The sequence below is a fragment of the Carassius gibelio genome, chromosome B19 (genome assembly GCF_023724105.1).
Source record: "Carassius gibelio isolate Cgi1373 ecotype wild population from Czech Republic chromosome B19, carGib1.2-hapl.c, whole genome shotgun sequence".
Classification (NCBI taxonomy): domain Eukaryota; kingdom Metazoa; phylum Chordata; class Actinopteri; order Cypriniformes; family Cyprinidae; genus Carassius; species Carassius gibelio.
Genome location: NC_068414.1, coordinates 14,991,041 through 15,216,969, shown reverse-complemented (window position 1 = coordinate 15,216,969; position 225,929 = coordinate 14,991,041). Strand labels below are relative to the sequence as shown.

Genomic DNA, 225,929 nt, shown 5'->3' with positions numbered 1-225,929 from the left:
GCAGTTGGATTGCGCCCCCAATCTAGCTAAATGGGTCTATGGTCACACAAATCATTCGTGATCCAGCCTCACCTACAGAAGAAGTGAGTATAAGGTTTTTCAATTAATCTTTGCACATCACCTTTTCTAATAATGTGTTAAGTTGCAAGTTTCACGATGAATGCAGCTGAAGTAAACAGTCTCAGCAGCTGGAAGAGAGGGGCGGAGTCAGCAGAGCTCATTAACATTTAAAGGAAAATGTTACAAAACAGCTTGCTCTGAAAAGAGCTGTTTTTTACAAGCTTTTTACACTACCATTGAGAAATTTGATCCAAACTATGTTACAGACTTTTTATTAAGACTCTGAAACATCATACCAACTTGTGGAAAATGGGCATCTGATGACCCCTTTAAAAAAAAGGTCCCCCAGATATTGTTTTAGTAAAAAATAATGTTGATGACAAATCTGTTTAAGCTCAAGCAGTTATGATACGGTACATTTAGTTGATTAATTATCTAGAGTTATTCATGTGACTAAAGTAAATTTTTAGGCTGTCAAAATGTAAATGCCTCGACAACATCTATAGATCAATGTCAGATGAATTATTTAAGTGCATTTTTATCTGCCAGTGGGTTAAGTAAAATACTATTGTTTTAAGAATATTTTACCTACCCCAGTGGCAGATTTGACTTTTTCTTTAAGCAAAATTCATTTAAATTAGTTCTTTCTAATATATATCCACTCCTTGTCTGAGCTTTTGTTTATTACCTACATACATTGGAAATGTGTACTCATTTTTCATTATTACAATATTTTAACATTTTATAGATATGCATTTAATAATTTAGCTGATGCTTTTATTTAAAGTGGCTTACAAAGAGTGCTGTGACAAGTCTTTGAACAGGCTATAACTGATCATTCATTAGTATAAATTTATGATTATATACATTTATGATTATCAAAACTGGCTCATGGCATCTAAACTACCAAAAATTATTCAAAATGATTGTGCTTGACATTTTTTCCCCCTCAAAGTATACAGTATGCATGCAGTCACACAAACTCATTAGTGAAATCTCCACCCGGTGGCGCAAAGGCACCGCTCATATTTGTACACTGACATAATTTTCCCTTTTACCTGCGTAACTGATGAAGAAATAACAAAAGAACAGCCCACGCTTGTCCATGAAAAACTTTTGAGTTAATTGTTTAATTATTAATTGAAAAGGGGGGGATGTACATATTAAATAGCAGCAATTCCCTAACCTTTCCAACAATTTTGATGAGAATAACCTCAAATTAAAGCTCATATCATGCACTTTAACCCCAAATTATTAATTATAAGCCCATTATATAATTTAAATATGTTTTGGTTAACAGCTAAAATAATAGAAATTGTGTCAGTGGATCTGTCTGTAAATGTCAATGATGTTCAAACAGGAGCTCTTCATCCAATACAGTCACATTCTATTCAGTAAGAAAGAAATACTTTACATTTATTTTGTTGATTATTTTTCCAAATTTAAACTGTGATCAGAACCAGGATATCCTGGCTTAGATTTAAATAATCTTATTCTATATCACTGAATGGTTTTCAGCTTTATTACAGTATCATGTAATAAAGATGCAATAGATTTACTATATATATATATATATATATATATATATATATATATATATATATATATATATATATATATATATACATATATATATATATATACATTAAATCTAATCTTCTCTAAAATTATTTTGGCTGCAATATTACTAAAACAGTATTAGCAAAATTTGAAATAAGCAATTATTTTGTTTTTCATGTTGTTAGTTTAAATGTCACCCCACAGTATGATCAAAGATACATTACACAGTGTCTGTGAAATGCTTGTGGGTGTTTAGCACATTCCTATGCAAATCGATTTCAGTTCATGTATATTTCATTGCCTTCATTATGCAACACCTGTATGTATCCATTTACTGCAATCCAACCACTGTTCTATACTCTACATAAGCCTAAGGTACATTTAATATTTAAAGATACAGATTTGATATGTTGTATGCATTGACACTACCATTAAAAATAATAATTGTTGTCAGTGTAATACTGACTTTCAAAAACATAATACCCAAAACAAGCTAATACCATATTTTTATCTAACCACTGAAACATCTTAGGATCAGGATTTTGTTTTCAGCGCAAAACAAAGTGATTCATCTTTCATAATATAATCATGCTGAGTGAGAAGATATGATCTGAAGATCCTTGTCCTCTCGGGCCATTCATAGCAGACTTCTATCACTGAGCAAGAGACGTGCTTTACATATGTAAATTATATTTTAACATATAAGATCGGATTGGTCAAAAGATAAGTTTAGAACGTATTATGTTAATTTAGCCCCGCCCCCTCCACGCGCATCCGCCCCTCTGCGCCACCATCCTCAGAAGCCGTTGACGGCTCTAACAGTGACGGATCGACCTCCACAATATTATTTTATTTTTCCTTTTTCATTTGTTTTCTGGGAAAAAAGAAAAAGGAGTACAAGTAAGCCTCACCGCACACATCCGTCCTCAGCAATCCTCTTCAACACATAATCCTGTTTTGAGCTTTTATGAACGCTTGTACTAACGGTAGGGCACGACTATTGCTAGTAACGTTAGCTCAAAGATACAACCTCGAAACAAGTCGGGACAAGACCAGGTTAGTAGCTGTGTCTAATGACCATTCGAGGGCACTGAAGAGGTTTATTATAGCGGTGTTTGTGACCGTGATGTTGGGGTCCAGCTGTACTGCTTTTCAACGGTCGGTGTCGGCTAACGTTAGCATGCTATCAGCATAGCTTGTGTTTGTGTCACACATCTTGGTGAAGATGTACCATATCGTCTACTAATAAGAGCATGTGAGGTTTAAATTTACACCGCTAGCCGTTTTAGCAGGTTTTATGTAAACGTTGACTTGAATTAGTATGCCTACATTGAAGAAATAACGTGCGTAAGACGTGCTTTGACCGAGACTACGTGCCAGACAAGTGCGTTGTTTTGGTTCAAATAAAGGCTCCGTTTGAGTTGTCTGCGTAAACAGAAATCGACTCGCACTCTAAAACCTTTGAGCTCCGGTTCTAGATGAAGCCCGTGTCTTTAAATCGTCACAAATCCCGATGCTAATGTGCTCGTAGCTCTGGCCTCACTTCACCGTCGCCATTTTGTTTTGTTCTCGCCATCAAATCCTTAAACTTAGTCAAACCCGCGGCATCACTTATACGGACAATTTCTTTCCTCCGTGTTAAATAAGTCACCTTCTCCAATTTATCTAGTCGAGGGCTAGATTACTGCACCTGTTTGAAGTGATGTGTTATTTTGAAGTTATGTGTATTATGAAACCCTCCTCCCAGGACGAAACATGGAGGCCGCGGCTCCAAGAAGCGAGTGAACCAGTCAAAACAGACAATTAACCGAGCTTATAATGTATCAGACACCCGGTTTTATACCAGATACCGGGTTTTTCTTAAGGTTAGATTAACTATCTAAGCGTTTTTGTGTAAAGCTGCACTTTGCCCATAAGGCTAATTGGCAAAGCGTGTAAAATAATCTCTAAACATCTCCTGTTTGCCAGCGCTGCTTCATGTCGTGTAGAGATTATTTTACAGGCTTTGCCAACTGGCCATCGCTGCTATTCCTAATCTGCATCTGCCCCAGTCGATGACAGTGAGGTGTAGCACACTGCTGTGGTGTTTGTATGTTTAATAGAGAAACAGAACGGTTTAGGACTGTGCTCTTCACTAACGGATTGTGCGCTTTATTTATTCATGTTTGGTGCAGTTTGGGGTTTGGGAAAGGTCCTCAGCCGAATTCGAACTCGGGACGCCCTTATGCAGACATTTAAGAATGTTTTAGCGTCATATTAAGAATATTGGCTCATTTAAAAATTCTAAGAGTTGATAGTTGTTTAGAAAAAAACTATGGTTGTCATTGTATTTTTTTTTTAATGAGGAATGATAATAGCCCTGCCTGTATTTTATGTGCCCATATGGAGGGCTTTGATCATTCTGTGTCATCCTGAATGTCAGACTGTAGAAGAAACACAGTGAAATTTACAGTAAACAAATGGCAGCTGTTATTGCTACAACCTTTACATCTGAAGTATACCCACAACTTGAATTGAAACAAGTTCAAAGACTATTTTATCGGCCCTAGCTTAAGAAGAGAAATAGCCTATGTACATGCCTAGAGACTGAATGAATAATGCGCATGTACATATCGTAACTGTTTTTACAAAATAATATTTTTATATCTGACGGTATCATTTAAAAAAACGTGCACTTTCAAACCTATTTTCAAAAGTTTGCATTTTCCGGCCTCCTGGAATGTGTTTGTTGTGTGAATAAATGGCCAAAATGCATAAAACGTTTGTTTTTAGTTAAAAACACTGTCGTTTTCACTGTAATTACTGTAAAAACTGTATTTCAATAACTGATTTGTCACAAGGAATTTTGGGAGTGTAAGTTTACAAGTTATCAATGCAAATTGTGAGAAGACTGTTAATTTTTACTTTAAACAATCCATTAATTTAACTGTATTTTAGTCTGACAAAATATCCCAGTAAATATTTTACATTTATTAGCTAAATATTTTTTTTAATCATTTAATTGTTTTTATAGAACGAGAACTTGCCATTTGACCAATTAACAGGTTTTTGCCCTAGCGTGTTTGCTGTCTTTTACTGTTCAAATTACACATTAATTTTTTTTTTTTTTTTTACATTTAAATGAATCCTTTAAGCTGTTTATTATTATTTTATGGAGAGTCTCTTGTGTTTTCCAAATGGCTGAGCTCTGTGAAAACAAATGGGAAATGAACACGCAGAACCAAGCTGTCCAACATCTTTATTCTGTGACTCCATCACTGTTTTTTAATAAGTTGCTTTGTATTTAGGGTTACAGATTGTGTAGTGTACCTTCGTGATAATTAATCTACAGGTGGCAGTTTCAGTTTTTGTCATAATGGAGGCTACTTATGTGGTTTTGCAAATGTTGTCTAGTGTTTGACACAAGACTTTTGTAATGAATATCACAGCGTGGTGAAGAAATGCAGCTTTCTGATTTAATGGTGTTAGCCGGAGTTCATGACTTCTTTTTGTTTATTTTAAAATCAGAGATTTTATGACTGTGTGTGATTTGAGAGGTCGTCACTAGCTAGCAGTAAAGACTGCCCTGGTGTTTCTATGGATGCAACACCTCGCAAGGCAGAAACAGAGGAACATTTATAATGCATCTCCATGGTAACACTTGGCACAGCTGCCTTTTTCTAGCCTTTAAAAAATATGTGCTGTCATTAATGGTTGACTTAATGAATCGATAAGCAGTTGTGTGATGAATTACTGTACAGAAGGAAACAATTTAGAGGAAAAAAATGGGTTTGGGTACTGTTTGAATTAACTTGCTGCTTGTCTGATGGCTTTGTGCATATTTCAGTCTGGTCTTGCGTAAACATGGGTCATGTGCTGTGAGATCTCATAATATGGGACACCCCAGTATCTCGGTTGATCTGAGTTGGTTGAGCATGATACCTATGAGGACCAATATAAACAAACTGAACAGTGATATACAGAATGCAGTTGGCCAAATCACCAGTAAAAGTCACTGTTCTATGGTATTTATTGATTTGATATCAGTATTCTCATTGTTTTAACTGAATTTATGCATAGTGTAGCCTTCCTAATTAGAGCTGTAATCGGGCCTTAAAAGTTAGGCCCGACAGGACCCGAGCCCGACAGGTTTCGGCCTGAGCCCGACAAGTGCATTTTGATTGACAGCTATTTTAAAGCCCGAACCCGTTTACAGCCCGACATTATTCAAATGTGCGCACGCACACAGCTCTTTTGCCTTTTGCCAACAATGAGCAATTTATTCATGTTTTAACATAATTTACTCATAACTAACGTAGACTAGACCACTTGGAAGTTGGAATAAAGAAATAAAATAAGTCCTCTGTGACATCGTAACATCTCAGCATTCTAAACATAGGCTCATTTAACCTATAAATAGACCAACGCACCAATAAAAACGAGTCATTTAAAAAAAATTTAATTAAGATAAATTTTAAATTAAGATGGGTATTTGGCAATAACGAAATTAAGATAAAGGCTCCGCCGGATTTGCTTTATTTAATAAAAGAATAATGCCAACATTAGCGTAAACACTCTGTCAACATTATGCATTTAAGACTCAATGAATATTTAGTTATCATTTGAAAAACCTTTACTCACAGAGATTAGGCTAGGTCTACATGTTTATGTGGAGGAAAATGATTGAATCCACTGTAGATGTCTTCAGCGCGTTCCTGCGCTCACTGATGGTGCGTCATTATTCACTCATTATTCTCATTATAAGCATGGTCAAAACTTTTCCACACCTAAGAGTTTGCTTTAGTTGCTGGTGCAACCAAAACGTAATCACCAGAGGCAAGCCTCCATTACACCTGCTCAGCATTCATTTTCGCATCTTTCTCGCGCTAATTGAAACACATCACATGACCGCTCGTTCACCTCGCAAGCCGGAGCGCAAGCCCGAGCCCGGCCCGAGCCCGCGTAAGATGATAGAAATTAAGCCCGAACCCGTCGGGTCCCGACGGGTCCCGTCGGGTTCGGGCAAGGATCTTCAGATCGATTCCTAATTTTAAAAACAGTTTTCAGTTTTAACTCAGTTTGGTTAGTGTTGTAATAATTACTATGCCTTTGTGAAGAAGCCATAACATTTTATTAATGTTTTATGAGAATTTTCTTTGAGAAAAGCATAATGGCAATGAAAACTGACAATTATTTTCCTCAGAATGCCAAAATTAAGGCTTAGCTATTTAAGGAATATGTTGGATTCAGTATGACTTAAGCTCATCTTAATAAGTGAATAACTTAAGGATAATCTTTAAAAATTTGTGTGAGGTTAAATGTAATGGGAATCAGCAGAGACATGCCAATATCGAAAATTGATTGTATTACATTTACATGCTTATTCTTATTTATCTGTATTGCATAGGCCTTAGCTGCTTTTTGCAGTTGTCATTCATCTAGTCTTATTCGATGGGCCGTTCACACAGAACATGTTTTTTCATTCCAATGTACTACTTTCCCATTGTTTTTCTATGTAAACACATGCTAGACAGATGTGTATGTCTGTTGTGCTAATGTCATTTGCAGTGTCTCGCACATGAGCACCACATTTAAGATGCCATGTCGTGTTAAAAGAATATCAACTTTTACATGCAGCGCCACTCCTCAATGTCACTTCCAAAACTGTTGACCAATCAGAAAACCCGGAGGTGAGGCAAGCATTGAAAGCTTTTGTTTACAGCAGCAAGTGGCTATGACTGGTTTTATTTGATGTGTTCGTCTCTGTGCTTTTTAAAAAGCTATTCCCGAGCGTTGCATCTCGTGTTTTAAGATTTAAAGATGCATTCTGTGTGAACAACCTCCAAGTGTGAATTTGGTTGATTAGAAATCAATTATTTGACCTAATTTCAGATTTAAGTTCCATTCACACCAAGGCAGTGTATATAAAACTTTAATAATCATTCCAGTTCCAATTCCGTCTATCTGTGTTGGTGCTGTAGGTATCTCTAAAGTTTGTGTTGTGAATGGACCTTTTTCTTTGTGGTGTTCAGTCGCCATTTTCTCAGCGATATTTGGAAAAAATGATATAAATAATGAAGTCTGTCGTCAGAATACCCCTACTCATACCCATGTAAAGCTAATAGATAGTGTAGCTTTCATATGTTGGAGGATATAAGAAAAAGTCTACACAGACAAAAATCCACCCATAGAAATGACATTAGTGATTTGGGTCTTGTGTAAAGTATTTGCCAATATGGCCCGTTTCAGTAAATCATAAACGATATCAAACACACTTCTTTTCATGCCTACACTTGGCTGTTCAGTTTAGCATTCATTTTGATCCTGAAAACATGGGAATGCTTGAAAGGGGACACCTTTCGACTCCGCATCACGCTCTCCCTTTTCACTCTCTCTTTCTCTGTCAGTCTCAGGACTCACCATACTCAATGAGCGTACAGCGCAATGTCAGAGCGCTCTGGGCAAACGGCAAAGGGGAAGGATGGCAAAACCAAGTATGCGTCTCTCAACCTGTTTGATACCTACAAAGGAAAGAGCATTGAAGCACAGAAGCCTGTTGGTGAGTTTGCATTGACTTAAAGCTTATGTTTAAAGTAATTTGTCTCTACCTGTTTGTAGACACGATCTTGTGTTAATCTCAGGTCAGCATTAAATTAACATGGACCTTGATAACTTTTCTAATGCACATTTCTTAATGTTCACAATTCTGAATAGTTTTGAACACTTTTTTTCAATGTCTTTTTGAAATCAGAAATGCGTCACATGAAATGGGTTTGCAGATTCTATTTCTTGGTGATTATATCTATATTTTGTCATTGATTTCAAAAGTTCAAAAGTTTTAGTGCCTATGAAATCCAATTTAATAGATTCTATTTTAAATAGTAATGTATTTCTGTCAGTTTCTTCAGCAGAACTTATATGTTGATTGGGTGTAGGTGTGTGCAACATGACACATTTTGTTTGTGGATGATAAAATGTCTCTACGATCTGCTTTTGAAGAGAGATTGTAGTATTGTGGTACAGTTTGCCTCCGTCTCAATATACTGTTCAACATGACACTAATTCACATCAAATGTTTGATTGAAGAATGTTTGATTGGACTGATGCAGCTCATATTTCTTTGCTACAACTGTGTAATACAGCGGTTGCATATTTAGACAGTGCAGTTCTTTGCAGTGTGCAGTATAAGAACATAATCTGTCTGGCCTTTCTGAAACAAAAGCGCTTTGTTTATTGATTTCTACGTTTCTTAAATCCCACTCTGGATCCACCCTAGTGTTAATGAAATCATTTCCAGTTGTGTCCGCATCGTCTAGGGTAGCTCGCTGAATTTTTGAGCTATGACCTAAGACAGAGTTTTTCTTGTGTCCATCGTTTTCCCTGCTTATGTTTTATTCAGTAGCTGAACTACCAACTCTAAGCAGCTGTCCCTCTTTTCCAAAATGCAATTCTCTCAGCACTCCAGGCTGCTTGGCTCCAGGGAACAAACAGGGGATTGAGAGTCAGGACAGATGTGTTTTTCAGCTTCTGAAACCGCCAACGACTGCTCTTTGCAATGCTCAACCTATTTTGCATGGGCCAAGTCTGTCGTGAGCGTGTTAAAGTGGGATTTTTGACCAAGTCAATTTCGAGTCCACCACTTGAAACAAATCAACAAAAGATAGTCTTGCTCGTTTCACTGGCCAGCCAATCATTCCTAAGCCATGATGGATGAGGGATATTGATGATCTTGTGCATGCTGCAGGCTCTCCTGCTTAGTCTCAGGCTGCATCCCTTGAGACGGTATTGGGTTTCTGCACTTGTTTATTTACTTCTCCTGTCACTGTTCTACTTTCAGTTGCCCCTCGTCATGGCTTACAGTCTCTTGGTAAAGTTGCCTCTGCACGGCGCATGCCCCCCCCAGCCAACTTGCCTAGTTTGAAGGCGGAGAACAAAGGCAACGACCCCAACGTCTCGCTCGTTCCCAAAGACGGCACAGGATGGGCAAGCAAGCAGGAACAAGCAGACCCAAAGAGGTGAGGCATGTTCACCATTCTGAAGGAGCTACATTACATTATTCTTTGAGTAACTGAACAAATATAAAAGCCCTACCAGCTCCATCACAATCAGTACAACAGACAGTATGTGAGTATGTGCTCTAATGGTACATCGTTTTCACTATGGACCACCCAGATTCTTAAATCAGTTTGTTTGTATAGAAAAAACACTGTAGACTATAGAAAACTGCAGTCTGATTGGATACATGTTCATACCTGCCATCTAATGTCTGTTTTTTTTTTTTTTGGATTTTTCCCTGTAGTACCGATGTATTGTCAACAGCGCAGCCGGAGTCGCAGCAGCCTGTGGTCTCACAGACGTCTGCGCCGAGCATGCCGAGAACACCCCCAGCTCAAGAGGTGCCATCACACAAACATGAATAATCTTCTACTTTATGTACTTGTTTTTCAACAAGTCTGAGCTAATGAAGCCCGCATCTCACTGCTGTAGTTGTTGTATGACCAGTGAACATGTTTATGAACTCAGGATTTTTGGCTTAAATGTACATTAATTATTCTTTGTGTTACTCTGGTACATTGTTTGGTTCTTGACAATTATTTATGTATCTTAGGCCCCAACTCAAGCTCTAGCCGCAGGGCCAAGGTCCTGGGCTCCGGCCAGTGTTACACATGGAGTACAAGGAGATGGTAAGCTACAGCACCAAGACTAATGACTACATTTCTCAGTAAGGAATATTAAGAAATGTAAAGTTATGGTTGTTTCAGTGCAAAATAACAATGGACACCTGCTGTAAAACTAAAGTTAATCTTGGTTTCATCGTTTTATTCTTGGACAAGAGAGGTGACGTTTCTAATGAAGTATCTTTATAAATGAAAGATATTTAATTCCCTTTGCTTTTCTTCACAGGTGGAAAGGGATCAAACCAACCGTCGCCATTCTCTCGCGAGGAATTTCCCACCCTGCAGGCGGCTGGAGACCAGGACAAAGTTGGCAAAGAACAGGCCACTGCAGATCAGTGGTATGGGCCAGGACCAAGCCTCCGCCCCCAAAGTAAGCATGATAGCCCTTTTCTTCTTTTGATAACTGGTGTGGTCATTTGTATCTTGGAGCTTGTGTTGTTCATGTTATATTTGTTATCTTCTAGTGCTTCTGATTCGTACTGATTCACATATGCTCAGCAGTTCCTCAATTAATAATTTGTTGCTTTCTGTTCCAGACGTAACAAGCTGGCGGGATGGTGGGGGCCGGGGATTGGCACCCACCCTGGCTGGGGAGGCAGTTGCGGAGGGCGGTGCTGGGGGAGCCATAGTGATGGAGGGTGCTGCTGGGGCCCCTCCCATCCCACAGCAGAATGCATCTTCTCATGGCCCGCCTAGATCTTCCCCAACCGGCAACCCCGCGCTTCCCCTCCCCCAGCCACCCATTGGCCCGCAGTTCCAGGCTTACAGAGGCATCATGCCTCCCTTCGTAAGTTTTGTAACCTTTTCCATTTTGGTCAATCTATAGAGAATGTCTAAAACTGTGATTGATTTGTTCAGTGCATTTATAGCCTTTCTTTTCTTTCTGAATGTTTTTCTCTAGATGTATCCACCATACCTGCCCTTCCCACCGCCTTATGGTCCACAGGGACCATACAGGTACCCACCCCCAAATGAGGCCCCTAGGTAAGAATATTTATATTTATACTGAGTAGAAATGAATCTACTAATATTTATTTCCACAGTCATCCAGTTGGCTTTCCTAACTTTCTTCCAATTACTTCTTGCCAGGTTTTCTAGGTCACAGGGTGGAGTAGGGCCAGATGGGCGGCCCCATGGAGGCCCCCGGGGTGAAGTGGTAAAACGCCCATCCATCCTCAAACAGGATGACCTGAAGGAGCTTGATGAGCTGGACCATGATGGAGATGAGGGCTGGGCTGGTAAGAGGAATGCTTTCCATTACTCTGGCACATAAGAATGGAATAATTGGGTAACTCGCCTATATTGTGGTTGTTTAAAAATTGACAGTGGCTAAATGTTAGTAAGCTAAAAAAAATAATTACCCAGCATTTTTATTGCTCTTTCAGTATTGGTATAGAGGTAAAACTTATAACAACGGTAACTACAGGTGCATCTCAAAAAATTAGAATATAATGGAAATGTTCTTTATTTTTTTTTGTCATTTAATTAATTTAAAAGAAGCTAACTTTCTTATATTCTAGATTCATTGCTCACAAACTGAAATATTTCAAGAGCCTTTGTTTTAATTCTGATGGTTATGGCTAAGAGCTTACGAAAATAAAAAATTCAGCATCTCAAAAAATGAGAATATTTTCTCAAAGATCAATCAAAAAAAGATTTACAAAACCAGTAACCGAAGCAGGTTTAATTATGCACTCAGTACTTGGTTGGGTTGGGTTGGTTTGATAGCGGCCTTCAGCTCCTCTTTATTGTTTGTCAGATGTTACTTATCTTCCTCTTCACAATACCCCATAGATTCTCTTTGAGATACAGGTCAGTTGAGTTGGCTGGCCAATCAAGCACCGTAATATCATGGTCAGCAAGTTTGACACTGGGCAGGTGCTCCAGTCCTGCTGCAAAATGAAATCAGCTTCTCAGCAGATTGAAGCATAACGTGCTCCAAAATCTCCTGGTAGATGGCTGTATTGACTTTGGACTTGATAAAACACAATGAACCAACACCAGCAGACATCACTGTTCCCCAAATCATCACTGACTGCGGAAACTTCACACTGGACTTCAAGCAGCTTGGATTCTGTGCCTCTCCAGTCTTCCTCCAGACTCCAGACCTTGATTTCCAATTGAAATGCTAAATTTACTTTAATCTAAAAATAGGACTTTATAGGCTTAGGCTGCAATTCGAAATTTAATATTTTTCTACGTTCGATCTAAGTCATAGGAACTAATTCTTAATTCATGGCCACGAAATCTTTTATTTCCCCCCACGTTTACCACAGTAAGAATGCGAAAACAGTGATTAAAACTAGTGAACTACAATTAAATAAACCTTTGAAATTAAAGGGTTAGACAGCAAGGATTTGGGAAAAGAAACAATAAATATTAGTAAATTCCTGGAAACTTGTGATCAACTGGCAGAACAGAACATAAAGCAGCGTATGGCTTTAAATGAACAGCATGAATGCAAACGTAGTCACGATGTAACATTTGCGTGGTAACCCATTATTTCTCTTATAAACAAAGCTTTGTACCTTGTCATACTCGCATTAAAAGGTTTCATGTGAGCAGCTGTGTTTTCGTAGCACCGCCGACAAAAGCGTTTCTCTGACCAAGTGGTGCAGCCCCACGAGCCACAGTAACATTTGGGATCATTTTATTTTAAATGGCAATAATGTAAATTGCTAAAATTGCAATTGTGTTTTAAAATACAACAACGAGTACAATGAAACCATTTAAAGAGGTGCGTTCAATGGTCTCTGTGACGGGATCAGAAACAAAGTAAATGATACATGCTAGGGCGTGCTCTCTTCATTTTATCAAATGATTATAATCACATCTATTCATTTTACAGTCCTGCTATTAGCCTTTTATTTACTGCAATAGACACATTTCGCAGGAATAAGGTTAATGATTAATTGATCGTTAATTTAAACTACGATGGATCATGGAAATGTTAAAAAATTGACATCCCTAGTAGTAACCTTTTCTTGGTGATTTGCTTCGTTTCCAGGAGCACAGGAAGAAATTGACTACTCCGCAAAGTTGAAGTTCAGCGACGATGAAGGAGAGGATGATGGGGAAGAGGAATGGTCTGAAAACAAAAATGGATCCCGGTAAGCATTTTCTAAATATTTTCCCGTTGGTTGATTAACTTAACTTTTTGCACACTGAAGTTCTTTTTGAAAACCGTTTTTATATTAAGTTGTAACAGGGAGCCAAGGGAGCAGCAGAGATCCCAAGATGGACCTGCACCTGTTTCACGTTCCCGGGCATCCGACAGTGGAGGGGATTCTCGCCGTACCCCTCCTTCCTCTGCTGAAGATGGCTCCACGTCCCCCTCCAGCAAGCCAGGCTGGGCCGAGGAGGGTGGAAGCAGCTGGAGCAGTCAGGCAAATGCAGGATCCTATCAGGTATGCATCTCATCTCCCCATCTAGTTACAAGCTCTTGGTACCACTGGCCTTTGCCAAAGCACGTGCAGTTACTGTGAGGACAGGAACATAGTTGTGGTGTTTTCTGGATGACTCGCTGATTTATACATGTACCCCTATGCAGGGGCGTAAGCCTGGACTAGGTGGCCCCACCAGGTCCACTTCTTGGACAAGGGCCCTATTCCTGCTTTTGCCAGGTACATGGGGAAAGAGTCCAAGAAATGGTGAACTTTAGTTAAAGGGATCATATGATGCGATTTAAAAAATTTTCCTTTCTCTTTGGAGTGTCACAAGCTCTTGGTGCATAAAGAATATCTGTAAAGTTGCAAAGACTGAAGTCTCAAGTATAAAACGCCCCCTAAAACAGCTCGTTTAAACACGCCCACACATCTCTACGCCACTATGTGGGAAGATTTGCAAAACGCCGCCCAAATGTTCACGCAAAGAAAGAAGGCATAACTTTTATTCTCTCTATTTCCGTCTGTGCCATTTCTTGGAGAAGCTGTGTGTATCTTTGTGAAAGTGAAACTACTTTGTTTGGCCTTCCAAAAGAGCACGATATCTGCTTCGTCATGCCTAGAGCTGATCCGTGCTGGTTGCTGAGGAAATACATCAACTTTTCGCTGTGGATCGCCAGATCAGCTTTCACTGTGGATAAAGCGGAGTCCAGGCGGGGTTATCATGCATCATGCTGCAACTCCCAGTCGCTCCTTCATCGAATTCGCCGGCCATTCCTTGTTATAGCCATATATATGTGCATATAGCTATAATGTACAATATGTGGAAAATGTTTTTTTTTTTTTTTTTTTTTTTTACCTTAAATCACAAACACATTTCATTACACCAAATACACAAAATTATGTTCTTTTTAGCAACATCATATGACCCCTTTAATAAACCACCTTTTGTTACAGGACCGGCCTTCAAACCAGTCGCCAATCTCAGGCCCCATCCTAGCCCCCCAGAAGCCCAGTGGTGCCCAGGCACAGCAGCAGGGGGGGGCAATGCCTGGTGGGCCGACTCCTCCTCCCTCCAATGCCCTGCTTCCCCAGCAACAGGGCGAGGATGAGGATGAGACATGGCGGCAACGAAGGAAGCAGTCATCAACTGAGATCTCTGCTGCGGTAGAGCGTGCCCGTCGGCGGCGTGAAGAGGAGGAGCGGAGGATGCAGGAGGAGCGCCGTGCTGCCTGTGCAGAGAAGCTGAAAAGACTTGATGAAAAACAGCAGCAACAGACTATAAAACCCAGCACCCCCAGTGATGCTCCGACCAACAGTCCTAGTCCTTCCTTGTCTGCACCTGCTTCATCTCCCAATGTCAGTCAGCCACCATCACCCTGTATGGACTCTGAAGACCCTCCTCTATCATCTTCTCAGGGAAGCGGTGCAACACTAGGATTGAATATTAATAACAGACAGCGGGCTGGCAGCAACAGCAGTCATGACTCCAACACTGGTTAGTATTACATAAATAGTTACAAAATTTTTTCTGGTTGAATGGGCGATATATTTCTTCATTGTTCTGATACTTCTTGGACTTTCCTTGGTGAATTTGTTGTAGAAGTTGATGAGCAGATTACAATATTTGTTTTAAATAAGTTGAAATGTAATATGTAACATGTATGATTTCTTCTTCATTCAGAGTCTCCGCAAGCTCTGCATCCTCAACCCACCCAGCATCCACAAACCCTGGATGTCCCAGTGGCTGGAGATGCCAAGGAGGAACCTGTGGTGCATATCCGCACTAGAGGTGGAGATGACACGGTGAAGGTGGTTGAAAATGTTGGTGGAACAGGACGGCAGGGAAGTGGTCCATCTGGGCAGGGCTTTTCCAAGTATCAAAAATCACTTCCTCCTCGTTTTCAGAGGCAACAACAGGTTTGTGTTTGTGTGAGTCCTTATTTTCAGGAGTTATGTAAATGTGATTCTTCTAATAGGAATACACTACCTTCACACCAAAGTTTTTTAACATACTAACAAATATGTCTTTATACTTGGATACTGGGTTTAAAGTTAAATATAAAAACAAAATATTTTTTGTATAAAATGTGGTCTGTATCATTTGTGAACAGGAGCAACTTCTCAAACAGCAGCAGCAGTGGCAGCAGCAGCAGCAGCAACATAACCAGGTTGCCCAAAATCAGCTCCAGCCTCAGAATCAGCAGGGCCCCTCTCCAGGTACCACACCACAGTCTGGGCCCAAACAGCCAACCCTTTACCCTCCTGGCTCAATGGGACGTCCTCCACCTCTGGCTATGAACTTCGATCCCCGTTGGATGATGATGCCCTACATGGACCCTCGAATGATACAGGGACGTCCCGCACCCATGGACTACTACACTCCCAGCATGCATTCATCTGGTTAGTAAATAAATGAGATCAACTGTGAATATAAGTCAGAGAGTCTTGGTTTCCAGAGATTATAGAGGCTTTTATGTTACAGGGATGATGACTCGAGAGCGTTCTGATTCTGGTGGCTCTGGGTCAGATCCATTTGATAGGCAGCAGCATGGTGGACCCTCTCATCCCCATCGTGGCACACCTCCAATGGATCCCAAACTGGCTTGGGGACCAGATGTTTTTCCAGGGGGTACTGAGGGTCGAGGTCTAAGCTCCCCACTACGGCAGAAAGCTGTTGAGGAAGAGGAGGCTGGCAAAGGTCAAAGGTAACAAGAAGCTATTTTAAAAATGAGTACATATGTAAATACAAAGTTATTGTATTTAAACCAGTTTCTATTAAAATCCTTTATTTCAGATTTCTTCAGTTTGTTTCAGAAGCATGTTACAATTTTCTTTTTTTAATGTTCCTAGAAGTGACACTCCTCCAGTGCTTATGCGGGAGGGAGGCACAGCTCCCATTCAGCCTCCCAGCTCTCCATCTGGCACATCCAACCAAACCTCACCACCTCTTGGGATTCAAGTTGGAGGACAGGGTGCTAGCCACCATGCCCATCATCAGCCCTTTATGGGTGGGCGAGGAGGTTACAGTAGCTACCCTGACAATGGATCCAGAATGGGCTCCCACTTGCAGCAAAGGGCCAGCAGTGGAGGGACACTGCATGGTTTTGGCCACCAGGAGGGTAGTCAACAGAGCCAAATCTGGGGGACTCCTCATCCCCATTATGACCGTAATGGCCGTTCTGATCACTTCACCTTGGAGACCAACTCGCATCACCAACACCATGGTCCCCCCACTCACGTCCCTCATTTCTCTCTTCATCCTCATAAGCATGAGAATGGCAGAGAACGAGAAAAAGGGGGGGAGCCAAAAAAGAGTGACCCTTCACCTCCATTCCATCAGCTGTCCCTTTCCCCTTCCTGTTCATCCTCATCATCTTCCTCAGCTAGAGAAGATGGTATTGGAAAACAGTCTTTACATAATCAGGTCCCACAACCAATTGAACATGATACTGGATCTGGTCATGCTTCAGGAAGGAAACAAAATCAGCCCCAGCAGCATTCTGTGCAGCAACACCACCCTAAAGCCAACTCTCGCAGTCGGGAGCACAAACCTGAGACCCACTGGGGCCCGAGGCCTAGTAGCAGTAACGTGAGTGGGGGCTCAACCCATAACAGAAAGGCACCAGGCTCTGGAATGAGTGGAAATACTGAAGAACCTTCAAATCATGGGACTGAGAACAAATCCTTTACTCAATCAGATGGCACAGCCAAGCGAGCAGGTCCAATTAAGAGACCAGTACTTAAAGAGGTGAAAAGAGAGGGTGGTGAAGGAGGAGGAGAAAAGTCCACTGGAGGCTCTGGTAAAGATAAAGAACAAGATTCTAGCCAGACTTCAACCAAACAAGAAACGGCCTCTGGGGCTCAAGGCCCCTCAGGACTCAGTGGGAAAGATGATGCCGCCTCATCAAATAAACACAGAACTGGTGGAAAGGAGCGAGGTAACACTGGGGCTTCAGGTAAAGGATCCAGAAATGGAGAAGGCTCTATCCAGAATTCTGGCTTTCCAGTTCCCCAGTCCAGGAGGGAAAGAGAGCATTCCGCTGAAAGAGGGAGCACAACTTACCATGCATCTTCGTCCAGAGGTAGCCGATCCAATCGTGGTCGAGGAGAGTTCTACGGCCGAGGCCGAGGCTACAGAGGCACTTACTCTGGCACTGCAGGTGGTGGCAGCCGTGGCAAAACAGGTGGCAGGAGCAACAGGGATTATAGAACAGCTGCCAACAGTGGCTACCATTATGCATCTTCTAATCAAGAATACAAGCGAGAGGCATCATCTGGCAGTGGTAGGCATGGACATGGGGGCTCTCAGCCAAATCCGGGACGTGCTAGGAACCGAAGTGAGACTCGAAGTGAAGGCTCTGAATATGAAGAGGTGCCAAAGAGGAGGAGACAACGGGGATCTGAAACAGGCAGTGAGAGTGCTGGTAGTGACCTTGCTCACTCCGAAAAGGAAGACCGCAAGCAAAACAACAAGACTGGTATCAGAGGAGAGAACCCTACAACAGGCCCTTCATCTTCTTCAGCTCCAATCAGAAACTCCCAGACAAGAGTGTTCACACCAAGGGGAGTGCCCTCTAGACGTGGCAGAGGTGGTGGAGGTGCTGGAGGAGGTCTCCATAGAAGTGGAGGTAGTGCTGGAGGGTCTGGTGGACACAGATCTGGACCTGGCCCTGGATCTCATGGCTGGTCTGCAAAATCTGCATCTGTGCGAAAGCAACAGACGTCCTCACAGCCACCCCCTCCTAAAGATTCAGGCCGTGGAGCCAGTGTTGACAAGAAGAAAGCTGCAGACCAGAGTCAGTCTCAGAGTCAAAGTGCAAATCCCTCCGCACCTAATCCCTCTGTGCCTATAGCTATCCAACAAGGGATCACTGAGAATGGAAGTGCTGGAGCCCCACTGTCCTCAAGTAATGTTCCTTCAAATTCCTCTGGCACTCCTGTCCAGACTCTTCCTCTGTCTGCCCCTGATGGAAGAGGTTTTCCTAACCAGGGATTTGAGCGCCCCCCTCGTCGCAGACGCCACGGACGATCTCAGCATCAGCAGGACAAGCCTCCCAGATTCCGCAGACTTAAGCAAGAGCGAGAGAATGCAGCCCATATCAATGGAAGCAGTGGAATTATTGAAATCGTAGCTGGACAACAGCAGCGACCTGCTTCACCTTTGCAGAAATCCCTGCAAGAAAACAATAGCGCTCCCAACTCATCCACCGCAGCTGTTGCAAATGCAAAACACAGTGTGTCTGCAACTTCTACCAATAATAATAACAGCAGCAACCTTGGAGGTGGAAACCAAAATTTCAATAGCCACCACCACCATCACTACCAGGGCAACTCCCAGTCGCACCCTCAACACCATCACAACCATAACCCAGCTGGGGGTGCCAAATCTCCAGACGTCTCTAACCAGAACTCTGATCAGGCCAATGAGGAATGGGAAACAGCCTCTGAAAGCAGTGATTTCACTGAGTTTCGAGAAAGAGGGGGTGGGGGAGGGGGTAAACCCTATTCCTCCCACCATCATCATCATCACCACCACCATCCATCCGGAAGAGGTGGTGGAGGCGGTGGTGGGGGCGAAAGAGAGATGACAGCTAAAGAATTGGCCACCAGCAAGAGAAGCTTCTCCAGTCAGCGGCCTGGAATGGAGAGGCAGAACAGAAGGGTTAATACCGGTGGTGGTGGTGGTGGTGGTGGAGGAAGAGGCCCCAGGGGTCCGCCTGGCGCTGGTGGGGCGTTCGGTGGAGCTGGCAATGGTGGGGGCAATCGTGGTGAGAGGCGTGGCAACTGGCCCTCTCCTAAGAACAGGAAGTGATGCTTTGTTTTTGTTTTGTTTTTTTCATTTGGAAATAATTCAAATTATTCCCTCTATCATTGGCCACTCTTTTCTGTAAAACCTCTTCTCCCTTAACATGTTAACACTTTATTATCATAAAAGATTAGTTACCAAGACCATGAACACATTCTAGTTCTTTAGGTTTATAGCTATTTGTCCCTTGTTTGGAAATTCACACTCCGTGTCCTTTCACGCTACCATTAATCCTAAACTCTACTGAGATTTTACATACTACACCCCATTTTAATGGAAATATTTGCTGACTGAAAACGCATTTGACCAAATGGTCCATTTATGTTGGCATATATAAGCACAAAATGACATCAACCTAACAAAGTTGTGCTTAGTTTGTTTATGCTGGGTATGCACACATTGTGTTTGTTTGTGTAAGAACTGTGGCTTGAAGTATATATGAAAGGCCAAGGTTGTTATTATGTACTTGTGTATTCACATTACATGTTGGATTCTGGAAGTTGCTCTTTTAATGAGAACAAATATATCATAGATTTGTTTTCCCCCATTTTTAGTTGTTAATTTTTCATTTCAGCCTCTTGAAGGTGAAGATCTATATATATATATAATTTTTTTTTTCTTCTGCAAAGCAGGTCATTAAAATCCATTTTTAAATAAAACTCTCTTCGTTTTTGGTTCAAACTCACATATGGTGTTGCCGCAAAGTATCTCACCAGTGCTTTTTTTTTTTTTATTCACTCTAATGCCCACTTTTCAGAACTATGTGGTGTATTTTTCCTTATGTTAAGTTGTAGGACCTCTCTGCTTATTGCTTTGGGTTTTCAAATAGTTTCATTAGCTGTTTTGGCCTCCGCATGAAATTGTAGTCTAATAGTGCACATTATACTTGTTAATATTATTAGACTGTGGTCTTAATTGAACGTCCTTCAGAAGTTCCTCTTCATGGATCACATCATTTTAAGGTTGTTTCTCTTGTGATCAAATCAAGTGACTCTTAGCCTTGGTGTCAGATTCTCATTAAATTTGAAGTTTTTTTTTTTTTTTTGAGGTCATCCGTTAAAGATTTTCTTTTGTCTTGCACTTAAAGTCCGTAAACTCCAAAACGCACCTTTAGAATAAAGAATGTTCAGGGTTTTTTTTTTTTTTTTTTTCTCCAAAAGAATAGCTGTGTATTGGGCATCTTATCTGACTAGGTGTCATACTGCAGTTCCAGGTTATTGAATATGACAAGTATTGTGCTATTATATTCCCTTAACCGTTCTAGGGAGTGTAGAGAATCACTATTTGACCACCCTCTGCGTTGTAAATTCCCTTTCCTTTTTTTTTTTTTTTTTTTTTTAAGGAACCTACACAAGCTGTTTCTCCAGTGTGTATTTCCAAAGTCCCCAAAAACATGTCTCAGAACTATGAGCAGCTTCTTGCTCACATCCTCAGACTTAACTTCAATTTACCAGTCATGTCATTGAGACCCAAGTCAATGCCAAGGAGTCTGTGGCCCTTTTTGAGTAGTGTTACAAAATGAGACAATGGTTCAATGTGCAGTATGCCAGAAGTCAAATCCTGCCCATCCAGGGAGCCTGTGCCCAGGTTATTGAGAAACAACAAATGCTTGATGTCTAAAAAGAAATGGATCAAAGCATTGTCCCCTCCTCGTTTTGACCAGCATCTGTATCCTGATGGTGTAAGTTGGGGTTTGTTTGTTTTCTGGGAATGCATTGGTCTAATGAATAGCTTTGAAATAATAAGTAGGGCTTTCAGATGAAATGTATGTGTGAGTAGGGCATTTAAAAAGTATGTGTGAATTTATATCTGATCAATACAGGTAATGTGTTCTTTTGAAAATAGGACGCTTTTTGAAGGCGAACATGAGTCCCAATTGCCCACCTTTTCTGACACTATTAGGATGTTTATTTTATCTAGGGTTGTGTGTATATGTTAATCCAAATGAAGTGCAGTGGAAAAAAAATGTTAAATCGATATATATATATATATTTTTTTTCCTACTTGGGAAAAGAACTAAAGTTGGTTTATTTTGCTTTTCTTGCAGACGTTTGCCAAGCATGGTTTTTGTCCTCAGATACAGCTTGGTTGGTCTATTTGTTGGAAGCCGTTCTCCCATCTGCTTTCAGTGCTGTTTATCATCCCTCTTAAACCTAAACCATTGATGTGGTCACATTATATGTACCAATATCAAAAAAAAAAAAATTAATAGCAATGTGTATTCCTTCAAATACTCAGAGATTGTATTATACTTATAGCTATACCAAGGTACCTGAGGTTGTTATTGCTGTCTTAGCATCTATGGCTTATTATTGGAACCTTGATCTACACACATGTATGTATATTGGTATGCATTTGAGTTTGTCCGCCCCAACTTACATTCCCACACAATTGCCATTTTTAAGTTCAAGGGAGCAATGTACAAGCAGAGAAGTGTCTTATTATAATAAAAAGTATACAGAGAAAAAGTTAAATAAAAATCTTTTGTTTTAATGGAAGATCTGTGGTTTGACTTCATTTCATCAGTGTCATTAAGAGCATGCTAAATATGAATTAAGGCGTTTTGAGCCCCCCCCCCATACTTAGATACTATGTCCATCATAATTTCATTGATTTCCTCTGTTTTAGGTAAACCCATTTTACAACAATTACTGCTAAAAATGTGCTAAATTATTGCTGTAAACATTAAATATGTATTTGGGTTGACCCAGGTGCATTCCAGGAGGGAAAATACAGCCATGCATTGTAGAATTTATATTTGCATATTTTAGCATAAACCTTAAAGGGGTCATTTGATGCTTTTTTTAAAGATAATTATTTTGTTTGTGTAACAGAATATGTTGACATGCTTTACTGTTAAAAAACAGTATTTTAAATACTGTTTTTCAGATACTGTACATTATTGTAGGTCCTCTATGCCCCGCCTCTCTCAAAACCCGTTGTTTTCTACAAAGTCCCTCCTTCTGCGATCTGCTCTGATTGGCCAACTGACCCAGTGCATTGTGATTGGCTGAACACTGCAAGCACTCGTCGGAAATGTAACGCCCCTTTCCATAATCATGAGTTTCATCTTTCAAAATAAATGTAAAGACAGTTAATAATGTCCTTAGTTTTACCATTAGTTCAAGCATGAAAGGGGAACAGAGTGATGTGACAGGCACAGTGATGAAGCTTGTATGTGTTTGCAGTACACAAGCCACGGACACACACACACGATGCGCAAAACTCAGATTTTGAACATTCAATAGCAAATACTTAAATTAATAACAAAACATACTTACAGTCGCTGATTCATAAGCGCTAGATTGTTATAGCAAAGTCAGAATGACCTCCTCTCCTAGGTTCACGAAACGGTCGTCCATAAAATGTGTTGCTGTGGCAGAGTCTTAACTTTGATAAAGAATATCTCTTTGGTTTTGTGACTTTAGTCTTTGAAACTTTACAGATCTAATTTATGCACCAGGATCTTGTAGCACTCCAAAGAGAAAGGAACGACTGAAATCTCATCATATGACCTCTTTAAATGTCAGCTTTGCAATACTATTAGCTATCCTCAATATTTTATTATATTAAAATATTATGTGAATACTTAGTCCTCCTACTTTACTCTCCAGACAACGACCACGAAGAACACTACGAATGAGAAAAACTACAATTCCAACAAAACCCGCAGCTCTGTGCGAGCGGAAGTGACCATCCTTATGATCACGCGCTGCGTGTAGAGCGGAAGCCTCCAATCAGCGTGCAGTTGTGTCGCTGCGGCCAACATCGACCCCGGGAGATTCTTGAGGTAACACGAATTAACGCTTTTTATCGCTGTATTAGAGATTAATATATAGTAGGTTCGATAGGTGCGAGTTATTTCTGTCAATTCATTGTTAATTCTATGTGTTAGGACACCCTTCAATCGACATATTTTTTGAGAAAGTCAGCGAATTTGCTGCGGCCTACGTTTAAGCGTTAGCTAGCTGTCGCGCGCTAAACTGCTCTATCGTTAGCCGAACACACGAACTACAAAATAAACATTTATCAAGATACAAACCAACAATTTTTAACATGCCAGTAGTTTTAACTTAGTTCACACATAAACGAATGTGTCGATATGTGTTTTATTGACTCGGTGATTAGGTAACCAGCGGCTGTGTTAGCGTGAGTCAGGCCAGTCAGTTGTTTATATGAAAACAGTTAACGTTATAAGCGATACATTTTTTAGAAACATGTGCTTATCTGAAACACATTACATCAGCAGTATGATTATCACTTTCTTTTTATAGTACCATTAAAGACCTACTAAGTAATTTTAGAGCACTTATTGTCCTGGTTTAATGTTGCTTTACTCTCTTTTCTAGTTTCCCAACATGAGTAGCTCAGAGGAAGTGTCGTGGATTTCTTGGTTTTGTGGTCTACGGGGAAACGAGTTCTTCTGTGAGGTTTGTATTCGTCTCTGATCATCTCATATTGTGTAACTATATAAGAGTGACCAGGGAGTGTTAAAATGTAAGCTTAACTATTGAGTCTGGATTTAATATTGATGAATGTACATCTCTGTTTACTACATACAGGTAGATGAGGACTATATTCAGGACAAGTTTAATCTTACGGGACTCAATGAGCAAGTCCCCCATTACAGACAAGCCCTTGACATGATCCTGGATCTGGAACCTGGTCAGTGGTTGTTTAACACACATGTTTGAATGGGTTTAAGGGAGTGTTGACAAAATTAATGTGATTTTGAAATAATGCTTGACCTAATAGTTTAATCAAAATGCCACAATCCTGTGGTAAAAATGACAATCTTCTCTCTGGTGACGGATGCAGGGTTTCTCCAGTCATTTAGTCCCCTTAAACCCTGTTCACCAGTATCCCAGATGAAATGCAACACCCCACATCTCAACATCCAATCAACCACTGATGCATACATTTAAGTCCTGCCCTAATTATTTTTCATACTTACACTGATGTCAAAAAACATTGAAGAAAGGCTGTATTGTTACTCCTGTTTCATTGTGACCTGAAGGTTATGTGCTTTAGGCTGTGCAAACCATCAATCAAGCACATTAAAAAAATCAAATTTTAGGCAAGATCTCTTAAAAAAACGAATCCATGAATCCCACTCGCGTAGAGCAGATGAATTCACTCTCCTCTTGTTTAATGTCTTGAACCAAAGTTAGACAGTTGCTTGATTTATGCACACATGCCCATAATTATCTGACTAAAGCTAAATGTTTCCCAGAAGCAAGCATGTTGTAACTTGGTTTATTTTGAGTGATTTAAATGTTACTAATAATGTATGAATGCTTTTGGTCTTGAGTGCAACACCTCAAAAAGTACTAGAGCAGACCTGCATTTCCAAGTCACTATGATATCAAAATGGGCAGTTTTTTATGTTTGGAATTTGAAAATGTATTATAAAATGTTTATCCATGTATTATTAAAGCACTTCTGATAGCGTGTGTACTGGCACAGGCATGGGACAAGAGTCCCTCCCCTCCAGCAACTTGCATCCAATCCATTCCTGATGGACAAAATCAGCTCCCATTTGAGAATGCATTTCACTCAGATGTGTTTCAACGTTAGGGAAGAAAAATGTAATCGCATTTCCGTCATGCTGAATTTAAACGTTGTGATTTCCTAGCTGTGTAATGCTGTTGTTGTGTGTGTTTGTATCAGATGAGGAGCTGGAGGACAACCCTAACCAGAGTGACCTGATCGAGCAGGCTGCTGAGATGCTGTATGGACTGATCCATGCACGCTATATCCTCACTAACCGTGGCATTGCCCAGATGGTACGTTATCCCTGGGTCATCTAGTCTTTTTAATAGTTTCATCAAAGAAGGACAGTTTTTTTTTTTATCAGCTTCATATGTTTGAACTTGTGCTTGTTTTCTCTTGCAGCTGGAGAAGTACCAGCAGGGAGATTTTGGCTACTGTCCTCGTGTTTACTGTGAGAACCAGCCAATGCTGCCCATTGGTGGGTGTTCCATTTATTTTACTTGAAATATATAAAGTTTGCCATTGTAATCTTTTTTTTTTTTTTTTTTTTTTAATTAGGAATGCTTGGATTGTTATCAGTTAATAATCACTTATTATGAATCAGTTGATGATCCCATAAGCTGATCGAATGTTGACAATGAGCACACTTACATGTACACCAATACACTGATAACTCAAAAAAAAAAAAAAAGTGCTTATTGAAATAATCTGGTTTACATACAAACCAGTCAAAACACTATCACAACATGCACACTTCTATAAACCAAAAGAAAGCAAGTTAATATATTTACATGCTGGGTGATCTTGGCATAAAGGGCAAAAATCTAGATGTGATGATCTGTTTATGCTTAAGCACGATAAAGGAAAACAGGTTAACAGATTTACATGACCATGTGTGTTATCAGCTTCACTCATGTAAGTGCACTCAATGAAAAAAGATTCACGTCTTAAAGTGTCAGTTTACCCAAAAGTGAAAATTAGCATATGCATTACTTACCCTCAAGGTATCCTAGGTGTAGAAGACTTTCTTCTTTCAAACAAATCCAATCGGGGTTATATTGAAAATTGTCCTTGCTCTTCTAAGTGTTATCCTTGCAGTGTGTGGGTTTTTGTTCAACAGTCCAAAAGCTGTCAAATAAAGCCCATCCATCATGAAGTGAGAGAAGATTTTATTACATTTGAAATCTGGATATATCTTACAAAAACACATGGATTCGCTGCAGGAGGCCTTTATTCACCCCCTGGAGCCGTGTGAGGCACGTTTGAATATGGATACATGGGCTTTATTTGATATGTTTTAGACTGTTGAGCAGAAACACCCACCTACTTCAATGATAACGCTTAGAAGAGCAAAGACAATCTTTAATAAAACTCTGACTGGATTTGTCTGAAAGAAGAAAGTCATATACAGCTAGGATGCCTTGACGGTGAGTTATACACAGGCTAATTTTCATTTTTGGGTGAACTAAGCCTTTAATTTAATTATAAAAATGAAAATCCTACTCACCCTCAAGTCTTTCCAAACTTGTATGAATTTCTTTCTTCTGCCAAACACCAAAGATGTTTTGAAGAATGTGGGTTACCTGACAGGTGCCTGGTCCCCATTTACTTCCATAGTATTTTTTTACCTTCTCCATACTATGGAAGTCAGTGGGGATCAGCATCTGTTTAGTTGCTTAGAAGTAACTCAAACGTTTGAATAAACTGTTCCTTTAATAAAAATGAGGATTACAAGTAGAGGGATAATTCAGGTGAGTTTCAGTAAGAGAGTCTAGTGTCTGTTTTTGTCTCCAGGGCTCTCTGATATTCCTGGCGAGGCCATGGTGAAGCTCTACTGCCCTAAGTGTATGGATGTGTACACACCCAAGTCGTCCAGGCACCATCACACCGATGGAGCCTATTTTGGAACTGGTTTCCCCCACATGCTCTTCATGGTGCACCCTGAGTACCGGCCAAAGAGGCCTGCCAACCAGTTTGTGCCCAGGTTTGTCTTTCCTGTATACGGCGGTCACCTGCTGCTCTTTATAAATGGACTTTCTCACATCTCTAAAATCGGTCAGTTTCTCAGAGCAGATATTCTCCTCTTCCAGGCTCTATGGTTTCAAGATTCACCCAATGGCTTACCAGCTACAGCTGCAGGCAGCCTCCAGCTTCAAGAGTCCCGTCAAAGCCATCCGCTAAGACCCTGAGCAGGACAGGGCGGGGTGGGATGGGGTGGGTTGTGTGTCCGTCGGCATCGCCTCAGTCTTCTCCAACAATTTTAGATTCGACCAAGACTAAGGTTTAAATATGGAGAGAGTGAGACTATAAAACACTTTGGGGAGGAATAAAAACCTTACCTCTGAAACACTGTACAGAAAACGGGATGTTCCTAGTGAAAACAATTTCAGTTCTTAACCTCCACATATAAAATAAAGTTATTATTAAAGATCGGTATGTGTAGGATGGCTCTGCTCTCTCTCTGGTCCTGTTTTAGTTCACTAAGGTTAAGTAACATTCACATACGAGAGCATCATGAATTGACTTGTCTTAGTTCATGATGCGATGTATGGTTGAATATAAAAGTAGGGTTGATTGATTGCAGACACATTGTCGTTCAATCCACTCCTCCGTGCAACCAGATATTTGGCTTATTTTAAAACGGCTGTTGCATGAAAAAGGCAGTATATTTTGGATTTGTTATCAGCTCAGAGTAATAGAGCTGGGATCGTCTGTGACTGTTCTTTGTTGACAGACTCCAAGCTTTCAGTGCATGTATTAGAAACAACCAGAAATGGGAAGACACAAATGCAATCAGGAAACGGTCTCTCTTAATTAGACAAGTGTTTTGTTTTAATCATCAGTCCTGCACTCCTCGTCAGAACGAACACCAACCTGCTAAAATCCTCTGGTGTCAAGATTACTTCAGAGAGACTTGATTAGATTTACCACAGAACCACGATTAGGAAGTTTTTTTTTGTTTGGTATGGGCCCAGGTTTTTATTCTCTGGTTTATGCCTCTCTACCAGAAGAAATGCTTTGAAGAGTAGAATATTTAAATCAGTTTTATTTAATTTTTTGTTGATCCTGTTGAAAGTTTTTTTTTCTCTATTTACAGCTGTTGAGGAACCAGGGTTCAGAATTCACAATAAATGTCTTTTCCTAAGTTGTGTGAGTCTTACATGTCTCTGTGATGCGTGTGTGTGTATATAAACTCAAAATGTCTGTAATATAAAACTTCAGTCATAGTTGTTTTCTGTATCCTGTGGTATTAGTGTGCTTTAAAAGTCACATAAGTAACTTTTATGGTTCATTCTTAATGCATTCAGTGTTCATGATAGAAACAGCTGACCAAAAGTAGTTATTTTAATAAACCAGCATTTTCTGCTCATCAGTGAGTATCTCTTGCTGAGCAGAGCTTCAGTTAGATGTCAAACAAACCACCTACATACTAAACCTTAAGGCATAGATACACAGAAAAAAACTAACAGGTCAACATTCACCATATAAACCGCATCCATTTCACACCCAAACTCTATAAATAGTCAATAAATAAACATTACATAACCAGTTGTTCAACCTGTGTCATAACAGACTTTGGGTTAAAAAATGCTTTTCCATTTTGCAAACATTAATAATACCTCTTGATGCTGATACACCACAAACTGCTTGAAACCAGTTACTGTGCATCTACTGCATGAAATCAGATTAGTTTTACCATCCACACAGGGCATGGATATTGGTATTTTTGTAAACGTATGTTGAACAACAATGATAACTAGTGTACAGAGATGTACAAACGAACATATTAAGAATAAACAGTAAAGAACAGATCAATGAAGCTCATGCAACAAATAACAAAATGATTAAACAACAAAACAGGACTCAACATAAGCAGCAATCTGCACTATTTTCTATCATGTGGACAATATAAATATTGGGGGCCTCATTTATAAAGTGCGTATGTACAGATATGACGTACTCACTTTCTTGTTCGAGAACTGCAGGTTTTTGGAAATGAAAGCTGTTCTTGCAGCTCGCCATTCTAAATTAAAGCATTTGGATGATGACTGGTGATCTTTCATATGTTAATGATATTAATTAGGAGTTGTTTACAAGGCAGAGAGCTGAAACCATTCAGTTTAAGTTCACTTGCAATTCATAGATTTCACATCTGAAAAAGAGGCATATGTGCGTTTTCTGTGCATACATTCTTTCTATATATCACATGCATGCATATTTGTGAGATAACCGTAAGATCAAATTTAAGATGGTTTCTGCAAAACATTTTATAAATGAGGCCCTGGATCTCTGTATAATTACAATTGGTTTTATGTTCTTGATTGCAGCCGATTTATTTGATATGGTGATATATATGGCTGAACTGCAGCAGGATCCTACAGGATTCTTCACTCTTCCTGCATAACTCAACATACAGCAATCTCCTCCTTTAACGTTTACAGCTCTTCCTTGACTCCATTCAGAACAAGAGGTTTGGATGCCTCACGCTTAAGGAAGTTGATGAAATCCTTCACTTCACGGGCTCCCTGAAATAAAATAAAAAAAACAAAATACAAAGAACGGATATTTACAATGACAAATATTCAGTATGGACATGGTAGTTGATATAAGTGATAAGAAATTACCTCATATCGCTTTGGCTCATCTTTCCGGCCAGCAGCAGCGAAGTATATTGTAGGAAACCTCCAAAACAATAACAAAACATTAACAATGGCTAGCTAAAATCACTACAAAGCATTTGATTGAGAGAATACATACCCTTGCACGTCATAGCCCTGTGGGATATCATTGGCAGTTGCATCCATCTTGGCGATTACAATACTAGGATCACTGTATAGCTGAAAAGACCATAAAACAGAAACGCGGGATGAGACGGGACTCAGACAGAGATGAAGACACACTGATGTCAGCTAAAACTCACCCGTTCTCCAAGCTCTGTATATTTGGGCTCCAGTTTTTTACACTGGCCACACCACGGAGCATAAAACTCAATAAGCACGTCTTTCTCTGGGTCATTGACGATCTCCTCAAACGTATCTGCCACAACCACCTGACCACAGACTTGTGTTAACAAAGACCAAATGAGACAATCAAGCTCATTTAAACACACGCGTCTCACTAACCTTGACAGCTGCACTGTTTTTGGCAGGCACAGGCTCTGATTTGACGTAACGCTTCAGTCGGCCAGAAAAATAATCTTCTAGAAAGTTTTCTAAAGACTTGCCATCTCGTCTGAGGAGGGACCACACGAACAGTTCAAATCACATCACCAAATTTCTGATGTGCTGATGTACAGAATATTAATGTATTCACACACTTAGTGTTGAACACCACTGTTCAAAAGTTTGGGGTCCTAAATAGTCAGCGAATATAATTGATTTAAATATCAAATCGTGTTTAATCTCTTCTGAAAACAGGATCTTCACAGTATGAGTGTTTGTACTCACGTGAACTCCTCTCTCATGGTGTATTTGTTTCCTGTTCGTGTCCTGATGGTGACAAACGGCAGCTCAGTTGAGTCTGACGTGCCCAGACCGAACTCATCCTCCAGCTCCTCCAGAAAGTCATTACGGTTCGCCACCGAAAACAACAGGCCCTGAGAACTGAACTTCGACGCCACCTTCAGCACTCTAAACCAAGAAAGACAGGTCTTTATGACTTCATAATAAACATATCCACTCACTGATTTTAAAGGACTCACCTGTTTCTCCAGTAGTTGGAGCCTTTGGGGTTGTGAAGATAATCCAAGTCATAGAAGGCCGTCAGTAAATCCCTCTTCCTCAGTGAATCTTTGTTCTCTTTGGTCAGGTGAGGACAGAGTCCAAAACTGCAGAGCACAAGCAATGATCTCAGCATGTGCTGTGTGTGTGATGGTGTGTGTGTTGTGTCAGTGTGGGCTCACATGTTGTCTCTGATGAAGCGGCGCAGGCCTGTGATGGACAGGGACCCCGTGTGGTGAACCACACTCTCCTCAAACTTACTGCTCAGTCTGGGGGGGCGGAACAGAAGCACAGACCTGCAGGCAAAGGGTTTACAGATTTAAATATTAGTTTCATCCTGAACACCCAGCTACAGTCAGTATTAGTGGTTCTCAACGGGTTTGGCTTTAGGATTCAGACTTTAAGAGTGACCACCAAACAGAGTACCAAAATTGCACAGAAGTGAACAAAAAACATCCTTAAGATCAAATATCAACATTAACATAAATGAACAAATCCAGCAATATGCAAGTGAATGATTAATTTCTATAGGGGAAACTTTAATTTCTAAATATCTTCTAAATGCACACATTGGTTGATGAGAATTTTTTAATGTTTTTGAAAGAAGTGTCTTATCCTCACCAAGGCTGCATTTATTTGTTAAAAGCAGTAATATTGTGAAATATTATTATATTTAAAGCAATTGTTTTCAATTTAAATTAGTGCTGTCAAATGATTAATTGCATCCCCCAAAAAATAAGCTTTTGTTTACATAATATATAAGTGTGTGCTGTGTATATTTATTGTGTATATATAAATACAAACACATACAGTATATATTTTGAAAATATTTACATGCATTTACTTATTTCTATTTATATAATTTACATTATATATAAATATATTTAATAAATAAACATATTTTTCTTTTAAATATATACATGAATGTCTATTTATAGTCTATTATATAGTACCTACACATTTATTATGTGAACAAAAACAATAATTTTGAATGCAATTAATCATTTGATAGCATTAACTTAAATACATTAAAATGTGATTTATTTCTGTGATCAAAGTTGTATTTTCAGCATCATTACTCCAGTCTTCAGTGTCACATGATCCTTCAGAAATCCTTCTTATATGCTGATTTACTTTCCATAAAACATTTCTGATTATTATCAATGTTAAAAACAGCGCCTGTTATTATTATTATTATTATTTTGCAACCATGTTGGCTTGACTTAGTGTCTAATTTAGTGAGCTTCTCCCAAATGACAGAGATGAATCTGACATCAACAGCAAAAGATATGTGAAGTGTTTTCACGTTTAATATGGATAAGCCTATTTATTTTGCTATCCTAACTAAGACGCTCCAGCTTAGACCCACTTACTCATATTTGACGTCGTATTTCTTTCCCAGCTCTAGATCTGTGGTGTGAGCAAAGCGGAAACTCTCCCTCATTAAACTGGCTCCTTTAAAAAACTCAGAGAGCTGAGAACTGTCAGTCCCTGAGAAAAATCCTGAGACATGGAAAGAGCAAGTAAAAATAACACAAGACATCACTAATAAAATACTTTCCATCTAACCATTCAAATTTTACTGCATTCATGCATTCAAATTTATATCATTCAAAATCTCGAAATGACATTTGCATGAGATGTTTTCAATCTAGAGAAGAAATAAAAAGCACTTACCAACTATGCTGGCATCAAAGTGGTTGATGAAGTTCTCCAGGTCATGCTCACTATGCAGAGGCACAGAATCGGGTCCGGCCTGTTTCTTCATATAGTTCACGATTCCCTCTGTTTGGAAAAGATACACACACAATCACATCACCAGCAGATTGACTATTGCATTTATGCCACACATCTTTAAACATACCAGCTGAGCGCGGCCCATCATATGAGGAAGATTCCTGTCCGTTCCGAAATATTTTGAGTGTTGGGTATCCAGTGACCCCATAGCGCTTGCAGATCTCTGTATTAGCAGTGCAATCCACCTGAACAAAGACCGTCACACATCCTTAAACCTCTGAAGCTCACATCAATCTCTCCTCAATCCTGTGTTAACATTACTACATCAGGCTCTTGAATATTGAGCACTGAGATCAGTTTCCACTAAAGAAATACTGCAGGTTCAAAACGATCAACATAACCTGGTGATCACCACATGAACTATTCAGACTATGTTTGTAAAAGCTACAATAGCATTTATAGTAAAGTAGAGATAGAAGACTAAAACAAACTATAAATATACCCTGATACTTGAAATAAAACATTAAGTTAAATGAAATAAAAATCACACTAACACACACAAAATAATACGATTTTATCTCAAGGCAATGTTATATATCTCAACAACTAAAATGAACTTGAAAAAATAAAATAAATATTGAAAAAACACAAATAATAAAAATGACAAAAACACGACAAAAAAAAAAAAATCTAAATATGAATAAAAACTATAATAGTATCTCAATAATAATAAATTAACAATGACACTGTTAAAAAAAGAAATGATTTTTTGTTAAAGTATTTTAATTTGTTCTTCACTACTTAAGGTGTCAACTGAACTTTCATCTAAATGAGACGGATGAACCTAAGTGTGGTTAGCTTTGGCTTTTTCTGGTATTCTCGCACATCTCATGTAATAGCCACTTTATGTGGTCATGATTCACAACAGATATTTATTTGTCATAAATGTGTTATAACCGTATTTGTACATTTTCCCAATTTTTGAGACTATAATGTCTACAAAAAAATAGTGAATATGTATATTTATCCTAGTGCAACGCCTTGCCCCATTGACTTCAACTGCTATAAATAATTTTGTCTTGTACTGTATGTAGTAATTGGCTGCATGTCACAGACACTGTCAATAAAGCTTCAACTGTATCGAGCCACAAATATTCCTAACATGCAAGCAATTATACCTTGGCTAAAGTTACTGTTCCCTTTATTCTTGTAGCAGCAGTTTCAAACTCCGGAGCAAGTTTCTTACAGTGACCACACCTGAGAACATAAACAGAGCAGCAAAACTATCATAATTAACAAAATGCGGTCAGCTGTGTTGAGGTACCATGGACAGCGCGCGCCATCACACACAGCAGCTCTCAACTGCGAGATGCAAATACACGCATTTTACAACAAAATGTTGTTAACTGGATATCCGCATGTGCAAAAGAATGATTGTTCTCTTACCATGGGGCATAAAACTTCACCAGCAGGGTCTCGTGCTCGGGCGCGATGTAATCGAAGTCTGCGTCTTTGAGCTCGAGCACATCACTGCGTCCACGCGCTGCCGAGCTCCACACACAGAGAGCTGACACACACAAAACCACGCGCAACGTAAAACTGTCCATCAAGACAGGAAGATGGAATAATTTCCTATTCGCAGAAACCAACACTAAAGTAAACAAACGCGCATAACCGGGCGGTTTCCACCGATATATGTGAGGGGCCGGATGAAAACACAATGTGGCACTGAAGTGAGCGATGATTGGCTAGCAATTCTACAGCTAATGAGATGTAAAACGCTCATTGGTGGGATCTCTCTGTCAATCAAAGTTCCTCCTGGAAGATTGGTTTATTGCACGATTAGTCAGAAAATAAAATAATACTCGACGTATTCTTGATGATAAACAATTAAATAATTTATTGGATATATTCCTTCAAATTTAAAGATATGCGAAACCTTTATATAATTGTTATGAAACCATAGTAATAATAATTAAGACAATTCGCTTTAATTTATTAAACTATCAATGCCTTTGTTGATCCAGGCAGAAAAATATTTTTTACATCCCCTTGAAAAATGTAACACTAGCTCCACACTTAATCTTTTACTACTGTTTTCAGCTTGTGCATGCCTTCAAAATCCATAATCATAAATATGTTTTTTAACCAAATTTCTGAAAATTACATGGTGTTTCACCTTCAGGAAAAGAGATTTAAAGTGTTGCATTGTTTCTGCGTCAGGTCCAGCCTGCACGCATCCTTCAAGTCTTATTGTGCAGCACATTTTTAATGTCAGTCTGGTTTATCTTCTGTCGTGCCGGACTGGATCTCTGGGTCCAAATGGTTTGTGTGATGTAACCTGCTGGATCTGTGGAACAACTTAATGAGGTCTTGAAAGCGCTCCAAAACCTAAGGAGAAAAAGGAAACATTGGTTGTCTTCCAACTATGTGATTTATAACGGTCGACCTGACTGCAGTATACACTGGACTTCATGAAAGCTTACTGCACACTGCTGAGAAACATGTTTAGGGAATCTCAGAAAGCGAGAGTCTAGAACACATTTTGACCCAAAATAAAATAAATTATATTTTGCATCGAGTCCATTTTAAGGAATGATATGATTTCAAGTACATTGAATTCTCTAATTTTGATTTCAGGATGAAATACGACCTGGAGATGATCTTTGAGAGGAAAGGCCTCTGAATGTGAAAGAAAGCGAACCTCGTTGGCTGTTTTGTTGCCAAGCTGGGCTGCGATGGCATGAAACGTGGCTGGTTTGGCTCCTCTCTGCTGACAGGTGGTGAGTATTACACGGTCTGCCTCCCTTTTTACCACACAAACAAAACACAGAGACATGCATTTCATCCCATGGATTTACATTTAAACGTGTGCTCAAACTTCAGTAGAGGTACACAGCAACACAATAAACAGGGTTAAGTAAAATTCTGAAAATAAGCTTTGGTTTCCTTTCAATTAATTATTGTAAGTTTGAATAAAACTGGCTATAATCCACAGGATTTTGAATTGAAATTGGAGATGGAAAAACAGATAAAGAAACTACTGGTCTGTAACTAAAAGAAACTCACAGATTTCCATTTTTCACCATAAGCGACAAAATCTATACAATTTTGGGCTAATTCTGACTACCGTTCAAAGTCTGGGATGTTTTTTGAAAGAAGTCTTATGCTCATTAAGAGTGGATTTATTTGATCATTTGATGTAAATGTTATACAGTACAAATAGTAAATTGTCTTAAAACAACCATTTTCTCATTGAAAATATAAAAACAATATATACTTTATTCCTGTGATCAAAGCTGAATTTTCAGCATCATTATTCCAGTCTTCACACAATCCTTCAGAAATCAGTATAATATTCTGATTTGCTGCTCAAGAAACATTTCTGATTATTATCAATGTTGAAATCACGTGATATTTCTCCACAGATTCTTAGATTTCTTTTCAGGATTCTTAGATGTCTGGAAAATGGTCCATTAGAAGATGTAATGGTCCATTAGTTTATGTTATTTAATTAATTAATTAACATGAACAAACAATGAACAATACATTTATTACTGTATTTATTAATCTTTGTCAATGTTAATGAAAATACAGTTATTGTTAGTTCAAGCTAATTCACAGTGCATTAACAAGCACAACTTTTGATTTGAATAATACATAAGAAAATATTGCAATTAACATCAACCAAGATTAATTAATAAATGCTGTAGAAGGATTGTTCTTGTTTAGATCATGTTAACTAAAGTAGTTAACTAACATTAACTAATGGACCATTATTCTAAATGTTACCGAAATGTTTTATTTGGAATCTTCTATAACACTATACAAGTCTCTTTACTATCACCTTTGATCAATTTATTGTAACCTTGCTGAATAAAATTATAAATTTCCTTAAAAACATTGCTAAACCTTTTGAAGACTGAACACATAATATACATACAGAACACACCGATTAGACTTTTCTCTCTCAATGTAGCATCTTGTTTAAAGTGAGATCATCTTTGATGATCTTGTAAAATTGGAATTTTAATGCTGCATCCTGTTTGTCATCTCCATTTATTTTCAAAAGTTGAACTTTAAACTAAAGGGTCTCTCTAATTCAATTCTGAATTGCACACAACCCTGATACCCTGAACAAATTCTGTAATTGCATGATTTACAGTCAAACAAAAACTGTAAATACTGCGTAATGTCAGAGGTAAATGTTGCACAACATTTCTAACCTCGTCCAGAGGACTACTTTTTTCCCATTTGGTGTGCGAGAGATATTCTTGGCACAGACTGAGCTTCCTGTGGCGTTAAATGAAGACTGTTCACTGTCCACTGAAGAAGATTCAGCTGCCTCCTTTTTCGTCACACTGCGTTTCTTGGCCTTGATCTTTTTTATTTCTGCCATCTAAAGGAAAAGAGGATAAAACAAGTACATAACATTATGATTATGTGGTATGCATACAATTCAGATGGATTGAGATATTTATATAAGAAGAGTCAACTATAAGAGAAGTTCTCTCTATTTTGATACCTGAACACGTTTATCTCTTTTTCTTCCGTGTTTAATGGCTGTTTTGACTGACTTCGTTTTTTCATCTGGTAAGACAGTTCTGATTGGTTGACATGCATGGTTTCCTTTCAAGTCCTGAGCGGTTTCCACAGTGTCTGCATGATCCTCATCTTGCACTTGTGGGTATAGCTGCTTAAAAAACGCCCAGAATTCCTCCAGCAAGTCAGTGTGATCACGGAACAGCAATGTTATTTCTGCTTTCATCTGACAAAAAAACAAAACAGAGAAGAGATGATTGGATGCCAGAATGAGAAGGAAGCACTGCTTGTCTGCTTGTGCTGATTTTGAATACCTCTCTGAAGTCAGGAAGATCCTGTGATGCACCTCCTTGTAGAATCTGCACCACCTTTCTGTAAAGATCCGATTGATCTCCAAAAGCAGACTCCAGCTGGCATAGAAACCGTCTGCTGCGCTCAAACGCCTGCTGCTCCGCCAGCTAAAGCCACACATTAGGAAGAGCATCATTTGTACCATGAAACCTTATGTATGCTATATTTAGCCATGAATATGAGAGTACTGTTAACTGTGCTCTACCAGGCCACACTCTCTGGCTTGATCTGGATGCAGGAATGCAGCAAAATCCCCAAGCAGCTCCGGCCAGTCGCTCAGCACAGGCTTGAGTCTTGTCAGCAGCTCTAGTGACGTGTGACTTTCTGGGTCTTTCTCGAACTCTGACAAAACACACAGGAACTCGTCCACTTTCCCAGGCACCGTTTGCAGCACCTCATACACCTGGAGAAAAGTCAGACTGAGTATCAGACTAAAAAGATGGACCTGTGACAACATAAAAATGAACGTTAATATTGGTGTGCATTGAAGTATTTCTTGCCTTCTCTAGGTAAGCCTGGGCAAAGGCGACATCTTTAGCGACTCTGTAGGGATCATCATCAGATGCATCATCGTAAATGACCAAAGGGCTCTCCACAGAACCTGTGAGCGCCACATTTACTCAGTTTAGATTTAGACGGACATGGACTACTATTAAACCTTCTGTAAATGTGTCTGCTTAACTATTACAACTAATGTTTCAGCTATAGACATTATATATATATATATATATATATTTTTTAGACTCCTACATAATGATTTAAACTCACTTGCAGGTTGATGGTTTGATTTTCCATCATCTGAACTTCCTTCCTTCTCAGATCTCGTCTTTTTAGTCAGACGTGAGAATTTATCAATGGTTTTCTGGTGTTTACAATGACAAGGTTAATCAAACATCTCATAAATATAAAATGCATGAACAGGAACTTCTATTATTGGGTGAATATTACAAAAACATGCCCCTAAAGTAATTTCATTTTTATTTTATATATATATATATATATATATATATATATATATATATATATATATATATATATATATATATATATATATATATATATTGCATTATTTTGTTTTTTAGTTTTTGCATTGTAACATATATTTCAATGACAAATTCTTCTTATTATAACATTAATATATACATTATACAATTGTTTTGTAATTCCCAACAATCAGGATGCTTAATTAAAAATTTTAAACTAATAAAATGCATCTGTATATAAAACTGTCATTTATAAATGTATTTAATAATAATATCTAAAATGACTTTTGTACTAAAGTATGAGAATATTTTGGATTACAGTAAGAGAATAAATGTCTCAAAGAGTATAAAAAATGCTCTGACCTGCAGCTCTGGCACAAACAGGACGTCTGAAACATCTCCACCTGTTTCTTCCTCCTCCCTCGTCAGTCTATTGCTGCTTTGCCTCTCTGTTGTGTTCTGCTCCTCTAGTTTCTCCCTCCTGCCCAAAACCATCTCCAGCTCAGTGTCTTCCCTCTCAATGCTGGGCGTCGGGCTCCCAGAGGATTCAGAAAGTGTGAGAAACAGCTCTCTGGGGCCCTTTTCACCACACTCTTCCACCTCATCCTCAATCAATCCTCCATCATCACTATTCACCTCTTCCTCGGCTAATGTGGTTTCTTCTAAGCACTCAGTAGGAGCATCATGAACGAATGTCATCTTTGGAGGACCTCCTTGTGGCCCATCAGTGCTCTGGAAAGTGTCTGGTGTTCTCTGTTGCTTCCTGAGTTTCGTCTCTTTGCTGTTCAGAGCTGAAGAGCGTTTCAAGGTGTGATCTTGTCCAGCTATCTGAAGGCCAAGGCTGCTGCTTGCAAGTACGTAGCCTGGAGGAAGGAGAAGAAACCGATTTAGAGGTTTTTGATGTACATGAGCTAGAACACCAGAGTCCCTCGGTATAACTTTAAGCAGAGTGCCACATCGCTGACTAAAGCGATCTTTAGCCGTTGAAGTGTTGGATGTATTTATGATGGTGGTGGGACATTTTAAAGTGTTGGGAAGCTGAGGTGCCTGAAGAGTAATTATGAGGTTTGACCCTCTTCGATCAACGTTAGAGGTGACTATTTGTGCAGTTTGATTCACAGCTATATGCCCTGAAGAACACGGATTCAGCTCTGGTGCCAAAGCAGCAGGTAAAGTGATGATTACGTTCCCCTGGGTCGCACCAACTGGAGCTCTCTGTGGAGAAGCAGAGACACTCATTGGTGTTCCTACAGCAGGAACAGTCCTTGAAGAGCTCAGTTCAGGTGTGAATGCAGCAGGCGGTAAAGTGACGACTGCTCCACCTGGGGTTTGTCCCATTGGAGGCACGTTTGATACGTTAGACACTATGAAGGGCCCTTTCATAGCTCCGTTTCCAGACACACATGGACTCGGTTCTGGCCTCAGAACCAGTGCGAGATGAGAAGGGTTTGAAAGTGACGGACTGGGAACTGTGACTGTTTTTGGTAAAAGTGTTGGTAACTGGTTCAGAAACACTTCTAGTTCCTCAGCCGATGGGGGAGGCTTTAAAGGCTTGCTGGATTTGGCAGACTTGTCGTTTTTCTTTTTGCAGGAGCCAGGTGAAGATTCAAGTGTCTGAGCAAGGTCCTCAGGAAGCCTGGGAGGGTAACGCATGCCTGGAGAGAGGCTACAGTGTGCTCCTGGAGACTCAGTGGTTTCTTCTGCTGGACTGGCAGTCTGGGGGTTTCCAGATGGCTGGTTAAACATTCTTACAAGCTCATGAATGCGCTTCAGGTTTTTCTACAGAAGAGAAAGTTTCAACATTACACACATAAATCAGATGCTTATAGTAGGAATAAATAAAGAACAGAGGGCATTACAAAAACAGAGCAAGATTATTACCGAGAGCCAATTAGGCATGAGGCTCTTTTCTCTCTCCACCGGGGGGCGCTGGTCAGAAGGACTGACCCTCTTACAGGCCAAGGACATGGGAGGGATCTTTCCAGTCACAAAGTATGTCTAAAAACAATGGGGGGAAAAACTGTATAGTGAATTTTGGCACGTGGAATCCAGTCATTTCTGTATGAATCCACTGTGTTCGTTCACTCACCTTGATGACATTGGGAAATGGCTTGTGACACGCATCACGGATGTGTGAATTTAAACTGATGAAGCTCCTAGCAGCAAGCAGATAGCGACAAGTCATCTGCAGTGGGTTTAGGGTACTTCTTAAGTGCTTATGACCTAGAACAACAAGACTGAGGAGACAGAGAAAGAGAAATAACATCAGTCAACAGTGTGGTTTGAGTATCGATTCAGGCTGATGCATGACTGCAGTACCAATCTTCTGCTGGAGTAAACGGCCCTTTGAATCTAGACGGACGCAGCTGGACTGTAGGAAGTAGCTCTGGGTAGAGAAACACCGGTCGGGTCGCCATAAGCCAGGCCAAAGGAGCAGGAAACTGACATCCTATTCAAAAAAAAAGCATGCAAACAGAGAATAAAAAGATCAATTCCAGAAAGTTTACATTTACAATTGCATAAACTTACACTGATCAAATCTGGCTTTTATATAGTGAAGGAAGTCTGTAAATGATGCAAGGACAGACACGTTTAGATAAATTACCAGGGAAACATGGACTTGAGAGTGTAGCGTCTCCTTTGTGTGACTGATCTAGCTCCTCCAGAAGAGAAATGGCAGGCTGAAGGTTGCAGGCTTTGAAGATGCTGGTGAAGCCGTGCTCTACTGGACGGCAGGATTGGTCTCTGTGCTGGGCAAACATCTGCAGCTCCAACTGAGAGAGTACAATGGAACAAAAGAGACAGAAAACGACAGAATTAACATATATCTGTGTACATCATCGAGTGTTTCTCTAATATGTGTGCATGTCTCACCAAGAACTGTCTGCTTGTTGAAGCCTCTGTCTCCAGACCTTTAACTGAAGCACTCAAGATGTTCACCTGCGTGAGGAGTTGCACGTGCTGCAGGATAAACAACACAGCTGTTGAAAAAACCCCAGACTTCTCTTAAAAGACATTAAGAACCTAATAATGAAAAGCCAAAGGAGAAACTCATTGGAGAAAAGTTTGCACTTCTTTAAATTGTGGGTCTAGACCTGCTGGATCTGCTGCTGCAGCTGTAGTTTCTGAGCTGCGCTCATGGTCAAGGATGTTATGGGGCTGGAGGGGCGTTGAGGACAGGGTGGAGGTACAGACACTCCTTTACTCTCCAACAGAGCTTTCCGTTTCTTCACCGCCGCCAGCTGCTCCCGCACCGTACGATACCGCTGCTTCAAGACGTCCGCTAATGGATCCTCATACCTAAACATAATAAACATTTCACCTTAAAGTGCAACGGTATATCAGTTACACACATGATGTGATGATTGTGACATGATGGATGCACATACTGAATATTCTCCATAATGCCAGGCGTCTCCTGCAGGGGACTCTCCTCTTCCTCTCTTTCCTCCTCTTCCTCATGTCCTTCTTCTTCCTGTCCCCCTATTTCATCCTGAAACTACAGGTGATGGAGGAAGAAGAACAGACACATGTTCTAAATAAGGCTAGGTCTTGACAGTCAAATCTATTTATTGTTCCCCAAATTCTGTGTTTCATGTTTTAATGGATTATTTGAACATTAAAAAGGGTGTCTTGATCTGCCGAATTCATAAAGCAATTGAATAATGTATTCACATTGTAAAAAGAATAATGCTGTTTTTTTTTTCTGTGTTGTCTGTTCGTTAAATGATTTAATACAACTTTATTATCAAAAAATGGTAGAAATCAAATGGATGTTCTAAATTCATTGACATTTACATTTTAAATCCAATTAATTACATATTAAAATGTCATCAATTTAAATTGCTTTCATAGTTCGGCAAATAAAGTGCTGCACAGAAAGTTAAACCAAACTTTTATTCTGTTGAGCTCTTGTGAAGACCTTTGAGTTTCTGTGTATCTGATGATAGGTTTATCAACTGAAATGTTCATAAAGCAGCTCTGGAGGTGAAGTTTATGTGTTCATGTCCTTATAAAGTGAGGACGCAGTGTGTGTGTATAGGAAAAAACCACACCACTCAAGTCACAGAGATGTGCAGAACATGCAGACTTCATATTTCAATAGCAGCCTTTTTGCACTTTAATATTCACAGATTACTGTATTCTGCATTTCCATCCAAGTTTTCCAGGCAACTAGACTATTTGAAAAAAAATCTTTTTATTAGGGATGTGCAAGAATATAAGATATAAAATGAAATCCTTACTGCATCAAATAGCTCCTCCATCAAGTCATTGACTTCCTTTTCTGAGTAACAAAGGAAAGAAGGTGATTAATATCTAAACAGGACAGATGATCTGCCAATCATTTCTCTCAAATGAACTCACTGGTGATGCGCACTGCCTTGTCATTCCTATAGTCCTCCACATCAGGCTCATCAATATCAGCCAGAAAATTGTACTCGGGGTCATCTTCATCATCACCCTCCTCTGGCAAGAGAATAAGAGTTTTTGAGAAACACATATGAGGAAGCACATACACGCTAAGTATTTCAGCCTGTCTGTACCTTCATTCTCCATATCTGAAGTCATGAGGCCCTGCAGCCACTGCGTCCATTCTCTGTCCTCAGGGGCGGAGCCTAACTCATACATGTCTGGAGTGATGTCAGGAGCACGTAGCTCCGCCTCCAGGCGCCCCAGAGGGACGTTCCTCAGCGGGCGCTTGGATCGTGTGCGGAATGAAATCAGACTCTCCTCTCCATTAGCACTACTGAGACTCTAATGCCAAAGACAGATTCAGTTAGAAGAAACATTAGAATTAACAACAGGTGTAGAAAACGAGCATGATCCATTCACTTTTAACAATACAGAACATAAAAAGAGAGAAAGTGTTCATTATACAGCATAGTAGAATGATTTCTGAAGCATCATGAGACACTGGGATAATGATGCTGAAAATTCACTTCTACATCACAAAAATAAATGTTCAAATATATTCTAAAAGAAACAAAATGTAAAAATAGATTCTAAAAGAAAATATCAAATGGTAATACTATTTAGCAATATTACTGTTTCTGGCTTGGCCAAGAACCCCACCAAAAACACAAATGCCTTTAAGTATACACCAGCAGGAGTGAAGTGAGATGCACCTGATATGACTCCATGCAGTCAGGTCCGAAGGCCAGCTCCTCGTCCACCGCATGGAGCTTCTCTAAGAAGCTGCAGTCTGGTGGGGCCCTGCAGGGGGCCGCTGGTGCTGGCGGGGGTCCCATTGGGGTGACAGACACTGTCAGATGCCTGGATCTGCGAAGGTTCTGTAGAAGTGGGCAAAAAAACATACGTTTCTGTGCATAGTAACAGATTTGTGCTTGTTTTTGAGAGTTTAAAAGATATTTTAACATCATCTCTGATTTAAACTATGTTGTATTCTGCTTCTGGCATGGAACATTTTTTATCTTTTTGGCAATAATTGCTGTTTGGTTGAGATCAGAGTGTTGAACAGAGGTTATAAATATATCTCAGGGCAAGAATAGAAAGGATAGATAGAAAGAAAGTAATGTTTATTCAGCAGGGATGCATTAAACTGATCCAAAGTGACAGCAAAGACATTTATCATTTTAATTAAGTACTGTTCTTTGGACATTTTTATTTATTAATGAATCTTGGATACATCTTTTTACAACAATCTGAAGGAACATATTTGTTTTTAACCTTGGTAATAATAAGAAATGTTCCTCTCTTGAGCAACAAATTAACATATTTTTATATCATATCATAATTTTATATTATTTCTGAAGGACCATGCGAAACTGAAGCAATGATGCTGAAAATACAGCTTTGATTTATCGGAATAAATTGCATTAAAATATCTATATCTAACTGACCCTAAATGTTTGAATAGTGGTGTAGTATTGTAATGGTAATGAATAAATAAATTAAAAAAAAAGCTGAAAAACCCTGATCACTGTATCATGTTTTCGCTCTAGTATGTCCAAGGCCGGATGTCTTACCGGTCTAAAGCTGCTGGCTGCGTCCTCCTCCTCCTCGTGCTCAGAGTTTGATCTGTGGAGGTTCACTCGACTGCACCGTGGAGAAGATGAGGAGTTCTCCAAGTCACTTTCCAGAAGAGTCTACCAATCACACACACAAACAAACAGTCTCAACAAGGACAAAACAGCATCATATCACACACAAATCATTCTCTCCGACCTCCTCAGCTGTCTCATCCTCCTCCTCTTCGTCGGGCCGATACTCTTCATCAGAGGAGTCTTCCTCTTCTAAAGGAATATCCACAAACTGGGTACCCTTCTGTAAATGCATACACCATTTAACATCACATTCTAGACATAAAAGCTGCTCCTGTTCTTCTACATGTTTTATTACTGGTATACTCTGCTGATTACCTTCACCTCTGTGGGCTTCTTAATTGGCGAAATGTTCCAAGCTGGAAAGACCTACAGAAATGAACAAAAACACCTCATTGTGTTTATTAATGTTTTATGACATTTTCAGGAAGGACACATATTAAAGCATGTTAACAACCTGAAATGCTAAGTAGCTGTTAAATCATGCAACTAATATAAATGCTTTGAAATTAAAATATATTACACTGCTACATATTTACAGTTATCTATGTTACTTCAAAGCTCTAATGCAATAAAAGCAACTTACAACTCCTTTCTCCACAACCTCCTTTAGTTTAGAGCGGGTCATCTTGGGTTCCTGAGATACAGAGAGAGAAACATGTTGTTTTAATCAAGATCTTAATTAAGTTTGCATATTAAATATGATGCATCTTGATCATGATACAGGGTTAACTAGCTGTCAATCACTTTCCAGCTCTGCAGATGATTGCAGGACATTTATACTCACAAATACAGGAATGGGTTCAGTGTCACTGATAGCAGCTTTCATCATGGCCACAACATGCTCATTAGTGATCACTTCCTGCAAATGGACAGTAAAAATCCTGAGTCAAATCCATGATCACAAAAGGCTTCAGTCGTCTGAGGAAAGATTGGTAACTAGCGTCTTTATGAAACTGAGGTTGAGCAAGCAGTCCACACTCACATGAATGATGCTGCGAACGTTTGCAGAAGTCAAGTTAAGTTGTCGAGATTTATTTTCCAGTTCTCTGTCCAGCTCTTGGTCAATCTCCACCTCTGGCTGGATTTCATCTTCTGCTTCCTTCTGCTGAGCTTCTATATCACTGACCGCGTCTCTTTTCCTTCTCAAACTCTTCCTTCTGCCGGGCGTTCGGCTTCCACCCTGTTCCTTATCTGAAAGAGAACATGGATGATTTCACATTTCAGTTTTAATACATTTGGGAACACAACAGTTATGCATTTATTCATTTTGATAATTTGCAACAGATTATTACAGGATTTCACCAGTATTCCAAAATATAAAAACTTGATGCTTTGGAAAATTTGAAAGTTAACCATTTAAAATATATGGATTTTAACTTTGCATAGTGTTTTTTATTTTTATTAGTATTAGGCCTAATATTATTATATATTCAATTTAATCAGGTTTCTAAAACACACATGGAACCACTACCCAGCATCAGAGAAACATTTACATGCAAATGTGTTGGGAAATTATTTAAATATTAATTCCCAGAGTTACAATATATTAATATATACTACTAATAATATATTTACATTTTAACGCAGTAAAAAAACAAAGTAAATGCTTTACATTTTAAGGGTTCAGCTGACAGAAAAATTGTGGATCATTTGAATTTCAACACTGTTTTATTATAAATAATTTTAAAAATGATAAACTGGCAAAAAAGTGATAAAAATGATAAAAGAAAATCCACCCATCCAGCATGTGCTTGCCATCCCTGGTCTCTATTTTTTTTAACTCTGGGTCATGATGCTTTTGCGAAATGCACCAGAGGGTCCATGTATCTGTGAAAAAATTAAACGAGGAGAAACCTTTGAGAACTCACTGCATGTGATGATTAAGGTCTTCTCAGCGTCATCTTCAGGCTTCTGGATGCACGCAGTATGCTGTTCTTGACCTGATAGCAGTCACACAAATGTTTCTCATTAACAGCATGGTCCAAGATACTGGAATAGCATAGTATTACCAGAGTGAATGAGGTAATGTCGCCACTGTCTTTTAAGTGTTAAAGGGGTCATATGATGCTTTTTAAAAGATCATTATTTGGTGTATTTGATGTAACAGAATATGTTGAAATGCTTTCATGTCAAAAAAACACATTATTTTTCAAATACTGTACATTATTGTAGGTCCTCTATGCCCTGTCTCTTTCAAACACGTAGTTTTCGTCAAAGACCCTCCTTTTGACAAGCGCAGTCTGCTCTGATTGGTCAACTGACCCAGTGCATTGTGATTGGCCGAACACCACCAGCACTCGTTGGAAATGTAATGCCCCTTTCCATAATCATGAGCTTCATCTTTCAAAATAAATGTAAAGACAGTTAATAATGTCCTTAGTTTTACCATTAGTTCAAGCATGAAAGAGGAACAGAGTGGTGTGACAGGCACAGTGATGAAGCTCATATGTGTTACACAAGCCACAGACGGAGCTGACTCCACTGTGTGACCGTCTCTCTCTCTCTCTCTCTCTCTCTCTCTCTCACTATCTGAGAGGTGCAAAACTCTGCATATGAACATTCATTAGCAAATACTTAAACTAATAACAAAACATACTTACAGTAGCTGATTCAGAAGTGCCAGATTGTTGTCAGAATGACCTCCTTTCCTAGGTTCACGAAACAGTCATCCATAAAATGTGTTTCTGTTCTGTTGTAAGTAATCTTAAAGATTTCTAATTGCATCTACTTCCAGAAGACCAAATAAAGTGCTTTTGCTGACACGACTACGCTAACTTCAACGCTAACTGCGGTTACTGAAACCACGCCTTCTTTCTTTGCGTGTACATTTGGCTGGCATTACGCAAATATTTCCACATAGTGACGCAGACGTGGGGGCGTGTTTGAATGAGCTGTTTTAGGGGGGGCGTGGCAGAGTCTTAACTTTCATAAAGAATATTTCTTTGGTTTAGAGACCTTAGTCTTTGTAACTTTACAGATCTTTTTCATGCACCAAGAGCTTGTAACACTCCAAAGAGAAAGGAACAATTGAAATCGCATCATATGACCCCTTTAACTGTGCAGGTAGGCAGCTCAGTGTATTTTAAAGGTGTCTTACTGTCAGACTGAGGGCTGGAGGCTCTGATGGTACTGAAGTCTCTGTTTGTAACATCTCTGCTCTCAGAAACGTCCTCAGACTCTTCAGTTCTCACCACTTTACACTGAGAAAGTACGGTTTTCCTATTATTTAATCTCCTTTTCCGGGATTGATCCATCTCACATTGCTTTATTCACACCTGTCGGGATAAATATCATCCATACGGCATAACAAATAATGATACAGATGTATAGTGAACACTTGGATCTTAATAACGCCTATTCTTTTCATTCGGATCATTATTATGCCCATTCCCAGTTAGTGCTGTTTGGGACAGGAACGTTACCTCCATTATAACTGGCATATCAACAGAATATTCCGATTATAATATTTAATAACGATGTAAGGTTTCTGTACAAACATGATGAATAATTCTAATACTTTATACAGACCCGCCAACACTGTACATCAGCAATGCGACTGCGAGAAGCACAACAAAAGCGCGTCACTTCCGGTTCTGAGAACGGAATTAGTGAATGTGAAAATAAAAGTCCCCAACAGGTATTTACAAGCTTAAACATAACTTCAGGTACAGTCGAGACATATGGACATCGGAAAGAATGTTTCTCAGTGAAGTGTCAAACTATTTGTTTAAACTATTTCTAACGAATTTATTATAAGTCAGGTTACATCTAATCATTAAGCAAATGCTTAATTCCAACACAAATGAGAAGAAGCAAGAACAATCAATTTATCTATAGAAACAATTTATTTATTAATGTATTAATTATTTAACACTATATTCTATTCACTTGTTTTCTTTTTATTATTTAAAACACAATAGCTTTCTATATTCTGTTCTTACTTTTTATAAAAAATAATAACTTGACTCTCTGTTTCTATAGCTACATATTATTCTTTCTATTTATGATAACTTTGTTGTACACTTGTTTTGTTTATTCGATTTCTCTTATTGTCCTCATTTGTAAGTTGCTTTGGATAAAAGCATTTGACTAAATTATTAAATTATTAAGAGTAAACCATAAACATAACTAAAACAATAACTATATAAGCATCCACACCAATAAACAAATTTAGTTTTTTTTATAAACATATGATGTAGTTATGTGATCTGCCAATAAAACTCTCAAGCTTTGTGTTGGATGGATTTTGATGAGAATTAGTACCTGGAAAAAACATGATCACTATGGGATTTAAATCCCATACACCACATACGTAACGCACACGGACTGCATACACACTGCAGATGGAGTAAGTGTGAAACAGGCGGTAGCTGGGGTCAGCGGGGACCCGGAGAAGGTTGTACATGTGGGCCCTGTTTAAAATGGTTGAATTTTTATGTTTGTTTATTTTTATTTGTTTGTGCTATTTACACAGTGTTTAATTTTTTTTTTCAAGTTTGTAGGTGTCAAGGTACAGAAACCAAATAATTAAATGTAAAATAGCACTGGATAGTCTTGATTGTAAAAATGAAATATACAATCAAACCTACATTTATTCAGACACCTTCAACATTTCTCACATTACAGTTTTGCTATATATATCAAAAATGATATCTGGTGTCTGAATAATTTTTGGTTTGACTGTTAAGTATTTCAGTCAAGAGCAGTGAGTGCATCCAATATAATACACATCCCATTTTTTTCCTCAACTGTTTACTTTCACTTAAGAAATAACTGACAGTTTTTTCGAGCATAATTTCCAAGGTGGATATTTTGACACATTTTGTATGTATTTGTCGGCACAAGAGCAAAAATAAGCAAATTCGATGTTCAAGTGTTTTGAGAGCCTCTCTCTGCATGAGCACTCCAGAACACCGCGAGTACTGAATCGGGCTCTTTCACATCTTGTTGTTTGTTTCAAACTGCGATTTGTATTTGTTCATTCAGCATAGCTGTCAACCCTCCCGTTTTTTCCGGGTTTCTCACGTATTTTAGCTCTTTTCCCGCTGTCTTCCCGTTTTAGTATTTTCCCGTAAAATATCCCGTATTTTTACACTCTGTGTTAACTCAGAACACGCAACTATCTGTGTCTGTGAATTGGCTTGCACTTGGGTTGCTAGACCTCCAGTATAGCAGGTGGCAGTATACAGTAGCTTAGCCTACCATCGAAGAAGAAGACAGTTGCAGCGGCGCCAGCGGGTGGGAGGGAGAGGGAAAAAGTAGCGGGAAGTGAACTTCGAGAGTAGAGTAGATGAGTGTGATGATGTGCGACGATGGATCAGGACGCCGAATGCCAAAATCAACGAATTAATCACCAACCAAAACCGAGGACTTTGTCTGGAAAAACTAAGTTTCACAGCACAAAATTATTATTAATATTAAATTATTATTAAAATTACCTTGTTCATAAATAAATCACTTTTAACATATCAATTGGTCTGTCATTCTTTAATATATATTGTGTAGTTATAAACATTTTTTACTGTTAATGATAAGTGCTTTTTTTAGTTTGTGGTTAAGAATCGTGTAAAAAAAATCCCTTATTTTGGGGATGGATTCCGGGTAATCTCCCTTATTTTCAATGTTCAATGTTGACAGCTATGTCATTCAGGTGCAGGAGGGACTTTGAGGAGAACTTCGCAGAAGAGAGCTCGGTTCAGTGTCACTGTCCGTGATACGCGACTCTCTCTCTCTCGTGCACACCGAATACAGCGTGCAAGTAACCAGCTACTCTGTTCAGCTTTTCCGCATCTTATGTTTGAATGCTTTAATGTTTAAATCGACAAGCGGTAAGGCGTAAAAACACCTGAAAAAGATCAGGTTTCGTGACGATGCGCAGCAGTGGGCCGTCAACTGTCCTGAGCATCTTTTAAGGCTGACCTCAGCCAGTCGGTTGTATAAAATATCAAGGTGAAAGTCATCATAGCTTGCTTAGTATAGACCCAGCTCCCAACCCAACTTTGAGCATAGATTAACGGCGATATTTTTGATATGTATGACATGTACAAATGTGTGTGTGTTTGAACTCTTACTGATCAGATCCCTCTCTTTCTTTAAAGGTGTACATCTTCCAAGAGAAGGCAATGAAAAGAAAATATTTTTGTCCTAATTTGGTCACTTTCTGTGATCCTCCAGGGCATATCTGAAGATGTATGCAAGCAAAAAATAATTAATGAATGAATAAGGGGCTGTTCACATATTGGCCTAAAAACGCTTCTTCCAGGAGGAGGTAATGGAAGAACATATCTGCTAAAATTGGAGAAATGCAGAGAAAAATTAGTAAATAAATATATGTATTATGTGTGCCTGTGTGTGTTTCTGTTTGTGCACAGCTGTCCCTGTCAAACAAATAAAAAATCTAAATAGCAGTTTGTTTCTGAAAATGTTAAGACTCATATATCATGGCAATATATCATGGGCATACAACTTAATGGAAAAACAGCTGAATACAGTAAAATGAATAAGGTAATCAGGATCGCCACATTGATATGCAAAAAAAGGGATTAAGTAATTAAAATGTGCTAATTTGCATACATTTGACACAAGCCATTGCAAATGAACAGGATAAATAAAATAACTAAAGCATATTACCACAGAACTTCTATAGTTATTAGTTTAATGACTTACGTCAAGAGTCTTTCCCTTGAAATGTTATGTTTAGATATGCAGATCACTTTAGCTTGTTTTGGTTATTCTAGAAGAAATCTACAGAAACAAACAGGCTTAAAACAAACACATTAATGTGTATTTTTGGAAATTTCCTTTCCATTAGAGCAAATGAAGACATAGACACATAATATACCAAAATCTCAAAACTGAACAGTACATGTAGTGTCCTGCCTTCAACAATAACTTCATAATTGTTTGATCTCATACTCCTCATTTAATAACTATCCAGTATATTAGTATGTTGTATGCTGATAGATCTTAACAGCTCTCCCTCAGATGTGAAACAAAGGTCTTGTCACCGTCAGTTTGTGTGTGGGTGTGTGTGTGCATGGTACAGTAAGTGTAAATATAACAACATTGTGAACTGATTATTTTGTAGACATCTGTTGAAAAATGAAACAACATGAAACAATTGGATGAGTGTGAAGGAATTAAAATAAACTGGTAAGTCAGAGTTGTGTTAATTAATGTTTAAATATTTAATGCTTTGTTTAGAAAAAAAATGTAAATAAATAGGAGAAGTGTCCTTTTTTCCACTTGAGCCCCTGGCCCTGAAAATGTCTGTGCACGTCCCTATCTGTCTGTTAGTGGTGCTGAGGAAAATGAGATGAGAAAGAAGAGGAAGAGGAAGGAACATTGCCAGAAGCTGCTCTCTCTCTCTTTTAAGTGGAGCAGCAGCTCAGACCAGGCATCAATATATGAGAGACACACTGAAGGTTAAAAATACGGACCATTTGAGAATGTGTATTATAAAACGAATGGAATAAACTAATTAGAGGAATTGTTCTGTTCCATAGGATGAAGTGTCATTAATTACATGTGTGTTAGATACAAATCCATCACACATACATCAAAATACAAAAGTCTGATCAGGCCATAATTCGATTTTTATTGTCATAAATCTTTAAACACAGATGAAAAAAAAAAAACCCCCGATGTGACTGAACAACATCTGTCCATTAGTGCTGCTGAGGAATATGAGATGCCTGTTAGGAATTGATCGTTTTGAGAAGCTGCTCTCTCTTAAATCCATTAAACGGAGCACCAGCAGCTCAGACCAGGGCCAGAAAGCGGAAGACTCGCAGACTACTGCTGCTACACATGAGAGACGAGTTGATGCTAAATCAAATATGGCAGAAGTCGTGGTATAATGGTTAGAGATTCTGACTTCTAATATAAAGGTTGTGAGTTTGAGTCTTTGGCCTTGGGGTGATGTACATCGCTCTCTCATTCTCTCAATATCACGACTGAGATGCCCTTGAGCAAGGCACCAAACCCCCAAATGCTCCCAGGGCACCTTAGCATGAATGGCTGCCCACTGCTCCGGGTGTGTGTGTGCACTTTGGATGAGTTAAATGCAGAGCACGAATTCTGATTATTGGTCACCTCATACTTGGCTGTATGTCACTTCATAACCATTTGACTAACCAACTGTTTTCTGTTTACTAGAGCTCTATAAATCATAAAGTCAGTATCATTTTATATATGAGAACATCTAATAGGAACCTAATTAAGTGTTTTTTCCCTGTTCTCTAGGAACATTAATTCTGTTACAAATCCACACCATCACACATTAATATCAAAATCTACCAAAAAGTCCAACATTTGATTTGAATTCTAAGTCATTTCACTGCAAGTCACTGCATTGTGCAAAATGTCCAAGTCATTTCAATGTATATTATGCCCCTTATTTAGTGCACTCGTCATGTTGTAAATGTAACTGTAATCAATGTTGTTGTTTTGTTGTACAGGTGGCAGTGATAATTGGCAGAAACCCAAAGAACATGAATTACATCAACACTGTACGTAGGCAATGCTTGCCATTTTTTTTTTTTTTTTTTTTAATGCTATCATACTGACAACAATTTGTCGACAAAAGTCCTTGTTAGCGAAGCAGCTCCATTGACCAGTGATCATTCTTCTAGTCTGGTCGTCCCACACCCCTCCGTTAGAGATTGAACTGTTAGTCCTGGTCACAGCTCCAGAGAAGGCACCACGTTAGCATTCTCAAGAGGAAACAGCACGGTTCTTCACGGCAAAAGCAACGATGGCTGCTCACATCTGCTGTAAATGAGAAGTGTTTCACCGTGACATTAAGCTGGAGAACCTGCTGATGAACCCCGAAACACTCGAGGTCAAGCTGATCGACTTCAGGTGCAGGGATCTCCTCAAAGACTGGCTATAATTATTTTTTTTGCATCAAAATTGATCAATACTTTACTATATAGGGTGGATAATTTTAGTAGTTGTTAATTATTCATACAACAATACATATTACTGTTATAGATTTTACTAATAACCATTTCTAAATAGCTGATAACAGGTCTGGTAATCTTATGAATGTTTTTAGGATTATTTGTGAAAATGTCACTCCTAAAGTGTCTTCATAGTGTTTGCGTATTTCATTTCATTCTGTAACCTATTGTTCTACAGATCTGTGTACCTAAATAATACTGTTCTTGATTGCACTGATAATGTTTCTGACAGATAATTTCATGTGCAGTTTAGATCTTTGAAAACAGACCCCAAACCAGACAACATTTTGTCTACCTGCCCAAACAAATGAAAAACTGGCAACACTGTGTCTGTAGACTGTGTACATGCACCTATTAGTCTCCCCATCTGATAGTGATAATATGCTGTTTGGACAACTTGGACCTCTGGAAATGAGTCTGGCAGGCTTTCAAAGTAAACACCTTATGACAAATTTCCATTAAATACCACAGAGAGCACGTCTTTAATGGGGATAGATGTTTGCAGAGACTAAAAGACTGAGCATCTGTGGAAAGTATGCTACTTACTAGCCTATAATAAGGTGATTTGTGTCTGTTATGCAAATTATTAACTGTTGGATTCAAGAATAGTAACATTCAGATAAGGATAAAAATCTCTGAACACAAAGATACTTGTAGTTAATTATACAAACAACTCACAAACGAAGCAAACGCACCCCCAGTTTCTCGGGTGAGGTCATGTGATTTCTAATATCTGATCATAAAAGTGTCTATAAAAGCCAGCAGAGACCGCTATTCTGAACACTGGACCGATGACAGAGAGAGGCAACACTCAGGTTTGACTTCATGCTTAATAAGATCATTTTCGTTTGTTTTTAATTATTTAGTGGCTTGATGTATTATAAGGAACAAAACATTAATGAGAAATAAAATTATTTGCCAAAGCTATGGGTAGACCAGAATTACTTTAGCTAAACGTTTTAAATAACTTACTGTTACTGTACATAGTTGTCCCGATAGATATAAAGTTAATGATAACAGAAGAATAAATAATGAAAGTTATAAAACTAAAGTTAGAAACTGTCATTAGCCTTACTATATCAGATGATAAAAATAACTGATCAAATCTCATTTCACGAGTGTTTCATCTTTTCTGCTTGTCAGTACGGTTTATAATGGCGACTGATAAAGGCTGTCTATCTAACATTTTGTGATGTTTGAGCTCATCAACAGTGCTTTAAAATAGCATACAGGAGGATCCATTTCAGATGAGTCGGATACGCGTTGCGCACATAATTAGGAAAACGCCCTTACTCCTGAATGATAGAGCTCTTGACTACGGTGCCCGTAAGGTGCCTTGTTCGGTTTACTTAGTTTTGGGAACGTGATTATATTTCGTGGCCACGAGATATTAATTTGTGGGAACGTCATATTATGTCGTGGCCACGAGATCATTTTGTGGAGGGAACAACATCCATTTCTCGTGGCCACGACTTCTTATGCTGAAGGAACTACATGTTTTTCTTGTGGCCATGAGTTTAATGCGTAAACAAACCTGCGTGACCATAGCAACCCAAGATTATCAGAGATGGATTTATTAAAGAAATTATTATATTATTTATACATATAAAATGTATGCATTTACATTTTATGCATTTATGACATTTTATGTTGATGTTGAGCATTTACAAAAGTATTCAGAATGTTAAGTAAAGAGATCGAAATTGAAGCAAAAAACTGAATATAAACGAAATAAAAAAATATAACCAATAATAATAGGCTAATAATAATAATAATAATGTATGCATATTACGTGGGAAAGACTATCAGTTAATGGACTTACAAGAATGTAGGATGGATAATTTTTTGTAAAATATTTTATCATGCACTTTTTGTAATATTTATTTATGATAAACTTCATTTGAATGCTGAGGATCGCATGTAATACAGCCTGGTAGCAAAAGCATATGGTTAATATAATAATTTCTTAATTAAAAATAAAATATTAATTATAATCCTGGATTGCTATGGTCACCCAGGTTTGTTTACACATTAAACTCGTGTCCACGAGAAATGGATGTTGTTCCCATAACATAACATCTTGAGGCCACGACATAAGGATGTCCTTACCTCAACAAAATGATCTCATGGCCATGACATAATATGACGTTTCCTCAAGTTAATATGACGTTCCAACAAATGAATATCTCGTGGCCATGACATGTTATCATGTTCCCATGAGTTATTATTTCTTGGCCACGACAAAACCAAGTAAACCGAACCAAGTCACCTTACGGGCACCGTACTTAACACTCCGGGGGGCGTTGCCCAAAAACTAAGGGTGCTTTGTTTGGTATAGAGACCCTCTTCTAGCTTAAGTGCAGAAAATGCTGTCATCAAACTGTGTTGGTACTGGAGAGAAATTCTGAAAGCAAAGCCTACCTCTTCCAAATGCGTTTTCTGTCATTGTTTTGGAGAAATATCTTTAAGCCGAACACATTCCAACAGCTAAAAACTTGCTTTGATTCAACGGGGATTTCAGACCATTGGGGAACAATATAGTGACATTTTGCAATGCATATGTTAGCCTTAAGTTTATCTTTACACTAGTGTGCTGTGCTCCCTGCATGCATTAGTCTAAAATATGCATTATGCACAAGATCCATTAGTCTAAAATTTAGATGACAGTAGTCAGCTGGAGTGGAGAAAGGAGTGAAATAAGTGTAGTCAATGGACGTACAGTTCCCAGTTCACTCAACACTGCGTCAGTGGCTTAAAGGGGGGGTGAAATGCTCGTTTTCACTCAATATCCTGTTAATCTTGAGTACATATAGAGTAGTACTGCATCCTTTTTAACTCCAAAAAGTCTTTAGTTTTATTATATTCATAAGAGAAAGATAGTCTGTACCGATTTTTCCCGGAAAAACACGACTGGCTGGAGGCGTGACGTGTGGGCGGAGCTAAAGAATCACGAGCGCGAGTAAGCTTTTGCGTTGAGAGCGTTTGGAAGCTGTGACACAGATCCAGAGGCTGAAATTTAACAAGAGCAGCATCAGCAAACAGCGTCTCTATGTGGTATGTACTGAAACTGTATATATTTGCTTAGCGGTTTTGGAAAATGACTAAGTTCCACTTTGTCGTCTTTTTTTTTTTTTAAGCTGTACATGTGGAAAGTGCAGTTTGATGACAACATCCCATGTTGTTTACTTGATGTGCTTACACGCCGATAGCTAAGTTAACAACACAGAGATATTTGAAGCAGTTTTACTCACCGCATGTGGTTCCAACACACAATCGTGACCCTTTTCCGTTGGGACTGCATTATCCTTAAGAAATAAACGATGTGCAAATCCGGCGTCAAACTGGGCCTTGTTTGTAAAACAAGCATCTTCGAAATGTAGGAAACAAACACAAACACTTGCACAACTCCATTGATGCTCTGTAAAAATAAACTCCATCCACTGGTCCCTTAATGCTGTTTCTCTTTTGGTAATCTGTGCAGGGTTGTCTTGCCCTGGCAACCAAAAACACACTCCTTTTGTGACAATTCGCGATGCTCTCACTCTGATCAGTGAAGTCTGTTGTGCTCTCAGTGCTCTGCTATACGGGAGCGCGCGCTCTTCCGGCACACGTGCCCTTAGGACCCATATAAGGAAATTCCGCTCCATCTAACATCACACAGAGCCATACTCGAAAAAAAAACTTTCCGAAACTTGTGACAAACCGGAAGGAGTATTTTTGGAATAGAAATACTCCTTCAAACGTACAACTTAATTTTTGAAACTGTCCATGTTTAGCATGGGAATCCAACTCTTTAACAGTGTAAAAAACTCAGTATGCATGAAATAGCATTTCACCCCCCCCCCTTTAAGTTATGGAGAAAATCATTTCTCAGAGAAAAAATGAAGCGTTATTGAACAGCACCTGCCAATTCAAGTGTACATCTGGAGCGAGGCATCTTGCTGTGTAAATGGCGCTTGAACAGTCCTTACCTCAAAATTGTCCCAGAAATTTCTAGACAAGTTTTAATTTGTAGTATTTCCTTTTTTTGTTTTAGAAATATGAAAACAATCACACATCCCATAGAGACATCACATTGTCAGTGTTTATACACAAAGAAACATGATATCAGAGTTACAAAATCAAACATTTTACAAAGAACAATACTTCACAGTTGTTTAAAGTTTAACCACTGAGCATTAAGAAAACATTCTGAATAAAAGCTGTAAAATCGGTTGTAAATAAATAACAATAATAAAATAGTATTTATAGTCATAAATAATGTTCATGTTCTTGCACAAATTAAGGAAATATAATGTTTGTTCTTCATGATAATGAACAGTCTAGGACCTGATGGGCCTGCAGTCCAAATAGAGCACCTGATTCGTTGCTGACTGACTCTGTTGCTCTGTCTCTCAGCATTATGGGTAAGAAAACCAGATTTATTTATTTTATTTTTTTGTCACTGATAATGTAAGATACTATTGATTATTAACAGATTATAATCTAACTATTCTGATTTGGAATTCATTCGGTATGATGTTATAGATATATTTGTCTTAAGAGATTACACTTGATATATCAGTTCAAGAAATGATTAAAGAAGCTGGTTAAATGTTCTCTAATTATAATAAAAAACTCAAAGCTTCTTAACGAGATGAATTTACTGCATATACATTCGTGAAATTTAATTGTCTGGGGTTTTGTTTGTTTTTTCAAAAGATGAACCTGCAATCAATAAGGAAATAATGGATCCCACCACATCAACAGAAACAGAAGAAAAACACAGCGTAAGAGCTTTGTGCACATATATTTTATTGATTATTGTTATTATTATAATATTGATTATTAATACTTGACATGTATTATCTGATTATTATTATCTGCTTGACAGTTGCATCTTCAAATTACTCCATAGGTTTTAATGGGATTATATGAACATTATATTATCTTGATGCCAAGGAAAGTTATAATGCAGTTTGGAACAAATTTAGCAAACTACAGAGAAGCACGAGCCTAATTTCAGTATCAGATTATGCATCAAAAGCATTTAAATAGCTTCTGAGCAAATTCAGTTTTGTTTGTGGAACATAGGTACATTTTCGGTACGTGGCATTTCTGCTGCGTGTCAGTTGCGTGACGGCTGCTTCGCATTTTCTATGTCTTTACACACCAGAATCATGCCTGACGCTGCTGCTACTGTAGGTGACATAGAGGGAGACCGCTGAGGCGCCGACAGACCAGGATCTTGTCTTCACGACAACAATATCTCTACTTCATGTTGAGCATAAATATAGAGCCTACTGATAAGGGAAACCGTCAACAGTATTGACGGCAAAATAGACTATGTTTGACAGGTGCAATATGCCAGTGTGTCACCGGCCTAAGGTTTTCAAAAGGCATCACGCGAGTGTGAACGTCACTACAACTAAAAAAAAACCGATTGTAATTCAAACGCAGCTCCCGTCGGCATTTAAACAGACCTTTGCTCTTAATTCTGATCGGTCCAACGCAATAACGACATCTGAGCAGGTCTAAAAATTTAAACTGTTGATGCTGCACTTTACACTTTGGAAAAGTTATATATTTTTTTTAAATATGAGCAGGCCTACAAGCTGGGATTGGTAATGCTGCACTGTAATCATAGTTATTTATTTATATTTTTCATTATATTATATGATATTGATTTGAGACGGAGAGTATTTTATTTAGTGGAGAACTTTGCAGCAGTATTTTATTTCTTATTCTTTTTTTATTTTATATATGTTTTATTAAAAAGTATTTTTTAAAAAGTGTAAACAAATTGTAATTTTTTTATAGTAATAAACAACCTGCAGTTTAATGTTGCATTTCTTTCCCTTACTGTACCGGAAATGAACCGAACCGTGACTTTAATACCGAGGTACGTACCGAACCGTGATTTTTGCGTACCGTTACACCCCTACAAAATAATTATAGCATTAATGCATTTTCCTGGTCTTGCTGACGTAAATATTGACATATTTAAATGTCTTTTGGTATTTATTTATTTTCCAGGTCAGTTTCCAGAAGGGATAGTGAGAAATGAAAAAATAAAAAGTTGTGAATTCTACTTTTTAGAATATTTTCTATAGAATACATAAAGATGATATACAGCTTATAACATAATAGTGTAATTTACAACAAACCCTCTGCAGCATATCTTGCATTTACATGAAATAATATGCTTTTTAATTCACAGAGAACTGCAGAAGAGCAGGGAACTGACAATGAGGGACCAGAAACACTCTTCCACAGACTCCACCTTGACAAGCATCAGTATAAACTGAGAGCTGCAGATGTTCTTCAGTTGACTGCACATTCATTACAGTCCCACGAGTCTTGTGCTGAAGACGAGCTGATTCAGACGTTCATACACAAACTGCTGATGATGGACTATGAAGCAAGATGTATTAATATTAAGCCCAATGAGAAAGGTAGCACTCAGCAATGTAATAATTCATTTAAACAAGAAGCTGATTTTGACGATTTTTGTTCCGAATTAATGTCAGACAACAAAAAAAGTAAAAGTGAGCCTGTTCATCCAATGGATGTTCAGATGGCAGCGTTTCATTGTGCTGATGGTTTCCTGAAGCAGCTAATGGTGACTAAACTCTCTCAGTGTCAGTTTGCTCTGCCTCTGCTTGTTCCCGATCCATTCACAAAACAGATAGTGTTTCCTCTCTGGACATTCAGACAAATCAACAAGAGCTGGAAGACGAAAAATTCAGACAGTGAGATCATTAGTCGAATCCAGCCGGTCTACAAGGCACAGACTCCAATGGTGTCCTTCTTCAGGTTTGGCTCTGTTTCCCCATCCAAGTCTCAGCTGATGAACAGACTGATCAATGACAAACACAACACGTTTTTCCACAGGAGCTGCCCAGGCAGCAGCAGAACCAGAGTCCTGATGGATGGAGTGGTGGAGATCACATGGTTCTGCCCCGCTGGAAAAAACACGGATAAATTCAATGACTGCATTGCATTCTGTAACCTCCACGGTGATGCAGCAGACAATGAGAAACAGCTACAGATTCTCACTGAAATGGCCTCAGTCAATATTGTTCTTCTACCACAACTTCAGAGGAATGACAAAAGAATGGAACAAGTCGAAAAGCTCTATAATGACTCAAAACCACTCATTTGTCTTTTTGCTGAGAGGGATTTAGCTCTTACCGAGACACGGAAAGGAAAATATAAATTTGGTTTGAAAAACCGAAGCCAATCAGATATATCTAAAGAACTCAGAAAAGCTATTAGTGATTGTATCTCTTTGTCATCTTCCACTTTTGTTCTTCAAGATGTGTCCGAACACTCGGACATCGTAGTAGATGAGAGAAATGATGACGACTGCAGGAGCGGAAAAGAAGCAGCACAGCAGATGATGAGGTTACTGGAGGATAGAAAACTGTCTGAAATCAAAGAATCAGTTCTGCCCCATCAGGGGAAAGTGTGGCATCAGTGGTGTCAGAAGAACAGAGAACTACATCGACCTCAACCTAATGAATTTGACACAGAGCAGAGTAAAAAAAGCAGAGACTTGATGGAAATCCGTGAACAGCAGCATGAGTATGACATCAGTGAGTTTATGAAGATCTTCATTAAAGAAACAAACTCAGGTTCCACAAACAAGATGTTTTTCCTAAAATGGCTTGGAATCCTCCTGGATGAAAATACCTCAGATGACCTCTCTGCTCTTCATCAGAAGTATAATGAACAGTGGTCAACAGTCTTACAACTGAAAGAGGACAATGATAAATCTGAACAGCTTAAGAACGAAAAAACTAAACTGGAGAGAATCTCTGAGGAACTTCAAGCTGCAGCCTTTGGCTTGGAGCACATCATGAGGGAGATTGGACAGATCTATGAGTCATGTGTATCTGTGCAGAAGATCAAGGTCGGCCTGGAGTTTGAGATCTCTTCTCTGCCGAGTCTTGCAGCAGAGATGATGATCTCTGGATTTCCTCTGGAACTGATGGACGGAAATGCTGCTCATGTTCCTGTGATCTGGGTTACTGCTGTTCTAGATGAACTCATCAAGAAACTTGGAGACATGAGAGTCTTTGTGATATCAGTTTTAGGGGTTCAGGGCTCTGGGAAATCCACCAAGCTGGACGCAGTGTTTGGACTGCAGTTTGCTGTCAGGACCACCAGAGGAGCTTTCATGCAGCTGCTCAGAGTGTCAGACGAGATGAAAGCACAGCTGGCCTTCGACTGTATTCTGGTAGTAGATACCGAAGGTCTTCGTAGTCCTGAGATGGCTGTAAGATCAAGACATCATGACAATGAAATGGCCACGTATGTTGTTGGGCTCGCAAATGTGACACTGATCAACATCTTTGGAGAAAACCCAGCTGAGATGAAGGGCATTCTTCAGATTGTTGTTCAGGCCTTCCTGAGGATGAAGAAGGTCCGACTGAATCCCAGCTGTGTGTTTGTGCATCACAACGTTTCAGACGTCACAGCTGGAGAGAAAAACATGGATGGAAGGAGACGACTGCAGGAGACACTGGATGAGATGACAAAATTCGCTGCTAAAGATGAAGTGTATGATGAACTATGTTTCAATGATGTCATTTTATCTGATGTAAAAAACGATGTGAAGTATTTTGCTCAGCTTTGGGAGGGCAGCCCACCCATGGCACCAACAAACCCCAACTACTGTGAGAATATGCAAGAATTGAAGGACGCTATTATGTCTCACATGTCTAAATCCGATAGAATAAAGCTGACAGACTTTAAAGATCGTATTAAAGATCTCTGGGATGCTTTACTGAATGAACAATTTGCATTCAGCTTTCCAGAGACAGAATACAACAAGTGGTCCTGGACTCTTCGGAGTGCCATGCTGGAAACTGAAAACACCCTTATTGAAAAGAGCAAAGAACTTGTCTTAAAACTCAAGGACCGAGCAAAAGATGAGGAAACAGTGAAGAAGGAGTTCGATTTGTTTTGGACAGAGTGTGTGAAGACGATCATCACAGACACTCCAATCAAAGACATTGACATAATGAAAGAGGTGAAAATACTCCTCGGTGACATCTATAAAGATTCTCCTGTAGACTCCTGGAGGGAGAGCAGCGAGGGCAGGGATGTTTTATCTGTAGCAAGTTATTCAGGTTATGTACAGTTAAAGAAATCCAGTGGATTTAGAGGTCATATTAAAAATGCAATCAAAGCAACTAAAAAAAGGTTAGGTAATGCTCTCTCTAAAGAGGACGAAATCCAAATAGGAATCTTTGTCACAGATGTTGCCCAGCAAACAGATAAAAAGATCATGTCATTCAACATTGCAAAAATGGGCTTCAACGTCAGCTGCATTCAACAGCTTGTAGATTACATCAAAGCAAGAGTTCGACAACATCAGGAAATATCAGCGAAATATGTGTTCAAGAATGAATTCTTTGTTGACTTGGTTTGTTCCATCTTTAAGAGAGCAAACAAGGCACTCACTCAGCAACACAGACTGTTTAGAGAAGCCAGTGATCCTGTTCTCTATCTGGAGAAGAAGAAAGAAGAGCATTACAGTATTTTCAAGAAGCACCTCCAGGGAGCTGCATCATCTGTGATTTTGGGTGAGATCTTGTGTCAGAAACTTAAAGAGTGGACTGAGCAGAGCATCTACAGAAAGTCTGCAAGAGATCTGATAAATGACATTAGACTAAACTGTAAATCACTGAATGGAAACAGGTTAAATCTGGAGATACACATCCTGAAGCTTTTAGCAGAACGGGAGGATTTTTCTGCGTACATGGAGTACATTAATCATCCCAGAGAGCACTTTAAAAATGTCATCAGGGATGAAGTCAGTCAGTTTATGACTCGTAGGTTCAGTGTCAGTGTTTTACCCACAATGCAGAAGAACGTTGAACTCATGCAGAAGAGGATCATCGATGCTGTTCATGAATCTACTGAACATGTTCAAACAAACCGTGGAAATGTTGATTTGTGGTTGAAGACGTTCACACAGCAGCTTTCAGGTGTGCTGATATTTTCTGAAAAAGAGCTGAATGAAGTCAAACATGATGATGTTGATTTCAACCTTCTCAAAGAAGTGATAACAGCAAAACTTCCTGCTATAATGCCTGACACGAGCAAAGAGTTCAACACGCATACATTTTACGGAAAACTGGACCTCAAGGACAGACCAGATGAGTTTCTGATTGATCAGTTTTCTCAGTGCTGTTGGGTTCAGTGTCCCTTCTGTAAAGCCACATGCACACAAATAGAAAACCATGATGGAGATCACTGTGTACTTTCACACAGAATAACTGGAGTCAGTGGGCACTGTTATGATGGAACAAATAATCTGTGTAGAATTTTGTGCTGGACTGCAAGTAGAAACCGTTTTAAAACATCAAATAACATCAGAATAGCAAGAGAAGTTTGCGATGACAGGTTTTTGTCTGTTTCAGAATATCCTACTTATCCTAAACGGATATACTGGAAGTGGTTTGTGTGCAAATTCCAAAAGGATCTGGAAGAGTACTATGACAAATCATTCAAGGGTAGGATCCCATCAAATTGGAGATTACACACAAAAAAAGATGCAATTAATAGTTTAAACCTATACAAACTTTTTGGATATATTCGTTAAAGACTGGAAAAGTCCAAATACATTTCGTGTATGAATAAAAACAAAAAAAATATTGGAAATAATGAGACATATCTGAAGTAGGGGATTCTAATGCAGCAATGTACAATATTTTGATGTCTGATGTGTTTTGGGGTCATTCTCTATGTTTAGACTTGAATAAACATTAGGAACAGATTTGAAACATTACTGACTTGGTAACCCTAAAAGAGGCAATGTATCCTGGGGGATACAAACATTTGAGAAGCTGTGAAAGTGTGGGTCTTATTCCTAGGTTTCATTTTGAAAGGGTGTTTGTTGTGAATATTTGTGCCCCTGGAGCAGAAAACCAGTCTTAAGACGCTGGGGTACGGGGTATATAGCAATAGCCAACAACACATTGTATGGGTCAAAAAATTTTTTCTTTTATGCCAAAAATCATTGGGATATTAAGTAAAGATCATGTTCCATGAATCTGTTTTGTACATTTCCTATCATAAATATATTAAAACGTAATTTTTGATTAGTAATAAGCATTGCTAAGAACTTTATTTGGACAAATTCAAAGGCGATTTTTAGATTTTTAGCACCCTCAGATTCCAGATTTTCAAATAGTTGCATCTCGGCCAAATATTGTCTGATCCTAACAAACCATACATCAAAGGAAAACATTTATACGAGGTGACTTGTTTCTCCATTCTTTGTTTAGAGAAACATTTAAATTAGCATGAAGGGAAAAGCTGATCTAGTTGACATATTTATAGATGCTGGAAGGGACTTGTCTTTTAAAAAATCTGTTGTTAAGCAGTTTCTTATTAGGTTTACATTGAAATACATTTTTTGTAATCTGTCTCTAAATGTTTTTATCTCAGGGGATACGTCAGCCTTTTTAGGGTTATTGAAGTAATTTTTAACAATATGTGTATTGCTTCATAATTTGAAACTTAAAAAAAAAACTGATTTGAAAGTTTGATTTATTTTTTAATTGTTTTGATATTTAGCTATATAACCCAAGTAGCCTACATTTATACATTTTCCATTTTCAATATCTGCTAACCCAACCCTTACAGAAATTGTTTGCTCTGTTATATATATATACAGCATATATAAGTTGATTTTTTCCTTTATTAAAAATATTTCATTTTATTTTCATGTCTTTTTTCCAAGTAGAAGTCACCATTTATTTATTTTTCCTAATGTTTGTACAAATCTTTTCAAATGTACACATATTGTGTTTTTATCGTGTTTATTAATTGGAAAAAAGTGATATTTCATTTTATTTTTAGGTAAAAAGGACCCTCCAACAAACATTCGTTATGTTTATAGAATATAGTTTACGTTTTACGATTTTAATTATTGGAAGAAAACTTCAATGCAGTGTTAACAAAAATTCTGAAATATATCAATTATTCTAAAAGTAGTTTGTTAGGGTTAGAAAACCCTTTTTAAACCTTTTCCTCACAATACTACAGCACTGCATATGGAGGTCTCAAATTTGCAAACCATTTATATAGTTCTCGAAACAAACACACATTTCTCAAAACCTTTAACCTTTAATTTACCTGCTTTCACACAACGCTTTCACGTCAATTTTGCTTTGTGTTATGTGCAATACTACACGCATGACACAATCTTGCACAGGTTTTCTCATTTAGAAGACACAACATAACTACCTCGAATCACAAAATGAACAAACAACACATTTATCCACGTGTGAACATTAAACAGCAGAACTGATGTCAGGTCAGACTCTCAAGATGAGTGTTTTCTAGACAGGAAAGTAGTCTGTGTATTTGTCAGGTTTGTGTGTCATCTGAGGCCAAAGTCTGAGGCCAAAAGATACTATGTTTTGACAAGTGATTGTAGTTGACCTGGAAGTTTGAAATTATATTTCTCCTCCTATAGCCTATTTCAAGCTTTGGCAGTATTGTATTTTATGCAGTCGTGCATGCCAATAAAGCAATTTTGAATTGAAGAGAGAGAGAGAGAGAGAGAGAGAGAGAGAGAGAGAGAGAGAGAGAGAGAGAGAGCAGAATTTTACCTGATGCTGCGCAACAGTTTTCTATAGAAACGAAGGTGTAAGTTTAACTACTAAGAAATCTCCCGTTAGTCCTCGTTAATTGTATTGATAAATTCACATCTTAGCGCTAACAACAGCTAGCAGCCAGTGTCCCATAGCTTTGTCTTTCTGTGTCCGTCTGTGTGTGCGAGAGAAAAAGATAGAGCGTGCTTTCCATATATAATAAGAAAATAACAAGCTAAGTGATAGTTTTATCTTGTTTCTCCTATTTATTCAACGTCTTTGTGTTTTTGGTTGTTCAGCTGTGGTAGACTGAAAGGGTATTTGAAATAGCCGAAAATAATTTGGCGCAGTGACATTAATGCGCGAGCGAAACCTGCGTTTTTATTTAGCATATATATATATATATATATATATATATATATATATATATATATATATATATATATATATATATATATATATATATATATTTTAAAGGAAGTGTATTCTTATATACATGAAGTTTGCCGGACCCCCTGACTTAGAAAATTACAGGTAAATATATAATTTCTGCACCACTAGTTTCAACGAAATAATAATATTTGTTTACAAACTTATTGTTTTCAAAAACATTTCTAGCTTAATCTAGAAATCTTTTCTTGTATTTGTTTATTAACAGATATAGAAGAAACACAGTACATGAGAAAATATTTAAACACTAAAAAAGACGATGTGAGTGGAATTTGCGCTTTCAGTCAATCAGGTGTGAAACTCTAATGATGTTCACCTGCTACTCGTTGTTCACCTGCTACTCGTGAGAAACAATTAACAAGTTAACAAGACCTCTTGTGAATAAATGCTCAGCAGCTTGTAGAGATTTGGAGAAGTCAGAGGTTTTTGCTGCAGTTGTTTGTTTGTAAAGTTAGAAAAATGTTTGCTTGTGGAGCAGCCGGTTTAGAGAACATCATGACACCCAAAGGGTTCTCCAGGCAAAGTCTACCACTAACGCCCGGAAGAATCCCAAAATTTACTATTCCTCCCAGTTTATCCATGTCTCCTCGGCTGTGTCGTCTGAAAGGAAAAGATGACGACACGTATAAGCTGTTATCCCCAGAAAGCCCAGAAGAACCGTCTCCTGGACATCGGCCTCCCACTGGCTCACCAAGCATTTCTGCCAAATTTAATTTCACCCCTAGGATGAAACTGAAACATCTGCGGAAATCTGCCACAGAGGATCTCTCAGACCCTTCGACATGTGCAGCCATGTCTCTGGAACACGTTGGAAAGGTCAACACACCTTATGGCTTCCAGACCTTGGCTGCCAGCCCCAGCGTTAACCGGAGAGAGTCCTTATTCCATAAGCGGGGACGGTGTAAAGAAAAGAGCATGCCGGTGGATTCCTTGGCTTCTCCAACCTCTTCAAATTTAACATCCAATTCCACAAGCAACAGAAACGGCTCTGCTAAAAAGCTGCAAGACAACTTAAGAGACTGTTGTTCCCCTCGGAAGTCCAAAAGAGAAGGTCTGAAGCTGTTCCTGAACAAACCACTGAATGCCTTGAGGAGTCTTACCCCCCAAAAGAAAGAAAACCTAACATAAAACTTGAGTTGTAACCAATATCTGGATTAGTATAGCCTGCTGCCTCTTTGTACTGTCAAAACAAATTTTAAGTGGTAAATAAAAGTATTTTAATTTCAGCCTGTGTACACTTTATTTTATTTAATAGTTTGTTTCATCAGAGATTATTTAAAACAATGTTCACTTGCAGGCAGGCAACCAAGTCAAGTATTAAAGGCAAATGTTTCCGGACTGGTTTTGTGCAAAAGTTAAATTGTGTTCTATAAGTCTTAAGGTGATTATTAGTATACGACTCCGCAAGAAAATGAACATTCTCTAACTTTCAAATTCTTTTAAATTCCAGCAAATTTCTTAACGTAGTATTTGCACACAAATAAAAGCTAAAATGACTCCAAGATGGTACGCCACTCTTCCACCAAGGGGCTTGCAAGTTTTTGGACAAGTCTTGAGGGAAACACAGTTTTTACAAGGATGACCAGCTTTCACTTTTCTTACACTACATTGAAGATTACAGCTCTGGCCAGATCTGCAGCAGGACTTTGGGATGTCAAAGAACCCAGTGTTATTCAGAATCACTAGAAAGGTCTCTTTAATGTGATAAGTTATTGTAACTGAGACCTTTATTATTGCCTGCCACCAGGAAAACCCTAAAGGACTGTTCCACAGCTGCATGTGCAATAATTGATTATGGTTTATTGAACACAAGCATAAAAACGTTGTTTAAACCCTTTCCAATAAAGATATGTAAAGCTTTCTTGGATTTGACAATTATCTTTAGAATACATCGTGTATCTTCTGTATATGTCGAATTTAAAGTTGAAATTGTGTGTAATGCATAACAGTGACTTTAAAATCAATCCCGTCCTTTTGGTAGCATCAGGATTGCACTAAAGACATTTTAAATAATACTGAGTGTTGGGAGTATGTTACTGAGGACAGCCAATAGGTTTGTTTACATCCCAACAAGAATGCAAGACTTCAAACATGACATTTTGGTAAGAAAACCAATCATTTCCCGCCCTTTTTTTTATTAATATCATAGTCCTTTAACATAGTTACAATCTGTTTTTATGAAAATAAGTCAGTAGAAAGAATTCTTTAAAAAGTCCATCAAGTCGAGTCCTCCATTTGTAGGTCCTGCTTTCATTTCAAACATGAGATAAAAACTCTCAGACCTTCTGTAAAGTCTCAGCTCCACTCTGAAGAGCCACGGCGTCCAAACAGCACAGAGAGAGTCAATCTTTATTTATGATGGGCACAGGGGAAAGGTCTGTTCAACATGAAAAGATAAAAGGCTTGAATCTGAACACCCCATCTGCTTTCCACTACTCCAAAATGAACCGGTAAAATCTTCGATCAGTTTAAGATCCCTGTACTTCATGTTACAGTCTGGGTTCACTACCTTCAGTGGTACATTGCTCTTTGAAGTACATTACCATGTATTTTTATGGGAGGGCCATTGGGGAACATTAAGTAACCCTCTTCTTTAAGGCCGTCTGTCAGTCTATGCCAGTCTGGATGTAGGTTCTCCAGGCTTAGCCGCCCCAACGGCGCCCATCCTCACACTTAACCAAACTCTCCAGCTTGAAGTAGCCGAGGAGTCCAATGGTTAGAGATGGCAGAGACTCATCTCCCAGACTCCACTGCATTTGAGTCTAGAGAAAGAGTTGTGCCCCTACAGGAGGAGAGTGTTTGGGCAGGCTGCCCCTGAGTTGCTGGAGCAGATGATTGGCAGATAGCATCCAGTGACATCACAGAGGGGGCGTGGTTATGCTGGGTGTGGTCGGCGTGGAGATAGATGAGGGTTTGTCCTCTCAGTCGCTGTCAGATCCTACTGCAGACGCTTTCCGTTTTCTCTTGGAAGCTTTGGGTTTGGAATCCTCTTCCTCCTGGAGAGCAGTAAACAAAGGCCATTTAAACAATGAATTGTACATTGTTAACAATAATATGGCTTTTGTGGTGATGTCATGTTGCGAGCGTGGATTTACCGAAGCGCTAGTGGACGCGCTCTCCTCTTCATTGCTGGGTTGAGGAGCCGCACCCTTGCGGGATCGAGGCGAGGATGCTGGGGCTTTGCGTCGAGGTTTGTGTTGTTTGGTGGAATCTTCATAGTCCTCAGCTAACGAGAAAAGATCACTGAACCTGGCAGAAGAAAAGAAAACGGTAACTATGAAGTAAGATAAGACTGATCAAATAAATTATAATAATTTTGCTTTAACAAGCAAAAGACACACCTCATTTTGTGGGCTTCATCGCAGCTGGCCTGAACATGCTGCAGGGCTTGTAGTATGGGCGTCTGGGAGAAGACTGATGCAACAAGAAGAACATTATTTCAATCAATATAAACAGTAAAACAGAGAACCAGTGCTTAGTGGTATTTTATGGTCTGGCAGAGTCTGCTGTTGAACTCACAGTTGTTCTTGGTGTTGCTGAGATTGAGTCTCAAACTGTCCAGATGTTCCAGCATCTGTTCTAGGGTCAGCTGAGCCAGTTTACTGCTGGAGCTCCTCAAACTTCACAAAAACACAGCACACAACTCAAATCATGTGTCGGTAGGATTTTTTAAAATGTTATTGAAAGGCTGCATTAATTTGACCAGGAACACAGTAAAATCATAAAACATTAGTGATTTTGTATAGGCATTTTCTAATTTTAACACAGTTTAAAACTTTATTTCTATGATTTCAAATATGCTGAATTAAATTATTTTCGAAAAAATAAATTGCTGAACAGTGCTGAGCTTAAGAATGGTAGTGCATAAACAAAATAATGGGGTATGACTTGAATTTCATTCCTTGTGCGTTTAATAATTTATTTGAAGGACATTTAATAATAGATTTGTGAAATAGATCAAACCGAAGCAATATTGGCTATCTGCTACTGAGCTTTAAATAAGAGACACTGTTAAATATTTTATCTTGGGGCCGTCACACTTGCTAGTCATGACAATGAGTGGGCAGACAACTAGCCCACTGGCAAGATCTTCATAATATTGGTTAATTTTACAGTATAAATATTTGATGTATTTTATGTTTCTCCAGGGCTACAGACCCTGCGCTAAATCCACTGGAGCTTGAATTTCAACCTTTGTGTGCTCAGCCCGGGCCTTAAACACTCCACATCCATCTGTCAGTTGGGAGGGCTGAATATGTCATTACCTCTGTCGTTTCCGGGGCATGCTGTTGTTCTTGATGAGCAGGGCTTTGATGTGTTCTCCCAGCAGGTCGTCATGTTTCGCCGCCCAGTGCCGCAGGATGCTGGTGGTGAACTGATCCTCTTGGTGGTAAGGTCGGCTCAGCACCATCTTCACCATCTCCTCACTCGGCCTTCAGCACAAAATAAATAAATAAATCAGGACTGTGTCCCACAGCAGACAAGATTAATAACCATTTGTGTGAAAACACTTACTTTTCTCTTCGTAACTGCAGCAGCAGGCAGGACAGAGCTTCTGGATGTTCTGTGAGTAGAGAGCGAAGATGATTACAGCTGGACCAAGCATGTGTAGATTCAAAGTGTGTCTATGGAGAAAGACACTTACCCTTGTATTTGAGGTGCTGTAAAATGGGGATGATGGTCTCCAGAGGGATACTGTGTGCCAGGAAAAGCTGCCATGTGCTGTACTGCTCAAACGTCTCCCAGTCCAGAGACTGAACTAAAACACACAGATGCACAGAAACAAAATGAGCTTGACCAAGCAATGGATAAATGTCTGCCACATTCACACAGATAAACAACTAGATTTTACTCTATAGCTTTTTCAGCACAGGCGTCTGTTTGACGCTCACATTTGTCAGAGTGAAAAACTAACGGTTCCATTAAAGGGGTCATCGGATGCCCATTTTCCACAAGTTGATATGATTCTTTAATGTCTTAGAGAAAAGTAACTTGCCATTTGGTTTGTAAGGTGTAACTGCAATTTGAACAGAGACTTGTGGGGTCAGATGGTGAACCATAAGAGCTTGAAAACTGCTGTAAACTTACTGAGGATGTTGAGGACCGAGTCTTTACGGAACATCACCAGATTACCCGTCATCACGTGACACATCAGCTCCTGAAGCTGTGAGGTTACAACAAGAGTAAGAGGTTACAAGAGATTTGAAGAAAAACAACTGTGATCAGTGTTAAAGGGAAGTACGGACAAAAGTAGGATTTCTTTTCATCACTCACCCTCATGTCACATCACTTCTTGCTAGTCTAAATTAAATCTGATCATCTTTACAAACTAAATTATTTGTCTTTATGAACTTTCTGAAGCATCTGAAGATTTTTGGTATAATATATTTTGTATGAAAGGACAACAATCTTTCAACGGTTTAATTAAAAACATCTTCATTTGTCTTTCAAAAGCGAATTTAAAGCTGCAGTAGGGAACTTTTGACGCTCTAGCGGTTAATAAACAGAACTGCTTGCGTCTTGCGGAAGAACATCGTAGCCAGAACTACTTCTCTCTGTTTATGTTTATGAAGAATCACAAAGGTACTGGGTTACTCCGCCGCGGTATCCCTGAAGCAATCTAAAATAGTCCGGATATAAACACTTATTATAGGTGCACCCTAGTGATTCAGGACAAGCCAAAAACACGGTTTTGAAAATTGATTCATGGTGTACTCGCTTATTATATACATTTTTCTACATTTTGAACACAAACACAGTTACGGACCGCAGCTCTGATTGGTTGTTTTTTACCGGGAGTGGATGACTTTCTGTAAATGGCAATAGGAGCACTGGGAGGAGCCAGAGGAGCTTGATTTTTTTCACAGATTATCTGTCTCATATTCTACTGTCAGGACATAATGACAGGTTTAACAAATATGTAAAAAATATTTTTTTTACAAAAGTTCCCTACAGCACCTTTAAGTCTTATCGGTTTGGAATGACACGAAGGTGAGTAAATGTTTGGGTCAACTTTCCATTTAAATGTGCATATTTCAAACCTGTGCCGAATCAATGACAGCCACGATCATGTTGAGGAGCTCTCCACTGCGCAGGGTCTCATCTGGGAACTGTACAGCAGACACAGAAAGTCAAGCACGGCTGGGAAACCTCTGCTGCAGGCACATGTTGTTGGAGTATGAGGGGTTACCTCTGAATAGATGGAGGGGGTTAGGTAACACAGGAGCCTCACATCATCCTCCTGACAGGCCTTCATGTCCATCATCAAGCAGGTGTGCAGGTCGCCCAGAGCCGTGGCCTGAGCAAAGGACTCGTACAGGCTCATCTTCCCCGCCGCCGCTTTGCTGCAAAGACACACAAAAACAGCTCAGAGTAGGGTTGGATGTGCTTAACAAATTGCACGGGGGGGGGGGGGATTTCTTTAAATATATGCTCTGTATTTAAGGTTTTCATGGGTCTACTTGGATGCGAAAACCTGAGGTGGGTCCCAAAAGGTTTTAGGACACGGGTTGGGTTCAGTATTAGTGGCCTCAGGTAATTTAAAATAATTGTGTTTTTTCCAAATGGACCCAATAACCTCGAACACAGAAATCCATCTTATAGATATGAGATCCATCGGGAAAAGCTACTCGCTTCATTACACTGTGTGTTGATGCAGGACTTTTATTTTTTATGTGCAGAAGATCTTTGCTTGAGATGAGGTGGATAGCGATGCGAATTCAATGATTTATTGGGCTATTAACGTCATTTTTATCAAGGTATCACATTTATGTTTCCAGTCCACTGGTCACAACTGAAAGACAAACTCACAAATAACTTATCCATCAGGCAGGCAATAATATAAAGTAATAATAAACATGTAAATAATGACCAAATCAGTCAGCAGGACATCAGGATAAAAAACACTTATGCACATCAGGTTGGGATGATTTGGGTCGGGTACAGATTTTAGGACCGGAGAAGACCTCTACTCTGTGCCTGCAGGTCATACCGCTCTTGCTACACACATCAAGTTATGAAGCAAAGAGGAAACGGACAACTCGCCGACAGACAAGACAGAGCAGGTTACTTCTACTATGAAACAAAAAGACTCAGCTTAAAAAATGTGTCAGGGTTTTTTTTATTTTTATTTTTTAATTCAAGCAATAAATACCGTTTTGTGGCTGTTTAATGTGTTGTGCAGCACCTCAGTTCAAGCGGCACGTGAAGCAATCATCTCTTCCTCTTTACTAGTTATAGCATGAAATAAACATAAGTGAACATCAGAGGGTTCTGTGTTTTGTTTCACCCATGGAAAGATGTCAATACACACCACTTTCAAGTTCAAGTTCACTCTCCTGTTAGGTTTGTTAGCCAAAAAAAAAAAAAAAAAAAGGTAGATTCTGCATCATGATTGGTCAGATCACCTGTCAATCAAACTCCTTGCGATGGGTCAATTAACTCTCCAGTATTTGTCATTCAAAAAGGGGAACCAGAATGGCTAAGACTGCTGATAAACAATGACCAGAGCCTTCTATGTTTGCCCTCTAGGGTGTGTTGTTTACTTGTTTTTCGTCACAATGCTTTTCTTCTCATGTACTGCTTTGCTAAGATGAACAGCCAGTCATTGTGAGCTCCCTCAATGACATGCTTTGCTGCCAGTTCAACATGCTCAATTGGCCAAAAAGCCATCGGTGGGATCAGTCTAGTGCTCAACTATGGCCCGACACTGGCAGACTTGGTGTGTCATGGCGATATATCTTGTTGCTCATCACTTGGATGATATAATTTGGACTGTTGGACCCTACCTAGCTTTGAGGTAGTAGAGCAGATGATAACCGATTTTGGGCTGTTTCTGGTAGAGCTCGGCGAGCAGGTCCAGCAGGACAGAGAAGCCGCTGTTGTCCTCCTGCATCTGACACAGGTTCCTGAAGATCAGACACACCGGCTTACACACAGACTCCTCCAGTGACCTGCACACACACAGCATCCCATTAGCCTCTTCATTAAGAAAAACGAACAATAGTGACAGGAATATACGGAGGGCAATCAGGACACAATGCAGGCTGGAACCCAAGACACATATCTAACACTAACCACCACATAATGTGCAAACCGACCCGACAGGACGTCGAGAAAGAGATGGAAACCTACTCTTCTGTGATCTCCTCAGGCAACACATCTCCTCTGAAGTGACTCTTAAACAGTTCAGCCAGACAGGAAGCTAGAGTGGACATCTGCTCAGAATCAAAATCCTCCTGAAATAGGACAAAAAAAAAAAAAAAAAAAGTGTGTATCATTAACCGTATTTAAAGCTCTGAATAAAATTTTCACTCTGAACAAGGCTCACCTCTAAAATAAGATCCACAGTTTCCTGCATGACCTCACAATGCGTTTCTGTGTCACTGAGAGAGAAAGAACCGTATAAATGGAGACTCATGCAATTGAGATCTTATTCTAACTGTAATACATGTTATTAATCACGTGTCTCACCTTCCTTTCTGCAGCTGCAGAACCCTCTCTTTAAGTGCCTCGTCCAACTGGTCCACAAACGGTGTGATGTCAGGAGGCTCGTCGATGTAGGTTTCCTTCAGCTGATGGAACCTGAACTCTCGTTTTTTACCTTGGGATAAACAAGGGATCATATCATGCTGCACTGATGTGAACTGAAAATACAGAAGTGGGTCATGGGCATCATTCTGAGCCAGAGCCACTGATCTAGACTCGGTCATGATTGAATACTAAAGCAGAGAACATGCGCTCCACTCCAACGCTGAGAAGCCGAGCCGTAATCGGTTGATCTGAGCTTCAGATCTAAAGTGTTATATGCCATTACGGCAAGCATCTTACTTTTGTTGTTCAACTCTTCCTCATCATCACTGAAGGTAGCATCCGTGTGGTCATAGCAGCCATCCTCCTTATCAAGCACATGATTGTCCATCTCCAAGGGAACAGATTCCTCCATTTTTACTACAAAGAGTACAGGAACAAAAAATGTCAACAATAAAACATGCCATAACGTTTGAGATTTTAACTTTAATATTTCTATTTCAAACTACACTGATTAAGAACCAGAATTTCTTTTAGAAAAAAAAAAACAAAAAAACAAAACAGTATATGGAATTTTCAAAGTAAGATTTTTCAACCTGGAAAAGTTACAGAAAGTAATAAAATATGAATGTCAATGAGATTTTTTTATAATGAATATGAATATTACTAGTAATTTCAAGCTCTAAAATATTTCATTACCTAAACATTGCTGTTAAAGTATTTAAAAAATGTCTCTAAAATCGCAGATGAAGAGATAAGTTGTAAAATCAGTGGTAATATGAAAGTGTAAACTCCAAAAGTCCAATTTCTGGAACTAGAGATTATTAATTATTTTATTCATTGTTTCAATTAAATATTAATAGATACACATACCAAATAATATTTTCTATATTATTTTCTGTAACTAAACCAGTTGGAAATGGAGCAGCTTTGTTATAACCGTGAAGTACCAGAAATATCTCTGAGGGCCTTTAAATATAGTCCTTGACAAATAGTCAGAAACGTTGAGGACCACTACACAAACTTCATATTTCTGCTAAAGCATTCACTGATGAGATGGGAAAGTAGATAACGCAAGCCTTAGCAAGACTTAAATTAGCACTTCATTTATTCTGAACTACAGAAAAAACATTCAGAAATCCCTTTTCCTAGCAAAAGAGGTCTATCAAGATTAATATGCCAGTTTAGGGCATCCCAAATTATACATGTTGTTTGTATAATATTTCTGGTGGACTAAATGGTTACGGAGCTGTTGTTTTCGACATGACTGAGAATGAACACATGTTGTGGAGCTCTGACCTTCAGTGGGCGGCGAGGGGGAATTGCAGAACTCTGGGAAGCGTTCTCGCAGCATAGAGCGCAGCTCACGGTCCAGTTTAGGGTTGTCAAACAGAGGTGCTAAGTGACTGAGAGAGCGAGAGTGATAGCAGGGGTCATTCTCGATGAAGTATCTGTATGAGCACATGCTAATGTGTGTGTGTGTGTGTGTGTGTGTGTGATAAACTCACGCCAGAACTCTCTTCTCCATGATGAAGTTTAGAGAGTTGAAGACGCCCTGCCGCACCTGACCCTCAAGAGGAGGGAAAAAGTTTGGGATGATCTGAAGTGGAATAAAATAGCAGGTTAACCCAAGATTTGAAAGACTGGAATTCACAACACACAGAACTTCCTCTGTAAATTCCTCTCAGAATTTCCCCCCACACACATGGTTTTGGCTGCATTGGCAAAAAAGGTAACTCTTTGGTATAGGAACCAATTCTCACTTTTAACTAGTTGCTTATTAGCATGCCTATTATTAACATATTGGCTGTTTATTAGTACTTATAAAGCATGAGTAAGCATAAATATTCTGCATGACCACATTCTACATCCCTAATCCTACACTTAACATCTACCTTACTATTAATAAGCAGCAAATTAGTAGTTCAATGAGACAAAAGTCATAGTTAATGGTTTGTTAATGGAAAGAATTTGAATTTAAAGTGTGACAAAAAAAAAAAAATCAGTTACACTTCACATTAAGCTATATGAATTTACATCTATATATGAATATACATCTTTTTATGTCTTTGTTGATAAGATTTTATAAAACGCATGTATCAATCTTTGGTAATTATAATGTTATGAACTAACAACTGTAAGCTGTATTTTTATTAATGTAAATAAAGATTAAGAGAATACTGCAACTAATGTAATGTTCATTAATGTTAGATAATGCAGTAACTAAACTTAACTAAATAAGATCTTATTGTAAAGCATTACTGTTATTACACTGAAAGTCATGATACTTTGAGGAAAAAAATATTTAGAAAAATGAATTTAACACCATAACTATTTGATGTTTAAAATAGTGTAAATCCTATTTTGTGGCCAGTGCTCACACTACTGTGTATGACATTAACAAGCTCTTAGACACAGTAAGAACTGAGAGAGAGAGTTTCTCACCCGACACATGAAGTCCAGTAGTGTGGCTGTTATAGCAGGATGTGGTTTCATGGAGTGATGCATCACCAAAATGGCTGGCTCTGAAAAAATAAGAGTCCGTAGAGAGACAGAGAGATATCAGAGGAAAATAAAAGCAGAGCACCAGAGACTGAGTGAAGGCAAAGCATGTGGTTTGTACAGGTCTATTTGCAGAGTCCAATTTAAATGGCACAATAATGGCTTCCTGCCTCTCTTACCGATGTTCATGATGCTGTCTTTCTCTGGGTTGAAGAACAGCCAGTCGTAGAACAAGGCCAGTTTGGCATTAGATGCAGCAACATTAGACTGCAGAGAGAGACAGATTGATATGGAATCCAAAATGACATCTAGAAAAATATTACAAATGGAAGGTTTTTAGTATTTACTTACAGTGCAGGTAGTCAGGAGCCATCCAATGATCGCCCAGCGCGGCAGAATGTCAGAACTCAGCACTTCATTGGATGGATGCACCACGCCGCATATGTAACGAATGAGGTCACAGCGCAGCGACTGGCTTTCAGCTGTGGACAGATACTGCCGCTGAAACCAGTCCTGATAGCGCTTCTGCTGGCCGAACCGAACCTGCAGCCAGGAAGAGCAAGAGTGTTTGACTGTTACAAGTCATAAACGTATTGTGGTTTCAGTGTCAAGTGTTTGTGTGTACTTACCCGTGAGGTCATGAACAGCAGCTTGGTCTCCATGTCAGGGGTGAGTCGACAGGCCAGAAACTTGCGTGAGGTTCTAGCGGTGAGGAGCTGCAATATACCTGCAGCAGGACGGGACACGACAGAACTATTTAGTTACAAACACAGATTTTACTGTGCATTCTATTAACATGCATTACGGTGTAAATTCCCGCTCACACACACCTGTGAACTGTGGGCTAAGGGTCTGAGGATTGTGTAGCAGGTCTCTCCACAGCAACTCCATCTCAGGAATACGAGCCACAATCTGCAAGAGTCGGACCAGATCCCTCCCGATGATAAAACACTCCATGAACTGTTAAAACACAGACACATAGCAACTTAAAAACATTGAAAGGAAACAAAAAATGACAACAGCAAGAACATCTGTAATGTTACAGAAAAAAAATACAGTTTTATGCATTAGAATTTGAGTGGATGGAAAATAAATTCAGTACTTTTGAACTTTCTTTTTGTCAAAGAATTTTGTTAAAAAGATTTCCACAAAAATACTAAGCAGCTGCAACTGTTTTTCTTTTAAACTGATGTGAAATGATGCTGAAAATTCAGCACTGATCACAGGAATACATGACATTTTAAAATCTAATCAAACAGATAGCAGTTATTTAAAAAGGTAATAATATTTCACAAAATTGCTGTTAATATATTTTTGAAAAAATAAATACACCCTCATTTAGCATTAAAAAAAAAATCTTACTGACCCTAAACGTTTGAACATCAGTGTATATTATAGATATAAATATTGAATTTGTTTCCCTACATGTCATTTGACCATTATTTAATTATCAATATCACTGTTAGTTAAAGCTCCAGTGCACTCAAAGACCAGGAATATTTACATAAGGTACGTACAGTCAATTTCGATTTCACGCTGTCTGTGAATCTGTTGAATAATTGCCGGCAGCCTAATTTAATCACAGCTGGTTCAAGCCCAAGTCACAAGTTAAATCCCAAGTGCTGTCCTGGGAACTGCTGACCCAGATACAGACATCCCAATCCTGCTTTAGTGCCCTTGAGCGAGACACTTCACCTCTGCAGGCTCCAGGGGGAGCGCCCCTGAAATGAGTCTATGGTGGCTTGCTCTGAATAAAACCTATTTATCTTTCTTTTCATTCCTGGCCTTTTTTTTTTTTTTTTGCTTTTTATAAAGATAATATTATTAATGAAAGTTGTGATCCAGATTTGCATCATGTGTGTATCTACACCATTTTAAGCCTGAAAAGCTTAATTTATTAATTGTAGAAAACTGTAGGTTAGACTTTTATGGTTAATACAGTATGACATAGTGACATGGCAGAAAAAATGTGCAATTTGGCACAGTTGATATGGCCAAAAGAAAGATTTTTAATGCTTTTAATATAATATAGCTTTTAATGTAAATCAGTGAGATCTTAATAACATTATAATAGACAGACATAAAATCATATCAGTTGTCATATCCCCCAATAATATGTTTTAGATCTGTAGTTTTCATTGTGGGGGTCAAAACATATCACCGCAATGCAATATGATGATTGAGAGATGAAAAATTAAAAAGTAAATTTAAGTTACTTCAGTCGAGTAAATGTTCATCTTCAAATAGACTATTGAAATTTACTTCATAAAAATAACTAAAGATTTCACAGCTAGAAGAAGTGAAACATCAACGATAATTCAGACGACAGAAGACATGCAGTAGATTGTGTACAACAGGTTTTTCATAAGTTTTGATCATGGTAATAATTTACCCTAGCAATTTGCATTTCAAATATGATACAGTAGACTTTATAGGGTTAAATGATTAACACAGACAAAGCAAAAATTCCCCAAAAATACTTTAGCCTTGCACTCCATGTAATTAAAACATGCACACAAAAAAGCGGCACTGTGTGCAGAACTCACCCTCTCTCTGAGCAGACCGATGCAGAAGTCCACCTCTCTCTGTCTGAGGGGCAGCAGGTTTGGCGTCCCATGGTCCACTATGAGCCTCAGGTACGTGTACACAGACATGGCCACCAACATCCCGCTTTTCAGCACCCACTCTCTGTCCATCACACAAACACATTCACGAAGCTGCCAATAAACTCACGCTGGTCTATATGCATGGACGTCGTTATCGCCCACAGTGCACTAGTCACACAGCATGCGGCCTCACCTCTGCTCCACTAAGATGTCCAACACATTCTCTGCCAACCACATGTTCTTGTTGGAGATGTCTCCCCCTGCAGATTGACGCAAGTTAGACACACGATGTAGGGATACACTGTAAATATAGCATGATTTGCAGCCGTGTGTGAACGCACCAGCGATCTGCTTCATGAGCGTCATGAGAACCCCATCTGCTCCAATGACTCCGCTCTTCACCAGCTCTCGGATCAACCACACCAGCTGCCCACACACACACACACACACACACACACACACACGGGACCAGACGTCAGCACTGTGTTACTCTTAAATTCAGTGTTGCCACATGACATCAGACTGGAGCCCACCTGTGTACGGCACACTTCCTGAAGCTTGAGGAACTTCTCCATGAGGATCTGGTTGATTTTGATGAGCAGCACATTCATACCGTCTCGATTCACCAACGTCAGGTCTCTGTAGCACTGCAGGACACAACAACAATATTAATGGTGGGATTCTGGGAGAACAGTGCAAGTACAAGAGCTTTCTGTGGTATGCATGTATGTATGTGAATCCGATCTTGTGTATGAAGCATTAACGTACCCTCTGTGCTTGTGGGGGCTCTGTGAGCAGAAGCATGAAGAGACCCAGACACACCTCCTCATGCTGCTGTGGACCCTTACACACCTGAACACACACATTCTCATTAACCATCAACGGCTCGAAATAAAGCCGATTTCTTTAAGTGTTTCTCAAATTGTTTTTGAATTTTATTTTAGACCTTCTAGCCACTTTTATCGATCTCAAACTGCAAGCCAGTCATGAATGAAATGTTAAAGACGAGATAGGGGAGTTGGATCGGGATATTACAAGTCAGATTCGATCCCATGTACCTCACGTGAGCACCACAGCTCAACATGCATTAACCGTTAACCCGAAGGCATTGGCTAAATGTCATGCTGTTCTTCTGTCTGATAAAAAAAAACAAAATTTGCATATTTAAATGACTTCTGAAGGATCATGTGACACAGAAGACTACAGTAGTGATGCTGAAAATTCAGCTTTTCTGAATATTTATTGCTTAAATTAGCATTTCTTAAAGTATAAAAGGATGGACCTCCACACTATGAACAGCAAAGAGGAGCTCAATTTCTGTTTCACATGAATTACATGTGTAGGATAACAGGGTTCCTGCATTTCTTGACCAGTGAATTTTTATTCATTTAAAAGCTGATTGATAACTGGCAGAAAAAAAATCAGATTTTAAAATAAATGTAAAAATCACGGCAATGTCTTTGTCAAGCAATAGATTTAAATGATCATATTTAGCATACAAACTTCAACAATAAGAGTAAACATATCTTCAAGTTATGTGGGCATGGTTTTGTCTATGCAAACACTCAAAAAGAACAATATCTAAAGAACTGAGAAAAATTCAATTCTACATTAAAAAGTCTTTTTATAATTTTAAAAATTTACATTACTTTTCCAGGCCTGCAAAATAATAAATAAAAAAATAAAAGAATAAATAAAAAAAAAATCAGGATTTGGGAATTCTGATGTGTTATCATAAGTGGGTGTAACTGATAAACACTCACATGAGCAGTGAGAGCATCATTGGCTTCTCGCTCCGACAGTCCATTGGTTATAGATGTTGTGATGCTCACACACCTCTCCAGGCGCTGAAACACACACACACACACACAAACTTGTGAGTAAAGAGCAATATGGATTGATACATGCCATGACAAAAACAGCAAACAACAAAATAATTCTGCAGATCCTACTAATAGTTCATGCATAAAGGTCTAATCTCAATTAAAGGCATTCCTGCATTAATTTGTAACCCCTTCCCCATCAGAGAGTCACTGACACCATCAGCTGTCATCAGTACATGTATGACATGATAACATCATTGAATGTTCAACACACATCATGTTTACACCACTGCCTCAACTCCCTCCTTTATATCTTAATGAACAGATAAGATAATAAAAGGCTACACAAGTCATCCCTGCAACGATCAGCCCTGTGCTACTAGTCTGATAGTGTCAACTTCTCCATTCTGCTCGTCCTTTTGTTATTGTACTTAGTTATCCCCATGTTTTTCTCCGCAGACGTGTGCTGTGAAGGACGCACTGGCTCGTATGCTGACGACCGAGGGTAATGAGTCGATCCCTACCTCCTCCAGCTCATCTTTGGCGTCCAGGCTGGTGGACACCAGAAGGCGACCCTGCGCTTTACCCTTAGCCGACGAGGTCTCCATCTCCTCCCGCCTCGCTGCGCCCACACACACGGGACCTGACGGGGGTTTGGGGCGCTGTTTGAAACCCTTCCCTCACTGTTTCCGTGTGTCAGTTGTGATTGTGAACTAGTTAACCCTCTCTCCGCCCTGTCCTAGGCGCCTACAGTGTGTTTACGACTCTTAAATCGCCACCTTCGCGCGACCGCACCAGTGTTTCCACAGTGTCCGACTGTAACAATTCAACTTCCGCAGGGCATGGAGGCTCAGCGGAAGTGTTCCGAACGCGGAGTGAAGGCGGAGCGGAGCGACTAATTTATACCAATCGCGTGCTGGGTATTTTGATTGACGTGGCAGTTGACCAATCACGGTGAAGGCACTGTCAGCGAGACCCGTTCGACAAAAAGAAGCTTGTGCAACTTGATAAGAACGCTGCTTCTGTGTAAACATGTGGGTAAAAAGAAGACAAACAGAAACCTATATAAATGCGTGCTGACTTTTAAATATGGAAACAATAGACATTGTGTCTTATTGGGGCTCTCCTCTTAACAATATTATTCGAATATTTTAATATATTATATTTAATATTATTTTATATATATATTTATTTATACTATTATAACTAACCCAATAACAAAATAAACAACAATAATCTTTATTTTATAATTAATTATAATTAATAATGGCCTATATTAATTGTAATTAGGTTTTGTTTTACAATTATAAAATTGTAATCGAAAATTATGATTATATTAAAATGCAATCAATTCCATGTATCACTGCGTACTAAAAGAGCAATTTATATTTTTTATAAATATTTATTATATGCTGTTATTTCTGTTTCAAAACGATTTTGTATATTTAATTAAATATTGCTGAAAGCCATTATACAATTTAAATTACAGATATGTTGTGGAAGATTACTTTATTAGTAGGTATTAGATATTATTTGATATACAGGAAGCATGTTTAAAGCGTATAAAGCATATTCTCAGTTTACTTATTTTCAGTGTTAATATATACATACCATAATATCTGATGTGTATGTAGTAGAATATGTATTCAATATAAAATTACATTCAAGTATATACAAGTAAATATATCGTCACATATTTTTCAATTTATGAAAAGCAGAAATTCCTAATTTAATATAGAGTAATATATTAACACAATATATTATTCTGCATATTTTCAGTATACAGTAAACATATTTGTTGTTTATTAATAAGTAAATATATTCTAACAGTGTTATATTTAAACAGTAAAACAATTAATATATATTTATGAAACTGCAAAAATGGAAAACACAATGGTTAACAGAAATTACACATGGCAATTTATTCCAATATAAATGCTCTCTACCTGCCAAAATATAATTGAAAAGTGCTAATATAGCAGTGCTAACCTCTTAAATGAATTATTCTTTAAAGGGGTCAACGGATGTTGGAAATGTGTGTACACAACCACCCTATAATGATAAAGATCCACCCAGTATTTTTTTTTAATCTAGTGAAATCTTTACCCCTTTCTATAAGTTGAAAAAGAGAAAAAGCATACTATGACTCCTTCAAGACCCTAAAGAATCATATCAACTTGTGGAAAATGGGCATCCGATGACCCCTTTAAAAGCCTTGTGAGACAAATACCACAGTGTACACCAGCACACAAATGAGTGAAGATGGCTCAGTGTTTTTAATGTTTATTTTACATAATCCCCCTCCCCTCAAACATAAAAAACACAAGAATCAATTTAAACTTCACTTAAAGACTTTGTCGTAATGTATGTCGCTATCCCCCACAGACCCAGCTATTCAAACCACACATAGAGGACAGATTCATCAATACAATCATTATTCATGCCCTCCCAACAGAGCTGCTGCTTAAAGAATGTACATCTGACATTATCAATCAGGCTCTCATGACACAAGACGTCTGCTGTCACGTCCACCTCCTGCATTGCTACTGTTGACAGCAAAAGATAAGGGATGTGGAAAACACAGCATTAATTACATCTGGGCAAGATATTCATATTTATTTCAAAAACAGAGCAGCGTGATCAACAAGGCTTTTAATGTTGGCCTGTTTCCTCTCAGGATGTACTGTATGCTGTCTTCAGCACAGCAAGTGGAGCAAAGATTACGGATTGTGCTGAAATGTAAAAGCCATCCCAGAGGACTCTGAGCCAGTGAAATTCGATGGCTCAGTGGGTGTCATCGCAGAAGGGAAAGTTTCTGTCCACATCCTCATTATCTCCGCTTAGACACAGGGAGGTGAACTGACACCTTACAAAACCCCAGGATCTGTGAAAGGTTTCAGAATGGGGGAGGAATATGTGACTTCACTTCATCTTAAACTTCATGCTGGATGGAATTGGGCATAGCTGGGATTTTGTCGTGGGTAACAGGAAGCTGTTGGTTGGAAAGTTTCATGTAATCAGAAAACGCTGAGCAAACATGAATGAAGATTCGAAGAACAAAACATCGAGAAAACATACACATTTCGCTTTTTGCATCACTACTAGTTTGATTTTATTAAAGCTGTGTGTCACATACTTATTTTGTTCTTCGATTTTTTTGCAAAAGAGTATAGAAATGATGATATAGAGGGATTTTTTTAAAACAGTCTAGTACTGGTCAAAGGTTTGGGGTTGATAAGATGTTTTCAAGTCTTGTGCGCAGCATGGCTGCATTTGTTTGATCAAAATACAGTATACTGTAATATTGTAAAATATTATTACAATTAAAAATAACTCTTTTCTATTTGAATATGTTTTAAAATGGAATTTATTCTTGTGATCAAAGCTGAATTTTCAGCAACATTACTCCAGTCTTCAGTGTCAGATTTACTGATTTCAAGAAACATTTCTTATTAATATCAATGTTGAAAACCATCATGCTGCTAAATATTTTGACGGAAACTGTGACACAAGGTTCGTTGTTGAAAAGAAAATTAAAAAGAACAGCATTTATTTGAAATATAAATATTCTGTAACATTAAAAAATGTTTTTACTGTCACTTTTGATCAATTGAATGCATCCTTGCCGAATAACAGTATTCATTTCTTGGAAAAATAAAAATAAAAAGACCCCAATTTTTTTTTTTTAATCCAAGCACATGAATGGATCCGACTGGAATCTCAAAATCCAGATATTAAATTAAGTTCCATTTGGAAATATCTCACATTCTGGAAGTTGAAAGTGTTGGTGTTTCTTGATGACATTAAGGGGAAAGTAAATCCTGCTATCAAATGAAGACAAGAACAACCCTGTACTGGTTTCTCTGAAACACTATTGCAACATATGTAGGGAAATGCTCTTGAGATCTGAGAACCAAATCCATCATTGCACATTTCTTTGCTTTCTTAACCAAACTAGACATTTATTATTATTTATCTTCTGTGCATAACTTTTCTCTGCTGACTGGATCAGTTTTGGCAGATAGAAGAGATCTGAACTGACCTGCATCCCAGAGGAGGAATCGAGAACATTTCGGATGGTTAAAAATCTAGAGTGACTACAGCACTGTGTCTCTGTGTGACCAATAACATGAACATGAGGATCTGGACGAAGACCTATCACGACAAAACAAAATTCAAAACTCCTACGAGACCCGTAAACACTCGATCCGTTCACACCGATCTGATTGTGTGTTGTCATCTTTCATGAGTTTACTTGGCGAAAAAAGTCACAGCTAGGTTCCCATGAAGCAATAACATGAAGCGTTTGGGAAATGAAAGATAAACAAGACCCAGTTTTGAAACATTACTTTCTAAGTCTTTTTCTGAGGAAACCGTCTTTCATCCCGGTGCTTGTTATAGATGCGTTTGTTTTGTTCTCTCCTCTCTGGTGCATTGCTCTTTCTCTCTGTCTGTCAGTTTTTAGGCATTATTGGAGCTGATCTCTCCTAGCAGCCAGTACGTCCTCATCCGTCCCTTCCCCTTCATCTCCACATCTCCCCTGAGCTCCAGCTGGAAGCAGTTGAATTCCTGCAGGACGGCCCGTGTGGCCTCTGAAACATGGATCTTCAGGGCTGATGGGGGAGAAATCAGTGAATAGAAGATTATGAAATAATCACACACACACACACACACGCACACTCTTTTCTCTGTACAACTGTTGTAGTGCAAGAAACCTTGACATTATACAAATACATTATAAATGGACTTCAGGGAAAAATAGATGCCACAGAAGTGTGGAACACAATCATTTCAAAAGTCTGGAGGCGCCTCACCTTCTCCATTGGATTCCATGCGTGAAGCTGTGTTGACGGTATCGCCAAACAAACAATACCGAGGCATTTTCAAACCAACCACCCCTGCACACACGGGGCCTGGACACATGAACACACACATAACCATCAGTCAAATCTTCTCATTAGACAGCCATCAACACACAGAGATGTCCTCAGAGAGGCCAGACCGCTGTGTGCTGTACTTGTATTCTATTAAACACTTCATGACCCCTGATCCTCACCGCTGTGGATGCCGATGCGTAGCCGGAGCTGCTGGTCGGGTCGGTGGCGGATTTGAAAGGAGTGAACAGCCTCCAGCAGAGCCAGAGACATGCGGGCAATCTCGCGTGCATGGAGTTTCCCATTCCTCACAGGAAGGCCTGACACCACCATGTAGGCATCACCGATGGTCTCCACCTGGGGGCAGCACACAAAAACACATCGTTCAGCTCAGTGGTGGGCAGAGACTGTGAGAAACATCTTAAAAGGACAGATTTTAGTTTTTTTCTTCTGTTGAACACAAAAGAAGATATTTTGAAGAATATGTGTAACTGAACAGTTGACGGTAGCCATTGACTTCCATAGTACAGAAAAGAATACAATGGAAGTCGATGGCTGCCGGAACCTGTTTTTTTTCTTCAGAATATCTTCTTTCGTGTTCACCAGAAGAGGGAAATTCATTCAAGTTAGGAAAAAAAAAACATGAGGGTGAGCAAATGATGACTAATTTTCATTTTGGATGAACTATCCCTTTGAGCTAATCGAGCATGAACAAGAAGTTAACGTAACGACTATCTGGAATTACCTTGTACACGTCAAAATTGTCGATGATTGCATCAAAGCAAGTGTAGAGATCATTCAGCAGCGTCACCACCTGTGGCAGGTGCAAATAGACAAATAGATCTGCTAGAATTCAATCTTGCACTCACGATTGTCACAGTAAAAAAAATAGGCTATAATTATTTCTGTACATCTGTTTGAGGAGCGTTTTCTGAATTAACCACTTTACAGAGGGTTTCTGACCTGCATGGGTGTGCTTTCAGCTGATAATGCAGTGAAGCCCACAATGTCACTGAAGTAGATGGTGACTGAGTCAAAGGCTTCTGCCTGCACCATCTCACCTCGCTTCAGCTGCTCAGCCACTGAGCTGAAACATAACACACACACACACACACACACACACACACAATCAGATAGAGCCTCAAGCCAGTGAGAAAAATTTATTCCACTGAAAAAACAAAACAAGACAAAATAATCATTGCACATAACTTTTGTTTTTTGATTGTTTTTTTTTGTTGTTGTTTTTTTAAAGTTTGGGGTCAGTAATATCTTTTATTGTTTTTGAAACAAGTCTCTTATGCTCACTATTGCTGCATTTATTTGATCAAATATATAGCAAAATTGTAAAATAATATTAATGTCAAATAACAGTTTTCTATTTGAGTGCATTTCAGTATCATTACTCCAGTCTTCAGTGTCACATGATCCTTTAGAAATCATTCTAATAAGCTGATTTAATGCTCAAGAAACATTTCTTAATATGAGCTCTGTCACAGACTGGCAAGGCTCAGCCACTTCACAATCACAGTGAACACCATCACCTGAGTTCTGATCACAAGCATCTGTCATGGATCAGCAATCACCCTCAGCTCCCATTCATAAGCACACACCTAATATAACTCCAGTGTCCGATCTCATTCATATGAAGTGGACTCTCTCTGATATCCGTGAGATTAAGTGAAAGACTTACCTTACTGCTATACCTACCTCCTGTGTTTCCTCCCCACATCTGAGGTGTGTGCAGTCCTCTGTCTCCCTTCCATGATCTCCTGTGAACCCAAGTTACAGTATTACTCTCCTCATCTTCCCTAAAGACTGAGATATTGACTTTAATACTCACCTGCCAGTACCAGTACAATACTTACCACTCCCATGGCCAAACTAGCACCTTTCTTTGGCTTGGCGGAGGTGTGCAACAGATTTCTGAGTTCACTTGCACTGGAGATGCAGCCACATCTTTATGCAACAGAAAGCACTAAAATAGCATTCATCATATCGCTGCTGATGGGGCGAGCGCTTCAATGGGCACATTTCCGATAAGTCTCTGGTAAACCTGTGGGTGATACCTCTGTCTGTGATCAATTATGTCATCTTCGTCAAGGGTCCCTGTCCATAAATGATTATGCCCTCAAATTTAGAACTCTCACTACAGCCAGTGGATGGAATGAGCAGGCACTTCTGACCACCTACCGGCAAGGAGCCAAGAGTGCAATTCCAGCTTGCAACCTATGATGATTCCTACACTCGACTCTCCCCTTGGGAGCGGCAGAGCTTACGTTTGTACTGTGGAGTTGGAGGGCATGTAATTGCGGCATGCCCAATTTATCCGCCGCGACCTATGGCGAGTGTCATTAAGCCATCAATGGTTAATATGCAGCCCCTCACCTCTGTTGTGAAACTTAGTGCCGCCGGTATCTCCCTTCCAGTACATGCCCTCCTCAACTCTGGGTCAGCCAGGAACTTCATCTCCAGAAGTCTCCAGTAGTTGACTGGAAAACCACTCAGCAGGAGACATATGTGAGACAGTGTGGGTCCTCTTCACTTGCAAGTGGGACAATTGCATGAGGAAACAATCCATCTCCTGGTTCTGGAGGATTCCACCACCGATGTGATCCTAGGGCATTCTTGGTTGGTGCAACATGATCCTACCATCTCCTGGAAAACTGATGAGGTCTATAAATGGGCCATGGGACTGTGCCATAGATCTGATTCTGGGTGAGCCAGTGCCCCATGGAATGATTTACCTCTTGTCACTCTCTGAACAGAATGCCATGGAGGAGTACATTGAGGAAGTGTTGCGTCAAGGCTACATCTGTCCTTCCACGTCCCCTGCTGCTTCCAGCTTCTTTTTGTTGCCAAGAAGGACAGTTGTTTGAGGCCTTGCATTGATTACCTGAAACTAAACAAGAGTACTGTCAAGTTCTGCTACCCACTTCCACTTGTCCTAACGGCCTTGCAAAATCTCTGCGGAGCCACCGCCTTCACCAAGTTAGACCTCCGCAGTGCAAACAACGTCATTTGGATAAATAAGGGGAATGAATGGAAGACCGCATTCGTGACCCCTACTGGACACTACGAGTATCTTGTCATGCTGTATGAACTGGTAAATGCCCCCTCCTTATTCCAGGACTTTATGCATGAGGTGATCTAGCATCTCCACTTGTTCATCCTCATCTACATTGCAGAGTTACACATACACGTTGTGGAGGTCATGAAACGCCTTAGAGAATTTCATCTGTTCTTCAAAGCAAAAAAAATAAAAAAAAATGCTCATTCCATCAATCCTGAGCTGCAGTTCCTTGGTTATGTCATCAGTGATGCTGGTATCCAGATGGATGAGGGGAAGGTCAATGCCATCAATCTGGCCTGTCCCAACCACAATCAAAGAACTTCAACGTCTCCTGGGTTTCACAAACTTTTAATTTAAAATTAATTTACCACTACAATTTTATTACCAGTCCACTCACCAATTTTCTGAGAGACAAACCCAAAACTCTCCTGGTCAGGAGCTACCACGGAGGCCTTTGAGGCACTGAAAGCTTTCACTTACTGCACCACTCCTCATCCACCCAGACCCTAACAAGCCTTTCGTGGTGGAGGTAGATACTTCAACTACGGGAGTATGAGCAGTGATTTTGCAGCAGCAGGGAACTCCAGCTAAACTCCATCCATGTGACTTTTTTGCTCACAAACTCAGACAGGTGGAGAAAAACTACTAAACTGGCAATAAGGAATTCTTTGCGATCAAGTTAGCCCTGGAGGAATGGAGGCATTGGCTGGAATGGGGCACATCACCCCTTCACTGTCCTCACTGACCATAAGAACCTGCAGTATCTACAAGACGCCAAGAGACTCAATCCTTGTCAGGCAAGATGGGCTCTCATCTTAACTAGATTAAATTTTACCATCTCCTATCGTCCTGGCCCCAAAAATGTAAAGGTGGATCCCCTGTCTTGTCTCTATGCTCCCGAAGAGGTCAGTCACCTACCATCTGGCAAGCTCCTCCCGCTGCCCGTTCCCAACTGTCCTTGGTCACACCTGCGGTAGGCTTCATCACTGACCTGCTAGTCTCAGATGGCATCATGTATTCTAGTAGTCATTGTTTGATTCTCGAAATCCTGCCATCTTCTCCCCCTCAAGGGCTTACCCACAGCTATGGAAACCGCTGAGATCATGTTTAACAATATCTTAAGATATTACGGAATTCCTGAGGACATTGTTTCTGATCATGGCCCACAGTTTCTCCAGAGTATGAAAGGCATTCTTCTCCCTCCAAGATGTGACCATAAACCTCTTGTCTGGATACCATCCCCAGTCTAATGGGTAGATGGAGAGGAAAATTTAAGATATTGGGCATTTCCTACAAACTTTCTGCCATGACCACCAGAACTCTTGGAACCAGTTCCTAGGCTGGGCAGAGTATGCACAAAACTCTCTTCATCAGCCATCCACTGGACTCACTCCCTTCCAGTACATACTCGGGTACCAGACTCTCCTGTTCCCGGATGTCCCTTAGGTCGAATTTACTGGTTCTGAGAAAGTGAAAGGGTCTGGGACGCAGCTCACCATCAGCTTCAGCAGGCAGTGTGCAGAACCAAGATGACAGCAGACCTTCGACGGACCGAGACCCCCATCATACCAACCTAGACAGAAGGTATGGCTGTCAACATGGGACATCAGGATGCACCTGCCGTTTAAGAAGCTCAGTCCCAGATATGTTGGCCCCTTCACCATCCTCAGGCAGAACAATCCAGTCACTTACCAACTCCAGCTTCCATCACAATATAAAATTAATTCCTCCTTCATTAATTAATTCCTCAGCTCCCATTCATAAGCACAAACCTCACATCTCTCCAGTGTCCGATCTCGTTCATACGAAGTGGACTCTCTCTCTCTGATATCTGTGAGATTCATTGAGAAACTTACCTTACTGCTATACTTACGTCCTGTGTGTTCTCTTGTGTCCGTCCTAGTCATCAGCTCCATGGATTCCCCAGTCTGTCCTTCGTCTGAGGTGTGTGCAGTCTTCCTTCCACAATCTCCTGTGAACCCAAGTATTACTCTCCTCATCTTCCCTAAAGACTGAGATATTGACTTTAATACTCACTTGCCAGTACCATCAACCTCTCTTGCTGAAAATAAACAACTCTCTGTGTGAGTCTCCTTCCATAACAAGCTCTTTAGACTGCTGTACATTGTTGTGGAAACATGACAAATTCTATTAATTTTTGGATGAAAAGAAAATTAAAAAGCATTTATTAGAAATATAACATCATAAACATTTATTTGCCACACACACTAATAAAACAAATTTAATTGTTGATTTTCTTTTCTAGGAAATCCAGGAAAGGATGTGCATGACCAGCGGTGCACTTACTGCGACCTGAAAAGTTTAGATGTTTCTAATTTAATTTTCTACCTGTTAGATTGTGTTTTAGATCTATATGTCTACACCTAGATAGCCTTAACGTAGGCCTACCCTTTACAATAATGAAATACTAATTATTGTTGTACAAAATAGGGGTTCCAAGCCTACTGATTCCTACTAGTCTATTTTTTTTTAATAAAAAATGCTCGAGTTACTCGGCTATTCATGGTTCATGCTATTGTAAATGAAAACAAAATAAATAGTTTTTTTTAATCAATAAACGCGTATTAATGTATAGCCTTATGCAACAATTAAACATGTACAAGTATTTGTATCTGTAACAGTCACAAATTGTTGCATTCGGATGCAACGTCGTACAGTTACTTGATAAGACCGTTATGTCTTTTCTTTTTTCTTTTTGTAGTTATCACTCAACAAGTATGTCGTGTTAAACTAAAATAATTATTAATTTATAAAATAATATTTATCATGCAAGCAGAGCGATGTCATGACAAACGTTTAGTGATCATCTGAACACGACTGAATCCATTTAATGCGCACATTTTCATTACGCAGAACAGAACACTTGAGCGAGTCTTGTTAATGAACTTTACTAAACAGATGTGTGTGTGCCGCGCAAACCAGCAAAAGGTAAAGATGCAAACTTGTAGGACAAGTAGACAATGTATCCGTATCGAAGCTGATTATTAATCTACTCTTGAGAGAGAACAGATTTGTTTTTTGAGAGACTGAGACCCGCAGCGCGGCTGTTTGATCTGTGAGCGCGCTGTGCTTATTCCATTCATTCGTATCATTTCGTAGCCTAAGCTTTAAACATTTGCCTTTTAAATATATACAAATAATACAACGGGTATGATGTATTATTATAGTTAAAATTACTCTTTTGCAACGCTCTGATTTCTGAGAGATAAACAGAGAGGCGACAACAATGCGGTGTTTGATTTGCTCTCTTTTCACTCATAAAGTTTACATTCATTCACTTCTGGCGCTGATGCCCTGGCTCACCTGTTATCTAGCAAACACCAGACTCTGTCAGCTTCAGTCGAGTATTCAGGCAGAATTATTCCTTGTGCGTTATTCGTTTTTTAAGCCATTATCCGTGCCTTTCCGAATAAGGTATTCGGCTTCAGGCACAACCCTAATTATTACATTACATATTTTATTTTTACATGCAACCTAGATAAGGTCTTATAGTAACAGCTCCACGCAATATTGTAATTCTAAAATTCACGTCGTACTTGCCAACACTTTGTATGCATTATGGTTAATGCATGCTGGAGTAGTCGATTGTTTTCGACAGCGCTCGACTAGTCTATGCAATCCCTAGTGCAGTATGACAAAAACTTTGCTGTATTTATGTGCGCATGCCCAGTAGAGCCAAACGTATCCCTTCTAGCCTTAACTGCGCGCATTTGTCATATCCCGAGCTTTGCGTGTGTCTGTGCACTGTGCCAAGGCATCAGTCATTTAAATTTTTGACCACAGACATAATGTCAGCAAAAGCAGCATTATTAAGTAAATAAAATGAACATAAAGTACATAAAAATAATTTGACCTTACAGCCCCAAACTGTTCTAGAGGGCCAGTGTCCTTTATAGTTTAGCTCACAGGATCGGACTGGGGGTAAAACCAGTACTCATTACCAGGGCCCCAAAGGAAGAGAAGGCCGTTGAAAAGTATGAATCTGAAATATATTTTATTTTACCTGGATATTTTCATGGGTGGGGGGCATGGGGGCCCATCAGGATCGCCTATACATAGGGCCCGGGATCTTGTGTAACGCCCCTGTTAGCTTTAACCCTAATTATACACACTTGAACCTAATCAAGCTCTTAATAGACACACTAATCTTCCAGGTGTGTTAAGGCCAGTTGGAGCTAAACTTTTCAGGACATCTGCCATCCAGGGTCTAGTTTGGAGACCCCTGTCCTACAGAGTCGTTACTTTGCACATGCTTTTTGATCATTACAAATAATAATGTAAAATTATTTTCTTAGAATAGGAGATATGCTGTCTCTCGCATCACAAACATTATCAGTAGTTAAGTATGTGGTCTTGAAGAGGACCCTTTTTTCTCTCATTTGGACTCGGTCTTGGACTTGGACTCGAAACTTTCGGACCTGGACTTGACTTGGACTCGAACCTCTTTGGACTCGGTCTTGACTCGGTCTCGACTAGTCCTGGATTTGGACTTGACTTGGACTCGACAAAGCTGGACTTGACTTACGCTCTATTCTTTTCTCTCTGACATTCTGAAAATATATTTCACAAATCTGACTTGCAGTTTTGAGAACTGTGAGAAAATTCTAAATTGTGAAATGTAAGCTTGCAAATGTCAGAATTGCAAGATTTTAACTGAAAACAGGTCTTCCATATTTTGCTGTCACTTTTGAATTAAATGATGGATAAAAGTTTTAACTTCCTTAAAAATATAATTGACCCCAGACTTTTGAAATGTAGCACATCGTCATATGATTTACAAATGCTTTGAACAAACTAGGACTCACTGTGGGAGGATCTGATAGAGCAGAGCTTCAGCTTTACGCTTCTCCTCATGGTACGCCTGCGTCCTCTCCTCCACCAGCTCCTCCAGGTTATTGGCATACTGCTCCATACGGGACAGCAGGTTATCCAGGATGTTGGAACCATATCCCCTGAGTCCAAAACAGAGAAGATGAGGCAGAGACAAGAGCACATGGGCAAATGGGCAGTGGAGGCACAAAAAGATCAACTGAACACCCATAACCCCCAGGATTTATCATGTAAACAATGATTAATAAAATATTAACTAAGAAAATGATTTAAAATTATTTCATATTTTAGTTGACAGCATAGTATCCATAACTCCATCTAAGACTTTATACCATACTATCCCACAGAACTGCAATTTTGTCCACAAATCAGTGCATAAAATTTGAGAAAGTGGGCGATTCCTTGCACATAATTTTGAAAACTTTTTATGGAACTGCATTATCAGCAGTCCCAGCCTTGGCTACAGCGAGGGGAAAGGAAGAGGACAGGAAAGAAATCAATCCTTTTTTCCCCTGCTCAAAAATGCAATTTTATAAAAGGTATTTTTAACAATGCAGCAAAGGTTTTAAAATATCTTTAAAAATTTACATAATGAACCTTTGTGTGTCCGTTAATAACAAATATTTTCATATGCATATACATTTCAGGTAAGACTTTGGGCCCTATTTCAATGATCTAAGCACATGGTCTAAAGCGCAAGGCGCATGTGCACTCAGGGCATGTACAAATCCACTTTTGTTAGTTTAACGATGAGAAAAACGGTTGGGATGCCCAGTGCATTGTCTAAAGGGGTTGTGCCTATTCTCTTAATGAATAATGGGTGTGTTTTGGGCATAACATGCAATAATCCAATATGAGTTTGAACATGTCTCTAGAGAGAAAATGGAGTTGCATTGTAATTCTTAAATATATATATTTTAATATATGGCATGTTTGCGTGCTGCTGCACATCCCTATGTGTGTAGAGTGCACACCTTTAGGAGCATATTTCTAACGTGCTTAAATAAAATAAAAAAATAAAAGTAATTTGAATTTGAATTGTATCTGAGCTGGTTTGTGAATCAGGTACCGGTTATTCTTGCGGAGCAGTACTTTAATCTGGTTGAAGTCGGGCCTCTCGTTGACGTCTTCTGACCAGCAGCGCTGCATCAGCTGTCCCAACTCATCACTGTGGCTCTGAGGACACAGCAGCGGACGCAGGTACGGCCAGCGGCCCTCTGCCACACGCTCTATGATCACTGAACCACAAAACAAGTGATGATAAGAAAAAATGAACAAACACGCAATTAAACATTCTCCAAACAGCGAGTTACACAACTCTCTATCACACAAGAAATAGCATACACAAATGAGCACATAGAATTAGCATAGCAAATTTCACAGAAAAACAGTGATTGTGATTGGACTCCCCACTGGTGCGAGAGATAGAAAGAGAGCAAATGTGTGAGAAAAAAAAAGAGATGAAAGTGTAATTCGCACCATGGACTTAACAAATGTCTTCACAGCAATCAAGGGGAGAGATGAGGATACAAAGCTGACATGACCTTTCTGTCCCACACCTCACCGCACTCAGGAAAAAAAGTTATATATATTTTGTATATCTTCATCCATTAGTCTTTTAGCTGGCTCTAAAAAACGTCTGGATGAGCTACATACAAAGCTGTTTTAAAGTAGCTTATATATACACTACAAAGAATGCTACATATATTGATGTGTTGAAAAAAAAAAGATTTTTCACCCTCATGTTGTGAGACCTTCCTTCCTCTTCAGAAGACAAATTAACAAATTCTGATTAACAAAAAGTGTGCAATAATATTCTCATAGCTTCATAACATTACGGTTGAACCCCTGATATCACATGCACTATCATAACGATATCCTTACCACCTTTCTGGGCCTTGAACGTGTCGATTGCATTGCTGTCTATGGAGGGTCAGAAAGCTCTCGTCTTTCATCATATCTTCATCAAAAATATCTTAATTTGTGAATAAAGGTCTTAAGGGTTTGGAACAAGATGAGAGTGACTAATTCATGACAGAATTAACATTGCTGGATGAACTACCTCTTTAAAGTTTATAATTTTAAATTGCTACTTTATCATTACAAATGTGTTATTACTAACATTTGTAAATACTGTATCATTTTATTTAATCATATTTCAAAGACAATATATTTAATTATAGAACTAAACAAAAGAGATGTATTTAAGTCTTATGTGAGCCAACTGTAAAGTTCAGCTTGTTTTTTTTTTATATTAAAATTTACAAGTCATTGGAATTAAGCATTCGTAAACATTTAATTAAGTTAACACTTAAAGGCAGGGTAGGTGATTTGATTCAAAAACAGTTTTTTCTTATGCTGGTTGAAAGTTCCGATAGCAATCACCAGTTTAAGTGGTCTAAATATATTTATATGTATTCATATAATCCGTAGAAGCCGTAGGACCATAAAATGTTTTTTCAATCAAAATATTGGGTCTTGCTGTCCTACCTGCCTGTCAACATATATATCTGTATACCTCTGTGCACCCTTTTTGCAAAGACATGATATGTCATCAGTTCGATCAATTACGCTTCTGTAGGCTGGGCGAAATGTTTATTATTATTGTATTATTAAGTGCTTTGTACTGTAATGAATGAGACACGAGGTAATCTGAGAGCATTGACGCCGTCCCTCATCGTGTCGCTGGTTAGACTCTGGTCTGTCTGTGCACGCTCATGTGTTTTGGAGGAGGCGTGGCTTTGGAGAGTGATTTGCAGGTAGGGTGGGATCTTATGCTTTTAAAGCTAGCTCTGAAATCACCTGCCCTGCCTTTAAATATATTCTAAGTACTACTTTTTAAAGGTATGCGTAAGTGTACTCTTTTTATACCTAAGCATACTTCTGTTGCTCTGACAGTAAATGGCATCCTCTCATTGCTGTCTTTGATTCCTGTGTTCTGGTGGTGAGCTGGCTCTGCTCCAGACACGTCACTCATGTTTTGTTGTCTCTCTTTAATGCAGCCGGTGGTATGTGTGTGGTGATCCGGTTATGAGGACGGGTGACATTCACTGAGTGTGTGTTTGTATCCATGACTCTGTACATAAGCAATACTGACACCGATAGAATGTAAATAAGACTCAGAACATACTGTAACAAAGACTTTGCAACCCAAAGCACACAAAATAAAGAAAGCAACAGAGACAGTAACTGTGTCACAGCTGATAGTGTCCAGGATACTTTGCACAAACAAAGAATACTTCTAAAGGTTTATATGCAGCATAACTTCTAACCGGTATATTTATCACATGTATTTGTGTATATATAGGCCAAAAAAAAGTATTTGAACACTCTAAAATGCCTGAATGTCATTGCAGGACATATGATTAAACCAGTTGTCATTTGTACAAATGCTGCGTGAATTATTCTCAGAACCAACTTCACTTTTCTGAGAGATTTTTTATTTTACTTTTTAAGGAATTGTTAATCTAAAAAAAATGAACTAACCTCTCAGTTCCATCCAAGATTTAGATTAATTTGTTTCTTCATTGGAACAGATTTGGAGAAATGTAGCATTCAATCACTTCCTCATCAATGGATCCTCTTACAGTGAATGGGTGCCATCAGAATGAGAGTCCAAACAGCTGATAAAAACATCACAATAATCCAGTCTCCAGTCAGGGTTTTGAACATAAAATGTACTGATGATATTTCGCTTCACAAGATGTTAATTGTTGGACTGGAGTGGTGTGGATTACTTGTTGATTATTGTGATGTTTTTATCAGCTGTTTGGACTCTCATGCAGAGGATCCATTGGTGAGGAAGTGATGTAATGCTACATTTCTCCAAATCTGTTCAGAAGAAGAAACAAACTCATCTTCATCTTGGATGGACCTGAGGGTGAGTAGATTTTCAGTTCTGGGTGAACTATTCTGTCAATAGGCTGGTATTTTATTTAAAACCTATGAAATTTCTTCGTGTGAAATATTTAGCTTTTAAAGTATGATATCTTTCAAATAAATGCCACGTGGTTTAATATTTAGTTTTCTAAAGTAATGGCATTTCAAGTGTGCAAAGATTATTTAGGCCACTGTTACTAATGCTTTGACAAATGAAACTGTTTTAATTTGTGCTCACAAAGTGAGTAAGAGAGAGAGAGGTGAGGTGAATGTAATCACAGCTGACACTGAAAGAAAAAATGACATGGAAAAGCCAACCGTGCTTTCTGTGTAATTCACTGCATAATCTGTATCTTATTAACACATTTTATTTAATGTTGTTTTGATTCACATCAAAGCACTAAACGAGAAAGCACTTTCACCTGCATAATGAGTTAACCATTCTCATGAGTGTGTAATGCTGAAATATTCAAATTTACCCAAAAAACATCTCTTGATAGAGTGAAATAAAATGACTGTCTATTTTATGGTTCTCTAGGGATCAAGCAGCAAGCCATGCTTTTCAGTGACTGTTGCTAAAATGTAACGCTCACCCAAATACAACAATTTCACGTGTGCTTCTATTGCTATTTGCTATTAAACAAGCAAGAACCAATGAAATCAGTCATATCAAACCCAGCACGAAGAGATAAATAAGACTATCCGCAATACAGAAAAAAAAGAGCCAGAAAAAAAAACCCATAAAAAGACACAAAAGTTAAAACTTATATTTTTGTACCTTATTTACACTAAATGGTGCATATTAATTCCTTAAAGGTACACATTAATACCTAAAAAGTGCATATTAGTACTTCTTAAAAAAGGCCCCCCATTTTTCCCCCGAGAGTGTTGAAAAAAAAAAACATTAAAAATATATAGAACTGTAATCTTCATGCTGATTTCAGTGTTGTTATTGTTAACTAAAAATTGAAAATATTACCGGTTATTAAAAATAAAAAAAACTTTTTTAAAACAAAATTACAAATTAGTTTAATAGATTTTTTGGATTAATTGCTAATTTAGTTGTTTTGATAATTGAAGTAAAGCTGAAATCAAATAATATTATCAGATAAAACATTTAAACCTGAACAAATAGATTTCATATGGTTTCATACAAGATCCAATGTATTTTTCTGTGTATTTATTTATTTTTATTATTTTGGAATTTGTATTTATAAATTAATTCAATAATAATATTAAACTGTTGGGCAGTTGCAGCACGACACGAGGCTTTTCTACAACATAATATCATGACATATTGTTGATATTTTTATGAAAAAAAAAAAAAAAAAATCTAAATAAATGTATTAAAAAATAAAATAAAATAAATAATACTTCTAGTAAAAAAATAACCTTGATTACACGTTCAGAGCATTGTGTTTGACCTCTGACCTTTAGGGCTGAGACAAGGGCCTTCCAGGTAGAATACGCCCTTCAGCAGGGCGAGTTCCTGCAGGATGATGCCAAAGCTGTAGACGTCACCCTTCTGTGTCCCACATGCAGGTGGGTTGTCGGCACGCAGAAGCTCGGGGGCCGTCCACAGCTTGCCTGCGAACGCAAACATGGATGTTAAATCTTCACAAGCACACAATCTGTACCTACATGTTGCCACAGTACTCACGTGCATAGAAAGCATGCACATCCTCCAGGCTGTTCTCCTTGCGGAAACTTTCCAGGCCGTAATCTGTGATCTTCAGCACGAAGCGACTGTCCACCACACAGTTGGAAGACTTCAGATTGCCGTGGGAGACAATGACGCTGTTGTGGAGGAACGCCATTCCCTGAATGGTAAAAAGATGACGGTCTTACAAACACAGCTGACAGCATCCATTGTATTTACCCACATTACACCATGAAAATATTAATTACAGACTCTTTTGCCACTGCAATATGCTTTCTGGAGTCATAATTTGTTCGTCAGGAAACTGACATCCTCATGAACCACTTCAAATTACACACATCTCAAAACCACCCGTATAAAATGTCTCACAGGAGGGTGCCTCAGTTTAACCTAAAAGTATATTTTTAAAAAATGCAAAGCAGTTTGATTTGAAAGATTTATATTTTAGTGTTCTTTGACAAGCACCATTAAAACAGCAAGACATCTTTTCCCTCTTCTGTTCCTCCTGAGATTAAGAGCAGAAGAGAGTCTCTGATGTAAAAACACTCACCTTAACAATGTCATTGATCAGAGAATAGCGAAACATCCAGTCCAGCGTGATTCCTTCACTCTCCATGAGGTCCTACAGGTCACACACACACACACACGCACACACACACACACACACACACACACACACACACACACACACACACACACACACACACACACACACACACACACACACACACACACACACACACTTCATGTGGTGGAAACAAGACTTGATGGATATTAATTATATTCCCTCACATCATCCTGTCAGTTAACTGTGATTATATTTTCAGATTGTATGGCTAAAGTGTGTAATTTTCTTGTTCAAATACTCCATTCCTGTCTGAATGTGCAGAGACGACTCTAAGCAAGCCATTTGTAGACTTGCTTTGAAGAGTAACAAAGCAACACTGGCTCATCCAACAGCATTACTTTAGGGGCGGGGCTAAGCATTTTTGGCGCAAAGTCTTCTAGTGGCACATCAAAATCCAGCTAGGAAGTTTGTATTTATTGTGAAGTCGAAATTATGATATCAGGTGCATTCAAATTACTTTGGTTGGAGCCTGGTGGTGATGTTCCTTTTCTATATAAAATTCAAAGAAAATTTAGTAACTTTACATCTTCAAAATGATGAATAAACACTAGTTTTTATAAGATTTATGAGGGTGCTGTAAATTTAATTGTAATTGCATGATACCGTGGTATTTTCTACATGCATTTTTTACATTTTTGTTTTTTAACCAGTATGTGTGTTCCCTAGGAATTGAACCCACAACACAATGCTCTACCACAGGAACTTTTGAAGTATGTAATTTAATTGTGAGCTCAGCAGGGAGTTTTTTAGATTTGAGGATTCCCCCATTCATTTAGATAGGGCTTGGTCTTGGATGCCCAAAATAGCTGCCCGGAGACATCGCAAATATGACCGTCAACTTTCCTTGAAAGGGACTTTGATTCAACTCAAAGCTGATTTCAGTAGAGTTTGACAATAGCATGTTGCTAAGCTAACAAAATATATACTAGTAAAGCACAAAATACATAGCACAGACAAATATTAGCTTTAAATTCTATTAAATAGTTTTTAATATACTTATTTTGATAATGATTTAAATAAACGTTGATTTTTTTTTTCACTAAGCCAGTGAGGTTTTTGATGAACTAAATCAATTTAAATTTGTTTTCAGTTATTGAAATGAAGCTGAAATAAAAAATAAACATTAGGTGAACAAAATAGAAAATTAAAATATTGCCTAGGCAACTAACTTGTGTAAATAATCTGAAGTTAAACATTTAGAGTACTACAGTTACTAAAACTAAAAGTGAAATAAAAAATGAAAACAAAAAATAAATGGATAAAAATTTATAATTCAATTAAAACAACTGAAAAACTGAAAATATGTAAAATTATTAGCTGATCAAAAATATTGTGTTTGTCCTATCTGTCAAAGATACATGCAGTGTTGCCTTAGAAGAAATTATCTTAGCATAGTTATTCATGTCAGAACTATGTCCTAAAATGTTGTCTAATTAGACGGTAGAAGCTGTATTTATTATTTTTGTGTTTGTGGACATTTATGTGTCTATACATTTAAAAAAATAAATTAATAAAATAATTAATTATTCAACACCTAAATGTATTATGTATTTATTTATGTATGTATTTATTTATTTATTATTTTTTTATTTTATTTATGCATGCAGTAAAAAAGGTTGGCAAGGAAAGTCAAAATCTGAATCCTTATAACCGAGCCCTGCTTGCTGAAACAAATAGTGCTGCTTAAACACGAGTCCTCTATTAATACACTAACTGTAGGTGCAGTAACTGTGAGCAGTGGGCTGCGTGACTGTTCACCTGTAAGCTCCCTCGAGGGCAGTACTCAGTAAGGATGCAGGTGTTGGGTGGGCCGATACAAGCGCCGATAAAGCGCGTCAGGTGTTCATTCTGTACATCACGCATCTGTTATAGGAGGAGAAAGGAACAGAAGGGAAAAGAGGAGGGAGAACAGCATGATGAGGAAAGGACAGAGAGAGAGAGAGAGAGAGAGAGAGAGAGAGAGCTGTTCAGTCCCTCTTTTCCATCAGTCCCCGGCTATTAATATCTCCCAGGACATCATACAAACTTAATTAAGGAACCTGGCAAAAAGCACAAAACGGCATGGATGCACACTTACATGCTTGAGTTCAAACAGCACTTTCCTGGTGAGCTCGATGCGTTTCTTGTTGACATACTTAATGGCTGATATGTTTCCCTGGAAAAGAGGCATCAACGCACATTAATTTCACCCTGATTGCTATCGTGGACTTGACAAAGAGCTGGAGGGCTTTGGGGACGGGGGACCATCATTTAAAAGAAGAAAAAGAGCAACATAATGCGTTAATTAAGCACCATCCTGATTAATGGGGGAAATGATGACATGTGTACATGAATAGCGCTCATCCTCATGGGTTCTGCTTAATTGGAGAGGAACTATAGCTCATCCGTTGAAGAAGGGGCCCATTGGACAGGGCACACCAATGGCATTATAGGAGATCCAAAGATGAACCCTTCCATTATTTGACATTTCTGTTGCTATGCAGAATTTGTTATTTATTTATGTTCAAAACAGCACACAGCCTGCAACAGAATCTCACAACTCACAGGAATAGAACGAAAAAGGTAGAACAAAACAGAACTGGAAATGGGTGGGGCTTAGTAGACCAGATGTTGTGTCTAATTAGGGTGGTCATATGTGGCATTTATACACGGCACGTCCTGGCCAGGATTTTTATATTGCCTAAAACATCCAAAGTAGTTTGGCCAATAAGATGCAGGAATTGTACATAATCGACCAATTGTGGCACGTGAGAAAGTGGGATCTACAGAGAACGATCAAAACAATGCAAATACGCACAAGTTAGATGTGTTTGTACGTTTGCTTGACTTGAAGGAACGCTGTGCAGACAGATCATTGTATGAATCCAAAGTACAGCGAGATTGATTAAAAAGCACAAGAAACCGCACGATCTGCTCTCTATAGCTCTCGCTGAACTTAAGTACATCTTACGGTGTAATTTCACAATTACTTCTACTGTCTTTGAAATATGGTTAAAGTGCATTCCTGAATTCAGTTACAAGCATTAATGGTAAACTAAAATATTGAATTTCTATAAAAAAATTGTATACAATAATTAAATATATTTGTAGTAATGAAGTTGCAATTTAGTACATATACGCCGCGCAAATGTTTCCACTTGATTAAACTATTTTTCATGTGTGTGTTCACATTGCAAGTTTCATACCATTCAGACGAAGTTAAAAATAATAATAACATGCTTCGTTTTAACATGGCAATTAAAAATAGAAGACAAAAAATCTTGAAATTTGAATGTGTAACGGATATGCAGGTCATCGATTTATGGGTTCTGAACTAATGAATAACGGTTCGTTAAATCTAATTGCAAACTGAACACTTTTAGATTTTGAATTCAGGCACATAAAATGAAACCTTTTTACACTAAATGCCAGGCCTGGCGCCAGCCTGCCTGGCTGGATTTAAATTATTTACGACAAGAAATTCCAGAGTTACGTGAGCAAACGAAACACCCACATTCCTAAACATACACACACAAACTTTTCTTTAAGCTCTCTATGTAAGTCCTTAATAAAATGTATTTTGAATATGTTTGTGTGTTGCATAAAATGGTTAATCCTTGTTATGTGAGGAGTATAAATTGCTAACTTATAAATTGGAAATGCTTCTCCTAATTTTAATGTTCTCAAATAGAACCATGGGTTTTAACCCTACCCCCTTAGTAGCTCATAAAACTTTATGATCCCACTGGGAAACAGGACAGGAAAAGCCAGCCCACTGGCACCTTTTTCTCAATGTATTCTAAACTATTACCTTTTCTTAATGTATTCTAAATGTATTAAGTATTAAGTTTAGTGACGTTACATTCAGCCAAGTATGGTGACCCATACTCAGAATTTGTGCTCTGCATTTAACCCATCTGAAGTGCACACAGAGCAGTGAACACACACACACACTGTGAACACACACCCGGAGCAGTGGGCAGCCATTTATGCTGCGGCGCCCGGGGAGCAGTTGGGGGTTCGATGCCTTGCTCAAGGGCACCTAAGTCATGGTATTGAAGGTGGAGAGAGAACTGTACATGCACTGAACTGCACTGAACTGTACATGCACAAAAGAACTGTACAGAACTGTATCATGTGTTAGTCAAACTTTAAATGTGTGTAATTCTGCATTGGAATGTAACTTCATGTTTTGATCATTTATATAGGTTATTTTTGGTGTCTGTTTAATCGTCATGCTTTGACGGACTCACTTATATAAAGGGAATTAAGGCAAAATGTATTAATCTGGAATTACGAACTTGCTAGTATATCACTGCTGAAATCTGATAAGCCAGAACTTATTAGAGTGGGTGTTCCCCCAGAGACAAAGGAACTTTCATTGGTTTCATTGGACGTTCATTGGTTGTTCACGCGAACAGAGGCCTGAACCCGTCGAGCTATAAAGGACTGACCCAGGAAGTTCCACCCTCTCTTAGCCTCTCTTAGCTCTCTCTTCGCTTCTCCTCTTCTGACCCTGCTCGTCCTTCTTCGCGGCCTTGGGCCGCTCTCCTATCGCTGTCCCTCTCAGCACGCCGGCTCAGAGGACAGCCGTTCTCATGGCTCCTTCGGGAGCTTTTATCTCTTTTGTTTTTGTTTCTTTCCCTTACTAAGTTTATTTACCTATTCGCCTCTCCACACGAGGAAGACGAATTCTGAAACATTGCTTTGTTGGACCTTTCAAATATCGCGCGATTCCGCAGCAACTCCCGGAAGACACGAAAGAACACGCATTGCCACAAAGGACCACGCTGCTCCAGCTCACGCTGTTCACACGCACGCTGGTCTAGCGAGTCTTCAAAGACCACGCTCACGCACGCTGGACCCATGCAAGTATCATTCTCTATGGAGATCTAAATGCTGCTTAAAGTTTGTCTATGATTTGATTCATTGTTGTCTTTCAAGGTTTACTGTCTGTGACTTTGCATAACTGAGCTCATTCTGTGATCACGCTCTCTCTCTCTCAGCTCTCTCTCGTCCTTTCTTTCTCATTCATTCTCTCTCTCTCTCTCCCTCATTTGGATTCCGTTATGTACAAAGTTTACTGTCTGTATTGTCGTACGCGTATTTACTCTGTGTGGTTTGTAGTTGGAAGTATTATTAGTTCAATTATTAAAAACCAATATATATTCATGATTGCCTTTGCCTAAGAGGTCACATTACGAGTCAATGAAATGTCTGATCTTTAGCTACACACTTTTTACCTTTAATAACTAAATTTATCATAATGATAGGATAATGTTTTCATGGCCAGATAATATTTTTCCTTGAATTATAAGAAGTGATAACTTTATTGAAAATTTATAAGTTTGATTTGCGGTAATTTACAGTAAGAGATATCACCATAATTGATATGAAGAATGGAATATTGACATATTAATGAGTAAATTACAGTTCCCTGTAATGAGTTATTGATATATGCAATTAAGCTATTTTTCATCTTCAATAATTTTAATGTAACTGTCATATGAGATATATATATTAATCATATTCCTGATTAATTATTCAAATTCCCTATATCATTTGAGTTAATAATTATGTACAACCCAGTGCGGCTACAAATGTGATCCAGTGGAGGGGCTATCATAGGCCCCTTAAGGTAGGAAATTGAAGAAACAATTATTACCCAAAAAACTTTACAAGTCAATGGCTCATCCATACCTCACCATCAAACCTTTAATACCTTGTAATAGCCGGTCTTGGCATAGATCTGGAAGTTTCCGTCCATAGTCAGCAGTGAGCCATAGTTAGAGCCTCTCTGTGTGTGGAGAGATGAATAAGACATGAGCAGCCTTACTCAAACTATTGGAAACTATTGGAAATGACAGGGTGTGTATGTTTGTTTCCCCTCACCAATGACATGGTGAGTCTGCTGCAGGCTCTGCGCAGCACCTTCTCCATGTTACTCATCTGGATGTCCTCCCATTGCACACGCCACAGCTGAGCGTTCAACTCATTCTCCAGCTTCAGCTTCCTGACACCGCCGAGTGATGGACAGAGAAAGAGACAGGGAGAGTCAAAATAAGCAAAGGAGTGGGACAATGAGAGATAGGATGCAACTGGGAAAAACATCAGATGATACATTGTAATAAATGAAAAGGAGAACAACATTTATTTGGCATAAATGTTAAATAACACAAATCAATATGTGCATCATTGTCAGCATAGATTGTACTGAATTTATGTAACAATATGATGAACAACACTCAGTTTGGGTAAATAAGCTTTCAAGTGGCTCATGTACAGATAAAATGTCCTTCAGAGGAAAAAAATATATTATTAGCATTTGCATGATTATTATCAAATAATAACTGAAGCATGCAGATATTCACAGAAATAATACAGAGCACAACAAACAATCTTATTGTCTGTACATAGTTGGGTTACTCTACAATTGTTGCGTTTCCATCTAAAATATTGAATGCATCAATCAACATGTCCAACTTACTATGGTATATTAACAAATTTATTTAATACACAAATTTTCATTCTAATTTTACACAAGCCCTCACTAAATAATTGGAAAATATTAGAAATAAACAAACTTTTCCATTGACAGACTCTCTCTTCTTTGTCAGTGGTGTTAAATGTTGATATAAATAATACTAAATGTCCCTTAAAAACATTTTTTTCATCAATTTGTCTTAAAATAATAGTATTTGTGTTTAAACCATTTTAGTTTGTCAGAATGTTACAATAAATCTTTTTTTTTTTTTTAAACAAATACATTTTGTGGTATAAACCAAATCCTTATGCACATGAAAGAAACTTCTTCTGTCAATACATTTCATAGACTCTTTAATTATAAGACAATTTATTTAAAAATATATCATTTTATATATAGGAAATATGGACATTGCAGTTGGATGTTTTGCCATTTGAAAGTGAGTAACAGTAGAATTGTAGAATGAGCCATTGGAGAATCTGGCTTTCATCAAGAAAAGGCAGATGAAATCACAGAAACAGAAGATCATTAATGCACAACATATGACAGTATAAAGCAGGCCTCTCCAGTCCAGCCTGATCTCACTGGAAAAAATAACCATTTTACAAGATGAAGATTACGCATGATTATCATTACGACCCAATATGATTACATACGATTTTCAGAATAAAAGCATGGAGACTAGCCAAATCATACAATAGAGATTTATGTACAAATACCACTTATCCACAAATTCGCCAAAATGTGAAATAGTTACAAATTATCATGAGACTGTATTGTTCAACCTTAATGTGAGTGACGACTATTTGAAAAGTTGAAATAATATACTTGATATACCATCTGTGTCTTTGGATTATGCTTCAGGATGTCAGTAACACACTGTTGCTGTTTTCATTGTCAGTCACGTCCTAGGAATCATAATTAAATCTCTTGATATCCTGCGTCAATGAATATCATTCTCTTTCTGTTGGTCACTTCGACAATCATAATTTGCATAGCTGGCCATAGCCAAATATTCGGTTATAAATAGTTCATAACACACTCATAACTTCAGTAATTTCTGATGCTTTGTAAAGGGACCCCTAGTGTTGGAACTCTGACACAACGTCGAAGTGACCGAATGAAAGGGAACGTCTCGGTCACGTATGGTAACTCTTGTTCGTTTACTGGCATTGCTGACCTCTTTATCATTTTATGTTAGCCCATCGGATAAAATTGGGTAAAACGAGAAAAATTTCAGGTGAAAGCTGAATGGGGCTCTCCATCTGTTATAAGAAATCATAATATGAAAGTAATTTTTTATAAGTGAGCAATTTATTTAGTAAAATAATGCACACCCAAGGTGGTGATGTGGCCATGACGCGAAGCCCCAATAAGTTAATTATTTTCATGATTTTTCTGAAAATAATTGCACACCTTTGAACGTCCGTCGGCCAATTAGATTCAAGCATTCAATATTAATTATAACTAAAAATAACATGAATGTTATAGGATCTACATCATATTTGGAGCTTAAAATGTAATTTTTTTTTTAAATAAAGCACAACCATCCTTGGCTGCAAATCTTGGCATGGACTTAAGAGAAGTCATATGCATTTTATTGTCTTTGGATGCATGGTCACATATGATATAAAGTGATGAAGTCATGGAGACGAAGACTGAGTTGCTATAACTTTGTCTGTCGTGGTCTGGCAGTAAATTCCCTAACTAAACATCAGGAACAGATAGAGGAGGAGAAAGACAGAGAGAAAGACAGACAGAGAGATATAATATCAGACCCAGATCACCCAAAGCTCAATGTTTGGACACCTGACATGTAGTGTTACATCATTTCTACACTGAAGGCCATGGACGTGACACAAGGAGAACGCTCATGTTAGAATCAATAAAGCTTGATTAAAGTGCTCTAGTTTTGTCACGTCTCGCCACCCTCTCTCAGTATAGACATTGTGTTTGTCTGCATGGGTCTCAACTGACCTGTATATGAAGACTGTGACCGTTACGATGATGATAAATATGAAGCACACCACGATGGAGATCATCTGGTGCATGGTGACCGTCTCTGAGGAACAAAACCAAGAACACAATCTCCACACATCTGAATTTCATTAGGGTTCACACGGACAGCAGTAAGACCTGCTGAAATCATTTCATACATATTATTTTATTCGGACCGCTTCTCTGTCTTTCTCTTCCACAGATGTCAGTGTTTGAAACTGCTTTAAAGAGAACTTTATGAAAGTGACAAAAACCCAAATGCACGATGAGAGCAATGCAAGACTGGAATTATTCAGATGGGTCATTACTACTATGTACGGTTCCATGTCTTCATCATGCATGGTCTTACATTTAGATGATATTAGTATTTTTAACACAATATCCCATTCAGTAGGTTGGGGTCAGTACGTTTTATTTCAGCAAGTAAATGAAACTGATCAAGTGACAGTAAAGCCAGTTACAAAATTAACAATGTATATAGTTGTATATTGTTGTTATTCTAATATTCACATGGAAAACAGCTCTTTAAAACCGCAATAATATTTCACAATATTACTGTTTTTTGTTGTATTTTTGGTCAGTTGAAGGCGGCCTTGGTAAGCAAAAAAAATTACCAACCCCAAATGTTTAAACTCCAGTATATATTTAGATTTGAATAAGTAGTGACTAACTACTTAAATAAAACTGGCAATTTATTAAAAAATATTGTAAGTATTGTAATATTATACAGTATTAGATTTGATGAATTCTGTGATTAATTTGTGCTGTTAGTTGGTTTCCTTCTTCTATCTTTAATAAAATTACATAATTTGGGTTATTTACTAAGAAATATACTTCAAGCTATGTTTACTTTGGCTATTAATTTCTCTCCTGCTCATTTTTGTAACATTGTATAAATCAACGAAGCTGATGTGCCTGAGCTTTAACAGAGCATATTTCAGTCTTTCTGGTGTACAGAAAGACCTGTAAAAATCTGTTCAAATTAAGCTGCAGTTAAAAATGGTGCTGCACAACAGGAATAACCCATTTTAGACATGCCTTTTCTTACTCTTGCTCCTCAGTGGGCTCTTTGAGGATCATTTTCAGGTGACGAGTGTTTCACCCGCTCTCTCAACAATGATCAACTGCTGTGTGCAATTTTTTGGATCTGTTATTAACCTAAATTTAATTAAGTAACATTACAGAACTACATTAAAACAACATGAAAAATGCCTTGATTTAATTATTACGTTAATCATTAACTTCAAGTGTGTTATCCTGCTTACCAATACACATTTGTGCATCTGTTAACTCATCCCTACAATCTTCATTTCAGGAGGTACTGATTCTACTTTGAAATATTACAGTACACTAACTTATGACGAGAAACATTATTTAACACTTTATACTTCTATATATGATGCAAGCAGGTGTATACTTTTTGTATTCTGAAAAATACTCATTAGTTAAGAATATTGTACAGTCAGCCAGTCAAATATATCTCAATAGTGTTAAACCATAAACAAATGAAATGACTGACTATAAAATGCATTTTTTATAACATGTTTTATTGTTTTATTGCTACTTATTAAATTAAATTAAAAATTAAATTTATGCATTTAGCAGACGCTTTTATCCAAAATGCCTTAGAGTGCATTCAGGCTATCAGTTTTTACCTATCATGTGTTCCCGGGGAATCGAACCCCCAACCTTGCGCTTGATATGCAAATCTCTACCAACTGAGCAAAAAGAAACACTAATAATTTATTTCTAATTTGTTTTATTATGTGGGATACATTTGGGAACATGATTTAGTCTGAGTTTAGTGGAGTCTGGTGTCTTTTCATACAGGTCTATTATTACATGAGTTATATAGGGCTGCACTCACTTGCCAAGCAGGCAGGGTTGTCGTTTTTGAAGCCACACAGTGGGCTATCTGGAGGCGGATTTCCCTTCAGCCAGTACACCTTCATTCCTGGCTCTGGAATCATCCGCTTCTGACTGCCATTATACACGGACACAATCTAGAACATACAGCCATCATTTCAGCAGTGGTGAGTATGGTTTAGCCATGTATTTTAAATTTGAAGAGGCGTATGATCAGATGAAGACCTCTGTACCTGATAAACTCCAGTATTCGTGTCGGTCATGTCCCATAGAGCAAAGTCAATCTCCCGATCGCCATTCTCATCCAGCTGAACGAGTCCGGTAACCCCTTTCAAGATTAGAAAACAAACATTAGAACAGAGGTTCATATAAAAGCTGGTCTGCTGGGTTATGCAATGCAATTTGAGCCATTCAGGAGAAAATGCATGGGTACTGAATGTAAACAATGCTGATTACATTGATTACGTTCTGGTGAAAGCTCGCACATGTGTCATGGTACTCACTAAAATGGCAGATCTCGGGGAGAAGAACTGTGGAATAAATTGTTATTTTTGTTTAATTTGCACACAAAAACTATTCTCGTAGCTTTGCAAAATTTAAGTCGAGCCACTGATGTCTTGGTACGTTTCTGGGACTGGGACTCTTATGCATCATGGTCAGAGAGCTCTCAGATTTCATCAACCAAAGATGAACCTAGGTCTTTTGCGATTATAACGACATGAGGATGAGTGTATAATGACATAATTTAAAAAAATGCCCAAATTAAAGAACACAGACACAACATCTCATTCACATACAGACCAACCCAATATACTAAAAATGGTGTGCAAATTAGCGAAGTCACAAAAAAGCAGAGCCGATGCCCATCAGGGGCCTGTTCCATGATGGAAGCTGAACAAATTCAGAGTTACAGGATTGGTTTTGAGTTGACAATACCAAACCTCTCCAATCTTTGTTGGTAAGATGACGCTGATCATCAACTTTCTTTGTCAACTCAGGCTTTGATCCCGAGTTTGTGGAGCGAGTGCACATGAATGTGTGACATCACTGGTGAACAGCCAATCCTGAGCCTTGCAACACAAAGTAAGTTTGATTTACTTCTCGCGAGAGACCCAGCAAGATTCAAAAAAAGGGTTAAAGGTTATCTAAAGGTTAAGAAATTGAAGAATATGACAAATTTAAAAGGTCATATGAAACATGAAGGAGGACAAATAAAATAAATTATCTTGCTTATCAGTGCAGTCACAAGATTTGAAAATATATAGTGGTAGAGACTCAAACATGTATCTTGAAGGTCAGTTTTATTAATTTTTTTAAATAGTGCAATCTATTGATACTAGAGATTATTTATACAGGTGCAGGTCATATAATTAGAATATAATCAAAAAGTTGATTAATTTCACTAATTACTTTCAAAAAGTGAAACTTTATATTGTATATTGTATACATTCATTACACGCAGACTGATATATTTCAAATGTTTATTTCTTTTAATTTTGATGATTATAACTGACAACTAAGGAAAATCCCAAATTCTGTATTTCAGAAAATTTGAATGTTACTTAAGACCAATAAAAAAAAAAAAAAAAGATTTTTAGAAATCATGGCCAACTGAAAAGTATGAACATGAAAAGTATGAGCATGTGGCTCCTTTTTCCTGAATTACTGCAGCAATGCGGTGTGGCATGGAGTCGATCAGTCTGTGGCACTGTTCAGGTGTTATGAGTGCCCAGGTTGCTCTGATAGTGGCCTTTAGCTCTTCTGCATTCTTGGGTCTTGCATATCACATCTTCCTCTTCACAATACCCCATAGATTTTCTTTGGGGTTAAGGTCAGGCGAGTTTGCCGGCCAATTAAGAACAGGGATACCATGGTCCTTAAACCAGGTACTGGTAGCTCTAGCACTGTGTGCAGGTGTCAAGTCCTGTTGGAAAATGAAATCTGCATCTCCATAAAGTTGGTCAGCAGCAGGAAGCATGAAGTTCTCTAAAACTTCCTGGTACACGGCTGCGTTGACCTTGGACCACAGCAAACACAGTTGACCAACACCAGCAGATGACATGACACCCCAAATCATCACTGACTGTGGAAACTTTACACTGGACCTAAAGCAACATAGATTGTGTGCCTCTCCTCTCTTCCTCCAGACTCTGGGACCCTGATTTCCAAAGGAAATGCAAAATTTACTTTCATCAGAGAACATAATGTTGGACCATTCTGCAGCAGTCCAGTCCTATTTTAAGCGAGGAGCTTCTGATGCTGTCTGTTGTTCAAGAGTGGATTGACACAAGGAATATGACAGCTGAAACCCATGTCTTGCATACGTCTGTGTGTAATGGTTCTTGAAGCACTGACTCCAGCTGCAGTCCACTCTTTGTGAATCTGCCCCACATTTTTGAATGGGTTTTGTTTCTCAATCCTCTCCAGGGTGCGGTTATCCCTATTGCTTGTACACTTTTTTTCTACCAAATCTTTTCCTTCCCTTCGCCTCTCTATTAATGTGCTTGAACACATATTTCTGTGAACAGCCAGACTCTTTTGTAATGACATTTTGTGTCTTGCCCTCCTTGTGCATGGTGTCAATGGTCGTCTTTGTCACGCTGTCAGTCTCTGTTTTCCTGGGTGTTCCCTAGTGAGCTCACTTCTCCTTAGGCACTTCACCATTGGCACTTTAATTCCTCTAGTCTGGTTCTGTCTTCACAGTAATTGCACTCCAATTAAATCGCACAGGTGCTGACTATTCCTTTGTCATTAGTCTAACTATGTATAGCTGTCTTTCTCTGTCATCTGTATGGAGTCCTTACCCTATGTGTCTATGCTCTCGTCTCCCGAGACTTCACTTACCTTCTCGTTCCTCCGAGTTCCCGTTTTCATCCGGTTCCCTTTTTGGTTTTGTTTGTCTCTCCAGACTGTTTATTTTGTATTTATCCTTCTGTTTAATAAACCCATACCTTGCTATTGGATCCTACCCTCTCCTTGTGTTTTTCCCAAACCCAACCGTCACAGTCTTTTGGACAACTGTTAGGTCAGCAGTCTTCCCCATGATTATGTAGCCTACAGAACTAGACTGAGAGACCATTTAAAGGCCTTTGCAGGTGATTTGAGTTAATTAGCTCTGTGCCACACATTAATTAGAGTGTGGCACCAGATGTTTTCAATATTGAACCTTTTCACAATATTCTAATTTTCTGAAATACTGAATTTGGGATTTTCCTTAGTTGTCAGTTATAACCATAAAAGTTAAAATAAATAAACATTTGAAATATATCAGCCTGTGTGTAATGAATGAATAGAAATAAATCAACTTTTTGATGATATTCTAATTGTATGACAAGCACCTGTATTACATGTGTATATATGTATACATTAAAATTGATTTATATTTTCCCTTTAGATTTGGACTTTCCAGTTATTTCTATAACTTTTTTTTCTTTACTTTTCTTTGTTTCTTCCTTTTAGTTTACTTTGGTTTGTCAGCTTTGGTTATTTCTCTAGCTCCCCTTTTACTTTGTTTCTAGGTAATTGTGAGAAAGCCCTAACCACGCCCCCTAATGGCATGCATAGCTCAGTTAGGAGCGGACATTTTGACTTGACAGCAGCAGGTTACAAATCAGGCTGGCTGGACTGTTTATTCGACGGTTGTTTATGTTTTTCCTGTGTGTAAATGATTACGGACCACATTTGTGCGAAGTAACATATTCAACCAGTCTATGATTAAAAAAGTTAAATTGGGATCCTCTCTCCTGTTTCTCTAACCGGAAACACACACCACCATCTTGGCTACACATGAACCCACTGAGCATCCCATAGGCTCCTTCGAGCCGGATGTTCATCAAGATGGACCCTGAACCTCCCAATGCAACTGAGCCTGTCGTCCAGCCTTGTCCTCCAAGAGAGAGACACCTTCCTGCCCATCTCACTGATTATGACGTCCAGCTCCCACCTAACGTACATCCGGAGCCACCTCCTGCTGATTTGACTTCGCAGAGACCATCTAGACCAGGGATAGGCAACTTCGGTCCTGGAGGGCCACTGTCCTGCAGAGTTTAGCTCCAACCCTATTTAAACACACCTGAACAAGGCAATCAGTGTTTTCGGGATTACTACATAAATACAGGCAGGTGAGTTTTTATGAGGGCTGAAGCTAAACTCTGCAGGATAGTGGCCCTCCAGGACTGGAGTTGCCTATCCCTGATCTAGACCATCAAGACATGCATCTAGATCCATTTCTTCTGGTACGATGTCCAGTACTTCATCAAGATCTCATCGCAATGCACAACACAGATATCCCAGACATGGACTCGCTTTGCAGGGACCAATGAAATCTCAGATTTCCTCTAAGATTCAACCCTTCTGCCCATACTATAATACAAAGGACCACTTCCTTAACATGTGTCCCAAATTCAAGATAATGAGTACAGATCAAATAGTACAGTGGATAACCAATGAGAAGCGCTGTTGGAAATGTGGGCAAACCCATAAGCCAGACAGTTGTACTCTGAAAAGAACCTGCACCAACTGTAAAGAGTTACATCTGACCATCTTGCATGATGCAGCTTTACAGATCCAAAAAAGTGTGCTGCTGGTCAACATTCCTACCCCTCAGGTCTATTTAGACTGGCCCAACCGATCTCAAAAGGTAATGCTCAAGATAGTCAAGGTCTTACTGCACAACCATAAGAAAGTAGTGGAAGCATATGCAGTGTTGGACGATGGTTCAGAGCGCAGAATTGTTTTGTCACAGGCTGTAGTTCAGTTGAACCTCCCCACTGAACCTGAAACACTAACACTACGCACAGTCCATCATGATGTAGTTAATTTGCATGGAGCCACTGTTTCCCTCTATGTGTCACCCTTGCACAGACCAGGCAAGAAATACCTGATTCCTCATGCATTCACTGCAGATAATCTTAAGACTATCTGAACATTCCTACCCGGTGTCTGCTCTCCAGCATAAGTATGAGCATCTTAGGTCCTTGCGATTACCCTGGATTGACAACGGCCAACCTTTATTGCTTATCAGGTCTGACATGCCTCACCTGCTTACTCCTGTCCAGCCAGTGTGTATGGGACCTGCAAATGGACCAATTGCCATCTGTACTAGACTTGGTTGGACCCTCCAATGTCCTACAGGGCTTAGTCATCCCATCCTTTCCACCCTACAGTGTCTTCACGTAACCACAACCATGTTCAATACTGAGTTATTCAAGAACGTGGAACGCCTCTGGCAAATTGATACTCTGCCCTATGTAAACGAGAAGACAGCCACTCGCTCCAAACAAAACCAGTATACCCTCTCTTCTCCAGACACATACCACCAGGGTAGAAGTCAGCTGTGTTATGCGATACGCCACTCCCTTGCTCAGACGGCCCAATGCTGAATTTTTATAGCCCCTAAAGAAGCAGTGATGGCAAACCTTCAAAGCACTGAGCGTAAACTTCTTTTCTAAAGTTCTTTTTATGTAGACAACTGTCTTCATAGCCTTCGTACTGCTGCAGAAGCAAGAGCATTAGTAGACAACCTACGGAAACTTTTGCTCATCAGTGGATTCGATCTTCGTCAATGGGCCAGCAACCGACCTGAGGTTATTCAGCATCTCCCCTCTGAAGCAAGATCGCAGAATAGTGAACTCTGGCTATCACAGAAGAGTACTGACCTCATGGAAGGTACACTTGGGCTACTGTGGAACTGCCTCACAGACTCGTTCAGCTACAAACCCAGCCAATGCAGATGCCTTGAACCCACTCTACAGAATGTCTACAGCGTTTTAGCATCACAGTATGATCCCCTGGGTTATCTAATTCCATTTACAACCTGAGCTAAAGTGCTGGTCCAGGATTTGTGGAAGAACAATCTAGGGTGGGATGACCCAATCACATCTGACAGCCTGTTAACTAGATGGCAAGACTGGCAGCAAGAGCTCCACAGTTCAGATCATGTTGCAATCCCAAGGTGTTACACTCCATATGAAGGACAAGCGGAAATCCTCAATCAGGATTTATATATATTATGTGATGCATCTGAGAGGGCCAACGGCTCAGTGGCCTACATGCGCACAGAAAAACAATGAAGGACATGTCCCTGTCTCATTTGTGTTAGCTCGTAGTTTCATTTTCTCTTTTTGTTTGGGTCTCATTTTCAGTTTCTCTTGAGTTTGACTTGTTTCTTTTGAGTATGTATTTTTTTTCCCTTTTTGAGTTATTTACTTGATTTAGTCTTTCCAGTTATGTCTAGAACTTTATTTTCTTTACTTTTATTTGTTTCTTTACTTTTTAGCTTTCTTTGGTTTGTCAGCTTTGGTTATTTCTCTAGCTCCCCTTTTACTTTTGTTTCTAGGTCATAGTATTCTTGTCTGCCATTTTGCTCTTGTTGTTGTTTTTGTTATTATTTCTTCTTTTGTTGTCTTGAGTCTTTTCTGGTGTTTGGTGAGTTCTCTGTCTGTTCCTGTCTTGCCTCCTGCTTTCTCCCTGGCCACTGGGTCTCCTCGCCTGGAGGTCTGACATGTGCGGTTTCACCTCCATAGCCAAGTGCGCTTGGTTCCTGGTGCTGTTGTCTGGTCTCTAGTGCTGCCTCCTCTACAGTCCTGCACTTGGTTGTCACCCAGGGCCTTTCTCTGTGGTCATCCCCCCCACCTGCCTGCTCCACAATCATGTGCCCTACCCTACTGTCTGGACCGTTCAAGCCACTCCTTCCTATCATGCCTTGTCTAATTTGTCAAACTTCCCTTGCTCATTCTGCATTTAGGTCCTTTCCCTCAGTAACCGTGACAGTTGTGTGATTCATTTTAATACTCTCCTCCCATAGATTTTGTGTCTGAAATGGAAACTCCTGATGAATGAATATTCAATAAGGTCAGGTGCAAAAATAACTGTCTCCACGCTTTTTCAGTGCTAATTCATCACTGTGTGTCTTTAATAAATCCTATTTTAACAAAAAGAATGTTTAAGCTGGTGCAAGCTGTTAATAAATCTGGCCTATAGTCATGAAAGTGTACTCCACATACACTTAAGTGGCCTTTTATTTAATTAATATAATATTTTTGTATTGCATGTACTTTATTTGTATATGATTTTAAGCATACAATCAATACAATTAAGCACACTACATTTTCACAAGTGTTGTATTGAGCCTTTGGTCTAATCTGCACTGGCACACCATTAATCATTCATCATATAGCAGTTTAAATATCATTGATGGATGAACACAAGGCTAACAAAGACAGCAGCAGATGCACAGCACCTGTAGGGAAAAAAAGTATTGGCCAAACCACATGGGGGAAACGAGGCTAAAAGATAATCACACCTCATTTATCCAGTTGATTTTCCCATCATTGATGCACTAAGCACTGAGCAAGCACACCATGCTTCTCACCTGCAATGTGACTTGTGCCGGCACTCAGCATTAATGCCCACAACCTGAGTGCAGTTTTCTGATGCCTGGTACAGAGCCTAGAACACCTGCTAACCCATGCAGAGACATCCAAAAGGCTCCGTTTTAACAAGCCACAGCCATTTTCTCATAGGTTATTTTCCACAATACAAAAAAAAAAAAAAAAAAAAACTGGCTTAAACCTTGTATTGTAGTGTTCTAACTTTTTTTAAAACTTGTTTTAGAGAATTAGATTATAAAAGCTTATTTCCACAAAAATAAAAATATGAAAAAAGGTAAAGTCATAATTGCAAGATGTAAACAGAATTCAATGAAAAAGTTGGAATTGTAAGTCTGAGAATTCAGAGAAAAATTCAAAACTGTAATATGTAAACAAAGAATTCTTAGTAAGAAAGTCAGATTTGCAAGATGTTAACTCAGAATTATGAAGAAAAAGATCTATATTTTGAGATTTTAGTTCCATATAAGAAAAATGCAGCTTTATTCATTAGATCTAGAGGTCTTTTCGTGTGGAATGTTTTTCTCCTCAGAAATGCATATTAGAAGTGAGTGTGTGTGAGTTTGAAATAAACTGGCCACTGAATGTTCTTTGATGTGTTTGGTCCATCTGCTGTGGTCTACCACCTTAACCTCTTCCCAACAGCCCCTGTGATTATGAACACAGATCTGCTGTCCTGCACCACATCTGACACTCAGTCACTCTATGTCACCACAGGATCCTGATTCAATAAAATCCCTAAATATAGCACGAGCCATGCAAAACTCACTTTTCTGTGGTTGTCAGGATGGTGTTATATGATTTATAGCTCTAGGTTAGTGGTTTTCAACTAGAACCCCACAGCAATCTTGCAAGGTGGTTGCAAGATGACTAAAAATCTTTTACAAATTGTATTAAAATAATAATAATAAAAAAAAAATATGTACACTAACAACATGGGATAATATTTCTCAGTATACTGAAAAGAAAACACTGAAAATGATCTGTCGTTTGGACAGTTTTCATTTTCATTGCAATGTAGAGATCTGTACAGACTGATTTTGCTCTACTCCAAGTTTCATTCCTCGTGCATGACTTTCAGATTTTATTCCTGAGTCGGTGTCCCTGTATATAATGAATCTGTACTAATGGATGGATTTGAAGTAATAAACCACTCAAATATTCAAATTCTGTTATTTAATGACCCTCGATTTGTAGGCTTTCAAGACTCACACAACAAAACTGCTTCATTAAATGAAAATTCTCCTATAATTCAAAATAAATGTGACATACGGTGCAGGTTTGGCATCATTATGTTACAAAACACTCAAGAACCTATGGCATTTGAGACACTGAAACCCAGCTCCCCCATATGTGCGAGGACGACATCTCGATGCCGAACCGCAGCCTGCTCTGACTGAGCTAAGATCAACCAATCGTCGATATAGTTGAGAATGCGGATGCCCTGCATGCGCAGGGGGACCAGAGCCGCGTCTACACATTTTGTGAACGTGCGGGGTGAGAGTGCAAGGCCGAAGGGAAGTACTCGATATTGGTAAGCTTCGCCCCCGAAAGCGAACCTCAGAAACTTCCTGTGATGTGGAAGGATGGATATATGAAAATATGCGTCTTTGAGATCTATCGTGACAAACCAGTCCTGGGACCTGATCTGCGCTACAACTTGCTTGATTGTGAGCATTCTGAATTTTAGTCTCATAACTGAATGATTTAAGACCCTCAAGTCTATAATCGGACGCAGCCCCCCATCCTTCTTGGGAACTATGAAATACCGGCTGTAAAATCCGGACTCCCTGTCTTGAGGAGGGACCACCTCGATGGCCTCCTTCTCTAATAGGGTTTTCACCTCCTGTTCCATAACCAGACCCTGCCTGAGGCCGACTACTGTCTGAACGACCCCGTTGAATACTGGCGGCACGGAGCCGAACTGAATGCGGTAGCCTTTTTCTACTGTGTGCAGGACCCATCGAGATACATTTGGCAGTAGTTTCCACGCTGCTAAATAATCTACTAAGGGAATCAGTCTCTCGAGACTGATCTCTGGTGTAAGAGGCCCCCGCAGGGGCGGCGAGCGTCTCAGCCCCGCTACGCGCACGGGCGGAAGATACTGAGAGCGATGGTCGCTGGGACCTGCTGCGCCCTGGATCACTGGCAGGGTTAGCAGACCGGCCCCCAGAGGGCGCTGAGGGGAGACGGGCACCGTGTACTGCGGTGTGTACCGCTCTACCCCAGCGGAGGCTGCCCTCTGAAACCCTGGGTTGTTGGCGTCAGGGTTTCTTGGCCGAGGACTTCTTAGCTTCAATAACCGCCCTGAGATCTTGTTTGGGCTGGGAAGTCCTCGGCCGAGAGCGTCGTCGAGACTCTCGTTCCCGACGCGGAGGAGCACGAGAGGCGACGCTCTGCTTCTGAGCCTCGCGGTACGAGGAGCTAGGGAGCGGCTGGGGCATCTCCCGCCCAGATGCCCCGAGGGAGCGACGAGGGAGGAACTTATGGAACGCCGCCGCTTGCTTGCGGGCCTCCTGAAACCTGTCGACGACAGAATTGACTGCGTCACCGAACAGGCCAGTCGGCTGGATCGGGGCGTCCATGAGGCAGACCCTGTCCCGCTCTTTCATATCGGACAGGGTCAACCATAAGTGCCTCTCCGCGGCCACCATAGCTGCCATGGACCGCCCAATCGCTCGAGCGGTCTCCTTGGTGGCGCGGAGGGGAGATCAGCGGTCCTTCTTAGCTCTGAGATATCATGGGACTTGATCTCCTCTCCCTCATCTAGCTCCTTGAGCAGATCGGCTTGGTACGCCTGTAACACCGCCATGGTGTGCAGACACGCACCAGCCTGACCTGCTGCCGCATACCCTTTGCCCACCAAAGCCGAAGTTGTTCTTAGTGGCTTTGAGGGCAATGCCGGGGCCTTTAGAGACGACGCCGCACCGGGGGACAGATAGCTCGCGAGCGTCTGTTCCACCCGGGGCATCGCTCTATAACCGCGCTCTCCCATCCCCACTACGTTCCCATAGTAGTCTGACGAGGGGATGTAGAAGCGGGCCGAGAATGGGCGTTTCCACGACCTGGAGATCTCATCGTGCAGGTCGGGAAAGAATGGCAGGCCCCGGCTGGGAGGTGGCTGACTCGCGCGCAGGAAGCGTTCATCGAGCTTGCTTCTCTGCGGTTCAGCTGCTTTCTCGGTGGGCCAATCGATATTTAACTTGGCCACCGCGCGAGTAACCACCTCCAAGAGCTCCTCATACTGCGGCGAGTGGGGTGGCGAATCCCTGTCGAGCGACTCCACATCAACTTCCTCCTCGGAGGAAGAGAGGCGAAGCGTCGACCCCTCTCCCTGAGTGGAAGGAACCGCTGAGCGTGCTTCCGACTCTAGGGATTGGGTGCCGGATCTGGCAGAAGTGGAAGGAGATAGGGACTGGCCCGTCTCCATTCCCTCCACCAGATCCACTTGCGAACCCCACGAGTGCAGCCGCCGTTCTGCCTCAGCAGAAGCGGGACCAGCACCGCGGGGAATGCTGGCGAAGGCCCCCTCCTCGAAGAGGGCCCTCCGGGAACGAAGCATACGCACCGACATCCGCACACAGTGCGGGCAGTCGGCCCCCTCGAGAGCCGACTCAGCGTGCTTCGAACCCAGGCAAACCACGCAAAGGTTGTGTGTATCCCCACCCGTTATATATCTCGGGCAGGGAGGAACACACAGCCTAAAACGCGATTTGGAATCGCCAGAATGCTTAACTTTCGCCTTGCTTTTGGGCATTGTCTAGGAGCTCTTAAACTGGACAGACAACAGTAAATAAGACTCACAGACAAACAGTTTGACAATCACACACAGAGCGCTTGCTGAGAGACGCGAAGCTGACGCCAGCTGCGTGGCACGTGCTTTTATAGCTTCCTGGTCGCTTACGTCACTCCGCCGGTGACGTCACGCTCTTCCATTGGTCTGATTTCACACGATATTCAGAGTCGCGCACGCTGGGCGCGTTCCCCAAAGCGCTTTTGATGCAGCTCGAGTTCCTGAAGAGGAACTACATTTCATTTTTGGATGAACTATTGTATTAACAGGTACAGCGGCACGCTCAAAATAACTGAATTTGTGATGGATCTTGGCTGATTCACAACAGTCTGATTCTAGTTATAAGAGTCTTTAGAGAGTTGCTATTCCTGATATCCTTTACCCATGTCACGTTCCCCAGGTATACTTTCTCATTTTCATGCCAAAATGGTGTGAGCGGGTTTGATTGCATAATGACTACATGTATTTTGTCAAGCTGCAGACTCTTTCAACCCAGTATCGTTTTCAGTGACAGCGGGATGGAGAATGACTTTTACTGCCTCGGCATGTTGATACTGATCAATACTGCTCACCATGGGAAGCGAGACAGAGACGGACTGCAATGGCGATGAGCAAGACATGTTTAATGGAGTAGAAAGAATGACAGAGTGACGCGGAAAACACAATGAAGACAGAATCGGCCAAGACTGTGATTAGAAATCAATGTTGAATAAAGAGACTCAAAGACAGTGTTGTGTCTAGAGAGACACTATTAAAACAGATGTCATGAATGCACATTTTTCTGAGCAGTAATGGTTATTTGGGCTCCCATGGTCCCAGTGGAGAGCCAGGTTCAGCTAGCAGCATAGAGTTTCATCCCTGTCACGGCCCCGTACAGTTTCCATTTGAGCCTCACTAATAGGCTGCCAATATGGAGTGTGTGTGTGTGCATGCATGTATGTGTGTTAAGTGGGGGTACGTGCATGTGTGCATGCTCAGGAGTGTTTGTCTCTCCGATCGAGGACATAGTTCCCTCCCTCCTCAATATCTGAGCCGGAGTGTACCAGTTTTTGCAGCATCAAATTAAATGAATAAAGAAAGCTGTTACTGGAGCCTGCAAAAGCGTTTTCCCTTTGAAACAGCCCCTTTAGTTAGATTGATTTCAGAGGAAAACATATTTTTATGAGGTTTTGTTAATGTAATTAGACATCAGCGTTAATTTTGTAATTTGACAGACCTCCCTCTTGCATATAGCGACAGGAGAAAAAAGCAATGCTGCCGTGACTGGCATGGCTTTCTTCCTTTAATTTAAGCTCCAATTAGTGTGGTATTTACAAATAACAGCAGTGAAGTAAGAGGGAAATGTCATGCAGGATTTCGGTTTCTAAAAAAAAACGAAGAGCTTACTTTCAGAAAAAAAGAGCACAAGCTGAATGAATGTAAATGTTAGTTAATATAAAAAGGAAAACTTGTATACATTTGAAATGCATTGTAAAATAATGACGAATGATGAATGTAAGATTATTGTAAAAATTGCACTGCTAAATGCATGATCATTAATAATGGATGCTTAAAAATATATTTTTTTTATAAATTTGACAGGAATTAGAATACAAAATACAAAAATCCTTTTTATCCTTATCACGTTTTCCTGAAAACTTTTCATATTCATTTGACATTTTCATGATATTGATCTGGTAACAAGCCTTCATAAGCTCTTATACCTACAGCTGCCAAGAGTTGTCAAGAGTTTCAATCCCACATTCAGAGTTTTAATCTTAAATGGATACATTTTCTGCCAAGTGTTTTAATTAATCCCAAACTGGCAACTATGTGTATGTGCTCTTTCTGATTTGAGAAAAAAGCACTGATGATCTGAAAATAACAACAAACATGTTGACTGGAGTTTTGTGATCTCTATTGAGATATTCAGCCCAAATGAGATTGTCATACAGCCAGCCTATGTTCCTACTAAATCTGCAAGTGAACCTCATCAACAAACTGTATTAAATCCAAATATTGTGCCACAATACAAAGCCTTTTTTGTCATTGTGAGAGAAAGAGAGATTCCTGCAAAATGCAATCCATGTATGGTGCTCAAATTGTTTATGATTTTACTTAATAAAAGACAATTTTGGGCAATAATAGGATATAACATATTTTTTAGCTGTCACCTTGTGCATGATTTTGCACATAAATACTTGTTATAAAGAGTAAATCTTCATACACACTGCAAACCATTTACAACAGAAACACCAAATGTTTCCTTTTATGAAATGTTATCAATAGGATGTTCTCTTGGCAAGCAAAAACACAGCATATGCTGGCAAGTTTGAACAAGTGGGACTCGTGTGGTGTGAATGTGCTCTAAAAATCCTACTGTCAGAGGACACAAGAACTTCATATTGCCACCAGAGGGATTGCGGACTGAATCATGGGGAGAGGCTTGCAGAACATTCAGATGGTTTGCTTGGGTGTGGGAATGGATAGAGTGGGGTCTTCTCATATCAAGACATATAAAAAGCATGAACATTTCTAAATCTATATTCTTCCCACCCTGACCAAAATATATCCTGTTCACATGATCTGCATGATGGGAAATGCACCTCGAAACACAAGCGAAGATGGCTAGTAAAAACAATTATTACTTAGAATTCATACATCTCCAGTAATAACAGGCTGTGCTTCTGAAGGGGTCAAAGTTGAAACAGTTTAAATTTAGTGTTGCAACACTGGACCTGTAAGTAACATTTGATGATTTGCTCCATGGAGTTTACAGTGCCTGTTTTCCAAATTCTGTCTTTTCTGGATTTAATTTTTCTGGTTTTAGTAGTTTTATAAAATTATAATAAATAGAAGGATTTCTAATAAGTTGTTAAAGAATATATGAAAGTTTAAACTTGTGCTTTCAAGCAATTTATCAAGTTAGTTTTTGTTAACATAATGTGTATACATTTATTATGTATATATAAATAAAAACACATGCATGTATATATTTAAAAAAAGTGTTGTGTTTATATATTAAAATATAATCCCTCATAATAATATAATACATTTATATTCATGTAAATATTTCCAAAATATATACTGAATGTATATGTATTTATATATACAAAACAAATAAACACAGTACACATAAATATATTATGTAAACAATTTTTTTTATTTATTTTGGATGCGATTAATCATTTGACAGCACTAGTTTAAAGATAATAGTGCCGTATAATTTGTATATAATCATTTATTTAAATTCTGTGTTGTTTGTTCTTCTGAAATGTGTTTTATGATTTAATACTTATTTATTGTCATAAATGATGGCAATAAAAGGAATGTATAAAATATTAACTTTTTTTTAATGAACTGAATTTTGAAAAAAAATTGCAAACAAACTGTCAAAACTGTTTGTCCAAGCTAAAACATGGTTTAAAAAAGATGATATGTGTGTAACATTCCTCAAAAAAAAAAAAAAAAAGTTGTTCTTATTGTTACTTTGAGAATTACATTTTACTGCCCAACTGCAATTTATTTCTGTCATAATTTCTTCAAGTTAAAGCAAACTTTTATTTTATTCATCCAAATTGTGTGAAATACTTTAACATTCCCCATTATACAGTAAATTCCATTCTGTAATTCCATCTGCTTTTTCCACATCACTGAAATCATAGTGACCTGAGTTTAATACACTGAGGAACATTAACAGAGGTTATGCGAAAAGGACTTCACAGATGGATCAACTTCAAATTACTAAGAAAAATGCATTCAGTATATTTTTCTTACTTTGTAACCAAAGCAACTTAAAAAAACATTGAGCCTTAACTGGGTATCTAATACAAAGCAAGAGCTCAGACAAGGTCAGAATTGATGGTTGGCGGTTGGTAGAGAGTCTTTAAGAATGAGCAGACAGAAAGATTTTAGATCTCAATTGATTAAGAGCAAATGAATTTGAGTCCTCAGTCAATTTCAAGTGGATTTGATTGCCTGTTATAAGAACTTCACAGCATGACTGCTCACACACTGTCGATAGCATTGGCCAGCTTGTGAACAAACGGTCAATAACGTTCCTTGCTGAGTCAAATATAGTAGTATTATGTAGAAAACAATGGCTTTGAATTTAGTGCCATCTGTTTCTCCTAGATTGAATTATAAATACAAATGTGGACCTTTTTTTTCCATAACTATTATCAATGGTGATTTTGAGAAAGGTCTGGCAGCAATGTCATGAAAGCTTCTACTATGAGATACTTGTCACAATAAGCCAGTATTAACTTCCATATTATTCTGTACTTGTACAGGCTTAAAATGAATAAACTGCGTGTGTACAATACATCCATTATTTCATTTTCTCTCTTATTTTTTTAGCAATATATATAACAAATATCCTACAATATTTCCCAAATTGAACTAAAGATGATTCGGACATTGTCCAAGCTACTGTAACACTGATTGCAGTTTTGTTACTCTGCACAGTTGTAAAAGGATACCATTAATCAAATGAGATGGAAAAAAGTACAACATTCAACTAAATAGGGGATTTTGAGGAGTCTGTCTTTCTCTCTCTTTGGGGTCTGATTTATTTTCTGAGGGGAATAGATTTCCTTTTTCAGCTTCTCACACAGAACGAGTGTTTTGAACGGCCCAGAGCTATTCTAGGCAGGTTTGGTGCTCAGGTCGATAAGGAGAGCATAGCCACTGGATGGGCTGTATTTACTGCTGAATGCAGCTGATTAGCCAGAGACTTGAGCACAACCTGGAGTAAAACCAACAGAGTCAATACAAGGGGAGAATGAAAAGCGGACAGCTGGTACAGTAGATGGCCACAATATTACATAATAAAAGCTCATGGTTTGATACAAATATTATGCATCAGCATACGTTTTAAATATCTGAAAAACATGCCACATTTACATATCTACAAGCATCTAAATGTCACACCCCATGGAACTTTTAGTTCTGTTTACATCCCTCATGTGACCTAGTTTTTCCTCTGTCTTTGATTACGCTAGTTAGTTCATCTGTGTCCTCATTAGTTGATCCTCCTCACCTGTTTGTCTCTCATTAGCACCCCTCATTAGTTCTGTCTATTCTGTTTGTTGTTGTCCGGTATTAGTCATATTGACAGTAAATGGGTCATTTATTGAGCAATCATTAATTGCTAGATCTTTTGAGATAAAATAACATAATACAGAACTCAAATCTTTCTCCCCAGTCCATAGAAATTAGGGCTGTCAAATAAATTAACCTTGATTAATCGCATCCAAAATAAAAGTTTATTTCCATAATATACGTGTCTGTATATATAAATACATATACATACATGTATATATTGAAGATTTAAGATATCTGACTTTTCTGAATTTCCATAAACACTCAAGTTTACATATAAATGATACTCAGTGAAGTAATCAAAGTTGGACAGGTACTATTATTTTAAAACACATGAGGATCTAATTATGAGAATAAAACGTAGGAAACTTGAGAGCACAGAAACGTGACAGGAAGGAAATAGGAAGGACAAGACTCTCCCAGGTCAGAAAAATGCCAAAATTCAGTGCCCTTAAAGCACACTAAATCCACACTGTATCTCTAATACCGTTTTGGAGCAGTATTTGAGGCTAAGCATATCACATCATGCATCATATTCAGGAACTCACGTGCCCCAAAATCGCAAGATACTGCGGAAAATTGAATTGAATTAGATATTACATACCATTTGTGCAAAATGTGAAGTGTTGCACATTTCATTGTTGCAGAGATGAGTATGTGTATTTTGTCAAATGTATGCAACTGCTTCTTATCACTTTACAAGAAGCACCACAGTTAAACTGTCATACAAAGGTACTACTGAACAGAAATGTTTTAGTTTATTTTAAAGTGCAAAGTATTAAATGTACAAAATGTGTACAGTAAATAAAGCTCTGTATGCCACTGTGTAATAAAGTTCTACACACTTACTGTCTTCACACCCAAGTGAACACTTCAGCCAAATACTTATAATACATCATGTAAGTCGACCAAGTGGTCAAGTGCAAAGATCACAAGTGTACGTTTCAAGACAGACTCAAAATTTCTTCCATTCATTGCAAAGACACTTGAGCGAGCTGTGTTCAACCAGCTCTCTATGTTCCTTGTACAGAACAACCTCTTGGACAACAACCAATCTGGCTTCAAAAGTGGCCACTCAACTGAGACGGCTCTGCTCTCGGTTACTGAAGCCCTGCGACTGGCAAGAGCAGCTTCAAAATCCTCAGTACTCATCTTACTGGACCTGTCTGCTGCTTTGACACCGTTAATCACCAGATTCTCCTGTCCACCCTCAGAAAGATGGGCATCTCTGGAACTGCAAACCTGTGGGTTAAGTCCAACTCTCTGATAGATCCTTCAGTGTGTCTTCGAGGGGTGATGTTTCTAAGTCACAACAACTTGCTACTGGTGTTCCTCAAGGCTCAGTACTTGGACCACTTCTCTTCTCCATCTACATGACATAATTTGGATCTGTCATTCAGAAGCATGGCTTTTCTTATCAATGCTACGCTGATGACACCCAACTCTACTTCTCATTCCAACCAGATGACCTGACGGTAGCTGCTCGCATTTCAGCCTGTCTGAGTGACATTTCTAGCTGGATGAATGACCATCACCTTCAGCTTAACCTTACGAAGACAGAACTCCTGGTGATTCCAGCTAACCCATTGCTTCATCACAACTTCTCTATACAGCTGGGTTTGTCAACCATTACTCCTTCCAGGACAGCCAGAAACCTAGGAGTTGTGATGGATCATCAGTTAAGTTTCACAGACCACATTGCTACAATGACCTGGTCCTGCAGATTTGCCTTATACAACATTAGGAAGATTAGACCCTTCCTGTCAGAGCAAGCCACCCAACTTCTTGTCCAAGCTCTTGTACTCTCCAGACTGAACTATTGTAATGCTCTCCTGGCGGGCCTTTGGTGCAATCCCAAAGAAGTTAAAAATCACTCTCACAGTCCTTCTCCTGGACTGCGCCCAGCGGGTGGAATGACCTGCCAATCTCAAGTCTTTACTCATTTTCAAGAAACATCTAAAGACTCATCTTTATGTAAAAGATGAGAATCTTCTTTTTACATTTTACTTTTACATCCTCATGTAATCGCTCAGTCACTGTTTCAGCCATGGAAAGACTTCAATAAAATAGCTTGTAAACAAAATGCCACGTAGCAATTTATTTACCTCAGGCAAGTCATCAGTGTCCATAGCTTGTTAGTTTGCTAGAGAAATGAAGTCTAGAGCATTTCACTAAATAGTAGATTATATACTCGCTATAGTTTACTTTACCTGTTAATGATGTCTAAAGTATTTAATATATGTTTAAATACATCTGTTACGAAACCTGTTATGACAGCCACTGTGAAAAAGGAATATATTTCAAAAACAAAATAGAAATTTGATAATGTCAAATATAATTTAAAAACTGCATTATGTGCAATTTATAGGGTTGATTATTATACTTAAAAACAGGTAACTAGAGTCAGCTGATGTCACAGCGCTAGCTGGAGGCAGCAAAACAAAAGGGAAAGTGGAGACGGCCCATTCAAACCAGCATAGATTCGGCTACGTAAGGAGCTTAAAATATCATCTTGTTGTGATGTTGGGTTCCAGAATCTACGTAATACAGCCTTAAATTCGAAATTTGATTGCATATCTCCTGCCACTGCCAGACAAAAACAAAACAAAACAAAACAATGACAGCTCTAGTTAGATGCAATAAAACGAGTGGCTGGACAGAAATGAAGATCAAAAATGCTCGCCTTTGCAGCGCACACTTATTATCAGAAAAAGTTCAATAAAGTATTGTATTTTGTTGTTATGGACTAGTCTACAGATTTCTTGCCATATGTTTCTTGCATCTCACGATGTCGTGAGTCGTGTCGTGTACAAAAAATATTTAGTGTTCATGTTTACTTTTGAGTTTTACAACAAATCAATTCAGTACATTGTAATGTAGATTATGTAACACAGATAGCCCATTTATCACTTCAGTACTTGTTTCATTGCTTTTGATAGAATAACAATAACTTTGAACAATACAATACAAAACATTATATTTAGTGCGTATGTGCAGACACCTCTCTAGTCCAATTAAGCGCAAAACTCAGATAATGACAAATGCACCTTATTAAAATGAAAATAATCTAATGAAATAAGGAGAATGAAAGGTTTAGTATACTAGAGAATGGACTGCACCTAGTAAAACAGTAAGCTTCATGCATAAAGCATTCAGGATGAATGTGCTGTGTAGCTAAACACTAGCATATGCTGCATGAATGTCTGTGCCAGCACTCAGTGTAACACAAACCCATGTGACTCAGCACAATATTCAGATCATATTACCACAGTACAGCCCTTACACTTCAATGAGCATGCGTATCAACCAACTTTTATGACTCACTGCAATTACGTGTTGATTAGCACACCATCAACATATCCAGGCGAGCTATTTTTAAAAGTATGACTGTAATCGGTTTACAATTGACACTAAAGCTCTGCTCCTAAATGAATGATCTACACAACATTCAAAGACATCACAGTTATAACACTTTGTAAATAAATAAACATTTTAAACAAACCCTTTTAACGTCTAAAGTTTAAGTGTTTTATGCATACCAAGGCTGTATTTGATAGAAAAAACAGAAATATTGTTAAAGTATTATGACAATTTAAGATAATTGTAAAAGTAAATATATTTTGAATCGTAATTTATGATTTTTAGCATGATCCAGTCTTCAGTGTCACATGATCTTTCAGAAATCATTCTAACTTGCTGATTTGCTGCTTAAGAAACATTTAATATTATTATTAATAATAAAGTTTAACATTTTTATAGAAACTGAGATAATATTTTTCAGGACTCTTTGATGAATAGAAAGTTCAAAAGAACAGCATTTATATGAAATACAAACATTTTGACACATTATAAATACATTTATGGTCATGTTTGATCAATTGAAATTTTTCTTGCTAAATGAAATGATTCATTAATTTCACACATTTAAAAAAAATAAAAAATAAAATAAATAAATAAATAAATGTACTGACCCTTTATATAGTTTGGTACATTAACAGAGGAGACTGAGCTCAGAGAAACAAGAGAAATAAAGATGTTGGACAAGAAACATATGGGCAATCATTTACATACTTTAGTATTAAACATTAATTATACTTCGATTTCATGAGTATATTAGGAGAGGAGCTGCTTGTACAGGCAATAGCCTAACATCTTTTCAAATCCTGTCCAAAAAATATGTCATTGCTAAAAAAGTTTGCTCCATATTGAACATCTTGAAAAAATCCATTATAAACACAAACACTTGAAAGTGGTTTATGGGGTCCTTAAATATATGTGAAGCACCCTAAAATGGACTCCAAATTGTCATCTGTAAAGCATCTTGGCTTTCCCTCCATTCAGTGTTTCCCACTGAATCTCAATCCCATCATCTCTCAGCCTCTCTCTGCTGAAGTGTCTCCTCCATCGCTGCTTTGACAGGATTTAGTCCACATCTTCTTGCATGGAAACGAATGCTGATCTAAGGGCCACAGATCCTCAAAAGAATCTCATCACTGACCTCCTGCCCTCTGACCTGAGCTCAGGTCACAAGTAGCACAGTGGATTTACGACCAGGATCTCGTGGGTGATAATGTAAGGTCAGAGGGTACAGCAAGAGAGCGCGGCGGAAAGCACTTAAAGTAATGGAAGTGAATGCCGCTTCAGTGTTATCATTCCTCCCAATGGGAAATCTGTTGCACAGCCATTAACACCACTGTTAGATAAGTGTGCGGCGAACTGATGCATTTATTAAAAGCTCTGCACTGTTGCCTATTAACTATAGTGTAAAATAACTGTGCAAGCTCGAGGAAATCACAATGTCACTGACATTAAACACAAGTCATCGGACTGGGTGTTCTCGTGGGTTAAACATCAACAAATGAAGACAGAATTATTAATGTTATGCATTAAGCAGATGCCGTCTTATCCAAGCAACAGTATATTTTTACTACATGGTCCATCTCCCTGGAGTCACCTGGGGTTAAGTGCCTTGCTAATGGAAAAGAGGTTTGAACCAACAGCCTTCCAGCCATGATCATGTACCACCAAACCACAGTCAAATAGGAGTATAAATGTACACTTTTGTCTTAAATGACAAATATGAATCATTAAAGCACAGAGAAGGATGCATTCAACTGAGCAAAAGTGACTGATTTCAGATTAAAAATGTTCTTTTGAACTTTCTACTAAGGATATTTAAGAGTTTGTATCATGGTTTCCACAAGAATATTATGCAACTCTTTTCAACATTAATAATCAGAAATGTTTTTGAGCAGATATTCAGCATATTAGAATGATTTCTGAAAGATCTTGTGTCACTGAAAACTGGAGTAATTATGCTTCATGAGAGAAAGTAATGATAGAAATGATTAAATAAATGTACAGTATTACTGTTGCTCTGCAAGCTTTAATCACATGCATGCAGCATTGCTGAGCATGAGACTTAAAAAATAAAAACAAGAAGAAAAAGGAGAAAAAAACATTTACAGTGAATAAAAAGTCTATAAATTAGGTTTCAGTGCTACTGGTAATAAAAAATTATGATTTTTAAGCACATGTTGCTTTGTGGTGAATTTTGAAAAACGTTCCAAAATTGCTACATGGTTTTCAGGACGGTAAATTTTACTTCTAATGAAGCACACATGAAGTCTTCTCAGTAAGCGATAGAGGGTGAATTGTGGCTATGTTCATGTCAGAGCAGCCTTTTGACACTCAGTCTCATGATCCTGGGTTAAACACAAACATTATAAATCTACAGTAATGTTTCATTAGACTATCTGTGATTTACTTAATGTTTAATAATGAAAAAAATATTATACTGCCTCCTTAAAATTTCGACACACATACATTGTGTTGATATTTTTAGGCGATGCAATGATTTATCAATCAGTAAACAAGTTAAAGTCTTAAAGTATGCAAGTACAGATTTTCTCACGTAAAAAAAAATGTGAGAAACCACTCTAAAACACTGTATACAGTTTTAGAAATCATGCTTGTTGTGATTCACTGTGAATAACTATACACAAACTATCGTGGTTTCAGTCTTCATAAAAAAATTATTAAAAAAAGTACATGTACATGAGGTTTTAGAGTTACTGGTTATTTCTAGTTTAAATATCTAAATTCTGAGCTTAAATCACACAATCCTGAATGTGAGTTGATATCACGCAAAAAAAAAAAGAAAAAAAAAATATGTGAGATACATCAGAAATGTGAGATGTAAAATTGCATGAACTACCCCCCCCCCCCCAATTTTGAGATAAAAAGTTGCAATTACTTTTAAAAAAAAAAATTATTCAATGGCAGAAATGGCCTTCCTTACAGTTGGTTAGAGGGACTTTATATAGATAACGGTTTCTTTCAAATTCTTTGTTATTCAGAGTCTACACCAGACCCCAGCTTTTAAACTCAAAGATTTCCTCAGACAGCCAGTCATGTGAAGTGCTAATCCGATGTTGCACAGAGACCAAAAAGAGACAGACTGAGAGCATGAAACATCCTTGTGGAGGAAACATCTGGAACCTAACTGGAAGAAGAAAGCTCGAGAAGAATGCAGGGGACTGAATTCAACATGATGGAAGATACAGGATGAGATTGTGAAGTATGGGGTGCCAGAATAGACATAATACAGCCTCGCATATCTGCTGCCACTGCCAGACAAACAAACTGTTGACAGCTATGGTAAAACACGATAAAACGTATGGACTGGACAAAAACGTTTGTAAAAAATGCTAGTGTTTGCAGCACACACTTATTAAAAAGGTTTAATAAAGTATTGTCTTTTGTTGTTATGGATGCATCTACAGATTTCTTTCCATATGTTTCTTGCATCTCACGATGTTGTGTACATACGTAAAAATGTCTGTGCATGTGTGTAAAACGACAAACTGACGATTTATATGTAATCATTTGTAATTGTATGTACATTGTTGTGATTTATTGTGGCTGGATCAATAATGTGGCTGTAAAAATAGTTGCCAACTGAAATTGTAATATACATCTTCATCGTGACAAGATAGACACGGAAAGTTTGTTTTTACTATACACATTAGATGTGATCCACCTCGTAGTAACAATCCTGTCAGATCGTCCATTCTTTGAGAGAGAGTGTAATGTTACAGGTCGGCCGATCTGGTTTCGTGATTAAAGTTAACCTTTTCGACATGTTTCAGTGTTGTTGTTGCTCAGCAATGTTATGGACACAATGTTGTCTGGGGGTTTGACAAAAGGAGGACGTTCTGATGTCAGCTTTTTACGGAAGTCACAACGGTTCGTGAAAAATCACTGCTACTTTAACAAGGCTGTGCGCATTTTACTGTGGACTGACTGTTTTGAAATATATATGGTAGTTACATAGCCCCTAGACCTCAGTTATCGTGAAAAAAGCCAGGAAATTTCAACTTTGACAATATGGGACCTTTAATACACCTCAGATGATGAAGAATAAAAAAAAGGAAATGCACAAAGAGGACAGCATTGATTGGATGAGAGTGAGTGTGTGATGAAAATAAAAAGTACTTAGGAAGTTCTTAACAGCTTCATCGCAGGGGTTTCTCCTATGGTTCTTTAGCGGAAAAATAAAAAAGACTGGTGCTGTCAATCGACTGATTTATTTAATCAAGATTGCACATGTTTGTGAATTTATTTATTATTGGACCTCCACATCTAATAATAGCCTTCTGAGGTACACCCTTTTATAAACTGCATGATCTCAAGGCAAATGCGTACCTGGGGGCATGTTTTCACGATATGCGAAATACGTACCAATAAGTACATATCACTGCAGTTTCTTTTTATTCTTGCACCTTTTATTCTTTTTCACACAAATGTACAGAGTTTCGATTAATAAAGCGTAATTTTCACACAATTACTTGAAGAATATCATGTTATGAATTTAAAACAATATTAAAATGCTGGGAGATATGAAAACATGGTAGAGCATTAACTTCTAGCGACAGTCCCTGATTTTCAAATTCTGAACCACCACAATACGTACCAGAAACAATGTAATAAAAACACACCGATATGTTAGTAGATAAACGTAATAAAACGTGCCAGGGTTCACGTATTGAACCCATGTTTTAGCCTCATTCAGTGGACATTTCTCTTTGAAACTGCTGAGATACGTTAAGTAAGGTATTTGCCATGAGACTTGGTTGATAAAAACACACATACATACAGCTCATCAGATATGATAACCGCAGAAGCTCAGATGTTCATACGTATTATCTCACAACCAAAGCTCATTACAGAGGCACATGCATTATTTTTTTTATTTTCATGTGCCTTTATGATCTTTTGGATCTTCTAAGATTTGGTTACCTCAACTCTCAAAAGTGATTTTATAAAAAATAACCAAAGTCTTATGTGTTTGACATGACATGTGGATGAGTAAATGATGACAGAGGTTTCATTTTTGGGTGAACTGACCATTTAAATTGTTTTGCATTTTATGTACTTCATTTACATATAAAATGTCACAAAATGTTTTTGCTGCCAACTTGTTTTCAACAGTCTCTGATGCCTGTTAAATTTGAGTTTGTACAAATTACAGAGTTCGCCTGTGTGTGATACTTCAAACTTATTGTGCTTTGATGATAATTAAAGGTGCTGTAAGTGATTTTTTCTTTCTAAACCACTGATTTCCTACTCTAATTCCTACTGTAGGTTTTCCTGCAACATCTGTGTAAGCAAGAACCTTTCTTTAAAATACATTTGATTTACAAAATTAATTTCAACATCTACAGAGCTCTCTAAAGGCTTCTCAATACAAGCCACACTCATTTTGTGTTTAGCTGTTCCCTGAAGGAGTTATTGGTCTGTTGGGTGTTGCTGTGCTCCATAAACGGATATGTAGTGGAGATACAAGAGAGAGGCCTGGGAGATTGTATTTGTCTGTGGTAAATATCGTGAGATTGGATTTATGCACAGCAGGTCATCTGAGAGAGAGAAGATAATGGGGATTTCAGGTGGATAAATGGATGGGTGGAGAAGGAGATCAAGCAGAAAGGCGAGGGGCGTCAGGAGTGTTGGGACAGGGAAATGAAGAACAGGCAATTTGAGGAGCTTGATGGCATTTGCGTTTAAATTGGGGACATATTAAGTCCAAACAAACAGCGGAGGGGGATCATCCAGTCACAAACAATTTAAATAGGATTCTGGCATTACAGAAGTATGAGGTGATTCTGCTGTGAACTTCTGAATTTCCCTCAATCGCATATCAGTGATTGAATATGCAATAATGTTTCTCACAGCGGCAGAGAAGTCCACTTTTTTTTCATTTGTTTTCTTAGTTCTTTGTTTTTGCTTTATTTTTTTATTTATTTGTGCACTACATTCCTTCCACGATTTTTTTCCTAATATTTGTTCATATGTAATTTGTTTTTTGTTTGCTTTTGGATTAGTTCTGATTTAGATTCATTTGTTTGATCTTTCTGATATTTATACTTTTGTTCCTTCCTTCCTTTGTTTGCTTTTGCATTAGTTCTTATTTTTTAATCATTTGTTTTTTTTTCTGAAATGTATACATTTGTTTGTTTTTTTGTTTGTTTTAGCATTAGTTTTTATTTTCCTTTCAATTGTTCCCTCTTTCTGAAATTTATATTTTTGTTTGCTCTTTTTTGTTTTTGCATTAATTTAATTGTCCTTTCAGTTGTTTGTTCGTTCTAATATAAGTTTATATTCATTCTTTCATTTGTTTGCTTTTGCATTAGTTCTTATTTTCCGTTCATTTGCTTGGTTTTCCTCATTTATTATTATTTTTTATATGTTCATTCTTATGTTTCCTTGTGCACTTGTTCTTATTTTCCTTTCATTTGCTAATTCTTTCTTATATTTCTTATGTTTATCCAGAACAAAATTTTGGTTTAGAAAAAAAAATTGACGTTCTGGGGTGCGTTTCCCAAAACCATAGTTGCTAACTAAGGTAGTAACTTTTTTGGTTGCAATGCAATTTCCCATTGCCAACCAACAAAGTTTCTAACCGGTTAGCAACTATGGTTTTGGGAAACGCACCCCTGGTTGTTTGTAAAAAATCTATTGTTCATGACTCAAGATTAGATATTTTGTGGACAGGAGCCCTAAGCATAGCTGAAGCTTTCACTACAACACACGTCATTCCACAGAACGTGAAACTGAACTGCTGTAACCTAGACACTCAATGCAGACGAGTTTTATTTTGCCTTGTCAAGCTTTTGAAGTATTGATCAATGTAATTGTTACTGTTTTTAAATAAAACTTTTCTAAACATCAACTTTTTTGTTAGCTGTTCTTTGTATACACATTAGCTCGTTTCATCTTTCGTTTGTTTGTTTATAAGAGTTTTTCGGCTCAGGTGCTGGGGAGCTGCTGTCCTGCTGAGTTTAGTTCTGACTCTAATCCAACACACCTGCCATCTTCAGTTGTGGAGCTGAACTCTGCCAAACAGTGGCATGGACAACTTAAAGAACTCCAAGTTTGCTATTTCGGTTTATTTTTTCTTTCATTTGTTCATTTAGATTTTCATTTTAAATTTCAACATGCTTATGTGAAACAAACACATACAAATACAAACACGAACACGCAATGACACATCAATGCACACAAATACACGCAGCGGTTCTTGTGTGGGATCAGGATCGATTTGTTATGAATCCCTTTATCACACTCACGCAAAAGAATGTGTTATGCAAGCTAACAAGTTATATAAAACCTAAACCCATAGAACACACAAATCCGACTATAAGGGTCTAAACTGAGCCACAGTTTTCCTCTAAAGCCTATTTCCTTTTTAAATGCCTTTCCTAATCATTGAGACGTACGGCTCTGTGATTTGAGTGTGACTTGATTGTGGGTGTTAGACCTTGTTGTAAAGACGGGTAAGATTGCCAATTGGCAGCGTGTGCTGTACTTAGACTGGTGCTGGTCAAACCCTTAAGGGGATATTGAGCACAAGCTGCAGAGCAAACTAAACACAGCTTATTAATGAGCTCAGGAAGACAAAAGATAGGTAGAGAAAGATGACTGAAAAAGACATTTCTTTTCTCCCATTAGTGTCCAGTTTGCTCTTTTAAACAAACTCACTCTTTGCCAGAAATCTCATTTGGAGCTGAATGAGACACCTGCGATCTAAAGATAAAGACACCTGGAGGAGCAGAACGTCTCCATGCAGCTCAATCTGAGGCCCTAATAATCTCCAAGTTGATCAAAGTGGCAGCACTGAGTACTGATTCAAGTGGCAGGAACCGAAAAAAGATGCCTTCATAAGATATTTAATAAGTAGTTTAGCTGAGTGGCATTCAAAATAAATGTCCAAACAAACTTACTATACATGTGTCTTCTGTTCTGCACAGTGACTCGCTGAACCATGTGTAATAGAGTGATATGAATCATGATATGATATGAATAATAGAGAAATGAATCATGAGCTGTTGCACCTGTACTCTCACAGCAGAATGATACATGTAGGGGTGTCCCCGACTAAGGATTTTCATAGTCAAATAGGAATTTTCGAATCTTTCCCATATTCGACTGATAGTGGAATCATATGTTTGGGGGACGGCAAAATACATCAACAAGAGTGAATTCAGACATTCGACAGTCATATCATATCATTACTGATGTTAACACACAGGGACAATGTGTAACGAACACCTTGCAGATATAAACAGGGTAAATAATGTTTTATGTTTTGATGAACTGATAGTTAACACTTAACGTCAGCGAAACCATAATGATAAACTTTATATATATATATATATATATATATATATATATATATATTTTTTTTTTTTTTTTACAATAGTTCTCTCATTATAACGTTAGCCTAAAACGTTAGCAGTTAATGTTCTGCATTTCTGTTTTGAGCTACGCGCACTGAAGATGACCAGTAGAGTGACGCATTTGATAGCAAGTTTTTAATCATTGAGATTCAACCACTGATCTATATATGTTCTATATTATAATTTCATATAGAATATGCTTTGTTATTTATACAACATACCTTTAATATTAAGACTTAAGCGGAATTAAGCGGAATCCAAATCTTCAGTACTTATCCTGCTTGATCTGTCTGCTGCTTTTGACATGGTTAACCACCAGATCCTCCTATCAATGCTACTGGCAAAAGGCGTCTCAGGAACCACACTTCAATGTTTTGAGTCTTATCAATCAGATAGGTCCTTCAAAGTATCTTGGAGAGGTGAGGTGTCCAAGTCACAACATCTAACTACTGAGGTGCCTCAGGGCTCAGTTCTTGGACCACTTCTCTTCTCTGTCTACATGGCATCATTAGGTTCTGTCATTCAGAAACATGGCTTTTCATACCACTGCTATGCTGATGACACTCAACTCTACCTCTCATTCCATCCTGATGATCCGACGGTAGCTATTCGCATCTCAGCTTGTCTAACTGACATTTCTTCCTGGATGATCGACCATCACCTTCAACTCAATCTTGCCAAGACAGAACTGCTTGTGATTCCTTTCATCACAATTTCACCATCAAGTTAGGCACATCAACCATAACTCCTTCAAAAACAGCTAGAAGCCTTGGAGTTATGATTGATGATCAGCTTACTTTCTCAGACCACATTGCTAAAACTGTCCGATCCTGCAGATCGTACTACAATGAAGCGCTTGATTCAAAACCAAATGCATCTTATATCAGGTAAATAATATATCCACGATATATATATACACCGGCTGAAAGTTTTTGAAATCACTCCCTACCTGTTCGAAAAAATCCAGTCTCTGCCTGTGTCAGTTTGAGTCTTGGTAAAGTTTTAAATCCCTGCCGCCAAGATGCTTCTCTGTCGGTCACGGATTATGGAAAGTGAAACACAAATCTATAGGGGTGGTTGGATTTATTCATGCACTTTAAAATATTAATTTGAAGCTTCTTTCTTTTCAGATTCTTATTCATGGCTCTATCATAATAGGCTGCATATTAACTTTTTGGGAGAAAACCGATAGTTGTTTGTGAAATCAGACATTTGAGCTCCCCCATATAGTCAAAATGGCATAATCAATAACACCCCGCAAATATTCAACTGTTAGATTGGTAGTCGAATCAGGCTCCTTGAATCAAAGCATAGATTCGTTGACTATTCAGGGTCACCCCTAAATACATGCAAGCTGTATTATTACTAATCACAACTGTAATATTATAGAGAACTGTGTTTTATACAAACGAATGAATGTGCGGACAAACTGTCTAGGTCTCAGCCATAGCCATTATGCTTGTAGGTCGCCCACAGTCCATTCACTGACTCTCTGATTCATACTGCTCACAGAACAAGAACAAGAAAGACCTCAATGTGGCAAACTCTAATCTGATTTGGCTGACATTACGCAAATTACAGGTGTGAGAGTACACTGTGTACAGGCTTCCTATTAGTCCACATTGTGAGAGAACTGAAAAGGTACTGGGTTGATAAAATTTGCACTTTTGGGTAGCAAATAAATTTTATTTAATCTGAGGATAAAATAATCGCTGATTGGTTACTTCATGCATTTAGACTGACAGGATTGCTAATTCATTATGCACATTGAATGTCTCCTCAGAACAGATATTAATTGGATCTACCCTTCCTGTTCTAAATGCAAATGCTAACATTATCCCAGGCAATGTTATTTTCTGTTGAACACTCTTCACTCTACATTGCAATTAGTGTTCCCAGAATTTAACAAACATCTGCATGCAGGCATAGTTCCATTCTAGAAAAGGAACATTTTTGCATGTGTTTGCACGTTTTAGCTACAGTGTATGATCAGTAAAAATTTACAACCAGGTTGGTGGCATGAAATCTTTGAAAGACATTCATTAATAGACACTTGACTAGAACTAACTAGATAATTAATTATATATTAAACAAAACAAAGTACAAAAGTAAACAAAAGAAAAAACAAAACAAAATGAAAAACAAAGCAAAGCAAAACAAAAAGCAAATAAATCACAGCAAAAAAAAAAAAATAAAATAAAAAAAAATAAATAAAAAAAAACTGAAACAAAGCAAAACAAACAAAAACAAGTCAAAGCAAAACAAAGGAAAACATAAAGCCAAAAAAGCAAAGCAAACCAAAGCAAAAAATAAATAATAACAATAATACATTCTAAGCACAGAAAAACAAAAACAAACAAACAAAAATAAAAATAAGAAAACAAAGCAACACAAAAAGCAAAACAAAAGTGCTCTTAGAGCGTGAATGAAGTTAAAAAAGCGGTTGGTGACACATTGGTCAAAATGGTCTCTTGCTCAGAATAAGCTGCAGACCTTTTGTCACTTATCATAAAAATCTTGCTGTGTGAGATGATAGATGACTTTAAGCAGAACTGACCATGGTATGTGCGATTCCACATCCTCTTATTGATAACGTCCCCTGGGGGCCTTGCACCCGACCGATCCAGAGTCTCATTTAGGGCATGAGAATACAGCATGACTCCATCGTGGAATGAGCCAGAAATCAGATTCATCTGGAAGAGAGAAAGCGCACAAATTACATCCTAGAATTAAGTCTCTAAATTAAATTATGGGGCTTCAAATTCCATTACTTTTATTAGATTACCAGGTCTCTAGACACCACAGTGAAAATATTTTTGAAGAGCACTTGACAGCATCGCAAGACTGTTATTCGATGACCCACACAAGACTGTGTGCTGAGAAAAATTTTTAGCGTTTCTAAATCTGCTCTGCTTCTCTGTTTAATATCACACATCCCTCCTAAATATGTTGAAATACATTCGGTTTCTCTTGCTCCATGAGTTCATTTTAACACACAGAGTATATGTTTGTTAATCAAAATACATTCTAATACGGTGATAAGAAGTTAATCATTGAGAACTATTTAAAAAATTTTTTTTACATGAGGACCATCATATTTACATAAATGGTAATGTATTATTAAAACTGAACGAAACTCACCACCAAAGAACACAGTTGAATTTAGTCAGATTTATTAAATAAAAGATGAGTTGTCACTGTGTGTTTACTTGGATGAAGCTGGAAAAATTATTTTTTTTTGTCACAACGAGTGAGTTTAATCCATAATTTTGTTAGTTCATAAAAACTATACAGTATATTGCAAATATATAAATACAATGTTTCATACACAGTTTTTTTATAAAGCTCAGCATGTCTTTGCATATCTGCTGTGCAGTACTGCATGGCTCACGCTCTCTGTGTGATTGCTGTAACCTGTTAATATAGGCCAAAAAAAACAAAAACAAATAAAAACACCTTAGTAACAAGCAGCGCTTAATATCAATGTATTGCCATTTAATTTCTTACTCTTTACTTGAGTTAGTAAACAACCATAATCACAGAAATAAATATCATTTAAAAATATAGTAAAAAAGAAAAGTTAAAATTCTAATATTTCACAATATTACTGTTTTACTTTATTTTTGATCAAATAGTTTTTTTAAATAGACTTTTTTTTTTCTAAAACGTTAAAGGGGGGGGGGGGGTGAAATGCTCGTTTTCACTCAATATCCTGTTAATCTTGAGTACCTATAGAGTAGTACTGCATCCTTCATATAGTTTTATTATATTCATAAGAGAAAGATAGTCTGTACCGATTTTTCCCGGAAAAACACGACAGGCTGGAGGCGTGACGTGTGGGCGGAGCTAAAGAATCACGAGCACCAGTAGGCTTTTGTGTTGACAGCGTTTGGAAGCTGTGACAGCTGTGAAGGCTGAAACTGAACGAGAGCAGCAGCAGCAATGACTCGCTCCGAGCGGGGCTCAAACCCGGGTCTCCGGGAGGGGGACCCACTAACAAGGAGGCAGAGATATTTTAAGCAGTTTTACTCACCGCATGCGGTTCCAACACACGATCGTGACCCTTTTTCGTTGGGACTGCATTATCCTTAAGAAATAAACGATGTGCAAATCCGGCGTCAAATTGGGCCTTTTTTGTAAAACAAGCATCTTCGAAATGCAGGGAACAAACAAAAACACTTGCACAACTCCGTTGATGCTCTGTAAAATAAACTCCATCCACTGGTCCCTTAATGCTGTTTTTTTTGGTAATCTGTGCAGGGTTGTCTTGCCCTGGCAACCAAAAACACACTTCTTTTGTGACATTTAGCGACGCTCTCGCTCTGATCAGTGAATGCCTGTGCTCTCTCAGTGCTCTGCTATACGGGAGCGCGCGCTCTTCCGGCAGAAGTGCCCTTAGGACCCATATAAGGAAATTCCGCTCCATCTAACGTCACACAGAGCTATACTCGAAAAAAACTTTCCGAAACTTGTGACAAACCGGAAGGAGTATTTTTGGAACAGAAATACTCCTTCAAACGTACAACTTAATTTTTGAAACTTTGTCCATGTTTAGCATGGGAATCCAACTCTTTAACAGTGTAAAAAATTCAGTATGCATGAAATAGCATTTCACCCCCCCTTTAAGAAAATCTGATTAACTCCAAACTTTTGAAAAATAGTGTATATATATATATACACATGCAGTTATACAATAACAAAAACAACAACAATAACAAAATCTTTCAAACTACAGCAAAACATGAAGCAAATTTGTGTTTGTTTTTTACTGTTTTCTTATAAACATACATTCACATATTTTAATTTGTAGATTTCGATCCATTATTTACTGATAAACAGGTGTGTGTGGTCCTGTTATTCCCCACATTATGGGGACCAAATGTCCCCACAAAGATGGTAATACCAGTAAATTTTTACCTTTTGGGGACTTGCTCACCATGGGGAAAACAGCTTCATAACCATTTGGGACCAGTTCTCGATATTAATTAGTTGATTATTAGCATGCCTATTATTAACATATTGGCTGTATTGTTAGAGCTTATAAAGCACATATTCTCTATGACCATATTCTCTATCACTAACCCTGACAAAACCTCTTTTGGGGCTGTCCTCTTAGTAAAAAACAAAAACTGATTTTTTTTTTTCAAACAACTGTAAAAATGCAGGATGTTTTCTGTTAGTGTTGTTATTTATGGCTAGATTATTTATATTCTATTTAACACTAGAAGTCATGTCATGTCACAATGCCATCAGCAAAATTAGCTAAATTATGGTTTTATACCACATAATATTTTTGGTACAGCTATGTTTTCAGTACTGGTAAACTACACAAGTCTAGATTTAAACCTGGCATCCCCGTGAGCCCAACCTCTGTTACATATCAACAACATGTGCACCAACTTCCCATAACCCTGGGAAGACAAACACACACACAAGAGAGAGAGAGAGAGCGCGGCACAACCAAGGACACTAAATTACACTATGGCATGCTTTATAACCCCTACATGACATTCAGCCATGATTACAACCACCCCACATGTGTGAGAATCTTGTTAGAGGACTGAACAGTTTTTGTACTGCTGTTTCCCAGCAGTCTTTGGGGACGTGGGTTTCACTGGGTAAACATGTACATATTTCAGCTGCTGTGATGTTGGTATGTGAGCATGTGCATGAGAGACGGTTCAGAAAGCTCAGACTGATGTGCAATTATTCAAAACTGTGGGCCTGCAAGTCTGTCATTTATCACCACTCTATTTGTTTGAATAAGAACATGATACAATAATGAACTGCTATAATCTGAACTTTCTGCCCTGAACAGCAGTTATTTTTTATTTTATGCACCTTATTTAATATAACAATATATATTAATACACATAATGTAAAACTTATAAATTAATTAATACATAAATACGTGTTGAACGTGTTGCTTCAATAAAATCTTATTATATTACTGTATTAAAACCAGTGTATTATGTGTAAAAGAGTATTATGAGAGCGATGTTAACTGAGCGAGTGTGAATGTGTGAGCATCTGATACAGCATTCATTCTTCATCTCAATCTCATATTCACAATGAAACATTCGCCCTTTCATCTGTTGAAAGCACTGCTTAGTACATTTGTTGGCTGTATCTTACAATCAGTTGTTGAAATAAAAAATAACTTCCTTGTTTCTGTTTTAGTCTCTTTCAATAAAAATTATTAAAACAGTATTATTTTTAAAATTATATTTTTGAAATTAAAGGAATAGTTCACCCAAACATGAATGTTTATCTGCTTAACCCCAGGAGATCCAAGATGTAGGTGACCTTGTTTTTTCAGTATAACACTAACCATCTTGGTGAGGCATCTTCTTCTTCTTGCTTTATTATCACAGACTTATAAGTGCATTACCGCCACCTATCTCTCAAATGCAGTGGTGTATAAAGTACCTGAAAGTCATACTCAAGTAAAAGTACAGCTATCTTACCAGAAAATGACTTTGGTAGAAGTTGGAGTCACCGTTTAGAATATCACTTGTGTAAAAGTCTTAAAGTATGTGATATTTATTGTACTTAAGTATGAAAAATATTTTTTTAATCTTAAACGTACTTAGGCATTGAAAGTAAAAGTATAAGTAAATGCAAAATGGGAAAGAAGCAATATATATATACAAAGATGGCTACTTTGAAGAACCTAGAATATGACATATTTTCAGTTGTTTCAGTTGTTTTATGTATATAATTCCATGTATAATTCCACATGTGTTAATTCATAGTTTTGATGCCTTCAGTGTGAATCAAAAATTTTCATAGTCATTAAAATAAAGAAAAACTCTTTGATTGAAAAGGTGTGTCCAAACTTTTGGTCTGTACTGTATATATATATATATATATATATATATATATATATATATATATATATATACAGTTGTGTTCAAAATTATTCAACCCCCTAGAGACCGCAGTACTTTACAAATACAAGCTTTTCTGAAGATCCAGGATAAAATAAAAATTGTATCTATAACAGTTCACTGGCATATTAAAAGTGATATTGTCAATATATAATGTAATACTTTTGAGTCATAAGATTTTTTAATAATACTGCTATGTCATAATTATTCAACCCCTATTCAACATTGTTGTTTTTAAATCACTTATTTGCATGGTGGGAATAAAACAGTCTCAAAACACAATTAAGCCTTTAGAAACTCTATTAAAAGCAGAATTAGCTAGAGCTGTTACACATACAGTTAGCCCATGCATGTGCTGAAGTTGAGTAGCAAAAATGTCAACAGAGATCTCACAAAAGCTAAAGAGAAGAAATATTGTATTACTTTAGAAAGGCTAAGGCTATATGAAGATTTCCAAGACATTGAAAGTTCCTAGAGACACAGCTCTGAGCCTTATTTCTTAGCTTAAAGTGTGTTTTACCAGAAAATCTTTGAGGGTGTGGAAGAAAAAGCACAATATCATAAAATGTTTAATCAGAGCAACTGAGAAAAAACCTGCAATGCACAGCCAAAGACTTGCAAGATGACCCGATGAAAGGAGGAAAACTGGAACTTTTTGGACCCATGGATCAGCGGTAGGGGTGTAACGGTTCACAAAATTCACGGTTCGGTTCGATACGATACACTGATGTCACGGTTCGGTTCGGTTCGGTTCGATACGTTTTAGATACAGCAAAATGTAAAAACATCTCAACTTTTCAGAATGCCGCAAGCGCACCGCGGGTCATGTGACAAGAACTAACCAATCAGCTTCATCCTTTCCCGTAACAACGTTGAGAGCTCAGCCAAGATGAAGGATCAGCTGATCATAGTTGTATATGGATTGCAATTTTGAAATAAATTTAGTAGCAGCGCTACTGCAAGCGATTTTTAGAGCTGCAAATCCATTTATCCTTTGCTGAAATTTCCGCGTCTCATGGAGAGAGCACGTCATTGTTGCTTAGCAAAGACAGACGCCTCATGAGCGCTTCTGCCCAAGCGCTTTGGAAAGGAGGAGAAAGACGCGCTTAGCGTTTTCCATGCGTTTTTAGGCACGATATGTGAACGACCCCTAAGGCGCTCGCTCACTCAGCACGCGCTGAAGGCTCGTTGCAAAATGTCGAATGCCTTTAACAGACCAGAAATATAAGATCCTAAAATAACCAACAGGTCTGGTGTTTGGGTTGGATTCCCTGTAAGCTATAGTTTCTAAATGCTGCAGGGATAGTTTGCTGCGTGCATGTTTCTCCTTTTTTTCGTCTTTTCCCAGATAGTACTGACGTATATATCCCAGATATTCCCGCTGTTTTTTTTTTTTTTTTTTTTTTTTTTTTTTTATTCCCGCTGGTGTACCCTGTCATGTTGCAGATGCGACATACCGTTGTTTTTTTATCCACCACTCTCTTGCCATCACCATTATAGCTTAAAGGGAATCCAAAGTGCACCCAAACACCAGACCTGTTGGTTATTGGAGGATCTTCTCATTTCTAGTCTGTTAAACGCATTGGCTATTTTGCAACGAGCCTTCAGCGCGTACTGAGTGAGCGAGCGCCTGCTGAGTAGCCTAACATAAACATATAAGATGGTGTTTTTTTCTTCTTCGGGAGTGTCAGGGGCGTTGCCTGTTACGTTGTTTGGGTTATTGGGCTACCTTGTTGAACGCATATCATTATATTTCTCTCTCTCTCTTTTTTTTTTTTTTTCAAATATAATTAATTACTCCAACGAACCGTTCGGTATACATAATGCGTACCGCGTACCGAACCGAAAGCGTCGTACCGAACGGTTCAATACGAATACGCGTATCGTTACACCCCTAATCAGCGGTATGTCTGCTGCAAAACAGGCAAAACTCATAAGCAAAAGAACACCATCTCCATCGTCAAACTTGGTGGTGGATCAGTCCTGTTATGGGGTTTCTTTACTGTAGAAGGAAGTGGAAATCATGACTGTATGAAGGACATCATGGATTCTTTGAAGTATCAGGCCATTTTGTCAAGAATTGTGATGCCTTTGGTGCAAAGACTGAAGCTGATAATCAATGGACTTTCCTGCAGGCCAGTCATACCAAAGTACACATCCAAATCTACTTCTGCTTGGTTCAGGGATCAGTCATAGAATGTACTTGAGTGACCTGTTCAGTCTCCAGGCTTAATTCTGATTGGAAATATCTGGTTGAATTTGAAGAAAGCAGTGGCAATGTGAAAACCAAAGATTATCAGTGATCTGAAAGCTTTTTCAGGTGTGGAATGGGCCAAAACTGTAGTAGAGAGGTGACAGAAGCTTCTAAACACCTACAGACAGCGTTTATTGGTGATTTTAAAGAATAAAAGATTCTGCACAAAGGGGGTTGAATAATTTTGAACATGAATGTTTAGAGCCAATTCGAATTTTATCATGATTCATCAATGTTCCATTCTCAGAATCACTCAAAAGTGTATTAACAAACTTTCTCTAATACTTTACTGATGCCTTTGTTAAATTGATTTCATAAAATGTTATCCTCCACAGCAAATTGCAAGTCAAGGGGGTTGAATAATTTTGAACACAACTGTATATATATCTATATTTATATATATATATATATATATATATATATATATATATATATATATATATATATATATATATATATATATATATATGTTCATACATACAGTTCATACATACAACTTTAGTCTTTGCAACTTTACAGCAACTTTACAGATCTTCTTTATGCACCAAGAGCTTGAAACACTCCAAAAATAAAGGAAAAATTGAAATCGCATCATATGACCCCTTTAACCAGTTGGGCAAGAAGTAACAGCTGTTCTTGGTGATGTGTTCAATACTTATTTTACCTGCTGTATATGTTCAGCTAACTGTCAGCCTGTACGCTTCTCATAAAAAAAAAAATTTGAATATACATATAAACTTCTTTTTAATAAACAGAGCAGAATAATCATTGCTGATAGTAAGTAGACATGCAAACATAAAAGAAAACCAAACTGGACGCAACAACATCTGTTACTTCTTGCCCAACTGGTAAATGAAAACAAGGATGTAATCAAAGGAAGATTTGTAGTTGGGATAAAAGGTGTGCTTTTTAAAAGCACATTATCATCAACTGTTTCTAAAATGTTTACATTCCAAGACAAATTGCCGGCAACAGCCATTTTAGGATAGTTTGTGGCTTGGTCTTAGTGACTAAGAAGTCCTCATCACTACTCCTAATGTTTCACAGATTTAGGAGGTAGTTTAAGTGCTAAAACGCTTTGTGAAATACTCTTAAAGAGCAAAAATTTTGGAGTCCTAAATTAGCTACTTTTAGCCTTAAGATGTTTTGTTAATACGGCCCCAGGTATTTCAACATTTGAACAGGATCTGTTGTCAGCAATGACACAAGGGTGTACTATTATTTTAGATCAATATGCTCAGTAATCTTAATATTTTCTTTGACTTTCACTGTGTAGATTTTTTTTCTAAATAACAATAGTAAATAATAGTCAAACCCCCATTATTTTAATCTCCTCACATTCTTTCTTACCTGCCTCACAGACACATTAGTGACTGATGGCTCATTTCTCTCAGGTGTGAATCACTAAATATCCATGGCCAATGACACACATACGGCCTATCTAACACACAATCACACAAATGTTGTTTTCTCAAAAACACAAACGTACAATCTTACTGCTCACGTATTATTGTGGCCAGTTTGTCCTAAATACATAATAATCAGACTTCAGTCATTTATATGTTTTTAAGATACTTAAAAAAAGAACAAATGTCAGGGGATGTCAAATCTTCTCCAGTGCCCCAAAAACCCCTCAGATATACACCTGCAAATTAATATTTCTCAACAAAACTTTCCAAGACCTAACAGTATTGACTAGGGGTGTCACGATTTCGATTTTAAATCGAAATCGATCGAAATTAAGTCACAGTCTCGAACTTCGAATTAAAAAATGGAATCGTCGATGCTGCCACGCCCCCATGTTGTATGACAGCAAATCAATGACAAAAATAACCGAGCATTCAACTGATGCTGGCGCGCGCGCTATATTGCTTCCGCGAGAGGAAAACTGAATCGGATGCGAAGAAACGGGAGCCCGCGAGCTCATTTCAAACTCTCGCGCTCATTCCCCACATCCTCGCGCTCGATCATCTCACCTCTGCTCGCGCGAACAATTTTATTTTTGTCAGTCGTGGGGCGGGGCTTGCTGTTTTAGTTGTTATCTCAAATGTCATTGATTATTCCCCTTTTCCTAAAGTCAGTATTCGACGCCTGTTAGAAAATGAGTAATAATTCACTTGACTTGACCCATGACTTCATCAGTGGACCAGATACATGCGAGTAATCATTTCTTTTGCTTGTTTAATTTATTTTTGTCTTTAATGTAATTTAATGCATTGTTTATAGAGTAGATCTTTTGTAGATACTTGATTAACTGGAATTCTTCTGATTGCTAGGGATTGCAGTCTTGTAATAAGAGATACACATATTTTACAGACTGTAATGATGCACACACACACACATACTGTACATACATAATATATATATATATATATATATATATATATATATATATATATATATATATATATAAATGAATGACACTGAAGTGTTTAACAAGCGTTTTATCTTTAATCTTTTAAATAGATACATCGTAATATTTGAAGGTTAGTTTAGTCATTTTTTATTGTTTTTGTTTGTTTTGTTATGAACTTGAATGTCATCTTTTATGAAGACTGCACTTACAAAAGAGAAACTGGATGGCAGTTTATTTTAAGTTTTCAATTGACTAAAGATATAAGTTATTGTTACATTATGTTGTTAATAAAAGTTTTAAATTTGACAGTGTAATGTGGTACATTGCAAACAAAGGTCAGATATTATATTACTTAAAAGTCTAGTTTGAAAAATGACAATCTGTGCTTTAAAGAGAATAAATGTAAAAATCGAGAATCGAATCGAACCGTGACCTTAGAATCGAAAATGCAATCGAATCGAGGATTTGGAGAATCGTGACACCCCTAGTATTGACTAGGGCTGCACGATATTGGGAAAAAATTACATTGCGATATTTTATTTTTCTGCAATATATATTGCGATATGAAATATAATCAAATTTTTTCTTACAAATAAAAATGGGGTGAGCACAATTACATTCTCATTTTAAATGATTTAAACATCGACACCATCGTGTAAATTGATTAATATGCGCGAGGGAGACAGAGCAAGACAGCGCTCGTGTTGTTTGAAGACATTGAGCATGCGGCCGGGGCTCGCTTTCACGGCACTCTCTCTCTCTCTCGCGCACTCTTTCTATCTCTCGTGCACTCTCACTCGCGCGCTCTCTCTGGCCCATATAGTTAATGAATAACGGATCAACTACGACAGCCTACATCGCACATCCTGCAATGTGACTTTCGTGGATTCGTACATCGCGATATCAATGCTTAAACAACACATCGTGCAGCCCTAGTATTGACAAATTCAAGATATTTTAAGAAACATTTAAGTAAAAGTTGATATTTTAAGCACTAGAGTGAATTCCATTGAGTTCCTTGAACTATGAAAGCACACCATTAAGCAATATATTTTCCTCTATCATGAATCAAATATGCAGTGCATCCTAAAACCTGATCATGAATAACTAATCTGGCTAAATTTAGGCAAGGGAAATATCAAATTCCAGCCAAAAATCTGCCATCTGTCCACCTTACAAACCATCCATCCATCCACACAATGTCGTTACCGTTAAACAGTGTGTGTAATTTAAAGGCTTACTGGACAGGATGCCAGCTGAATTGAAGATTAGATTTGTTTTATTTTACTTCTAAAATCTGGTTAAAGATTCTGAAATATCTGTCACCCTGAGCTACAGCAATTCACAGGTAGAAGTCAGTGGCGCAGAGCCAGATGGTTGCTGGAAAACCCTCAGCTCCGCTGCAGCGTAATGAAACAGAGGGAAAAATGCTCCAAAAAGCCAAAGGAGGCAGAGAGACATACAAAAGTATGGTTGTCATAGCAACTATAGGCCGAGTGTGGACTCGTCGATAAGGAACATCTGTGGGTGACGGTGGATTGGGAGATTACTGATCGCTGCTGTTCTGAGGGAAAGAGAACGGTGCAATCAAATGCAAATTCTGGGTAAAGGTTGAATGGAGTAGGAGAGTGGGAGGTGGGAGGACTAGACAGAAAAATGTCATACAGACCAAAAACAACAACAAAAAAAGCAACAGGTTGAGACATATGAAGAAAAACATTGTGGAGACAAAATAAAGGATTGAAAGTAATTACATATTCAGACTGAGAGATAGAGAAAGCAATATCATATTTACAAATGCTAAAGGACTGTGAGCCACAAACAAATCCAGATAAAACTATGACAACAACAACTGAAAACAACAGTTGCCTGAGGGTTCTATGCAATTGTTAGAGTGTACACTTTTGCTGTACAGTTGCTGGGGTGTTCTGGGTGGTTGCCTGAGTAATGCTTTGGATTTGCAATGGTTTTCCTATGTGGTTGTTCACTGTCTCAAACTTCCACCCCAATGTTTTTAAATATTCTGCTCTCTATATGTGACACTGGACCACAAAACCAGTCATAAGGGTACATTTTTCAAAACTGAGAGATTTATAAATCATAATAGCTGAATAAATAAGTTTTCCATTTGTGTATGGTTTGTTAGGACAGGACACAAATTGCCGGAGATACAATTATTTGAAAATCTGGAATCTGAGGTTGCAAAAAAAAAAAAAAAAAAAATCTACATTTTTAGCAAATTGCATTTAAAGCAGTTTAAATGAAGTCCTTAACCACGGACGGCACTAGGGTGGGGCTAAGAGGTGTTTCAGCACCCCCAAGAACAAAAGCACCCCCACAAAAAAACAAAAGCACCCCCACAGATTTTTTTTCCTGGAACCAATCATATACAAGCTGTAGCCTATTGTTTTTAATAATTAAGTTGATGATAAAAACAAGAAATTGTTTTTACTCCTTACTCATGTATAACTTGTGCAATGCAATAACGACATGATTTGCAGCTGCCGGATTTTTGTAATATAAATATAGCATTTTATTAAAAAATGGGGCGCTTCCTTATGCTAAAAAGGCTTGCCCCCGAATCAAGATTTTTCTTGTCAACTAGTTGCACGTTATATTAAATATATTAATATAACAATATATTAACCATCCTTTTATATATGGAGGCATATTAAACTACAGCCTACTCCATGCTGATGAAGTTGGCGAATGCCGACGCTGACTCGCCATCTCCACATTAGATATATTTAATTGCAGGACTCAACATGTTTGTATTCTTGTGTGGGAAAAAATATGCAACCTGCCACCGACAGTGAGTTTAGTTTTACTTTTATTTTTATTTTCATTTTGAAAAGTTATCTTTGCCATTTACCTCATGTTATGCTATGGACGCTCTCTTTTATTTATTAATTTAAATATAAAAAATATGATTTTATTTGATTCTTCAGTGTTCTGTAATTTATTAGTGATTATACAGCATATGCCATGCCTCATCTTATTCGTTTTTGTTAATACACATTTTGTAAGCTAGGTTGTCATTGTATCTTGTTTTAATGTTGCTGTGCTTTTTAATGAAAAAATAACAATGCATCCATCTTTTGTTTTAGACATAAAAGGTGAAAGGTGTGTAGATGTAATTGACAATTATCTTTTCATTGTAAAATGTGATGAGATTGCAAAATTGAAAGTGAAAGCATATGAAGCTCGGCTTATAACATAGCAAAGGAGGAACTCCCATACACAAAATTCTAATCAGATATAATACTACTGATGAAAAAAGAAACGGGTTGAATTCTAACCACTTTCATTTCCATATAGGCGTAACTATAAACTATTTTAAAAGTTCATCAGCATGCATTGATTAATCCCATGTTGTAGCAGAAAACTAAAAAAAAAAATTTGTTAAATGTTTTTATTACCTTTCTGGACATGGACAGTATACCGTACACACAGCTTCAATGGAGGGACTGAGAGCTCTCGGACTAAATCTAAAATATCTTAAACTGTGTTCTGAAGATGAACGGAGGTCTCACGGGTTTGGAACGACATGAGGGTGAGTCAATAATTACATAATTATTTTCTGGAGTCTAAGGGTATTTTTGGGGCCTGGAGAAGTTTTGTCATGCCCTTGCATTTGTGCATTTTTCAGTTGGTTTTACTCATCTAAATGGCTAAAGTCTAATATCACTGTAATCAGCACAAACCTGGCTATAATAATATGTGAGCAGCATGTATGTACATTAGGGCTGTCACTTTTCTGAAAAAAATAATTTTCAATTTTTAAGACATAATTGTTCATTGAATCGATTGTAAAATTGATTTTCCATGTAAAAAAAAAAGACGTTTCCTTTTTCAATGTCAAATAACGGACGAACGTAAAGAGAGCGCTGGAAATGCACAAGTATATTTCTTATTTATTGGCATGAAGTTTCGTGCAGAATAACAAACCGCAACAGGAGTGCAACATTCTCAAAAAAATATATGCAGAGGGGACGGCTGCCATAACAAAAGAAAAACATCACTGCAGGCTTCAAGCCGGCTGCATTTATGATTTAGGCAATTCAAAAATCTCCAAGATTATTTTAAATAATGATTCAATCCATTTCAAACAACTGTTCAAATAATGAAACTTTAAATGGACTTGAGAACAGGCCATGTGTGTTTTTTATTGAACATAACCAACACTAGGCAGGCATAATTAAAGGCTATAGGGCCATTACAAATTTATTGGACAGGAAAACAAGTCGATCAACATTTTCGGGGTCCCGAGCAGAGCGTTTTTTTATTCCCTATATGTCCAGCTGTTAAGAAGACGCGCTCCGATTGCACTGATGTCCCAGGGACACTCAGGTACACCTGCGCAAGGTGGGGTATTACTGCCAAAAGCCGGTCGCTGTCAGCTTGCAATGGTCCTTTTCATAACTCAGAATCTCCTGTAACTAGACGCGCGATTGAGGCGAATTCGAGTCTACTGTGCCACGAGACCTCCAGATGCATGTAAATGCGTCTTTACATTGACTTAACATTGAAATAATTTGCGCCAGACGCTCTATTCGCGTTTGGTGTGAACGCAGCATAAGAGGTCGCTTTCGACGTTACTGGGTCTTATAGGCGCGTAAAATTGCTGGTATTTTCTGTCTAGCTTTCACAACGCATAATGCACTTTCAGATTCTTTATTTTCTTTTTCTGCTTGTTTGTGAGTTTTGTTAGATCTATATTTTTTAATTGTTTAATTATTTTAATTAATAGTGTACATATTTGGTTAAAATCGATTCCCTATTTTCATTTTCGAAACTTTTTTTGGTTGGTCCGATCGATTGTGCAATCGATTTTCAAACTAAAAGTGACAGCCCTAATGTACATGATTGTGTTTTTGAGAAAAAAAAATTGTATGCGTGGTTAGTGAAATCTAAAAATGTTAAAACACTTGAATAAGGCAAAAAAAAAACACATAAAGAACAATGGTTCCCGGGACTTTTGATAGATCTCAGTGCTGCGTTTGTCACTGTTGATCATAACATACTACTAGAGAGACTGGAAAACTGGGTTGGGCTTTCTGAGATGGTACTGAAATGGTTCAGATCATACTTAGAAGGGAGAGGCTATTATGTGAGTCTAGGAGAACATAAGTCTAAGTGGATGTCCATGACATGCGGAGTCCCACAAGGGTCAATTCTTGCACCGCTCTTGTTTAGCATGCTTCCACTATGTCAAATAATGAGAAAGAACCAAATTGCCTACCACAGCTATGCTGATGATACCCAGCCTTACCTAGCCTTATCTCCAAATGACTACAGCCCAGTTGACTCCCTCTGCCAATGCATTGATGAAATTAATAGTTGGATGTGCCAGAACTTTCTTCAGTTAAACAAGGAAAAAACTGAAGTCATTGCATTTGGAAACAAAGATGAAGTGTTCAAGGTGAATGCATACCTTGACTCTAGGGGTCAAACAACTAAAAATAAAGTCAGGAATCTTGGTGTGATTCTGGAAACAGACCTCAGTTTCAGTAAACATGTCAAAGCAGTAACTAAATCAGCATACTATCATTTAAAAAACATTGCAAGAATTAGATGTTTTGTTTCCAGTCAAGACTTGGAGAAACTTGTTCATGCCTTCATCACCAGCAGGGTGGACTATTGTAATGGGCTCCTCACTGGCCTTCCCAAAAAGACCATTAGACAGCTGCAGCTCATCCAGAACGCTGCTGCCAGGATTCTGACTAGAACCAGAAAATCTGAGCATATCACACCAGTCCTCAGGTCCTTACACTGGCTTCCAGTTACATTTAGGATTGATTTTAAAGTACTTTTACTAGGTATATAAGTCTCTAAATGACCTAGGACCGAAATATATTGCAGATATGTTCACTGAATATAAACCTAACAGAGCTCTCAGGTCACTAGGATCAAGTCAGTTAGAAATACCAAGGGTTCACAAAAAACAAGGGGAGTCTGCCTTTAGTTACTATGGTGCCCGCAGTTGGAATCAGCTTCCAGAAGAGATCAGATGTGCTAAAACACTAGTCACATTTAAATCTAGACTCAAAACGCATCTTTTTAGCTGTGCATTTATTGAATGAGCACTGTGCAATGTCCGAACTGATTGCACTATATTTTCACTGTTTTATTTTATTTTATTTTTTTATGTAAAATCATTAAAAGTTTTAAAATTGCTTGTTTTATTTTTGTTATTATTTTTCTTCATGATTATTTTACTTTCTTTTATGTAAAGCACTTTGAATTACCATTGTGTACGAAATGTGCTATATAAATAAACTTGCCTTACAGTTCATTTTAATGACGTGTTTGTAAATGAAGATCAGCGCAGACAAAGGCTGCAGACAGCGCACCTTGTTTGTTTTCTTTATTTTCTAAGTGCACAAAGTTTTGTTGTTATTATGTCTATATACAAAAAAAGTAAACCCTTTACAGATTCGATTGATGTATTGCTCTTATCTGTACGATCAAAACTGAAAGTGTAATTTAAGTTCATTTCGGGGTTATCAGGAGAAAATGACTCATAACTCGTAAACACGTTAATCGACTCCAGAGGGTTAAGTTAGATATGGCTCAAGTCCCTCCTTTTATGTGACTATGGAATGTTTTGCATGTTTTATCAGTATCTGACTGCATACTTAGGGTTATAAGTAATATTAGCCTTAACAACAACTACTAATGACACCATTTATCACAAACAACAGGACATGTAATTTGTTCATTATCCATAACTCCTATTTCAACCATGTCTGTAACCTCTGATGAATGTCTGCACTTGTTGTTCCCACCATTAGATGCCTCTACATGTGAAAGCTCATTGTAGATTAAATCCCCTAAAAAGGAAGCAACTTTTGCCACACCTCTCTCCATTTGTCTTATTTTTGTCATTTACATTACAGTGACATGGGCCGACCAATCATAGAGTAATGCCTAACAAATCTTTGGGCTAAAAAGAGTATTTATGGAGAAATTAGGACTTCCATGGTGAAATGGGAAAGGGAAACTTGAGATACTCTGAAGAAGTGCATAGTTCAAGTACAAGGAAATAGAAAGAGAGAGCAAAAGACTGATAGTGATAGAGAGAGAATGTGTTTCGGCTGTAATAATTTGATGGCAGTGAAAAGAACAACTAATTGGAGAGACAGACGTGTGAGCTGCAGGCAGAGGGAACCTTCCAAATGAGCTCATACCCTGGAGAAATGGATGGATGCATCAGGCTAACAGACTAGAACAACAGATGACAGAACAGCAAGAAGAGTTGCAGGCACCTTGTTAGACCCTCAGAAAATAATTTGACAGTGCACAGAGCATACGGCATATCTCATCTAATAGTTATCTATGGAAACACAGCTGCAACTCTTTCCAGGCACTGCTAATAAATTTTGGGTTGACAGACTTCACAGAAAATCATGTAGTATATAATAGGCATTTTTTAAGATTCATACTGCGATTTCATCCAGTTCAGGAGATCAAACATGTTTGATATTTTGATCTTTTTTATTGTTTTTATTTGCCATGTGTGTTCTAGCAACAAGGCACGTGTTTCTTCTAAATTATGAATGTGTGTGATCAATCATTAATTATAATATGCCCAGTTTTTCCTCTATAGCGATTTGTAGCGAAGTGTAAAATGCCCAGTGTTATAAAATCTTTTCAGATTTTAATAGTATAGTGTATTCCAACTTTTAGTTTTAATAGTGTTTTTAACATTTAATAAAATTTTTACCATAGATATGAATGCACAACATTAAAAAATGATGCTTGTAGCTTTTGTAAAATTAAAAATGAAACAACTAAAATGATATGGCATCATAACGAAGACAAACTATATATTTATACATTAAATTTTGGAGGGGAATTTGGATGGCGTCATGTTAGGACATAATGATGTGTGCCATTAATCAATCTATGCAATATAACATGTAAAACAGAAACATGAAAGGATTCTAAAAGCAACTCATGTAAGCACCATAATCATAACACTGTCTTATTTAGAATAAGGTAAACAATTAGATTACTTATGTCGATGTAAAGTAGTCATTGTGTCTACATGAATCTCATTAATCGCACATCAATTTTGGCTGAGAAATGACCCCATAAAAAGTAATTTAACGTCACTATTATGTTAAATGAGAAAAGAATTGACATCACAAAATGCAGCTTTAGAAAGAAATATTTTGATCCAACATTTCATAATGATAAAAATTGGTATTAAAGTTTATTTATTAATGTTGTTTATAATAACCGTGTGACGCGTTTGGAGCAAAAGCGCGGTATTCGCCTCAGTTGTGTCCTTCGTCCAAATTGAAAAATTTCAACTCATGTGGAAAATTCAACACAAGTTGTCACGCATGCCAATCAACGAAGAGTACATTGACAACTTCGGTTGTATCAGAAAATGGAGGAGATTAATATATAATTTTATTCATGCTAGTGACACAAAAAACACCTGCCAAGTAATCTAGAGCAATAACGGGATGCAGATAAAAACATTGTGTAATGCTCCCCTTCATTTTTTGATACAACTAGACATGTCAAACCGGAAGTGTCTTTGCTGATTGATTGCTCATGTTAATTTTCTGCTTGAGTTGACATTTTTTAACTTGTGTGAAAGACACGATTGAGGCATATGGCACCAAATTCACATTATTTGCATTGCCGCGTGACAATTTGTGTTGAATATGTATGTAATCTAGTCAGTGTGTACAGGTCTGTGTACTAAAGGTCTGGTTGGGGAGGGGTGCATTAAATGCATTGATCATATTTAATTATTTAATCATTTGCACCAAATTAATGTTTTAAATGAATAGCCCTACTTAAAATATTTGGACGCATTTGAGATTGCATGGAAAATAGCAGCTTGAGCTTTTTGCTTAAGTTCTCTTTTTGTGTACCATGGAATGAAGTCATGAGTTTTAGACGAAAGGATGAAAAAAATCATATAAATAATAATAAATAATTATAGTATGAAAAATAAATCAATAAATACATGCTTAGATGAATTAGCCCTACTGTAAATAACACACAAACCCAAACAATGATCCAAAGAACCTAGTATGCAGCATGAAACTACTTGGTGAATCTTCAGAGAATCATTTAAAGAACTCAAGAGCCCTAAACACCTAAAAGAAGATATATATATATATATATATATATATATATATATATGTTTTTTTTTTTTTTTTTTTTTAAATCTAAGGTGCTAGAAAGAACCCATATTTCTAAGAGATCAAGGGAAGCAGAAAATCCCACAGCCAACAGCGAAGAAATGGATCTGGCAAGTACCCCCATCATTACAAGAGATCAAATCAGAACCAATTCCTCTAGAAGGTCATTAGTGGGTGCGTTGTATAAAACACTCAATAACTTGTAGTTCAGCTTCAGAGGATGGGTGGGCAGGAAGCTCATTCAGGGCACACATCTTTACCAGCCCTGAGCTGATCAGACTCTTGTGTGTTAACAGACTCTGGTGTGGTGACAGACTCGCACAAGGAGACCTGCAGCTAAGGGTAATTACCACTCTTCCCCACTGTCAGTGAAAGGTCACTCATCCTGCACACATGCACTGTTTTTTTTTCTGGCGAGTGCCGGGTGACATTTACTGTCAGAGCACAAACAAGCAGAGTGAGCAACTTCAATCATCTCTGACTAATAACCACCATCTCAGTCATTTCAGTTCCAGGGGGCCAGTTTCCCTTTCTACCCCAAAACCTCTGGAGAACCTAAATATTAAGCTTTTTTGTTGGTTGTAATCTTCTGTTATTGGATATTGTGCAACAATTAAAAACACAAAGCAGTGAATTCATTAAATTATTGCACAACTTTGACATGCAAAAGATTTAATTTAAACAAATATACTCATTAACACCATAGTCCATTTTAGCCAGGTTCAACACATGCAATTATTATTTCATCACAAAAACGTAAATAAATAATCACCCAGCTCTTTGGATATATAAGTAGGTAAAACTTTATCCGCATATCCTCATATAGGGCCAGTTTTACTTAACAGGACAAATTAGCATGAGAGCGCAATTCCAAAAACAGCGCAGATGGGCATGGAAATTTCTCCAGGTGATGTACTAACAAAACAATGCACAAATTAAAGAACAGAGACACAACATCTCATTTACATATCAACCAACGCAATATACCAAGCACAACGCAAATTAGAGCAGTCGCAAATCAAGAATAAAAAAAAAATAAAGAAGCCATAGTACATTCAAATGAAATGGAGACCAAAGAATTAAGGGCTGCATGAAGTTTTGATAGGGCTGGTATTGCTTTTCTCCTAGTTGAGGGTTCCAAGTAATCTTTTATTACCTGAAGAAAATTAAAAATAACATGGCTTGGTAAACGATATGTTCGAATAATGTGTTCTTCTGGCATTCCAAATAAATGAATACGTGTGGAAAAAAATCTCCCTTCTACCACACGCTCTCTATTCTCTGTGGTGCCTCCTCCTAGCAACAAAAATTGCAGCCACTTCAAGCGAAAAATTGTTTAAGACATGTTTTTTGGGGTGTTAAACAATAGCAGTAATACCAGTAAATTGGTCAGCACAATGTTAGTAAATCACGCTGCCTGATTTTTGCATCTGAAAGGGAAACTATAAATGCATATCCATAATTTGAGTCACAAAAATAACTGTCCACAGCTTTTTACCAGTAATTATTCACTGTGCATCTTTAGTAAATCTTGACAGTACTATTTTAAAGCCAAAAGAATGGTTTGCGCTGGTGCAAGCTGTTAATAAAACTGGCCCATAAGGTTATATTATCTCGAAAATCTTACCTGCTTAATTGCTTTTCATCTGATGTTAAATATATCATGGTCAATTCTAATCTGCGAAATATTACATCATGCATCATCAGCAGCAGCATCAGCAGCAATCATTTTTAATCTGTAATAGGATGACCACATGTCCTCTTTTACCTGGAAAAAAATCCAGGCTGGGATTTCTAAATTGATTGAAATTTCCAGTGTTTGGCTTTGTTTTACTGTTGTTTTCATACTGGCTTAAGGTAATAAAAAGTAGTTTGAACAATAATGAGCAGGCGTTGTATATAATTAACCAATTATGGTGTATGACAAGGTGGCATCTACAGAGAATGTTCAAAGCAAATACACACATACACACACACACACACACACACACACACACACACACACACACACACACACACATATATATATATATATATATATATATATATATATATATATATATACAGTATATAATGTATGAGGATTGTAGATTGTGTGTCAATAGCAAAACATAGCCAAAACCTTCACATTTTTGGCAATTTAGAAATCCTGGCCAGGACATGTCAGGTCAAAGGACGACATACTTTGTACTTTTTTGTGACAATGTCTCATCAGACATATATGCATAATGGACAATTTTGGATTCAACCACTTTTTTCCTTGGCTCCTGCTGGTACTCTGACTGTTTGTGTTTGGCACGTGAAGTTGCAGCTTATATTGTCAGTCTGTGGTGTGAAAGCTGTGGGTCATTGCAGTTTGTTTCATCACTCCAGCAGGGATGCTTGTTTGGACATATATCTTCCCACTCATTCTTATTAAGTTCGGACCAGTGGATCACACGCATGCTGATGCATGTTATCAGTCTCACTACTTTTGGTGTTTAAAAAATAAATTCAGGTGTCTGGAGTTTGCTGCATCTTTTAAAACCTAGCACTCAAAGCGAGCTTGTATGCCGAGCAATTGCCCAGTGCAAATTGCAATCAACACTAATGTTGTAAGTCTGTGCCTTTATCTGATTTACATAATTACTTTAGTGAATTGGGTGCTAAAACAATATTATAAACACATGCAAGTAAACAATCAGCTATCAGCAGGCGCAATTCATTCTTATTGTCTAAACCTTAATTCTTAATTCTTCATGAGAAACATCCCACTGGGGAACAGTTAGTGTGCAGCTGTAATCTATTAAGATGGGGAGAAATGCACAACGTCAGGAGAAGCCAGAGAAACCATTCTCATTCTTGTTTAAGCTTCAAAGTCACCGGAGTCTTATGTGTGCACTGGATTGATATTCATTCAACATGGGAACTGCGTGGTTACAAAAACTCATCAGGAATTAATTTCAGAACAGAAATCTCATTCCAGTGGTATGATCTCAAGAGACGGGTCTCAAAAGTTTTACAACCAGTGCAAGACTTTACTGCTTTTATTTTATATTTGTAAAAAAAAAATTGTCAGTTAATAGCATTGTTTTGAAGCAGATTAATGAACTCTTACCGGAGAATCTTCCACACTGAAGTTAAACATGTCCATGGCATCTGTCTTCAGTTTGGACACAAAGTCCTTGTACTCGGGGTTTTGGGGCTCTCTGTAGGTCAGGATCTTCACGCTCTGTGAGGATTCAACACAAATGCACATTTTGAGTTGGATAATGTACAAGACAAAAAGTGCTCATTCATTCACAATGGTTAGGATACACACCTATGAATCACAGAACATTTCAACTACTCCAATCAACACATCAGCTCAAGGACAGATGCATGAAGCGGTGAAGTTTGCATAGTCTTTATTGACTATATTTCTATAAATTGATGTTCTTTTGTGCTGTTCAAACCTGTAAAGCCTGACATATGAAATAGTAATCAGAAAAATGTATTTTTTTAATGGAACCATTTATTTAAAAAGTGTGTTTTTTCTTGAGTGTAATGTTTGATACATCAGGCTTTTATGACTCATATAGTATGATGTATTGAGAATATGGAGTTCATACTCAAGAAAAAAAAACATTCTACATTCTATTCAGAGATCAAAACTGAGCAAAAATATGCAATTTAGTGGTATTTGTAGGCTTTTCAGTAAAGTTTGGTCAATATGATGATCTAAGAGACTGGAGAAATGTGTGTATCACATATGATACAATAGACTTTGTAGGGTTAAAGATATATGGTACTAGCAAGAGGAAACCTTCACCACAAGAGACAACAGCACGTGTATGCTTATATGTGTGTGTGTGTGTGTGTGTGTGTGTGTGTGTATGTGTGTACTTGTTTTTCTATTCTGGTGGGGACTCAAACCTGAATACACACAGACTCATGGGGACTCGTGTCACGGTGGGGACCTAAATTGAGGTCCCCACGGGTAAACGAGCTAATAAATTACACAGAATGAAGTTTCTTGAAAATCTAAAAATGCAGAATGTTTCCTGTGAGGGTTAGGTTTAGGGGTAGGGTTGGTGTAGGGTGATAGAAAATACGGTCTGTACAGTATAAAAACCATTACACCTATGGAGAGTCCCCAGAAGGATAGCTGACCAGACATGGAGTGTGTGTGTGTGTGTGTGTGTGTCAGTGTCTAACAAATCCAATTTTCCCAATTATGTCCAGTGTAGAGGACAACAAACAGGACAGCAAGCACCAATGAATATTCAATTATTTCAAATAGTTATTGTATATCAAAAAGCACTTTCCTACGTAGTGCTTTTTCTTTCAGCTTGTTTGGAAATCGGCTTTTAAATTAAAAAAGGTGGCACACAAACGAACAACAGCTCCCAAAGCCTGTAGCATCTGTTTTCACTCTTTCATGGTCCCCTCCTCTGAGAAAATGTTTTTATGTCATCCGTTGATGTCCAGTTTCACAATAATTCCAACAGTTGTGCCAGAATTTAACCTCCAACTATTTTCTTTTGCATCTGTGCCAGAAACTGCCAAATTACAACAATCTGAGTGAAAAGGCTATTGTCTAAACATTTGGAAGCATGCATTCTTAAATCTTTAAACTCAGAAAAAGCCACCATAGTGTTTCACTTTGTATCTATCCTGTGAAGATTTTTGTAAAACAGGTTATGATTCATGTGAAGTTGACAGGGATAATGGGAGCTGAAGCTGATAAAAACAGTGCGTCTGAAAGAATTTCTGTTGCACAGCAGGACAAAATAGGCAAGCAACAATAGAAAACATTACAGTGAGGTAAATACATGTATGATTTTCAGCAACAGCTTTTAAAAAGATTTACGAACAACTTGATGTACAAACAATTTTCTCTCAGAAATTGCTAGTAAAACTAACAATGTGAAATTCTGAAGAAGTTTTTTCCATCTTCTTTTTCGTTTTATTTACAACTTTCAACAAATGTGAATCTTTGTATGCTACTCACATATAATTGACAGCTTTACTCTATAAAAAAAAATACAAAAATGCACTAGAAACAATTCCAACAGTGAACTAGAAAATTAAACAAAAAAATAAAAATAAATGAATATATACAGTGGGGATCGAAAGTTTGGGCACCCCTTGCAGAATCTGTGAAAATATGAGTAATTTTCAAAAAATAAGAGAGATTATACTAAATGCATGTTATTTTTTATTTAGTACTGTCCTGAGTAGGATATTGTACATAAAATATTTTAACATTTATTTCACAAGACAAAAAAAATGCTGAAATTATTAAAATAACCCCACTCAAAAGTTTGGAAACCCTTGGTTCTTAGTACTGTGTGTGGTCACCTGATGATCCTCGACTGTCTTTCTGTTTTGTGATGGTTGTGCATGAGTCCCTTGTTTGTTCTGAACAGTTAAACTGAGCAGCGTTCTTCAGAAAAATCTTTAAGGTCCTGCAGATTCTTCAGTTTTCCAGCATTTTTGCATATTTGAACCCTTTCAAGCAGTGACTTTATGATTTTGAGATACATCTTATCACACTGAGGACATTTGAGGGACTCAAACACAACTATTTAAAAAGATTCAAACATTCACTGATGCTCCAGAAGGAAACAAGATGCATTATTTCACTGGGGGTGAAAACTTTTGGAATTTGAAGATTAAGGTAAATTTTACTTAATTTGTGTACCGGGAAACATACAAGTATCTTCTGTTGCTTACGAAGGGCAGAACTAAATGGAAAAAAATTATATTTCAACAATATAAGACAAATTTGGCCATCTTCATCGTGTTCAAAAGTTTTCACCCCCAGTGAAATAATGCATCTTGTTTCCTTCTGGAGCATCAGTGAATGTTTGAATCTTTTTAAATAGTTGTGTTTGAGTCCCTCAAATGTCCTCAGTCTGAAAAGATGTATCTCAAAATCATACAGTCACTGCTGGAAAGGGTTCAAATATGTAAAGATGCTGGAAAACTGAAGAATCTGCAGGACCTTAAAGATTTTTCTGAAGAACGCTGCTCAGTTTAACTGTTCAGAACAAACAAGGGACTCATGCACAACCATCACAAAACAGAAAGACAGTCGAGGATCATCAGGTAACAGCACACAGTATTAAGAACCAAGGGTTTCCAAACTTTTGAGTAGGGTTATTTTAATAATTTCAGCATTTTTTTTGTCTTGTGGACTAAATGTTAATATCTTTTATGCACAATATCTTACTCAGGACAGTACTAAATAAAAAATAACATGCATTAAGTATGATCTCTCTTATTTAAATTACTCATATTTTCACAGATTCTGCAAGGGGTGCCCAAACTTTCGATCCCCACTGTATATATATATATATATATATATATATATATATATATATATATAAAACGACTTTTAGCTTTTGCAGCTAATATACTCCAGAAGTCTTCAGATGGTCTTCTCATAAACAACTGTATAAGATGTTTGACTCATTCTTGAAAGAGAAAATAAATTAATAAATACATTTGGATGGGACTTGGGGTGATTAAAGATTACAAGACCACATTAATAATAAAATAAAAGATGTGCATGGATAAATCATATAAAATAAAGGCTGCAATATTCCATAAAAAATTTGAAAATTGTGAATTTAGATTGCATGGTGACTTTAAAGCTACTGTCTGCCTTAACAGAAACAAAATGAACAAAATGAATCTTTCTCATGACTGGCTAACTGCTTGATGAGCATGTTTGCTTTGCACTGCAGTCTTTGGCTTTTATTACATAAATGTCCAAACACATGACAGTCATCTCTGATGCAAACAGTTGATGAAATCATTTGCTCTACCAACTGTTAGCTGTATCATGAGCCTAATGGAATGATTCCTGTCTGTGGGTAAGTAAATGTCAGCTCACCACAGCTGTTAGTTAATGCCAGTGAATGTAAATAGACCCTCTGCGAGTCTGTGTGAGAACTCATTATAACGCAGTACCTAGTCCTGTCAGTCACAACACATCTCTTTTCGGATTAAAGGCATCCGTTTTCAGGATTTTCCGACCATATTATCCTCCACAAGGTGAAAGTCTTTAGTTTGATTGCACATAAAAGTAATAACAGCCCTCTTTATCAAGCTGTATGATATGAAGCAAGGATAAGCAAGCTGAAAATCTAAAATAATTTTATATATGCATTCCTGAATCTTCTGTGACTAAATTGACAAACCTTCAGTTTCATAGCTAACTTTTATGTTATCATCTTTCTATTTTAAAGCAGTACTCACACACACATTTCAACCAGATACCATCAGCGACATTAACTGCTCCAAAAATATGTTCTAACGGATTCAGATAGCTAACAGAAATATGTTCAATATGGTCTCGTTCCAGCCTAAATAAACATTTAGAAAGTTCATTTTCAGGAGCAGTAGGGGGTGACGTTTGGCAGTGAGCCGGATGAAGACATGCAGCCGTGCGACAGCCTTCACTAGCATCTCCAGAGCTGTCATTTTCCGAATATTTCTCTACGACTTTGAGCCAAACGCAACACTGTCTGATTCTATCTGAAAAGGGGAAACAGCTGCAGCTGGCTGCTAATCACATCAACAAAGATCTGCACAAATATGTTTTCACTGTGAATATGCCTATGCAGTTCCCTCAGAAAGCTGTGGAGAGTGTCAGGCATTTTCATGGCTCGACATTTCCTGTGTGATGGTATACTAACTTATGGTATATCCATCCATCATCTTCCTACTACATACCTGCCTGTTTATTTATACTTTTGCCAGATTGCAAAATCAGAATTAACAGAGAAGCCCTGATTTGGGGGTTGGTACTTTTGATATCTGGCAACCACCTACATGAACGCTCGCATAGCAGAATCATGTCGGCAATATTTTTGTTTTCTTTTTTGACGAAAGTTTTTATTTTTAAAATACATTTTAGTCTTGTCTTGTATCATCAACGATATTGCATGTTGATATATTAACAGTTATCGTTTATTGACCTTATTGTCGTTTCATCATCGTCTAAATTTAATCATGGGGAAAAAAGCTCATCAACTAAAATTTTTCGTGATAGTTTTCATTAACATAATAAACACTACCATGCACTGATGTCAAGCATACAGTATGTTATTATATCATTACTGCACCAATGATGTGAAACGCTAATGTTTAAAGCACATTAAGTGAATAATCTATTCTTACTCAACTTACCTTTTTTCATAAACATGAGAAACTCATGACTCACGTCTCTAATTATCATACTACTACTGTTGACATAAACTCACTTGAAATGCCTTCTTGGCCGCATTGTCATCAGCATCTCCACGTGCCCATGGTTTAGCAGGGTGGCTCTGCAGGCTGTATCCGAAGAGATCAATGAAGAAGAAGGCGTACTCCTCCTGAGGAAAACCCAACCTCAAGAACTCCACCATCAGCTTGCGAAACGTGTCCCACTTGCAGCAGACATACACCACTGCAAACACAAGATAATGAAACTCAATTATCTGCTTTAAGGATAAAAAAAGAATTCAGTGCCGCTTTTTACTACTATGAAATGTGTCTTTAATCAATGAAATTCATATTCACATTTGACTAAACAACATGTTTTATTATTGTATATTATTTTATATTTCATGCAGTGTCTGAAGGTGAAAGAATGCTCTGTTTATACATTATTTCCACGTTTGGGGGCAAGTGTACATTTTAAAGGTCACAAATTGTACACCTTTCCAGAGTTTTATTTTAGGTTTTGATGTCCTTCGGAATATGTTCCACTAAAAAGCTTGTTATTTGCCAGTAAGTGAAAAATAAAAAAGACATTGAGAGATTGCCCAACACATTTATTTTTTCTAAACTGCTTGGAAGACGCTCCCTGGGAGAACTTGCGAACAGAAGGGTTTGGCCTATGATTGTGTCAAAATTAGGGGTGTAACAATTCACTCGTTTTATCGATGCATCGATTACAAACCCTGATGATGCAATGTATCGATCTCGAAACATGATCTTTCAATTATGAATCACCGATCTCGGACAGTAATCGATTTAAAATGCTACAAAGCAAATAAATCGCGATTTTAAAAGCGATTCAGTGCTTTCAAAATATATCCGTCCGTCTATGACGCAGCTGATGTGTGATCTCTCCCTAGGACTCATGGCCAGTAATGCTAAAGTGAAGTAGTTTTACTCTTTCTGTAGTTTGTCAATGGCTCTGTAGTTCGGCATGTTACCGACGTCATTACAAGTTGAAAGCTGTGTATTTATTGCATGGATGGAGCAGAAATGTAAGTGTCTAAAGCACTTAACGATGCTGATGAACCGAATGTACGAAGGAAACTGTTAAAACAATCACAGCATTAACAACAGCCTTGAAATAAGAGTGCAAGGTTTATCTGATAATCAGACACATAAAAGTTGCATGCCATAGCATTATTAAACTATCATCCAACAATGGACAAAAGTTGTTGTTTTTCTTCACTTCTTTAACCTGTCGATTCTCTAACCATAAAGGCTGCTGTGTAATTTGAATTTAGGGGAAGCATTTAAATAATCCTGTGAATGCACTTAAAGAATGCAGAATCAAACCGTTATAATCAAATAAAATGTAATTGTGTATTGAATCGAATTGAATCGTTCTAAACTTGCAAAAATTGTTCTTGAATCGAATCGAAAACCTATGAATCGTGACTCGATCCAGTCGCTGTCTGACAAAAGATTCAAAGCCCCAGTCAAAATAGTTTTAGGATCAACAGAAGATGTTGTTTCAAGAACATGTACTTGGATAAATCATGTTATGCAATGAACATCTGTCACAATAATTATACCAAGCGCTACATGTTCCAAGATTTACAGAATCAAAGACTTGTTTATTATTATTATTTTGCTAGTTTATAAATTGTAGGTCTTTCTGAAGCTATGAAGTGAGGATTTTTCGCAAGTGAACAAAAAAAAAGAGGGCAACAAGACACATTATTCTTTTAAAGCTGATTGTGTTTATTCCGCATTGCCGTCACTAAACAGACATCTCAAACATTCCTGTCTGCCATTGGTCGCACAAACAAATTCCTTTCCCAAACTCACACTACTAATTGAGACAATTTTGTTTGAAATACTCGGACAAAGTTTTAGAAAAGCCACTGAGCCTCAAGGCCATTCACACCAAGGATAATAATAACTATATATAATTATCGTTCAGATTCTATATGAATAGGGTAGTCCACAACATAACTATAATGATAACAACACACTGGAGTGACATCATTGGAATTCACTTTTATTAGCTGTCTATATAGTTGTCTCTGTATCTTATTCTGCGATAAAGTATTTTAACATTGAAGTTAACATTTAATTTTCACTGCTTTTATTCACCCTTTCAGAGAAGGATTTGAGGTTATCGCAGTGAATTGGATGGCAGGTAACATTTGAGTTGGTAGCAGTCACTGAAGCGCAGCATATGCCAGACATATGAAGCAGTGCAGTAAGGGAATCATGAGCTTCATGCTCCTAAATGCCAAAGAGGGGTCAGATCGCCACGGCAATTACCCACAGACCCGCTCCTAATGATGAGCTCGATGAGAAAGAGAGGTGAGGTGTTAATTACAACAGTACCTTTGATAAAACATAAAAAGGCACACATGGTCAGAATAGAATATTACTGAACTGGATAATGTGCATCCCATGTCTGTCAGTCTGTTGATCTGTCTAATCAAACAGATAGAAAGATTTTCTGATAGACAGAAAGACAGGACAGAATGATAGATAGAATGATCGACAGACAAATAGATAGAGCAATCAATAGATAGAGACAGACAGACACAAACAGACAGACAAAGCATAGCATAGACAGAACGACAAGCAGAACGAAAGATAGGATGACCGACAGATATACATAGCAAAGACAGACAGAATGATAGATAGAATTACAGACAGACCCAGTAGACAGAGCAACAAAATGAATGACATTCAGAATGACTGATAGAATGATAACCAGACAGACACACACAGAAAGAATGATAGACATCAGAGTGATAGATAGAATGACAGACAGACTGAATGAAAGAAAGAATGAGACTTACACACAGTTAAATGATAGAACAACAGTAAGTTGACAGAGAGACAGACAGTACTACAGACGGAGCAACAGACAGGTAGATAGAATGACAGACAGACAATAGATACTGGTGCTGGTCATATAATTAGAATATCATCAAAAAGTTGATTAATTTGACTAATTCCATTCAAAAGTGAAACTTGTATATTATATTCATTCATTACACACAGACTGATATGTTTCAAATGTTTATTTCTTTTAATTTTGATGATTATAACTGACAACTATGGAAAATCCCAAATTCAGTATCTCAGAAAATTAGAATATTGTGAAAAGGTTCAATATTGAAGACACCGTGTGCCACATTCTAATCAGCTAATCAACTCAAAACACCTGCAAAGGCCTTTAAATGGTCTCTCAGTCAAGTTCTGTAGGCTACACAATCATGGCAGTTGGAATTGACAGTTGTCCAAAAGATGACCATTGACACCTTGCACAAGGAGGGCAAGACAGTAAAGGTCATTGCAAAAGAGGCTGGCTGTTCACAGAGATCTGTGTCCAAGCACATTAATAGAGAGGCGAAGGGAAGGAAAAGACGTGGTAGAAAAAAAGTGTACAAGCAATAGGGATAACTGCACCCTGGAGAGGATTGTGAAACAAAACCCATTCAAAAATGTGGGGGAGATTCACAAAGAGTGGACTGCTGCTGAGTGGTCCAAAGTTATGTTCTCTGATGAAAGTAAATTTTGAGATAAGAGTATCAAAAGCCATCAATAGCCTTTAAAATAACTTAAAATGCATTATATATAAAAAAAAAAAACAATGAGGCAATAATGATTGGTTAATAATAATACTGTTAAAATGCATAATGTAGGCAAATACAAAATAAACAATTTACAGTATGTACATGTTATTAAAAATGCCTGCAAAGGGAGCCAAAGGCCATGTAACTGCGGCTGTTACACTCACAGGACAATCAAATCCTTGTTTAGGCTAATCACCAAACATTTAATTCAAATATTCACTTAATCTTTAATTTTTGGCCTCCTTTTTGCTATAGATGACACAGCCTTTATAATTTATTTGACAAAAACGTGCATATCACAACCCTTACAAAAATAAGCCATGGTTTTATCATAGTAAAACTGCTTAATTTCCTTTTGCATGATTTCTGAATTCTTGAGTCTATAAAATAAATTACATTCATAATAAAGTTATAGCCATAGGTAAATGTGGAGAGCTACAATTGTAATTTGTAAATAATACAATTTATTCATTTACTTTTTATTTGATTAAAGTTCTATTTTCACCCCTATAGTAGGTGTTTTTTTTCCATCATCATATTTGAGAAAGGAGGGCACAACAATATAATCCTGCTTAGGGCACCCATTTGGCCAGCAGCAGCCCTGATTCTGTTCTATCTATCTAGACCTATCACCTGTTGAAGTCTTTGAAATCCTCTGCAATCATGCAGTAATTTTATAAATGATCATGGAGCAACTCACCGTGACGGAAGATAAAGTGCCCTGTCTGTTGCTATGGCGTTCGGAAAAATAATGTGATACTCGAGACTGATTTATGTCCAAACTCATAGATGTCATAAAACATATTCACATGTCACAACAATAACAAAAAGTACTTATGTCTCTCAGGTGTGCAGCATCAGTGCTGCAGTGAGAGATTTACAGCAGGTGGGACTTAAATAGCAGTGACAGATGTGAGAGCGCTTGTTATTTTCGGATGAAAAGGTTACTAAACAGGACCACACAAAGCTCTTCGTTTATGATGCACTGGGAAGCCCCCATAATTTATTATCCTCTATAACAGTCTGGTCTTCTCCACGCATATGGAACTGAGGAAAGAATGGAACAAGAGAAACTACATGAGAGCTCTAGAGCCCCACTCATGCACTATGAGTAAAGCTCAAGACTGGAGTCTTTTCTATAAATCTAGGAAGTAGATGCGTTGCTGATTTTAACATTGGACATCTTGTTCTAATTCTTGGAAACAGTGATTTTTTTCCCCCCAAGGTTTATTACACTCATTTCTTGGAAAAAAAATTTTTTTGTATTGCATGCAGTAGAGATTGGTCTGTTTTTGACGCGGGTCATGGATTGAAATATTCATGCTATAGTTCACCCACACATTTAAATTTGCAGCATTTACTCTGAATTTGCCAAATTTAATACCCTCTGGCCACCCAAGATGAGTTTGTTTCTTCATCAGAAAAGATTTGGAGAAATTTAGCATTACATCACTTGCTCACCAGTATTTTCTATGCAGTGAATGGGTTCTATGGGTGCTTTCACACCTGCCTCATTTAGTTCGGTTGAATCGTACCAGAGTTCGTTTCCCCCTTTGGTGCAGTTCGTTTGGGCAGCTGTGAAAGCAGTGATCGCACTCGGGTGCGCACCAAAGGCAAACCAAACAAGCGTACCGAGACCTGCTTGAAGAGCTGGTCTCGGCACGCTTTCAAACGAACTCTGGAACGGTCCGTTTTTGGTGAGAACATGATCCGACCTCGAACAGACCCAACTGCAAAAAGTATTGATCAATTTTGGACTAAACCAGTTCCCACAGTCATTATGGGATAAGGAAGTGTTTGTTGACAGTTTTTATTTTTATCATGGCAGCTCATGGACAAACTTGGAGTAGTGAGGACATGCGGAGCCTCATAGAAATTTGGTCTGATGACCATGAGCATGTCAGAGTTAAGAAGAATGAAAATAAACGCCTCCGTTTGAAGTTACGAGCGATGCCCGATCACCGTTTGCAGTGCATTAGAACGTTGTTTTCAAGCCGCATCCGCTCTTCATTGTAGAAATGTATTGTTTGCATATTGTGGTGTATACAAACAATGTACTAGATTATGGCCAGGGACAAAACAAGCCTGAGCAGTCATCTCTCCATAGCTGTGTGGTCTCCATGTTGTTTGCTGGCTTTTCCTCTTATGTTGCAATTTTCCCACACATAAATTCTGACCAATCGAAAAGCAGTTTAGGAAATACGTCATGGCCAATGAGTGATATGGATGTGTGATGTGACTGCATTTTGTTATTAAACAAATATATTGGTGGATTTTAATGTGAGAGACCAATAGAGGATGAACTTTTTCACTGGAGGAAGCGTTATTATGAACTCATATTTTAGTCAGAAGTGATGGTTTAAATTGAAAACATCTTAATGACGGATTCATTTCTTACAAACACAGCTTTTCACTTCACATGATGTTAACTGATGGACTGGAGTGGTGTGGATTACTTTTGAATTATTGTAATGTATTTATCAGTTGTTTGGACTCTCATTCTGTCATTGGTGAGTAAGTGTAACAAGGAGTCAGAGGTGTTCGGATCCATGCGCAGAATTTTATTAAGAAAATGGTCATACAGGCAGAAATCAGGAACGGCATCAGGTGCGTTGTGGATATCCAGAATCATTAATGGCAACAAGCAGAGTTCAGGGCAGGCAGCAGATAATCAGAGTCAGTTTAAACAATCCAAGACACGGGAAGAACAAACACAATGGAATACACTCAGAAATGCTAGACAGGCTAAACAAAACTTCACAGTGAGTGAGAGTGATTGTGTTGCTTTTATGTGTGTGTAAATAAGGTGCAGGTGTGGCAAGGAAATGGGCTGATGAATGAGGTGCAGGTGTGGCAAGGTGATTGTGATGCAGTGACTCATGGGGAATGTAGTTCGGGTGTGGTGCAACAGTATGAGAGGTGCTAGTGTCCAAGTGACATCTGTTGGTTGATGGGTGGAATGGTCCTGAGTGGAGTGCCCTCTACTGAAGTTCATGTGCACTCCATCTAATGATCGTGACAGTAAGTGATATAAAACTATTTGCATCATTTGTCAACAAGACATAAAACATCATATACAGGTACATCTCAATAAATTAGAATGTCGTGAAAAGTTAATTTATTTCAGTAATTCAACTCAAATTGTGAAATTCGTGTATTAAATAAATTCAATGAACACAGATTGAAGTAGTTTAAGTCTTTGGTTCTTTTAAAAAAGATTTTGGTTCATATTTAACAAAAACCAACCAATTCACAGTCTCAACAAATTATAATACTTCATAAGACCAATAAAAAAACATTTTTAATATAATATAATATGATATAATACGGAGATACACCTGTATATCAAAACCTAATTTTTGTGATAATATGCTGAGCTAAGGACTTCATTTGGATGGCTTTAAAGGCTATTTTCTCAGTATATAATTTTTTTTGCACCCTTAGATTCCAGATTATCCAGAAATAGTTGTATATCAGCCAAATATTGTCCAACCCTAATAAACAACACATCAATGGAAAGCTTCAGCTTTCAGATTTTGTATGAATGGAATGACTTGGTAACGGTAAACAATGATAAACATCATCTTTATTTCTAACACTTGGTGTCATCTTGTGATTATGTGATCATAATCACCAGGTGACAAATTAATTAAGATAAATCTCCACTCCTCATTGCACTAATCAACAGGCAATCAGAATCGCATCCCAGTCAGACGCATTCAGGGCTGGAGGCTATTCTGATGTAATTTCCCTAATGGCGATGCCCTGGTGAAATTCCAGTTTAATTGTTGACTAAGGCTCAGTCAGTATTGAAAACTAAATGGATCACTGTTCCTATTGCATTCTACAGTGTATTTTGTAATAACAGTACCCAATGATAAATATTTAAAAAAGGCACATCCAGTATTATTATTTTTTTTATCAAATTGGGCTGCAAAATTATTTTATTCATCTTAATTTTTTTTTTTTTTTTTTTTGCAAGAACAAATCTGAATCGCACATATTTGCTGAAGTAATCTGGCAAACTTACAGCAGTAGGTCGTCTGGGTATGTCATTCATACTTTGCAGTTCAAAAGTAAATATGATTGTTTTTTGTTTTTTTTAAAGAAATTAATACTTTATTCGGCAAGAACGCATTTATTTGATCTAATCTAATCTAATAGTCATATTTAACACAAGAAGACAGAGCTGGGAATAGTTTATGATATGACTGACAGAAAAATTACCTCTCATTGTTTGGAACTGAGTTCTTCTTTTTTTTTCTTTTTTTTTTACGCTGTTGCTGTTCTCTCTTCAGATTGAGTCACTTCACATAAACAGCTTTGTTTGCATGTTTATTCTCCTGTAGTCAGATAAAATCAAACTGAATATAACTCAGACAACCAGCCAAAGGTAATATGATTGAATCGGGTCTATAAATCTGACAGACCTGCCAGGTATACGGCCCTCGTGAGATACCGCATCAAAAAACCTTACAGAGAACAAAAAACTCAGGCAAAGATATGAATCCAAACTCAATATTTCACATCAAGCACTCTCCTCCCCCACAATAATTATGTTCCCAGGCATTAAACAAATCTTTATATGCCAACTCTGCTATTCAAATCTTGTATTTTTAAGTCAGTGTTGACAGATGAATGTTTGGGGGAGTACTGTCAGGGTCATTTTAAAAGGCTCCTTATTATAGAGGGGCTTTAACAGTCTGTGCTCCTACGTACCCTCAATACCCACCCATGAGAATACACAATACACATGCTTTGCAAACACTGACTTCATTTAACATTCATACAAGTTCTGTTCGCATCAGGGTTATTATAGTTAACTAAAACTATATAAAAAAAGCATGTTTAATATTTGAAGTAAAATTAATGTTAATGGAAATAAGCTAAAATATTAAACTATTTTATTTTGGCCAGGGCATGTTACATTTTTATTTAGTTTCACACTATTAACAAAAATAACTACATTTAAAATGGAACTGACACTGACAAACACAAAATCACTAAGATTAACTAAAATGGAAATGAAAATCTTAAATGAAATTATACACTGCTCAAAAATTCAAAGGAACACTTTTTAATCAGAGTGTAGTGTCGCGTTAGTTGCTGATGCTAGTAGAATGAAGCGATACCCAGACCCTACAGAGGTTGCACAGGCAGTCCAACTCCTCCAGAAGGTTTGCTGTGTCTTCCAGCACAGTCTCAAGAACATGGAGGGGATTCTGGGAGGAGAGGGCCATAGAAGGTCCTTAACCCATCAGCAGGACTAGTACCTGCTCTTTTGTGCAAGGAGGACCAGGATGAGCACTGCCAGAGCCCTATAAAATGACCTCCAGCAGGCCACTGGTGTGAATGTCTCTGAACAAACAATCAGAAACTTACTTCATGAGGGTGGCCTGAGGGCTCGGCATCCTCTAGTGGGCCCTGTGCTCACTGCCCAGCATCCTGGAGCTCGATTGGCATTTGCCATTGAACACCAGAATCTGCAGGTCCACCAATGGCACCCTGTGCTTTGCACAGATGAAAGCAGATTCATCCTGATCACATGTGACAGACGTGAAACGGTCTGGAAAAACCATTGAGAACATTATGCTGCCTGTAATAGCATTCAGCATTACTGGTTTGGTGGTGGGTCAGTGATGGTCTCGGAAGGCATATCCATGAAGGGACGCACATACCTCTACAGACTAGACAATGGCACCCTGACTGCCATTAGGTATTGGGATGAAATCCTTAGACCCATTGTCAGTAGAACACATCTGGGACATTATATTTCGGTCCATCCGACACCGCCAGTTTGCACCTCAGACTGTCCTGGAGATCAGTGATGCCCTGGTCCAGATCTGGGAGGATATACCCAAGGACACCATCTGTCGTCTCATTTGGAGCATGATGTTGTCACGCATGCATACATGCACGTGGGGGCCATACAAACAATCTGAGTTGCTACATCATTTTTTCACTTTGATTTTTGGGGTGTCTTTGAATTCAGCCCTCTCTGTAGGTTCATAATTTTCATTTCCATCAAACAAGTGACATCCTTTTGTTCCTAACCCATTACCCAGTCCATATCAATATAGATATCCAACATGATACTTTTCCCCATTGAGATCTGATGTGTTTTCAAAGTGTTCCTTTTTTAGCAGTGTATATATGTCAAATAAGTATTATGCCCAAATATCTAGTATTCACAAAACAGTAGACAAATAAAATAATCAGAATTAAATTTTGGATGCAGCAAGTCATTTATATTCTTAATTCCTAAATGTACATTTTACATATTAGTGTGATTTATACTATTTCTTTTGAAATGTTTTGCCTTACATTAAATAAATAAATTTCTGAATAAATAAAATGCAAAACTGGCCTGAACCAATGCCTCTCATCCCTCACCAGCTGGGATGTCAGTTTTCATACACTTAATAAAGTCCTGTGACAGATCCTGATTAAAGAGAATGCTTTGTGACAAGCGTGCCCAGGCATGCAGGAGATATATTTAACCGGCTGTTATGAACGTGATCATGTAGCCAAGGAGCGTCTGTATTACTGTAAGAGAGCATTTTAATTCTGCTTGTCACTGTCCTCTGCTGTCTCGCTCTTCCTCACTGACTTCAAGGTGGTTGACGCTCTAATGCTCTGGGAATGTCATTCATTACTGCCTGTGATGAATAGCTGTCCAGTGTCAGACCGTCAGAATTAATGATCCACATACACATTTACCGGAAAGCCTAAAGCTTTCAGGGAAAACAGAAACTTTGAGTTAATTAAACCTGTTAGGTGGGTGGCTAAGCAATGTTTGACTAGCATGCTACATACATCTGTCAGGGACCAAGCCATCACAACATCATTAGTATGACCTTGAAACCATCTTTGCAAAAAAGTAACTAAGATCACATTCATACATATGGACAGAGACTTCATACATAAATAGATTTCAATTCAAACCTTCCATGAAATGCATCATCAGACTATGTAAATGCTTTCATAGAATATGTTACTTTTTACATCATTTGAACTGTAGTCTTTAAAATTTAAACAGATTATTTAATAGGGATGCACAATGTACCTGTAATACATTAGTTAGGTTTTTTTTTTTTATTGGTTATTGTGCACACTAAACAAATGGTATTTTTGCATTTAGATTAATATTTGCAGCTACATCTAACACTCTGTTAAAGTTAGTTAAAAACACTAATAACTTAACACAGTTAAATATAAGATTTATTAAATCAAATGAGTTGTCACTGGTATGTTACCTTTTTAATAAGTACACGTTTGTACTTTATTTACCTGTAAAAAGGTGCATTTTAGTACCTTAAAAATACCACAGCAAAAACAACTACAGTGCCTATAGAAAGTCTTCATATGCCATTTTTATATTGCATTATGACGTTAAACTGCTTTAAAGGTGCCATATGCAAAAATTGAGGTAAAAATATCCATAACATGACCTACACGCATCAAACGAATGAGAAGAAATAAGGGCGATGATGTCATTAAAAAAATGTCAAGTTATAGTGCTGCAGAGATATCAACCTTAATTAGCATTAGTATTACTAGCCCCGGCCAGCCAACCTGCAATACACGAATAACTCGCAGGGCGTACCTGAACCTGATGTCAATCGTGTGGAAAGTACAGCCCACTACTTTCAGTTCAGGGAAGAGATCGGAAGGATAGCTGAAGCCCTTGGCAAGAGACCAACACCCGCTACAGGGAAACAACCGCGCTCGGAATCACAAATCAAATCCGATAAGAATACCAGAGTAAACATCGGCACTGCTTTTAATCGCTGGAGACAACTGATGGACCTGAAAGAAATGAGGTTCGACTCCGAACTTGCAAGTTAGATGCTGTTAGTATTTCGCGAGAAGTTTGTTTTATATGTTTGTGTATTTGTTTTCGGGAAGTTATAACATAGAAATGTATCGAAGGCTGTTCGATAAACGTGCTAATGTTAGCAATGGCTAACCGTAGCTGCGTTTGATAATTAGCTAGCTATAACTTAACGTTACCCATTTTATTATATAGGGCTGTGCATGTCTTTACTCATGTACATCTCATCAGTAAAGACGCTCCTGTAATTAGAAGTATATCTCCAGCACGTGTGTTCAGATCAGGGCTGCCAGGTTTTCACAACAAATCCTGCCCAGTTGCTTCTCAAAACTAGCCCAATCTCGCTTCAAGAAGGTTCCCCGATAAAACATTGCTTCCCGGGGTTAAAATATACGTTTTTTAGCAGGGTTGCCTTGGTATAATTCGCATTTTAGGGGCTAAATATCACGTTATTTGTATATTTGTACAGCGGACATGAAAAACAACCACCACAGACTTTAAAAAAATTATTAAAAGTGATACGTGGACCAAGGTGTCTGAGATTGTTCATTTTAAGTAAAGGATCCTAATATTTCGTCCACAACAATATTTAATGAGGTTATAACTCCTTGTGGTTAGTCTGCACGAGATCAACAAGCTTGTTTGCTTTGTGGCCGCTTTAAATACAAAATAAGCATTCGATCTACGTTAGAGCATCTGAGCACTCACAAATCTTTCTGCAGCGTCGTGAGCAGAGTGGCAAGAGCGATTTTTGACGCTCTAGACGCCGGCGGTGTGAACGCACAGTTAGGCTTCGGCTATGGCTGTGTTGTTGTGAAAGTAGGGGTGGAGCATAGAGACTATGCCGTTTCTCGTTTGTTACTCTAGAGTAGACCAATTCACTTTATTGAGGCATACTGCCCCCATCTGGTATGGAATGTGGAGTATGACTTGATTTTTTTTGCCAGACATTACAGATGGCACCTTTAAATTACTATTTTCCCACATAAATATACACCCCACTCACCTAAATGACAAGGAAAAATTGGATTTATGACAACTTTGTTGTTTTTTATGCCATACCATTGGCTTAGACACTTGAAATTACCAGTTATCTAGTCAAGATCAGTGAGTAATTTACTTTTCTTTTTTCTCTGTTTAACATTAATGACACAAACAGCAGCAGGTGTAATTGGCTGCTGTAACTTTAAGACCTAAATCATGGAACCAATATACTGGTATGGATTTCCTTTCAATGGTTTACATTAACTTTAGACAAAACAGACTGTGTTTACAAGGATATTATGTGCATTTGTCCGTTGAAGCACAAGAAAATGCCAAAAATGTCAATATTTTTGCACTATATGATAGGTGGCTTTTTGTGTGAGGACTTTGGCATCCAACCCTAATTCTAGATGTTGTGATGACTAAAATCACTAAATTCACTTTTTTTTTTATTCACTGTTTTAATTTTGATAAATCACACAAAAAACATCACAACAAAGGAGAGAAAAAATTATTTAAACCACTGCCCTCCTAGAACCGCCCCCCAACCCCACACCTAACCCAGGTACAGTATTTCCAATAAGGAATGAATCCAGTGCTTAGCAGAAAGGTCATGAGGGGGGTTCCAGCGTTGAACTACTAATTTCTTGCCGCAGTCATAGCTGCTAGCCAAAATTTCTGTTCTTTCTCACTTACAGAAAATTGAGAATTATCATTCAACAATAAAATAACAGGATCCTTGGGAAAACGAATCTTGATAACCTTGTATAAAACATCAAGCACAATGTCTTTGTACACCTGGACAGTCCAATAGCACATGTCTTAAAAGTGTCAATGCAACCTGGTCTGCAAAATATGCAATGTGGACTGTGTGAAATATCCATAGCATAACATATACGTGTGGTTAAATATGCTCTGTGAATAATTTTAAAGTGAATGAATTTGTAATTACAGTTTGAGGATGCATTGAATGTATTAACCCACACTTTGTCCCAATCAATGTTTCTATTATAGGGAGTCAGATCTGACAACCACACTCTAGCTTTAGGGAAATTATCATAATTAAGGGTTGAAAAGATAAAGTAAAAATAAGAGACAATTCCTATGTTTGGTGCATTTTGTATCCATTGCACTACTGGGTGAATTAGAAGATTATTACCCCAAGGAAACTTTTGATATTTTGATGCAGAACAAAGTTGAAAATATAGAAGTAAAGTGTTACAGGAAATGTTAAATCTTTCAATTAAGTCTTGAAAATGTTAAATTGATTTCACTCCATTTATGTCTTTTAGTGTTAGAACACCTTTTGTAGCCCAAGTTGGCTGTACAAATGGTTGTCCACCAGAAAGCAGATTTCACAATATGGGAGTATGGGTATGCCATATAGTTTTAAAAGCAAAAAGGGATTCAGTCTTTTTAAATATTTGGAAAGCATACACTGTAAACCCTGATAAGTTCACAGAACTCAAAAAATATTTTGTAACAGATTACACAAAAACATTTAAGTGATGTTTTTAAATGTTTTAAGTTTACATAAACTTAAAAAATTTAATTCCAGTTGCCTTAAATTATCTCAGAGTTATCTTAAATAATTATATTTCTGAACTTATAATTAGGGAGTAATTCACTCATAATTTTATCTATTTTTCAACTCCTATAATGTGGGAAATACACTCAAAATTAAGCTTTTGCTGTCCATCCTCAGTCTAACCACAGGCTCTACTCTTCACCACAACGGTAACACTACAAATCCAACATAACATAAACCTTTGTAAAATCTAATATAACACAACATTTATGTATTAACTTAAGTCCCTCTATGTTAATCTTGTGTAAAAACACACAAAATAACACTTAATTTCTACATTTATTTTCCTTGTTTTCTGTTGCAAAGCATGCTGGGAACTAGAAAACACAATAATTTTAAGTTCACCTCATTACAACAAATTTTTGAGTTAACAGAACTTATTTAAATTAAGTCCAATGAACTTTCGTTATTATTTGAGTGCAATTACCTAATTTCATTTGATTAATTTCACTGTTCGGTTTTACAGTGTAGGAAAGTATAGGTCCATAATGTAATGAGCACTTCCTATATGTAAGACCAGAAAATAAAAAACTTGCAATCGAATTGATGAAATAAGCTCTTGCTCTATTACTTTCCACGAGGACTGTGAACAAGGATCAAACCATTTCTTAACCGAGAGCAGAATAAAAGACCAATGATACAATTTAAAGTTTGGGCAACCCCATCCGCCTTTCATTTTAATTCTTTGAAGTGTACACCACTTATCGCGGGGACATTTTTCATTCAAAATATATTTTATTAGTAAATAATCTAATTTTTTTTCCCAATAATTTGTAGGTGGGGGGAGATGAATCATGGAACTAATGAAATTAAAGGGATAGTTCACTTTCAAATTAAATCTTGGTATGTTTTAGCTTACCTCAAGGGCATCCAACATGAAGGTGTCTTTGTTTCCGCAGTAGTTTCCATTTTGATATTTTTAAGTCAAACCGTTCTTGTCTGTGACTCATGTAATGGAAGTCTATGGTCACCACCTCAAAGAGCATGCACAGAGGAGTCCAAATTTGGCATGAGCGCCGCGTGTCTGAAGTGTCCCAGAAGTGTGGTGGCTGCCTCGCATTTTCTGTGTCTTTACACAAAAGAACCGTGCCTGGCGCGCTGCTGCTGTAGAGGGAGACTGTTGACAGACCAGGATCTTGTCTTCATGACAACAATATCAACTTTTTTTTACACACCTACACCTACGCCTACTGATAAAGGACACCGTCAAAAGTATTGAAGGCGAAATAGATTATGTTTGACAGGTGCAATATTTGAAAATCGATAATTATTATTATTATTTTTTTATTAAATTTATATCTGAATTTATGTCAACCTATAGACTTTCAAATATCAAAATATCATGAAGTAATATTTATTTGTGTACAAAATGACATTTAAACACATTTTCCTATTATATTTTGCCTGGAAACGCTTCCAACACGCGTGCGTGTTGCGGTAAAAATAGGCGTCGGTTCTATTTCTAGCATGCACGAGTTTTCTGCGCAGCTCGAGCCGCGCCTGAAAAGGGCGTCTCACGCAGGCGGTCTGTAAGCTCTAACCTGTTAACATGGGAGCCGAATTAAAAACCAACATGCCACGTGGCTGAGACGCTTGCGCCATGCATCCAGTGTGTCACCGGCCTTAGTCTGCGCAAGCTCGGAAAGCACCGAAAGTGATCTCTCGCGCGTGTACGTCACCTAGACACACAAGTGCACATCACATGTCCTGCCTCTTACCAGGCTTTACTTTGCAAAGCACACAAGTCCGGCCACCAGTAGTGGCATCTGAGGTCTGCTCAGTTCCTGGAAAAGGCACATGGTCAGCACTGGTCCGCTTTGGTGGTATTTTCTGTGACACACCACAGAGCTCTGCAATTAGTTTTTCCACAAACTCCTTGTGGGTCATGGTGTGATAAAGCTCTTTGTGTACAATAAAAGCATTTGGTGGCAGCAATGTCCAAGAAGTGTAGAAAGAGCTTTCTGTACCACTTCATTGTTTTGTGCTGTGTACTGTAGTATTGTAACAGCTGATCAGACAGGTCAACGACCCCCATGTGCTGGTTGTAGGCAGTCACAGGTGCAGGACATGGAAAACTCTTTTTCCTCCATCCATTTTGTGTTTTCACGCTCCTCTGCATATTGTCTCCTGTATAAGCAGCATGGATGGTGGAGCAGACAGACACCTCTCGTGTGTCCATCCATTTCACAAACACAAGATGTTTGTCTCGAATCCATCTGATGGAGCCCCTCACAGGTTTTTTGGGTGAGTTAGCTGAATTCCGAGGGCAATCTTTCCTGTTGTCTCTGTAAGTCCCACATGCGCCGAACTTCAAAGCAAACAAGTCTCTTAGGAGCTTGAGACTAGTGTAAAAATTATCCATGTATACATGGTACCCAGAGCCCAAAACTGTACGGTCAAACAGAGATGTCACAGCATCATATGAAAGTGCAAACATTCGTCATCTGAGTCATGTCCTTCCTCTGAGGAGAAAGTAGCCCTTTTCGTTGCTGTTCGTAGCCTTTGTCTGCGCTGATCTTCATTTACAAACACGTCTTTAAAATGAAGTGTAACTCCGTGAATAATCAACGAAGAGACATGAGAGAGATATCTATAGAAAGCTTGACATGTCTACTTTTAAAACTAAACAAGAATATGCTGCTGAAAACAAATATTCTGTGATAAAGTAATCCATATGAAAACAACGTGATGTCCAATTTTTCACGTCTCCCTTCATTATATCTAATGTGACCACGCCCCCGCGCTGAACGCGCTATTCAGATTCAAACTGAAGCGCGCGGCTTGAATACACCCACACAGAAGAAAAAGCAGCGAGACTGTTCAAGTTTTTTAATTTACTGTTTGCTTCGCGATGAGAGGAATAAGAGATAATTCACCCCAAAAAGATGCTAACGCATTGTTTACCATGAAATTGTGTGCGGAACAACCAATCAAACCTGACTATATCAGTTGACCAATCAGAACACAGTATGCTACCGAAAGGTGGGGTTTAAGGAAACTGAATCTTTTGAACAGCTTAGCGCAAACCGTTTGGGGATCTCTGAGAATTGAGGTAATTTTAAAATGATATTTTGACAAAATGACAATGTTTTTTAACCTTGGATGTTTTAAACCTGTTGTGCAGGACTTATAAACAGTGATAGGAAGCTTAGAATTTTCATCTTACTGGCTCTTTAATTTCTATGATGATTCTTTACGTTTTATGTCATTTCTCGGGGGCGTGTACGTGATTACCTGGCTCACCTTTGTTCATTTCCATATGAACAGCACACTAAGAGGTAGGCGGGAATACATTATCTATTGTACTAAATATTTTTTCTCCTTTTTTAAGACAAAATAATATAGTATTAATATTTATTTATCAACCATGAAAATATCTATGAGCTTATCGTATTGGCTAGAATTTTAGTATTAGCCCATTCCTAATCTTTAAAAATTGGCAAAAGGTAAATAGTGAAATTATAATAACATTTATAATGAAGAAAATCTGTTGTTATGTAAGCTTTTTGGTAATCAGAACATTCCAGACTAGACAAAGGCAGTTTGCATTGACCCAGGACTGTGCTCAGGTGGCAGGAGGGGCAAGCGGCTCTGATGAATTACACCTCCAATCAGATCTGACTGGAACTATAGATTGTCTGTTTGCACAGAAGGCACCTCTCCTTTCTGTGAGCCTCCCATGGGTCTTTGGGCTTTTGGCACAGACCGGAAATCACAATGACTGCTTTCATGTGCCAGTCACCTTGCGTTTACAAACCCATCTGTTGGAAAAGGGTAACAAACTCTACTTGTTTCAACAACCAGGCACAATTAACATCCGCTCTTTCTGGGTCTGTGGAGGCAACAGATGGGCTCTTTTATGGGAAATGAATGAAAGTGCAAGCTGTTTGCCTGATGAATCCCCAAACAGGAGTCACGGACATCCTTATCAGACCTTATAAATTACAATGATTATAGGCTAAAGTTTGTTTGGATACACCTACTCTTTCTTTAGTCATGAGTACAGGTACTTCATTACCAAGCAGATACTTAGGTGATTTACTAAAATGAGAAAACTAATTTTTCTTTTGCCAAAAAAGAGGTCTTTGTATAATTAAAACATCTTGCGAGGGTACAACATCCTTGTTATATATATAAGCATAAGCATTTATTTAACTAAACTCCAAACATAGCTTATTTGGATATTGGGAGATGAGTGACACCACATGGGCAAATGTATTTGCATATGATCGCTTATACATCACCATAGGCCCCACCCACTGATTTTCACTCGATAAATGGCTGACACCTGCTATTTTTTCTCAGGAATTGTACTTTATTAAGTAGTTTAAAAACAGTGTACTTTTACTTGTACTTGAGTACATTTTTAGTGCTGTATCGGTACTTTTACTGCGCTATTTTGCCTCAACCTGTAGTCGCTACATTGTTTAATTTTCCTATCAATGATGTTTGGCTAAGGAGAATAATCAGCCCAGTGATTCCCGTCCAATCAAATCGCGCATAGAAAACTTGCATCAGACAGACTTCAAAACACCTGGCGCCAATTTAGTTTAATCATGGAGGAGGAGGAGGAAGGAAGTGTGGTAGATGCTTCAACATGCAGTAACTCAAATACAGCACTTCAGCATCCTTGGCCATACCTGAAGGAGCTTTTTACAATGAAGGCGAAGAAGGGCAATTGTGTCGTTATGTCATGCCTACTTTGCTTGCCCAGACCGGTTGAAATATCAGCAGGCCCGTCGCAACAAGGCAGGCAAACCAAGCAATTGCTTGGGGCCCCGAGCTGACCTGGGGCCCCAAGACAACGACTGGTTAAGAATAAAATGCAACGACACTGTGTGAGCGCCCCTTTGATCGTCAATGCAGTAACATGTAATGACACTGTTATCGGGATCCCCCTCAAGGGGGCCCCTCTCAGTTGTTGCTGACAGCAGCAGGCCAACCAATTCAAGTGATATCTGCTTTTTTTTTTTTCGAACGGAAGGAATATGGTTACTGTAATATGTTTTTTTTTAACGGGATAAGGAAAACGCAGATCAGAAATCGCAGACTGCTAGGAGTCAGCAGCGTTTTTATTTGAGGGCTCAGGCAAACATAAAGAGAACGTCATGGCGTGTTTCGATTGCAAGAATCGCGGAATCCAGTCATAAAAACGGAATTTACAGTTTAACGCAGAATGACACGTAATTTGCCAAATTTTGAATGAATGAATTAAAAATAGGTCATTGGGCTTACATCAAACCACGATACGGACTAATATCTGTAAATATTAAGCAGGAACAGTCTGTTTAAATATGAATCCTGCATGTTCTGCGTGTCTCTGTTAATGAAAGGAGCAGAAGCGCGTCATCCTTGAAGATGCACTGAAGCGCGTGACGCTCGCGGTGATTTCAGTCTCGCGTCTGATGTCTCACTAAATAAGAATGTGAACGCATGAACAACATCTATAGAAGTGCTCTTAAAAAAAACTTTAGTTTGCTTAATTTTCAATAATTAAAAGTTAAATTAATGTTTGGTGTTTAATGTGCATCTCAGAAAATGCTTTATTTAAAAACCCACCTGAATGGCACTTAAATGCACTTAATTCATCTGTCAACTTTATTGTCATTGTTCAAAGTACAAGTAGTACAGACAGAGAAACAATTATTAATAATTAAATGTTTTTTTTTTTTTTTTTATGTATGCATTGCATTCTATGCATTAAAAAAAAAAAATCTAAAAAAGGAAACTTAGTTGTTCATTTAACGCACCCCTGAGCTGGTAATAGTGACCTCTTTCAATATGCTAACAGTGAAATGGTAAAACGTACTTCACAGGTAATTTCAAATTTTTGTTTCAATTATTTCCCAGCTACACCATCAACTTCATCCTCAACATCAACAGATGCATCACTTCTCAGTGCTGATGTTTCCTCTATAAAGCACAAGGTACCACAAGCTCTATAATTATAGCTGATATCCTGCACAGCCCAGAGTTTAAACTAAGTATGTGCTGTCATATTATTAGAAGAAAAAAAAATCGGGGGGGCCTCTATGTCCATTTTGCTTGGGGCCCCCAAATTCATTCAAACGGCCCTGAATATCAGCATTCAAGAGTTCTTCCTCTAATTTAAAAAAGCACATCGAGGTAAGTTTTTCATATTTGCTAAGTATCATATCTTAAATATTTATGTTAAATGGTATAATAAACGTCACAAATATAGTGTGGGGGGCATAAATAAAACTGTGTTAGGTTTTATGAGCCAATGTGAATTAGGGATGCACCGAATGTTTCAGGCAACCGAAATTATTCGGCCAAAAACAATTACGTTAGCGATTAGCAACCAGCTTGGAGTGAAGGCACGGTCATTTTATTAATGCAGCAGTATGGACGTGTTCGAGAAGACGCAAAAATCATCACAAGCAACGACTGCTTAATAAGACTATCTCGTCAGTCGTCGTCATTGATGAGAAGAGGGAGCAGGGTTGTTGCTGGTTATACTGTAGGCCTATGTATAATGACTTAAATCGCAAAATGGCTTTAAACAGTTACTAAATACACTGCAGAATACAATGCGCAATTTGAATGTATTTTGTCAGTGTTGCACGAACTCGAGGCGCAAGCTGCTGGACACCCTTAGCTTGTTAGCTGGGTTCAAAGTGCATTAAGCATTAACTTATCATTAGATTTATGCCCCTTAAGTTACACACATTTCGCTTAACATATAAACGCATTAACCTACTTTTTGTAGACTTAATTATAGATGTATATGTTAATGTAATGTGTTCTTGCATGGCGATTTAAAATTGTAGTTTATGAATGGCAAATAACTTTCATAAAACATCAGTTTTATATATAAATGTTTATTTTTAAATGCTAGCAAAAGTTTATCAGTGGTGTAAGATGTTACTTAATTTTGAAGTGTATTCTTTTTACAGAGAAAACATCCATCAAAAATAAAGCAATACAATGAATGCATCTTGAAAAGAAAGAACTCAGAAGAACAGAATGATTCAGCTGTGAAACAGATGAAGATTAAAGACTATTCCATGTCGTGCAGGCAGGTTGCTCAGTCCACAATTGACAGGCTTGTAGTTGAATTTGTCTGCGAAAGCCTTCAGCCCTTTACCGTAGTTGAACTTCCAACATTTAAAAATCTAATCCATACAATGCAACCTGGCTGTACAGTTATATCTAGACCAACTGTGAAGCTGAGAATTGAGGAAGCGGCCACAAAGGTTAAGAAGAACATCATTGCTGAGATGGCAAAAGTCAGCTATATAGGTACCACAACTGATTGTTGGACAGCACGACAACGGAGTTCCATCGGTGTAACTGCACACTGGATTGATGAATGTACACTGGAAAGAAGGTCTGCTTCCATTGCCTTTAGACATTTGAAAGGATCACATACATTTGATGTGCTCGCAGGAACCCTGGATGACATCCACTCGGAATATAGCATCTCAGAAAAAATAGTCAGAACAACAACTGATAGTGGATCAAATTTTATCAAAGCATTTAAGGTGTATGGTGAACAGAATCCGCAAGAGTTGATTGGTGCTGACTCTGCTGAGGCAGTGACACTGGAGAGTGAGGAAAATGAAGAAGGAGTTGAGGTTCAGGACACCTGTTCCATTTTAAACACTAACACTGGATTGGAGTATCATCTACCTAAGCATCAGCGTTGCGCGTGTCATCTTCTTAATTTGGTGGCTACTGTGGATGCTTCGAAGGCAGAGGACAGCAGTGAGGTATATAAGAAGCTTTCCCATTCAACGTTTGCGAAATGCCAGGCATTATACAATAAAACCAGCCGGTCTGCCATCAATGCTGAGATCGTCCAAAAAGAATGTAAGCTGCAGTTCATTCAGCCCAACCAAACAAGATGGAACTCAATGTACAATGCGGCAGAGAGGGTAATGCGGATCCTGAAGGAGCAGGGAGAAGCATCCCTTCGGAATGTATGTGCAGCACTCAAAATCAAAATGTAAGTCTGTTTGCTCAATCTCCATGTGTTCTAATTGGAATACTTAAGTTGTTTGTTTAGATTTGACGTTGTTTGTTGTTGTCGTCATTTCATTTTTAAATAGGCTAAATCCTGCTGAAGTTTCTTACCTCTCTGAATACTGCATTGTGATGAAGCCTATTTCCATGGCCTTGAACATCCTTCAGTCCGAAACAAACACTCAGATGGGGTGGCTGCTTCCCACCATCTACCTTCTTGATTCCAAGCTCAAAAAGATGGAGGCTTCAATCAAGGTATGTCTTCCCCTTATTCATGCTCTGCAGAAGGGTCTACAAAAGCGCTTTGGGGAGTTTATGGAAGATCCGGAACTCATCAGTGCCACAATTCTTCTTCCAAAATTCAAAACGTCATGGACTGACAAGGCCCACATCATAAAAGCAGGTAAGAGATTTCTATTTTGTTCATGAATACACATTATCTGATGAAATATTTGATGCTCGTTTTGTTCAAGATTGAGAGCATGCAGAATTTTATTTCGATTTTTAATGTCAGGAGTCATGGATACATTTCACTTATCCCACTTGTAACTGTTCCACTACTTTATGGGTTTCTGTGGCGTTAAGGTGTTGGTTTGAGTATTTATTTACTTGTCTACTGTAGCACAGTCAGACTATGAAACTATGATCGAAAAGACAAGGATAAATGCAACAGTGCTTATGTAGCAAGTAAACAGCTTTATTTCATTTCTAAAATGAACATGACAACCCCAAAGTCCATAACACACTAGTAAACATGCTGTAGTTTGTCTATCAGCATTATCCGCTATTATTATTATTAATGTTTCTATTTTTTTTGTATGGTAGGGATGGATTACATCCTGCATCATCTTGACGCCATTAAGGACACCCAGCAAAACGACTCACAGCATGATGCCTCTGACGAGGATGACTTCTTTTCTTCCATTTAAGACTGTTCATTCTCCAACTGCATCTGAATTGGATGGGTACTTGGCTTGTGCCTCAGAAGAGATGGGACTGCTTCACTCGTTTCCTTTGGTGAAAAAGCTAAGCCTCAAACTGAACACACCCTTGCCTGCCTCTGCAGCATGCGAGCACCTTTTTAGTTGTGCTGGGCAGCTGTTTACACCTAAACGAGCAAGGCTGGACTGTACAAATTTTGAGAATCAGCTCATTGTAAAACTGAACAAATTCAAAATGTAGGATTGTTGTCGGCCCCTACATTAAAATCTCTGCAAGTCTGCGTTCATGTTAAGAGACTTGTTGGTTAATGCATGTTAACGTAACCTTTTTAAGTTAAATTGTTAATGTACAATGCTTTGCATTATTATTATTATTATTTTCTTTTATATATTTTTTTTTTAAGCTGCAAGAATAAACGTTACCTGATTATTGGCTGCTTTTTCAAATATAACATGCCTGGATTTTCAGTCCTAGCAGTCAAAAATAAAACTCTGAGTAATTGTTTTTATTTTTTTACAGAGAAACGTCCATAAAAGAGAACAACACTGTTATAAAGCTACATATTTATTTCACAGGGTATAAGGTGGAATAAGTCACAGCATAATACTCACTACTCACTACTCGAGTACTTTTGAAGGGGCTACTTTTTACTCGTACTTTGAGTGGTATTTAGGACAGGTACTTTTACTCCACTCACATTAAATTTTTTGGTAAGTAATAGTACTTTTACTTGAGTATGATTTTTCAGTACTCTTCCCACTACTGGTCATGAACAACCGTTTGGATTATTTTTAATGGTGTCCTGGATTGTGACAGGATTATTTGTTAGTCTGAGTGTTTTGTAAATGAGGAACAGTTTAATGGGGAGTTCACAAAGAAACTTATAGACCCTTAAAACTGACCATTTCTGACAGAGGAAGAGGATTGAAAATAACAATTTCTGTTAATATGAACTCTTTTGTGCAATGCAGTTTCTAAAAATGTAACCATACCAGTCTATCTGTAGTAACGGCAGTACGACTACCAGGTCAATTTAGCACCCACAGTAAATATATATATATATTTTTTTTATGTTATGAATTTTAATAACCAACAAAGTGTAAACACAATGTAAATGAGATTAATTGTGAAGTGTACACTATTTCATTGATCATTTTGGGATTTTTTCACGAGAGTGTAGAAATCATTGACCCCCAGCTGAACTGACTTCATTGACAACTTCAGTGATAACAAAGGGAGCAAGTGATTTGAAATCTTCAGTGATTTCCAAAGGTTTGTCCAAACTTTTGATCCGTATTATATTTGGGTTCCTATATATGAAACCATAGCCAAATACAATGTTTGCATCTATTGTGGCCTATATTAAATGTTCAGACTTATAAAACAGATGCTCAAAAAGAAGCCTTGGCATCGTTAACCCACACACACACACAAAAAATGCATGCATACACCAGAAAATAAAAATTACACACTGGTTCTCCTGTGTTTTGTCATTATGCCAAGGTGCAATATGCAGAGGCATGAACCAACTCGAAAAGCAAGGCCCAAAGGCAAGATTTTCAATGAAGAATATTTAAAAGGACTGACAATTGCACTCACCATCCATATTCAAGCAGGCCATTCTGGTTGAGTCTGAAAGCTGAAAAATGCGGCCTATGCAAGCAATGCCTTTCCAAATCCAAAGTTTGAGTCACAGTGTGTAATGAGATATCTCCATCTGATTGATTGTTGAAGGCAGCATAGATTATTCTGTGATATCCCACTATCCTATATTTTCAAATCAGTTTCAGGATGTACTTTTATGCACACATACTTTCTTTGAGTAATTACCTGAAAAGCTTTTGGATGCCACATCTGTACTGCCTTAGAAAAAAAAAAACAAGCAAAAAATGGCACAAATGGCATCAGAATGAGCATATGATGAAAGCTCATTTTAACCTTTATGCAATATGTACTATCAGATATAAGAACAGCATGTGTAATGCAAGAATGTGTCTGAGGAATGCCAATGAGAATGAGTGCATCAACACCTCAACGTGTGAAGTTCAGATCATCACGCTGAAAGTCGGCATCCAACCCAAGCCATCATCAGCAGCTAAATGACTGACATGAGCTCAGCGCTCCAGCTGGCAATGGAAGCCACACCATCTTTATGAATTACAGTGCAGAGGGTGAGATCTGGAAATGTCAGTTCACACTTATCATTCTGCAGCTGGTTTGTTCTGAATATTTTTCCCCTTAAAATGGAGAAAAGAGTTATGGCAGCTCTGTGTCACATTAAATACAGTGCTTCGAAACTGCAATCATGCATGACTTGTTGGAAAAGCCCTTGTGATTCATTAAGAAGATCTTAGTGATAAAATAAAAGCAACAAAGGTTTTATTTTGTGTTGCAATAATGTGAACAGTGAACTGTTTCTTGATAGTGAACAGTGTGTATATTGAGGCATGTAGAAGTGTTCCTGCTGTGAGTGGATGGGTGGCACCTGTCTTGGTTTGCGTGTATGGTCGTGTGCATCTTTTTTTACGACAGCTCTGGTTCATGTTACATGAAAACATACGATTCAGTCAACAGGTGACAGGTCTCGTCACACCCACTCGCCTTTGTGCATTTGGACAGATGCTCCTTGTCGCGATGGAAACAAACTGGTTCCTGTTCAGTGGCGTTCGATCATTGCGGCCAAGGAGATTGTGAAAGTGTTAGTCCAGCTGAAGTGCTGTGTGGAGCTCAGCTTATCTCTGAGTAGAGTTGTTCCGATTCCGATACTAGTATTGGAAATATCACCGATACCACAACAAATTCTGGCATCGGCGAGTACATGAACCCATATACCGATCTGATACCATTTTCAAGACCTAGTTATGACCACTAGCTTTGCCTAACCGCTGCACGGTTCTTCTTCGCTATTCAGAATGCATTGCAAACACAGGAAGTTGTGCTGTGTTGCCACAAGCAACCCCTGTTTAGAGCAGCGAAGAAGAAATGAAGACGCGTTAGCAGCACTGATCTATATATGACTGGATTGCTCATCGCGTTCTAAACTGCCAACAGAAAGTGAAGCCGCTTCTATATTATAGATCAGTGGTTAGCAGTGTGTCCACTGTTTAGTAGTATTTCAGACTGGACCAACCAGACAGTAAAACGCGACTAGGGATGCAACAAGATCTGTCTCTGTAGTACCGGTAGTAAGTTCCTGTCTCCCAAGTATATTCGTTACCTTCAGCTGCGTTCAGTCGCTTCCGTGTTAGTCTAAGCGCTGGGCTCCAAACTGTAGCCAAATATATACTAGTGTCTGTGAATATTAAACTGCAAAATACTTTTTAAATATTACACCTGGGTGGTGACACGTGGGTGACGGGCGCAGATGCGCGGGAGCTCGCTGTTTTGTAGTCTCTGCTGTGTGTCACTATATGAGGATACGAACGCATAAACCGTCACCGTTTCATTTGAGAAACTGTCATATCATAAACACAGACAATCAAAGATCTTCATGGCAACTCATCAAAATAAATGTTCGGTTTAACGTGAGTAAACTGACAATATATTAAGCTACTGTTGTAGCCTACAGTAGATTTAGCTATGTCTCTATGTAGTAATAATAATGCATCTCTATTGATAATAATTATTATGCCTAGACGGTTGTTTGTTTTTTACTTGTTTTGTTGTAAAGAGATTATCTGATTAAAATATAATTTGTTATATTCCTAGACTTATTTATTGCAGTTTTTTAAACAGTTATATTGTAAAATTAAAATGCCTTTTTTAGTTTGCAGTGTTAGATTTTTGGCTGCATTTGAAGTTATTTTTCGCTTAAGAAAATAAACAATATTACTGTCAAATTCATGTCAGATAATAAAAATATTGTAATAAATACAGTAGTTCACCATGTATTTGTTCATGTTTTATTAAGGGCAATTTACACAGGGCTAGTAGTATATACAGCTGTATATACAGATACGCACCCAAGTATCGGATCAGTACTCGATATCGGCTGATACCCTGAGCCCAGGTATCGGTATCGGTATCCAGATAGAAGTGCACAAAAAAGTGTCTGGAAGCAGTAAAGACTGGAAGCATTACTATTTTTTACTAAAGCAAGCTCAAAATTTCTAGTTACTTTTTACATTTTTTCTTTTCTTTTCCTTATTATTTTTATCTTTCATGTTATTGAATACTTATTTAAAATAAGTAAAAATATTGCTATTTAAGTAAAAATGGCAGCGTATTACAGTGTTGTTATTAAACTGAATACATATGGCTAATAATAATAACAATAATAAAAACAACAAAAAATTTGCATGAAGGTGTTTTTTTGTTGTTGTTTTTTGGACTAGATCCAGTAAGGATCCACCTGACAACAGTTCAGAAATTCCACATAGCAACCATTTAGCAATACACTGACAACCACTTCGAACACCTTGGCAAGAAACTGCATTTGTGTCATGCTCCCGCTATCATGTGTGACAATGTGAGAAAAACAATGTGTGTAATTACAGTGATCTATTTCCACCATTATAGGTGATAAGACCACAGGTTCCTTCAGGAAACTATATGCTACATGCTCTCGTTTTCATTCTCTCTCTTTCTACACAAATCGCAGCTTTGATTTAGTAAACAGCGCTGTGGGGGTAAACACTGACACAAATGGCACAAATTCAGGATGTGATCCAGCTCTTGGACAAAAGCATGCCGTTTGAATTAGCTCGACGCCTACATCGCAGCCAGTGCACTGACGCTCACAATGAGGCTTAGCAGCACCCAAACCTCCAAGCTCCTGTACTCCTAACATATCACTCCTTCAAGACATCAGAAAGCCACAAAAAAGACAACTGTCAACAGAAAGGCTTCATCCCAGTGAAAATTCACTCTATTGTCATGAAAACAGTGCTATGACATTTGCACACATAACAGGTGTTGTAATGCAGGGAAACTAGGCCGGAGTAACAATATATTATGTTAATAGTGGTTACAAAGAGTTACAATGACGACAACGACACTATGATGTAAATCTATTGACATTTTCGTCGATGAATAAAAACAAGATAAAAATATTAGTTTGGGAAGAGATTCATTCAGAACTTCAGAACTAATATTAAACATAAAATGTAAAAAAAAATCTCAATATGTGGGAGTAAGAGAAGAGCAGACATACGAATAAATCTGACATCGCAAGAGAGAACTAAATTCGGTCTGGTTTTCTGAGTGCAGACATTAAAGCAAACACACACAGAGAGTGTGTTTCAGAGCACGAGTCGTTCACGTCGCATGAACGGAGAATTACACACAATATGACATTGAATTGTCTGTTTTGAAGAGTATTCACGTAAACACAGTTGATTATGTCTTTAAATGAACATAAACAGTAGGGAGAATGTGTTTCACTACATTGCATCCATTGCAGCTGTGCATTGGGTTTTAAAGGGACAGCAGCCTAATTTAGTTGCTATTGTCCGAGTCACTGATGTTAATCAAATAATAAAGAAAGACAGAAAATCACACACTGCTCTTGACTGAAAAACTTAAGTAGCCCTAAAGATTAATCTAAATTTCTTTACATAAATAAATATGTCTGCTTGAAAGAATAAAGAATATGGTAAACAAGTTGCTATTAAGAATGCATTATTAGCCTATAACCATTGGTATTTAATGTTCTGGTTCTTTATGAGAAATGGTTTTATTTTATTAACATAAAGGCATGTTGTGTGTCACCGCAGTTATATCGGCGTCTGTCATAAAACCTTTATATCAAACCTATATATAATGAGTTTGGAAATTTTAGAAAAATGCTTTATAAATGCACTGTAACTAAACCCATTCGATTTTAGTCTACTAAATTTACTGTAGATTTAGTCGACTAAAACTAGAATGAAGCTAAAAACTAAATGGAATTTTAGTCTAAAGACTATGACTAAAACTAAAAGTACTGTCAAAATTAACAATAAGTATTATTTCAATTATTATTAATTTTAACATCAGTTTGCATCATCACTCTGAAACTGTTTTAAAATGTATAAGTTTGAAGTAAAAAATATTGCTATTTAAGAAAATAATGCAGCTTATTACTGTGTTGTTATAAAACGAATGAAGTAGGTGTGTATTTAAGTCTATAAGTCTATGCACGCACAGAGAACAGCATGAATTTATTTAAAATCACTCTATAAAAGTCAAACAATCGTTGTGTAGCCGTAACACCAGTATTAGTTTCAGTGGATGAGGACAAAGCCGCAGGACATTTACAAGTATCCTTCTCAAATGCACCCCCCACCTCTGTGTCAGCTATGCCTGCAAACTGATGCTCAAAATTGCAAATTGCATGCTCAAAAAGAGAAATGGCAGGATGACAAGGTCAATAAAAGTAACAGGAGTCATACAAGCCAAAATAAAACCATAAACCACAGCCAAGAAGAACAAAAGTCACAAGGGATTCTGGGCTGATTCCATTATTTAAACCAGTGACTGCTTGTCAATCTTTGCTAAATCTTGAGCACAGTGAGCATGTATTTTTAGAACTGTGCTAAACATCTGTAATTGCACATGTGAGTGAGAACGCAGGAATGTCCTATTCACAGTTAATTGTTAAAAATAAATACCATTTAAAAAAAGAAATGACTGATTTAAGACTTGTAAGACTTGTTTTAGTATTTAATCAGAATATCGTATACTGTATGTCACCATATCCTGACATATATTTTCATGATACTACACGCAGTAGATGAACAGCTGAACTCAGAAAAACGTGAGTGTGATTGTGTCCGAATGCATGTTCACATGCATTTGTGTGTGTGATTTTGAGATCAAGGAATGGAGAGCCTTATTAAAAGATGCCATGTTCTGGTGGCCATCTAACAATCCTCTCCTCATTTAATCGCCTGCACAGCAGCTGAAGATTTAGACCCCGTCTGAGCACAGAGCGCCCCAGCTAAAGACCGTTCACACTCACAGTTCTTTCAGCACTCTGCTATCGTTCTGGAAAGACAGCAATTACTCACACAGATAGGGAGTCAACATTCAGACACACAGCAGCTATTTCTCGGGTACATGCTGCAAGATAGGAGAAGCATTGGCTGAATCCACTGGCACTTGGCGAGACATGCAGTCTGGAGTAACATTAACACAGCTATGGACTTGTCTTAGATTGCATCCAAATTTCACATACTACCCATCCTAAATAGTACATACTATGGGCTTCATTCATGAAACACAAGCAGAACAAATTTTTGTGTAAATTGTTCGAAATATGAGTTGGTATGAAAGAAATGTACACCTGCCCCTAACACGTGTAAATGGGGCATTAAAGTTCAGTGTTCTTTTTGGCAAAATTATGATGGCACTGAATTTTCGATGCACTAGCATTATCATTATAAGTTTGGGATTTTTTTTTTTTTTTTTTTGTGGATAACTGTTTGTCAAGCGTTTATGAATCTGGTGGAAAGTTTTTGGGGAGATCTGGTTTACACGCAAAACTTTCAGAATTTACTCACATAATTACTAATGTTTCATGAATGAGGCCCTATGTGTGTGAGTTTAGATCTCACATTTCTCAAATGACATCTTGCTATTCAGACGTTTTTCCCCCCAAAAATTATGAGCTCATAATACACAAATCTGAAAGTATATCACAGTGTGAATTTCGCAGTGCGATACATATGTTAAGATGTAAAGTCGCACTGCATTAAACATTTTGGAGTGTGTGTTATAAACCAACAATTTAGAGGAAAAAAGTGAAAACGCTGGCACAAAACTACAAATCAGAGAAAGAAGTTGAAATTACGAGATATAAACTCACAATTCGGGGGAAAAAAGGTAAAACAAACTCAAGCCAAGAAAGGAAAAAAGTCAGGATTGTGTGGTAAATCAAAATTGTGATATTGCACGCTCCTTCTAAGCATCATCAAACCACGCGAATGTTATTGTTTTGGTAGTGCGCCCTCTCGTGGCAGGTTCTACAACCTGTACTTTAATATGTAAATGTTACCACTACAGGTTCACACTGAAATCCAATTTATGAAAGCTTGAATATACCTTGAATCTAAGTACAGGAACCTTAACTAGATTTTTCTGAGGCAATAAATCAGCAAGATTTCTTTAAAGCAACGTTAACAAAATGCAATTTACAGTGTATGATAAAGATTAGCATATCTTTTTTAACAAAAGCAAAACAAAATTCACAGATATAACTGTGCACAAGAAGTACTGTGCACAATAAGTTTTGAAGGTTTAAAATCTAAATTTGTGCAACATATCTTTTGACCAATCTGGGTCTATATTAGCTTTTTATTTATTTATTTTGTATTGAGTGGCAGAAACAGGCTTACATATATTTCCCGTATCATGATTTAAAAAAAAAACACTTCCATTAAACATAAGCCCCTTTCACACTGCGATTCCGGCAAATACACGGATAAAGTGTTCCGGCAATTTTTCCCGGGTCGCTAGATTTTGCATTTTCACACTGATTAACCGGGATTAGAGATCGACCAATATGGGTTTTTCTAAAGCTGATGCCAATGCCGATGTTTAGAGGTCAGGGTCAGCCAATGGCCGATATGTGCTGCCGATTTTTAGGGCCGATATCTTGGAGATTTCCCCTTGATTTGCATGCTAAAATGTCACACTAATAATAAGTGGATCCACAACTAATTTTTTCTAAACTTATCATTTATTGAGCACTGACTTGAACCATCTCTTGAATCTTAATTTAGTGCACTGCACGGTATTAAAATAAAAAATTTATCCAAAGTAAACCAAACAAATCAATAAACTGACCAAGTATTAAATATCAATTCAGCCAATCATCAGTCAATCATTTACATAAAAGTTTTAGAGCATTTACATTTATCAAGTAGAATTTTTCAAGTTTGTTGGAACATAAATGTAAACTTAAATATACATTTAAATAAATAAAATTTTAGAAATAAAAATCAAATAAACTGAAAAATATATAAAAAAATATAAAAATAAATAAACAGTAGTGCTGCAGTGCAAACACACTAGCAACTAGCAACATTTGTGTTTGGTATAAATGACACAGAACATCTAAAATGCATTCTAATTTCAAACTTACATCGCAGTCTGTTCATTATTAAAATAAAGTACAGTCAACCAAACTTATAAAAGGTTACACTGGTCAGTTTAAATAGACCGTATACCGGTCCTCTCTGCTGTTATGCCAAGGACGTTTTTGCTCATGTGAAGAGGATGATATATTCTGTCTAGTTTACATAAAAAAAAAAAAAATATTATAGTTTAACATTCAGATACATATGGAAACATTTGGATATGTGCAGAACGAGACGTGAGCAACAACCTACAAATACATCTAGTCAAACCTGCGCTCGCTCGTCCTCGTATGGATCGGATCATTTTTTCGGATCAGCAAAAAAAAAAAAAAAAAAAAAAAAGGCCAAGACAAATAAACATACGTTTTGTCTTTTTTTTATTAACATTAAATTATTAAATTAAAATATATGAAATCAACTTAGTGCACATGGCATAATATCTTCTTTTTAACATAATAGCCAGACTTCTCATCTCTCAGTCTGCTGTGATGAAGTGAGCAGTTACAGAGCTCTCTGTCCCCCTGGACGTCCACCCGTCTGTCGTGAGCGCAACAGAGGATGCTCGGGATAGTTCATCCACAACTTTTTTCTTCTCATGTTCATAAAGATCTGGCACAATCTTTTCGCTCTAACCTCTTTCCTTCATCATTATATCTGACAGGGAAGCCAAAATGCGCGGGGCGTTCAAGCTCCTCCGTTCCTCCGCTCGCCATGACCACTGAGTGTGGGCTGAACATGCGCAACGTTTTTTTTTTTTTTTCATAAATCAATCCGCGGGTCACATGTGTGCCGAACCGAAGATATTGATCCGAACTGATCACGGATCAATGATGATCCGTTGCACCACTACTATAGTGTCATTTGAAAACATTGCAGTTGCGTTTTAAAATATAACCATTTAAAGAGACGCGGTCTCCTTGACGGGAAACAGTCAACAATGTAAAATTAATTTAAACGTATGGCGCGCTCTCTTTATTTTATCAAATGATCATAATCACATTTATTCATTTTACAGTCCTGCTACTAGCATTTTATTCAGACTAAAACCCCTTTAATTCGGGTGAGAAAGCTTTTTTCCAAGTGGCTTTTGCACATAATAATAATACCGCTGCAGACGCATTTTGCAGGCATTAAGGTTATTATTTGATCGTTAATTTAAACGACAATCGATCATGGAAATTATCAAATGTTGACTTCCCTAAATACAAATGAGTTGGATGGAAAACTGGTTATTGTCTGCATCAAACCATGCTTCCGAACACATGTTATTCACCGTTCTGGGCAGCTCCAGGACAGCTGTCTCTCCAAGCCCTCAATCACGCTGCAATGTTTGTGAGAGCTGCCAACTTCTCAACCCCATTTACAGAATGAAATTCTCTGACTACCTTTATCTCCCAGGTCTGTTGTTGAATCTTCCAAAAATTTTGGCTTGGGGTGCTTCACATGCAGTGGCAATAGCAGCACTTTCCACCGCGCCAATAACACGGGGCCAGTGTTGCCAACTTCTTTCAATGGAAAGTAGCTAAACCCTGACTGAAAAGTCGCTAAATGTCGCTAGATGACGTCACACACTAATTAGCATATTCATGACATAAGTGCGTCATATTATCTTGCCCTTTCTGTGCTCATGTAATGCATTTTAAGGCAGCTAAAATTTTCAATACAAGTTTTTAATTATTATATTTTAATGTTTCTGTTGTCCGACAACGGAATTAATATTATAATGAATGAAACGCGGTCCATTAAGACTACATAACCAGCTCTCAAATCCTATTTATGACAATGTCTAATGAAATCACATACACATAAGATTAAGATAATGATTGTACTGTGATTTCGGCTATACTTGTATGTAAAATAGAGTTAAAAGCAACAGAATATATTTTTTAACTGAAAGTGCTGCTCCTCTCTGCTCGCCGAACATAACAGATGCACAGAGAGAGAGGCGTGTGTGCACGCTGGGAGAGGGAGAGGGAGAGAGATAGAGATAGAGATAGAGAGAGAGAGAGAGAGAGAGAGAGAGAGAGAGAGAGAGAGAGAGAGCTCGTGCGGCAGTGTCGGAGAGTCTCAGAGACTAAATAAGGTCTGTCAAAAAAAAAGTCGCCAGATTTGTCGCTAGTCGCTTTTTTGGAAAAAAGTCGCTATGGGGGTCTGAAAAGTCGCTAAATCTAGCGACAAAGTCGCTAAGTTGGCAACACTGCACGGGGCTGCCCGCCGATGTGCCTGACTTTAAATCGGCGCTACTAAACACGGATATCGGCCGATATATTAAAAAATGACAAATATCGGCCCGATATATCGGTCGACCTCTAGTCATCACTATGATACACCATTAGATCTGGTTTTTGTTCACACAGTGCTCATTCCGGGATTGAACCCGGCAATGTTACTAGGTCTAGGTGTTTGATTTCACACAGAAGGCGACCTGGCAATGTTCCGGCAATTTGCCGGCTCCGACGTGCAGTGTGAAAGGGGCTATAGAGGTCATGGCACACAACAATGACTGTTGGTTTTCTTTAATATGTTGTAAAGTGTATCTCCATTCACTTGGCTGTGACACTTATCTGAAGGTTCAAGTGTATGTTTGCATGTTAAATGCACCTTTTGAATGATAATATGTGCAACAGATCCTACAAATGCATTGTGTGAGCCACATTTAGACTGCTGTACACATCACTTATTCATAATGCTTTGTCCTATATGTGCTTTTTTAAAATAATTCACAATAACTGCAAATTCTTATGGATCAATTCTGAATCACGATGCACCAATTTTGCTCCATTAACTACAAAACACAGCAGAATAAGAGTGAGGGGACAAACACTCCTTCTCACAGCTCTTTAACTCTCATCTATCAGTCTCCACCTGTCTGCCGGTTCTTTTTATTCTGTCCCTGAAGAAGAGACGACCTTGACTCTTATGTCTCCTGGTGTGTGAAGCCAACAGTGAGCCAGTCATTTTCTCAAAATTATTCCGTTTGCCCTCTTTCCCCTCTCGACATTTCAGTATATCTCTGTCTCTCTCCAATTTTCCTATTCTCTGGATTTTATTACCCGTAAACGTTTATGAAATGCTCTGTTGTTTCAGTCAGACCCTGGGAATAGGGGCACGGGGACGAGGTAGAGTTAATTGTTTCCAGAGCTGTGCTTGCGTGAACTCATTTCTCAGCCTCAGGCACGGATGAGCTCGAGGGGCTTCTGCTTCCTGTTTCTGTTCACCTGTGCGGGACCTGTGGCAGCTCACAGACAGACCCGAGTAATAAATCTCTCGTTATAAACCTGTCAGTCACATTTCTCTCAATATTTGCATTAGCAGTCAAACTTAATGTTCTTCTTCTTTTCTTATCTAAGCACACATTGTTATAGGATGTAATAGGTGTACTTTTGTAATTGGAATTTGTCATATTCAACCAATTAATTTTAGTTTATTATAATTGCATAACTGTACAATAATTTTAACATTGTATTTTGTAACCACCCTACCCTTCCAGCCACATAAAAAATGCTACAGCTTGTATTTTTCACAATTAAACCAATCGGCTGCGTTCATAGAGTCAATGGTTATGTTTGCATGCCCTCATTTTCATTAATCTGAATGAATCCAATCTGATTTTAAGCGTTTATTGCTTAAATATGTTCCATTGAACACATTACTTTAGGTCTGCACCACCCTTTCCAGTCCTATTGAAATTCTATTCAGATCTATTGGGAGAGGTGTAGTTATCAAGTATTTTCAATCCAACTGAGCCATCAATCCCATTACTAATAGATTATTTGGTTGGATGTAAACTTATGTTTAAGACCATATTCCATATTTATACCAGGTGTGACTCTCAAATCGCCCTGTATATTTAAAGGGTGAATAAAATGGATCAAATGACGTCTGCACAGACAGGCATCAGACACGATCCTCTTCTCTTACTCATGAATAATTCATATAACCACAGAGGAAGAAAACCATATACCTGTAGCAAATAACAAAACTTCTTGTCTTCGCGGATTTGATTCTTATTCTCAACTGTTCCAAGCATTTCAAAATACGGGTTCCAACTCTTTCCAAACTCCCCAGCCTCACAATATTTTTACATTTGTCACAACCTTAGAGGTTTGTAGCACTCACATTAGTGACAGGCAGGAGTGATATAGCCAGACTTATGTAACATGTACTGAATATCAATGATGTGACGACAGCAGGTCTTTTCATACACATATTAACTCAACTTGCTCTCAAAAACCAGCTGTGACTTTATATTTCAAGCATTGAGTCTGATTATAATTCAAGTTTCTTTCATAATCAAACACAACCATACCCTTGTGAAAAAAACCCGCTTTATAATACTTTTAAAAACAGTACTTATTATGGAAATAACTTTAAAAGAATAAACCGAATGTAATGTTTTTAGACACAACTGTGTTATAAATATTTAATATCGTGTACATTTATAAACTGGAGAGTGTTACTGACCCACTGAAGTAAGTCTTAAGTATATATTTAAATATAATATAATAATACTTCTTTTGTATTTTTAGATTACTCATTTGATTACATATTTTCGATTAACACATTTGTTATGATGAAGCAGCAATTTTGTACATTTACATTCAATTTAATATCAAATAACACACTACATTTACAATTATAATCGAGTACTTCACATGTGCTTTAGTATGCTATTCAACACATCTAAATAAGTCTTCTTCAAAGGTGTATTAAAACTTTAAATGCACTTTAAAATAAACTTTTATTTTTGATTTTACTACAAAGTGCATAAAAAAGTGTACTCTCTTTAAGTGGCCTTTTTTACTATTTAAATACTATATTATAATAAATAATAAATAAATGATATGAAAAACATACTTTTAAGATCCAAAGTACACTCCAAGTGCGAATTCAGTACAATTAAGCACACTTCTTTTTCACAAGGGTGTGTATCGTTCCAACTGGGATTGACAACTATATTGTGTGAACATAGTAGTTTTCAGTGGAAGGTGCCACAATAAATGACATGTAACAAGTACAACGCATGTTACACTTACCACGGGCTTTCTGGCTGATGTCCCGGAGAAGCACCTCATAACGGACGGGTTCATCATCCTCATTAAACACTATGTCATCTGCCGTGATATTGTCCTCGCGCATCTGTGTGTACGGCCCCTCCACTGCAAAGTAGCACGGCCGGTCGTCGTTCTTATTATCGCTAAACACAAGCAGGGCATGTTTGTGCCACCCGAAATGCCGGTGCATCCTGACCACAAACTCGCCCAGCTTTTTGTGCGTTGGGCCGATGTTGGTGATGGACGAGTACAAATTGAAACCCAGTGCTCTCGCCCCACCTGTGATCATCGGAACCTCCCAATGTGTGGTGAAACGGGCCACAGGTGAGGACGAGTAGTCACATCCCGGCCCGATGAAAGCCCAGGGGTTATATGAGAACTTCAGGTCCACGGCCACGAGAGGAGCCACTGAATCCGAACAAACTCCTTCCTTGTTTTCGCTGCTGTTGAAGACCAGTTGTAGATGGTAGCCTGGCAGCAGGTTGGGGTCAGAGTTCACCTTGTCCAGGGCCCAGTGTAAAGCAGGGCCGACCCGGGGCCATGCCCAGGGGTACTCAGTGTTGTGTAGAGGAAGGATGACTGCCAGGGTGATGTTCTGTTGAGGCGGATGGGGACTGAGAGACTGAGGCTGGTTTTGAGCGAGGGGCTCCAGTTCAACCACTCCAAATGACACACCGCTCAGCAGAACTAGAAGAGCGAGCCTCAGCGGCCCGATCTGGAACACTTCCATTCTCAAAATGGATGGGAAGGACTAAGACTCTGGAAAACGAGAAGACAGAGACACGCTTGAGACATACTTTCAGCAGAACTGAAAATGACCATCATCCACAAAGTTACTTACTAGAAATGAAAAGAGAAAATTGTGTACAACTAAAAACAGCTACAACAATAAGCAGAGGTTCTGCAGTGGGAAAAGATTCTTCTGACAATCGAAAGGTTCTTCACACTAAGAAAAAAAATGCTTCTCTTATAAACTGTTCTATGAAAGGTGCTTTGGGAAACCCATAATGGTTCTTTTAGTGGCTTTGCTACGAAAAAACAAACAAACAAACATATTTTCAGGAGTACATGTATCAAATATATTTGATAACACTTTAGTATACCAATTCTCACAATTGCTTATTCCCAGTATATTAGTATTTATGAAGCACATATTCTGCATGACCATATTCTACATCCCTAACCATACCTAAAACATAAACTTAACAACTACCTTACTATTAATAAGCAGCGCATTAAAAGTCGTAGTTAATCGTTTGATAATAAGCAAGTGTATGTGCAACAGACCAGCGTAGCACACTTTACCCTTCAACCTAGGTAGTCTAATATATTAAAACACAGTTTTGATATAAAACATAATTTAACGGTAAACATAAATAAATAAATAAATAAATAGTTCAATTATTATATTACCACAGATCAGGTCGTCATTTGGCGTCATAATCCCTCTGCAATCCTAGCCTTCCTCCAAAAATTCAAATCCGTGTCTCTTGAATGCTGCAACAAAACTCCTGTTTTCTCAGAGAAAACACGTTTAATTTTACAGCTCAAACCGACTCATCCAACTTACAGGAGCGAAACTTTAGACCCTCTCCACAGAAACCAGCATGATTCCTCGAGCTCCCCTCTTTCTGAGGAAACGGGATTCGCAAAGAGGAAATATTTCCCTTTCCTGGCGCGCATGTAGCTAAATTTCTTGGAAACTTTGTTAATGAGTATTGAGCCGTCTTTTGTTAAAAACTGTTGAGCATGTCCTTGTCCGTGTCCCCACTGGATAAGATGGGCAAAATCTCAGCGGGTGTAGATTTGACTCAGTATGAGCGCGATGTCACACAAAAAAAGTGAAATCAGAGTAAAAACCACGTTCACATTTGCATCTACAAAACTCGACTTTTTATTTTACTAAATGAAATTAAAGGTGCGGGTTACTGTGATGCACATCTATGTTTGAAGGCTGTTCTCCCCTCAAGCACATCCAGTGAGTGCTGGATCAGTCAACGGCGTGAAGCTCAAGGTGGGAGGAGGAGAGAGCTGAGAGGGAATGACACAGTGTGAGAGGAGGAGGAGGAGGAGGAGGAGAAGAGAGAGATGTAGAAAGAATGTTTACAGCACTGTTGCGCAGCCATGTGGCATCATTACCCCATTCTGTCACGAGAACCTCACATTGATAGATAGATAGATAGATAGATAGATAGATAGATATAACAGTTGAACAAAATATATATAATATATATATATATATATATATATATATATATATATATATATATATATATATATATATATATATATATATATATATATATATATATATATAGGCTATATATATAATATTGGTTGATAAGAATTTCTGCTTGACATATGTTTGTTGTAGCTACAAGTTGACTGTGCCCTACACAGGATGAGAAGCCACATTATCATTGTGTAACAATGACTTGACCTCTTGCATGGGAATACACAGGGAAGCATGCGGGACTTGTTGTGTTGTCCCTGCCACTGTGCGAGTGCTTGGTGTGAGGCGAGGTGAGGTGGGGTCCCTCTCGACCTCCGGCATTTTAATCACATGCCTTTCTTCCTCCTCATTGTTCCAGCTTTTTCGCCCACTTCCTCCCAATTAAAACAGGCTATTTTTGTGCAGTCTGTTACTCTTTTATTGGCTTCTGCTCCGTCCTCTCCTCTGCTCTGTTCGGTTCTCCGTTCGGCCTCATCTCGTTTGCTTCAGTAGCACTCACCCTGGCCAAAAACTTCCAGATCAATAAAGCACAGGGAGGACTTCAGCCGTTGGCTTCCTGTACGCAGAGCGCTCCGGGAAAGACTAGCTGCGCGCCAGGCCAGCAACTCCCAGTTATTGTCGGTCATAAATAAGAAGTGTAGGGAGGGCTGGACAGCTGATAAATTGTGAGCCACTTTCTCTTTCCCCGCCTCCAGGAGGGCAGATGTGTTACTTTCAAATATCTACCACCGTCCTTGTGACCCAGCCGACCAAATGCCCATACATTCATTCCCTGATTGCCTATGCTGCTTATCCGGACCCCCCTCGCACCTTTGACCTCATCCGGTCAGCCACACACATACCAGTGGCTACAGTTTCCAAAACAGGATATGTTGCACCCTTACTCATTCTGTCACTCGCTCTTTCTCTGACTATGCTCAATTGCTACCATGTTACTCTTGCTGTTTTTGCAGTATCTAGTATGTATACTGTGTGCAGTATAATACATTTTTTATCTTTATGCATGAAAAACCTGTCCCCACTACCAAAATGTGTAGTGCATCAGAGATGCACACCTCAATCAAAAAAGAAACTGGAAGTTGCATCGGCAGAAAAAAGTCCTGCAATGTTACAACATTGTGGCTATAGATTATAGCATTTCCAGGGTGGTTATTATGGGTAACCTCCTTTAATCTCTTCCCTCTGCCCTATCTCTAATACATTCTTCTGTATTACTCACACAAATTTAGAGTTCAACCTCCAAAAAATCCTCCATTCAAAGTTCTCTTCTCAGTTATGAACAAACACAAGTGAGCTTTACCAGTGATGTATGTGATCACTATATGGTAAAAACGGATACAGCCTACACATTCCTGTGCGTGCAAAAATATGCACAAACTGTTCTTGCTTGTTTTGTTTTGGTCTGGACTCTTCATGGCCTAATGAAACTGATTCCTCCCTCTGTGTTTCCAGGATGTTTGATGTTTGGAGGGATCTATCGTCCCTTTTTGTTGTCTTTGGAAATAAATAAGGAGGACATGCCTTTGTGTGAGAGTGTGTCAAGTGTCGTGATCTTAATAGCTGTGTAAACAGTTCCTTTGCATTTCATCTCTCGTCTGGATCGAGAAGTGGTCTGATGCATTACCTCAGCACGGATAAGTCAGCCCCATAATGACGTGTGTGTACGTGGGAGGAAACTCTCGACTCCCTCTCCCTTTTCCTAACTCTCTTTCTTGCTCAGTTTCCCCTTTAAAGCACCTTTACCAGGTCCCTTGAAAATCACAATGATTTGTCTGTGGAATAACATCCTCTCTGTTCCTCTGGTTGCTTTACAGATCTGAAGTTTGGTTAGATAACCGCCGCTTTCACACATCGTTATTTTGCCGCTTTGGTAGGAGATCATTAGACAGAAGTGGTGCAAGTGTGCTTTGGGAAGAGATGTCAGCAGCTTTTGGTGTAATCTGAATCACAGTACATGCACACAAATTACCTGTGGACTCTCTTACAGCACAAGTCCTACTCATTCTCAAGTTTACCATGGCAACAGTATTGGCTGGTTTCCTTGTTACAAACCAGAAGTGATCAGATTTGTAGATAAATTCTATAAAAATGCCTCACTGCCACACAGCAATATAAATGAAAACAAAAGCTACCACAAATGTAACCAGATCTCTAGGGATAACTGAGAGTCTAAAGGTGCAGCCACATTTACCATTGCATGTTCAGGAATTATATTTTTTTTTTTGTTGCAAATTTTGCATCAGGTTCAAGTTTTTCATGTGAATTTGACTCCCTGACCAAAAGAAGTCTGCTTGGTTTCAAACTGATTTCTGTGTGAGTAGTACTTTGTGCATGAATACACCACTGACAATGACTTTTTTGCTGTAAAAAATGGCTAATGCGACTGTGCCTTAATTCAGTGGTTCTCAATCCAGACCCTGGAGTTCCACCAACTCTAATAAAACACACTGATTCAACTCATCGGCTCATAAGTAGCGACCTCAAGACCTGAAATTGTTGTGCTAGTTGAGAGAGGCCTCTGAAGCATTATTGGAGGTACTCCAGGACCAGATGTGGAAACCGCTGGCTTAGGGGATTTTATTGTCAACCAGGCAAAAAGCATAAGTCTGATTGCTTAAAAACTCTTCCTATAAAGCCACACAGTATGAAGTATCGTCTGTGTCAATAGCACACACTTTTATGGGTTTTATTAAATATTTTTGTGCATTATCTTGTAAAGAGTTGATTATAATAATGTTCCTGGTATAAAAAGATCAAGTACTTCTACTGTCTTCACTTTAGGTTTAATTTTCAGAATTTCTTGTCATTTTATTTTCAGGAAACCTTGATTCAATTGATTCAAGTTGAAAAGAGAATGAATAAATTGTGGCTGTGTCTTCAGAACATCCACTTAATCAGATACGAGTTAACTACATGATCATGTGACAGATACAACCTTGGTCAAACCCACTTTGGAAAAGGAATGTGAACAAAGCCAGTTCAAGTGAAATAAGCATGCATTTCTGTGAAACAAAAGCTACCATTGAATATGATGTTTGTTAAGGACACGGTCACCAATAATCTTGAAAACTCTGCAGGACAGTGGCCCTCCAGGAGCAGAAGTGTAAAGCATATACCTTAGATCACAGATGTCCAGTCCTGCTCCTGGAGGGCCACTGACCTGCAGAGTTGAACTCTAACACCAGTTACAACAACACACCTGAACTAGCTAATCAGGATCTTCAGGATAACTGGGAACTTCCCGGAAGGTGTGTACCCTTGCTTTAGTGGGCTCTGAACAAACAAACCAATCTACTGCAACATCTAAAACCAAAGCAGTCTGCCACCAAAAGTTATTTTGAAAATAAGCCGAAGGAGAACGAAGGATAGCTGTAAAACCTCAGAAAAATTAATGGCTAGTAATCAGAGAGGATGTAGAGTAATTGTACCTGCAGACGCAACTATTGTCAGTGTTATACTGGCAAAGAAAACAGCTAAGCAACTCTTTTTGATTGCTCAGTTTAATAATAGAGTTTAGCATAGAAATGACGACTTGGTGCGCTAATTCTTTAGATCTGACCATGATGGCAAAATCATGGAAGACTTTTTTTTTTTTTTCAAACCTTCAACAACTTGTATAACCATTTGAGGTTTCCAGCAAAGATGAGAAAATATTCTAGTATTGGTCCCAAATGTATGTGTTGGATTAAGCTGGCACGACGATGAACTATATCAAATGTCACCTTTACAAACACTCCTGTTTTCATCATTCAAGGACATAGCGGGAACAATGCCAGCTTCCATTACACATCGAAATGCAGGAAGGTTCTCAGTCATCTGTTTCATTTGCATGATGAGGTGAGAAAATTTTCATGGATTCGTAGTTCAACCTTGTAGACCAACTCTATAATTTCAGTTGGCTCAGCAAGTCTGCCTACTTGGCTGACATTTTCAGGTACTTAAATGGTCTGGCCACCAAGACAAAAAGCAGAGGCCAACAATGACTCCTTTAAAACTGTCTGAAGTTTGGCCAAAAAAAATTGTAGCAGCTTCTATCTGTTTCATCAGAATTGGAAAAATTCAACTTCTTCCCTGTTTTTATCCCTGCACAGGATACAGGATCCCTTTGCTTTCCGCAGTGATGGTGTCATTCTGGGTATCAGTTCCAGATAACCAAGGCTTTATGGACTCCTCCGACATGAGGGTAAAAGCAGCCTCTGTGAAATGTTTAGGTGGTTGCTAGAGTGACGTCTCCATATGGCAAAAAACAGCCTTCTGCTCATTTATTAGTAACTGTCAGTTCCACTCTGCCTGTCCTTGCTGTTCGCCAACCCTACCTCCAGACATCATTATTCCCACAAGAGGCACCAAGACAGAAAAAAGGCAGTGGAAAAGGCTCAGCTGCTCATTTGTGGAACTTGAACGTAACTCCTTTTTTTATGTGAAGACTCATTCACTCCACTCAGCCTAGAACTACTGAGACCAATATTATATGATAAAAACTGAATTAAAAATACAACGTAAAAAAAAGAAAAAAAGATAAAAATATCAATAAATGATAAATGAAAAGAAAAAAGTTTATTTAGTGTCTCTGAATATGTAAATACTAGTTAAAAAAATGCTGTAAAATGAGGATGTTGTGAAAAATAATGTCTTACGTAGATTTTCTTTCTCAGGTTACTTCTGTTAACTAAATTAGATATATTCACACACACACACACACACACACACACTTGAGTGTACTACTGTATCAAATATGGGTTTAAATGTACCAGTACTACAACATTTTTTTTTGTACAAAATTAGTATGTTAAAATAAAGCACTTTAAGTACACATGTACACATAAAGTTCATTTATGTATATAAGTGTTTTTTTTCCACTCTCTCAAATGTTGCTTAAAACAAAGTAACACTGTTGACAGTCCGTTTGAAAGTCACACTTTCTTCTTTTGTTACCGTGTTACCCTTCGGAGTGATTTTTATTAGCTTTCAGCCGATGGCAGTAAATGTTTATGAGACAGCCGGACTGGACAGCGCAGCACACACACACCAACACACAGGCCTGATGTAATTATTTGTTTGCTCAGCCTGATTCCTACCATGAGGTTCTAGTTAAGATCCATCTGTCTTTGTGCTTGTATTTTGATTTAGGTTTCATCTGAACTCATTTTTGAACCCCAAAATGTCCATGTTCATGCATCTGAAAGGCTCTAGTTACTGGCGGTTGCTAAGCCAAGCATTGTTTTTATTATCCTTCATTCTTAAAGAGAGGGATTTAAATAAATATACCTGTAAGCTACAGTCATGATATCTCAAATCACAGTTTGTTTGATGAGAGGTGTGCTATTACTTTTTTGGACTTTCCTGCGTTGTATTTTTACTTGGTGGGTGATAAAAAGGGCAAAAATATCCCATCTGACTCATATCTAGAAACCAGAATATCACAGAGACTTGGAGGCAGGCGCTTTTGACTTGCATCCAGTCAGAAGAACACCCTAAAGCAGCCACATAGAAACCTATCAAAAACCACATTTAGCAACACCCTAAAAGTTTTGCAAGTCAATGCAAACATGCTAGTAATAATACATATTTTTAAAAATGTTGTATTCTATGTTAAAACCTCTCCCATATTTTCATCAGATCTTGAACTGCTCTGTCTGGATTCAATGTACTGACATCATGCACAAAACTGAATGCTGAGCAGTATTCATGTAAAGCAGACAGCTTCAGAAAATCAATCTAAATGAATTGTAGCTCACAGACTGTATAGGTCAAACAAAATAATATCTCACCTTGTAGACACTCTTATACACACTTGCACTCTTTTTCAGGCACTTGAGCCTGAAGCATGGTGCACCAGCAGGTATTTTTTACTTTTAACTTTTTTATATAAATATAATCGACATGAGAAAATCAGTTCTGTTGTCAGTATTTTGTTCGAATCTGCAGATCTACAGACACGAGAGACGAGAATAACAGAATGTATAGATTGACTGAATTATTGGTTTTGTCAATAACACACAATCATATACTGTGTTGTCAATAGCAGAAAGCTTTCCACAGCACAAACAGAACTGGGCGGCCTCTTCACTAACATCTACAGCATCCTATTTACTCCTGTCTGAAAATGACTTGCTTTCATTATCTACAATCACAGCTTGTCACGTGGACACTTTGATGTAGCTATACGACCCAAATAGTGGAAAAAAGCAACTGCTGTGCAGAGACTTTTTCTTTTTTTCTTTTAGGTTATTTGCTGTGATTACATGGACTGTGCTTCAGTGTGGTTCAAGTTTCTGGACGGTGATATCACAGCTTTGTCATTTTTATATGACGTCAAACACTGCCCATAATCTCAACTCCAAATCACCGCCACGCCAGTTATATAATATCTTACATCTAGCTGCATTCATCCTTTTATTCTCCAAGCTCCACAATAAATACACTTCCACCATGAAGCTAAATCCTGTCTTCTGCATTATTCTCTCACGCTGACCTGCAGAAGAAAGACATCTCATAGCAGACACGGTTTAACATTCACTTGTAGAACAGCAGAAACAAATGCCCAGCGACTGCAGGGAAAATAACCTTCATAAGCAATCAGTGAGTGAGAGAGAGAGAGCGAGAGATGAATGTGTATGGCACTTCAGCCAAGATTTTGATACGAATTGTCTATTAAAGTAGCTCTCTAAACAGCTGAAGGACAGGAAGACTGTGTAACAAGTTCTCAAAAACCCTCACAACTCTCAAACCCTATCTGAAAGTGTTTTTGAACAACTTTTGGCTAATTTCTTTTGTATATAGGGCTGTGACTGTCAATCTATTTAAAAATGATCAGATGCTGCAGATACCAAACGGGAAATATGGTTTTCAAAAGACAAGTCGCTGTCTAATATAACACCCAGATTTCTGACTGTAGAGGAAGTAACAGTACATTGCAAATTGTGTGTACTGTTTTTTAATCTTCACTATGGACACGTTTCTTTTGAATACCTTCATACGGTCTAGCCTAAAATCAAACTCTGCTCTCACACTGAAGGCAAATGCACTTTAACAAAAATAATGAACTTTGGCTAAACGGGAGAGCATCTGCTCAGCTACAGGAGGGTAATTGGGCTGATCTGCTCTTGTAAACACTGTGGTTAGAGGCAATCGAGGTCCAAGCAGGCACATCTTATGTTTATGGAGCCTCTGCAGATCCCCTTTATTGAATCAAATGTTTTTTAGTGTCATCCCATCCATAGTACATTGAGCTTAAGCAGAGAGAGAGAGAGAGAGAGAGAGAGAAGTTCAAGCAGTTCTCTTTAAAAACGAGACTGAAGCAGAAATATCTGCTATTAAAGCACTGTCAAACAAACCACCGATGAATCAAACTGCTCTTTGTTTATGGGGGTGCTGTGATGATTCAGACTGTTAAATTCATACAAAATGCAAAGAAAACATAAAGGTGATTAAGATTTTGAAGCATTGGCGCCTCCTGCTGTCTAAGAGCTTCACAGGGAACCAGCAATAAACTCAAATATTTCTGAAGTCCACATGCATTGTCTTGCTCCATATGTAAGCGATTGCTTTTGTTTCTGTTTTTAATTATCAAAAGACATTTCAGAAGAAACATCCGAGACATAATAAATCACTTTGAAGTGGGCAAGTTTGATTTTGAGTAACGTAAATTATTTATAAGTAAAAACTTTTGAACCTTTAACATCACATTTGGTTTTTAAAATCGTGATTGTCAATCACTTCATGCACACACTCCTTTTAAATCAGAGCATTGGCAGACTGGAAGAACCAAATCGTTTTGTATCAGTGTGCAGAAATAATGTGAACTGGGTAACAGTCAGACTCCTGCTTGTACAGTAAAACAAGTGTTAGCATGCATTATTCACATTCAGCATTAGAATAAGTCTTTGACAGGTACAGTCGTGGCCAAAAATTTTGAGAATCACATAAATATTGGAAATCGGAAAAGTTGCTGCTTAAGTTTTTATAATAGCAATTTGCATACTCCAGAATGTTATGAAGAGTGATCAGATGAATTGCATAGTCCTTCTTCGCCATGAAAATTAACTTAATCCCCAAAAAAAACTTTCCACTGGATTTCATTGCTGTCATTAAAGGACCTGCTGAGATCATTTCAATAATCATCTTGTTAACTCAGGTGAGTATGTTGACGTGCACAAGGCTGAAGATCATCATGTCAGTCTGATTGGGTTAGAATGGGAGACTTGACATGTTAAAAGGAGGGTGATGCTTGAAATCATTGTTCTTCCATTGTTAACCATGGTGACCTGCAAAGAAACGCATGCAGCCATCATTGCGTTGCATAAAAATGGCTTCACAGGCAAGGACATTGTGGCTACTATTGCACCTAAATCAACAATTTATAGGATCATCAAGAACTTCAAGGAAAGAGGTTCAATTCTTGTAAAGAAGGCTTCAGGGCGTCCAAGAAAGTCCAGCAAGCGCCAGGATCGTCTCCTAAAGAGGATTCAGCTGCAGGATCGGAGTTTGCTCAGGAATGACAGCAGGCAGGTGTGAGCGCATCTCCACACACAGTGAGGCCAAGACTTTTGGAAGATGGCTTGGTGTCAAGAAGGGCAGCAAAGAAGCCACTTCTCTCCAAAAAAAAAAAAACATCAGGGACAGATTGATCTTCTGCAGAAAGTATAGTGAATGGACTGCTGAGGACTGGGGCCAAGTCATATTCTCCGATGAAGCTCCTTTCCGATGGTTTGGGGCATCTGGAGAAAGGCTTGTCCGGAGAAGAAAAGGTGAGCGCTACCATCAGTCCTGTGTCATGCTAACAGTAAAGCATCCTGACACCATTCATGTGTGGGGTTGCTTCTCATCCAAGGGAGTGGGCTCACTCACAATTCTGCCCAAAAACACAGCCGTGAATAAAGAATGGCACCAAAACACCCTCCAACAGCAACTTCTTCCAACAATCCAACAACAGTTTGGTGAAGAACAATGCATTTTCCAGCTCGATGGAGCACCGTGCCATTAGGCAAAAGTGATAACTAAGTGGCTTGGGGACCAGAATGTTGAAATTTTGGGTCAGTGGCCTGGAAACTCCCCAGATCTTAATCCCATTGAGAACTTGTGGTCAATCCTCAAGAGGCGGGTGGACAAATAAAAACCCACTAATTTTTATTTAACAAACTCCAAGAAGTGATTATGAAAGAATGGGTTGCTATCAGTCAGGATTTGGCCCAGAAGTTGATTGAGAGCATGCCCAGTCGAATTGCAGAGGTCCTGAAAAAGAAGGGCCAACACTGTAAATTCTGACTCTTTTGCATAAATGTCATGTAATTGTCGATAAAAGCCTTTGAAACCTATGAAGTGCTTGTAATTATATTTCAGTACATCACAGAAACAACTGAAACAAAGATCTAAAAGCAGTTTAGCAGCAAACTTTTTGAAAAAGGATTTTTATGTAATTCTCAAAACTTTTGGCCACGACTGTATATTATTCTTTACCACTAGATGGCGCTGTAAGGCTGCGTAAATTGCAATGTCCCTTGATAACGTATTTGGCAAGTATGTATGTTTATTAAATATCTCTTTAAGAGTTAGGTTCATGTCGTCATAGACAAGAAGAACCAGATGCACATGATATATAAACGATGAAACTATGCTGAAAATTTATCTTGACTGTGTGAGTTCAAACAAATAGTTTTTGTTTGCCATATTGTAACTCAGATTTAACTGAATTTGGCAAGGTGCTGCTGTGCACCACTTTCACAGAAGCGAAGCATACTGACATATGTTTGTACACTTCATTTGAATCTGAAGGAGAGCTGCGGGATCTGATTTGCACAGGTCATGTGGGTCAAAGCTAACTTCCCTTAGAGCTGTGCGAACAAAGAGAGAATATCTGCTATACATACACACATGCAGTGATGCATAAAGTCTCCGATTCAGAATGAAAGTGGTGAATAAAAAGTAATGAGGATATCTAAGATAACAATAAATCAGTCTGCAATGCATTTAAACAACAATAAAACTACATTAGGATGCGTCCTGTTTAGTTTTAGGTCTAAGCTAAAATAATTACTACCATAAATTTGAACAGAAGACACAATGAAGTGCCATTCAGTGTAACGACAACCATATATAGATCATGTAACAAAAAAACAAACTGCAATTTTGATTTGCCATTATTCTTTAAACAACTCCATTAGTTGTTGGCAAGGAGGTTTAAATCATTTTAAAAAATAGTGCAATTTAGTATGACCACATGTAATCACAGTCTTTTATATATATATATATATATATATATGAATTAATAAATACAGGTCAGAAGTAGTATGTATTTAAATTTTTACATAAATACATGTATGGTGATGGAACATTATTTCACCCATATTTTGGCATTTTAGATTCACAAAATGTACTATTTACTTGAATTTAACATGCATTCTTCATGATTTCCATTTAACATTTGGAATACTTTTTCAACCATAATTAAAAATACTATTTTCTTGGGATTATGTGATTTTAAATCTAACATTGTCGTGTCATCATACTTTCATTTCATTACTTTCATAACAGACAAACATTTCAAAACCAATCCAAAACTTCTTAAATGAACAAATCAGGCCAAATTAAATTATTTTGTTAGCAGATGTTCTCCTGTTCAAGAATTCATTTTAAAGACTGCACTAGCGGTCTTTTTTAAATCCAGTAATATAAAATAATTGAGAACATGTTCATTACGTAATCTAATAGATCTAGATACAACAAGTCACATCACGTCTCTGTGGATGGAAAGCTAATTTAACCAGGCCCTTTAAAATGTCAAAACAAGGGCACTTGGTCCATGAATTATAGAGAAAGCCACAGGTTAAGTCTAAACTGATCACATACTTTCTCCAGCGTTTTTTCTTCTGTTGACAACATATCTATATCTATATCTATTTTTTGTGCTCTAGGAGGGTCAGAGGTCACATTTTAGACGGCTTGGCTTTTATAACTTTTTATAATAAACCCCAAAAAACATTTCTAGGAAATTCCAAGCAGGAAACTAGGACACCGTTTGACAAAAACAAGTTCGCACACAATGTTAGTTAAAAAAAACAGCTTTATTAATACCTCTCGTTCAAAGAAATATAAAAGTTTGAGAGTTATTTCTATATTTACAGAGCATAGTTTTTGCTTCAAACAAACAGAAACAAATCCTACTTGTACAAATTGAAAAAATATCTCCTGCTGTGACTGTTCGAGATCAGATGTCAGCAGTTAAAGAAAATAGTCCTCTTCTTCTCTCAATAATAGTCTGTGCAAAGAAAGAATGCATATCGAACACACCGTGTTACTGCTACATTAAGGCAAACCCCTAGGAACAATACACTTGGGAAACTCCTTGGTAAAGTGACAGTGTCGATTAAATGTTTTTTTAGCCTTCCTACAGAAAACGTCCCACATCCTCCACAAAAGCATAAAAAGGTCAAAATCTCTTAAAACGGTTAGCATTGCACTGAGAGATCATTCAGTACCCTTAAAATCCAAAACAAACCACTGGTTGACAACAACGGTGAAATAAAAGCTTTAGAAAGCATGAAGATCTGGGCCTCAAGGAGTGTTTTCCAGTCGGGTGTGGAAGCGGTGAATCTACATACAAACAGAGGAACAGTAGTTTGACGACGACTTCTCTGCTCAAAAGTGCTGCGGGGGTCTGTGCCCCTCGCCATAAATACTTCTTCATTGGCATGGAAACTATCAAAACCTCAAAACAAACCTAAAACGAACTCCAATCCACTGCAAAAGACACAAAGTGGATGCTGCGTATTAAAAGCAAAGCGTAAAATGCAATTAAATTAGAGAATAAGAAAAGCTAGTTCCTAAACACCACAGTTCCTCATGGCATACAGATTTGTGCAGGTTATGAGGCAAAAAAATAATGCATGCTGCTGCGTGTACAAAAAAAAAACAACAACTCATAAACACATTTATCAGATCAACTGATACGCTTCATTTAAGAGACAAACATTAAAAAGACTCCTCACTGGCTTCTAAAACATCACACGAGGAGCAACCCAACTCAGTCCTTCACTGCGGTTAGAAGTCCTCTGGAAGAGCGGCAGGCAAGCTTAGTTTTGGTAGATCTTCTCCGTGGTGCTGAAGTCGTTGGTAGTGCAGGTGTGCGAGGCCATGCCCCGGTGGATGGGTTCGGGGCTGTTGTCACCCCCGATGGTCAGGTTGAGCAGACTGGTGCACGTAGGCAAGTAGACGTGCTGGACGTGTTCCACCTCTGACCGACACACCGGGCATGACTGAACAGAGGACACAAGAAAACTTCATCAGAGAGCATTCACCACAATAACACGCTAGGAATACTGTTATACTGCCTGCAAATAATGACACGGTCAATCCTGGCAATTAAAGCTGGGTGGCATTTGCGGTTAACAGAAGATTTTCCTTACTGCTTATATCACGGTAGATGTATTGGCACAGCACTTAGTAGATTTATGTTATTTAAGTGTGAGGGGCAACATGCAGTAAGGACCACATCTCAAATAGGTAATATGGTGCAGAGTTTACTTGTTTATTGGAATGAGCTTTATTTAGAACTTTGCTGATTTTTATGATGATAATGTAAAGGATTTTTGTGCTGATGTCATTTATTTTGAATAGATCTTTATTTCCATTAAATTATAAATGAAAAGAGAAAATGAAAAAGTTTTAATTCACTGGATTATGCCAAAACTAATTATTATTACATCGTTATTTCACATCTAAATTTCAAATAATAAATACATTTTACTTTAAGAAATTGTACATTTAAAAGACCTAATGTATTTTTTTTCACTCAATACATTCACTTTTTTTTTTTCTTTTTTAAATCTGCAACTACTTAATTGGTTTTGGAAATTGTACATATTACAAGAAAAACAAACCTATAAAAATGTTAGAAATGTTGTCTTGGCAATTACGTTGTAATACTAGGAACTGAAACTATTACATTTAACAAAAACCCACCAAAATTTAAATGGAAACTGGGAAGTATCAAACAAAAGCTGATTTCAAATATTAATAAACACTATAATACATAATGAATGAATGTAGACCCCTTAAATCCTTTTATTCATTAATCAAAGATTAACATTAAAATAAATGTTTTCTTGTAAATGTATTCATTTAGAAATCAATCCCTTAATATTATTACACTTTTGTTGAGTCACATCTCATAAAATTTTTGCAACCTGAACTAGTCTTGCCTGTCATAAAAAGGTTAAATTCTGATATTTTATGTTATGTTGTTTCATTTCTGACAGGTGGTTGCACCACATGATTTTTTTTGGTTAAGTGACTTCTTAAATGCAAATTTTTAGGAAGTAATACTACTACAGCTACTTTTCTTCATTATGATCTCAAAACCGATTTATCACTCTGACATTTTTGACCCGATGTTGTGTAAGAAGCGCCTGAACCGGAATGTTCTCTGACCTGCAGCTGTTCAGCACAGTTCTGGCAGCACACCATGTGACCGCAGGGGCAGAAGGCGGCGTCGATCTCTTCCTCGCAGCACAGCATGCACAGCAGCGCCTCCCGCAGTTTCTGCAGCTTCTCCTGCAGCAGCCGGCTCTGCTGGCAGCCGCCGCAGTCCAGCGCCCCCTCCTGGTCATGGGACGGCGATCGGGACGACGGAGTGCGCTCCCCTGGCCTCGACATCATGTCCACGATACCGGCGTTGTACAGCGCACGTCTGGCGTAGTCGTACACTTCCTTGGAAGTCCGCCGGATGTCGAATACATACTTCTTGCCAAGGTTAATGTTCTCATTGAGGAAAAGCGAAGCCAGGTGACCCTTGAAATCCCGGCTGTACTGCATCATGACGGCGTTCGTTACCGTGTCACACCTGCAGACAGAAACAAGAGCGATTGGTGAGCGAGACTAGCACATTATCTGCTCGCCGTCTGCCACACAGCAGCTCAAACCATCCATTATCCATCAGAAATAATGGGCTACTGGAAAGGAGCTGTAGTTGTGAAAATGAAGGATGTTGCCGCTTGTTAGAGTTCAAGGGTAGAGAGCAGTAGCCATTCTTCAACGCCTTGGCAATAAAAGCTTTTATCACGGGCAGAAGAAACCTGGTTTAGACCACATTTTAACTGGTAAAAGCCGTTTTATTACCAGTCTGTCTAGAGGAGATTTTACACAGCAGCTAATGCTGCTCTGTGTTTGCTAAAAGACGCGATGTTGTACAAAAGATGGATTAAAATTATGCCAGCTCTGACCCACCTCTGCTACAAGGTCTCCTAAGATTGAACAAACCCCAAAATTTGAATTGTCTTAAAAACGGTTAAAAATCATTTTGCTTAATGAGAAAAATGTTATTATGTTCTGTGGCACTTTGACCTTTCCATGGCAACTCAACACATTTTCCCCAATTAAAACTGTATTACAGTGAGAATTATTACGGAAAAGGATAAAAAAAAAAATTTTTTTGGGGGGATTTTAGAGGTAAAGGACACTTTGTCATGAAAACTGGAAGTTTGCTTTTATTTATTGATGGGATTTTATTTATAGATTTATTTACTGACTGATTACATTTTATGTATTGATTGATTCATTAATGATTTGATTCATCAGGTGTCTCTTATTAATCATTCAGTCCATTAATAAAATCCCAAACCAATACATGCATATAAAATCCAATCAGTCAATAAACGAAATCCCCCCAAATAAAAAAAAGGGTACAGAATGGATTGATTTATTGTATTTTAATCAATCAGTCAATCCAATCATTCATGCTTTTATTTAAGGGATTTTATTGACTGATTGGATTTAATTTAAGGAATTTATTCATATTTTATTAACTTAAAATAAAAATATATTTCATAATTATGTTACCACATACTTTGTTTCTGCATGGTTTTGTAAGACTGACCCACCTGTGCAGCCCAAATGTTCTTAGTTACTTTCTAATACGTTTAAAGCTGCAAGACCTTCTCACAGCTAGCTGTTTACAGAGGAAAGGCCGAAGCTGGTTTGCAATGAAAACTATGCTCAGAGAAAGTCCAAAACAAAAGCACATAATCCTGCACTTTTCTGACAACCGTACAAAAACCAGAAGCATAAAACTCCTCACAACAGAGCAATTCAAACTGCTGACACCGAGGCTTTCTATGAAGAAAATACAATAGAACATTTAACAATAGCCAGGCTAAAGAAAGATGATTTCCTCTACATGATAACAATGTGTAAAGAACATCATGTGGTGAGTGGTCCAGACAGGTAAACTAAAGTATGTTAGATAGTGGGTTACGTAACAGAAGACATGTGCACAAGGTGTGTATTGTTAAGCCTGGCAGAGCTGCACATTAACAAGAAAAAAAAAAATTACAATGTAATGATGCATTATTGTACTACATGCAGGGTTTTATGGTGTCTCACCTGTAAAAGGCGTGTGTTTCTGTGATGGCCCGATACAGACCGCTGGCTGCTCTATTACTGATTAACTTGAACAGCAGGACCACACTGTCACTGGTTTCCTTGGTGACAGTCAAGTACACGCTCTTCCCTGATTGCGTGGCAATTTGTATTATGGGATAAGATATCCTGCATTGAAAGGAAAATATGACGAATTACTGAAAGGCGGCGATGGAACAAATTGAATTCATGTTACATGACTGATTCTGGGATGTGAGCTGGGCATTATTTTATGACAGTTATGCCATCAAGAGCACTTTATGCCATGCCTAACCTGTTAACCAGGCTGAAGTCTTCTCGGCAGATAGCGATGCCATCTGGTCCAACACCGATAGCCAACCTCTGACCTTCAGCATCCCGCACCCAGTGCCACTCCACCCCATAATGCTCCAGAGAGGACACCAGCTGCAGGGCCTGGTACTCCACCACTGCCTGGCTCAGACCCTCAAGAGCTTTGTGCTTGGCTATGATACTGTCAAAAAAAAAAAAAAAAACAAGAGATAGATTGAGTCTGAGAGTAAAATAACACCAACTGATCATGTGAAAAGAAAAATCTGTTTTGAGATTTACACTCAATCACACCAAAAAACTATATTGTAAACTAATAATCCCTTTTATGACAGCTGGTGACAAACAGTATCGTAATGTAATGAGATGGCTCGTAACATAACATAGCGTGATGGCTCAATGTAACGCGATGGCTCGAAACATAACGAGATGGCTCAATGTAACGCGATGGCTCGAAACATAACGAGATGGCTCAATGTAACGCGATGGCTCGAAACATAACGAGATGGCTCAATGTAACGCGATGGCTCGAAACATAACGAGATGGCTCAATGTAACAAGATGGCTCATAACATGATGGCTCAGAATGTAACAATGCAATGGATCAATGTAACGTGATGGCTCGTAACGTTACATACCGCAATGGCTCAATGTAACGTGATGGCTCGTAACAACATGATGGCTCGTAATATAACAAATCACGATGGCTCAATGTAACATGATGGCTCGTAACGTAACATACCGCGATGGTTCAATGTAACGTGATGGCTCATAACAAAGTGATGGCTCAGAATGTAACACTGCGATGGCTCAATGTAACGTCACGTGATGGCTCGTAATGAAACATTACAAGATAGCTCAATGTAACAAAATGGCTCGTAACATGATGGGTCGTAACGTAACATGATGGCTCGTAATAACAAATCGCAATGGCTCAATGTAACGCGATGGCTCATAACGCAACATACTGTGATGGCTCATAATGTAACGTGATGGCTCGACACAATGGCTTGTAGTGCAAGCGATGTCTAGTAAAGTTAAATGTAAAATGATGGCTCGTAACGTAACACGACAACAATTAATTGTATTATGGCTAATGATTTATTGTTTAAACTGAAAAATTCTTAAGAACTAATATTATCTGCTTCCAGTATCAGCATATTTACCCAAAGCGACTTACAAATGACAGGACAGTGGAAGCAATCAAAAACAACAAAGAGCGCAATGATATATAAGTGCTATAACAAGTCTCCGTACACATAGCAAGGAAAAAAACAGAATAGAAGATAATTGTAAAAAGTATGCCAACATGGGCGTTAACCATTTAAGTTGCCAATAACATGACAACACAACAGTCACTGACAAAGTCCATGGCATCGTGTTCCCCTGTTTGAGGCTCTTTGATTTTCTTGTATGCATTAGTCTTTATTTGATTTAGTGACAATGATAATTAATCACTACAGACAGATCTCATTAATCCTCTTTGATTGTGGTCGATTGGGTCGTCTGTTATCTAACCCAAACAAGCTAAAGAGTCAGAACAGGACTCTATAAAAGGAGCAGTGTAATTAGTCAAACAGAATTAGGAGTGCTTTGTTTTTAGCCACGCGGCTCTGGATAAGATGTTCACAAGAGTGCGCAGGTTACAGTTCAGCTCCCTTGACTCTCTCTATTAAGTAATCACCTATACACCTAACAACCAGTTTAAAAATGTATTTGCAGGTAAAAATCTCTACCTTTATACTAAAGTAACATTAAGAACGTATATTCAGACACTTCTATTGGATGTTTGTTTGTGGCATCTTCAGTTTCATTTTAACACGACATGTGAGTTTCAGTTCTATTTATATTTTTATTATTTATTTTCAGTTTCAGTTATTTTTAACAGTTGTGTTTATAATAACTCAATGAAAATAATATCAGCCCTGCAATATAATTACAAAAATCTGTGCACAGTAAACGCACATTTGTTAACAACAGTTGGAAATATTTTCTTAATAACTTCATCGATTTTTCCCAAATTTTGGGGTCAGGATTTTTTCTTTAAAGAAATTAATACTTTTATCTATCAAGGACCCAAAGTGACAGTAAAATACATTTATAATTTTACAAAGATTTCTGATTTTAAATAATTTTCAAATTCTCTTTTAAAGGGACAATAAGTAACTTTTTAGGTATTTTATTATCTAAAATCAATATTTTATTGATTGCATTCTGGATTGCATTCTTATTATGGACCATACATATGCCGCGCCACAGGAGAAAAAAAACATCGTCGCCAAAACAGTCAAAAATAGATGCAACGCGCATTTGAAAAAGTGAGGCGCTGGAGAGCAAAATTTGTTTGAATGCAAAATACAATTTCACCACTAGATGGGAGTAATTCCTACTTACAGTCCCTTTAAAAATCACAGAATCTTTATAAAAAAAAAAAAAAAAAAAACAAACAAAAAAAAAAAAACAAACAAACTCAATTTACATAATATTAAGCAGCGCTGATAATAAGTACAACATGTTTCTGCATATTAGAATTACTTTATTGCCTCTAAAAAGGAAGGTTCCGGCTTCAATACAAGGAAAATACACTCTGCCAATGCCATTTCAGATTTCTTGATTACTGATGTTTGTAATATAACCAGTAATTATGTTCTGCAATTTGTGAATACATCTTTACTTCGATTAAACCAATTTGAGGTCATAGAGATAATAGTGAGTGAGATTGAGTTTGTGTACCTGTTGATGGTGGCTTGGTTGGGCTCTGTGGCACAGAGTTCAGTGTACCAGTACTTGGCTGTGTTCTGGTTATAGTCACCGAACTCGGCCTGGGCCAGGAGGGCGCTGAGCTCTTCGGCCTTTTCAGAGCACATCCGCAGATGTCCACGATGCAGATCCTCTTTCACATGCATAAAAAACAGGTGTCTAGAGCAGAACAGAAAGACAAAGAAAGTGAGAGAGTTAGTTAC

The 225,929-nt window shown here is 38.2% G+C and overlaps 8 protein-coding genes across 10 annotated transcripts in view; 3 read left to right on the top strand and 5 right to left on the bottom strand.

Annotated features, from left to right (window-relative positions):
* Positions 1 to 2,380: 2,380 nt before the first annotated feature.
* Positions 2,381 to 21,967, top strand: LOC127979540 (protein PRRC2A). 2 transcript variants are annotated; one of them, XM_052585068.1, is made up of 16 exons: positions 2,381 to 2,520; positions 8,007 to 8,158; positions 9,437 to 9,614; positions 9,899 to 9,995; positions 10,208 to 10,283; positions 10,504 to 10,647; positions 10,814 to 11,064; positions 11,179 to 11,261; positions 11,367 to 11,515; positions 13,285 to 13,387; positions 13,477 to 13,684; positions 14,618 to 15,158; positions 15,345 to 15,580; positions 15,775 to 16,063; positions 16,146 to 16,368; positions 16,514 to 21,967. In XM_052585068.1, exons 2-16 carry the CDS (start codon positions 8,044 to 8,046, stop codon positions 19,473 to 19,475), a joined length of 5,655 nt encoding a protein of 1,884 aa, XP_052441028.1. In that variant the 5' UTR covers positions 2,381 to 2,520; positions 8,007 to 8,043; the 3' UTR covers positions 19,476 to 21,967. The 2 variants fall into 2 exon arrangements, with proteins under 2 accessions (XP_052441028.1, XP_052441029.1); XM_052585069.1 differs by having other exon boundaries at positions 2,446 to 2,676.
* Positions 21,968 to 23,172: 1,205 nt separating this feature from the next.
* LOC127979543 (casein kinase II subunit beta) lies at positions 23,173 to 28,107 on the top strand. The gene is made up of 7 exons (XM_052585074.1): positions 23,173 to 23,259; positions 23,819 to 23,899; positions 24,032 to 24,134; positions 25,140 to 25,255; positions 25,365 to 25,440; positions 26,757 to 26,946; positions 27,053 to 28,107. The coding sequence occupies exons 2-7, from the start codon at positions 23,828 to 23,830 to the stop codon at positions 27,141 to 27,143; spliced, it is 648 nt and encodes a 215-aa protein (XP_052441034.1). The 5' UTR covers positions 23,173 to 23,259; positions 23,819 to 23,827; the 3' UTR covers positions 27,144 to 28,107.
* Positions 28,108 to 28,289: 182 nt separating this feature from the next.
* Positions 28,290 to 34,144, bottom strand: LOC127979542 (protein disulfide-isomerase A3). The gene is made up of 13 exons (XM_052585073.1): positions 33,866 to 34,144; positions 33,598 to 33,676; positions 32,547 to 32,664; positions 32,360 to 32,467; positions 32,056 to 32,185; positions 30,865 to 30,978; positions 30,664 to 30,789; positions 30,410 to 30,592; positions 30,086 to 30,194; positions 29,884 to 30,012; positions 29,721 to 29,800; positions 29,588 to 29,645; positions 28,290 to 29,488 (listed from the first exon to the last, which is right to left on the bottom strand). Exons 1-13 carry the CDS (start codon positions 34,024 to 34,026, stop codon positions 29,399 to 29,401), a joined length of 1,485 nt encoding a protein of 494 aa, XP_052441033.1. The 5' UTR covers positions 34,027 to 34,144; the 3' UTR covers positions 28,290 to 29,398.
* Positions 34,145 to 34,292: 148 nt separating this feature from the next.
* LOC127979541 (GON-4-like protein) lies at positions 34,293 to 47,955 on the bottom strand. Of its 2 annotated transcripts, none has more exons than XM_052585072.1 (29): positions 47,889 to 47,955; positions 47,458 to 47,635; positions 46,229 to 46,300; positions 45,343 to 45,551; positions 45,145 to 45,219; positions 44,944 to 44,994; positions 44,676 to 44,726; positions 44,482 to 44,577; positions 44,283 to 44,402; positions 43,422 to 43,586; positions 42,840 to 43,050; positions 42,661 to 42,762; positions 42,540 to 42,580; positions 41,685 to 41,794; positions 41,391 to 41,595; positions 41,170 to 41,256; positions 40,901 to 41,069; positions 40,615 to 40,744; positions 40,385 to 40,532; positions 40,177 to 40,293; positions 38,659 to 40,074; positions 38,081 to 38,174; positions 37,813 to 37,913; positions 37,518 to 37,715; positions 37,276 to 37,419; positions 36,945 to 37,187; positions 36,646 to 36,818; positions 35,124 to 35,226; positions 34,293 to 34,810 (listed from the first exon to the last, which is right to left on the bottom strand). In XM_052585072.1, the coding sequence occupies exons 2-29, from the start codon at positions 47,612 to 47,614 to the stop codon at positions 34,694 to 34,696; spliced, it is 4,905 nt and encodes a 1,634-aa protein (XP_052441032.1). In that variant the 5' UTR covers positions 47,615 to 47,635; positions 47,889 to 47,955; the 3' UTR covers positions 34,293 to 34,693. The 2 variants fall into 2 exon arrangements, with proteins under 2 accessions (XP_052441032.1, XP_052441031.1); XM_052585071.1 differs by having other exon boundaries at positions 44,482 to 44,580; positions 47,889 to 47,951.
* Positions 47,956 to 59,504: 11,549 nt separating this feature from the next.
* Positions 59,505 to 65,057, top strand: LOC127979605 (interferon-induced very large GTPase 1-like). The gene has a single exon (XM_052585187.1). It carries the CDS (start codon positions 59,505 to 59,507, stop codon positions 63,915 to 63,917), a length of 4,413 nt encoding a protein of 1,470 aa, XP_052441147.1. The 3' UTR covers positions 63,918 to 65,057.
* A 3,089-nt stretch (positions 65,058 to 68,146) lies between these two features.
* On the bottom strand, positions 68,147 to 82,698 carry ints3 (integrator complex subunit 3). The gene is made up of 29 exons (XM_052584334.1): positions 82,351 to 82,698; positions 81,767 to 81,850; positions 80,772 to 80,855; positions 80,537 to 80,650; positions 80,345 to 80,429; positions 80,197 to 80,263; positions 79,944 to 80,085; positions 78,228 to 78,357; positions 78,027 to 78,124; positions 77,749 to 77,940; positions 77,577 to 77,664; positions 77,341 to 77,420; positions 76,404 to 76,495; positions 76,195 to 76,301; positions 75,196 to 75,315; positions 74,839 to 74,968; positions 74,696 to 74,750; positions 74,500 to 74,603; positions 74,154 to 74,318; positions 72,557 to 72,710; positions 72,408 to 72,476; positions 71,455 to 71,530; positions 71,012 to 71,125; positions 70,882 to 70,930; positions 70,632 to 70,799; positions 69,886 to 69,986; positions 69,708 to 69,780; positions 69,462 to 69,615; positions 68,147 to 69,362 (listed from the first exon to the last, which is right to left on the bottom strand). The coding sequence occupies exons 1-29, from the start codon at positions 82,432 to 82,434 to the stop codon at positions 69,288 to 69,290; spliced, it is 3,054 nt and encodes a 1,017-aa protein (XP_052440294.1). The 5' UTR covers positions 82,435 to 82,698; the 3' UTR covers positions 68,147 to 69,287.
* Positions 82,699 to 83,584: 886 nt separating this feature from the next.
* On the bottom strand, positions 83,585 to 207,029 carry npr1a (natriuretic peptide receptor 1a). Its single transcript, XM_052584333.1, has 22 exons — positions 206,445 to 207,029; positions 205,014 to 205,790; positions 168,018 to 168,205; positions 162,881 to 162,994; positions 141,674 to 141,809; positions 111,349 to 111,443; positions 111,117 to 111,252; positions 109,229 to 109,313; positions 106,660 to 106,780; positions 106,490 to 106,564; positions 102,866 to 102,943; positions 102,547 to 102,651; positions 100,711 to 100,782; positions 100,161 to 100,320; positions 99,932 to 100,087; positions 95,691 to 95,859; positions 94,597 to 94,743; positions 87,664 to 87,787; positions 87,446 to 87,514; positions 86,883 to 87,057; positions 86,641 to 86,739; positions 83,585 to 86,439 (listed from the first exon to the last, which is right to left on the bottom strand). The coding sequence occupies exons 2-22, from the start codon at positions 205,759 to 205,761 to the stop codon at positions 86,288 to 86,290; spliced, it is 3,204 nt and encodes a 1,067-aa protein (XP_052440293.1). The 5' UTR covers positions 205,762 to 205,790; positions 206,445 to 207,029; the 3' UTR covers positions 83,585 to 86,287.
* An 11,279-nt stretch (positions 207,030 to 218,308) lies between these two features.
* Positions 218,309 to 225,929, bottom strand: part of mylipa (myosin regulatory light chain interacting protein a) — a 20,566-nt gene continuing 12,945 nt past the window's right edge. The window contains exons 3-7 of the mRNA XM_052584335.1: positions 225,700 to 225,885; positions 222,953 to 223,150; positions 222,643 to 222,807; positions 220,693 to 221,104; positions 218,309 to 219,518 (exon numbers count right to left, since the gene is read on the bottom strand). Of these exons, the coding sequence (XP_052440295.1) occupies positions 219,336 to 219,518; positions 220,693 to 221,104; positions 222,643 to 222,807; positions 222,953 to 223,150; positions 225,700 to 225,885 (1,144 nt within the window). The 3' untranslated portion in view covers positions 218,309 to 219,335. The remainder of the gene's footprint in view (positions 219,519 to 220,692; positions 221,105 to 222,642; positions 222,808 to 222,952; positions 223,151 to 225,699; positions 225,886 to 225,929) is intronic.

What these genes read in the sequence shown, in the direction of transcription:
- npr1a (XM_052584333.1), bottom strand. Translation starts at nt 205,761, where the DNA reads ATGGAAGTGTTCCAGATCGGGCCGCTGAGGCTCGCTCTTCTAGTTCTG. An exon ending in GTCACAGTCTTCATATACAG is followed by an intron (nt 106,781 to 109,228) that starts GTCAGTTGAGAC and finishes CGGCGGTGTCAG; the next exon opens with GAAGCTGAAGCTGGAGAATG. An exon ending in CCAAGACCGGCTATTACAAG is followed by an intron (nt 102,944 to 106,489) that starts GTATTAAAGGTT and finishes CCTCTTTTCCAG; the next exon opens with GGAAACATATCAGCCATTAA.
- LOC127979541 (XM_052585071.1), bottom strand. Translation starts at nt 47,614, where the DNA reads ATGGATCAATCCCGGAAAAGGAGATTAAATAATAGGAAAACCGTACTT. An exon ending in TTCAGATATGGAGAATGAAG is followed by an intron (nt 42,763 to 42,839) that starts GTACAGACAGGC and finishes TTCTCTTGCCAG; the next exon opens with AGGAGGGTGATGATGAAGAT. An exon ending in ATCTTCCTGACTTCAGAGAG is followed by an intron (nt 37,188 to 37,275) that starts GTATTCAAAATC and finishes TTTTTTTGTCAG; the next exon opens with ATGAAAGCAGAAATAACATT.
- ints3 (XM_052584334.1), bottom strand. Translation starts at nt 82,434, where the DNA reads ATGGAGACCTCGTCGGCTAAGGGTAAAGCGCAGGGTCGCCTTCTGGTG. An exon ending in TCGGTCTGCTCAGAGAGAGG is followed by an intron (nt 78,358 to 79,943) that starts GTGAGTTCTGCA and finishes GTGTTTTAACAG; the next exon opens with TTCATGGAGTGTTTTATCAT. An exon ending in TACTGGACTTCATGTGTCGG is followed by an intron (nt 76,496 to 77,340) that starts GTGAGAAACTCT and finishes ATTCCACTTCAG; the next exon opens with ATCATCCCAAACTTTTTCCC.
- LOC127979605 (XM_052585187.1), top strand. Translation starts at nt 59,505, where the DNA reads ATGCTTTTTAATTCACAGAGAACTGCAGAAGAGCAGGGAACTGACAAT.
- LOC127979542 (XM_052585073.1), bottom strand. Translation starts at nt 34,026, where the DNA reads ATGGACAGTTTTACGTTGCGCGTGGTTTTGTGTGTGTCAGCTCTCTGT. An exon ending in CTTTGATGCCAGCATAGTTG is followed by an intron (nt 32,186 to 32,359) that starts GTAAGTGCTTTT and finishes TCCATGTCTCAG; the next exon opens with GATTTTTCTCAGGGACTGAC. An exon ending in CAGGGCTATGACGTGCAAGG is followed by an intron (nt 29,646 to 29,720) that starts GTATGTATTCTC and finishes ATTGTTTTGGAG; the next exon opens with GTTTCCTACAATATACTTCG.
- LOC127979543 (XM_052585074.1), top strand. Translation starts at nt 23,828, where the DNA reads ATGAGTAGCTCAGAGGAAGTGTCGTGGATTTCTTGGTTTTGTGGTCTA. An exon ending in CCAGCCAATGCTGCCCATTG is followed by an intron (nt 25,441 to 26,756) that starts GTGGGTGTTCCA and finishes TTTTGTCTCCAG; the next exon opens with GGCTCTCTGATATTCCTGGC. An exon ending in GCCAACCAGTTTGTGCCCAG is followed by an intron (nt 26,947 to 27,052) that starts GTTTGTCTTTCC and finishes CTCCTCTTCCAG; the next exon opens with GCTCTATGGTTTCAAGATTC.
- LOC127979540 (XM_052585068.1), top strand. Translation starts at nt 8,044, where the DNA reads ATGTCAGAGCGCTCTGGGCAAACGGCAAAGGGGAAGGATGGCAAAACC. An exon ending in TCCCAGCATGCATTCATCTG is followed by an intron (nt 16,064 to 16,145) that starts GTTAGTAAATAA and finishes TTTATGTTACAG; the next exon opens with GGATGATGACTCGAGAGCGT. An exon ending in GAGGCTGGCAAAGGTCAAAG is followed by an intron (nt 16,369 to 16,513) that starts GTAACAAGAAGC and finishes TAATGTTCCTAG; the next exon opens with AAGTGACACTCCTCCAGTGC.